Source organism: Chiloscyllium plagiosum, unplaced genomic scaffold (assembly GCF_037043375.1).
Source record: "Chiloscyllium plagiosum isolate Xiang-an unplaced genomic scaffold, Cpla_swu_hap1 HiC_scaffold_13, whole genome shotgun sequence".
Lineage (NCBI taxonomy): Eukaryota > Metazoa > Chordata > Chondrichthyes > Orectolobiformes > Hemiscylliidae > Chiloscyllium > Chiloscyllium plagiosum.
Window position 1 is genome coordinate 78,163,325 of NW_028270151.1, and position 288,358 is coordinate 78,451,682.

Here is a 288,358-nt window from a genome sequence, read left to right on the forward strand (position 1 = left end):
AGAGCAATGGGTATTTATGCAGCCACACTACAGAGAAGTGATATAAAAATTATTCATGTTAAATCAACTTTTTAACGTTCTTTACATGGTCTTGTGGCTGCAAAATAGTATTAATGGAGCAACGCATTGCTGCTATCCGTGAAGGTATGAGAGATGCCATCCCTCGAGAGTTGTGGAAGCAGAGTCATTGGATATTTTTATGTCAGAGATAGAAAGATTCTTGACTAACAAAGGAATCCAAGTTTACTGAGAGTAGGTGAGACTATGGAGTTTATCAATGCTCTTATTGAAAGCAGTTCGGCTCGGGGGCTGAATGGCCTTTTCCTGCTACTAATTCAAATATTTGTATGCTCATTTGCCTTTATTAATCTACAGACTTAGAATAAGTACACTTCTAGCCATCAAACAAAACCATCTGTAATCTATAGGCGCTGGTGAAAGAGGCGTGTTCCATTTCAACATCTGCTGACCACATTAAGCAAAAAAACAACTTCAAACAACAGGAATCATTATGAGCAGTGTATGATTTCAGATTTAAAGGTTTTTTTTCTTCTTTCATTACATGCATTTGTCAATAGACATTGTTCTTTTGTGAAAGATGTTGACAATGTCCTGCATTTGCACCTTTCAATTGACTGGCTTGTTATAGGACAGTTGGGTAGTTAAGAGTTAAACACATTACCATCATACCAGGCATGAAAATTAGTGAGTTTTCTTCAGCTAATCATAGTTTCATCATTACTGAAACTCCCTGTGAATTTCACATTGAATTTAAATTCCATGGTAGGATTTGAACCCGCTCTCTTCAGAGGATTATCATAGAATCCTACAATTCATACAGTGTAAGCAGATATGGAAATGTGTTGCTAGAAAAGCGCAGCAGGTCAGGCAGCATCTAGGGAACAGGAGAATCGACGTTTTGGGCATTAGCCCTTCTTCAGGAGCTAATGCCCGAAACGTCGATTCTCCTGTTCCCTAGATGCTGCCTGACCTGCTGCGCTTTTCCAGCAACACATTTCCATCTCTGATCTCCAGCATCTGCAGACCTCACTTTCTCCATACAGTGTAAGCAGCCCACTTAGTCTCCATCGACCCTCTGAACAGCATCCAACCCAGACCCTGTAACCCTGCATTTGCTATGGACAATATGGGCAATTTAGCTTGGCAAACCCACCTATCCTGCACATCTTTGGACTCTGGGAGAAAACTGGAGCATCCATAGGAAGCCTACGCAGGCATGAAGAAAATGTGAAAATCCCACACATACAGTTGTCTGAGGGTGGAATTAAACCTGGACCCCTCATGCTGTGAGGCAGCATTAATCTAGTCCTACTTGATGACTACCCTAATGGCCTTATGTAAATGTCCCCATCTCCTCCTGATTGCAGTAGAAGGTAAGAGTCAAGATTAGTGTGGTGCTGGAAAAGCACAGCAGGTCATGCAGCATCCGAGGAGCAGGAAAATCGATGTTTCCATCAGAAGCCCTTCATCAAGAATGAGGCTCGAAGTCTTGGGGGTGGAGAGATAATTGAAAGGGGGTGGGCTGGGGGGAAGGCAGCTGAGAGCACAATAGATGGATAGAGGAAGGGGTAAAGGTGAAATGAGGGTGGAGCAGACAGATGGGAAGGAAGCTTGACAGATGGGACAGGTCATGAGGATGGTGCTGAGCTTTCTCACAGTGTTTCAGGGAACATCTCTGGGACACCTGCATCAAACAACCCCACTGCCCCTTGGACGAATATTTCAACTCCCCCTCCCAATCCGCCGAGGACATGCAAATCTTGGGCCTCCTCTACCGCCACTCCCTCACCATCTGACGCCTGGAGGAAGAACGTCTCATCTTCCGCCTCAGAACCCTTCAACACCAGGGCATCAATGTGAACTTCACCAGTTTCCTCATTTCCCTTCCCCCCACCTTGCCCCAGTTCCAAACTTCCAGCTCAGCACCATCCTCATGGGCTGCCCCACCTGTCAATCTTCCTTCCCAACTATTCGCTCCACCCTCCTCCCTGACCTATCACCTTTATCCCTTTCTCTATCCATCTATTGCACTCTCAACTACCTTCCCCCCAGCCCCACCCCCCTCCCACTTATCTCTCCACCCCCCAGGCTTCCAGCCTCATTTCTGATAAAGGGCTCCTGCCTAAAACATTGATTTTCCTGCTCCTCAGATGCTGCCTGACCTGCTGTACTTTTCCAGCACCACTCTAAACTTGATTCTAATCTCCAGCATCTGCAGTCCTCACTTTCGCCCTGCAGCAGAAGGTAAGTTGAGTAAAGCTGCAGGTCCATCAGTTGTGAAACTATTTGTGTGATATGATCATGTCCCTTGTTTCTGATGTCATTTCTTCCAGTATTGTAATGACAGAGACAATAGAAAGATGCTCTTCCATGAAAATTCCTTTCTCTTTTTCCTCTCCCTACCTCTCAATGGAACCACATGCAAAATCTCAAAATCTCAAGAGAAATGCTTATATTTTTGGTCCTTTCTCCAGGCAAGTCTCAGAAGCATGGGTGTTTTAGTGAAAACTAGGCTGCATTGCTTTTATTATCACTCATAAACCATAATTTATGCTGCTTCAGAACTTCCTATGCAGCATCACAAACCACTATCCAGTAATGTAAAATACACTTCCACTTTCTGGTCACTTCCCTGTTGGTTGAAAGTGCTGACTGTTTTGGAACACCCATGAACAATTTGTTGCTGGGGAGGTTTGATGAAATTCTGAATGCTAGCTTATACTGGTTTTACTTATTTTGCCTTGTGATGCAGGAGTTGCTGGCTCAGGCGGCATATATTGCCCATCCCTAATTGCCCTAGAGAAGTGGAGTGATTGGAATGAGATCAGCCAGCTCTACATTATAGAATATGAGTTCCCTGATTGAGGCTGTTAATCTGGTCCAATCAGGGAGTCCCAGCTGACAGATTTAAAAAAGGGTATTTCAGAGATACTAACACTGATAGATGACTCTGAAGAGGCAGGACTAGAGTCAAGGATTATTCCTGTGTCAGTAAAGGGTGACTTGGTGGTGTGAGACCAGCCTCTGTGGAGCTATTTCAAAGAAGGTGACGAAAAACCATGTCCTTGAACTGCAGCACTCCATGCTTGATATGGACAGAGTGCCAGGATTTTGAGCGACAGTGAACGAAAGCCAATGTTGCTCAAAACCTGGAAGATGTGTGATTTTGAGGGGACCATTCAAGTGTTGATGTTCCCATGCATCTGTTACCCTTTGTTCTTCAAACCAGTACAGGTCATGTGTTTGGAATGAGCTGTAAAAGATCCTTGATGAATTGTTGCTGCACACCTTTAGATTGTACACCCTGCTTCCATTGTGCATTGGGGTTGGGCAGAGTCAAAACTGAAGGTGGAGAATGTAGTCCCAACTATCAATAGGACAGCTAATGATATCACAGGAAGTGATAGCAGGTCATGTGAGAGTTACATCTGTGTAAGGAAGTTATTTCAGAAGATTCTTAAGGACAGAACTTACAGGCTTTTAAAGAAGAACGGACTTATTAGGGAGAGTCAGCATGGCTTTATGCAGGCAAGGTCTTGTCTCACAAACTTGATTGAGTTTTTTTGAAGAAGGGATGAAGTTGATTCATAAGCGTTCGACAAATGTCCTTGTGATAGGCTGATCCAGAAGAATAAGTCACCTGGCATCCATGGTGAGTTGGCAAGTTGAATACAAAACTGGCTTAGTCATAAAAGATAGAGAATAGTTGTGGAGAAGTGTTTTCCTGACTGGAGACCTGTGACTAGTGGTGCTCTGTAAGGATCAGAGCTGAGACCTCTTTTGTTTGCAATATATATAAATGGCTTGAATGAAAATGCAGATGGTCGGATTAGTAACATTGCAGACAACATAAAAATTGGTGGAGGTGTGGATAGCAAGGAAGGTTATCACGAATACAACAGGATATAGATCAGTTGAAAAGTTGGGTGGAGAAATAACAACCGACAATTTAATCCAGCCAAGTGTGAGGCGATACATTTTGGGAGATCAAATGCAAAAGGAAAATATATCATAAATGGCAGGGCCCTTAGGAATATTGACATACGGAGGGATTTTGGATGCAAGCCTATAGCTCTCCTAACGTGGCGACATAAATGGATAAGGTGTTAAGAAGGTGTACAACATGCTTGCCTCCATCAGTTGGAGTATTGGCTATAAAAGTTGATAAGTCATGTTGGAATTGTATAACTTCAGTTCGGCCACATTTGGAGTATTGCGTGCAGTTCTGGTTGTTACATTATAGGAAGACATTGGAGGCTTTGGGGAGGATGCAAAAGAGGTTTAACAGGGTGTTGCCTGGATTGGAGTGTATTAGGTATAAGACAAGATTGGACAAACTTGAATTGTTTTCATGAGAGCATCAGAGACTGAGGGGTGACTTAATAGAAGTATTTAAATTGAGGTGCATGGATAGGTTGGATAGTCGGAATATTTTTGCTAGGGTGGAAATGTCAAACACTAGGGGAGATAGGTTTAATGTGAGAGAGGGAAAATTTAAAGGAGATGTGCAAGGAAAGTTTTTTTACATAGAGGGTAGTGTTTGCCTGGATCATATTGCCAGGGGAGATGTTGGAAGCAGATACATTAAAAAAGTTGAAGAGTCATTTGGATAGACCCATGAACAGGCAGGGAATAGAGGAATACGACCATGAACAGCAGATGGGAGTAGTTTACAGTTGCATCATGATTGGCACAGACATGGTGGGCCAAAGGGCCTGTTCCTGTGGAACTTTTCCCAGTACTGTCATGTAGGGTCTTCCCCTGCTCAGTACATATTATACAGAGTTAAATAAACAGTTCTGGTTACCATGACCTGCTCAACAGCCATTTCTACACAGACTTACAACATGGTGACAGTGATAAAACTGAAAATAACTGTCCTTGAAGCAAAAGAAATGACACTTGGAGCATTTCCCAATAACATGGAAATGTGTTGAAGGTTTTTGATGAGTATTTTCCTCATGGGTGGAACATCATGATTGACAATGCTAAGTTTGACAGGCATACCCAGGGCCGAGACGATAGCATATGCTCCATTGTAAATGACTGACACTGATTCTCAGACAATCATAACAAAAGCTCATTGAGAGAAGAGCTGTTCTGACACTGAATCATTGTGGGGAACATGTGCTGAATGTCTCACAGACTTCCTAATGCAAGGGGAACAAGATCTAACCATTTTATGGCATCTGTCCACTGAAGCCACTCTGTTAATGACTAATACACAGGCACAGCCTGTTGGAGGATTCACAGCCACCAATACTACTTGTTCTGGATGTGGTGCTTAATTGAGCCCGCTTGCTTAACTACGTTCTGCTACCAATTCTGACTTTAGATCAGAGCAGTGCTGGAAAAGCACAGCAGGTCAGGCAGCATCCGAGGAGCTCCTTGGATGCTGCCTGACCTGCTGTGCTTTGCCAGCACCACTCTGATCTAAATTCTGGTTTCCAGCATCTGCAGTCTCCCAATTCTGACTGTCATGCCTACAAGAGAAGAGATCATGCCAAGGCAGTGTGACCAAGCTTTCATCTTCAAGATACAGGTCCTATCAGGACCATAGAGATTGGTTAATGTACCAGAGCTTGAATACTCCCCAATATTTGAAGAGCCCTTTCCCAGACAAGTAGCCTAAATGGTAAGGGAGGATCTGGTGCACAGAGCTGTTCTTCAATGAACACAAGACAAGATTAAACCTTGATATCAGAGCAGCGATCTCTATTCTCTCAGATAATATTTAGTGGTTGAGCTCTTCCAGCCCTGAGGGAATTCCAATGAGGGTCTTTAACTGCATAACTTTCAAAACTCCAACCCCTACCCACGGCACAGTGAAGAGAAATGTCACAGACCCTTTTTTGTTCTTTCAAATAGACATTGAACGCCCTTGAGCAGGGAAGCATATGTGGTCTTCCAGCTTTTTTACACACTGTTAGAGAAGGAAAGTCTAGCCTATTTCAGACCACGTTCAGACAGCCTCTACTGAGGATGTTTCACAGAGAGATGACCCACAAACCATATCCTGCCCAACTGGGGCACCACTAGCCACAGCAACCAGCTGGAGCAGTAGGCTCTGGACCTCAATCTGCTCATCCAGGACACAGTGGAGAGGGGTGAATGTGATGTTCTCACAGATGGGTGACAGCCCAATGCAATGTGATATCTAGCTGAGAGCACAATGTGCATCAGAAAAATGGAAAAGGTCCCTGAAAGAAAAGGCAATTCCGGTAGCAACACAGAAAGTGCCAGAAACAAAACTAACAAGAGTATATTGACAGAATCATTGCAGCCATAAAAAGGCCACAAGGGAGCTCAATCCTGACAATGCACTTTGGGGGAAATATCGAGCCTCAGACTAGCACAGACTACTTATTCCCTAGTGAGGTAGAGGCATAAACATTCCTGTCAAGAGCAGGAGAATGTCCCAATCTACCAGGCCAGACATGGGGAAACCATCTCTCAAAGACAGTAACAAGTCCATCGCTGGTGATATTGGAGAATCCCACAGCTAAGGGCATGCTAATGAGCAACTCTGGAGAGAAATTGTCACACCCAGCCCCAGTCTATCTGGAGACAAGAGCAGCCAAGAAGATGGTCAACATTAAAGGCTGACTGTGAGATATGGTGGAGAAGGGAGTGGGCTACAGGATGAATATCAGGATGAGTTGCAGTAAAGTAGCAGTCAATAGAAGAGCTGATGTCAACACAAGAAGTGACATTAAGTCATGAGCCACTCATTATGTAGAAGGACTTTATACTCCCATATAATATGTGCAGTTAAATACACAGCTCTGATTACCAACACTTGCTCCATACCCATTTCTAAGCATTCTCATAACATTGGATAGGACGTTTAGCCAATTCCTATCCTATCAGCTCATGAAGCCTGCTCCACCACTTCATTAGATTATTGTAACTGATCATATACCTCATTGTGACTTTCCCACACCTTCTCCAAATCCCTTATTTCATTACTCTCCAGAAATCTATCAATTTCAATCTTGAACATTGTCAATGATTCTCCTGAACTCAGTAAATGACCTACCCTTACCCTGAGGTTATGTCACCTGGTTCTGGAATAACCAGCCAGGGAAAACATCCTGTCTACATTCGCTCTGTCACACCCTCTAAGAATTTTATAAGTTTAAATGAGGTCACCCTTTATTCTTAGAAACTCTCTGGAATGGAGTACCAACCCAGTTTCCTTATAAAACAATTGCAGTGTACCAGAGGTTATTCTGATGAATGTCTGTGGCATTCCCTTTATGGCAGTGATACCTTTCCTTAGATAAGAGGACTGAAGCTGTTCACAACACTCCAGATGTGATCTCATCAAGCCTTCCGACAACTCTAACAAGATACCTTTACTCTTGTACTCAAATCTCATAGCAATTAAGGTCAACAGGATATTTGCTTTCCTAATTGCTTACTGCCTGTGCATGCTAACTTTTAGTGACCCATGAGAAGGAAATTGACGTCCGTCCAGACACCTGCATTTCCAAATCTTTCAGAATTTAAGAAATGTTCTGCCTTTTTGGGTATATTTCTGCTAAAGTGAACAAACTCACATTATTCAAATTGTATTTGTCTGTCATGTTCTCGCATATTTCCTTAGCTTATCTAAATCCTCCTTGAATCTTCCTCATTCCCACTATTTTGACATCATCAGCAAATTTGGAAACATTACTATTGATCCCAACATCCAAATCATTTAGATAGTATGGACCTAGCACTGATCCTTGTGCTAGTCCATTAATAACAGCATGCCATCCTGAGAATGTTCCATGTTTCCTCATTCTCTGCTTTCTATCTATTAATCAATTTTCAATCCACTCTAGTACATCTTTTCCAAATCCCAGGCATTATAATTTCATTTACTAACTTCCTGTGGGAAACCTTATCAAAAGCTTGCTGAAAATCCTGATCCTCCACATTCACTGGTTTGACATTATCAATACTACAAACAACATCCCAAAAAATTCCAAAAAGTTTGTAAACTGTGATTTCTCTTTCGTCAATCTATATCAACTCTGTCTAATTTTACTACTCTTTTCCAAATGCCCAGTATTGCATCCTTTATAGTAAATTTCAATATTTTGCTTGGTAAGGACATCAAACTAACTGGCCTGCAGGCCCCCATTCGTCCTCTCCCTCCCTTCGTAAATACTGGAGTTACATTTGCTACTTTCCAGTCTGCAGGAACTTTCCACAGTCTATAGAATTTTGAAATATCTCTGCCACTTCCCTGTTCTCTGTAGTGATTTTACTGAGATCAGCCAGGTGGACCTCATAGAATATGAGTTCCCCGATTGGGGTTGTTAATCTGCTCCAGTCAGGGAGCCCTGGTTGACAGATATAAACAGGAATGTCAGAGGTTCTGTTCACTCTGAGAACTGGCTTTGATGAAGCCGGAACAGTGTGAAATACAATGCACATGTAAATAAAGGGTGACTTGATAACAGGATACCAATGGGGTTCTTTCATTCACCATTTTTAATTCTCCTGTAATTGGCCCACATTTGTCCTTGCTAATCTTTTCCTTTTCATATACCTTTGTGTTGCTTGTTAGTATGCATCCATATTGATTTGCCCTTTTTAATCATTTTCCTAGTCCTCCTTTGCTGTGTTTGAACTTGCTCCCAATCTTAAGACTTGTTACTTTTTTCTTTCTTTTTTTAAGCCACTTACCTTGATTTAATGCATGCTTTAATTTACTTTGTTAACCATAGTTAACCTTTTCCTTTAGGAATTTATGCTGTAGAGGAAAGTATATCTGTTTTACGCCATGAAGTGTTTCTTTAAATGACAGTCTATCAAATCTTTTAGTGTATTTTTCTAATCCAGCAGAGCAAACTTTGTGCTCATAGCTTCATAATTTCGTTTCTTCAGATTTAAAACATTAGTTTCAGAATGAACAATCGCATTTAAACCTGATATAAAATTCTACCATATTATGATCACTATTTCCCAAAAGTTCCTTTACAGAAAGGTCATGAATGATCAACACTCAATCCAAAATAGTTGGCATCACAAAATATTGTTCTAGAAACCCAGTTCATGTTCACTGCAGGAAGTTACACTCGACAGCATTAGTGCTTGTTATGGACCAGGCCAGATCCCCTCAAAACATTTCAAGAAGGTAGCCCAGACCTTAACTTTGCTAGTTGATTTAAGCAGGTGTAAGTGGATATTCCAGGAGAGATGCAGCTGGCCAAACCACTTAGTTTTAAACAAAACAGAATTTATTTGCAAGATTACCAAATGAAACACAAACAGAATAACTTAACCTATTCGAAAATCCAGTAGATTATCCCAACTAAATGATGCTGTTCCCAATACGTGCAACAATCCCCATAAACACTCCTTGGCGAAAAAGGTAAAATCAAACACAGGGTCTTACAGGAGAGATGTCAGAGAGAGGGGGGGATCAGCATGACCTGCTTCTTTGGGTCCAGCATCTTTTACAACTGACTGACTGCTTTCAGTGAACAGCCAGACTGCTTTTACAACCTCTCTGAAAAAAAGCCAAGGACAGCATTACCTTGTTAAAGGAGCAACATTGTCACATGCTGCTAGGGTTAACATTGCATCATGTAAATCTAACTTGTCAATTATTGCTATATTACCCACAGTGCATACATCTCTAATTTTCAGATTCATAGCATGCCCAACATTAACACTACAATTTGATGGCCTATGTGGGCGGCACGGTGGCACAGTGGTTAGCACTGCTGCCTCACAGCGCCTGAGACCTGGGTTCAATTCCTGCCTCAGGCAACTGACTGTGTGGAGTTTGCACGTTCTCCCCGTGTCTGCGTGGGTTTCCTCCGGGTGCTCCGGTTTCCTCCCACAGTCCAAAGATGTGCAGGGTCAGGTGAATTGGCCATGCTAAATTGCCCGTAGTGTTAGGTAAGGGGTAAATGTAGGGGTATGGGTGGGTTTCGCTTCGGCGGGTCGGTGTGGCCTTGTTGGGCCGAAGGGCCTGTTTCCACACTGTAATATAATCTAATCTAAAACTTCCACCAATGTCTGGTGTCCTTTGCTGTTTCTACACTTTGGGCATTTGATCTAAGATCTCTAATACTTAAGCACTGATCCTCTCCCTTATAAAAAATGCTACCCTATCTCTTTTTCCCTTTTTGCCTATCCTTCCTAAATACCAAATATCCTTGGATTTTCACTTTCCTGTAGTCACCCTGTAGTTATGTTTACATAAGGGCTATTAAATCACATCCCCGTACCTCCATTTTTGTATTCCAATCATCAACCTTTTAGCTAACATTATGTGTCCAGATATAGTGCCATTAAATCTGTGTTTCTAACATTGTCCATTTTAATCCTGTTTGATGCTTCCTGTGCTTTGTCTGTCATCTATTCTTGCTTCCTAATTTTCGACTTTTTTTTACCAGTTTGTTTCCGTAAAATCTGAGCTCCCTACTAGATTCCCATCTCCTTGCCAACCCCATTTAAACTCTCCCCAGTAGCAGTAGTGAATCTCTCAGTGAGGGTGTTAGTCCTGGTCCTGATAAGATGTAGCCCATTCATCTTGTACAAATCTGACCTGTCCCAGATCCCATGCCTCACAAATCTATTGCCCTCCCATTAAGTGTTGGAAATAAAGATAATCCTATCAAGAACCATTGTGAACTAGATTACCAAAGGACACAACCTGCAGTGCTGTAAAACCAAAGACAAAGAACTTTCATTACCCCTCCACCCAGAATAACACTGCTCAGTCCTTCTGTGGAAGGAGCCTCTAACTTTTCAACTACAGAAATCACTACCATTGCTGAATTTTGATTCATGTTTTCAGTCCCTTCATCCTGGAAAAAGCACCTTCTAGTGAGTAACAGGCCTGTTGAGATTGATCATAGCCCAGCACAGTCTGGAGCCAAGACCCGGTGTGGACTAGAGGCTAGGTACCAGCAAAGTCTGGGTTGAAAGACTTTTCATGTTCACAATTCATGGACCACTTTGCAGACACGCCAGGTTGGACCTTGACAACTGAAGCTAAAGCTGGAAGAGGAAAGTGGCATCACAGTGGAGGATAAGAGGGAAACAAAGTGGTAGACTGTATTAGAGATATGGATTGGACAGGCTGGTCGTACAGTTTGACTGAGTAAGAGAGAATTCTCGATTGACAGGATTGAGTAATGCAAGAGGGAAGTATGTAGCAGTGACATTCTGCAAAAGACAGACAGTTGACTATCAACTTTCTGCACAGATTTATGGACATGGTGAGATTTTACCACAGAGTGGATTTAATAAAGCACAGAATGGTTTGGCGAAGATTGATGATTGAGACACAACCTCTGAAGTCATTCGAAAGGGAATTTCACAGGTACATGAAAAAAAATGCTATAAAACTTTTACTCAGAAAGGCAAAAGCAAGAGTATTGGTGTGCATAACTCAAGGTCAAGAGCTGGGAAAAGTGAGCCGACTGTTTCTTTTTGAGTCATAAATTTATCGATGATTGAGTTAATGATTGAGAGACGCACGCAGCCTGGATTATTGGTAAGTAGATTGACTAATTGATCAGTGCAACTACAAGACAAACCAAAATATCAAAACTTGCCTTTGGCAGCAAAACGCAGAATGAAGGATTCATGAAACGACCAATAGAACTTTACCCAGTGCAAAATAAAAAAAGTCTGCCAGTTTAGGAACGGATCACTTTGTCACTGAAAATGACGATTGAATTTGATCAGTTCAACTTTTCCCAAATTTTTTGGCTGAGGTGATAAGCACTTGTGATTGGTTGTGGCAGGAATTTCGAGCTCTTTGCAGAAGCTGTCAGTTTATAATGATGCCCGGATTTCCTAATTGAGGTTGGAAACACTATTTCTGACCTTGGTTAAACAAAGATTAAACAAATTTATGGCATAATTCTCCCGTCCCTGGAGCTGGGAAGATAAGGAGGTGAGAAAGGTAAACTATTGGTTGCATTGGCCTAAGAGAGAGACTCACTTTTTCCTCGACTCCTCGGAAATGAAGTACTGGGCTTGGACATGCAAGGATCTCTATTTTAAGCTGCTAGCAATTAAGGCTCTCAAAGTTCAATTAATGGCCACGTGAGGGCCTCAACTCACCATCTTTCTGATAACTGCTTCCCTGGATGACCAGAACAGTGGCTAGATTCCCAACTAGGAAACCAGGAACACTTTCCTGCCAGGTTAGGGATGGACTCCTCCAGTCATACCAGGCCAAGGGCAATCAGAGGCATGAATGGTCAATAAGGGATTGGCCCTCTCCCTTGACTGTGATCCCTACCAACCCATCTCCCAGCTCCGAACCTCTGTCCACAGGATGACCACCCCTCGAGAAGGAGGAAATCAGATTTACCTTCTTGCTGCTGATTGGCTGGCAGTTCTGTGATTTACATGTCATACAGCCACCATCATAGCACTCAGAAAAGTAAGGTAAATGTGGGGATTAGGCTAACAGGGGGACTGGGAGAGAAAGGTGGGATAGTTGGTTAAGGGGGATGTGGAATGCCAGATGGGTTAGAGAGGTAGAGTGCCAATTGGGTGAGTGGTCAGGGTGCCAGGTGGGTGAGAGGTTAGTGTTGTTGGTGTGTGAGAAGGTTAGATTGTTGGGTGAATGAGCAAAGGTAATATATCAGGTAGGTGAATGACAGCTTAGCATCAATCAAAGGGTAGGGGTTGGATGTGGGTATGACGCCTGAGTTGTGGAAGGTGTGTTAGGACCCTCCCACCCCACTGGGTTTGGAAGGGGTCGGCTCAGGTCTTAGCTGAGTCAGTCTGAGGATGAGATATTGGCTTGGGTCATGGGGTGTGACATCAAGAACGAAGTGGTTTTGGGTCTCTTGATGAGCATTAAGGTGGATAATTAAAGGATAGTCCAGGAAACTATAGACTGGTGAGTCTCACATCAGTGGTTGGGAAGCTATTGCAGAGAATTCTTACAGAGAATTCTTAAGTGCGTTTGGAAAAGCATGGTCTAATTAGGGATACGCAATTAAGTTGGGGGAGATGTTTGGGATTGCTGAGGCCGCAGGGGTGTCAGGTCGGGGTGGGGTGTGGGGAGTGTGTCAAGTCCAGCAGGGTCAGGTTGGATCGGGATGGGTAAAGTGTTGGGGGAAGAAGTGGGGAGTGCCATATTTGATCTGGTGGAGCCATGGATAGAATCAAGTTTGGGGTCTGTCGGGGTCAGGCAAAGGTATTGTTTGGGGATCATTGGTGAGTCAAGAGTTCAGTTTCATAGTTAGAGTTAGTCTAGGTTTTCGTCTTCTAACTGTTCCTGGGTAACCAGTAAGCTTAAAGACTCAGAGCTGTCTGAACTCTCTGACTCCTAACTCAATTTCCTGGGCGGTTCCTAAGGAATCAGCTGCTTTGGGAATTCCACATAGCTCTGACCTGTTACTGCAATAGACCCTCAAAAAGTAAAGATCCAACAATTGGAATTTCAGAGCCACTGGGGAGAGTAACCACACGGAATTGTAATTAGTCGTGCAATAAAATCACAAAAACTTGCAATATTGCTTTTAACAAGGAAAGGGACAGAGTGCCAAACTAATTCATGTTTTGAGCAATCTTATGACAGGCACACGTCAATTTACACAAAACACCCTGGTATTTGTTTTGTGAACCTGGTTACATTTTATTAGTTTGAGCATGCTTATGACATTCTCAGCTCCAGCCTGTAGTCACATGCATTTCCTCTTGAAACAATTTTTTTCCACTCTCTACATCTTCTGGTTTAGTGAAGCAACTCTCTCATTAAGTAGATTCAACAGCACGTTAAAAATCATTCACAGGGTGCAATGGGGTATCTATGATTGAATCTCCACTTCAATCTCCCACTAACGTCTCACAGATCATAGATCTGTGTACACTGTGTAAATTACTCAGTAAATTATAAGAATATTAGAAAAGGGTCATTCAGCCCATCAAGCCTGCCCCATCTTTCAACAAGATTATGGCTGATCTGCCCCAGGTCTCAACTCCTCTTTCACAACAACTCCTCACAGCCCTTAACTCCTCAATATTTCAAAAATCTAGCTACCTCCTCTTTAAACACTTACAGTGATATATCCTCCAAAACTCTCTAGGTTAGAGAATTCCATGGCTGTCTGAGAGAATAAATACCTTTAAATCTCAATTTTAAATGAGTGCCTTCTTAATCTGTAACTGCTTTTCCCAGTTTATGATTCCCCACTGGAAGATAGATGTCTTCTCAACATTTATCCTGCCAAGGCTCCTCAGAATCTTATATGTTTCCATAAAATTTCCCTTCATTTTGCTAAATTCAAACTAATAAAGGCCTAGGTCAAGCGTCTGGTGCTAGAAAAGCACAGCAACTCAGGCAGCATCCAAGGAGCAGGAGAATCAATATTTCGGGCATAAGCCCTTCATCAGGAATGAGGCTTGTGGGCCAGAGGGCTGAGAGATAAATTGGATATGGTGGGGCTGGGGGCAGATAGCTGAGAATGCGATAGATAGATGAAGTTGGGGGAGAAGGTGATAGGTTGGAGAGAGGTGTGGAGCTGATAGATGGGAAAGATGATGGACAGGTCAAGAGGGTGGTGCTGAGTTGGATGCTTGGGACTGGGATAAGGTGGAGGGAGGGAATTGAGGAAACTGGTGAAATCCACATTAATCACATGGGGTTGCAGGGTCCCAAGGCAGAAGATGAGGCTTTCTTCCTCCATGTGTCAGGTGGTTAGGGTTTGGCGATGGAGGAGGCCCAGGACCTGCATGTCCTTGGTGGAGTGGGAGGGGGCATTGAAGTGTTCAGCCACGCGGTGGTGTGGTTGGTTGGTGCGGATGTCCGAGAGATGTTCTCTGAAATGATCCGCAAGTTGTCGTCCTGTTTCCCCAATGTAGAGGAGATCACATCAGGTGCAACGGATACAGTAGATGACATTTGTGGAGGAACAGGTAAATTTCTGTAGGATGTGGAAGGATCCTTTGGGGCCTTGAATGGAAGTGAGGGGTGAGGTGTGGGTGCAGATTTTGCATTTGCTGCGTTGGTAGGGGAAGGTGCCGAGAGTGGGGTAAGGTCTGGTGGGGACATAGATCTGACAAAGGAGTTGCGGAGGGAATGGTCTCTCTGGAACACTGATGGGGTGGGGTCTGATGGTAGGTGGTGGAAGTGGCGGAGGATGATGCGATGTATACGGAGGGATGGAATTTGAGGACTAGGGTGTTCTGTCCTTCTTGAATTTGGAGGGGTGGGGTTCAAGGGCAGAGATGCGGAAAGTGGAGGAGATACACTGGAGGGCATCATCGACAACATGAGAGGGGAAATTGCAGTCCTTGAAGAAGGAAGCCATCTGGAATTTTCTATGGTGGAATTGGTCATCCTCAGAACAGATGCAGTTGAGTTGGAGGAATTGGGAATAAGGGATGGCGTTTTTACAAGAGGCAAGGTGGGAGGAGATGTAGTCCAGGTAGCTGTGGGAGTCCGTGGGTTTGTAATAATTCAGCACCTGCAGTCCTCAACCTCTCCTGAATAAAGGCCTAGCCAGTCTAGCAGTTTTTGATAAACCAACCCCTTCATTCCAGGAGCCAGCTGTGTGAATCTCCTTTGAACAGACTTAAATGCCACCAAGTGTCTGTTGCATGAATAAATAGTGTTACATCCTGTGAGCCATATTACAGATTATTATAAGCATGTTGTCCAGTACAGATTCGATGAAAAGCATAGAATAATGAAAATGAATCATGATATTCTTCTTTCTCGTGTTGTATAAATTTCGCTAAAAGTACAGAATTATTGTTCATACTACTGCACAATCTTCATTTTTGCATGTTAACTGAGAGGAGGGAGGCACAAGGCTGAAGGTTTGCCTGGGACTCCAATATCCTTGAACCAGCCTTGTGGGAGATTGGATTGAACAGTGCATGGACTGAGTGCTGGGTGCCTGTGAGAGATTTACGCTGACTGAGCGAATGAGTAAATAAATTCAATGTGAGAGGGTGATGCAGGCTGACCTTTTAATCCGTATGCTATTAAAAGTATTTGAGGTTGGGTGTGGTATTTGTTTAAGATTTCCTGTGCTAGTGATAGAGACAATGTGGTAACACATAAGTCAGGGTGTTACTGCTGATCTGGGTGCCCAAGTAAAGCATTAGGCGTGTCCAAGTATTTGTTGTTCTGAACTAAGAGTAATGCCAGAAGATCAGAGCTTGATTACCATTGGAGATACTTGTGCCTAGGAAGTGGTAAAAACAAATATGCATTTAAAGCAAAATTAGGCCCCAACCTTCAAAATGTGCCTGGCATCTGATATTAAACATCATCAACATCAACTTTAATGTCACTCAATCCATGAAATTGCTCAAATGTCAAGATCTTGCTGGATATGTAGAAAGCTGAGAATTCTGCCATTATGAATTCTGTCTTAGGCAGAAGTCTAAAGCACATGTGTTAAAGAGTTGAGATTAAAACAGAACAGCAAATGCTGACAATGTCCAGCAGATGGATCAGAGCCTGAGTGAGGATGACAGACTAAGATTTCAAGTTTTTTTGTTCCATCAGTATACGAGAAGAATGATAGTGTAGAAAAACAGAATAGTCCAGGAAACCAGACCCCAACTTGAGCCACTTGAAGAGCCAATGCAAAGCAGTAAGCACAGCACTGAGGACAGAAGAAAGAGGTGCTGCGCATACAATTCCCTTTCCAAAAGAGCTCTGGCTCTTAAAATTAAACTTAATTTTGGAGGTCACTTTAGAGAAGCACTTTTTACTTTATTCAGTGAAACATGTCTTCAAACACTTTAATAGCTTGCATCAGTTCTCTTGCATTCTGGATGTTCATTTTCTACAAGTGTCATAGGAACTTCTCCTTTCCAGATATTACATTGGATGTTTTAGGCAGCTGGAGTTAAGTACCACATCATCTGCTCCCCTACGTGGTTTGAATCAGGGCTTCGTTTTTGTCATGGGCCATTATCTACAGGCACACCAACTGCAAGGTTTGTGAAGGTTTGTAGCTCAGGTTGAGGTTTAGGGTGTAGGTTTGCTCGCTGAGTTGTAGGTTTGATATCCAAACGTTTCATTACCTGGCTAGGTAACATCATCAGTGGCGACCTCCAAGTGAAGCGAAGCTGTTGTCTCCTGCTTTCTATTTATATCTTTCTCCTGGATGGGGTTCCTGGGGTTTGTGGTGATGTCATTTCCTGTTCATTTTCTGAGTGGTTGATAGATGGCGTCAAGATCTATGTGCTTGTTTATGGCATTGTGGTTGGAGTGCCAGGCCTCTAGGAATTCTCTGGCATGTCTTTGCTTAGCCTGTCCCAGGATAGATGTGTTATCCCAGTTGAAATGGTGGTTTTTTTCATCCGTGTGTAGGGCTACGATAGAGAAGGGGTCGTGTCTTTTTGTGGCTAGCCTCAAGATGCAGTGGAACAGATAATGGTATCATTTTGAGGCCATGGGCAAGGTTTTCCCTCAGATGAACCCTGTCATCAGCCTGAAACATGGGTTAGAAGTCCCCACGGTTTGTAGATCAGACTCTCAATGGGATTTGCCAATTAATAGTCAGACAGTGGGCCAATTAGACAGTGGGCAGTAGGTGGATGTTTGAAGCTGAAGAGTCATTCAAAGCATTAAGGTTCAACCAAAGGCCCACCTGGTCCCACAGTCAAAGCTTTCCCTTTTATTTTTTCCTATGAATTAGTCACACTCCATAGCTGGTCTCAAGTGGAGCCAGTTTGGCTAGTCAATTTAACCAGGTTAACTGGCCACAACCGGAACAAACTCAGCTACTTAACAGTGAACTGACTCAACTGTGAGCATCTTGACTGGGACCAGTTCAACTGGACCAGTTTCAATTCACATTAAAACTTGTCCTGTTGAGAGTGGTTTAGACTGCAGCTGAGAGGGGACTTCAAAGTGGAGACAGTACCTCGACAACTCTTTTTGTCCAGACTATTTTGCATTAACTTCAGATGCAATCTTGAGACTGCAAACCCTCCAGTGCAAGCAGCAATCTCGAAAGAGACTTTTGTTGATTTTTCATAATCTTTGCGAGAGTCTTTTCAAGACGTGACTGTATACTCTGTGGTCTTCCCATGATTCACTCCTGATTTCATCCTAAACTTGAGCATATGACACAAAAACTTGAAGATGTTACTGCACTGCTACTGCAGGTGACCCTTCTGAGCTGGACTTGGATGGTACAGCTTCATCATTTAGTGGTCTTTTGTTGTCAGATCTTTGCTTCCAGAGAAGTGATCATTAAAGGAGGCAAATCTAATTAATGTCCAGTCACATAGAAGTGATACTCTCTCAATAAGCACCCAGCTGCCTTTATCCTGATACATCAGGTCACTGGCAACAGTCCTTTCAGACTTTGGTATATTGTTACAGATCCTATTCTTTTCATTTTAGCTGTTGAATGTACAATTCCAGAACTGCCTTCTGGCCATCACCGTCCTATGTTGTTTCAAATGTCCTGATCAGGAAGGATCATGAGATCGCCACAATATGTGAATCTTAACAACCGAACTTGGACAGACATGGTCAGGTTGAAAGTACATTAAAACTATAGCTAGGAATAATTCTACTTAAATATCTTGGAATATGAAGAACATACTTTAAATTAATAATACTGGAAACTCAAAGGAGATGTATGGATAGGGTTCGAGGAATGTCTAAGGTAAGCTGTGATCTCAGTACTCATGTGCTAACTACTCAGTTTGGAAATTGGAACAGCTACAGCACAAAGCAAGTTTCCCTGTCACCTTACCATCAGGTAGAGTCAACCATTAAGCAGTGTTTAACAGTAACATCGCAAAGTAACCTGACCTGAACTTATATGAGAAACTTTGATTAGAATGTGTTACAAAATAGCTGTGGTGTCAGTGTAATAGAACAGGTTGGGTTCAGGAGCTGCTAGCTCCAAACCTGCTAACCTGGAGGTTTGTCATAGGCCCATTGCTTTTAATATCAAATGAACTGAATTGGCTGGATATTGGTATTGATCACAGGGGCTGGAGATGATCAACCATTCAGCACTCTTGCATCAAGACATTAACAAACACCTTAGTCTTATGAACCACTGGGGTCTAAGAACAAGAACATTCATGGAACTTCCTCCTCCATCAGATGGTCCGTCATCCTTCCCAATGCATGTGCAGGAGATACCAAAACTTCCTCTGTCTGTTGGTTCTGGAAGCTTAGCACTTTCTATTGCCTTGTGCATGTATGTTTAGGATGTAGGTAACCTAACCTAACTAATTATGTAGGCCAGTGCCAGACTTTAAGTTGTGCTCATTGTTTAGCAGAAAATATGCCTATTATGGGCTTCTACAGTCTGCATTGAGCTTTGGCTGTTGTTGGTCAGAGGTTGAAGAACATGCCTATCATAAGACTGCACATTGTGGTGTTATGTAATTGCACTGCCGGTGATGTTCAGTCGGACAGAGAGTGTTCTTTCTCTGTCCCACACTCGGCTCAGTGGTAAGAACTACATGCTGCCACTAACACAAAGAAAAATATCTCATAGCCAATGACAAGGCCAGTGGAAGTGTATGCTGTGGTGCTGCTTTAATGCAACTCCCAACAAAACAAAATTCAGGCCATAATAGTGCAGCTGACACAAGTGTTGCTTTTGCTGTTTGACTGCTAATTATTTCTTGTCACATTTGATCAGTGGGCTTTTTAAAAAGCAAGCAGCTTCGATGTTTGCACAATAGAAGTTGCTCATGTGCATGGGCCATAAAGCATGTTTGGGCAGACTCGACCCAATTCCTACTGGTTAACATCCAAGATGCAAAGGCTGTTCTTAGTATTGGTTGAACCATAGAGGCAGCTAAGGGTGAATTGTTGTATGAGGCAATGGTTTTGAAGGAATTAATGTTAGATATATTGGCTCCACCCATTCTATTGGTGTCTCACCCAATCTGTGATTGGAGGAAAGGACATCTACTCTAGCTTTGGAGGGAGGAATTGTATCTGCACCAGCTCCCTAAGGTTCCAGCAATTGTGTCTGAACAAATGTAGTTATGATCATTGTTATCATGCAATATATCCCCTTGTTATCTAAGAAAAATGTTTCCTCTGTAGATACTCTACGTTAGTGTATCTTCTACCACTAATCACGAGCTAGGACTATGACAAGGCAAAGCAAAGACAAAGGAGGTTTGGTAGCAGTGAACTACCCTAGCCAACCCTTGCCCCACAATTATTCACATAATACATTAAAGACTTGGATGAAAGAACTGAGGACATTGTTGCTATGTTTGAAGATAACACAATGATGGGTGGAGAGACAGGTAGTTTTCAGGAAGCAGGGAGGCTGTAGGAGGATTTGGACAGACTGGGAGAGTGTGCAAAGATGTTGAGATGGAATATAATGTAAGTGTGAGATAAGGCACTTTGGTAGAAAGAATAAATGCATATACTATTTTCTAAACATGGAAAGGCTTGGGAAATCTGAAGCATAACAGAACTTGGGAATCCTAGTTCAGGATTATCTTATTGTTAACATGTAGGCTCAGTTTGCGTTTAGGAAGGCAAATGCAATATTACCATTCATTTTCAGAGGGCTAGAATGCAAGAGCAGAGATGTACTTGTGAGGCTGTTTCAGGCTTTGATCAAACTACATTTGGAATATAGTGAGTAGTTTTAGGTCCTGTATCTAAGGAAGGATGTGCTGGTGTTGGAAGGGGTCCAGAGGATGTATTCAAGAATGATCTTGGGGCTAAAGGTCTTGCCAAATGAGGAACAGTTGAAGTCTATGGGTCTGTACTTGATTGGGTTTAAGAAGAATGAGGAGGTATCTCATTAAAACTTACAGAATAGTGAGAGGCCTGGATAGAGTAGTTGTAGGGAAGATGTTTCCACTAGTAGGAGAGACTGGGATCCAAGGGCACAGCCTCACAGTGCAGGGACCACCCTTTAGAACTAAGATAAAGAGGAATTGCTTCAGTCAGAGGTTGGTTAATGTGTGGTACCCATTGCCGCTGAGGGCTGTGGAGGCCAAGTCATTGGGTATATTTAAGACAGATAGATAGATTCTTCATTGGTAAGGGGATCAAAGGTTATGAGGAGAAAACAGTGAATGGGGTTGAGAAACATATTAGCCATGATCAAATGGCAGAGCAGATTCGATGGGCTGAATGGCCTAATTCTGTTCCATAGCTTATGGTCTTATATTAGAGGTGGCAAGTACCACAAGGCACCAGGAATGATCATCTGGAAAGATGTCACATGGATCTTAGGAGTAGAACAGTAGTAAAGTCACTGGAATAGTACTCTAGGGGCCAAGGCTAATGGCCTGAGTGCAAGAGATCTCACCCCACCATGGTAGAATTTAATTTCAATTTCGTAAGTCTAGAATTGAAAATGAGCCTCAGTAATAGTGACTGTGGAATTATCATCCGTGCTTGTAAAACTCCATTCACTGATGTCCTCCAGAAAAGGAAATCTGCCATTCTAACCTGGTCTGGCCTACATGTGACTCCAGATCATAAACAATATGGCTCGCTCTTAATTATCTACTATAATGGCCAGATAAGGCACTCAATTCAGGATCAAATAGGAAAGGGCAACAAATACTGGGCTGACCAGCAGTAATTGAGCCCCATCAAAGAGTAATAACAAATAAAGGGACTGAAGGCTCAATCACTGAATGTTTAGTGGATGGAAGGTGGTAAAGAGATAGGAGTAGACATGTTTGCCAGCATGTAAGGATGAAAAGTTCATAGAGTTTCACAATGCCGTACCACTTTCTGCAAGGAAAGCCTTAAGAACTTGTACAAATGGAAACATATCAATGAGGTGCACAATCAAAGAGCATTGGGCCAATTTTGGAGGATCTCACACACCATATCTGCAGTATAAGGTGATCAGAAGCTTCTACAATCATTAACGTCATCTTTCTTGAGAAGGATGACTGATGCTAAAGGCTAGGCAGAGGTGTGTACTGCAGATGCTAGAGATTAGAGTCAAGATTAGAGTGGTGCTGGCAAAGCACAGCAGGTCAGGCAGCATCCAAGGAGCAGGAAAATCGACATTTTGGCAAAAGCCTTTCATCAGGTATATTGCACAGTGAGAAAGGTTATCTCAGAGTGCAACAGGATTCTGATCAAATGGACTAATGCATCAAGGATTGGCAGATGGAGTTTAATTTAGATAAATATTGCATTTTGGTAAGGAAAAATTTCAGGCAAAGGCCCTAACCTTCCTGATGAAAGGCTTTTGCCAAAACTTCGATTTTCCTGCTCCTTGGATGCTGCCTGACCTGCTGTGTTTTTCCAGCACCACTCTAATCTTGATGCTAAAAGCTGAAAACACAAAAGCTGGTGCCAACGTACTAACACTGTGCGTCCTCAAAGTAATATAGCTCACTCCATGGTACAGCTTACTGTGTAATGGATCACCAATTCTGGGCACTGACACAAAACACACCTCAGTGCCGTTAAAGTAAGTTCACCTTAGCTTCCCAAAATCTTCTACCAGTTAGATATCAGTGATCCAGCAGAAGCAAGATTACCAATGTACATACATCTCTCTACAGATGCAATTCATGAGGTTCAAACCACAACCCCTGAACAGACCTGGTGTGGCACAATCAAATCTGTCAGTGGTCTCAATCTGCTGTGACCAGATTGCTTCGAGCCAACCAGCAATTTTAAAGATGATGCAATCCCATTTACTGATCCTGTAACAAAAAAACAGCCTGTTCAATCAGAGAAGCTTCAAATGGAACTGAACATGATTGAGAGAAATGGTATAATTTTTAAGGTTAACCACCACACAGATTGGTGCAACCCCATCACATGCATCTTAGTGTCATAAAGCTGTATAGCATGGGAACAGACCCTTTGGTCCAACTCGTGCATGCCAACCAGATATCCTAAATTAATCTAGTCCCATTTGCCAACATTTGCTCCATGTCCCTCCAAACCCTTATTATTAATGTACCCATTATTAATGTTGTAATTGTATCAGCCTCCACCACTTCCTCTGGCAACTCACTCCATCCATGCATCAACTTCTGTATGACAAAGTTGTCCCTTCAGTACCTTTTAAATCTTTCCCCTCTCACCTTATCCTATGCCCTTTCGTTCTGGACTCCCCTACCATAGGGAAAAGATGTTGGCTATTCACCCTATCCATGCCTCTCATGATTTTATAAACCTCTAAAAGGTCACACCTCAGCCTCTACGGCTCCAGTGAAAACAGCCTCAGCCTATTCAGCTTCTCTCTTTAGCTCAAGTTCTCCAATTCTGGCAACATCCTTGTAAATCTTTTCTAAGCCCTTTCAAGTTTAATATCTTTCCTAAAGCTGGGAGACCAGAATTGAACACAGTATTCCAAAAGTGGCTTAACCAATGTCCTGTACAGGCGCAACATGACGTCCTAACTCCTATACGCAATGGAATGACCAATAAGGGCAAGCATACTAAATGCCTTCTTCACTATCCTGTCTACCTTCAACTATGAAGCTACATCCCAAGGTCTCTTTCTTCAGCTACACTCCCCAGAGCCCTACCATTAAGTACATAAGTCCTGCTCTGATTTTGCTTACCAAAATGCTATATTTATCTAAATTAAACTCCATCTGCCAATCCTTGATGGATTGTTGCATCATGTTGCACTCTGAGATAACCTTTCTCACTGTGCAATATACCACCAATTCTGTTGTCATCTGCAAACTTAGTAACCAATCATTCCTCCTACATTCACATCCAAATCATTTCTATAAATGACGAAAAGCAGTGGACCCAGCACTAATCCTTGCGACACACCATTGGTCATAGGCCTCCAGTCCAAAACATAACCCTTCTATCTACTATCTTCAAGCCATTTTTGTATACAGTGCCTTCCCCGCAGATCCTATGTGATCTAACCTTGCTAACCAGTCTACCATGCAGACCTTGTTGAATGCCTTACTGAAGTCCATATAGATAGTAACCACTGCTTTGACTTCATCGATCTTCTTTGTCACTTGTTCAAAAATTTCAATCAAGTTAGTGAGACTCAAGAATGATGGCACCATAAGAGTGTCCCTAGATTCAAGGCACCTCAACCTTTCTATTAAAATGTGTCTGTATAAAATATGGATGCTGGAAGAAATAAATCCTAAATTTTCTGCTGCAAGATTCTTCTCAAAACTGGATGTAAAGCATGACTACTAGACTGTCCATTTAGCTAAAGAATCCTAAGAATTCACAACATTTAAGAAACCCTTTGGATGGCACTGTTTCCAATGGTTACAATCGGGGATATCAGTCCACTAAAATGGTTTCCAGCATCACACAGATAGGATCATTGGGAAGGTACCTGGCTGTGTTTGCATAGCTGACGATATCACAGTCATGGGTTGGAAAAAACAACAGGACAACACCCTTTAGATACTTTTATCAGTTCAACACAAATATGAACCTTTAACAACACAAAGTTCCAGATCGACATCAACCATTTAAACCATTCAGATCTATTTATTCTGCCTATGGAATTGGTTCCTATGAGGATGTTAAACAAATGGTGACCCCAACAAGATAGAAAGATCTGTGATATTGCTTCAGTTTTTTCAATTTCCTCTTGGTCTATGTTTCTAACTTTGTGGAACTGTTATCTCTGCCCGAGAGATATGCTCAAGAAAGACATTCCCTCTGTGAGGCAAGATACATCTTTGATTCTTTCATACAGGTTCTGTCAGGAGTGGTGGATATTGGTACAGTTACAATGTTTGGAAGAAATTTGGATAAGAACATGAATAGGAAAGGTTTGGTGGGATATGGACAGAAGCAGGCAGTTGAGACTAGTTTAATTTGGGATTATGTTCATCATTGGCAACTGGTTGGACTGAAGAGTCTGTTTCCATGCTGTAAAACTCTATGACTATATGACTCTGTTGCCATACTACAGCCCAGAAATACACTCTGATTCAATGCACTCTTGCCTTGCAAGATGGCCTCAGTGCTTATGGAGTAGATACATGAAACTTCCATCTCCTCTGCCTAGGGTGGATTCCAACTCAGGTTCTCATGGTGGAAGGTCAGTGTAACTCACTATACTAGCCAGCTGACTATTGTGTTTAATGTTGCTTCCCTGTTAAATTGGTTTCAGTAGAATTGCGATGTGGTTTCATTTCTTTCATTACAGCCCCGCTGAGGTTCTAAAGGGTTGAGCTGTGGTTCCAATCTTTTCTCTCAGCTCTTCCTGTTGAGAGACTCCTAAGCTAATATATCTGTCCTTATTCTGCTGTTAGCACAGAAATGAGGTGCCCATCCAATGAAAACAATTGGAGTCCTGCCTTTGTCAAAAGTTTGGATAACTTCCAAAACACTTCCCAATACTGGAAGTTGAGATGAGCTGAGTGTACACAATGTGGGGTAGCCAGGAGCAGGAAGGTCCTCAATACAGCAAAGGTGAAGCACAGCGCCATCTGATTGCAGAGACCAGACTATCCCAGTGGCATCCTGTACCCCCATGTTACCCAGAGAGAATCATGCTCTTGTGGGAGATAAGGACGATGACCATGCAGCAGTTTGGAAATGTTTCTTGCATTCAGAAACAAAGTACCAAAGTAAATTACACTATTTAAATAGGTGGAAAGAATGCCTACTTTAACATGGGCAATATCAAAGCCACTAAGTGATGTCACAAACAAAAACAGAAATTGCTGGAAAAGGTCAGCAGGTCTGACAATATCTGTGGAGGGAAATCAGAGATAATGTTTCGAATCCAGTTACCCTTCTTCAGAACTGTTCGTAGCATGGAAAAAGTTTTTTTTAATGCATAAGATATGGTGGGAAGAGGGTTAAGGAGTAAATGTTAGGTGGAGATAGAGCCTAAAGACAGAGAAGAACAGTAGGACAGACAAAGGAGTGGATAGTGGCCGGCTTAGGAGAATGGATAGCTGCTAATGGGGACTGCTAGAGGCTAAGAATGGGTTGTGTGTAATTCCAGACCATGTGATAACAAGATCTGGCATATGAGGGTGAGGGAAGCATGGGGAAGGTTCTCAAACGCTAAAATTGTTGAACTCAATACTGAGTCCAGAAGGCTGTAGAATTCCCAATGGGAAAATGGGGTGCTGTTCTTCCAGCTTGCACTGAGCAAAGTGAGTGTCCACTGAGTGATGTGTTTTGATCTTGGCAGTATCGTGTCACGTTCAGGGCTGAACTGCCCTTTAGCTGAAGTCCAGCAGCTGCAGCTCAGCACACACAGACCATGGACACAATGGTGATTACACCAAGAGGCCAGACTGGGAGGAGGAAACTACTGCTGTTCCTCTGACATTGGTATTGTGCTCCATTCCACCATCTCCCATGTTAAGGAGACAGATGCATGGTTACTTCCATGCAGATGAGGTAAAACACAACAAGCAATTAATCAGCCCCACAACTCTAAAGAGCAAGTGACTGGCTGTCCACTAGCAGTTCCCATGGCTACTGGTGACATCAAGATCCTTTAGTTTAGGCCATGGCTTTAACTGCAAGATGAAAGAGGATGGACACCAGTTCCAAACTCCTGATGTAAATGCTAAAAGACACCAAACCACATGACATCTCAACAATCTTGCAGATGGAGCAGTGCATATTCACACAGGAGCAGACCAGCCTGTTTATATCTCAAGCGGTCATGGTCAGTCCAGTGTCCTTCTCTGACCACTGCCTCACACTGACTGAAACTAACCCACAGGAAGTCTAGGAGATCGGACATGGAAGCTGAACCTGAGACTGGGGCTCCAAAGTGATTACCAACACTGGGGAATCCAGCGACTCCAAGCTCTTGGAGTCCCTAGTGTCTGGTGGGAAGCAATCAACATGGACACCAAGAGGGTTATCATCTTCAAAAGGTGTTCAGAAGGCAGGAGGAGGACAGTGGATGCAGCCTGTTAGAATCCAGAAGGAAAAGTATTTGTATCCACACATGCGATCTGACATGCTGAGTATTTCCAGCAACCCAACAGCATCTTATGTATGTTTAACATGAAATATATATTATAAATAAAATAAGACAATTATTTACAATTGTGGAGAGGCACCTCAGAGTGCAGCATACTGCACTGAAAGAAATTCAGCTGCACTTTGTGTAATGTCAAATTCAATCTGCTTAATGCATGTTGACAAATTATATGAATAAAGACTTGTAGCATAAATAGCCTGTAAATAATTCAACTGCAGGCAGTCTGGATTTTAGGTTTGTGCTTTTGTTAGCTATTCAGTTTTATTGAAGCTAAGTAGAGAAGCACCAAAACTGATCAACAGATCCAGTGGTTCTGAAGTTTGGGCCCTGGCATTTTGTCTTGAGGACCTGACCTGCATCTATCTCCATCTGCTGGCCAATGTTGTCTGTACGCAGGGTCAGCCACCAGTGAGCAGGTTAAACCACAGCAATACCAAAGGCATTGAGAATGGAAAAAAACAGGCCATTTGGCCCATCCTGGCTGACGTTTAAGCATTCCAGACAAATCCCACCACCCTTCTTCTCCCCAATTCTACCGTTTTGAATACTTACATCTCTGCTCATTCTTATGTGGGCAAATATAAATGTTGATGCCCCTCAAAATTAACTCCCTATATATTCTTTCCCAAGTCATCTTCTTCGTAAATTGACACTGTACATTCTGTAGAATATTATTGTCCCCTTTTTAATAGGAACTCAAAACCACCCACTGTCCTCTATCTGTGCTTAAACATTGCCTTTCCATATTTTTTAATTCTTTGCTCCTGTAGTCAATGTTTATATCACTAAACCTGCCATTGTCTGCTCTTTAAGGTCTGAAAAATGTGTTGCTGGAAAAGCGCAACAGGTCAGGCAAATGCCCGAAATGTCGATTCTCCTGCTCCTTGGATGCTGCCTGACCTGCTGCGCTTTTCCAGCAACACATTTTTCAGCTCTGATCTCCAGCATCTGCAGTCTTCACTTTCTCCCTGTTCTTTAAGGTCGTCCATCTGCCCCTACCTCTTCAGTTACTCATCTGTTTTAATTCTACTCTTTTTTCTTTCCACCCATTCAGCATTTCCGATTTCTTGTTCATCCTTCCAAACTACACTGCTTCACACCATAGCCAGAACATCCTTCCTCAGATAAGGAGACTGAAGTTGCATTGAACATCCAGATGTGGTCTCACCAAAACTCTTGCAGCAAAACACCCCTGCTCCTGTGCCTGTGACCTCTCACTATGAAGACCACTATACCATTGCTTCCTTCACTGCCTGCTGCACCTGCTTGCTTGCTTTTCGTGACTGGTGTACATTGACACCAATAGCACATAGCACATCCCCTTTCTCAAGCTATAACCATTCGGATAATAATCTTCTTTCCAGTTTTTGCTATAGATTGGATAACCTCACATTTATCCACATTATACTTCATCTGCCACACATCGTCCCACTCAGTCAACTTCTCCAAATCACACTGAAGCATCTCTACATTCTCCTCACAGTTCACCCTCCCATCCAGCTCTGTGTCATTGTTTGTGCTGCTCCATACTTTAGTATCATTAACAAATGTTAATGGTATACTCTCTGCACCAAAAGCAAAATAATCCATGCAAATTAACTGCCAAAATTGACGACTTGCATTTCTTCTCCAGTCTCAGCAATGATAAACAGTGAAATTGCAATGGATCGAAATCAAACATCTCAAAACTCTGATTGTAACAAAGCCATCACCCATTCCCACCAGCACAATAGGAAATCTGAACGTATGAGTGAGTGTGGGTGAGGTAAGCAGGTTGGAGGTGGGGAGAATGTGGTAGGTCATTAATGATGTAATTTACAGAGTAGAGTAGCAGCTGGATGGTTTGGTAGAGTGGTATTGGATATAAAGGTGATAGTTGGCTAGGTGGGGCTGTGGTAGGAGTATTTAGTAGTTTGGAGGAAAGTTAAGGGTCAGGGTGTTAGTGGGGGAGTTGGCTAGTGGGTTCTAGTCAGGCTGAGGGAGAGGTCAGCGGTAGAACTATGGTCTCAGGGGAGTATTTGGAGAGGTGAATTACATGGTTTCCCAGAAATAGCTTTAATCTGTCTGCCATTTTCCAGGTGATTCTTAAGTGAAATAAAGTCAAATTGTCTAAAGTCAACAACTCTAACTAAGAATTGGAGAGGTTTTGGTGGGGCACAGGAAACAGAGGAATTGCACATCTGAAGTTCAAAAATGCTGGCAATTCCAACAAAGTTAGTGGATTAGGACTTCCATGGAACCCCACTGGTTATACATCCAGTGTCAGACTATCTGGAGACAAGAAGATCAGGGCGTTTCTGTTATTACGTTCCTTCCAAGACCAATATATTGATTCTAAGAGGCAGTGCTCAGAGCTATGCACAGTACATCTGATATTGTTTAATTAAGTATATACAGTACACTAGCTACTGTTTAATGAGGGCTTCGTATAGTTGCATTAGTTGCTTCAAAAACTCTATATGTTCTAGCTCTCAAGGTAGAAAGGCTGATACTCCATCAGTTTTCTTGATTATTTTTGTATCTGAGTACCACAGTTTAGTGATCTGGGTACATGGACGTGGAAAACTTTTATATTCATTCACAGAATATGGTAGTCACTGACTTGTGTTTCTTGGCCATGCCTAGTTATCCTTGAGAAAGTGGTGGTGAGTTGCCTTCTTGAACTGTTGCACTCTTGGACTGTAGCTATACCCACAGCATTGTTACAAAGAGAGTTCCAGGATTTTGAACCAATGACAGTGAACTAGCTGGTGATATAGTTTCAAGTTGATTTAGAAGAATTGGATGAATGGCTGACAGTTGAAAGACTGGGTGGAAGATGGGCTAGCTAACAGGAAAATGAATAATTTTCTGGTGGGCAAGTTATAATGCTAATGCACCACAGGGACCAGTGTACATGTTTCAACATTTTACTTGGATGAAGGGACCAAAGTTGTAGTTGCTAACTGATGACAGTATGCAATAAATTTAATGATGAAGAGAACATAGGGAGGCTACAAAGAGTTATAGGTAGGCTAAGTGAATGGGATAAACCTGGCACATGGAGCATAATATGGGCAAATAAGAAATTGTCCATTTTGACAGGAGGAAGAGAAAAGAAGCAAATTGTGATGTGACATTGTGAGAGATAGAGAGAGGTGTGAATGTTTTAGTGCATGAATTAGAAAAGTGTATTATGCAGGCACAGCAAGTAATTAGGAAAGCTGAGAAAATATTGGAGAAACTCAGCAGGTTTGGCAGCATCTGTAGAGAGAGAACTAGAGTTAACGTTTTGAGTCTAGTATGACTCTCTTTTGAAGGTTCCTAAGAAGAATCATATTGGACTCGAAATGTTGACTCTGTTTCTCTCACCACAGATGCTGCCAGAATTGCTAAGTTTTTCCAGTGTTCTCTGTTTGTTTCAGATTTCCAGCAGTATTTTTGCTTCTATGTTCTGGGAGGATTGTATTTTTTTACAGTCAGGGGAATTGAATATATAAGTATGGCGGTTATGTTTCAGTTATGGGGCTATTGGTGAGACCACATTGGAATGTTGTGTGTGATATTGGTCTCTTAATTTATGGAAGGATGGAAATGTGTTGGAAGCAATTCAGAAAAGATTTACTGGACTAATTACTGGTCTCCTTACTTGAAAAAGAATGTACGGGCACTGGAGGGGGTGCAGAGGAGGTTCACTAGGTTGATTCTGGAATTGAGAAGGTTGCCTTATGAGGAAAGATTGAGATGAGTAGACTGAGTCTGTGGTCATTAGAATTTAGAAGAATGAGGGGGGATGGTATAGAAACATGTAGAATTATGGAGGGAGAATTATGATAGAAGCAGAGAGGTTGTTTCCACTGGTGGGTGAAACTACAACTAGGGAGCTTAGCCTCAAAATAAGGGGGAGCAGAGGAAACAAACCCAGGAGACAGACTAGCTTGGTGAAGTATGTTGATTTTGAAAAGCTACAGTTGTACCTTTAAGGTGTAGTGACTGGAATGGAGCCAGCCAGGTAGATCTCTTAGAATATGGGTTCCCTGATTGGGACTGTTAACCTGGTCCAATCAGGAAAGCCCTGGCTGACTGATATAACCAGGAGGTAAGCACTACTGCTGTTAGGCTGGGGAGGGGAATATAGCCAGGGGATTTAGAATTTCCTCAGTTTAGGGGACTGACTCTTTGCTGGTTGGTGTTACAGTCAGTATGTTACTGTTAGTTTCTGCTTCCCTTTTTTTGGAGGGGGAAACCTGACTTCTGAACTGGCTGAATTATTTGGCCAGTTTGTTAACTGGCATTCCTTTTAGTGAGGACTGATTGTTAAACTCCTGATGCACATAATGTGTTTCAGGTGTAACTCTGTTCTCATTAGGGAATTGTTGTTTCACTGGCTGGTTACAGCCTGTATGTTACTCTTTTCTCTCCTTTTTCTCTTTCTGAGAAAAGGACAATGTTAATTTTGTGGTAGGGCATAGCCCTTGGACTGTAGTTTTCTTTGTTTTTTGTATGTGTCTTCACTTTTTATTGGTGTTTTGGACTGAGTCCTGTGGAAGACATGCATTTTACCAGAGGAGCTGTTCCTGTGGGGAGGCCTAGCCCTGGACTGGGCCTCTGAAGATTGAACACCTGTATGTGCGCTGGGAGGTGAGCAGTTGCTGTATCCTGGAGTTTGGGAGAAGACCTTTCCTTCAGGAGTGGACCAAACCCCTGTGAGTTAACTGCACCTGTACTATGTACTGTGTTCTTGTGAGTGGGCCTGGCTCTCCAAGGCTGGACCAGGACTCTGTTGAGACTGAACATCTGTGCTATGGGGTGTGTATTTGCTGCCTCCAGGAGTGGACTCTGCCCTTGATTGTGGACTGTTTTTTAACAACGGATTCTGCAGTTTGGAGCGGCCTCTAATTCTGACATTGCACATTGTATACTGGAGTGGACTCTTCCTGGAAATGGATTCCATATCTTGAAGACTGTGTACCAGAAGGGAGTTTTTTTTTTGGGTAACTAACTGTATTGTGGTGTTTCCTGGGTCTATCACCCGCACTGTCTTGCGTGTCCCTGGGTCTGGCAGGCCTTGCTGTGAGCTGGGAGGCTCATGGGTCGTCCTGAAAGCTGTCACCCCGAGAGCCGGAGGGTGGGTAGGCCATGCTGTGAATCTGAAGGTTGGTAGGCTGTCCTAAAAGCCGGAGGGTGGGTAGGTCACCCTGATGCCAGTCACCCCGAGAGCTAGATGGTGGGTAGGCTGTTCTGAGCACTGTCGTCCCGATAAGGGGTAATCGGGACGGGCTGTCCTAGAGGTGGTCGAAAGGTGTGAGCAGCCGAGAGCCAGAAGGCAGGTAGGGGTGGGCTGAGATCCGGAAGGCTTGTGGGCTACCCTACACGCTGTCGTCCCAGGGAAGGGGACGGGCTGTCCTAGAGGTGGCCGAAAGGTGTGCCAGGATAGCCCACTGGTCGGAGGTGCAACGGGGTGGGTGAGAGCCCAATGGTACCTAGGGGCAGACCGAGAGCCAGAAGGCGGGTAGCCGTCCTCGGCGCTGTCACCCCGGGCAGGTACCGGGGCGGGCTGCCCCAGAGGTGGTCGAAAGGTGCTGAGGGTGGTTAGTGAAGCCGGAAGGTGGGTAGGCCGTCCTGACTGCTGTCACCCTGGGCGGGTACCGGGGCGGGCTGTCCTAGAGGTGGTCGAAAGGTGTGTCAGGGCGGACCGAGAACTGGAAGGGGCATGGGGTGGACCGAGAACCAGAAGGTGGGTAGGGGCGGGCTGCCTTAGAGCGGTCGGAAGGTGGGAGGGGCGGGGGTTTGCTGGGTCTATTGTCTGCACTTTTGTATGTAACGGTATTGTCTAATGTATAAATGTCATTGTCACTGTCTTGTCACACGTGGAACTGGGATTTGAGGTTTGTCCTCCTCTCCCTGTAAAATGGTTGAACAGTAGGGTTCGGGGCCTAGCTTTGCTGCTCCTCTCCCTTGTAACATTGCTGTCTCTTATGTACAGCTGTAAATGTCTTTTGTAAATTGTTTGTAATTTGTTTAATAAAATATAAATATAACCAGGAGGTAAGCACTACTGCTGTTAGGCTGGGGAGGGGAATATAGCCAGGGGATTTAGAATTTCCTCAGTTTAGGGGACTGACTCTGGGCTGGCTGGAGTTATAGTCAGTATGTTACTGCTTATTTCTGCTTCCCTCCTTTTCTGGAAGGGGAAAACCTGGTTCCTGAACTGGCTGAATTATTTAGCCAGTTTGTTAACTGGCATTCTTTTTAGTGAGGACTGATTGTTAAACTCCTGATGCACATAATGTGTTTCAGGTGTAACTCAGTTCTCATCAGGGGATTGTTGTTTCACTGGCTGGTTACAGCCTGTGTGTTACTCTTTTCTCTCTTTCCCTTTCTGAGAAAAGGATAATGTTAATTTTATGGTAGGGCTCGCCCTTGGACTGTAGTTTTCTTTGTGTTTTTTTTTTGTTTGTGTCTTCACTTTTTATTGGTGTTTTGGACTGAGTCCTGTGGAAGACATGCATTTTACCAGAGGAGCTGTTCCTGTGGGGAGGCCTAGGCCTGGACTGGGCCTCTGAAGATTGAACACCTGTGTGTGTGCTGGGAGGTGAGCAGTTGCTGTATCCTGGAGTTTGGGAGAAGACCTTTCCTTCAGGAGCGGACCAAACCCCTGTGAGTTAACTGCACCTGTACTATGTACTGTGTCCTTGTGAGTGGGCCTGGCTCTCCAAGGCTGGACCAGGACTCTGTTGAGACTGAACTGTGGGGTGTGCATTTGCTGCCTCCAGGAGTGGACTCTGCCCTTGATTGTGGACCGTCTTTTAACAACGGATTCTGCAGTTTGGAGCGGCCTCTAATTCTGACTTTGCACATTGTATACTGGAGTGGACTCTTCCTGGAAATGGATTCCATATCTTGAAGACTGTATAAATTTGGACTGTGTACCAGAAGGGAGTTTTTTTTTTTTGGGTAACTAACTGTATTGTGGTGTTTCCTGGGTCTATCACCCGCACTGTCTTGTGTGTCCCTGGGTCTGGCAGGCCTTGCTGTGACCTGGGAGGCTCATGGGTCGTCCTGAAAGCTGTCACCCCGAGAGCCGCAGGGTGGGTAGGCCATGCTGTGAATCTGAAGGTTGGTAGGCTGTCCTAAAAGCCGGAGGGTGGGTAGGCCACCCTGATGCCAGTCACCCCGAGAGCTAGATGGTGGGTAGGCTGTTCTGAGCACTGTCGTCCCGATAAGGGGTAATCGGGACGGGCTGTCCTAGAGGTGGTCGAAAGGTGTCAGAGCAGCCGAGAGCCAGAAGGCACGTAGGGGCGGGCTGAGATCCGGAAGGCTTGTGGGCTACCCTACACGCTGTCGTCCCAGGGAAGGGGACGGGCTGTCCTAGAGGTGGCCGAAAGGTGTGCCAGGATAGCCCACTGGTCGGAGGTGCAACGGGGTGGGTGAGAGCCCAATGGTACCTAGGGGCAGACCGAGAGCCAGAAGGCGGGTAGCCGTCCTCGGTGCTGTCACCCCGGGCAGGTACCGGGGCGGGCTGCCCCAGAGGTGGTCGAAAGGTGCTGAGGGTGGTTAGTGAAGCCGGAAGGTGGGTAGGCCGTCCTGACTGCTGTCACCCTGGGCGGGTACCGGGGCGGGCTGTCCTAGAGGTGGTCGAAAGGTGTGTCAGGGCGGACCGAGAACTGCAAGGGGCATGGGGTGGACTGAGAACCAGAAGGTGGGTAGGGGCGGACTGCCTTAGTGGTCGGAAGGTGGGAGGGGCGGGGGCTTGCTGGGTCTGTATTGTCTGCACTTTTGTATGTAACGGTATTGTCTAATGTACAAATGTCATTGTCACTGTCTTGTCATATGTGGAACTGGGATTTGAGGTTTGTCCTCCTCTCCCTGTAAAATGGTTGAACGGTAGGGTTTGGGCCCAAGCTTTGCTGCTCCTCTCCCTTGTAAAATTGCTGTCTCTTGTGTACAGCTGTTAATGTTTTTTTGTAAACTGTTTTGTAATTTGTTTAATAAAATAATATAAACAGGAGTGTTAGGGGTTCTGTTCACTCTAGGAACTGGCTCTGAGTTAGTCATGTAGTATGCATGTACAAATAAAGGGTGACTTGGTGACAGGATACCAGCCTTTGTGGAATTATTTCAGTGGTAATGAGAGAAAACCCCTCAAGAGATTCACTGGCAACAGTCATCTTTAAGATGGGGTAAGATTTCTGGCATCATGCTATCACTTGGGAAGCTTGGCTCATTTGATCCTGGCATCAAAGACTGGGCCCAGTATGTGGAAAGAGTGTGTTATTTCTTTCTGGACAAATGACATTGAGGCAGACGAAAAGCAATGAGTAATTCTCCTGACAGCTTGTGGACCCCCAGCATTTTCAGTTATTAAGAGCCTAACTTTCTCTGAGGCACCACATAGTAAAACCTTTCAAACATTGACGGACTTAGTTAAGGAATATTATGATCCCAAGCCTCCTCTAGTTCTGAAACGCTATTGGTTTTATTCAGCAGTTTGAGAAGCGGGGGATTCTGTATCAGGATTTTTGACTAGGTTAACACAGCTGGTAGAGGCATGTGATTTTACTGAGACACAACTGGTTTTGCCATTAGGAAATGTGGCAAGCGTAGCTTGTGAGTTACAGAATGTGCTAATGTAAGTGGACATGCTCGGCAGGCCGACTGAGCTTGGGGAACACCACTTGAGTGAAGGCAATTGCATAGCCTCACTCAGGACGTATCCTGAACAGAGGGACCCTTCATCAGCCCCCAGCAAAACCTGTCAAACGGTTAAAATTTTCTAGAGGATCCAGGCAGGCAAGCCATTGTAATTGCTGTGTTATGCAGACTCCAGGTCCCACTAGGCCTGAAGTGACTAGGAGAACTCATAGGCCAGTATTCAGGAAAGTGCACTTCCTGGAAAGTCCACCTTCATCTGGTTTGGAGCAGTTACATTGTTTACCAAAGTCCAAATCATAACCAAACAAAATAAACATCTGGTTAAATGGCCAACCAGTTCTGATAGAAATTGATACCAGTGCAGTTGTTTCAGTGATTATGGAATCAGTCTTTACCAAAATTCGCTCTGGACTCCAACTGTTAAGTTTACATAAGACTTCAATTAAACTGAGAACCTAAACCGGGGAACCACTACAGACTAACTGTGTAACTTCAATTCCAATCTCTAATGAGAAGCTGTTGGTTCAGTTACCACTATTTGTAGTAAATGGCTCAGGCCCAAGTCTACTGGGGCAAAATTGGTTGAGAAAAATGGAACTTGATTGGCTTAACATTTTTCGATTAGAAAATGGCTGCATGAGCGAAATTCTAATTAAATACCTAGAAGTTTTTCAGGAAGTTCTAGGGACTATCAAAGGAGCCAAAGCCACCTTGTATGTTGACCAGGAAGCAATTCTGTGATTCTCCAAGGTCCATCCAGTGCCACTTGCCTTATGGGCAAAAGTAGAGACAGAAATCAGAAAGCTGGAACCTGAAGGAATCATCAAACCAGTCCAGTTTGCGGAATGGGCAGCACTGGTCGTACTGATTGTAAAGCCCAATAAGTCAGTTTGCTTTTGTGGGGATTTCAAATAAAGGGTATACCACTTTTTGCAGTTGGAAAAATACCCAAACCCTCACAAAGAGGACCTATATGCAAAACTGGCAGAGTGGGCTGTCCTGGACATGAGCCTGCAATTACGATTTGATCAGGATTCCCAGAAGTATACTACAATCAATACCCATCAAGGTATGGATCAATATACAAGAACTGCCTTTTGGGGTATCATCAGCCTGTGCCATTTTCCAGCGATTGATGGAGGACATTTTACAAAATCTAACACCAGGTTGCCATTTATCTAGGTAACATGTTCATAACTGGGAAGGCTAATAAAGAACACTCAGAGAACTTGGACATCGTGTTTAAATGTTTCGCCAAAGTAGGAGTATGCTTTAGGAGGGAAAATGTGTGTTTCAGGCGCCACAAGTGACTGACTTGGGCTACAGAGTCGACAAGACTGGGTTTTTTCTGTTGGAAGATGAAGTGAAGGAGATAAAGGTGTCCCGGCTCCCATGTCTGTATCGGAGCTTAGGTCTTTCTTTTGATTGGTGAATTAATATGGAAAATTCATGCATAACCTGGCCTCAATCTGGCACCCTTGCATCTGCTGTTGAAAAAGAGTCAGCCTTGGAAATGGTCTCGTAGCCAAGAAGTAGCCTTTAGGGAAGTGAAGAAGCAGCTATCATTGTCTAGGGTGTTGGCACATTATGATCCCAAGTGAGGTATAATTCTAGCATAGGATATCTCCCCATATGGTATAGGGGTAGTGTTAGCTCACTGGTGGCCTAGCAGTGAGGAACATCTGATAATATATGCTTCCCAGACTTTGGCAAATACCAAATGAAAATATGCCCAGATAGAGAAGGAAGGTTTGGCTGTCAGCTCTGGTGTGAGAAAGTTCTGCCAGTACCTTCACAGATGTAAATTTGTCATAGTAACAGACCACAAACCCCTGTTAAGGCCACTCAGAGGACAGGACCATGCTGCCTAAAGCATTAGGTCAAATTCAGTGGTGGCCTCTTATTCTGAGTGTGTACCATTACAAGATGGTACACCATATGGGAGACCAAGTGACAAATGTCAAGCTGCCTCCCACCACTGCTGGTGCCTTCCCTCAGAGTCCGTTCTGGTTTTAAACTTTCTGGATACCCTTCTGGTCACTGCTGACCACATCAGACTGCAGACTCAAAAAGATCCTGTCTTGGCAAAACTAAAACAGCTGCTGGTGATGGGGGAACCAAAAGGGCCATCATAACTAGATTAAAAATCTTTCTGGTCCTGGTGACACCAGGTCTCAGTAGAGGACAACATATTATTACAAGGAGAAAGAGGAATTGTCCTGAGCAAAGGACACTGCCAGATACTCACTGACCCTTGGGGGGTGGGACTAGGGGGTGAAACAGCATCAGGAAACCAATGTCAGACACAAGACTCCACCAAGCAAAAGAGAAAGTTTACTTTGGGGGTGAAATTTGATGCTGAAATGGCTCGGTGTAAGAGGCATGGTCAACATGAGGTCAGGAGAGACAGTCTTGAACAAGTACATGTACCACATGAAAGTTGCAACCTCACAAATGGGGCAGTAGCAAACCACACCTAGCCGCTCAGAACATCCAACAAACCTGTCAGAACCCGTGGGTTCTCCCCCTTCGCCGAGCATCAAAGAAACCTCTGATGACAAGATGGACACAGCAAATGTTGCTGCCTTGATGCTGTTACCACCTGAAGAAGAAGATTAATTTGTTTCAAGATGCTTTGGGCACAAGAGGCAGGCTACAGTCCAGTATACACTATCAATATCCAAAACAGATTCAGAAGAACTGGACCATAAGACACAGGGGCAGAAACTAGGCAATTCAGCCACTCGATTCTGTTCCATTTAGTCATGGCTGATGAGTTTCTCAACCCCATTCTCCCACTTTCTACCCGTAATCCTTGATTCTCTTGATACTCAAGAACCTATCAATCTCAGTCTCAAATATACTCAATGACCTGGCCTCCACAGCCTTCTGTGGCAGTGAATTCTATAAATTCACCACTCTCTGGCTGAAGAAGTTTCTCTTTTTCTCTGTTCTAAAAGATCTTCCCTTTACTCTAAGGATGTGCCCTCGGGTCCTAGTCTCTCCCACCAATAGAAACATCTTCCCAACACCCACTCTGTCTCGGGCAATTCAGTATTCTGTAAGTTTTAATTTGATCACCTCTCATCCTTCTAAACTCCATTGAGTATAGACCCATGGTCCTCAAACGTTCCTCATATGTTAAGCTGAATATTCCTGGCACCACTCTCATGAATCTCCTCTGAACACACTCCAGGATGATTACATCCTTCCTGAGATATAGGGCCCAAAACTGCACACAATACTCCATCATGTGGTCTGACCAGAGCCTTACAGGCTCTCAGGAGTATATTCCTGCTTTTATATTCAAGTCCTCTCATAATAAATGCATTTGCCTTCCTAACTACTGATTCAACCTGCAAGTATATCTTGAGAGAATCCTGGACGAGAACTCCAAAATCTCTTTGCACTTCAGAGTTCTGAATTTTCTCCCCATTTAGAAAATAGTCCATATCTCTATTCTTCCTACCAAGGTGCATGACCTCACACTTTCTCACATTGTACTCCATCTGCCACTTCTTTGCCTACTCTCCTAACCTGTCCAAATCCTTTTGCAGCCTCCCTGCCTCCTCAATACTACCTGTCCCTCTACCTATCTTTAGATCATCTGCAAACTTAGCCAGAATGCCCTCAGTTCCTTCATTTAGATTGTTAATGTATCAAGTGAAACATTGTGGTCCGAACACTGAGCCTTGCAGAACATCTCTTATCACCGGCTGCCATCCTGAGAAGGACCCTTTTATCCCCACTCTCTGCTTTCTGCCAGATAGCCAAGCTTCTAGCCATGCTAGCACCTTGCCTGTAACACCATGGACCCTTATCTTACTCAATAGCCTCCTGTATGACACTTTGTCAAAGGCCTTCTTGAAGTCCAGGTAGATAACATCTATTGGTTCTCTTTGGTCTAACCTGCTTGTTACTTCCTCAAAGAAGTCTATCAGATTTGTCAGTCATGACCTCTCCTTGATGAAACCATGCTGACTTTGCCCTATTTTACCATACACTTCCAAGTATTCAGAAATCTCATCCTTCACGATGGATTCCAGGATCTTACCCACGACCGAGGTTAGGTAAATCGGTCTGTAATTTTCCATCTTTTGCCTGTCTCCCTTTTTAAACAGGGGTGTGACGTTAGCAATTTTCCAGTCCTCTGGGACCCTCCCTGATTCTCGTGATTCCTGAAAGATCACCACTAACGCCTCCACTGTCTCTTCAGCTATCTCCCTTAGAACTCTGGGGTGTAGTCCATCTGGTCCAGGTGATTTATCTACCTTCAGGCCAGTTAGTTTTTCTAGCACCTTCTCCTTGGTGGTGGCCACCATATTCAGCTCTGCCCCCTCACCCTCCTGAATTTTTGGGAAATTACTGATGTCTTCCACTGTGAAGACTGGCGCGAAGTAATTATTCAGTTCCTCAGCCATTTTTTTGTTTCCCACTACTATCTCTCCTGCATCATTTTCCAGAGGCCCAATGTCCACTTTTGCCTCTCTTTTGTACTTTATATATCTAAAGAAACTCTTACAGTCTTCCTTTATATTACTGGCTATCTTACTCTCATATTTAATCTACTCCCTCCTTATTTCTTTCTTTGTTGCCCTCTTTGTAAGCTTCCCAATCCATTGTTCTTTGCTACTTCCTATGCTTTCTCTTTTGGTTTTGTGCTATCCCTGACTTCCCTAGTCAGCTATGGTTGCCTCATACTCCCTGTACCATGCCTTTTTTTCCTCGGGATGAAGCTCTGCTGTGTCTCCTGAATTACTCCCAGAAACTCCTGCTATTCCTGTTCAACTGTGTTTCCTGCTAGACTTCTCTCCCAATCAATTCCACATGCCTCTGTCATTGCCTTTATTCGGCTGAAATACCGTTACTCTGATTCTATCTTCCCTCCCTCAAATTGCAGAGTAATTCAATCATATTATGATCAGTGCTTCCTAAAATATCCTTCACGTTAAGCTCCCTTATCAAGTCAGCCTCATTGCACAATACTAAATCCAGTATTGCCTGTTCCCTAGTAGGCTCCATTATTGGCTGCTCCAAAAAGCCATGTCGTAGGAATTCCACAAATTTTTTTCTTTGTGAACTATTACCAACTTGATTTTCCCAGTCTACCTGCATATCGAAAGCACACGTGATCACTGTAACTTTGCCTTTCCTACAAATCTTTCCTATCTCCTGGTGTATCTTGCATCCCAGCTCCTGGAGGCCTATACACGAGTCTAACTACGTTTTTTTTTAACTTTTGTGGTTCCTCAGTTCTACCCACACAGAGGAGAAAGTGAGGTCTGCAGATGCTGGAGATCAGAGCTGAAAATGTGTTGCTGGAAAAGCGCAGCAGGTCAGGCAGCATCCAGGGAACAGGAGAATTGACATTTCGGGCATAAGCCCTTCTTCAGGATTCTACACCATCTGACCCTACTTTGTTTCTTACTATTGATTTAATTTAATTTCTTACTAATAAGGCAACTCCACCCCCTCTTCCCACCTGCCTATCTTTTCAATAGGATGTATATCCTTGAATATTCAGCTTCCAGTCCTGATACCCTTGCAGCCACGTCTCTGTGATGCCCATGACATCATACCTGCCAATTTCAATCTGTGCCAGAAGCTCATTTACCTTATTCCTTATACTACATGCATTCAGATAGAACACCTTGACCGTATTAACCACCCCTCTTCTCATTGACATTCATTTGTCCTTTGTACTTGAAGATTGATTGCTAACCTTGTCCTATTTGTGACTGTGCTGAAGATTTTAATGACCTCTCCTGAGTTCTGCACTCTTATCACCTCTTAAAAGAGTTTTACTTTTGGGTTTTCTAAGTTCTCCTATAATTGACCCCCCTCCCCCTACCATTTAGTTTAAAGCACTGTCTACAGCCCTAGTTATGTGATTCTCTAGGACCCTGGTCCCAGTGCGGTTCAGGTGAAGACCGTCCTATCGGAACAGCTCCCTTCTTCCCCAGTACTGGTGTACATGTCCCATGAATTTGAACCCTTTTCTCCCACACTACTCCTTGAGCCATGCATTTACCACCTTCATCTTATTGACCCTCTGCCAATTAGCTCGTGGCTCAGGTAGTAAACCAGAAATTATTATCTTTTTTGGTTCTTTTTTTAGCTCCTAGCTAATCATACTCCCTTAGCAGAACTTCTGCCCTAGTTTTATTTATGTCATTGGTACCTATGTGGACCACAAACACTGGTCTTTCCTCTCCCACTCAAAGTTCCTGTGCAGCCTAGATGAGATATCCTGAACCCAAGCACCAGGCAGGCAACGCAACCTTTGGGGACTCTCGATCCTGGTCACACAGCACAGTGCCTATGCCCTAAAACTATATTATCCCCAATTACAACATTGGAAAAAGAACAGTCCTACGCCCGTGGATTTAGAGGGGAAGGATGTAGTGATTGGAACATGGGCAGCCAGGTGGACCTCATAAAATATGAATTCCCAAATTGGGGCTGTTAAACCTGGGCTATTTGGGGAGCCCTGGCTGTCATATATACACAGGAGTGTCAGAGGTTCTGTTTAGTCTAAGAGCTGACTCTGAGCTAGCTGGGTCAGAATCCATGTACTATGCACGTGTAAATAAAGGGCAACCTGGTGATAGGATACCGGCCCCTGCGGAGTTATTTCAAAGCAAGTGCTGGAGTGAAATGTCTCAAATTCAGGAGAGTATATTCGCAGAATAGAAAGATGAACCACCAGAATCTGAGGACTCATTGAGACAGTTCAAAACAGAGCAGCTCTTGAGGGCTTTTCAAGGCAAGTTGTCAAAATGTATCAATTGAAGTCCCCTGTGAACCTATTAATGAGATATGGTGACCCAGGGTGTTTATGGGAGTTGGACAGAGCAGAGGGTAGGGTTGGAGATGAGGGTCAGTGAGGATCCATTGGATTTGCCTTGATTGTCTTTTCTGTTGGGTGTATCCAATGGGGTGTTTCACCCTGGCGTTTGTCTGTTACACATTTTTGTCTCGTTAAGTTGTACCTACTTTTGCACAGTTTAAACTTTATTTTTTGTTAACAATCTTTTCATGTTTAAGTTTAATTTGTAATAAACACAATATTCTTTGATTAAAGAAACAGGACTGATTTGCTTCTAATACTAAACCAAATGCATTCTGCGGCACATTTAATTGGCCACATCATCAACCTGGTTAAATTCAAAACGTCAAAGCCCGAAACGTCGATTCTCCCGCTCCTCGGATGCTGCCTTATCTGATGTGCTTTTCCAGCAGCACACACTCTCGAATCTGATCTCCAGCATCCGCAAACCTCACTTTCTCCTCCTTCAAAATGTATATAACTGGTGGAGGGTTTGCAGCTCCCTCCAACCTGATAAGGCATTAATAAATTCGCAGAAAGGATGTGTAATTTCAAAATAGTGTGAGATGGTGTGAGGAATGATGAGCCCTATAGTCTCTATGGGATAAAAATTGAAAGAGTCCGGGGTGTTATGTCTTCAATAATGTTTGATCAACAGCACAAAAATAGCTGATCCGGTCATTCTCAGATTACTGTTTACGGAATGGTACTGTGCATCAGGGACTCCCACTTCCAGAGGAATTTCAGTGGCTAGGAAGTGATGGGGCCGAGAGAAGAGGGAAAGGTCCTGATCTCCACGACGGCGCTATATAAATACAAGTCCTTTTATTTGTGCGGGAATGTGTGTTTGTGCGAGAGTTAATTATTTCTTCCACATCAACTATTGTGTATGCGAATCTAAAATGGATAACAATGTGGCCTAGAAGAAGATTTCCTCGGCAGTGATACATGTAAAAAAAACGAAAGAACCGCGGACGTTGGAAATCAAAAACAAAAACAGAAATTGTTGGAGAAGCATAGCAGGTCTGGCAGCTTTCGTGAAAAGAAGTCAAAGGCCAGTGACCCTTCCTTAGAACAGTACTGCATGGTCAGTTTGTGTCTGGTGTTTTAATCCGAGTCTGAGTGCTCAGCAGAGGGTGCTGCAGGACAAGCATGTTGCAAGGAACTTATTGGGAAAGTGAGGGCGGGTGAGGGTGTCTGATGAGCTTAATCTTGGAATTGTGGTACCAGGACAGGCCGCTGGGGCTAGAGATTTAGGGGGCTGGGTTGGGTTAGGGGACTGGGACCGGGAGTTAGGGGGATTGGGTTGAAGTTGGGGTTGGGGTTCAGCGGGCCTGGGGCTGGGGAGATGGGACTGGGGCTTAAGGGGGTAGGACTAGGGGTTAAGGGGACAGAGACTGGGGGTTAAGGGGACAGAGACTGGGGTTTAAGGGGTCAGGGGCTGGGACTAGGGATTAGGAGGATGTGACTGGGGGTTGGAGGATGGGGATGGGGTTGGAGGATGGGGATGGGGATGGGGATGGGACTGGGGTTTGGGGAACCGGAGCTGGGACTGGTGATGATGGGAATGGGGCTGAGATTAGGAGTTGGAGGATTGGATTGGGGCTGGGGGACAGGTGCTGGGACTGAGGGTTAGGTAGATGGGACTGGGGGTTCGGGGGGGGGGGGGTAGGGGCTAGGGTTAAGGGATGGGGCTGGAACTGGACGTTAAAGGGATTGGGTTGGGATGGGGAATGGGAAAATCGGAGATGAGGATGGGTCTTAGGGTTGGGATGGGAACTGGTGGTTAAGGGGATGACCCTGGGATTTGTGAGTTACGGGGATTGGTGGTTAAGGGGTTGACATTGGGAGTTGGGGTTAGGGGGTGCGATTGGGTTTGAGATGGGGATGGGGTTAGGGGGATTGGTGGTCAAGGGGAGGAGGCTGGGGCTGGAGATTTAGGGGGCTGGGCTGGGTTGGGTTACACGTGAGCTGACTTTCCAATGCAGCATCTCAGCGACAGCGCAAGGGGAGGAGAGCGGACATGCGCCGGCTCGCTGTGAATATTGCGGATCTGGATGCGCTGATGGAGGAGCCCGCTAAGGAAGCTCTAGCCGGGTGAAAGCGGCCGGATGGTGCCGGGGAGTACTGCGGCCGGGGCTTTGCAGTACCATTGCTCGCTGGGCTGAGGCAGGAGCTGGGAGCCGGGAGCCCGCCTGGCCGGCGCTATGGCTTGGCCGTGCATCAGCCGCGTCTGTTGTCTCTCTCGCTTCTGGAGCCAGTTGGACAAATCGGATCTCTCGGTGCCGCTGACTATCCAGAATTACTCCGAGGTCATAGAGCAGGAGGTGAGATCCGTGGCCCAGCAGGTACCTCCGGACGCGGCCCTGCCCAGCAACCCTCCCGAGCCCCGAGGGACCCCGGTTGATGTCCAGGAGTCGGTCTCCAAGCACGACTTCAGATCCTGGAAGGTGCGCAAGGAGGCGAGCTGCAAGCCGAGGCGGGAGTACCAGCCCTCCGAGGTGCCCTTCTCCAGCGACACCCAGTACAAGCTCGACTTCAAAGCCTGGCCCATCCCCAAGAAGGAGAATTACCCCTGGCTGAAGGCCGGCCAGGAGCAGCGGGCCATGCCCAACAGCGTCAGCGCTCACACTCTGCACCCCTCCGAGCCAGCCACAGACAAGCAGCAGAGAGAAACCAAGCTGCAAAACCATCCCAGGGAACCCGTGCACAGGCACACCACGGAGGAGCAGATCAGACCTGCGGTGAAGACCACCTCCTACAGGTCAGTGCTGTGCAAGGCCACTCACTCCAGACAATTTGTGTTGACCCTTGGGATACTGTTCTTCAGTGAGACAACCCCTTGGTTCATCGACCCTTTAAAGGCTCGTTCTACTGAGCTGAATTACTTCTACTGAGATTGTCCATTCTTCCAGATGTAGCTTAAAGTGTCTGAAGCACATCTTACTGCTGGGAGATAAGGTTTTATGATTAACACATTTTAAAAATCACATCTAACCATGTTTTGGATTATGTCTCCCTTTGTTCAAATTAGATCTTCTGTTCAATTTGTTTTATCCATTATCAGATCCTCACTGGCGAATTCAGACATTTGTTTCAATTGGTCATAAAGATATATGAGGCAAGCATGAGCTAGACTGGGTAACTCCCCAGGCCCACTGTGTATTGGAACAAAATGTAACTGTCATATTTCGGGGTTTGCTGTGGTGCTCCATCTAAATCAGGAGTTCTCAAATTCCATCTCCATCAAGAGATAGTCTCTCCCTCACCCCAATCAGGAGTTAGTCTTCCTCACATCCATTCCTCCCATCTCCTGCTAAACTAGGTCGCAAATGTAGAACTGATCAAGCTAACAGAGCACAGAGGTGACATTAATGGAGGAACAATGCCAGAGGGATAGTCATGGAGAATTTTAAGGGAGTTTGTTGGATAAAGCAGCGTTAACATGATCAAGATTAAAAAGGGATTTAAATACTGTACAAAGATCAGAATTTTATCTGGAAGCATTTTGGGCTAGAAGGTAATGTGGCTCAATGAGTGCAGGGTTCATGTGTAAGTGAAACATACTGCACTAAAAGCCAATGGTGATTAGGTTGAGTTGAAATTTACAAAGTAAGGATAAAGGGTCAGACAGAGGAGCATTAAAGGAGCCTATTCAAAAGACAACAAAGCTGCAGATGATTATTTGAACGGCAGCTGAGCTGAGAGAGTGGCAGAGGTCTGTGGGGGTGAAAGTAGACAATCTGACCCAAAATAGGCAGACGCTGTAATCTGTAGATTAGGGATACCAAGGCTACAAACAATCAAGTGTAAATGAAAAATTGGCAGAGACATGTTAATTCCTTGATTATTGCAGGCTATCTTTTATTAATGTATAACTTGTGAAAATTATGCCTCGTCCAAGGCTGATGTTTGAACAAGCAGCTCCACACCATGGCCAGTGGACAAATTGAGCAAGCTGATGGGGTGGACAGGTCAAGTTCTTGTCAGAAGAAACCTCAGTAAGCTGCTGAACTGCTTTCTATGGACAGAACCAACAGCAACTGCTGTATACCAGCTTTCAGTATTTCAGTTGCTAATAGATACCCATGAGCGGTTATATAAATAGCAATAGCAATGCATATCAAAAGGAGAAAGGAATAAATGTACAGAGGGAAAATAAACATTGATTAACAGCATGTGAAATATTGGCGAAGAGAGTAGATGCCTTCCTTTTTAATATCCAGTGCAGCGGTCTTATTTTTTTCCCCAAAGCATCATTGGGCCTTTATTAAAAATGTCCATCATTATCAAACCTAAACTAATGATGCTGATCTTATAGTCTGATAGGAGACTCTGGTACTTAAAACCAGTAATTGCAGCTTTGTGTTCTTTGTGCTATTGAGGCAGTTTTGAAGCATGCTGCTCATTCTTTGGATATCTGACCTTCCATAGGACATTGATGGATTAGCAAGTGTTCAGGGAAACACAATTAGGACAATTCTAGAACTTGATGAATAACAAAGTAACTCACAAAGGGATAGGCAATCAGCTTTTGGTTCTCATTGTCTCTTGCTGTATTTATGTCTCCCTTTCATTGTCTTCCTCATGTTTCTGTATTTACAGTTTTTAATTTCTCAGTTTCACTCTCTCTGTCTTTGTTACTCTCTCAGCTTCACTCCCTTCCTCTGTGCCACTAACTCCTTTCACTTTGTCTTCACCATCATTGGGTCTGTCATCATTTTCCCTGTTTGTACAAGGAGAACTTGATGCATTGACATGTAACTTGTTTAATAAGCTCTGCCTTGTAACTGTTGCTAGGTCATTTTAACTCTCTCTCTTACTTCAGATACATCTGTCGGCCACCAACAAAGACACACATCTGCTGTGCAATACTCAAAATTATGACAATTGCATGGATCTTCTTTGAGTTGTTTACAACAAAACTGAAAGATTTTTTTAAAGTCAAAGTCTTCCATTGTGTTAAGAGGACGTCCAAGCGTATTAGTGAAGAATACACAAAGATTAGGTCTCTTGTAGTTTCAGGTCCCACCTGACGTGGCTGTGTGTCACAGCAGTTTGATTTTTACAAAGTAACTACACCAAGACTAGAATGCTTTGCTGGAGACTGTGTTTACAGCTTGTCATGGAGCTTGCAAAATCATTTTTAATAATTCTTCCTAGTGCTGGCTAGCTCTTTCTATACACACATAGGTAAATTTAATCTGTTCAGAGATTCCCTTGCACCCCTCTGGAGCAAGTGAGATTTGAACGTAAGTCCCCTAACTCTGAGATAGGGAAACTCCCACTGCACCACCAGAACCCTGGCGGGTGAGATTAATTAATAAGTTAACCCTTATATACTTGCTTGCTTTACCTTCTTCCTTCAAATATCAGGTATTTAACATCCATTAATAGAACCTATGAGATACTAACACATTTCACTGAGGAAAATCAGAAGACAATGTTGCAAATTGGTTTCCTCATTATTTGATGCATTATTTACAATTCAGTATTGGAAAAGCAATGGAACACAGCACTGATAGATTGCAGCTCATTGTACTGTTGACAGCTCCAAGCTCCAGAGCCAAGAAATCTGATTCACTGTGTAAGATACTCCACAGTCTCCCATACAGTGACAATGAGGGGGATAGAGAATAGACAGAGCGATACACAGTTCCAGATACATGAGCCCTGATTATAACTCATTGATCAGATATAATTCATTAAGTTAGATGAATTCATTAAATTGAGACTCACTCAAATTCTTACTATTCATGTCTGGCTTGTGTTAGAATCAGGGCTACAGGTTGTCAGAGAGACACAGTCAAAGTAAGAAAGATAAGGAGATAAAAACATTCCACTTATTACACTTGAGTCATTCCAAACAGAATGCAAGTCCAATGGTTTAAACTACAATATTGTAGTCTTCAACCCAGCATTGGAACTGTCTCTCCCATCTAAGTTAGGTCTCCGCTGGCTCTCTGGTAAACCTCTCTTTGTCTGAGACAGCTGCTGTGTGCTGGTCCTGGGGAAACAGTAGTGGGAACTGAAATCATAACAGGATTGTTGGGTTATCTATGAATAATGATTGAGCTGTTCTGATAAAACAACAAGTACCTCCTTGTATTTGGGAATTGTGACAGCATCAAAGGCTTGTACTTGGTATTTGCATTATCCTTGCTCATTTTCCAGCAACTGCAGCTGCTGTATAGCGTCTCTGAAACAGTGATCATTATAAGCTCATTGTTTTAAAGGGATCGGACTACTGTCAACTTGTCCCAGTATGGCTTTCTGTATTTCTGGCAGCACCTATAAAATTACACTGTGCTGAAATGGTCAAGTACAATCGCAATGTAAAATCCCAGAAGGCTACAATTCACCAATGTCCCAGATTGCCCATTAAATTCCTGTATTTATGCCAGCTTTAATTTCTACCACAGATGTCTTCAGCACAGAAAAAGGCCCTTCAGCCCATTGTGTCCAGACCAGTTTAAAACAAGAACAGCCATGTAACTATTCTAATCCCATTTTCTAGCACATGGCCTACAGCTTTGTATGCCTTGGCATCATAAGTGCACATCTAAATACTTTTATGTTATGAAGCTTTCTGACTGTAACACCTTTATCTCCTGCCCCTTATCTTAAATCTATATCCCTGGTCATTGATGCCACTACCAAAGGGAAATGTTTCTTCCTGTCTATGTCCCTCATAATTTTATATATCTCAGTCATTCCCACCTGGGTTCCCTCTGCTCCAAGGAAAACAAGTCCAGAATCTCTCTTCCTATCTAAAACCCTCCAAGTAGTTGATGGCACAATTATAGTTGGGGTTTAAGAACTCCTGGGCGGTGATATCCCATTCCAGCCCACTTGAGGCCTGTTTCATCCCTAATCCAAGAGTATTCACACTCTCAGTGAATGTGAAAATAATGGGCTTGCTGGGGCCAGGATCTGAAAATTCCACCTCCCATCTTTTGAATAAAGTTTAAAACTAATGATTCATCCACCTTTTAAACTGAATGGGAAATATCCAACAATACTACCCGCAACAGAGCAGAAAAATGCTCAGTTTAAATATATATCTCCATGAACACTGCCTGAGAAAATATAAACTAGTTACAGAAAACAGATAATGTAAGATATAATCTGCTCAAATTGTCCTCCATCCCACCATCACAGGACTTTTTGCCTTGTGAACCTCTGCTGCTGTCACACATGGCAGTGCCCTGTCCAGAGTCCTCAAGAACATGAGAATTGTTAGTTAATCAGATGGCAGCAAGTTGAATTAAGAAATCATCTGTGCCCTCTTCCGACTTTGTAGGTTCCAGAGAACGTGAATCTAGATAACAATTTTCAACTAAATTATGTAGTTAAAAGAAGCAGCCTCCGGTTTGAACTAGTAAAATGCAAACAGAGCTAAATGATGGAAGTTTTGCTTTGCATAGAGATGATTTTATACCTGGAATGGACTGCCAGATAGAGTAGTAGATGCAAAACCCCTAGAATTATTGATGGCCTATTTGCATGTTGCAATAGGACTATTTTATGGCCATTAGCTTCCTTTGTTTCTTTTCATCCATTGGTTTGTGGGCATCTCCAATAAGGCTAACCTCTCTTTCCTAACCTTTGAGAAAGTTGTGTTGATCTTGAATCTCTGCAGTTTGTGTGGTATAGATAGAGAGGTTTAACATTTACTCAATGATAATGAAGGAACAGCAATACACTTACAAGTCTGGATGCTGTGTGACTTGGACGACACTTGCAGATTGTATTGTGCCCCATGTGCCTCTCACCTTATTCTTCTACTTGGTAGAGCTTATGGATTTGCAAGGCGTTATTGCAAAATCAAATCTGTACCAGAATATCAAGTGATAACTTCATTGATATTTGCTAATTGTGATCACGTGACAAATTTCTATATCCAACAGATACTGCTTTATTTTTATTCATTCAGGGAATGGAGGCTTTCGTTGAGTCAGTATTTATTGTCCATCCCTAATTGCCCTTTAAGGTGATAATGAACTGCCTTCTTGAACCATTTGCTGTAAGTACACCTACGGTGGTGTCAGGGAAGGAGCAACTCTTTGAACCAGCAACACTTGTATTTCCAAATCAAGATGGTCAGTGACTTGGAGGGGAACTTGCAGGAGGTGGTGTTCCCGTGTATCTGCTGACCTTGTCCTTCTATATGGTAGTGGTAATCAGTTTGGAAGGTGCAGTCTAAGGAACCTTGGTGAATTTATACAGTGTGTCTTGTAGATAATAGACACTGTTGCTACAGAGCATCAGTGGAGGAGGGAGTGGATGTCTGTGGATACAGTACCAATCAAGTAGCTGATTTGGCCTGGATGGTAATGAGCTTCTTGAGCATTATTGGAGCTGCACTCATCCAAGCAAGTGGGGAGTATTCCAGCACATTCCTGTCTTGTGCATTATAGATGGTGGACACGCTCTGGGGAGTCAAGAGGCGAGTTACTTGCTGTAGGATTCCTAGCCTCCGACCTGCTCTTGAAGCTACTGTGTTTATATGTCAAGTCCAGTTCAGTTTCTGATCAATGGTAACCCCCACTATGTTGATAGTGGGGGTAGGAGGTGGATTCAGTGATGAATGTCAAGGGCCGATGTTTAGATGATCTCTATTGGAGATGGTCATTGCCTGGCACCTGTATGGCATGAATGTTACTTGACACTTTGCCTGCCCACAACACTTTCTCAGGAGAAGGCTGAGACAGTTATTTTATGTATGTTAGAGGGCTCCTCAGATTGAGGCAGGAGAAGCTGGAAGCAGGTTGAGCGCGTGTTATTAAGGAGAAAGTGAGGACTGCAGATGCTGGAGATCAGAGCTGAAAATGTGTTGCTGGAAAAGCGCAGCAGGTCAGGCAGCATCCAAGGAACAGGAGAATCGATGTTTTGGGCATAAGCCCTTCTTCAGGACTCCTGAAGAAGGGCTTATGCCCGAAACGTCGATTCTCCTGTTCCTTGGATGCTGCCTGACCTGCTGCGCTTTTCCAGCAACACATTTTCAGCGCGTGTTATTAAGCCAGCCATCCTTACAAGCCTCCTTCTTCCTTACTGCTGCTGCTCTAACTGATGTTTTACTTCATCCCTGATACTCTTGTCCTCCCTTTCTAAGGTGGCAGTAGCGTCTTCATGTTCAGCTGCCCTGCCTCCAGATTATGAATAGGGAGCATGGTTCACACTGGTTGCTTGCCAACTGAACTTAAACTAGACCATGTAGACACATTCTGTACATGCACTACCCTATGTCTGTCTGACTGCTATCCTACCTGTAACCTTCTAATAGGTTTAAACTGTTTTGATTAAGGAGTTCAAAAACAATGACAGAGTTATTCTGGAGAGTTGATGAGCAAGTCTTTACTGAGCCATTTTGAACTGTGTAATTGTGGTTTCTAGGCTCCCACACTATATACAAGGTGCAATGAATATCACAGCACAAATAATGTGTGAATATTACGGATAGGGTTTTGGAAACCGTAATTTACACTTTCCAACAAGATCAGTACTGCAGGAATTCTAGTGCTTGTATGCTTAAATGGAGTCTACTTTGAAACAAGAAATTTTAGTTGATATTTGGTTGTGGATTAAAATCAAATAATGTGATCAGTTTAGAACTAGTCATGGAATAATAGGGATAGGATGGGGATGGCATTGCTGCCTCACAGCACCAGGGACCCGGATTCAATTCCAGCCTCGGGTGACTGCCTGTGTGGAGCTTGCACATTCTCCCAGTGTCTGCGTGGATTTCCTCCCACAATCCAAAGATGTGCAGGTTAGCTGGATTGGCCATGTTAAATTGCCCATAGTGCTCCTGGGATGTGCAGGCTAGGTGGATTAGCCGTGGGGAATGCAGGTTTACATGGACAGGGTAGGGCAGTGGGATTCGGCCGGATGCTGTTCAGAGGGTCGGTGTGGACTTGAAGGGCCGAACAACCTCTTGCCCACTGAATCACAGAATCCCTACAATGTTGTTACACACCCTCTGGAGCAGGTGGAACTTGAGCCCTTGCCTCTTGGCTCAGAGGTTGGGATACCATCACTGTACAAATAGACCCCTAAGACCTGCTTTTTATTTTCACTGCGATTGGTGCTGCTCATATTTCATAATCAAAGAAACAGCACAATAACTCTTGGATGTATGTCAACATTAATTGGAGAGAATACTCGACTCCTTTCCAATTTTCATTAGAGCTTTCAGGTTTGCTTTTAAACTAATTTTTCTTTCAGGCTTTTAAAACCCAAACATCACAGCACCTGATCACTATTTTCCATTTTATTGTTCTGTTGCCGGTCTTCTGTTTCTGGTCAGCTCCTTGTCCTTGTGGAGTGGAGATCAATGTGCATTTGTATAGCATCTTTTGCAGACCAAAAAGTCCCGAGGTACTTTTATCAGTAAAAGTAACTGCCGCTGAGCTAAAGAAAGAAATCTTATAGTAAATGGTTGAAATGATAGCCAGAAAAGGAGGATCTTGATGGAGGTGGTTACAGTGCTTCGGGGGTGGGGGAGGGGGAAATTAAAGTTTAAGACCTGTACAATTGATAGCACAGCATCCAAGGGGTATGATTTTTAAACTGTGACTGCGCACCAGATAAGAATTATAGGAACACCAAGGTCCTAGAGGGTTGTATGGCTTCAGGAAGACACAGAGATGGGGTGAAGTCATGGAGAGATTCAAACACAATGATGACAAGTTTTCAAATTGAAGCATTCCTGGACAAGATCCCTGTGAGGACATTATGAATGGAATGAATGGAGAGTTATGATTACAGAGTGTGAGTGACAGCAGATCAGAGAAGCATTGAAAATTTGGAGGTCCAGATGGTGGATCAGGATCTCAACAGGAGGTTAGCTGAAGTGGAGACAGGTGATATTACAGCAGTGAAAGTAAATGGAGTTGTGAAGGAGAGGATAGGAATCCAATAGGAAATTAAGGTTAAGAACAGTCTGATTCAGAAGCAAACAAGCTGGACGGTGTATCTTGTAAATGTAGTTGGTGACTTAGTTCTCTTCAGAGAGGCTAAAATGGTCACCTTCAATCAGTTGTAAATATTGGAATGATTTGTGCTAAGTGTCATTTAAGGACAGAGTCGAGAGTGTGGTGCTGGAAAAGCACAGCGGGTCAGACAGCATCCGAGGAGCAGGAGAATCAATGTTTCGGGCAAGAGCCCTCCTCCTCAGATGCTGCCTGACCTGCTGAGCTTTGCCAGCACCACACTCTCGACTCTGATGTCCAGCATCCGCAGACCTCATGTTCTCCTAGTCATTTGAGGACAGTCTTATTCACCTTGAATTCCTAAGATGGCTGGTTTAAAGGAAGGAGGTGTGTTTTCAGTACATTGGCATACTGTAATGCCATATTCATTGGAAATGTCAGATATTTGTCAGGGCATGTCAGATGTTTGTCTGAAATGTTCATCACCAGTGACAAGCAACCTGTGGAAACCCTGTTTGTAACACACACTTGTACTAAACCCCCTCTTTTGTTCCAGACAGGAATTCCAGGCATGGACTGGAGTTAAAGTGGTCAAACCTGTGAAGATAAGACAGGTGTACACGCCCCCAGGAGACAAGATTGTCCTTGAGAGCAGTTACAGGGCTGCCTTCACAGAGGAAGCATTCCGGCGTATAGAACCACTGCAGGTTACATCCAGCAAGTCCCAGCACCAAATAGCTTCAGTAACAGAGGCTGACGACACGACAAAGACAGAGAGCTCAGTAAGTACATGTCAGTCCATTCTCATGTATATGGATTTTAATCTCCTAGAGATTGTCTTAAGTACAATTTTGCATGTTTCTTTGTTAATGGATTCCAGCTTACTTTAATTACTCAATTAAGTTCATTTAAAATTTCAACACTAGGTTTAAAAAATGGAATAAAATCAAACCAGTCGCACATTTTAAACCTCTCCCAAATTTCTTTTCCATTGGAATCAAGTGAGGTGCAAGACAAGCAGCCCATTTAGCATCACCAGAGACCCCATGAATTCTTTAATTCAGCTGTACATTGGAGCTTCTAGCTTACAAACTGGGCAAATGTTTCAGTACATTACCATGGCAGTGCTGTCTTGTCAAAAGTTCTACAACACTGGTTGAATTGGATTAGGGTAGCACTTGGTTGGGCAAAAGTCCTTAACTTTGGTAGAGATCCGTGGCTTTTTATTTGCCTTTATTCGTTCAGAATCCAAGAACTTTCTGGTGTAAGTCCAAGCAATGTGAATGCAAGGTCTGACTAGAACTTAAACAATAGATGTAATGGCATTTGTGTACGGTTCAGTCAGCTTGCAAGCTTTATAATTGGGTTAAATGGCCTTTCTCATTCCTATTTTTGAGATGGCTCTGTGAGTGAGGACTTGTTAACTTTTCATTGTAGTCAATTCCAATTCCATTTATATAGTTGGATCAAAGGATGATCCAGTTGAAAATAATTACTGTTTAAGTAGCACCTTTAACATGGTTAAAAGGTAAAAAGGTGCTTTATTGAGCATAACTTGAAAAAAGAAATTTAGCTCCAAGCCAGAGAGAGAGAGAGAGAGATTAGGGCAAATGCTGAACAGTGTGGTTCAAGATGTAGACCTTTATAGGAGGAAGGGGAGACAGAAATGTGGAGAGAAGTAGAGAGGGGCATTTCAGAGCTTCATGTGCAGAGAGCTGAAGGCCTAGCCATCAATTGTGGAGCTCTGAAAATCAAGAGGCCAGAGTTGGAGGAGTGCAGATACCTGGACAGTTAAAAAGATGGAGAAAATGGCAGAGATAGGGATGGGCAAGACAATGGGAGCATTTCAAAACAAGATTAGAATTTCAAAATGGAGGTGTTATGGATTGGGAGCCAATGTTACTCAGTGAGGACAGGGTCTACAGGGAGAATGGGAATGAGATGAGGTCCAAGCAGCAGAAGTTTGAATGAGCTCCAATTTTTCAAAGGTGGAAGACAAGAAGTAAGTTGGAGAGTGTTGGCACAGTCTGGTTGAGAGGTAGCCAAGGAATGTGTTTCAGCAGCAGACAGGAAGAGGCAGTAGTTTGACAGCATGTGCCACCCCTTTATTCACTGAGCTATCAGCCCTGCAGTAATTCACTGACAGGCTGCAAACTGTTGAGCTGTACACAAATGGAGTCATTGCCTTCATTTATATAACACTCTGTGCTGTACTGTCACTTTCATATCCTAAACTGCAGGGGATTTACAGAAATAATGGATAAACTCTCAGATAATGTCATAGCCTGATGTGATTGAAATTCTCCACCCAGCGCTGTGCTGGAGGCTAGATCAGACTGGAGTAGAGTATCTCACCATGAGCATTTTTATTTATCATCTTCACCTTTCAGCTCCAAAATATTTTCCCCAGTAAATCCTGGAAGTGTGAACTGCTCATCCTGTGATGAGAACAACATGGTGCCAGGCAACTGTGAGATTTAAGAAACAAAAACAAAGTGCTGGGAGAAACTTAGCAGGTCGCTGTGGAGAGAAAAAGAGATTTAATGTTTTGAATCCTATATGATTCTTCTTCAAAAGTGAGATCTAAGAATGAGAGAAGGAAGATGTATTGAGTTCAATCTGCTACAAAAAGCGGAACAAAGGGGAAAAAGAGACAAGAAAACATTTTAAAACTTAAAATCTTTATAATCTTGATGAGCAATCTCCTACCTGAAGAAAATGAGTCACCGCAGTTTGAATTGTTCAGTATCTCGGCCAGAGATTTTAATTGGCATCATATTAACAAGTTGTTAATTCCTACTTATAACTTCCTGTGGAAGGTTTAAAACGCAATCAATGTGAAGTTCCAATACTTAAACAGATTCAATCTTTCATAAGGGAATATACTTCAGGGCTTAGACCTGCATCACCAGACATGTTGTCCATCGCAACTGTTAGTGAGGCAAAAAAACCTAACCCTTAGCAAAAAGCATTGCAGAAACCAATTCAGAAAACAGATCCTGCATCTCTCAGCATTTCTCAATGCAACTAATGAGCAGTCCTGGCAACAGAATACAGAATACTTTTGCTGACGCCTAATCTTTTCAAAAGCTGAAATGCTAAAATTGTAATTTCTCAATCAATAGACACCATTTTAAGGTTCTATTAAAAGTAACAGCTTGCTATGATGGCAGCCAGACAACAAGCAGCAGCCTGTTAGTATGTAGAATACCTGAACACTAGATTTGACTGTTTACTAATTCCAGGGTTGTTTTTCCCCAGGTTGCCTCTTCACCCTTGGCTCTTGTGGAGCTGCCAAATCTAAACAATCATGGAATGGGTGGGAGTGTACTGGAGATTGAGAGAACTAAAGGGTGGCGAGATTCCACTGTTGCCCTATTTGCCCCAGCTCAGGAAAATTCCAGCTCTCTGACCCCAGAACTGGCCATTCCCTCACTGACATGACCCCTCCTCTACACTTTGCCCCCTCCTGTATTCATCAGCCCCTCTACATGAGTTGCCTCTCCCACTACATGAGTATCACTTCAATGGGGAGTGAACCAATGGTGTTAATAAGGTGGGGGGGTGGGAATTTAATGATGGGCCAGTTACATAAAGGCCTCATCTGCTTGTTCAGGTGGATGTTAAAAAAAGTCTCCTTGCACTTTCCCGTAGAGTGAGATTATTTTGGTTATTGCTCAGTCATCTCCTATGAAACAACAATGTGTGAACTCCCAAAATGATTCACTGGCTGTGAAATACTTTGAGAATATCTGACTAGTGTGAAAACTCAGTGCAGCGGCTGTGAGGAACTACTTCACTCTCTCTCTGTAACTCTTTCTGATTTTATGCTAAGGAGCCAGTGGTGAAGACAAAATTGTCGCCATCTTCGAATTCCTCAGCGGTGTTCCAGAGCCACTCCCGTGTGCTGAATATATAAACCCCATCACACAGCCTCCCCCTCGAAGGAGCTGTCCCTTTGCTGAAGTAGTCCCGGACGAAAGGCAGCTGCTTTAAATTCCTCCACAACAAACTATGCAAAAACGAACCTTGAAGAAGAGGAATGCTGGCATTTTGAAGTGCCCCTCCGTTGAATGTTTATTTGCAATCGCCTGATAAATACTTGGCATTGTACAGTAGATGATCAGTCCCATTGGACTCGAACAAAACTCTATTTAATGTGTGAATGCCTCATCTGCATGTTGAGTAAGGAATAGATTGTTTAATTACACACCAGAGACTTGGACAACAAGCAGTAGGTCGGGCAATAAAAGCTGAGAGAAAAGTAACGTCTGTGTGAGTTTTTCTGCTGCTGTTGCTGTGCTTAGGGCAAGGAGCCGCTTCTCTGTTCAAAGCAGGAAGGACATTTCTCCCACTGAGAGAGCACTGAAATCAGGAACATACCTCGGATTCTCCATTCCCTCCAGGTGAGGAGAAGATCTATGCTGGTCAATTCTAGGCTGTACTTTACAGATCCTGGGATCATTCCTCTTTTGCCTCTTAAACTGTAATCATTATTTTGAGTGTGTAAGAAATGGTACGATGCATTGACTTAATTGTATCTCAAATGGAAGAGTAATTTAAAACTCGTCAGATAAATGGACACTGCCTTGTTCCATCATGTGTTAATGGCTGAGTTTCGTAGCAAGGATTAAAGTAATAAGAGGATCAGGTTGCGATGAGTCAGATCTGTGACTGCAACGAGCTTTGATTGGAGAGTAAGCATACTCGAGGGAGTGGCTTTGATAGATGATGTGAGCTTTGAGTTTGAGTTTATGATTGTTAGGCTTCATGAAAGGATTAATGTAGCAGAGAAATAAACTTCCTTGGGAGATGGAAGTTTACATTCTAGTTCACATATTGTAAGTAATTCAACAGAACTCAAACAAACCCCTTAATCTCTTCCTGCAAACCATCCCTACCTCAATCTCCCCACACCAACTGCACAAAGCCTAAAGCCACCAACACATCAAGTGAGCAAACTTCCAAGGCAAATAAACACCCAATCCCAAATCTTAAAGTCGTTAACCAAAATTCACAAAGCTAACAAACACTCAGTCAACTTCAACTCCCAACTATAATCTCGATTACACTTTGGATTGGGTATAAAAAGACTTGAATTTTGGGGTTAGTATCTTTCCGGCAGTCACGCATCAACATGCTAGAAGTCACTCTGTCACAAGATGCTCCTTGCCCATTGAAATAAAGATCAATCTTCCATTTTCTTTCCCTCTTCCTTGCAGAACGTGGATTCTAGCTTTTTGGAATTGATGAATTAAGGGCCCCAAATCGTTCTGTGTTGTAGCTCGCTGCAGTATTTCCATTTAAATAACATTCAGCTCCTCTATTGTTGTCAAAATGCACAATTTCCCATTTTTCCTCATTGTGTTCCATCTGCCAAGTTTTTGCCCACTCAATCAACCTGTGTCCCTCAGCAGACTTATGTCATTTTCACCACTTGCCTTCCCACTTTTTTTGTATCTTCCGCAAACATGGCTATAATACATTTATTTCCATCATCCAAGTCATTAATATCTATATGGTAAATAATTGTAGGCCCAGCACGATTACCAGCATGGTTGCCTTCCTGAAAATGTTCCCTTTTATTCCAACCATGTGTTCTATTAGTTAACCAATCCTCTGTCCATCCTAATGTACTACCCTCAACACTATGGGGTTTGTCTGTTCTTATGTAGCCTTATGTGCAAAACCTTATCTAACTGTCTATTACCTCCTCATAGAACTGTAATAAATTTGTCAGGCATTCATGATGCCATGCTGATTCTGCTTGATCATAGTAAGTATTTCTAAACACTTGGTTATTACATCCTTTGTAATAGATTCTAACATTTTTCTCATGACAGATGTTAAGCTGAGTAGCCTATAGTTCCATTCCCAACTAAGCAACAATCTGTCTTGCTTTGTGAGGTGTAGGGTGCAGAATGAACAATTGACGGTCCTGTCAGAAACTGAGTAGAAAGCTACCAAAGTGTAAGTCTACTATTGGCTTCCCATGGTATAGCAATGCACACAAATTTACATGTGCAAATAAATTATGATTAATATTGAGTGGTCAATAAATTAGGCCCTTAGTCCCTTTAACATAGGGAAAATCCTATATAAATGCAACTTGTTTTTGACTTCCATGAATATATTAATTTGTGCCTAAATTAATTAAATTATTCCACTCCAAAAGCAAATGAGTTCTGTAATTGCTGGAAATCTGAAATAAAAAGAGCAATACTGGAATTCTCCAGTGGTCTGGCAGCTTCCAGGGAGAGAAACAGTTAATGTTTCAGCTCAATGATCTTGCATCAGAATGGGGACAAGTTAAAGATATAATAGTTTTTACGCAAGTACAAAGACAGGGAAAGAGGATAGATGGAAGAATAAAAAGGCAGATCTGTAATGGGCTGGTCGCCAGGAGTGTTTAAATGACAAAAAGGAACAAGTCAAGAATTAGAAGATGGGTCACAAGGAGGTGTAAATGGGAACTGTAGAATGATTGCGAGAACACACAGTCCAAAAAAATTAGGAGCTATTTCTTGTGAAGATCTGAAATTGTTGAACTTGATGTAGAGTCCAGAAGACTGTAAATGCCTAGGTGAACAATGAGATGCTGTTCCTTAAGCTTATGTTGAGCTTCATTAGAACAGTGAAGCAAGCTGAGGACAGATATTAGCACATTTAGAGAAGATTTGTAGCTCAGGTTGAGGTTGTGGATGTAGGTTTGCTTGCTGAGCTGAAAGGTTCATTTCCAGACGTTTTGTCACCCTACTAGGTACTATCAACCCTACAATCAACAAACACATTGAGTTAGACCCCATCTACCACCCCCTGAGAAAAAGAACAGGAAATGACATCACCAACCCAAAGAAACCCAAACATAGAAAGCAGGAATTGTTAGCAGTGCTTCACCTGGAGGCCCACTGAAGATGTTACCTAGTAGGGTGACTAAACGTCTGGAAATGAACCTTCCAGCTCAGCGAGCAAACCTACATCCAGATCCTGAGGACAGTATGTGGGACTGAAGTGTTACGACATGGGGTAAACCCCTCCCTGCTAATTTAAACCAGCAACACAGAAAAGATTTATCTCTTGTTGTAATCTGTGATAATTCGAGAGACAAGAACTATCCCAAAAGTCACTATTTGAAGTAAAGATTAACAATTTTATTTTTTGAAGTCTAACAGAGAATAATTAACTAACAACTATTTACAATTCATTTATCTAAACCTATCTTTTATCTTCCCCTCTACAATTCTGGTCTGATTTAAAAAGTCCTGATTATGATTTACCTCAAAAAAAATCATGTTTCAAAACTCAGCTTGCCTAGTGTCCCCTGTATTTGCCTGTGTCTTCTTTTCTTCTTAGGGATTCTGTTTTTCAGGTCGTTGATAGATAAAGGTACCTTTAAGGGAGCAGATCTTTTTACAAGCTGTTCTCTTTGCTGTTCTGACTAAATGTTCCAAAATGTCTGATATTTATACCCCCAAAGCATTAGATCGTTTCATTAGTTTTAATATTGTCAAAATACTAAATTCAAACTTGATTAGAGTTTGGTAACTGATTAGCCAAATTCAAATTTGATTTTGTATCCAGGCAACCCAGCTAATCTACCTGTTCGACCAAATGTTACGTTTTAAGGTTTGTGAGAAGATTTGTAGCTTGGGTGCTCGTTGTTGTGGTTCTGTTCACCGAGCTGGGAATTTGTGTTGCAGCATGTTACATTTTGAACTTTCCAGTACTGTGTGCTTCTCTAAGTCCTTGCTAGCTTTTCCATGCTCTTAAATGTAAGGTACTCCTACATCTTCACAACAGGAGCCAATTACAAACATTCAAATCAAATTAAATTAAAAGAACTAAACTGAAACCAAATTAAATCAGATTAAAGAGTTTCCTGTCCCTTAAAGGAGCCTTGTAACAAAAACAAGCACTCAATATTTAACTTTCAACAAAATTAAAATGTTACTTCAGAGGTTAATAACTCCTGTGGTGTCCACTCGCCATGGCAGATTTTAAGCAGTCCAGTGTACACGGCGTACCTGCTCTTCAAGGATACCTTGGCATGGTCATAAGTATAAGGACATGCACTTAGATCAAGTGCCCTCCCCGTTAATGATCACCTGCCTGAGTCCAAGGAGCAGACTCATGTGAAGGTCCATTAATCTGTTACTGCCCCCTGCAGGCTGGCTGGCTGGCCAGCCAAAGAGATCAGGAGTGTGAGGCTGAGGTGTAAACAAAATCTAAGGAGTGCTCTCCCGGCAGGAAGTGATATAGGAACTGCAATCTACTGCACCCAGTGTACATGTGGAAACCACATCCTCAAATTTGTATGCACCACAAGTAGCCCAGGAGTCTGTGCACAACTTTAACCTTTTTCATACATTGGACTGCTGCCTGCAACACCCTCCAAAGTAATCCCCAGTGATAAAGGGGAATATGCCCAAATAGAGAGCTATTCATTGGAACCTATGCCCCATTGAAATGCCATACTGTATCTGACCAGTTGATGAGGGAGAAGTGTGCAACAGCAGCTGCCCGTACAGGAAACCCAACCACACCAAGTGAAATGTGACAGAGGGAGTTATGGAGACTGCTGGAAATGTGAGCTGTAGGTTTCCAGTGGAAGTTTCAGGGCCCGGGGGCAATGTGAAACACTGTCCAAACTGAGGTCAGGTTGGATTGCTGACCGCCGCATGCTTGAGCTACCTTAATTGCTAGCGGGGCAGGGGTGGGACAGTGAATTAGAATGGCATTTGCTTGAACTTTTTGAATTGCGCTGTTCTGCAAAGCAGAGATCCAATCCGTGTACGCCCACCCACTGTAGGAGCATCACGAACAGTGAATCCAGTCCATAGAGTAGAAGTGAATCATTGTTTAAGCAGCATCTCAGACTGTGGATGGTGGGAAGGGAGGGGGTGAAGGAGGCAACTATTTCATCTCCTGCACTTGTTTAGAGAGGCACTATGGGAAAGCTTACCAGAAAATTTTGAACATGGATTTGATTGTTAGCTAATCCAAGCTTGTGAACCAAAATAGTATCATACAAGTCAGAGAGGGGTGTAATTAAACTGTACAGTGCTCTGTTCACCAAGAAATAAAGGACACCACCATGCATTGAAGAGTAGGAGTTTGAGATGTGAGAAATTATTTGGGAAACTTGGGCTTTTCTGTCTAGAAAGTTAATAGGTGATGGTATAGAGCTTTAGAAGAATATAAAAGATTAATTTGGAACATTACTTTCTATTGAACTGCAGAAGTAGAACGAATGGTCATAAGCAGAAGGTGACTATGGGAATGATATCAGGGGTGTTTTAACCCTGTATAGAATGAAATCCAGGTTGATATGCGAAGGGGAAAACCCTAGAATTATTTCAGGAACACTAAACTGAGTAAAGTGAAGCATCGTACTGGATGAAACCAAGCCTTCCTCATCCCTAAATATCCGGCAGAGTTCATGTTGTCACTATGCTGACCATCCCTGCTATCCTGTAAATTCAATTCGACCAGCAGTTAGTTGGAAATCAGCCAGTGGTAAAATGTTGATCCAACAACAGCACTCAACCCTTGACAGTCAACATTCCTCACTAATGACAGTTTTATTCTGGACTCTTGTCCAATAAGTTAGCCAACTGCGACCAATTGGAAATCCAGATGTGGTTAATCTTATTTGATTCACAAATTAAAATTGACTGTTGAATATGTGATCTCTATGCACAATTGCTGGGTGCATGTAGAGGAACATTAGTTACCTGCTTTGTGTTTGCTAGTAAAATGTTTAGGGAAACAGTAGTGTTTGAGGGTAATTTTTGATCACTGGGAGTGCTTCACTTTCTTAGTCATTGAACAGTGATAGATGACTGAATCAATATTAACATTGGCCACTGATTAGAATGTAACTCTATCAAAGCTGCAGGTAATAATGGCGCTTGTTTTCACTTAGCCCCTCAAAAGATCTGAGACAGTAGTCTAATCAAGTTATATTCAGTCTGTAGCTTGAATAGGGTGAAGATGTCAGAATGAGCTTTACCCATTGCAGTATTTGTGCCCTTTTTTTAATCAGAGCTTTTGATAAACCTCAGATTTGTCCTTTTAATCTGAAACATTGCAATTGAAAGAGATTACCAGCTAAATCCAGAAAGAAGGATTCACCCACAACACGTGTGTTGTCTGCTGCAGAAGCAGGCAACCTTTCCTGGTTAAGATTTGGAGATGCCGGTGTTGGACTGGGCTGTGCTAAGTTAAAAATCACACAACACCAGATTATAATCCAACAGGTTTAATTGGAAGCACTAGCTTTCAGAGTGCTGTTCCTTCATCAGGTGGTTGATGAAGGAGCAGCACTCAGAGCTAGTGCTTCCAAATAAACTTGTTGGATTATAATCTGGTGTTGTGTGATTTTTAACTTGCCTGGTTAAGGCTGTTCAAGTACAGTAGGTTATGGTGCTTCCAATGGTTGGGATGAGTTCAGTTGGTTAGTCAGCTGATTTAAAAGGCAAAAACAATGACTGCAGATGCTGGAAACCAGATTCTAGATTAGAGTGGTGCTGGAAAAGCACAGCAGTTCAGGCAGCATCCGAGGAGCAGGAAAATCGACGTTTCGGGCAAAAGCCCTTCATCACGAATAGAGCTGGTTTGTGATGCAGAGTGACGCCAACAGCAAGAGTTCAATTCCCATACCAGCTTATATCACCCTGAAGCCTCAACCACACCTGTGTGGTGAACCTCAGATTAAACTCACCATCATTCATCTCTCTCTCTCTCTCTCTCTCTCTTTCTGAGAGAGTAACCTAGAGCATTGTGGTGACTTTGACCCCTGCCCCAGGTTTGGGATGAGGGAGGAAACTAGTGCTGGTTCCCTGCTATTCTGTGGTACCTGCTGAAATAGTGAAGTGAATTTGTCTGCAAGCTAGGCATCTAGATTGGAAAATAAGCGATAATGATTCCCATCCCCTCTCCAGTTGCTGAATCGATTGTCTTTGTAATAATATTCGTAGAGTCACACAGCTCAGAAATAGACCCTTCGGCCTAACTTGCCCGTGCAGACCAGGTTTCCCAAACTAAACTAGTTCCATTTGCCTGCGATTGGCCCATATCCCTGTAAACCTTTCCTATTCACGTACCTGTCCAAATGTCTTTTAAATATTGTAACTGTACCTGCATCTTCCTCTGGCAGCTTGTTCCACACACAAACTACCCTCTGTGTGAAAAAGTTCCCCTCAGGTCCCCTTTAAGGTGAAAGGAGAAAGATTTAACAATATGCCCCCTAATCTTGAATTCCCCCATCATAGGGAAAGTACTTTTGCTATTTACCTTATCTATGCCCCTCATGATTTTAATAAACTTCTATAAGGTCACCCCTCAACCTCCTGTGCTCCTGTGAAAAATGTCCTCGTCCATCCAGCCTATTTTTATACCTCAAATCGTCCAGTCTTGGCAAATCTTTTTTTGAACCCTGCCCAAGTTAATAATTCTTGTGTTATCTAAACATAGTACAAATGATATGCTGGATTCTATTAACCTGAAGATTTCTGCTGGATTTATTTATAGGCTAAACTAATATATAGGGTACAGGGCAATCGCTAGACACTGCATGACAGTGCAGAAAGCCTGTGGTTATGCGATACCATCTGGGTGCTTGGCTCATTTACATAAATTCAAAATCCTGCAGACATGAGAAATCTGAAATAAACACAAAGAACACTGGAGAAACTCAGCAGGTCTGGCCTCCAACCTTGTAATAATGGGTTTGTTCTTTGTTAAAAGGAAAATAATCCAGCTCCTCACCACGGAATAATATTTGTGTATTATCTGAATTTAAACACCAGATTCTGTTTGCTTGAAGATCTTGTGGGTTTATTTATATGAAAACTAACATATACGGTACAATTTCTAAATATAGCCTGTGCCCTGAGTGCTACAGTGCAGAGAACCTATGGTCAAATGATATTATGCAGGTACTCAGCTCATTGTACATGGAGCTTTTAAAGGGACAATATTCTAAAGGTGACACGGTCAACACTCACTGTTCAGAGTCTGAATAACAACAAATCTGGCTATCAAACATCTGTTTCCACCAAGCCCAAACTGAGCAGGGATTGTAGCTCCAGTGCCTGTCACTGATAATGTGAGAACTAAAGACCAGGTAAGGCAGTAGCAATACAGCAAGATAACCTGGACCTGCCACAAGTTTTAGAGGAGATGACACAAAACTTTTAACCAAATAGTTACCATCTTTCAGGCACCTGAGCTACAATGAAAAATTGAAGAACCCAGGATTATTTACACCTAAGAAGTCTTTTGGTATCGGTTTGGATGGTGAAGGAAACATTATGAAAGCATAATTGTATCTTATGAGGATAGGAGAAAGTGAGGACTGCAGATGCTGGAGACCAAAGTTGAAAAGTGTGATGCTGGAAAAACACAGCAGGCCAGGCAGCATCCGAGGAGCAGGAGAATCAACATTTCGGGCATAAGCCCTCCTTCAGGAATGAGGCTGGTGTGCCTCATTCCTGATGAAGGGCTTATGCCCGAAACGTTGATTCTCCTGCTCCTCGAATGCTGCCTGGCCTGCTGTGTTTTTCCAGCACCACACTTTTCAACTCTTATGAGGATAGAAAGCACAATGAGCAGATTCCAACACAGTGCAACATGAATAAATAAATGGTTCAGTGCACTCTGTCAGTGGGTAAAAACAATGACTGCAGATGCTGGAAACCAGAGTTTAGATTAGAGTGGTGCTGGAAAAGCACAGTAGTTCAGGCGGCATCCAAAGAGCAGTAAAATCAACGTTTTGGGCAAAAGCTTTCATCAGGAACACACTCTGTCAGTAGATAGACAGCACAATACTGTATCATCCACAATAAATATTCTGGGGGTTACCATTGACCAGAAACTGAACTGGGGTCAGGGGTACAAGAGCAGTTTGGAGTCTAGAATATCTGAAGTGAATAATTCAGCACTTGTCTCCTCAAAGCCTGTTCACCATCTACTAAACATAAGTCAGGAGTATGATAGAATATTCCCCACTAGCCTGGACAGATGCAGCTTCAATAACATTCAAGCAAATTGACACCATCCTGGACAAAGCAACCAGCCCTATTGCAAACATATCCACCACCTTCAACATTTACTCGTTCCATCATCAATGCAGCGACAACAGTGTGCACCATCTGCAAGATACACTGCAGTAATTCCCCAACGCTCCTTTGACAGTATCTTCTAAACCCAAAACCTCTGCCAGAACAGAACAAGGGCAGCATTTACACGGCTGCAACACGACCTTCAATTCCCCTCTGAGCCACAGGCGATCCTGAATTGGAACTGTATAACCATTCCTTACCGTCACTGGGTCAAAACGCTGGAACTCCATTCTTAACTGCACTGTGTATCTACCTAACTCAAATGAACAGCAATTATTGAAAAATGTAGTTCACCAGCATTTTATGGAACACAATTACATTTGACAACAAATGCAGCCATTTCTATTGACGCACATATCGAATTAAAGAATTTTGAAAAACATACAATCATCAGACAGACAACACCATTAATCCTATCAATAAACAGACAGCAAACTGCACCATCAATAAATAGGAGTATAATCACCATCAATAAACAGGAACACAATGCACTATGGATAAATAGACAGCAACAAGCACCATCAATAAGCAGAAATACAAACTAATATCAAACAGCCAACAATCTGCATTATCAATAAGCAGAAATACAAGACACTATCAATGAACAGTGCAGTGCATCATTAATAAACACAAGGACAAGGCACCATCCATAGCTAGGCAGCAAACTGAGTCATCAATAAACAGGAAAATATGGTAGTTCAGTGGTTAGCACTGCTGCCTCACAGTGCCAAGGACCTAGGTTCAATTCCATCCTTGAATGAACGTCTGTGTGAATTTTGCACATTCTCCCCATGTCCGCGTGGGTTTCCTCCCACAGTCCAAAGATGTGAAGGTTAGGTGGATTAGTCATGCTAACTTGCCCATCGCGTCCAGAGATGTGCAGGCTAGGTGGATTAACCATTGGAAATGTAGGGATGGGGTTCCAGGTGCGATGCTCTTCAGAGCGTTGGTGTGGATTCACTGGGTCAAATGGTTTGCTCCCACACTGTAGGGATTCTATGATCAATAAACAGGAATGTAATGCACCATCAATAAACTGGCAGCTCGTGAACCCTGTGGTGGAAGCAGCTTCAATTGTAGCATTCAAGAGGGCACTGGATGACTGTTTGGAAAGGAATGTTGTTCAGGATTATGAGTGGAGAAACAGGAGATAGGCAAGAGGTAATAGAACTGGTTCAGGCACAATGGGCCAAATTGTCTCCTTCTGTGCTATAACAATTCTGTGCACAGAATTCATGAGCACAATAAACCTTGATTAAAATAGTGTAATGAGCCCTCTTAATTAGCAGGAAAATTATTAAAGTTCTCACTGCATTAGGTGCAGAGTCCTCAAGTTAGATGCAGCAAAGGTTATGCTCTGTCTCCTGATGGAGCAAAGCATCGAGACTTCAAGCTTTTACAAAAAAATGTATCAACACATCAAACTATTGAGGTCAATTAGTACTACTTACCAGATAGCTAGCTCCTAGAATACTGGAGGCCAGATGGTACTCACATACTGTTGGCAGGGTGGCATGCAATGCTCAAACATGGGAGGGCAGATGCCACCACTGACTTCATATTGTATAAGGTAATAGTTCTGAAAGGGTTGATGTTGGAGACTGCATTAATTCCAGCCCATCTGGTGATGTCATTGGAACTTAGTGGGGAGAAAGCAGATCATCGCTGGATCTTGAAGAGAACAGTCCTGTTATCCAAAGTCTCCCAATAGAGTTAGCAATAAAGACTAACTTGTCTCATGTAGAACATATGATAGGCTACATCTTGCTTAAGACAAGAACACCATCTCAATAAGAGCTACTAGTAGTGTTCCAAGTAATCCAAGTAGACAATTTAACCTCATCAATTGAAGGGGATAGTCACAGCAATGTACCCCAAAGGCAAGCTGTTAGTGGTTGGAATTGCAATACATGCAATATGGTAACAACAATGGGCATTACTGCTTAACGTCATAATGGTGAGAATTTCAGCAGAGCTGAATGAGAGATTACCAGCTATAAGACTTTACTCCTTTAAGAAGTACTCATACAGGCAGACACTGACCTCAGTAGCTGAATAATCCAAAAGACTGCAGACAAACTTGTGGAAAGATTAAAAAGGAAGAAATGTTTAATGATAAAGCTTCAAACTTGACAAGAGAAGTACACAAGAAAGGGTGAGCTGCAAGCTAGTCACTCCAAATGATTACAGGTTCCGTTGGGAAGTGAACATCTGTAGGTGCAACTCATTTTAAAAGGCTCATACACGACATGAACAGAGATCCATCAGTGAAGTTAACATTCCTGTTGGGTGATGGGGAACTCTTTAAAATAACAGCAGGTAACAGACCAATTAGTTGAAAAGGAATACTTAAGCTCGCAAGTATGCCAGCACAGCAAGTGATCTTCACAATACAGGGAAATCAATGATGATAAAAGTGATTTAAAGCAAAGTCAAAGAAAAGGTAAAGTTGCAAAACTAGAATGAAGACAACAAGGGGACAATTTCGAAACAGAAACAGTATAACTGAAGAAGGTTGTAAGACAACTATTGAAACTGTGATAAAAGTGGAAGATTTATAATTTAAAGCATGGCTCATATAGGAAGAATTAATTATGGGCTCAAGCACCAGGATTTATTTGGGTAAATCATAATATTATTTGTCCTGTTATTTCTTCCCAATGTGATTATTTATTCTCTTCACTTTAATGCTTTTTAACACTAACGTACTGCTGGCTCATAGCACCAGGGATTTGAGTTCAATTCCAGCCTCGGGTGCGGAGACGTTCTCTCCCTCTCTGTGTGGGTTTCCTCCGGGTGCTCCAGTTTCCTCCCACAATCCAAAGATGTGCATGTTATGTTAAATTGCCCCATAGTGTGCAGCAATGTTTGGGTTAGGTGAATTAGCCATGGGGAATGAAGGGTTATAGGGTAGGGGGTGGGTCTGGGTGGGATGCTCTTCAGAGGGTGTGGACACAATGGGCTGAATGGCCTACTTCCACATTGTAGGGATTCTATGGTACTAATGTATCTTGTGCCAGATTGCTATCATGCAATAAACCCCATCTTTGTTAAGACTCAGTCGTATTTTCTTATGTCATTGTAGAACCTAGTGGGCCTGTAGGAAAAGGGGATAGTGGCAGCAAATGACCCTAATCACAAGCCACCAGTGATTGGTATCACATACAATGTTTTGGAGGATGACATTGGTACCCAGCTCCTGGAGGGGCAGCGGTGCAAGGTGACTAAAAGGAAAATTACAGAATGGATATTGGGTGGTGGTTTTGGCAGACTCCAGGATTTGGAGATGATTGAACAGTGTGGAAGAAATCCTTTAACTAATCCAGTCTGACAAACCAGTACAAAGGGTGCTGACTTTCAAATGAAGTGATATGTGAGGGTCCTACTTGCTCTCTCAGGTGAATTGAAAAGATTTTGTACCACAGGTTTCTATGGTGGCCCCTGGCCAACATTCCTATTTGCAGATCTTTGCCACATGCAAACTGGCTGCTGTATTTCCTAAAAGTGACTCTCTTCAGACCGTAGAGCACTCTGGGATATCCTGATGTAAAATATATTTAATAGATGCACTAGTTTTCTTTTGCTTGCAAAAAGACGAAAGATTATAAAATAAATGCCTTCTAATCTTATTGAAACCAAAGAGGAAAAAAAAATAGATAAGACAAATATAGCAAGAGGCTAGGGAACTTCAGCATGACCATAAAAACACTTTGCAATTTTTATAGACACACCATAGAAAGCATTCTATTCAGATGCATCATTGCCTTGGTATGGCAACTGGTCTGTCCAGGACCATTAAGAAACTCCAGATTGCGCAGTCCATCACACAAACCAACCTTCTATCCACTGACTCCATCTATACTTCCCACCGCCTCGGGAAGGCAGCCAGCATCATCAAAGATCCACCCCGGTTATAATCTCTTCCAACCTCTTCTGTCAGACAGAAAACACAAAAGCTTAAACAGAGATTCAAGAACAGCTTCTTCCCCACTGAATGGAGCTTTCAAATTTTAAAATTAATGTTGATCTCGCTCTTTGTGCACCCTCTCTACATCCGTAACATTTGTATTTCTCACTCTGTTCTATTATCCTAATGCACTTTGTATGGTACGATCAGCTTGTACTGCCCGCAAAATAAAACATGTCACTGTACCTAGGTACGTGTGCCAATAATAAATCAAATCAAATCAAATCTGAGAAGCAGGTCTGACCGTTACACTAAAATGTTCTTAGAGGCTCCCAGGCATCCTGCTGTTCTCTGCTGCACTGCAGAGTTGTACTTGCTGTTTTCAGACAGAAAGGCAATGTTCATGTTTCAGTCGGAGCTCGACAGACAACTGCTGTTTTCCTGAAGCAGCAGCAGTCTGTCACGCACAAAGGCACTAAACTGTAAGAAAGGACAGAGAGCATAGGATGTAGAGAACCATGAGCTCCAATACCCAGCAGAACCAGCATTTGCAATGGAGTCTTTGTTATCATTTGAAGTTTTTAGTCATCTTATCCCCACTGCAAGCTGGCAGCCAATACTGGAAGGAGCTGTTTCCGTTTCACCTCAAAGGAAGAAGGGCTCCACAATAACGGAGAGGTTTTGGATGATTGACACTTTAAGAAACAAATTGAATGAGACAATTATTTAAACCAGTATCAATTTACATGGAATACTGTCTGCGTAGGAACCAGTACAGATTGTAATTTAATCATAGAGTCTGGGAGATTTATCAAACAGTAATGGAATTATATAGGAATACTTTGAAACAGGCTTTAACAAGATTTCTTGAACCTCCCATGACTTTTGACCAATCAAACAGTGATCAGATTTGGAGAGAATACAGTTCTTGTGAAGGCAACTGGTCACTGTCATGACCTAATTGGGAAGAGTGCATTGATAATCATATCCTACTGTTCCACAAGCTGTTCCAAATGTATAAATGTATACAATCCCCAAAATGACCAGTTTGTATGACTGACTGCTGCTCAGGATACAAACAATTCACGACAGTCTGCTTCAGTAATGGAAAAAAAGTGTTACTTATTGTAACACTTAACTTTATCAAGAGCATTGAAAAGAAAGGGTTTCTAAATTAGGCAACTTAAAAACTATTTACCTTCAAGACCTCAGATGCACTCACTGTATCACAATTACAGAAAACAAATGGCTTACATTATAGATATTTCCAATCAACCTGTTCACAGATGATGTCATATAACCTCTGGAGCAGGTAGGACTAGTTCAGAGCAGCAACACTACCACTGCACCAAAAATATCATGTGATATATATATATATATATATATATATAAATATCAATAATTTCCTGTTTATACACACTACATTTGGAAAAAATTACATACTGGATTAACAAAATCCCGAAGAACTAAAGTCTAGATAACAAGCTGTAAAGTTATTTATAGTCTTACAGACTTTTGCATTTTTTTGTGATGAAGGGGAGTTGTTGTCTCTAGGGTGACAGTCATCCTTCCATTTGATGGTAGGTCAGGTGAAATTTTCTTGTACAAGTTCTTTAGTTTTTCTTGCGTTTCCTGCCATGTTCCCACAGAGAGGGAGAGAAAGGGGGTGAAAGAAGGAGGTGCTTTCTCTCTGCAGACTCTATTATGTTTTCCACTCTCGGCTGCACTTGGTACTTACAGCTTTTTTACACACAGCAAATCAGAGGGCTGTTATCTGACAGATTTCCTTAACTCAAAAGATTCTCAATGCTGTTCAGTCTTGAGTTCGCCCCCACTAAGTGCTTTCAAAAAGTAACATTGCATTGCACAACTCAACAATAGGCAACACCTAATTTTCAAGCTGCAAAACTCCCTTTTTGTTCATTTATGGCAGTCCAACTTCTATTTTAGTCTGTAGTTCCAAATATGTGATCACTTACAACACAAGAAGAATATATTCTGTTGTGCTAGCCCAATGGGACAAAGCTTAAACCATTGGTGTCCTTCAAGAGAAAATCTTTCACCCAACAGCAATTCCCAAAAGGATTATGTGTTTGGAATTAAACTTGGATAGATGAAGTTGGCTTGAAAATGTGACTGCTGAAAGTTTGAGGTTTCCAACCAGAAGGATTGCGTGCAGCCGAGAGTGGAAAACATAATAGAGTCTGCAGAGAGAAAGCACCTCCTTCTTTCACCCCCTTTCTCTCCCTCTCTGTGGGAACATGGCAGGAAACGCAAGAAAAACTAAAGAACTTGTACAAGAAATTTTCACCTGACCTACCATCAAATGGAAGGATGACTGTCACCCTAGAGACAACAACTCCCCTTCATCACAAAAAAATGCAAAAGTCTGTAAGACTTAAATCGGGTCTTTGCATCTGGAACATGGTAAGATCACATGTTATCAGTGATGTTGCTGAAGTTAGAATTGCAAAATTGTAACATTGCAGTGATTCATAGTGGTCTCTCTCTCTCTCTCTCTATTCTTCAAAGATAGCAATAAGGAAAACAGGGCAATGGCTGGATAATTGGAGGAGGGAAGACATCCACCAAGGGAGGCAACATACAGGCTTCAACTTTAGCAATCAAGAACGAATGGCTTGTAGGCCCCAGGGATAAAACCAGAATGGAAAACATCATTAATTCCTTCAAGAGATGTAGGATAGTTAATGTACTTGGTACAGAATCTGACAATTTATGGCATGATGTAGCTAATGATGACATGAATACTGATGAGGATGCTGCTGGTGATCCATATGACAGTGCCATTCAAGAGACAGACTGAGATGAGTTACTTGGTTCTGAGGAGGAGATGGTGATTTTTATGGATTTATTCTACACTTAGTGCACACTCACTGTTAAGTGGTATTCTTTTCTGTACCGTGAAGATACAGTGACATTGGGCACATTTATATTTCTGGCTTTTGTTCTGATGAATTTAGTGTAAGGACATTAATGTTTCTCTCCATGGGGATTATTATTTATCTATAAATAAAAATGTAATAATCAAAATACTTTCAGCTCTGCTTGCAATCTTTCTGGGGATGGGGTTAGGAGGACAGTATCTGAAGTGGCAGCTGCTCCAGTGAGACGTTGGTAAAGGGTGGGTGTTTTGCATGGATGTGAAACCTAACGGAACAGGGGAGACCAACTTGCCAAACAGCTTTAGTTTTGAGTTTGGAGGAGACGAGAAAGCATCAGATGGACAAAAAAGGCTATAAATGACAAAGCGCTGAGGAGAGAGTGAACAAGCAAGAAATTCTGCTGAATGTAATTCGGAACAGAGTCCCTGGGCAGGACACATCTTAAGAGGAAATAGATTTGCAAGAGGAGGGAAGATTTCATGGAAAAAGACGAAGAGAATATCAATGATAGATGATTTGAAAATTAATGGAAAGTTTTGGCAAAGGGAAAAAAATAGCATGGAAAGAAATATAGGGATTACTGTGAGCCTAGGACCTGCCTTCAGGCAGAGCACAAATCTTGATGATGATGGGTGATCCTTCATTTACTGCATTTATCCTGTAATGCTGCTGAGGTTGCATCTTGAATATTGCTCGCTGCAGTTTGCCAAGATTCTTTTCAAAGAGAATCTGTAAGTAAAAGCTTTTGCTTTGCTGCTGCCTTTGCTTGCAGTAAAATGCATTTGCTTGCTGCAAATTTAATCCAGCCCAGCCTCACACCTGAAACAGTGGTGTCAACTGACACTCCAAAGAGGGACTGGATGACACTGTCTCTATTAATAAAATCTGTCCAGGAAGGTCCTGCTTGCTCTGACCTTTACTGGTGGTGGCAGAGTTGGATGGGGAGGATGAAAGGCAGGACATGGAGACAATGGTGCAAAGTGATGAATTTCTTCCTTGAAGGAAGAAAGGTCTTCCAGCAGCTGAACAGTTTGACCATAGCACTGACAATACTAGTTTGGTTGTTCCAAGCTCAGTTCTTTAGTTACTTTGATGTAATCCCTCATCAGCATATTCTACAATTTCTGCAGCAATGCGGGCATCCACAATACTATCGAAAGCAGCTAGGATTGCTCAAGCAAGCAGCATCCACAGAATTGATTTTTCATAAGTAGAATGGAGCACAAAACTGGCAATGTTGATGAGCACAGTAAATAGCAGCAGCTTCATGTAGGGCCCATCTCACCACTTACTTAATGTACACCCTTGACAACTTTCTGATAATCTTCAATCCCATTTGTTGATAACTCATTTCTTCTCCATTAGTTTCCATGTTCCACAAGCTGTGGAGTAAATCCGTTCCACTTAACGTACCTCCTATTAAGTTAGAAACATCTTCCTACCTTTCCACTTCTTTTATTATCCTTAATTTGTAAGTTATCAGCTTAAACTACGGTGATTTCCCAGACCCGTGTCCATGCCTGATAATGGGGTGGCCGTTCTCAATGAAAGTAGGTATGGTGTGGAGGGCTAGGTGAACTACACTTTACCCCAAGTGTCCTCTGAGCTATGGGAGAGGAAAGGAACTCAGTCAGCAATCCGGTTCTGGATCACTAAAAGGCATTTCTGGCATGAGGAAGTGATTGCACTTAGGAGCGATACACCCATTGTTGAATATCATGCTCACTGCCTGGGTTTACATGAGGTTTAAAATCAACTAGGTAAAAACAATTACTGCAGATGCTGGAAACCAGATTCTGGATTAGAGGTGCTGGAAAAGCACAGCAGTTCAGGCAGCATCCAAGGAGCAGTAAAATCAACGTTTCGGGCAAAAGCCCTTCATCAGGAATACAGGCAAAGTGCCTGAAGGGTGGAGAGATAAATAAGAGGACGGTGGGAATGGGGAGAAAGTAGCATAGAGTACAATAGGTGAGTGGGGGAGGGGATGAAGGTGATAGGTTAGGGGAGAGGGTGGAATGGATATGTGGAAAAGAAGATAGGCAGGTAGGACAAGTCATGGGGACAATGCTGAGCTGGAAGTTTGGAACTGGGGTGAGGTGGGGGAAGGGGAAATGAGGAAACTGTTGAAGTCCACATTTATGCCCTGGGGTTGAAGTGTTCCGAGGCGGAAGATGAGGCGTTCTTCCTTCAGGCGTCTGGTGGTGAGGGAGCGGCGGTGAAGGAGGCCCAGGACCTCCATGTCCTCAGCAGAGTGGGAGGGGGACTTGAAATGTTGGGCCACAGGACAGTGTAGTTGATTGGTGCAGATGTCCCAGAGATGTTTCCTAAAGCGCTCCGTGAGGAGGCGTCCAGTCTCCCCAATGTAGAGGAAACCGCATCGGGAGCAACGGATACAATAAATGATATTGGTGGATGTGCAGGTAAAACTTTGATGGATGTGGAAGGCTACTTTAGGGCATTGGATGGAGGTGAGAGAGGTGGTGTGGGCGCTGGTTTTGTAATTCCTGCGGTGGCAAGGGAAGGTGCCAGGACGGGAGGGTGGGTTGTAGGGGGGTGTGGACCTGACCAGGTAGTCACGGAGGGAACAGTATTTGCGGAAGGCGGAAAGGGGTGGGGAGGGAAATATATCCCTGGTGGTGGGATCCGTTTGGATGTGGCGGAAATTTCAGCGGATGATTGGGTTTATGTGAAGGTTGGTAGGGTGGAAGCTGAGCACCAGGGGCGTTCTGTCCTTGTTACGGTTGGAGGGGTGGGGTCTGAGGGCAGAGATGCGGGATGTGGACGAGATGCGTTGGAGGGCATCTTTAACCACGTGGGAAGGGAAATTGCAGTCTCTAAAGAAGGAGGCCATCTGGTGTGTTCTGTGGTGGAACTGGTCCTCCTGGGAGCAGATACGGCGGAGGCGGAGGAATTGGGAATACGGGATGGCATTTTTGCAGGAGGTCGGGTGGGAAGAGGTGTAATCCAGGTAGCTGTGGGAGTTGGTGGATTTGTAAAAAATGTTGGTGTCAAGTCGGTCGTCATTAATGGAGATGGAGAGGTCCAGGAAGGGGAGGAAGGTGTCAGAGATGGTCCAGGTAAATTTAAGGTCAGGGTGGAATGTGTTGGTGAAGTTGATGAATTGTTCAACTGTCATACAGTGAGACCTGCTGCGTGGAACCTCACCTGCCAGGACTTATAGACTGTAGTAAAATAGATGGTGACATCTTGCAAAATGTCCAGATTACAGAGGAGGAAGTGCTGGATGTCTTGAAACGGTTAAAGGTGGATAAATCCCCAAGACCTGATCAGGTGTACCCGAGAAGTCTGTGGGAAGCTAGAGAAGTGATTGCTGGGCCTCTTGCTGAGATATTTGTATCGTCGATAGTCATAGGTGACGTGCCGGAACACTGGAGGTTGGCAAACGTGGTGCCACTGTTTAAGAAGGGCGGTAAAGACAAGACAGGGAACTATAGGCCGGTGAGCCTGACCTCGGTGGTGGGCAAGTTGTTGGAGGGAATCCTGAGGGACAGGCTGTACTTGTATTTGGAAAGGCAAGGACTTATTCAGGATAGTCAACATGGCTTTGTGCGTGGGAAATCATGTCTCACAAACTTGATTGAGTTTTTTGAAGATGTAACAAAGAAGACTGATGAGGGCAGATCAGTAGATGTGATCTATATGGACGTCAGTATGGCGTTCGACAAGGTTCTCCATGGGAGACTGATTAGCAAGGTTAGACCTCATGGAATACAGGGAGAACTAGCCATTTGGATACAGAACTGGCTCAAAGGTAGAAAACAGAGGGTGGTGGTGGAGGGTTGTTTTTCAGACTGGAGGCCTGTGACCAGTGGAGTGCCACAAGGATCGGTGCTGGACATTTACACAAATGGTTTGGATGCGAGCATAAAAGGTACACTTAGTAAGTTTGCAGATGACACCAAAATTGGAGGTGTAGTGGACAGCGAAGAGGGTTACCTCAGATTACAACAGGATCTGGACCAGATGGGCCAATGGGCTGAGAAGTGGCAGATGGAGTTTAATTCAGATAAATGAGAGGTGCTGCATTTTGGGCAAGTAAATCTTAGCAGGATTTATACACTTCATGGTAAGGTCCTAGGAAGTGTTGCTGAACAAAGAGACCTTGGAGTGCAGGTTCATAGCTCCTTGAAAGTAGAGTCGCAGGTAGATAGGATAGTGAAGAAAGCGTTTGGTATGCTTTCCTTTATTGGTCAGAGTACTGAGTACAGGAGTTGGGACGTCATGTTGCGGCTGTATAGGACATTGGTTAGGCCACTGTTGGAATATTGCGTGCAATTCTGGTCTCCTTCCTATCGGAAAGATGTTGTGAAACTTGATAGGGTTCAGAAAAGATTTACAAGGATGTTGCCAGGGTTGGAGGATCTGAGCTACAGGGAGAGGCTGAACAGGCTGCCGCTGTTTTCCCTGGAGCGTTGGAAGCTGAGGGGTGACCTTATAGAGGTTTACAAAATTATGAGGGGCATAGATAGGATAAATAAACAAAAACTTTCACCTGGGGTCGGGGAGTCCAGAACTAGAGGGTGTAGGTTTAGGGTGAGAGGGGAAAGATATAAAAGAGACCTAAGGGGCAACCTTTTCATGCAGAGGGTGGTACGTGTATGGAATGAGCTGCCAGAGGATGTGGTGGAGGCTGGTACAATTGCAACATTTAAGAGGCATTTGGATGGGTATATGAATAGGAAGGGTTTGGAGGGATATGGGCTGGGCGCTGGCAAGTGGGACTAGATTGGGTTGGGATATCTGGTCAGCATGGACGGGTTGGACTGAAGGGTCTGTTTCCATGCTGTAAATCTCTATGACTCTATGACTTAGCAACTTCAGATGAAGGGGGAAACCTATAGGAACAAAGTATCTTTGTAAAAGAGAGATCCAGCACAGTTTGACCTATAATTGTTCCCCCACCATCATCATCTCCAGTGAAAATGTAACACAGGGAGGCAGAAAGTGGTGTTGCAAGCCTCACACAAAAAGCACAAATCCTTTTATATATGTCAATTTAGTCTGAAGCACTATCACATTTAGATTTGCAGACGCTACAGCTGCATTAATGTCTGTCATGACCATGTTAAGCACAACACTCCAATTTAGCAACATGTAATTTCCTTACTAATACACTACAATTACCAATCTATTAATTATACAACAGCCTCAAATAACATACCATCTCACAGTAGGGCTTTCTTACACATTTCTTTTAACTAAAGAGTTCAAAGCCAGAGAATTGGAGGAGGTTGAAAATCAGGCAAAATGGAGGGAACGACAGAAAGGAAATGAACAAATTGTAGGGCAAGTAATGGAGGAGACTAAGGGATCAATGTAGGATAATGAGAGACATGAAATAGAGAATATTCTGGGAAACATACAGAGTAATCAGAGAAAGTGAGGTGAGGGAAGCTAACATGGTAGTTTTCAGTGGAAAGAGGCTGGACTAGAGCTGGGAAATGTGCACAAAAGGTCTAAATTCCAGAGGCATGGTGAGCAAATCATGCCAATACACTTAAGGGAAGTCTAGTTAAGAGAAAAGGGGAGAAGGTGTTATAAAATTAAATTAGGATGGATAGGAGGATGCTTATGTACTGCATAAAGGCCAACACAAATTGATCGGGCATGATGATCTTTATAGTGACTAATCTCTAATAACAAAGATAAAATTATGGAGTGTCAAGATTTTATATTTGGCGGGGTGAGCTACTAAAAGAACATCATTTGTTTTTAGAAATAATAATGAATCATATAGATCAATCAAAACTGCACAAGTCACATTATATCTAGGTAATCTTAAACCACTTAATATTGGACAACTTGGGAACAAGAGTAGACCAGCCAATTGCTTAAACATGCTCTACGGTTCAATTAGATCAAAGCTGTCTTGATTGATACTCCTTAATTACTGTTGCCTAATAACAAAAGCTTCAATCTCAATTTTGAAATTTTCAATTGATGTAACTCAACTATGTTTTATGGGACTTTGTTAAGTAGTGCGCTGAGAGTTCTATTCACTACTATGTGTGAAGATAGAAATAATAAAGGAGTGAGAATGATCCATCACAGTTGTACATTGCCAGCGAGGGAACAGAAAGCCGCATAAATGGAGCATTTACAGACTTTACCCCATTCTTTGAGAAACAAAATGTTGCAAAATAAAAACCCAAGGAGCAAACTGCAAGGCACTTTACATGGGGATAGCAAGTGCACATTGGAGAACGTGAATACATCACTAATAACAAATGTGGCAATCATTTCGAATCTGGATAGAGGATAATAAATCATTGAGTGAGGTGTAAGCAATTATAAAACTAAAACAGGCAAAGATGGGCTGTTCGAAATAGTCCTACCAGTGAAAGTGTGTTGTTATTATTAACTCTAAGCACACTGAACACCAAGTCATGGTCATCCAAATTTAGAGCGTTAAAATTGTAAAGACACACTCTTAATTTAATAAAGCTAATTCAATTTAATTCAGTATCAACTTAGGCCTCATAAGAAGCATTCACACATGAGCTAAGTCGTGAATTCAAGTGCCAACCCAGAGGCTTGGCCACAAAATCCAGGCCCTGTTGTTCCAGTACATTATTGAGCATTTGCTGCACTATTACTATTACTATTACTAATAGGGTTAGGGTTAGGGTTAGGGTTAGGGTTATTACTATTACTATTCTTACCAAACCATGAGTGTTCATGTCCACACTAATGTTCCCAATTTGGAACCAAAAGACCAGAGAGAAACAATGCTTTTGTGAGGGGAGAGTGCCTGTGAGGCAGAGTGTCAACCTAAACACGACCACGTCATGCAACACATTAGCTGTGCACTGTAAACAGTAGTTAGAGGGGAAATTGTTGGAAATACTGTCTTTCAGATAAGATGTTAAACAAAGATTTCACCCACCCTCTCAAGTGGACAAAGCAATTGTATGGCACTAATTTAAAGAGCAGAGTAATTCTTCCAGCATCCTGTCTAATATTTATCCATTCATCAACACTTAAAAAAACGAAACATCTGATCACTTATCTCTTCGTTGTTTGTGACATCTGACTGTGTGCAGAGTTGGCTGCTGCATCCCCCTATAATGACAACGGTGATAGCATTTCAAAAATACTTAGCACATTGTAAAGTGCTGTGGGATGTCCCAAGTTCGTGGAAAGCATTATACTAGTTCACAGCAATTAATATGTGTGAAGGTCACAGGAAGATCCTGTACCTTTATTGCTGAAAGCATCATCTTAATTGAGTACCTGTCTTTTTTTTTTCATAAAGTAATTCATGCATTAACTTGCCTCCTGATATGTCTGGGACTGTTTGGACTCACATTCAGTGGACTGAAGCTTGCTGAGTGGTGAGAAACTCTGAGCATAGTCCGACTCTCACTGAAGGCATGCTAAACCCTGCCCCTCCTTCGACTATCGATTAGAAATTCTATCTTTCTAATCTCAGCTAGAAGAAATTTAAATAAACAGCCAATTTCTTTCTGCAGGGGATTGAGTGCCTTTCACCCACTCCTTCTCCTCCTTCTATCTGGAAAACGCATAGGCATGAGGCTGTGCAGAGGATGGAGGCTGCAGACTGAGTTGTATCTTAGCAACGCGAACGGCTCGTTCATCATCAGCAGCAGCAGCAGCAGCAGCACTGCAATGACAACATCTCTTGCCTCCTCTCAGCAACCAATCACCTTTAACCGGGCCAATGTGCTGCGGTTCTGAGCTGCAGTACCTGTGAAACTGTCCTAAATAAAGCACATTTTAGGGGTGTATGCATCTCACTTAAATATACGTCAACCCACTTAATGCAAAGAAAAGTAAAGGTCATACAGCTCAGAATTCACAGTGGCAGCTGAGCTACTGAATGGTCACAGATTATTCTAAACTTCTATTTATAATGCTGAAAAATTATGTCCAACATCAAAGGAAGACTGAACATGTGTAAGTAAACTAAAGAGCATCAGGTTTACCTGCTCTGTGCCAGGATGTGATTTCAGCTCAGTTTACTGGTTGCTCTGTTTGGAAAGATTAATCATTGAATTCCTACGGTGTGGAAATAGGTACTCGGCCCATTGAGTCCACACTGACTCGCCAAAGAGCATCTCACCCAGATCAACTCCCCTATTCTATCCCTATCACCCTGCATTTCCCGAGGCCAATCCACCAAGCCTGCACAACCCTGGACACTTCCGGCAATTTAGCACAGCTGATCCAGTTAACCTGCACATCTTTGGACTGTGGGAGGAAACTGGAGCACCTGAAGAAAATCCACGCAAACATGGGGAGAATGTTCAAACTCCACAAAGACAGTCGCCCGAGGCTGGAATTGAACCCTGGTCCCAGGTGCTGTGAGCCACCATACCCATGGGGGTGGGGGTTGGCAGTGAGGGTGATGACACTCTGAGAGGAAGATCTGCAAGGGACAGATGTCCTCAGAGCTGACGGTTCCTAGTTTCCAAAGCCTTACTCAAACCTCCCTTGAAGTGTTCTTCACCCTAATATCAAAGCGGCCTTCAGTAGGACATGTCTCTTCCCCCTTACACCAGCCTTTACCTGTGTCGAAAGACCATGACTGAATGATCTTGATGCCCCAGGCCATTAGCGGTTTTGTTTTAGCACAATGAATGGTCCAGTCTACAGAGTGATGGGTATAATCAAGCACAAGGGAAATTAGATGTCTCTCCTTAGAATTAGCTGATATTGAAAGAGGAAATTGAGGATTTGTTTTTAAACGTGAGTCCAAGAATTAGCCAGAGTAGGATCTTTAGCCTGTTGAGTCTGTTCTGGCACTCAATAAGATCATCCGTGATCTGATGTGGCCTTAACATTACTTTCTTGCTTGATCCCCGATAACCCTTAACTCCCTTGTTGATCAAAGATCTGTCCAGCCTTCAAGACCCTGTACAATCTTGTACAATTCAATAAAATCACCCTTCTAAGCTCCAATGAGTGTTGGCCAAACTTTCCTCACAAAACAACACTTTCATTCCAGGAGAAGCCTGAGTGGACCTTCTCTGAATTGCTTCCAATGCAAGTACATCCCTCCTTAAATGCCGTACCGTTATAGCAATACGTCCCTATCTTTTTATTCAACTCACCTTACAATAAAAGTCAATGTTTGCGTTCCTGATTCATTGCTGTAACTGTACACTCACTTTGTGTGATTCATTTATAAGGACACCTAGTTCCCTCTGAACTGCAGCATTCTGCGGTCTCTCTCAACTTAAACAGTATTCCACTTTCTATTCTTCTTGCTAATGTGAACATCATCTTCTCTCATTATACTCAATTTGCCTGTTTTTGTCCACTTAGCCTCGTTGTATATCTTTGTAAACTCTATATCCTCCTCACAACTTGCTTGTTTTTAAAACCTACCTCTGTATCATAAGTAAATATAGCGACAATTCTCACCCTCATCAAGCAATTAGCATAGACTGTAAACAGTTGATGCCTCAGCACTGATTCCTGTGGTCCTCCACTGGTTCATTTGCAAACCAGAAATTGACCACTTAGCCTGACTATTTTCAGTGTTAGCCATTCCTCTATTTGTCCTTCTATGCCAATGTTTCACTAGCACCATGAGCTCTTATGGTGTGCAGTAACCTTTAATATGGCATCTTATCAAATTCCTTAAGGAAATCCAAATACACTGCATCTACTAGATCCCCCATGTCCACCCTGCTTTATTACCTCCTCAAACAACTTAAATAAATTTGTTAAACATAATTTTTCTTTCACAAAATCATGCTGACTCTGCCCAATTGTATTATGCTTTTCACAATGTTTTGTTGCCACTTCCTTAATAATGGACTGTACCATTTTGCCACTGACATTATACCAATCAACCCAGAACACCTCCCTCATTTCCTTAATAGTGGTGTTAAATTTGCAGCTTTCTAACTGCTGGATTCTTTATAGTATTTGGGCAATTTTGGAAGATTATAACCAAAGCATTCACAATCTCTGCAGCTGCTTCGTGTAAGGCCCTAGATTATCAACCATCAATCCAAGAGATTTGTCAACCTACAGTCCCTTTAGTTTTACAGCAATTTCTTCTCCAGTGATCATTATTGTTTAAGTTCTTCCTTTGCTTTTGCCTCTGCTTTTCTATTAATCTTTGAGTGTTTTTGTGTCTTTCATTGTGGAAATGGATACAAAATACTGAATCAAAGTCTCTGCCATTTTTCTTTGTTTCTCATTATTGATTCCACAGTCTCACTTTTCCGTTTCCCTATTTCCTACGACCTCATGTAACACTAGTGCAGGAAAGAGCAGTCAGATAATGCAACTAGAGAAACCAGACCGAAAAGGCAAATGATATCAGAGATCAGTGTCAGGGAAAAACAGTGTGAGAGACAACAGTGCAAAAGACAGCAGTCAGATAGGAGTCCCTGAGACTCCAGTCAAAAAGCAATACAAGAGATAACAATCAAACGGGAGTGATTTAATTACGATATATTAATTTCTGGTAAAACAACATCTCAGTAACAATGGTATGACAATAGAGCTTTCAGAGGTGTACTTTCCTTTTTTTAAATGAAGGAAGTTTGAGACAGAGGTACCAAGTGGTCTGCTCAAAGTCAATAAAGTAAGCAGCTTGTGAAGCCTTGGAGTTTTTTTTTAAAAGTTGGAACAATAGAAGCAGCCTAAATGGGTGTGGTCAAGAATCAGGATTTTTGGCTTTAGCTTCCAGCAGCCACTGTGGTCTTGAAGCTAGATGTGGATGTTCTTATTCCACTCTCTGTTACAGCTAAAACCTAGGGATATCTTCCTGCTGCTGGAATTGCATGTGAGACAATCTATTTTACTGCATTTGCCTTTTCCAACCCCTTTTATGGGATGTTACTATTAGCAAGGTTGGAGAAGTTTTGTAGTTCAGGTTGAGGTTCTGGATATGAATTTGTTTGCTGAGCTGGAAGGCTTGTTTTCAGATGTTTTGTCACCATACTAGGTTACATCATCAGCAAGCCTCCAGTAAAGCATTGGTGTTATGTCCCGCTTTCTATTTATGTATTTAGGTTTCCTGGGGTTCTATATATGTGCTTAGGTTTCCTGCATTTTAACTGTAGCATAAAGATAAAGACCAATCAAATTGCATCTGGAACACATACCTTATACAGTAGCACCTCGACATACGAACGACCCCGTTCACAAACAAATCGGTTTACGAACAGGATTGTACGTAAAATTTTGCTTCAACGTACGTACGAAATTCAACGTATGAGCGAAGGTACGAATGCAAAAAGCCCGTGTGCGACCACATGGTTTCATTGTTCTGCTTGCTACGCGCTTGTTGAACGCAAAAGCTCTCGGGCCCCGCGTGATCTCATTCAGTTCGTCTTTGGCGCATGCGCTGTGAACAGCCGTCCAAGCATTCTTACGCTATCCGAACAATGGGAAAAATTGATTCAGTTTGCGAACTTTTCGGTTTGCGAACCGGGTCCCGGAATGGATTAAGTTCCTAAGTCGAGGTGCTACTGTACTTAATTTTAAAATAATAAAAAAGCAGCATCTAGGTTATCTTCTTTACATATTTTGAGGGGGTTTGGTCTGGTTCATTACAATCGGGAGGATGAACCATCTATGGTTCCATCTATGGGGCGAGGGGGGGTGCAGGCAAGCAGAATGTGAATAGTGTTACCATTAAACTGATAAAGTGATCTTGTGAGCTGTTACAGCTGAATTTCTTAATTTCTTCACAATATTTCCATTTTGTGCTTAATTATCCATTTGCAGGTGAATCATGGATTTGGTTTGATGCCACACAATATAAAATCTCATCATTTTATCAAAGTCCTGCATTTAAAATTAAAACTGAGGCTAGAGGGCAGAAGGCAGTCAGAAACCTCATTCCTTCACAGATAATGCAGTTACAGAAAAGGTTATTAGGGAAGTATCAAAATGGACAGCGTAACTTGGATTTATCTAGAGATGTGAGGGATTGAGAACATCAGGAGAGGTTGCAGAGGTGGGATTAAGAAATATTAGAGATCTTGATAAATGTGGAATATAATGACATGGATAGGCGAACTCAGGAGACATGAAGCAAGCTATCGACGGATGGGAAGTAATTGAGGAATACAAAGTGAGGAGGCTACATGAAGTTGAACTATTAGTGGACTTGCTGAATTTACTGTTCCTTGGGATAATTCTTTGATACAGCTTTCCCACCACTGTCAATGAATGAAAAATTATTGGATGCATTTCTGATATTTTTTGAGGTGCAATCACTATGACACTCCACCACCTCCCCTTTGATGAGTGTTATGAAGTTGTGGGTGTACTGTTCCTTTAAAAGAGTTGAAAGCTAGCAGAACTACCTGACACAGCATTAAGTGTTCTAAACAAGATATAATGTAACATTTGGTTGAACAACTCAATTAGCTGGTTGCCTGGAGATGACAAAACAAATTCGAATTAGGCCAACCAGTTTAAATTATACCCCCAAAAATAGCAAACTCCAATCAAGTTTGAATTAAGTATATTGACAATCTTAAAAGTCAATGACACAATCTGACAATTTGGGGGAAAATGAACAGCTAAGAAGAGAACTGCCAAGCCACCAGCATCTGCAGACTGCCCAGAAAAATATCTCTCTTAAAGGTACTTTTATCGATCAGTAACTTGTGAAACTGAAAATCTGAATTTTTGGTAAATCTTAATCGGGGGTTTTATCAGACTAGTATTGTAGAAAGGAAAGTAAAAGATAGGTTAGAGAAAGGAGTTGTAAATAGTTGTTAGTTAATTATTCTCTGTTATACTTTAAGAAATAAAGTTGTTAATTTTTACTTTAAATAGTTCTTGGCCACTCGAATTTTCACAGATTATTGCATGGGATAAATCTTTTCTGTGTTGTTGGTTTAAATTAAGCAGGAGGGTTTACCCAGTGTTGTAACATTCAATACAGCTCACAGCAAGACATACCTGATCACAGAAATTCCCTGACTCTGCTGGCTCTATGCATAGTTGATTTTTCTGGCCATTGGTAAAGACTTGGAGAAAACTAGAGATGATTTGGAGCTCAGTTAGGGAAGAGGCTCTCAGAGCACAATTTGCTTTCTGTGGAGAGCAAAGGATTGAGAGGAGACATGATCCAAATTTCTAAATGCCGAGAGAAAATGAATAATGAAGATGATATCCACTGATGTACACTAGATCCTGTTCCACTAATGCACACATTTGGATACATGGGTGAAAATATTTAAATCTTTCTGTGCCTCACATTTTTGGATTTTTTCAATCTTCTCTAGCCCTGCAAACCTCCATTATCATTACTCTGACCATCTGCATTCCTCACTTCCTCTGAGCTAACTGACACAGTTTTGGATGTCTTCCTGAGTGACTTGGCATTGCTATGAATCGTCACAGCTCAGGGGGTTGCACTTTTGCTAGTGAGTCAGTACTAGACTCACGTCCCACTCCTGCGACATGGACATACTATGTAAGTTGACTCTTGGTACCGGACAGAGATGTTCGGTCAAAGTTGCAACTATCAGGTGAGACATTAAACCACGCCCTTTCAGGTTGATGGAAAAAAATCCAATGATATTATTGTGAACAAAAACAATGGAAAGATTCCTAATGCTCCTGGGTGAATATTAAGCCCTCCACCAACATCACCAGTGATGCAATCATGCTTTAGTTGCCAGTAGTGGAACTGCACTTCATCTAATTTAGGTACTGCATTTTCTTGTAAGACTCTTTGGGACATGCTTAAAGGCACTGTGTAAATGCATATCATTTCTTTTACTTGTCAGAAAATGTTAACTTGTCTTTTCTTGCCATGGATGTGTTCAAGCCTACTGAGTGTTTCCAGCAGCCTCAGGATTCTGTTTTCCATATTTGTTTGCTTTCTAGAAAACACTCACCATCTTGCATATTAATTAACACACATCCTTCATGCTACAGAATCTCAATTTAGCAGAATACTTTCGGGAATGCTGAACAAAACACATTTCAAGGTTGATTATTTCCAGGGGTGAACGATTACCAAATCCCAATGTGGTACTTGGTGAGAAAGCAGTCAATTGTTCCATTCCCCATCAAGCTCATCCTTCATACGTGTAAGCACAATCATTTATCAAAATATAATTTAATCATGCAGAGACCAGCAATTATCTGATATTAGGTTTGTATATCCAGATTGTGAAAAGTCAATGGCAGAAACAACGCTAGCTCTGATCACAATCTCACACCCATCACCAGCTTGAGAAATAGATTCCACTGTGAATAGCTACCGTCAAGTTTATTTCTTGACAAAAGGGAATTTCTGTGTTGGTAAATATATTCACATGCAAATATTGAAGGTGGGAAGACTGTCTGAGCTGTGATATCTCTCATTGTTATATAGCAAATGCTTACAATCTAGAATTACATGGAAAGAATAGCTGTTCAGTCACTGGTGCCCTAACACATCACCACCTTCGGGAACAGGGAAAAAATCAGTACAATGGTTCGCTTGTAAAGTGTAGTGACTGTTATAATGTGGAAATGCAAGCAGTAAATGATGTTCGTTGTATGTGTCATTGTTCACTTCTCATCCTGAATGTCTGGTTATTGATTTGCTAATCAAAAACTGTAGGAAACTGAATTGACACAGTGCGCATCAGCCTTCAGTGGTGAAATAAATAACATGGGAATAGCCAGGAGGATGCAGTTAGGAGACCCAGTCCTTGATCTGTGCCTCACACAACTATGTGAAACATCTTCAGCCAGTTTACCAGTCACGGTTTATAATGATTTACAGGGAGTTGGTATCCCTCTCTCTTCTGAGCCAGAAGGGTGTGGGTTCAAACTCCACTCTAAAGACTTAAAAACAGAGTTTAGGCTGAAATTTCAGTGCAGAACTGAGCGGATGCTGCACTGTCAGAGGAGCTGCCTTTTGAATGAGCTGCTAAACCAAACCTCTGTTGTCCCTCTTTAGTTGACATTAAAGACCCCTCAGCATTATTTCGGAGAGCAGAGGAGTTATCCTTGCTATCTCTCTGCCATAATTATTTATCAACCAACACACTTTTAAGAAAAAGAGTCAGTATTGTGCTGTTTGTAGAAGGGGAGTGTGCGTCAATGGATTGCTTTCATTCCTACATTACAAGAATCAATAAACTTAAACAAGCACTTCATTGGCTGTTAAGAGCTTTGGGATGTTTGGAGGTTATGAAAGGTGTTAAATAAATACAAGTCGTTTGCATGAAAATAAAATTGACCAAATCCCTCCGATTATTGATTTGGTGACAATCTTGCATTTAACTCCTCTTTTAGATCGCCTTACCTTCTCTATTTAATGGAAAGGACCCCAGTTCCGTTATTCTCTCTTATTAATTAAAGCCTTTTATCCCTGGGCTCACCTTGATCTATCTCTTAATGCCAATTGCCGCCTGTAATGGTTCTGAGTTTGGCAAATTTCCAAACAGCTTCAAACTCTTTGTTTGAGGTTATGATCTGGATTACATCAACAGTTTCATACTATACTGCAGTATAGTATGAAACCTCTTCCATAACTCCAGTTAATGTTTCAGAGATTTCATCAGGATTTTAGAATCAGTATGCATTTCTCCAGACAGTTAAATATTATTTGGGGAAACTAAATCAGACATAAGTCGTCATAACTGACTAGCTCAGATGAAGGAAGCTTGATTCTGCTTTTCCCTTTCGAAAACTGACGAGTCTGGCATGTGCTTACAGCATGTTGTCCATCATTCAGATTTCTAGAGGTCTTCACTTTTTTAAGCCTGGGGGGAGGGGGCGAGATGTTTGAAATCCATGAAATTTGAAGAGAATTACATATCCACATTTAAACAACTGCAGAGCTGCTGTAGAGACAGGTACATCCATAAAGCAAGAGTCTCACTGGTGAGCTATAAGAGGTTAGTTACTACTGTGTCCAGAAAATGTTCAAACTCAGGTTTTTATCAATTCAAATTGATTTTATTCAACTGATTTTTTAACTTGCTGATGAGCTTCAGGAACAAGGAGAAAGAGGGTGGACAATAAACACATTACTGTTCCAGCTTGGTTAAAATCTTATCCAGCAACTTTTAACCATCTAGCTTTTGGACATAAAAATCTACCTTGCTATTCAAGCTAACTGGCTGTGCTGCCCAACGCAACTCTCTAATCAAGTTAACCAACAGCTCAAGCAACAAATATAATGGCCGCAGGTGAGCGAGGTCAGAAATGGAGCCATTCATCAACAAGCTGTAGAGATGATGATGGCTTTGAAGATAAAGCTGATCTGGGCATCTCTGTCCCAAAGATATAGTCAGCCCTCCCCAAAAGCCAGGGTAGTGGGAGGGGTCGATGGTGATGACATGCTTTCAGCTGTTGGTGGTGCTGTAGAGCTGGCTGCGTGAGGGCAGCAAGTAGACCTGTCAGGGAGAGCCAGGCCTTTATATTACTGCCCTCGCTCAAGGTGAGGTGGTGGATGGGAGATTGCGGAGATGAAACCGTAATACCTGCTGCCACTGATGGGCTGTTTAATTTCCGTCTGTAAAGGGCTTGAAGCATGGTGTGGAATTTCAAAACTGTGAGGTACCTTTTTTTAACAAATCAACATTTAATAATAACAAGCTGCTTCTGTCAATGGGATGACATTATTTGGACCAGAGGTGTGAGCTGTTTAGATTCAAGCGAGATGGTTTCGACTTAAGTCCTCCGTCACAGTGTAAGTATGTCATTAATCCAGTTTTCTCCATCACACACCAATCCAAAGACACAAAAATGTGCAGTGCCAGTATTTTGTCATTTTCCAGCTGCCTGAATGAACATAAAAATATTCCTGCTCTAGCTCCTAACCAACCCCTGACAACAGCCAGCTCCAAACAGGAGCACTACTTCTGGAAGCTTCTGCAGCTCCACGACGAGAGTTAACAACATGCATTGGTGTAGTATCACGTAGTATCACCCTCACCATCGTGGGCACAAAGGCTGCAGTGATCTGTCAACGTAAGAGCGGCTTTGCCAAGTCCCTGTCTTCAATGGAAAGGAAGGAGTGTGAAGCCCTTCATAATTCCTGCTGCGGGGTCTGTTCAGTAGCCAGCATGCCCATGTACTTGTTGGTGAGGAAGTCGCAGACAGGGATGTTACAGATGGCTTGGTGCATGTTGATTACACTCAGTTCTTTGGGCATTCTAAATCAAACAAAAGAACAGATTATTTACAATTTACAAATTGGGCATGAAATGATACTACAGCCCATTGTGGCAGTGCCAACTCTCTGACAGAGTTATGCAATGAGTCCCACTCCTGAGTTCGGTCTTCATAGCTTTGTATTCTTCCCACAGATGCTGCTCAGTTTCTCCAGCAACTTCTGTATTTGCACCACTATTCCAATGCTCTTCCAGACAATTCTCCAAACTCCTGCCTCTGTAATCATCTGCCCAAATCTCTCTCGGTCTGTATTCTATTAAGCACCAGTCCGGCTCGTGTCTCACCTAACCGTGACCTTGTCAGTCAGAGACTCGGTTGATTGGAGGGAAAATTGCAACATACCTTTTATGGGGAGTGCTCTGGTATGCGATTCCCAAAGACTCTCGAAGGATGTCACTTACAAACAGTTCAGCAGCCTAAAGACAAAAGAATGGGAGTGATCAGGAATACTGTCAGCACATCAAGTCACAGAATACTGCAGCTTCCATGTGGGCCTTTACTCTGCACCTCCCTGTAATATATCAGATACTGAACATTAAAGCAACAGATTGGAAGTTAGCAACCACAGCCAATATCAGGACATAGTGGAAAATCAAAAGCTTCTTGAACTGACCTGTTGTTACTCAGATCTGGCACAGATGTTTAGATTGACAGTCTCTTACAGAGTTACTATATTATTTAGCGCAACACATTTCTGACACTAGTGACTCATACACAGGGACTAGTTGTGACTTGCAGTAACTCAATGTCATTCGCAGCCACTCACTCTTGCACACAGGAACATAGGCTTGCTGCAAAACCACTCGCCCTCCCCGCCAAAGCACGCATCCTCCCCTGCAGGAAGTCGTCCTCACTTGGAGGGACTCGCTGTCATTCTAAGCGACTTGCTGTCATTCAGTAAGACAACTTGACCTTACCTTTATGATCATTTCTTCGATCACCGGGGCATAGACATGGCTCTCCACCTCAACAGGTTCAATCGTAACACCAATCTACAAAGGAAAACAGAGCAATGTGGGGGGACTAATTCAGAAGGAAAACAAGCAGAGGGCTAAACCATCTTGGAAAGGCAGTCCAAAAAAGGGGACATAGACACACAGATGCACGCATGCACACCCCGCCACACAGGAAACAGAGTGCCAGACATACAAAACACACAAACAAGTAGGTTGAAGCTGGATTTCTGGCTACATCTTAACTTTTCCTGATTACCTGCTGGGCTGTGTCTCTGGCATACTCCATGGCTGGCAATAGGCCCATGTAGAATTTGACCTCTTCATCCTCCTCCTCCAGTTCTTTCTTGACTGTCACTTTAGAAGACTCAGCTGTGCCAATGATGTCAACCTCTTCATCGCTCTCAGGCTCTGTTTTCAAAATGGCCTCCACCTCCATGAGCCTTTGACAGAGCTCACCGGCTATGGTGTATGTGGAGGGGCACTCTGAAATACATTATCAAAAACTGGTAGATAATAGAAAACTCCTAAACTATGTTGGAGATTCGATGAATAATGTCAAGTTTTAAAGCTATCAACGTGTTAGTATTTTATGGTGAATTGCTAAATATTGGTGAGCATAAATAGCACTGCACATTTCTAGAAATGTTTTAAATAAAGGGGAGTTCGTAAATGATTCAAAGTAACTCAGATAGTTTGCACTTACGTGAAAATGTAACAAAAGAGCTGTAAGTAACGAAAATGATTTGGAAAATCACTTTGGTACTTTGTACAGAAGATCAGGAATACGTAAGCATCTTTAAGAATATAAAAGCATATCCAGGGATAAGTAAACGTATCTTGAAGGATCAAAAAACAATACAAGATGATCAATTTTAACTTCAAGTCGGAGAAAGGGTGCAAACGTAAAAGTTATTGTATTCACTGGCCTAATTGAGGCCAAGGCCAAGGCTTCTGTGCCGTGATAGTAATAAATACTATTCACGGTATCAGTTAAAGACCAAAATGAATCAATACTTGCGTACCCCTTACTTTAGGTGGTCTCTCATTCTTCACGTCAAATGCAGAATTGCTTCAGAAAGGTGGGAAATCCCACATCAGTTTTCCAACTCAGGGCCCAGTTAAAGTGTAATTGGTACTTTGCTTTCACAACAGAACATCAGCTCATATCCCTCAGCCACATAACTGCAGCTGACATTTCAAATGACAGCCATAAGAAATGTGGAGTTAAGGCAAAATATTCCATGTTAAAGATCACTCCTCTAATCTTCATGTCTAGTTAGTCGAAATAGGAAAGGGTATAATCAATCACCAAGGGTTTTAAGTAGCATTAAAGTTTTGTAAATATACCCAAGTCTTTGTAAATCATGCCGAGGTAGTAAATACTGTTGGGCAATCTGATTTTAAAATTGAACCAGCTCTCTTAAATCTGCATGAGGTTATTTATCACTGATGCCTTTTAAATATTGATCTTACTGTGTCCCAGTGATTTAATACTGGAATTATATACTGCTAAATAGGACAAGGACACTGAGCTGTATGCTGTAAAAGTGTATAGTTTGCATATTGTGCTATAAATAATGTCTACTGGGGTATTGTCTTCAAAAAACATTGAGCATTTGTTATTGTGGCTGTCAAATAATTGCCAGCATTTTAAAATTGTGGACCATTATTATTAAAATATTGAACTACTGAACAATGAGCCTGACATGTCACTGGAATTTCATTCTACCCAATCCTAGAGGGATACAAGTAAAGAGACAGCAATTAGAAATTAGGCTGAACAGGAAACTGAAAACAATGCTTTGGGTTATCTTTCTAAACACTGACTGACAAGGTGACATTGGGACTATTATGCCATACAAGTACTGGAGGGTGGCACAGTGGTTAACACTGCTGCCTCACAGTACCAGGGACCTGGTTTCGATCCGACACTCGGGCAACTCTCTGTGTGGAGTTTGTACATTTCCCCTTCCCAATTTCTTCTGGATGCTCTGGTTTCCTCCCGTAGTCCATAGATGTGCAGGTTAGGTGGATTGGCCATGCTAAATTGCACATAGTATTCAGGGATGTGCAGGGTAGGTGGGTTAGCCATGGTAAATGCAGCGTTACAGGGACAAGTAGGTAGCAGGGTGGGACTGGGTGGGATGCTCTTCAGAGAGTTGGAATTAACTCAATGCACTGACTGGCCTGCTTCCACATTGTAGGGATTCTATGATATAGGACACATGGGGAGGAACAGGGTATGGGAGAGAGAGCCTTGAATGTACAGTGCAGAGGGGAAGAAAAATCTCAACTGCCTGTACTTAGCTTCTCACTGCCATCTTCTTCTGTTTAACTTGTGTTGGTTTGGGATTGGAACAGTTCACTCAGCAAACAATGAGTTCGGTCAGGTCTTTCACTTTCCTGAACCTGAGCAAAATATTACTTGGAGCGGAATGTTGATCTCACCTGGCTCATTGTCGATTCGCGTCAGTATATCTTCCATTGAATCCTCTTCGGTGACAGCGGTCTCTGGGTCAGGGGGGGTGTACCCACGCTGCCGACACCAGTACATGATTGGCTTAGTCTTCATGATGTCTGTGTTGCTGAACCGTGGGCACTTCTCCATCACTTCCTGCAGGATCTTTCTTACAGCTACTGCACGCTGCCACTGGGGTAAACAGGGAGGAATATGAGGTTCTGAGCTTTTTGTCATCATCCTTACAGACTAAAAATAAGGAAGGGAAACATGCCAGATACATTCTTGGGCTGACATCATGACAAAGGCTAATAGATGTTTGTCTGTCTGTCTGTCTCTCTCTCTCAGTTGAGCTGGAATATAGTGATGGAAATTATGTTTGCTTTGCACAGAGGGTTAGTCAGATTCTATTTTGAGCATGAACTTCAGGAAAGAGGTCTTTCAAGGTGAATTTATAGATTCACCAGAATGAAGGGCTGGGGAGTATTTCCCGGAGTTTAAAGGTTTGAAGGTTGAGCCAACTGAGATACTTAAAATAATGAAGATGGCTGAATGGCTGACAGAGTGCATTTGGAGAATTGATTTTCCCAGGTGTGGGAATTGTACAAGGAAGCACACAATCTGAAAATGGCAAGGTTAGCCTTTCTGGAATGAAATCAGAAAGTCTGAGTTACTGCCTGCATTTTCTGTTTTCATTTCAGACTTCCAGCATCTGCAGTGTTTTGCTTTTGTTGTCGTACAAATTTGGAATTGTATCCCCAAAAGACATCTGGTGCTGAATTCATAGCAGGTTTCAAGACTAAAATCAAAGGTTTTTGATATTGCGATGTAACATAGATGGAGAACAAAGGCAACAATATGAAGACAAGGTACAGATTAGCAATGATCACTGCTAATCCTGGCTTTTCCTGTTCTCAAGAATTTGGAAACTTTCTGAGCAATTAAGAAATGGAATACAGGAATTTGTATCACAGGGCACAAACTGTATACCGGGATACAAGTTCCTGTAATATAAATCATGTCTAATGAACTTGATTGAGTTTTTTGAAGAAGTAACAAAGAGGACTGATGAGGGCAGTATGGTAGACGTGATCTAAATGGACTTCAGTAAGATGTTCAACAGGGTTCCCCAAGTGAGACTGGTTAGCAAGGTTAGATCTCATGGAATACACGAAGAACTAGCCATTTGAATACAGAACTGGCTCAAAGGTAGAAGACAGAGGGTGGTAGTGAAGGATGGCTTTTCAGATTGGAGGCCTGTGACCAGTGGAGTGCTATAACAATCAGTGCTGGGCCCACTACTTTTTGTCATTTACATAAATGAGTTGGATGTGAACATAGGAGGTATAGTTAGTAGGTTTGCAGATGACACCAAAATTCGAGGTGCAGTGCAAAGGAGGTTACCTCAGATTATAGCAGGATCTTGATCAATGGGCTGACAAGAAGCAGATGGAGTTTAATTTAGATAAATGCGGGGTGTTGCATTTTGGGAAAACAAATCTTAGCAGGACTTATACACTTAATGCTAAGGTCCTAGGGAGTGTTGATGAAAATAAGAGACCTTGGAGTACAGATTCATAGCTCCTTGAAAGTAGAGTAGCAGGTAGATAGGATAGTGAAGAAGGCGTTTGGTATGCTTTCCTTTATTGGTCAGAGTATTGAGTATAGGAGTTGGTAAGTCACATTGTGGCTGTACTGTACATTGATTTGGCCACTTTTGGAATATTGCGTGCAATTCTGGTCTTCCTATCAGAAGGAAGTTGCAAAACTTGAAAGGATTCATAAAAGGTTGACAAGGCTGTTGCCATGGTTGGAAGATTTGAGCTATAGGGAGAGGCTGAATAGGCTGGGGTTGATTTCCCTGGAGTGTCAGAGGGGTGACCTTATAGAGGTTTATAAAATCATGAAGGGCATAGATAGGATAAATAGACAAAGTCTTTTCCATGGGGTGGGGGAGTCCAGAACTAGAAGGCATAGGTTTAGGGCGTGAGGAGAAAGATATAAAAGAGACCTAAGAGCCAACTTTTTCACACAGAGGGTGGTACATGTATGGAATGAGCTGCCAGAGGAAGTGGTGGAGGCTGGTACAATTGCAACATTTAAAAGGCATCTGGATGGGTATACGAATAGGAAGGGTTTAAGAGGGATATGGGCTGAGTGCTGGCAAATGGGACTAGAGTAGATTGGAATATCTGGTCGGCATGGACGAGTTGGGCCGAAAGGTTTGTTTCTGTGCTGTACATCTCTAAGGTATATCCTGACCTGGAGAACCCTATATCCTGATCACCAATACACTAAGTCCTGCCTGTAGATCACAACATGTTGAGATGTCAGTCTTAGCCTTGACACTCAATAAGGCATCAAGCAAAGTCTAGTTGCTTTCCTCAAACAGCGAGAAGATGGTTTCAGAACACCTATGGAAGAGGCCACAAAACAGACCAACCCCCTCAACCTTACCCTACTTTTGCTGAAACCCTGTTATACAGGAAGGGAATGCCTCAAAAGTACGATGGAGGTGAGGGACTTTTGACTAAGGGATGCAACACAGCACAGCCTTTAACAAAAATCTTTTTAATTTTTCAGCAGTGACCAGCAGACGGCATAAGGGTGTGGGAAACCTTTTTGTCCCCTTTATTCATTCACAGGATATGGGTATCACTGGCAAGGCTGACATTTGTTGCCTGTCTCTCAATGCCCTTGACCTGCTTTGCTTGGGTATTTCAGAGGACAGTTCAGTGGGTCTGGAGTCACTTGTAGGCCAGGCAAGGATGGCAGATTTCCTTCTTTAAAAGGCATCACTAAACCAGATAGGTTTTATGACAATCAATCAGTGATAGTTTAATGGTCGCTATTACTGAGACTAGGTGTCAATTCCAAATTTCATTAGTTGCATTTAAATTCCACCAGCCATTGTGGTACAAGTTGGAACCATGTCCCTTGCACATTTGTCTGAGCCCCTGGATTATTAACCCAATGATATGACTGTGAGGCCACTGTCCACCACCCCAAACAACTGGCTGATTTTGCTCCACTTTTCATCCATGCTCTTCAAAGCACTGCATGATTAAAGTAAGGACAAGAACTTCGGCTCAAGAGCCCTGAGAGTGGGTCTTACCTCTGCAGCTCTCCGCTTCCCGATATTCCAGCTGTAATACTGCTCCAGAGACGTAGCACAAAATGGGTTGGAGTCCTCATCTATTAGAGAAAGTTCTGTGATGAGTGAACAATATACCTAACAGTATAATGAAGATCACTGAGTGTGACAGATAAACTACCAATATATGAGAAATAGCTAAAGGAAAGTGAGATTGTATGTGATAGCAGGATTCAGCACTCAGCCCACCAAAACAGTTGGGTAAGCATTAACAAATTGAGCACTGTGCTGAATTCATTCACTGGGTCAGTTTAACATAAGTCATAAAATGAGTCAGGTTAAATAGGCATCATAATCGTGAACGTCTAATTTCGATCATATTTCAAGCTACTGAGGCAGTAGGGGGACATCTATCGTCTGTAGGACCTTATCGCCCTCTTAGGACATCCAAGGAACCTCACATTCAGGGATTAGAATGCTTGTAAGTATAGGAGCCAATTTATGCCATAATTAACTATTGGAAAAATGGCCAATTAAAATGCTGTTGATGAGATTGATTGAATATTGGTCTACACAAAGAGTGATTGTCCTGATATTTCTTAATTAACTACAGGGCTGTTGTATGCTATAGCGTTCTAAGCGCTCATCTAAACACATTTTAAATGCCTTGAGGGTTCCCACCTCTATCACCCTTTCATGGTCCAGATACCCACAACCCTCTGGCTGAAAAGGTTTTCCTCAACCCCTAAACCTCCTGCTCCTTACCTTAAAACTGTGTCCCCTTGGTTATTGACTCTTCTACTGAAGGGGACAGTTTCTCCCCATCTACTGTCTTAGAACTTCATACACATGAATCAAATCCCTGCTCAGCGTCTCTGGTCTAATGAAAACAACTGCGGATTATCTAGTTTCTCTCCATAGCTGAAATACTCCAGCCAAGGGAACATGCTGGCAAATCTTATCCTACCTATATCCTTCCTATAGAGTGGCAACCAGAACTGCATGCAGAACTCCAGCTGTGGCCCAACTAATATTATGTCCATTTTCATCATAACCTCTTTGCTCGTGTACTGTACTCAATTTCTTAACTAACGAGGGTCTAAAATTTGAATATAGGTTGTTGTCAGAAGGAACAAGTATATGTAGATTTTTACTAACCACAAAATGGCTTTTTAATTTAAAATAACACAATAAAATGGCTGAGAATAATGATTGAATTCTGTGAACTTGTACTGCTGTTTTGCAGAATTAAGCTAAAACCCAATGATAAGAGAACAATGGAGTTTTCATAAAATGAATACTGACACATTAATTGACCATTTGAACTAACCTTGAACTGCTACCATGACATGATGATTTACGTAATTAAAACTTCTTTCCCAGGAAATATCATTGGATTAACCTAATGTAAATCATGTCACCTTATTATATGTGATTGGTCTTTTCCTGTAATTAAGGCTGTACTGTCTCTTAAAAAACATATAAATCATGTGTAATTTTCAAAAGCAATTGTGCAACTTCACCACGGAACACAGAAGCTTTAACCTCTGTGTTGCTGGACAGAATTGCGTCAAGGTGCCATACTTTCATAAACTAATGACCCTTACATTGTATGGATCGCATTCTATTGATTCTTTTGACCGATCTCGAACCAAGAGGCCCCTTTGGAGGGGTTTAGATCTTCACTAACAAATCCTATATGTGTTCTTGACCATCTTACCTACTTATCCTGTTGCCTTTAAGGATCTATGGACTTGAACACCAAGGTCCCTCTGATCCTCTGTACTTCCTATGATTCAATTTGGGTTCCTTTGCCTTAATTCTCCCAAAATGCATCACCTCCATTTGTCACTAGTCAGCCCATCTGACCAATTTATCTATATTACCTTCTATACTAAGACTCCTCTCTTTGCTATTTACTACACCACCAATTCTCATGACATCTGTGAACCTACTGATCATACCTCCTAAATTCACATCTAGATCATTAATATATACAACAAACAGCAAGAGAATCAGCACCAAATCCTGTGGTATTTTACTAGGCAAAGACTCCCAGTCACAAAAACACCACTCGACCATCATCCTCTGCTTCTTATGTCAATTTTGGATCGAATTTGACAAACTGCCCTGGATCGCATGGGCTTTTAGCTTCTTAACCAGTCTGTCATGCAAGACCTGGTCACAAGGTGATCTCATAAGGAGATCTCAGCTATCTGAAAGAATAAGAGGGTAGTTATGGTAGGGGATTTTAACTTTCTAAATATCACCTGGGACTGCCATAGTGTTAAAGGTTTAGATGGTGAGGAATTTCTTAAGTGTGTACAAGACAATTTTCTGATTCAGTATGTGGATGTACCTACTAGAGAAGGTGCAAAACTTGACCTACTCTTGGGAAATAAGGCAGGGCAGGTGACTGAGGTGTCAGTGGGGGAGCACTTTGGGGCCAGCGATGGAAAAAGATAGACCAGATCTAAAAGTTGAAGTTCTAAATTGGAGAAAGGCCAATTTTGATGGTATTAGGCAATGGTGTTAGCTGATTGGAGGCAGATGTTCGCAGGTAAAGGGACACCTGGAAAATGGGAAGCCTTTAGAAATGAGATAACAAGAATCCAGAGAAAGTATATTCCTGTCGGGGTGAAAGGGAAGGCTGGTAGATATAGGGAATACTGGATGACTGAAGAAATTGAGGGTTTGGTTAAGAAAAAGAAGGAAGCTTATGTCAGGTATAGACAGGATAGATCGAGTGAATTCTTAGAAGAGTATAAAGAAAGTAGGAGTATACTTAAGAGGGAAATTGGAGGACAAACCGGGGACATGAGATATCTTTGGCAAATAGAATTAAGGAGAATTTAAAGGGTTTTTACAAATATATTAAGGACAAAAGGGTAACGAGGGAGAGAACAGGGCCCCTCAAAGATCAGCAAGGCGCCCTTTGTGTGGAGCCACAGAAAATGGGGGAGATACTAAATGAATATTTTGCATCAGTATTTACTGTAGAAAAGGATATGGAAGATATAGACTGTAGGGAAATAGATGGTGACATCTTGCAAAATGTCCAATTACAGAGGAGGAAGTGCTGGATGTCTTGAAACGGTTAAAAGTGGATAAATCCCCAGGACCTGATCAGTGTACCCAAGAAGTCTGTGGGAAGCTAGAGAAGTGATTGCTGGGCCTCTTGCTGAGATATTTGTATCATTGATAGTCACAGGTGAGGTGCCAGAAGACTGGAGGTTGGCAAACGTAGTGCCACTGTTTAAGAAGGGTGGAAAAGCCAAGACAGGGAACTATAGACCAGTGAGCCTGACCTCGGTAGTGGGCAAGTTGTTGGAGAGAATCCTGAGGTACAGGATGTACATTTATTTGGAAAGGCAAGGACTGATTCGGGATAGTCAACATGGCTTTGTGCATGGGAAATCATGTCTCACAAACTTGATTGAGCTTTTTGAAGTAACAAAGAAGACTGATGAGTGCAGAGCAGTAGATGTGATCTATATGGACTTCAGTAAGGCGTTCGACAAGGTTCCCCATGGGAGACTGATTAGCAAGGTTAGATCTCATGGAATACAGGGATAACTAGCCATTTGGATACAGAACTGGCTCAAAGGTAGAAGACAGAGGGTGGCAGTGGAGGATTGTTTTTCAGACTGGAGATCTGTGACCAGTGGAGTGCCACAAGGATCGATGCTGGGCCCGCTACTTTTTGTCATATACATAAATGATTTGGATGCGAGCATAAGAGGTACAGTTAGTAAGTTTGCATATGACACCAAAATTGGAGGTGTAGTGGACAGCGAAGAGGGCTACCTCAGATTACAACAGGATCTGGACCAGATGGGCCAATGGGCTGAGAAGTGACAGATGGAGTTTAATTCAGATAAATGCGAGGTGCTGCATTTTGGGAAAGCAAATCTTAGCAGGACTTATACATTAATGGTAAGGTCCTAGGGAGTGTTGCTGAACAAAGAGACCTTGGAGTGCAGGTTCATAGCTCCTTGAAAGTGGAGTCGCAGGTAGATAGGATAGTGAAGGCGGCGTTTGGTATGCTTTCCTTTATTGGTCAGAGTATTGAGTACAGGAGTTGAGAGGTCATGTTGCGGCTGTACAGGACATTGGTTAGGCCACTGTTGGAATATTGCGTGCAATTCTGGTCTCCTTCCTATCGGAAAGATGTTGTGAAACTTGAAAGGGTTCAGAAAAGATTTACAAGAATGTTGCCAGGGTTGGAGGACTGAGTTACAGGGAGAGGCTGAACAGACTGGGGCTGTTTTCCCTGAAGCGTCGGAGGCTGAGGGGTGACCTTATAGAGGTTTACAAAATTATGAGGGGTATGGATAGGATAAATAGACAAAGTCTTTTCCCTGGGGTCGGGGAGTCCAGAACTAGAGGGCATAGGTTTAGGGTGAGAGGGGAAAGATATAAAAGAGACCTAAGGGGCAACTTTTTCACGCAGAGGGAGGTACTTGTAAGGAATGAGCTGCCAGAGGATGTGGTGGAGGCTGGTACAATTGCAACACTTAAGAGGCATTTGAATGGGTATATGCATAGGAAGGGTTTGGAGGGATATGGGCCGGGTGCTGGCAGGTGGGACTAGATTGGGTTGGGATATCTGGTCAGCATGGTTGGTTGGACTGAAGGGTCTGTTTCCATGCTGTACATGTCTATGACTCAATGACAAGCTTTAGTAAAATCCATATTGACTATATGAACTAATATACCCTCATCTACATACCTAGTCACCTCTTCAAAAAATTCAATTTTATTAGACACAATCTTTGATTTGATTTGACTGATTTATTGTCACGCGTACCTAAGTACAGTGAAAAGCTTTGTTTACAAGCAGTACAGGGAGATCATAGTAAACAAGGACATACAGATCACAGGGTGAAAAAATACTAGACAAGAGGCATATAAGTTACATCGCACAGGGTGTGCACTAGGCAAGATCAACATTAGCAAAACTAACATTTTTTTAAGTTAGGGAATCCAGCCTAATAACAACAGGGAAGAAGCGGTTCTTGAACTTCTAGTGTGTGTTCAAGCTTCTGTATCTTTTGCCTGATGGAAGAGGTTGTAGGAGAGCATTACCAGGGTGTGATGGGTCTTTGATGATGTTGGCAGTCTTTCAACAACTGTGTAAATGAAATCCATGGATGGAAGGTTGGCTTCCATGATGATCTGGGCTGTGCACACAAGTTCTGTGGTTTTGTATAGTCCTGGGCAGAGCAGTTGCTATAGCAGGCCGTTATGCACTTGAACAGTATGCTTTCACTGATGCATCTGTAAAAGTTGGTTTGGGTCCTAATGGACATGCCAAATTTCCTGAGCTACCTGAGGAAGAAGAGGCATTGTTGTTCCTTCTTGACACCACGTCTACATGGGAAGTCCAGGACAGTTTGCCAGTAACCATCACTCCGAGGAACTTGACACCCTCCACTCTCTCAACATCCATTGATGTAGACAGGGTCATGAAGAAGGGATTATGCCCGAAACGTCGATTCTCCTGCTCCATTGATGCTGCCTGACCTGCTGCGCTTTTCCAGCAATACATTTTTAAGCGGAGACAGGGTCATGTTCTCCTCCTTTCTTTCTGAAGTCAACGATCAGTTCTTTGGTTTTGCTGACATGCAGAGAGAGGTTGTTATCATTGCAGCATGTCATCAAGCCCTCTATCTCCTTTCTGTATTTCAACTCGTTGTTTGATATCCGTCCCACCATTGTGGCATCGTCAGCAAACTTGTAGGTGGCATTTCATTCGGAATATGGCAACATAGTCATGGGTGTACAGGGAATACATTTAGGGGCTGAGAACACATCTTTGGGGTCTCCAGTTTGGGTGCTATCGTGGAAGAAGTACAGTTATCTATCTTCACTGATTGCGCTCTGTGTGTCAGAAAGCTGAGGATCCAGTAGAGGGCAGAGCCGAGACCTAGGTCTCAAGAGTTTTGAGATCAGCCTGGACGGGATAATGTTATTGAAGGCAGAGCTGCAGTCGATGAGCAGGAGTCTGACATAGGTGTCCTTGTTGTCCAGGTGTTCCAGGGATGTGTGCAGAGCCAAGGAATGGTATCCACTGTGGACCTGTTACATCAGTAGGCAAGTTATAGAGATTTCAGGCAGGATGGGAGAATAGAGTTGGTGTGGGTCATGACCAGCTTCTTGAAGCACTTCATGATTATGGAGGTCAGAACCTCTGGGTGGCAGTCATTAAAGCATGTTGCAAGTGCTTTCTTAGGTACTGGGATTACAGTGGTCCTCTTGAAGAAGGTGGGAATTTCAGCTTGAAGGAGGGAGAGGTTGAGGATGTCGGTGAATACCTCCCGCCAGCTAGTCCACACAGGATCTAAGTACACATCCGGAGACTCCATCTAGGCCCATCACATTCATGGGCCGACTCCCAGGAAGATGGATCTGATGTCTGCAGTGGTGACAGTGGGCACAGGTATGTCTGGGGCTGTCGGGGCAGGTGACACCACCCCTTTGATTAATGCTTGACTCTGTCCCTCAGAAATGTTTTCTAAGTTCCCCTACCACAGATATTAGACTCACTAGCCTGCAGTTTTCCTGGTTTATCCCTACCACCTTTCCATAAAATCCAGAGGACATCATGGCACTATTTCTAAAAATAAAAGCAGGGGATCTTCTTCTTGGTTTCCTGCCCAATATTTATGATTCAGTCAACATCTCTCTAAAAAGTAACTGCTGGAATATCTGCTTCAAACCAATTCAAAATCCAGTCAACATGAATGCATTGATTTGTAGTTATTAGATGGTCTGTCTGCAACTTTTGAGTTCAAAGCTAAAACTAGTAACTCAGTAAAATAAAAATCAAAGATTACTCACGCTTTTTGGGAGCAATCAGAGGCACCTTCTTCAGGATGGCAGTCAGTAGCTGCTGTACATTCTCAATGTATTCAAGACTAAAGGCAGTAAGGAATAAGGTGCTGGTGAGTGCTCAGCATGCATCTGTAAAGCAGTGACATCTAGCACCTACTGTAATTAAAATAATTACCTGCCTTTTCTCTTCAGGGATTGAGATATTGACCTATCCTTTAACCTAAATGCCCAGTTCACTTTTGCCAGCTCTACTTTCATGTCCTTATATTGCCCTTGTTTAAATACAAAACAGTAGTCCACCCAGGGTACTTTCACTATAAGGTCAGGAATTATTTCCACCTCATTGTTCAAACCCAGATCTAGTTCAGCCTGGCACAAAATGGAGAAACACAACAGGTTTGGCAGCATCTGTGGAGAGAAGGCAGAGTTAACATTTCAGCTCCAGTGACCCTTTTTCAGAATGGACCTGAAATGTTAACTGTTTCCTCTCCACAAATGCTGTCAGATCTGCTGGGTTTTTACAGCAATTTATAATTTTGTTTCTGATTTCCAGCATTCACAGTTCTTTGGTTTTTATTTGTCTAGTATAGCCTGCTCTCTGGTTGGTGCCATTACATACAAGTCTAACAAACTGGACTAAAAATACTTAATGAATTCCTCCTCTAGACCTCTTTTTCACATCTGATTATTTCAGTGTACACGTAGGTTAAAATCCCCCATGATAATCACTGGCCCTTTTTAACAGGCTCCCATTATTTCTTCCTCAATACCTTACCCTATCATCTGGTTACTGCTAGGGGGCCAGTACACAATTCCCACAAGTGAACTTTTTATTATTAAATGTCATCTTCACCCAGAATGCTTTGATGTCCTGGTTTCCTGAATTAAGGTCATCTCTCTCTATTGTGCTAACATCATCTTTAATTAATAGAGCCATTCCTCCAACCTTTCCTAGCTTCCTGTCCTTCCTAAATGTCACATCCTTTCAATAATCAAGTCCCAATCTAGGTCATCCCGCAGCCACATAGATTTCACAGTCATGCATCACCAGGTTTTCATAGACATATTTTCTTCCCCAAGCGTGATCAATGAATACAGGTGAAGTCTCCATCCCGATTTCCAGGATGTAGCTAGGCATTGACCAGAATGTGCCTTACCAGGGAGAGGTTGTTGAAACAGCATAAATGGAGCTTCACTCTGTGTCTGCCTCTGCTGTACCTGTCCCGAAAATGTTTGTTGGGACACTGTAGGTTGAGTTGTGTTCTGTAACTAAGCTCTGAATACAATACAGAGAGGCATTCATGACAAAGGGATTTGCAAATAAAAAGCAGGACTTACTCAATAATTTCAAATGGCCCATCCAATCCTCCTTGCTCCACTTTCACAGTGCTTGCTGTGGGTATCATGGGGCTGAAGCAAGCACCTGCAGCAACAGGCTCAGCTTTCACTTTCAAAGGAAATGGCAGAATGATAATCAGACTTTATTTTACTCAATAGACAGGAAATAGACAAACCAGATACATTGGATTACATTTTGCAGCAAGTTATGCATCATGTTTAACCCCTAAAGTATTAACCAGCTCTAAGTGCCTTCCCACTTATTTCTGAGGCCAGACAAAGCATATATTTTGTCTGTTTCCATGACTAGTTTCTCCTGGAATAGCTCACTAGGGCTGTTGCCAGAGGCAAAGGCTTGAGGGTTGCAGTTGTGCATCAAGCATGGCTGACTTGGAGACCCTCGCCTTCTTACTGCCTGCCACTTGGCCACATCATGAACACACCTTCTGTGGCTACCAGGTCCTGGAGAAGCACTCAACGTTCTGGCTTACAGACATGACATTACCGAGTGCACCACAAGACCCCTTTCCTGTCCACTAATGTCATCTATTTCCAACTAATTGCCCTAGTGTGTTGCTTAATTGAATATACATGCAAGTCTAGGAAAGATGATTCATATTTGTGTCTAGTGCTATAGAGACCAGCTCTAGTTCAAAGAGATTAAATAGGACATCTTAACATTTTTGTGCGCAGTTAGTTTAAAACTACTTGTTCTCACTTCATATCATTTTCACAAATCTAAATGTCTGTGAAATGTGGCCCTGTGATATTACCACATACGATTAGCCAGAATCTACCAGCTGAGAAATCAGAAATATGTATAAAACTAGATATGTGACAAACTGTACTTCTTGTAACAGCTCAATCTGAGAGACTGGATCACAGAAACCAGTCCACTGCAAAATATAATCATTGTACAAAGATTCAGCTTGTGCTGCTCAATATAAGTCAATGGAATTGTTAGACGACTGAAGTAAGTGGACTTATCAATGTACATGTGCAGTTTACTTCAGCATTCAATCGTGGCTGATAGGGTTCTCAATCCCATTTTCTCACTTTCTCCCTGTAACCTTTGATTCCCTTGGCAATCAAGAACTTATCTCTGTTTTAAATATACTCAGTAACCTGGCCTCCACAACCTTCTGCGGCAATGAATTCCACAGATACACTACTCTCTGGTTAAGGAGGTTTCTTCCTATCTTCATTCTAAAGGCTTTTTCCGTCATTCTAAGGCTGTGCTCTTGGGTCCTCATCTCTCCTACCAACGGAAACAACTCCCAATGTCCATGCTGTCCAGGCCTTTCAGTATTCTGTAAGTTTCATTCAGAACACCTCCTCCCCATCCTTCTAAAGATGGACAGATGGATTAGAATAGATGAATATTTGATGACAGGCATTGACCGATGGGTTGAATGACCTTTTCTTATTCTAATCTCAGTTTCCAGCACTTGGCCCAGACTGCTTTGCCATTTCAAGTACTCATCTAAATGGTTCTTAAATGTCTTGTGTGTTTCTGCTTCTACCACTTAGTTCCTATCACTTAAGCCTCTGGGTAAAACTTTTCAGAGCCCGTCTAGCTCTCCAGTAAAAAACTCTATGACTATGAAATCACTTCTTTGTCCTATTTCTCTTCATAGAACATTCCTGCCATCTTTGGAAATAGAGCAATGAGTCATTTATTGCACTCTCCTTTTCTGAGATATAGAAACCAAATCTGTGCACTGTATTCAGGTGTGAATTACACAACTTGCTGTACAATTGAATTAAGACCTCGCTACTCCCATACTCAAACCTTCTTGCTATAAAGGCTAACATTCCATTAGCCTTCCTAGCAGCTTGCTGCACCTGTATGTTTGCTTTCAGTGGCTTATCAAAATGGACAACTAAGCCCCTTTGTACATCTATACTTTACAGCTTCGTAACATTTAAGAAATATTCTGCACATCTGTCCTCCTACCAAAATGGATAACCTCACATTTTCTGACATTGTATTCTATCTGCCATGTTCTTACCCTTTCATGGCGTCTGTCCAAATTCTCCTGAAGCTGATTTACATGTTTCTCAAACCGCACATTCCCCTTAGCTTCATAGCATCAGTTAAGTTGAAAACATAGAATTTGGTCACTACCTTAAAATTCTTTATATAGATTGTGAACAGCTTGGGCCCATAATGGCTCTTGTGGTACAGTGATAGTATCCCTACCTTTGAGCCAGGAAGCCCAGGTACAAGTACCACCAATTCCAGAGGTATGTAATAACATCTCTGAACGAGTTCATTAGAAAACAGTTTTTGTGATCTTTGCAGTACCCCACAATTCACAGTCTGACAACTAAATTCTAGCAAGGCTGAACAAAAGAAAGATCTTGAAGAAATAGCAAGACAAAAACAAGTGTAGTATTCAGTACCTTCCCTCACTACAAGTACTGTGGAAAGAGTCACTGCAAGTGTCTATGATGAGTGGTTCTACCCTCCTGCTCAAAATGGAATAGAGATTTAACTGGTTCCTAAATACCAGAAACTCCCATCTTACCTGATACTGTTGGTGTGGCTTTTCCGCTTGTTGTGCTCGTTCCAGCAATGGAACTGGATGCAAAGGAGGCCACACTAGAGCTAGCTGAACTGCTGGTCTTGCTGGGTCCCCCAGCACTGGGCTGCGAAACCACCACGTGGGTTGTGTGTGAGCCAACAGAAACAACAGAAGGCGACAGGGTGGTGCTGGGCTCTGCATGGGATACTTGCATGGAGGGCTGCTGGCCTGAGGCCTTTGCTGTGGACACAGCGGGAATCACAGGAGGGCTGGAGCCCTTCACTTCTGACTGTGAACAAAAGGAAGAAGTGACATCAGTGTTGGAGTGCGCGCAGAGTGTTTACCAGAATTCAAAACCAGGAGTCACCTACAAATTACCCTCTCTGAAACCAAATAAAACAATCCCAGGGTAAAAAGGTGTCAGAACGCTCAGCATACGGTGTGCTGTCATTCTTTATTACCGCTGATTATGGATCTCCCCTTCTACTCTACCCTGTTACCTGCAGAGCCACAGTTCCTACGGTTGCTGGTGCTGTTCCAGATACTGGTGTTGAGAGGCTGGCCGTCGTAATGACCCCTCCAGCTACCCGCAGGGTGGTGGTGCCAGGCTGAGAGAGAGGAGACGCTACAGACAGTGGCCTTGCTGCTCCGTCAGGTGAGGGAGAATGGACGAGTGAGGAAACGGCAGCTGAATGCAGAGAGGACGCCTGGGCACTGGGGACAACCTGTTCATAAAACAAGTACATTTACTCCCGCTTTAGTGATAAACACAATGCAATAGACAGTGGCAGAGGGCTTACCACCATCTTGTCAAAGTGTCAACTTCCCAAACTGCATGAGGTGGGTCATTTTTCCCTGTGAGGCTGTCCCATATCTGTACCAGCAGCAAACATCCACAGACTATGGACCCTAATGGAAGCAACAGGAATGCTACTTTTGGTTGGCTTCACCATAGGAGGCAGGCTGTGCAACTCATGCTCTTCGCGAATAAGAACTACAGCCAGATAGGTTTAAATAGAGCAGTGAACATACTAAATACTTTAAGCAGTTATACAAAGAAATAACAAGCAGAATAGATGGACAAGTAGTGGACTAAAGTTAGGAGAGGGGACCGAAAACTAGAACAAAGAGATAGGTTCTCACACGTTCTTTAAGGGAGGACAGAAAAGTGAAGAGGGAGACAGCAAGAAATGGATTGTATGATCAAAGGAAGTGGTGAGGCTGGATGCATCAATGAAAGTAGAGTCTGTGTGTCTGTAGATGTATGAACAAATAGTAAAGGATATTTGCCCTTCTATAGATATGGACATTCTATAGATTCTGGAATGGATCCAGCAGACTGAAGGTATCAAATGTCACCCACAATTAACGGTAGCAGGTAGAGAAAACAGAGAGTTACAGACCTTGCAGCCTTACATCAGTAGGAGTGGAAATGCTGGAATATATTATAAAGGATATGATAAATTAACATATAGATAATAATGATCGGATTGGGCACAGTCAGCTTTGACTTGTAAATGGGAACCAGCATTGGACAAACCTGTTGTAGTTCTTAGTTATAAACAGAATTGACAAAAGGGAGCCAGTATATTCTTGGATTTTCAGAAGGATTTTGATAAAGTCCAGTGCAGTAGGTTGGTTAGCAAAATTAAAGTACATGAGAAGAAGCAATGCATTGTTATGGATTAAGACTTGGCTAATAGACAGAAAAAACAGTAGAAATTAATGGATCGTTCTTAAATTGGCATGCTGTGACCACAAGTTACCACAAAAAACTGCACTTGCGGCCAGAGTCATTCACAATAAATATATTAATGATTTGAAAGTGAGAACGAAATGTAATATGTGTAAGTTTGCAGATGGGAATGTGTGTTGCAAGGAAGACACAAAACAGTTTCAAGAAGATTTAGATAATAGATTTATTTACCAGAACAAAGCAGAGGGAAAATAGTGCAATAAAATTTGAGGTGATTCAATTTGTTAGGAGGAATTGCTTAAAAGGTAGATGCACAAATTAACCTACATGTCTTCATCCATAAGTCACTGAAGGCTAACATGCAGTTGCTACAAACAATCAGGAAGGCATGATGGTGTTTATTGCAAGAGCATTTCAACGTAGTAGTAATGAAGTCTTGCTTCAATTATATAGAACTTTGGTTCGACAGTCGCTGGAGTAGTGTTTGAATTTTGGTGCCCTTACCTTAGGAAAGATATTATTACCATAGATGCAGTGCAGCAAAGCTTTACCAAACTTGCTTCTGGCATAGATATACTATCTTAGATATTGGACAAACTGTGGCTGTATCCTCTAGAGTTTTGAATGAGAGTTGATCTCATTGAAACCTACAAAATACTTAAAGGGAGATGTTTGCACGGCTTGAGAATGTAAAACTAGGGAATATAATTTCTAAGGGGAACTCCATTTCGGACTGAGATGTGCAAGAATATTTACATCGTGGATTGTGATTGTTTGGAATTCCCTACTCCAAAAGGCTATGGAAGCTCAATCATTGAGTATATAATAATGATGATTGACAGGTTTCTAAATAACATTGCTGTAAAGGGATCTGGGGACAGTGTGGACCAAGGGTGGCACATTGGTTTAGTGGTTAGCACTGCATGAGAGACCAAGGTTTTGATTCCAGTCTCGGGTGACTATCTGTGTAGAGTTTGCACGTTCTCACCGTGTCTGCAAGGATTTCCGCTGGGTGCTCTGGTTTCTTCCCACAGTCCAAAGACATGCACATTAAGTGAGTTAGCCGTGGGGATTGTAGGGTTACAGGGATAGGGTAGGGTCTGAGCTCTTTGGAAAGTCAGCATGGACTCAATTGGCCAAATGGCCTGTTTCCACGCTGTAGGAAAGGGTGTTAAAGTGGATAGTCAGCCATGAAAATACAAAGGTAGAGCAGGTTCAATAGGCTGACCAGACCTAACTGTTATTCCTAAATAAAAACTGAAAGAACTGCGGATGCTGTAAATCGGAAACAAAAATAGAAATTGCTAGAAAAAAGTTCAGCAGATCTGGCAGCATCTGTGAAGAGAAAACAAAGTTAACGTTTCGGGCCCAGTGACCCTTCCTCAGAAACATTAAAGCTGTTTTCTCTTCACAGATGCTGGCAAATCTGCTGAACTTTTCCAGCAACCTCTGTTTTCACTATCCCTGCTTCTGTTTTCCTATAAATTCTTAGGGAGTAAATGTGAATCAGAAAATCTAGATTGTTCCGAAAGTGCAGGGGTATTCTGAACATAAAAGTCCTCCCATATACCCTCCTCCTCATCCTTCCTGAAAGGAATGTAACTCAGCAGTCCTGACTTTGTTAACTGCAAGCTGGGAGCTCTGTCGGTCACTAGATTCTCTGGACTGCCCCGACACTAAAGCTTCTTTCAAACATTAAGGGACATACAGGTAGTTGTTGCATTTTTTTTGATAAATTGCTGAAGGCACTGAATCATTTAAGACTGTGAGAGTAACAGGCAAAGGGTATTATGTTGGTAAAGGTCAGCAGACAAATGCTAGCTACAAGCCTGAGGCGATGATATCAATGTTTTACAACAGCAGCAGTGTGCATTCTTCCACATGAGGCAATTGGAAAGATTCACTGATGAGGAATAAATCAGCAGCACCAAACAATGGGCTGTGAATAGAAGCTAAGGAAATTGAAATTGTTCCCAATGCCTGGAGAACTCATGTGGAAATGCAAGGCAGAATCTTGTTGATGACCGAGGACATGCAGTGATGCTGGTAGGGATGTCTTGGTTTGAGGTTGTAGGCAGAGGCCAAGAGAGAGGTGGAGTGGGATACAAAGGTAGGAGGGTGAATCCTAGTGAGCACCGCCCTGCCCATCAGCCATTGATTCTCTTTGACCAAGCGACCCCATGCCTTCCCTTTGAGCTCTGAAGTGACAAGTCATCTGCAGGTAAGGGGCTACATTCACATTTTAAAAATGTGTTGCTGGAAAAGCGCAGCAGGTCAGGCAGCATCAAAGGAACAGGAGAATCGCTTATGCCCGAAATGTCGATTCTCCTGCTCCTTTGATGCTGCCTGACCTGCTGCGCTTTTCCAGCAATACATTTTTAAGCTCTGATCTCCAGCATCTGCAGTCCTCACTTTCTCCTAGCTACATTCACATTGCAAAGTAATAGTACCCTCTGCAGCTGGGGCCTCAACTGGCAGCAGGGCAGGAAGGTCAATCATGGATCGATTTACCCAGAACTTAATTCTGATGAAGGTGGTGGGGTTTGAGCATGCCACTACCCCACTTAATTATGTGACCTTCCCACCTCCATGCTTACCAATTCCACCCACTGATTCTAAATATGAGAAACGTTCTGAGCAATGTTCTCGCGATGCTATGCTGATGACAGGCCTCATGGCTACTCCGTGAATAAACAGAGCATGCACCAGCAACGCTTTGCAAGCAATCTTAAAGGATTGCACAGTGCATGTCAATCATGCACAACAAACAGAAATTAGAGGTACTGCTGCCTAATGTCATGCATATTACATAAAACATAAGAAGACCTCAATAAAGCAAACTAATTTTTCATTTCAGAACTTCTCAAACTCAAACTCGTAAGATCGAGCAGAACATGTTGTCTTCTGGAGCCATGGTTTGTTGCCACTGAATAGCTAGTTAAATCATTTCAGAAGGCAATTACATGTTACGTGGAGTCACATATAAAAATGATCACGTAGAGATGGCAGTTTTCCTTCCTTAAACTTTAGTGAATCAGTTGTGATTTTACTGCTGCCTAATACTGTGAGGGACAAGCACAATAAAAGACAATGCAATTAGCTTTTTAATTTCCAGATGTTTTTGACACTAAACTCAAATTGCCAAACTGCCACGATGAGGTTTGAATGCCGTTGGAAAACAGAAGCTCGAGGAGATTTTTTACTGGTATTCAGAATTATGAAATGTCTGGATCAAGCAGATGATGGAGAAAACCATTCCCATTGGTCCCATCAAGAACCAGAGGGCAGAGATTTAAGTGGATGGTCAAATGAAACAATAACAATGTGAAAAAAATGTTTTGTGCGCAGCAATTGGGTAAAATCTGGAATGCACTGCCTGAGAGTATGTTGGCAGCAAGTTCAAATGAAGCTTTCAAAAAGAAATTGTATCAGTATCTGAAAAGGAAAAATGTACAGGCTTCTTGTGTTGAAACTATTCTACGATTCTGCACCATGTACTCAAAGCATGATCAGGCATAGATGCTGCTGGTGAGAATGGGAGAAAATGTACAGAGGTGTGATTGAGATTTCTGTGTACCTCTTAGTTTTTGTCTACTTTTCTAAATAACGCAATGATTCATCATACCGTAGTCATCAAAAACAAACCAACTGTTTCACAAGTGAAATAAAGTTTATCTAAGATGATCCATATGTTGTGACAACTTTTGCAATGACTCACTGGTTTGTCCGAGACTGGTGTCCAGTCAATTCAATTATAAATATGATGTTGTGAGTCATTCTAAATAGCTTCCGTAGATTTTACCAAACTGAAAGGATAGACAACCAAGGAATATTACTAGTCTCATACCATAGTGCAGCAGTATTGATTATTCTCCTTACACAAGTACTATGGTTGGCTTTATAATGACTGCCATACCTGTGTTCCTGATACTAGTCTTTTACATCCATAATGCTTACTTAATATATTTGGTACTTAAGATTTAAGTCAGTCTTTTGTTGTGTTACCTCCATCACCTTTTGACTGAAGGCATAAAGATCCCACCAAGATGGTAGGATAACATCAATGCTGAAACAAACTGTATCTGTTTTCTGGCCATATTAGACATTAACCTAGATATCTGAGCAATTGTAAACACTCTTTCCTTGGCCAAAGGAAATTAGGCCGCACATACATCGGAACCTCCAAATCAAAGTGAAAAATAATGATACAACAAAAATAACCTATTTTTTTAAAAAGCCACAAAATATAGCACTTGTATTCTTTCTTGACATTTCTGAACCAGGTTCCACACTCAATTATTTGAGTGGGCCTTAATCCTCAACCCCATTCCAATGCAAAGTATTCATCCAATTCCTCATTGTGACGCTAATCGAAAAAAGAATTAATGGTTTCATTTTGAGTTTTGTAGCATTGATTCATTCTGGGGTAGGGAAGTAATTCTTCACACACAATGGGCTGAATGGCCTCATGCTGGGTTGTATCTTTTCTAAGGTTCTTATGCTTTTCTTAAGGTTTGTTATATTACCCTCAAACATTCCATTTCTCCTGTAAACACAACCTTCACTCTTTTTGCCAAGTCAATTTTAATGCAACCTTCCAATAATGCATTGGCAACAATCTCCTTAGGAATCTTCTGAAGAGGTGTTTTGTTGGATGGTTTAATCTCAAATCTATGTAGATTATTTGTCTGTCATTTTATGTAACTCAACACATTGGATTTAGGGCAAAAAGCTGTGCCTCGAAATAGTTATGCCCACGTGTTCTAAAATTAACAGAATTAATGCCGAAGTAAGAAAGCTCTGCCCCAGCAGTTGAACAGAAAGCAGCATTTACCTGTGCAAACACTGCTTTTTGTGTAGCAGAGACTCTGATTGCCTGCTGTTGGGTGCTTGTAGAAGATGGTCCCTGCACTGCTACGCCAGATGCCACAGAGCTAGCAGGTCCATGCTTCATAGAGGCCTGAGTGACTGGCTGGCCAACCAGAAAAGTGCCCTGGAAAGAAAAATGGCAATCTCAATGTGAAGAATTCAGCACCTCCTGATATATGAAGTTATTGGTTCCAAAAGATCCCATCTGTGAAGTGCAATAAAGCATTTCTAGCTGCACCTACCTAGTTTACAGATGGTTAGTGAAACAGGACTTAAAGAGTCGCAGAGTCATACGCGCGGAAACAGATTTTTTGGTCCAACCAATCCCCTGCTTGACCCCTGTCCCTCCGAACCATTCCTATTCATGGCTTTTAAATGCTGTAACTGTATCTGCATCCACCAGTTACTCTGGCAGTTCATTCCTCACCAAATCACACTGTGTAAAAATGTTGCCCCTCATGCCTTTTTAAAATCTTTCTCCTCCCACCTTAAAAATACACTGCCGAGTTTTGAACTCCCCCACTCTACGGAAAAAAAAACCCTTGCCATTCTGCTTATCTATGACCCTCATGAATTTACAAACCTCAATAAGAATTTATAACCCCTCAACCTCCTATGTTCCAGTGAGCAAAATCCCTGCCTTTTCAGTCTATTTTTACATCTCAATCCTTCATTCCTGGCAACATTCAGGCAGATCTTTTCTGAACCCTCTCCGGTTTAATAATATCCTTCCTATAACACGACAACCAAAACGCACATAGTATTCTAGAAGAGGTCTCATCAACATCCTCTATAACCTGAAGATGACGTCCCAACTCCTATATTCAAAGGTCTGAGCAATGAAGGCAAGCATACTAAATGCCTTCTTAATCACCCTGTCTACCTACAATGCAAATTTCAAAGAATTATATACCTGAACTCCTAGGTCTCTCTATTCTACAACACTACCTAGACCCCTTCTATTAATTGTATAAGTGTGGTCCTTGTTTGTATTACCAAATTGCAATACCTCACATTTATCCAAATTAAACTCCATTTGCCCATTGACCCAATTGATCAAGATCTCTTTGTAATCTTAGATGACCTTCTTCTCTATGCCACCGACCTTGGTGTCAATTGCAAACTTATGAACTATGCCTCTTATAGTATGACAAACAAAAGTGGATCAATCTCTGAGGAACACCGCTGGTCACAGGCCTCCAGTCTGAAAAAGAACTCTCCACCACCATTTTCTGTCTCCAACCATTAAGCCAAATTTCTATCGAATTGGCAAACTCTCCCTGAATGCCATATGATCTAACTTTATTAGTTAGGAACTGCAGAGCCTGCAGTGGTTCAGCAGAGAAACTTAACGGTAGTTGAATGTCATTCTTTCAAAATAATGATTAGTTTTAATAATGTAGTGAGGGAAACTGTTTCTTCTGGCAGGATAGTTGGTACTTGGAAGATATAGATTTGTTGTAATTGGCTGAGCAATCAGAGAAAAGATTATTTGTTTTTAAACACTGCCAGAAATGGAGATAAGAATTACAAAACCTTTCAGAGGGAACTGAATATATCATTGGGAAAGGAAACATTTCAGAGGTGTGATGAAGAAACAGGTTTAAATACAAGTTCTTTTAAAGAGCTGGCACTGAGATGATGGGACAAATTGCCTCCTTCTGTGCTGTAAGATTTTATGGAAAGCTGCTGCTTTAGTGTACATTCCCTTAGGTATATATTATCAGTCAATCACATGCAAAGCAAAGTTGGATTTGCTTAGAAAAATTATTATGCAGTGAAGTACACTGCCCAGCTAAGGTTTTAATACATTATCATGCATTGTGTTAAGTTCATTTGAGTGAGGCATTGTTATGGCGATACCTTGTTCTGTGGAGGAAAAAGTCTGTGTCTTCTTTTGGCAATTTTCATAAAATCCAAAGTGAAACTTGTATATTCTGAAAAGGTTGTGATTTGGGTTCCGAGCAAGTACCTTCGTTCAGAGAAACTCCAGTGTGACTTGGGATTGCTTTGGAGGTAAATGTTAAGAAGCAACACATAAATAGACGGCAAATTGGGAAATTGAATTATTGCTGGTCTCAAAGCCTGCAGGTCACAACAGATCCTGCTGGAAAAGCAGGGTGAGGACTCTGAGGATAAAGTAGGGGCTGTGTTACTATGTGCGATACAGTTGGAAAGGTCAGAGACCTGAAAACAGGGAGAATAGGAATTGTGGACTGGAAAGGACTCACCACTGCTGCCATTTCAGCTTTGCCAAAGGCAGAAATATTGTTTAAAGGGGTTGAAGAGGATAATCTCTGGAAATTCTTGTAACTGTGAGTGTATCAATTATTTCTGAAAATGTGCATTTTAAGTGTAATTTATTTAGTGATTAATGCTTCAAGTGTACTTAATTTTGTTCATTTTGCAGTTGAAGTTTTAAGAAGTGATTTTTTAAAAATACAGAACATAGAACATAGAACATATTTTTGGCTTTCTTCCACTGGCAAAATCAGGAATCTTTCCTTTCTTTGGTCTCTATGGGGAACATAACAAGGAAACATAGGAACAGAAGAGACAATCCAGCTCCTCAATCCATTCAACTAGATACTGACTGATCTGTACCTCAAGTCCATTTACATGTACTGACTTTATATCCTTTGACTTGAAAACTACCATCATCCTTGAATACTCATTTTTTTTGTAGGCGAGTATTTCAAATTTTCACTACTCTTTTAGTGAAAAAATGCATCCAGAATTCCCATTAAATAGTCTAACTCTAACTTTACTCAAAAAGAAAATAGGTCCTCTATTACATCTTTCAAACATTTCCAACACCGCAATTAGACCATTCTTTAACCTCCTGAAGTCAAGGGAATATAAATGAAATTTAGGCCACCTGTCTTAATAATCTAATCTCAAACCCTGGTATCATTCTCTGTACACCATTCACAGTGTGCCAGTTTCATCAGTCCACCAGATTTGGCAATGCCTTGAAGCCTATTTCTCCAATTCTACCATTACAGTGGAGCTGATGAAGCAGAAATATACCAGAATGATTGGACACAGGTTGAAAAGCAGCACTGTAATATGCAAATTTTTGATGAGCTTTCATTGTAGAGTAAGTCCCAGAGCATCTTCACTCAAGGGTACCTGCGTGACATTGCTGATTTAAAGATGATGTATATGATCACCTTGCTGAATGAAGCTGAATTTAGTGCTGAATCAGAGAGCATTTTTACACAGTAACTTGACTGATCCTGTTCCAAATTCAGTTCACCTAAGGACTTCTACGAGAGAGAGAGAGAGAGGATGAGAAAGAGAGAGAGAAAGAGAGAGAGAGATTGAAACAGAATGACATAGATAAAACCATAGATAGAGAGAATGAAATAGAGATAGGAAGATGTGAATCGGGATAGAGAGCAATAGAAAGTGAAAGATAGAAAGGTATAGGTATAATAGAAAGTAGTCTATTTAGGCTAGATTCCAACAAAGGAACCAAACTTAAAACTCTCTTTTAAATCACAGCCCACAGCAGAAATTCACTGGCAACATTGCACAAGCAGTGTTTGAAGTACTGTCTAAACAGTAACAGTTTCAGGTAGTTATAAAAAATGGGATTAACAGATTTATATCAGGTAAGGATTTTAAGGTTTGCAGAAGACCAAGAATCAATATTTAATGGTCTACATTCTGAATGGTTTACTCCCATTCTGATATTATCAATCAATCCACCCACCAACAGTAGTTTTATGAAAATGGAACTTTTTTTGTCATTTGTTCACTTACTTCCGTCTTGACCAATGAGAAACAGCAAGCCAGGTAATTGGACATTACTGTATGAACGCATCCTGGGACTGACCTGTGGCGTTTGCTTAAGGATGTACGATGTGTAACCCAGCTGCTGGGGTAATCCACTAACTACTGTTCCCTGGATGCTGCCAGTCGTGCCTGTTGATGCTCCCTGCACTTGCTGCGCTGCTAAAAGAACACAGTCCACAAGAACATGGCATGAATTAAAAAGTGATGACTACAGAGCAGAAATTGGCCAATGCATGTCCTCATGTGTAGTGACACCAGTGATACTGGATGTGAATGTGGTTGGTGCTGGGGCAATAATAAGACTATGCACAGAGAGGTGGGGGATGGGGCAGCAGGTGAATGTGTGCTGTATATTTCTGTGCAGTCAACCCGAGTAGTGCGGCTATGGCTGGCAAGAGCGAAAGGCAGCAATGTTTCAATTACACAAAGGTGATGGGGTAATTCACGCCTGAAGCTCCTAAAATACGCATGAAAAGTTAAATCACAGGGATGTTTCCATTTCCCCAAACACGGGAGAGACTGAATCTGTGAGAAGCTGCTCCTCCAATCATATACCTTCTCCACCAATCGCAGATTCCCTCTCTCCCACTCTTGTTGCTCCTCCAGAGGTAGAACCTGTGATGGAGGAACAATAAGGAAGGGAGAGAGGATCATGTCTTTGGATCAGTTGGAGGAGTAAATTCTGGTTGTTCTTGGGGCCATCGAGCAGGGGAGCTGCGTAGGCTGGAGCAGTAAGATATTCATCTCTATTTTCAGAGAGGCGATCTCATTCAAATGTACAAAATATTCAGGGATTGATAGGGTGGACACTCCTAGTTGGGCAGTCTAGAACCAGGGGCACAATTAAAAAATAAGGAGGCTGCCACTTAGGACTGAGATGAGGAGAACTTTATGTTCACTCATAGAGTTGTGAATCTGGAATTTGCAACCTCAGAGAACTGTGTAAGCTCAGACGTTCAGTATGTTTAAGGTAGGCATTGATAGATTTCTGATTACCAATGGGAGAAATGGTCATGATAGTGAGGGTAGAAGATATTGAGGTGTTCCATCAGCCATAACTGTACTAAATGGCAGAGCAGGCTCAATGGACTGAATGGCCTAATCCTTTCCCAACAGGAGTACCCACTAGGACATGGTGTCAGCTACAGTGGGGTCGGAGTGTGGGGGTGGGAGGGAGAATCAGAGCCTTTGTGTTGGCCAGAAGAGTGAGTCAGGAGTGAGAAGCATGTGTTGTATGATACACTAATAACTAAGTAGGTACCATAACATTTCACAGTTCATACATTTCATCTATCACTGATCAAGTTTGTAACCACTCATAACATTCAACATGCTGGCAACTGAGGGAAGGACACACTGCACCTTTTACAATGCACACAACAGGGAAACAATAGGATGGCGGACGCCTGAAATACTTTGAATTGAGGCACCAATATAAAGAGGTGCATAATTTGTAAATTGCTTACCTAAAATGCATTATCCTACATTCATTTTTTACAAGGTTTTCAGAAATCAATTTGAAAATCACATTTTTCCTATTTACTATGATAGTTATTGGAACGTCTGTATTAAGATTACATCATTTTTACTGAAAACATGCATTTAACTATTCATATTGGCGAATATATAAAAAAGCATGGAGATCTATTTCGTAATACATTATAAAAATTATTTTAGAATAACTTACGAAAAACAACTCATTTATAGGTTTTACGCCAAAGAAATTAGGAATGTATGTACACAATCTCTTTTTTGGGCTATTGTGTGCGCGCATTAGCAGTAAGGCTCCGTGTGGTAATTTGCAGGGAGTGGAGCAGCATGTAATGAGTGGTGGCAGTAAGGATGTGAGCACTGGAGGAGAGGACAGTATTAATTCTGCGCGACTGTGTGTTGTGAGGAGGGAGTAAGAGAGCCCAAGTCTATAATCTCTGTGTTTCAAACTATTTGGGACTCAATTTCGGTGTGAACATGGTTATGCACAGACAGGCACTGGACCTGCACTATTTAATCTGATGGATAACTGGAATACATTTTACAGATGACCAAGGTCAAGGATTCTATTTGGACTAGAATAAATGGAAGAGATCTGATTTATTGATTAGTGGCACACTGTAACACACACCATAAATCAACTACACAAACAGAGGAGACACAGTCAATATTGTCAGTAATGACAGCAACCCTCCACTGCAAATTCTAATAATCTTTACTTTTTTCTATTTGACCCCTGGTCAGAGCAGAGACTAGATCTGATCTATGGCCTCACACATCTCCCTAGAGAGTCAAATGGTGGCCTGAGCCTCTACAGCCAAACTTAACTGAAATGATCAGAAAGATCTTACCTGCTGGGTTAGCAGCACGAAGGATGGCCCCCTGAGGTATTAACAACAGCTTTCCTTTGCCAGAGGGGTTCTTGCTATTGGTTGTTAGGTAGAGTTTGGTCCCTGGGGGAAGATTGGCCAGGTTGGCTAAGTTGGTGGCTGGAAGCTGTAGCGTTGCCATAACTGATGGGTAAAAGAACAAAACGTGAGACAAGACACAGATAACCTTCAGCACTTTGCACATCTATCGTTTGCATCTGTGCATTGTGTCTAGCTGCTTTTCAGATTGGGAGGTGAGCCTCAACCAACACGATCAAACGCACTGTGGCCACTGACTGAAGATATACGACGGCCTCAGATTCTACTACGTTTCTGATGATGTCCTGTTTTCGAGTTTTATACAACATCCAAAATGCTCTTTTAATGGCTGTGCTAATAGATAATTAAAATTTGCTACAGTATTCCCAATTGTGTGTCATCCAGCACAGAAATACTACCCACGTCTCTCGGACTACCATTGTTTGTCAACAGCAATAGTTGGGATGTGAGAAAATTACATGGTTCAGTTGGTAGCGCTTTCATCTAAGTTACAAATTAGTTCAGGTCCCACTCCAGGATTTGAGCATAATGATCAAGGCTAACAGACAGTGTGGTCCATATGGAGCGCTGGCGTATTGAGGTGCTGAGGCTTGAATGAAAAATTAAATTGAATTCTCGAGTATGCTATAAGCAGAATATGAAAGATCCCATAAAGCTGTTCCAAAGGAAAGCAATAAAGTTATTTCTTCTGCCCTGGCCAATATTTATCCCTCAATCAGCATCACAAAAGCAGATTATCTGGTCTTTATGCCATCACTGTTTGCGGGGGCTGGCTGTGTGCAAATTGGCTTCTGCATTTTATCACATTACAACAGGAGCTACACATCAATAATATTTCATTGACCATTGACCAGGCACTACATTAATGCAAGTCTGTCTTTTTGTAAGCTCAACAATACAAAATGGCTAGGTCGGCCAAATACTACCCCAGATATTCATATAGCGAAGTGGCTGTGCTCTTTTTAAACCATAATTTGTCCTTTATTCCATTTGGTAAATATTCACATTCTCCAATTTGATTTCTGTTGAGATCTCACTCTCAAGACACCCACAGTTCTCTCTCTCTCTCTCTCTCTCATTCTTTCCCAGGTACCAAAGGTAAGGAACTGGTTGTGAAGAACAACTGATGGCAAGTTCTTCCCTTTTTGCCCTCTAGCTCTGCAATGCTCAGGGAACTCTGCATTCCTCCAATTCTGGCATCTTGGGCTTCCCCAATTTATTTTAGTGACTGTTCCTTCAGTGGACTAAGACTCTGAGATATGGAGTTCCATTCCCAAATGCCTAAATCCTCTTTCTCTCATCCGCTAATATGCTCCTTAAACTTACTACAGGTGGCAATTTTCATCGCACATCTACACTGAGGGTGTTGTCTCTTCATGCACACAATTTCATTCTCCAGCAATATGTCTAAGTAGCTATACTTCACTGTTAAGTCAACAGACTGTTTTACTTGCAAGTAAAACCAACTCTCCTGTTGGTCACCTGTCAAACATTTTCATCTTCTGGAAAGAGTTCCTAGGTGGCAGTAGAGAAAGAGAAATCTGGAAGTTATTCCTTCTTATTTACTGAAGAACTCCACAATAGATTTCCAGTTGCCCCAGTAATGATACCAGCTGGGCTCAGCAGCAGCTGTCACCACTGATTCGAAAGGGTCATTGGCTCAAGCCTCAATTCAGCACATAAATCAAGCTGACACTGCAGTGCAGCACTTAACATATGTCAGACTGTCAGAGGTCCTGGCTTTCATACTGGAAATTAACCTAAGGCCCATCTGTCCTCTCAAAGATTCAACAGTGTGACTCAAAGATAAGTTGGAGAGTTTGCCCTGGGGTCCTGGTCAACAATTATCTCTCAAAGTTCAACAGTAATGGAGATTATTTATCTCATGGCTGTTTGTGGAATTTTGCAAAGTACAAACTAACCACTAGGCTTCCTATACTGCAACAAGTGACGACACTTCAGTCATACTTCATTGGATGTGAAATGACTTTGTACATGTATGATGTAATATAAATACAAATGATTTTCTTTCTAAATTAGCTCAGACCAAAGATTGAAACTTGAAGAGCTTTCCTGGTCAACGAGGACTATCACACTGGGTGCAAGGTAAACAGGATACAGTGTGCCTGCTGAAGAAAGCAACAGAGAGAAATGGAATGCACCCGGCATTAGTTACAGTGGGTGCTTTTGCTACTTCAGAGACCACTATAAGGCATCAACATTAATTTTAAGTTAATTTCAACTGAATTTGTTTATGAACTGCCTTGACCTAATGCACCATTGAGTCAATGCAGTTATTCTTTGAAGTGATCATTTAGAAAGGTTTGCAACCTAACATACTTTTGTATGGCTTTAAGACTTTGTGGAATTTGCTACATGGTTGTTTGAAAAGAAAAAGCATGCAATTTATTTTAATCTGGTTTAAATAAAACAATAACTGCTGAGTAATTGCTGAAACAATCCCCCAATATGTTGTGAAGCAAACCTGCTAACTCAACACTGATTAAACACAACAATTTGCAAACACCACTTTTCACATTCATCCAAGCTGTTGTAACTTCAGGTCTTGTTTGTGCACTGTATCCAACTCGTTGTCGTGTCTATCGGCAAGGATACAGACATAAGAGGGGTGACAGTCTGAGACAGTGAAGACATTCAGATCAAAGCCTCCTTGTAAATGACAGTACTAACACCTTCTGCTGGAATCTCCTGTTAGATCACAGACTGATTCACATCTCTAACCAGACTGCATTGCCCATGGGAGCCAAAGTAAATTGCGGCAAGAATGAGGTCACATTCTTCTGGAACTGGGTCAACCCAGCCTTTGTTCCATTCACTTTCAGATCAGCCTCCCTTCAAGTGCTTCGGTTATGGTTTGGATGGGGCATAGCATGTGCCAAAAACCAGAAGCAGCACGTAGTCATCATTAAACCAAAACTGGGTATGAGGGAGCGACATGTTTCTAGACAAATGGGGTGGCAGTTAAGGACATTTTGCAACATTGTCCTCATCCTGATGGCTACTTTGTGTGCAGACCCCAGCAGACAAACACCAATGTCAGCTTGTGCTGAAGCTTGTCCTCAGCAATCGGTCAGGCGACATTGACACAGAGCACCCCATTTAGTTAGGTTATGTTGTACCATCTGTCCCTTGGGAAAACACTTGTGATGAAATACACTGTCAACCACAAGTCTACCCATAATAACCTGCAGGAAAAGAAAATGTATCCTGTCAAATGGTTTCCTTAACAGGAAGTCATTTGCCAGAATGTCTGAATGCCAAAACTTTTAAACGAGCACCGAGAGACAGAGTCTGGTGGCACAAACAGCCCGACCTCCTTTCTGTCAGGTAATTTCAGCACCTCTGGAATTTCACCCCACCCAAATGTTGCCTTTGAGGTGGCTGTAGTGGAGAAGAGAATATTATCCACATCTTTCTGGGATGTGTCTTTGCATAGCAGCACTAGATAAAGTTGCACTTGTATTTGTTGAGGTTCATCCCAAACAGTTTTGTAAAGTAATGCAGGACTCTGTGTTCCTGATGTAGGGCTTCTGCCCGAAACGCCAATTTTCCACTCCTCGGATGCTGCCTGATTTGTTCTGCTTTTCCAGCACCATTCTAATCTTGACTCTGTGTTCCACGGTCTGTTCCTGGAGATGGAGACCGAGGTAAAGCTCAAATGCAGGCGGAAGGACCGACAACACAGTGAAATAGGCTCTTTGGTTTGCCCAAAACCCTTTGGGGTTCTAGTGGAAGAGGGTGTCCAGGACTACATCAAACTGACATCCAGGACAATGTACTGAGCAATGTATTAAAGCTTTGGGCATCTGCCATAAAGGAGAAGTGGAAAGAGGTCACCTTCAAAGGCCATAATACATCAAGGGATTGGAAACTGTGAAAACCCCCTCGAGGTGTGTGTTTGACCTGTGATGAACATTGAGGAGAATGTGAGGGCTGCAGATGCTGGAGATCATAGCTGAAAATGTGTTGCTGGAAAAGCGCAGCAGGTCAGGCAGCATCCAAGGAACAGGAGAATCGACGTTTCGGGCATAAGCCCTTCTTCAGGAATGTGATGAACATTGCAAATATTAACTATAATTGTAAACGTAGTGCGCAACAGACAGTATTAGAAAAAACCTGACTTTTTAATGCACATCATATGTCCACTTGAAAAGATCATGTAATGTTTTAGCAAGTTTGGAAATCAATAAACGTTTTGCAAAAAATTGTGGAAGCTGCCTTAAAAGACTCCTACTTTATTCAATGCACCGTGGCTAAGTACTATTTACTCATGTTTGTTTATGTATTCAGTGGACCATAAGAGATACAAATTGGTGAATAAACAAAGCTGTCTATGCCAGAAGAAAGATAGAAGACTAAAGATACATTGCACAGCAACATTGGGATTGATATTCATTTGAACAATTAACAACAATCAAGTCTTGGCCAATACAGTGGCTGCATGTTTTAAATGGTAGGGTAACTGTAGCATGATCCCTTGGATTTAACAGAATTCCTATGCAATGGACCCATGGAACAGTTCCCTGCCAAGATTAAAACATAAACATAGAAAGCAGGAGTGGAAATCGGCACTGTGAGCCTCTTCTGCCATTCAATATGATCATGACTGGTCCACTATCTCAGTGCCATATACCCCTTTCTCCCCATACCCATTTGAGGCCTTTAAAATCTAAAAATTTCTCTCTCTCTCTCTTGAATACATTCAGTGACTTGATCTCCACAGCTTCTATGGTAGAGAATTCCACAGGTTCACCATTGAGCGAAGAAACTTTGCTCATCCCTTACTAAATGGTCTGTGCTACATCTTGAGATTGTCTTCCCTAGTTCTAGACTCCCTAGGTAGGAAATAACATTCACTCTGCATCGAAACTTACATTTCATAAGATCCCCTCTCATCTGTACAAACTCTTATGAATGCAGGACCAGCTGAACCGACCATTCTTCACAAGCATTTTTGCCACGCTCTGTACTAGCCACGTGAATCTTTGCTCGAGCCCTTCTATGTCAAGTCATTCTTTCTGATGTAGGAAACTAAAACTGTATGTAACACTCCAGATCTGGTTTCAACAAGGCCCAGTATAACTGCAGAAAAGCATTCCAACTTCTGTTCACTTTCAATGAATCTGCCTTTCTATTAACATTGACCAAGATCCCCCTCTACATTCATACTTCCCAATACATCACTATAATACTCTTCTGTTTCTCACACTGAAGTGTATAATCGCCCATTTTGCCATACTGGGATGCATCTGCCATGCATTTGCTCACTCACACAATCTATCTAACTCATCCTGAACCCTTCTTTCATCCTCCTCAATTCACAACTCTACCCAATTTTGTGTCGTCAGCAACCCAAACTTGCAAATGTTACATTTTGTTCCCTCATCCAGGACATTTATATATAAATGTGAATAGGTGAGGCCAAAGCACTGATACCTGCAGTACGCCACTAGTCACTGCCATCACTTGGAAAACAACTCATTTATTCCCACTATTTCCTCTCAATTCATGTCAATATATTACCTCCTACCCCATGTGCCTTAATTTTGTTCACTAACATCTTATGAGACCTTATCAAAATCCTTTGAATATCCAAATACTGCTTCCGCCCTGAGCCTTGATATTGGTGATAGTGGAAGCAGTAATGCAGAAACTTGAACAAACTTCCCTCCCATCCATCCAACCCAAAATTTGAGTCCACTACATGGATGATAACTTTGTCATCACAAAACGGAACAAATTAGAGGAAACATACAACACCATCGACAATATCCTGACAGGCATAAAATTCACAAAAGAGGAGAACAACAAGACTCCCATTCCCGAACGTGACAGTTGAATGTACAGTGAATGGAGAGCTTCAAACCAGCATCAACAGAGAAACAACAAACACAGACCAAATGCTTAACTTCAGAAGCAATCATCCCAACACCCACAGATGGAGCTGCACCAAGATATTATTTCAAACGAGCTACATCACACAGCAGCACCCAAGAACTACAAACAGCAAAAGAAAAATATCTATACAACGTTTTCACGAAGAGCAGGTACCCAATAAACACAATCTGCCGATTCCTCAGAAACAAACTCAAACAAGCAGACAATTGGAACCAATGACTAATGAACTTAAAGGATCCATTAGATACTACCAGCAAAACTAACGACATTTACAAGATACCATACAAGAACTGTAAAAAACACTGCATCGGACAAAACAAGCAGGAAACTTGCCACCAGAATACATGAACACCAACTAGACACCAAATATCACAATCCACTATCACTAGTTTCCATACATACAGAGAAGGACACCATATTGACTTGGAAAACACACACATCCTAGGACAGATGAAACAAAGACACACACGAGAATTCTTAGAGGCATGGCATTCTAACCAGGATTCCATCAATAAACACATCGACTTAGATCCCATCTACCTTCCCTTGAAAACAAACCTGGAAATCACCCACCTTAAGAAACTAACACCCAATAATACAGATGCGAGACTTACCACCAGCGCTTCACCGGAGACTCTCACTGATGATGTTACCTTGTCATGGCGATGAAACATCTGAAAACAAACCTTCCAACTCAGTGAGCTAATGTACATACTGATCATCATTCTGAGCTACAAATCTTCTCAAAAATCGCTAATAGTGGAGTAACATTTGTCACTCTCCAGCAGGAACTGCTTCAGAGTCTATAGAACTTTGCAAAATGACCGCTAGAGCATCCAATATTTCCAGGACCACTCTTTTGGTACTCTGGGATGTAGATTATCAGACCCTGTGATATTTCAGCTTTAACCATATTCATTTCCCTATTACCAATTCTTACTAATACTGCTGTCTACACTTTAATTGGAATCTTGGTTTCCTAACATTTCTGGGTCGTGATTTTTATGAAAACAGAACCAAAGTCTTTGTTCTATTCTTCTGCAATTTCTTTGCTCCTCATTTTAAAGTCCTTGGCTTCTGATTGCAATGGACCTACATTTGTATTTGATAACCTTTTTTCTCTTCACCTATTTATAGAAATGTTTACAGTCAGGATGCAAGTTTGCTCGCTGAGCTGGAAGGTTTATTTTCAGACACTTCGTCATCATACTAGGTAACATCTTCAGTGAGCCTCCGGTGAAGCATTGTGGTATGGCCTGCTTTTTATTTATGTGTTTAGGTTTCTTTGGGTTGGTGATGTCATTTCCTGTTCTTTTTCTCAGTGGGCAGTAAATGGGATCCAAGTCAAAGTGTTTGTTGATAGAGTTCCGGTTAGAGTGCCACGCTACTAGGAATTCTTGCGTGTCTCTCTGTTTGGCTTTTCTTAGGATGGATGTGTTGTCCCAGTCGAATTGGTGTCCTTCCTCATCTATATGTAAGGATACTAATGAGAATGGGTCATGTCTTTTTGTGGCTAGTTGACATTCATGTATCCTGGTGGCTAGTTTTCTGCCTGTTTGTCCAATGTAGTGTTTGTTACAGTTCTTGCAAGGTATTTTGTAAATGACATTAGTTTTTTTGTTTGTATAGAGTCTTTCAAGTTCATTAGCTGCTGTTTTAATGTGCTGGTGGATTGGTGGGCTACCATCATGCTGAGTAGTCTGGCAGTCATTTCCGAAATGTCTTTGATGCAGGGAAAAATGGCTAGGGTTTCTGGACGTGTTTTGTCTGCTGGTTGGGGTTTGTTGCTGAGAACTCGGCGGACTGTGTTCATTGGGTACCCATTCTTTCTGAATACACTGTATAGGTGATTTTCCTCTGCTCTCCATAGTTCCTCTGTGCTGCAGTGTGTGGTGGTTGTTGAAATAATGTTCTAATGCAGCTCAGTTTGTGGGTGTTGAGATGATTTCTTCTGTCGTTCAGTATTTGGTCTGTATGTGCTCAGAAAAATAACAAGAAATGATATCACCACAGGGAATGACATCACCAACCCAAGGAAACCTAAACACATAAATATAAAGCAGGCCATACCACCAGTGCTTCACCAGAGGCTCACTGAAGATGTTACCTAGTATGGTGACGAAACATATGAAAACAAACCTTCCAGCTCAGCGAGTAAACTTACACCCAGAACCTCAACCTGAGCTACAAATCTTCTCAAAACTCACTCATGTTTACAGTCAGTTTCTATATTTCCTGCAATTTTACTCTTATACTATTTTCCCCTTTTGATCAATTTTTGTCCTGTTTTGCTGAAATAGACATTAAATCCCTTTTTAATACAGAGCAATTAGTGTTAAGTCTAGAATGATCAACAAACATATCCCAAACCACACATAATTATGTTGTATTCTCTGAAAACACTCAGCACGAGTGAATATTCCAGCACCTCAGGAAAAGCATAAACAGTAACAATTCACTCATAGCAGATGAATTAAATAGTTATTTTATATCAGTTTCCATGCTACAAGTAACATTGCAAGAAAAGCTGCAAATCAGAAAATCGATGGGAAGGAGGAACTCAAAACAGTCACCAAGAAAGTGGTACTAAGCAAACCGTTGTAGCTGTGGTGCTGGCCATTCAAGTGTCCCAATGGACCTAATTTGGGACTTTAAAGAAGTGGCTCATGAGATAGTTGGCACATTGGCTTTAATTTGGGGAATGTTCTATTAGATTATAAATTAGTAAATCTAACTCATTTATTCACAAATTATTGGAGACAAAAAGTGACTACAGGACAGTTAGCTTAATATCTGCCATAGGGAAAATGCTGGAGGCTAGTATTAAAAATGTTACAGCAGGGCACTTGGATAGGTTCAAGCTAATCAGGAAGAATCAACACAATTTTGTGAATGGGAAATCAAGTGTAACGCTTTGGAGCGCTTTGAAGAAACAGCAATGCTGTGAATAAAGAGGAACCAATATAAGTCCTGCACCTAGATTTCCAGAAGACGCTGTAAAACATTGGCACAGAAAGATGATTAGTTCGCTAAAAGTCAGCTTCCTGGTTGTCAAGATGTAATGAGTGGTCTGCTACAGGGATCAGTGCTGGGACCTCAACTTCAGATAACTAACTTGGATGGAGGGACTATGACTGATATATTTGCTAATGACACAATGATAGTAATAAAAGTATGTTGTAACGGGGGACATTAAGAGTCTCCAAAAGGTCCAGATAGGTTTAGTAAGTGGGCTAATCTCTCATAAATGGAGAATAATGGGTAATGATGTGAAATTGTCCATTTTGGGAAGCGGAATAAAAAAGAAACATATTATCTAAATGGTGAGAGATTGCAAAGTCCTGGGATGTAGAGGGATCTGGGTATCTTAGGACATTCATTTCAAAATGTTAGCATGGAGGCGAAACAATAATTAAGAAAACTAATAGAATGTAATTCTTTATTGCAATGGAAATTGAATAAAAAGTAGCAAGGTTGTACTTCCATTACATTGTACATTACTGAGAGTACATCTGGAGTACTGTGTGCAGTATCGGTCACCTTATGTAAGGAAAGATGCATTCGAAAAAGTTCAGACAAGGCTTACCAGAGTAATATCAGGAATGAGCTGGTTGTCTTATGAGGAAAGGTGGGCAAACTATAAGCTGAAGTTTTAGAAGAGTAAAAGACTCAGTTGAAACAAACAAGATCCAGGTCTTCATAAGGTGAATGCAGAAAGAGTTCCATCCTTTGGGAGAATCTAGAACCAGGAGTTACTGTTTAAAATACAGGATCACCAATTTAAGGCAGATGAGGAGATCTGATTTGAGGGCTGAGAGTTTTACAAATCTTTCCTTCAAAAGGTGGTCAAGTCTTTGAATAGTTTTAAAACTGAGGTAGACAGAGTCTTGATGGGAAAGAGCTGAAAGGTTACTGGGGGCTAAGTGGGAATATGGAGTAATTGGGTCAGCCTTGATTATAATTGAACAGTGCAGCAGGATTGAGGATCACGCAGCCTACATCTGCTCCTAATTCACATATGTCCATATTCTAAAATATGACTCTCAGTGCTGGGCTGGGGGTGGAAGCGTGTTTGCTGTCTCACTCACAGAGACCAAGCTGCAGTATGACATTTTTAGCTACGTGCAGTTATCTCGCCATCTAGTGGATACTACAGCTTCTACATCAGATGAACATTGACTGCTTGTTGAATAGAAAGACACTTGGCTTGCATCCCAGAGGCTTTTGCAACATCTCAAATACATGGAACCACCAATTATAATATTGAGAGGATTGAAATAATATTGTAAGATACTGTATTAACATCATAACTATGACATTATCTGAAAATCCTGAAAATACTCTGCAGGTGAAGCCACATCTGTGGAGATAGAAAAGGAGAGAGTTTAGTTGATGGCCTTTCATTAGTACAGACTGTGAAAAGTCATCAAACTGAAACATTAACTGTTTCTTTTTCCATAGGTGCGTATACCTCCCCAGGTATACATACCTGCTAAGCATTCCCAGCATTTCTTGTTTGCATTCCAACTTTTCCACATCGGCAGTGTTTTGCTTCAACATTAATTTGTTCCATTGTACAGCTGTAGCAGCTGCAGCAATGTTAAGCACACAGCATCTCCACACATAACCACTGACAGTGATTTATGCTTTGCGATGCAGCTAAGGGTAGAGACAGAATAAATACAAACTGCACAGAGTGAGGAAGATAACATACTTCAGGGAACACAGACATGCTGGTGAAATGCTCGGATTAAATTTAATGCTGAGAAGAGCAATGTGATGTATTTTGGGCACGAAGATGAACTTAGGCAATATGAAGTAAACAGTTCAATTGTAAAGGCAGATGCAGGAACAGAGAGATTGGTGTTTCAAGGATGCAAATCGTAAGTGGAAGACTGAGAAGGCTGTTGAAACAAAAACACAGGTTCCTGGGATGTGTAAACAGACAGTAGAAAATGAAAGGTAGGCATGTTTATGTTTTACAAATCGTTGTTAAGGCCCGAGTTGGTTGGCTGTGTCTGACTCTGGGTGCTGCACTTCAGGAAGGATGTGAAACTTCCAAGAGGGAATGTGGTGCAGATTCATAAGAATGGGATGAAGGGCTTCAGTTATCTGAAGAGACGACAGGAACTGGATTGCCTGCCATGAAGCAGAGAAGGTTAAGTGGACAGCTATTAGAGATGTTCAAAATGATTTAGAATTTTGAAACTAATTTAGGAATTTCTTCCAGCAGCAAATGACTTGGTGACCTGGCAAAAACAGGGGAGGTGGGGGGGGGGGGGGGGGAAAGTATGCAGGCAGGATTTGTGAACATGGTAAATTACAATCTGGAGGCCACTGCCTGGACTGGCTTGGAGTAGATGGCTCCTGTATAAGTTAGACCATTTGCATCAGAACACAGATGGGAGGACTACCTTGCAGGTGTTTTAGTCTTGTTGAGGACAAGCACGTTAAACTAACAGTGTGACAGCCTGGCGAGCATATCAGAGAGTAATAAGAGGGGGCAAGAAATGCTGGAAGAGGCAGAAAGCACCAGATCAGAGAATAATAAGCTCACAGTTGGAGTCACAGTAAGGGATAAAGTAATGGAGTCTAAATCAGGGTCACACAGTATGCGGATGTCAACATATGATGTATAGTTAATAAGATTTGGAAGGTTCAGGTGCAGATTGCCATGAGGAGTCATAACACTGTGGCAATAAAGAGACCTGGCTCAAGTAAGGGTGGAACTGGACATTAAATAATCCTAGTTACAAGATGTTCAAAAAAAGGGAGGGAAGAAAATAAAGACAGGGAAGGAACAAATGGATGAGGGGTACATGTACTGATTTAGGATAGCCATGCAGTACAGGAGAAAAAGGACGTCTCAGAAGATTCAAGAACAGAATGGAATTGCCTTGAACCAAGGAACTACAAAGGTACAGTTAGATTGCTTGGTCTAATCTACAGACCACCAGCTAGTAGGAAGGGTATAGGGGAACAAGTCTTCAAGACAAGTACGGAGAGGTGCAAACATCATATAGCAGTTATAATGGGAACTTTAATTACCAGGATATAGTCTGGATAGGGATAGCATTAAGGGTGGAGAGGGGCAAGCCAGCTTATTAGATTATGTTCAGAAATATTTCTTCTTCAAGTCAATGTCCAGTCCAACAAAAAGACGACGCACTGCTAGGCCTGGCTCTTGGGACTGAAGTGGGGCATGATATACACTATGTGAAAGAAAGTCTGGGGACAGATGAAGTTCAATGCGGAGAAGCGTGAGGCGATAGCATCTGGAATGAAGGACATGGAGGTACGGAATAAACTGTACTATTCTAAAGGGTCTGCAGCAACACAGAAACCAGTCTGTGTAAGGGTAAAAGTCATTAAAGATGGTAGGACACATAGAGACAGCTATTAATACAGCATGCAATATTCTAGACTTGATTCACAGGGGCACAGAATATAAGTGCAAGGGGGTTATGCTGAATGTATCTGAGATTAGTTAGACTTCAGCTGGAGTATCTTGTACAGTTTTAGGTGCCACACTTTAGGAAGGATGTGAACGCATTGGAGTGGCTTATAGAACAGGTTTACAAGTTTCCAGGGACGAGAAACGTCAGCTATGAAGATGGATTGGAGAAGGGAACATTTTCCTTAGAGAGGAGACCATGAAGAGGAGATCTGATAGAAATTTTTTAAATTATGAGGAGCTTGGACATAGTAGAGAGCATAGACTGTCCCCACTCAATACAGGACCGAGAAGCAGGAAGCACACATTTGAAGTGTGCAAAAGTAGTAAATGAGAGGTGAGGAAAAAAATCTTCTTAATAACATACCAATGCTGTTTTTGACCTTTTTATTCCCAGAGTTATGTCAGTTTTCACAAGTCCAATATGTAGAAGTAGTTAGAGGATGGAATGCACTATCTGGAAGTGTGGTACAGTCAGGTTCAATTAAGACATTCAAGAGTTTATTATTTCTATTTATTGCAAGATTACAGGGAAAAGGAGACCGGCATGAACACACATCCTCAGAGAGCTGGAGCAGACACTTTTTAATTCACTTATGGGACATGAGCATTGCATTTCAGACAGCATTTATTGCCCATTCTTAGGTACCATTGCAAAGGTGGTGGTGAGCTACCTTCTTGAACCGCTGCAGTCCACACGCTGCCATTAGAAAGGAAATTTCAGGATTTTTACCCAGCAACATCTTCATCATTTGCAGTCCCTCATTTTTCAGATTGATGCAGCTACTGCAGACTCTGCCACACTTGGGGCAAGTGGTCATGGGAAGGGGCTGGTTGGGGGCGTGGTGTGGCAACGCACTCCTTTTGCCTGGCTTCCGCCTTTTCCTGATGGCAAGTCTCAACATCCTCAGCGTCTTCCCGAATGCTGCTCCTCCACTCTGGATGGTCTTGGGCCAGTGATTCCCAGGTGTCTGTGGGAATGCCACACTTCACCAGTGAGGCCCTTGAGGGTATCCCTGAAGCAATTCCTCTGACCACCTGGGGCTCGCCTGCTGTTTCAAAGCTGGGATTAGAGCACCTGTTTGGGGAGTCTCATGTCAGTCATGTGGACCACATGCCCAGTCCATCACAGCCCAACCAGGGTGGTCAGTTCCTCGATGCTGGGGATGTTGGCCTGATCGAGAATATTGGTGTTGGTCTGTCTTCCCAGTAGATTATACAGCTGTTCTTTCCCAGTAAAGGAACAGCTATATATTCCTGGGTCAGGATAATAAGTGACTTGGAGGGGAACTTGCAGGTGGTGGTGTTCCCATGTATCTGCTTCCTTTGTCCTTCTGGATGCAAGTGGACATGGGTTTAGAAGGGGCTGTCTAAAGATCTATGATGAATCTTTGTAGTGCACCTTCTAGACAGTACGCACTGCTCCTACTAAGCATCAGTGGAGTTGATAACAAAAAGGGCTGATTAGTCCCTTCTGTATCATAATAATTTTTACCCGATGGACAGTTTCCCTTTGTCACTCTAATCACTCCATTATGACCAGTAGTCATTCTGCTGTATGTTTTGTGGCATCTACAAGAACAGAGGAGGCTACTTTTGCAAGACAAAAGTAAAGATTTAGAGGCACAGGAATTGACAGGTCACTGTCATTTGGGACTGTTTTAATAGCAAAGTAGTACTGGCTCAATATTTTGATCAAAGGAGTGGGCAGCGTGTTGTATGGTCTTCCTGATCTCATACTTTCAGCGGCTTCATGTAATGTGATGACCATTTAGTCAGTGATTCTCAAGCACCTCCAGCAACTGCTAATGAAGTCACTAACAATTTGTGGAGGCCTGATGTATAGGCCTATGTGGTTCACTGTGGAGTTAAACTGGCAGTCAGGGCAAGAAAACCACGCAATGAGCTCAGTGTGATCTAAATATAACCGTTGAACATGTTTAACAGCAATGATACCATCTTGTACAACGGCTGCTGTTTGACAAGGAACAGAATGAAAAACATTGCCCTTGTTAATGCACAAGTAACTTTAATAATGCAGCCTCTTACTTGTAGAAAAACACTAACATGAATACTGCTCTGATATATGTGTGTGTGTGTAAAAGTAATACAGGTAGTTCTCCTATAACACCGTAGTTGCATTCCAGCGAAACCTCGCTTCATAGAAATAATGGGAGCATTTGGGAAAACTGGAGTTGTGGCAGACCAGTAAAAAATATCACTCACGTTCACTCAAAAAACACCCAAAAGTCTAACACAACGTATAGCACAGCCTGAATGAATGAAGGCATAAATCATATTTATCAACAAAACAAAAATACATTTTACAGAGTACACTTAAAAAATGTTGTTAATGCAGGGACAGAGGGTTATCATGGTGTGTAAGGTAAACTGGGAGGAGAAAGTGAGGTCTGCAGATGCTGGAGATCAAAGTTGAAACTTTATTGCTGGAACAGCACAGCAGGTCAGGCAGCATCCAGGGAACAGGAGATTCGACGTTTCGGGCACAGGCCCTTCTTCAGGAATGAGCAGAGAGTGTTCAGCAGGAGAAGATAAAAGGTAGGGAGGAGGGACTTGGAGGAGGGGAGTTGGAAATGGACCCGCATGGGCCCCAGCTATGCCTGCCTCTTCGTAGGGTATGTGGAACAATCCATCTTCCGCAACTACACTGGCCCCACCCCCCATCTTTTTCTTCGCTACATTGATGACTGTATCGGCGCTACCTCGTGCTCCCACGAGGAGGTTGAACAGTTCATCCACTACACCAACACCTTCCACCCCGACCTCAAATTCACCTGGACAGTCTCGGACTCCTCCCTCCCCTTCCTAGACCTTTCTGTTTCTATCTCAGGCGACCGAATCAACACGGACATCTACTACAAACCTACCGACTCCCACAGCTACCTGGACTACACCTCCTCCCATCCTGCCCCCTGTAAAAACGCCATCCCATTCTCCCAATTCCTTCGTCTCCGCCGCATCTGCTCCCAGGAGGACCAGTTCAAAATACGTACAACACAGATGGCCTCCTTCTTCAAGGACCGCAATTTCCCCCCCGACGTGGTCGACGGTGCCCTCCACCGCATCTCCTCCACTTCCCGCTCCTCCGCCCTTGAGCCCCGCCCCTCCAACCGCCACCAGGACAGAACCCCACTGGTCCTCACCTACCACCCCACCAATCTCCATGTACAGCGCATCATCCGCCGTCACTTCCGCCACCTCCAAACAGACCCCAGCACCAAGGATATATTTCCCTCCCCTCCCCTATCAGCTTTCCGTAGAGACCACTCCCTCCGCGACTCCCTTGTCAGATCCACACCCCCCACCGACCCAACCACCACTCCCGGCACCTTCCCTTGCAACCGCAGGAGGTGCAACACTTGCGCCCACACCTCCCCCCTCACTTCTCTCCAAGGCCCCAAGGGAAACTTCCATATCCGCCACAGATTCACCTGCACCTCCACCCACATCATCTACTGCATCCGCTGCAGCCGGTGTGGCCTCCTCTATATTGGGGAGACAGGCTGCCTACTTGCGGAGCGATTCAGGGAGCACCTCTGGGCCACCCGGACGAACCAACCCAACCAACCTGTGGCACAGCATTTCAACTCCCCCTCCCACTCCACCGAGGATATGCAGGTCATTGGACTCATCCACCGCCAAACCACAACAACCCGACGGTCGGAGGAGGAGCGTCTTATCTTCCGACTGGGAACCCTCCAACCGCAGGGGATGAACTTGGACTTCACCAGTTTCTTCATCCCCCCTCCCCCCACCTTGTCTCAGCCGGATCCTTCCAGCCCGGCACCGCCTTCCTGACCTGCAGTCTTCTTCTTGACCTCTCCGCCTCCACCCTACTCCGACCTATCACCCTCACCTTGACCTCTTTCCACCTATCACATTTCCAACTCCCCTCCTCCAAGTCCCTCCTCCCTACCTTTTATCTTCTCCTGCTGAACACTCTCTGCTCATTCCTGAAGAAGGGCCTGTGCCCGAAACGTCGAATCTCCTGTTCCCTGGATGCTGCCTGACCTGCTGTGCTGTTCCAGCAATAAAGTTTCAACTGTAAGGTAAACTCCCTCATTCCAGTTAAGCGAGCTATATCACATTTTCTCCTTAGTCTCAAAACGCTTTATAACATCGAGCTTCTCTTTCAGTGTTATAGCCTTGCTTTTGCATTCACCACTTGCAATTTTATCACCAGGGTGCTTCTTGCTAACATTCTCGTCACCTTGCCCCTCCATCATTTTCAAGACAAAAAGGGAAAATCAAGGAGTAATGCACCTTTCATAGGAAGCTGCTCAATGTATCTCTCTCAGAAAGCTGCTCTCTGTACAGTACCTCTCACAGAAAGGTGCTCAATCAGCAGCTGACATCGGCGCATGTGCAGAACGAAGCGCATGAAACGATCCCCACTGGAATTGTGCTATTGTGAACAGAGGTAAGCATTCTCAAAAACACCGTTCCTTAATTCCTCAGTGATGTTATAAGCAAATTGCACTGCCGGAATATGCATTATCCAAGAACTACCTGTATTACTTTTTCTTTTAATAAGCCCACCTTACAACATACAAATCAAATTATAGACATTCCTTAAAAACATGTGTTTTGAAGCATTTCAATCACCAGGGGGTGGTATTAGCTAATGAAAATCAGACTCCTACATATCCTGACCTTTTCTGTCTGTTGACAAAACAACTGAATAATCCAATAGAGCTGATCCTGAAGAAACAGGCTCTAGGTCTTATGACTGGCACCATTCCAACAACACCAGTTTAACCACAGCCAAGTTGAAGTGTGTTTACTGCCAGTGACTCTGCAAGAACTGAACGTTTCATGACCTTTAAATTATCTCGACAAAATAAACAAAGAACATGTGCAGAAATATAAACCTTCTACAGGACAGAATAATGGGGTATCAGACAGCCACACAGGTCCAGTTATCAGGCTCCTGCTTAACACATTCAAGGACAACTCAATGGTTATCTGCAAATCACTGCCATTTTCCACCATATTAACTAAACAAATGCCTAGAGATGACTGGTTGTACTTACACACTGACGGATGGACTTTGTAGACTATAGATACAAGAATAGTTTCATCTGTCCCCTTCACAAAAATTGCAGCTTTTCACGAGATCACAGATACTCAACATATAGCTCAATGAAAGGTTAAACAGTTAAAGCCCATTCAGCCAATAAAATCTCTCTGCAAACACCAGCTCATACAATGACCTTCTCATCCACTGAGAAGGATGAAACAGGGTCGTGAGCCTATGGACTTCTTCACTGCAGCTGGCTGTAAAGGCTGGGTCATTAAGTATTTTCATGGCAGATATATAAACTTTCCAATCATTAAGGGAATCAAGGCTTATGGGATAAGACATGCAAGTGGAGTTGAGCTTTACCAGATAAGCCATGATCTCAATTGAATGGCAAAGCACATTCAATGGGCCAAATGTTGCATATTTGTTCCTATGACTAATGGTCAATCCCCGATCCCTTTTCCCATCAATGCCTGACAATTCCAGTAAAACAGTTTGATTCAATGCCTTCATTATTGATACATACACAATACGATCAAACAAAAACTGAAGAGTTTAGAACTGTTGGTACTGGGAGCTCACTGGTCAGTGCTGCAGGGAGCTCACTGGTCAGTGCTGGCGTGGGGAGCTCACTGGTCAGTGCTGCTGCAGGGAGCTCACTGGTCAGTGCTGGCGTGGGGAGCTCACTGGTCAGTGCTGCTGCAGGGAGCTCACTTTTCAGTGCTGGTGCGGGGAGCTCACTGGTCAGTGCTGCTGCAGGGAGCTCACTGGTCAGTGCTGGTGCGGGGAGCCCACTGGTCAGTGCTGCTGCAGGGAGCCCACTGGTCAGTGCTGGTGCGGGGAGCTCACTGGTCAGTGCTGGCGCGGGGAGCTCACTGGTCAGTGCTGGCGGGGGGAGCCCACTGGTCCGTGCTGCTACAGGGAGGCCACTGCTCAGTGCTGCTGCAGGGAGTCCACTGGTCCGTGATGCTGCAGGGAGGCCACTGCTCAGTGCTGCTGCAGGGAGTCCACTGCTCAGTGATGCTGCAGGGAGCTCACTGGTCCGTGCTGCTGCAGGGAGGCCACTGCTCAGTGCTGCTGCAGGGAGTCCACTGGTCCGTGATGCTGCAGGGAGCTCACTGGTCCGTGCTGCTGCAGGGAGGCCATTGGTCAGTGCTGCTGCAGGGAGCTCACTGGTCAGTGCTGCTGCAGGGAGCTCACTGGTCAGTGCTGCTGCAGGGAGCTCACTGGTCCGTGCTGCTGCAGGGAGGCCACTGCTCAGTGCTGCTGCAGGGAGTCCACTGCTCAGTGCTGCTGCAGGGAGTCCACTGGTCCGTGATGCTGCAGGGAGGCCACTGCTCAGTGCTGCTGCAGGGAGCTCACTGGTCCGTGCTGCTGCAGGGAGGCCACTGCTCAGTGCTGCTGCAGGGAGTCCAGTGGTCCGTGTTGCTGCAGGGAGCTCACTGGTCCGTGCTGCTGCAGGGAGGCCACTGCTCAGTGCTGCTGCAGGGAGTCCACTGGTCCGTGATGCTGCAGGGAGCTCACTGGTCCGTGCTGGCGGGGGGAGCCCACTGGTCCGTGCTGCTACAGGGAGGCCACTGCTCAGTGCTGCTGCAGGGAGTCCACTGGTCCGTGATGCTGCAGGGAGGCCACTGCTCAGTGCTGCTGCAGGGAGTCCACTGGTCAGTGATGCTGCAGGGAGCTCACTGGTCCGTGCTGCTGCAGGGAGGCCACTGCTCAGTGCTGCTGCAGGGAGTCCACTGGTCCGTGATGCTGCAGGGAGCTCACTGGTCCGTGCTGCTGCAGGGAGGCCACTGGTCAGTGCTGCTGCAGGGAGCTCACTGGTCAGTGCTGCTGCAGGGAGCTCACTGGTCAGTGCTGCTGCAGGGAGCTCACTGGTCCGTGCTGCTGCAGGGAGGCCACTGCTCAGTGCTGCTGCAGGGAGGCCACTGCTCAGTGCTGCTGCAGGGAGCTCACTGGTCCGTGCTGCTGCAGGGAGGCCACTGCTCAGTGCTGCTGCAACGAGTCCAGTGGTCCGTGTTGCTGCAGGGAGCTCACTGGTCCGTGCTGCTGCAGGGAGGCCACTGCTCAGTGCTGCTGCAGGGAGGCCACTGCTCAGTGCTGCTGCAGGGAGTCCACTGCTCAGTGCTGCTGCAGGGAGTCCACTGGTCCGTGATGCTGCAGGGAGGCCACTGCTCAGTGCTGCTGCAGGGAGCTCACTGGTCCGTGCTGCTGCAGGGAGGCCACTGCTCAGTGCTGCTGCAGGGAGTCCAGTGGTCCGTGTTGCTGCAGGGAGCTCACTGGTCCGTGCTGCTGCAGGGAGGCCACTGCTCAGTGCTGCTGCAGGGAGGCCACTGGTCAGTGCTGCTGCAGGGAGGCCACTGGTCAGTGCTGCTGCAGGGAGCTCACTGGTCAGTGCTGCTGCAGGGAGGCCACTGGTCCGTGCTGCTGCAGGGAGGCCACTGCTCAGGGCTGCTGCAGGGAGCCCACTGCTCAGTGCTGCTGCAGGGAGGCCACTGCTTAGTGCTGCTGCAGGGAGCTCACTGGTCCGTGCTGCTGCAGGGAGCTCAGTGGTCCGTGCTGATGCAGGGAGCCCACTGCTCAGTGCTGACACGGGGAGCCCACTGGTCAGTGCTAACACGGGGAGCCCACTGGTTAGTGCTGGCGCAGGGAGCCCACTGGTCAGTGCCGCTGCCGGGACCCCACTGGTCAGTGCCGCTGCCAGGAGCCCACTGGTCAGTACTGACACGGGGAGCCATTGGTCAGTGCTGCTGCTGGGAGCCCACTGCTCAGTGCTGCTGCAGGGAGCTCACTGGTCCGTGCTGTGCAGGGAGCCCACTAGTCAGTGCTGCTGCAGGGAGCCCACTGGTCCGTGATGCTGCAGGGAGCCCACTGGTCCGTGCTGTGCAGGGAGCCCACTAGTCAGTGCTGCTGCAGGGAGCCCACTGGTCCGTGATGCTGCAGGGAGCCCACTGGTCCGTGCTGCTGCAGGGAGCTCACTGGTCCGTGCTGCTGCAGGGAGCCCACTGGTCCGTGATGCTGCAGGGAGCTCAGTGGTCCGTGCTCAGTGCTGACACGGGGAGCCCACTGGTCAGTGCTAACACGGGGAGCCCACTGGTCAGTGCCGCTGCCGGTAGCCCACTGCTTAGTGCTGACATGGGGAGCCCACTGGTCAGTGCTAACACGGGGAGCCCACTGGTCAGTGCTGGCGCAGGGAGCCCACTGGTCTGTGCCGCTGCCGGGAGCCCACTGGTCAGTGCTGGCGCAGGGAGCCCACTGGTCAGTGCTGACACGGGGAGCCCACTGCTCAGTGCTGCTGCAGGGGGCCCACTGGTCAGTGCTGACACGGGGAGCCCACTGCTCAGTGCTGCTGCAGGGGGCCCACTGGTCAGTGCTGCTGCCGGGAGCCCACTGGTCAGTGCTGACATGGGGAGCCCATTGGTCAGTGCTGCTGCCGGGAGCCCACTGCTCAGTGCTGCTGCCGGGAGCACACTGCTCAGTGCTGACACAGGGAGCCCATTGGTCAGTGCTGCTGCCAGGAGCCCACTGGTCAGTGCTGACACGGGGATCCCACTGGTCAGTGCTGCTGCCAGGAGCCCACTGCTCAGTGCTGCTGCCGGGAGCACACTGCTCAGTGCTGACACAGGGAGCCCATTGGTCAGTGCTGCTGCCAGGAGCCCACTGGTCAGTGCTGACACGGGGAGCCCACTGGTCAGTGCTGCTGCCGGGAGCCCACTGCTCAGTGCTGACACGGGGAGCCCGCTGGTCAGTGCTGACACGGGGAGCCCACTGGTCAGTGCTGCTGCCGGGAGCCCACTGCTCAGTGCTGCTGCAGGGGGCCCACTGCTCAGTGCTGCTGCCGGGAGCCCACTGGTCAGTGCTGCTGCAGGGGGCCCACTGCTCAGTGCTGCTGCCGGGAGCCCACTGGTCAGTGCTGCTGCAGGGGGCCCACTGCTCAGTGCTGCTGCCGGGAGCCCACTGGTCAGTGCTGCTGCCGGGAGCCCACTGGTCAGTGCTGCTGCCGGGAGCACACTGCTCAGTGCTGACACAGGGAGCCCATTGGTCAGTGCTGCTGCCAGGAGCCCACTGGTCAGTGCTGACACGGGGATCCCACTGGTCAGTGCTGCTGCCGGGAGCCCACTGGTCAGTGCTGCTGCCGGGAGCCCACTGGTCAGTGCTGCTGCAGGGGGCCCACTGCTCAGTGCTGCTGCCGGGAGCCCACTGGTCAGTGCTGCTGCCGGGAGCCCACTGCTCCAACTTGGTACAGAAATAGCAGCTGCAAACATCAGTCCTATTCTCAACATTAGGCACTGAAATAAAGTAAAATTGTTAAATGGGATAATGATTTATAAAACAGCAAAAATTAATCTGGAAAATGCTTGTAGCTAAGGTGACTCTGCAAACGTGTTAAGCCTTGATTTTCTTTGGCAGCATTTCCACATTTCTGCTGAGGGAAGGAGCCTCATAGTATTGGGCTTCCAACTGTCACTCTCAGGAAGCAAAGAGCTGAACATCAATCAAGACACAAAGTATGTTTCCTTAGGGAGACAGATGTCCCTGGGCAACTCAGGTTCTCTGCGGTCATTACTGATGACACGCTAAAAACTGTAGTTGCGAGTAAGTAATTCTTCTTAGCAAACCTCAGGATCCTTACCAGGAACTTGCTGTTCCAAGGAATAATGAAAACACAGCAGATAGCCCCGGGTACAACAGGCACCAATGGAAAAACAATAACAAAAATGGTGTCTCAATCTAGCTCAGAGGCAGCAAATGGCAAGTTCCAAATTGGAAGCTGGCTTGTCTCTGCGTGTCGAAACTCAGACAACCACGGCAAAAAAAAAATGAGCAGCTGAACAAAAAGAGGCTACACAAAACAACAGCATAGAAACTCCTGTCCATGGACGGTGAATGACTGTACTGGTGAGAAAGCTGTGTGATTGGCAAAGATTTCAGTGACACCTCAAAGATCATTGGCCATTTAGTCTCTCCACACTGCCCAACTCGAGGGCAGCAGTGCTGAGGAGTGTAGACTTTTACTGATTCATGAAACATCTCAACAATCCTTCAATTATATCAACTCCGAGTTCAACAGCGAGGTCTAATTTCAGAATGGAACTGCCACAGCAGGACCGCTGCCTCGACAGATACACACTGTCAGGAAATTTCAAAGCAGCTCTTTTATAAGCTGTACTGTAGGAGTTTCCAGAACATTCAGTAAATTCCAATTTGGGATTACAAAAGGAGCTGTGTCACTCAGGTTCACTTGAAACAATAGCTAAGTTTATTTGCTAAAGCATCTCCAGTACTGACGGCAGCATTAGTGGCAGGTCCTGTCTTTGATGGTACAAACTCACTGAGCAGCAAAGGAGCTTCTTGCTGCATTTCTCTTCTCTCATGTCACTCGCAGTTTCTTCTTCTGTTGATCTCCCATGTCAATGTATCTCCATGTCATCTCTAATTCGCCCCATTGCACTCCCAATTCCACTATGCATCATCCTTTTCCTCATTCCATTTCTCTTGTTCCTCACTGACAGTTCTAACTTCCCAGTGATCCCCAAACTCTTCGAAGCACTTTGCTATAGCTACAATCTCTCTCTTTTCATCCCTACTTTAATAATAAAAAATTTAAAGAAACAGAGTGCACGCAAAATAAAAGAAACTAATGCTGCAGCTCACTCCAAGAGGTTAATCAATATATTTAACTCCTGCTATACCTACAAGTACGAAAACTCCAGACACAAAAGCATAGTACAGCAAATGCTCGAAATCTGAAATACAAACAAAAATGTTGGAAACACTCAGAAGGTCAGGCACTATTTGTGCAAAGAGAAGTGGAGTTCATATTTCACGCCTGTGACCTTTCATCAAAACTACTGATTTTTCAGGTAGATGGAGCTTTACTCTGTATCAAACATTGTGCTCCAAGTACTCGTGTTCCACATTTATATGGACTTGTTCACTACATGGAACACACTTCTTGTGACACTTTTGTCTGTTAAAATTCATGAAATGGAAAACCATGGGATCTGCCATAGAATGTCCCCTTTGTTTTCAGTAAGTACTTGCAAACTGAGCCTGATCCTGGTCTCACCCGTCCATGTGAGCAAACACACATGCTTGGAGCCGTGTCAATGAAAGTTGAATTCCCCAGTGTCCCATCACCATGAGGGAAGCTGAGGTTAACCTGAGTGATAACAAACGTAGAGGTTTTTCTGATTCCATATTCCAAAGTGCTTCGTTAGTGCTGATCACGTACCTCACCATCACTCCCGATTTCTCTAAGTAGTCAGACTGGTTCTTCAAAATCCAACATTGGATGAACAGAAATGTCCTCTAATCAAATATTGGAAAGCTCAAAGGCCTTTGGGTGCAGCTTCAGACTCTGTTCCTTAACCACTGACTCCATCCCTTTCTCTGGGAATTGGTTAAGGTAGAATCAGTCTGTATATAACCTTGGTGTTGTGTCTGACACTGAGATGAGCTTCTGACCAAATCCAGGCAGCCTCTTGGGGCTATACACTAACTTCAGAATCCTTATCCTTGTTTACAAGTTCGTCCAGGGCCTCACCTCTCCTGGTCACTCTTATCTTCAATAGACATAAAATACTTGCCCTCTTCCAATTCGAGCCTCTTGCATATCCCCAATTTTAAACAGTCCAGTGCAACAGTCATGCTTTCAACTGCATCCATCTCCATTTCTGGTGACCAACTCAACATAGACACCCAGTACAAACCCATCGACTCCCACAGCTACCTGGACTACACCTCCTCCTACTTTGTCTCCTGTAAAAATGCTATCCCTTATTCAGAATTCTTCCCCTTCTACCACATCTGCTCCCAGGAGGACCAATACCACCACAGAATATACTAGATGGCTTTCTTCTTCAAAGACCGCAATTTCCGCTCCTATGTGGTTGATGATGCCCACCAGCGCATCTCACCAACTTCCCGCACCTCCATCCTCGAACCCTACCCCTCCAACTGCAACAAGGACAGAACCTTCCCCGGTCCTAACCTTTCACCCCACCAACTTCCGGATACATCACATTATTCTTTGCTATTTCTGCCACCTACAAACTGACCCCACCACCAGGGATATATTTCCCTCCCCACCCCTACCTGCATCCGGTAAAGACTGTTCCTTCCGCGACTCCCTTGTTAGGTCCACGCAGCCCACCCTCCCCTCCCAACACCTTCCTCTGTCACAAGCACTGCAAAACCTGCACCCACACCTCCCCCCTTATCTCAGTCAAGACCCCAAAAGAGCCTTCCACATCCATCAGAGATTTACCTGCACCTCCATACATGTCATCTACTGTATCCGTTGCTTCCAATGTACTCTCCTCTACATTAGCGAGACAGGACACCTACTTGCGAAATGCTTCAGAGAAAATCTGTGGAACACACGCACGAAACAACCCCACTGCCCTGTGGTCAAACACTTCAACTCCTCCTCCCACTCTGCCAAGGACATGCAAGTTCTGGGCCTCCTCCACTGCCAAACCCTTACCACCTGATGCCTGGAGGAAGAACACCTTATCTTCCCCGTTGGGACCCTGCAACCACACGGGATCAGTGTGGATTTCACCAGTTTCCTCAACTCCCTTCACCCCACCTCCTCCTAGCTCCAACCTTCCAACTCGGCACAGCCCTCTTGACCTATCCATCTTCCTTCCCATCTATTCGCTCCACCCTCCTATCCAAGCTATCACATTCATCCCCAATTTCATTTACCTATCTTTAGCTACCTTCCCTCCAGCCCCAACCCTCTCCCATTTATCTCTCAGCTGCGTTGGGCCAGCTCCCCATTCTTGATGAAGAGTTTATACTCAAAACGTCAATTCTCCTGTTCCTCGGATACTGTTTGACTGGCCGTGCTTTTCTAGCACCACACTCTTTGACTCTGATCTTCAGCATCTGCAGTCCTCATTTTCTCCCCCATGCCTTCAACAGTAAGCTAGTTCTGGAAATCCCTACCTTCTTTAAGGTGCTAATTAGCTCTTGAACTAAGTTTCTGGTAATCTACTCTAATGAAAGCGGAGAAAAAAAAATCCTTTCAGAAATCAGATTTTATTTATTAAGGACACAGCTTTTTTTAAAAAATAAGTTATTCAAAGAATTTTGGAGGGTTCATTAATCACCAGTAATACAGAGTCTGAAAGGATTACAAGCAGACTGCTGTCTTGGATGTGAAATATGATTACACTGTCTTCAAACTGACATTCGTTTTGGATTTGTTTTTAAACTAAAAACAAGAAGTTATACTATTAATAGGCACACTAGTGACATCACCACTTCAAAGATGTCACAATGGCAGACATCTGTCCAGAGGCAAACACATTCATCTGTCTTCTGATGTTGAAAGTATAAGACATAACAGGGATAACCATACAAAGCATAAGTGTCTTCATAGTTCAGCAGTGAGTCACCAAACCTTTTTTTAATGCTACTTACGCTCTTTAGTGTATGAACTGCTTACACCTGATGCAGAGTTATTCTGACTAAAAGTAGGGATTTCTCTGTCTTTATGTTCTATGCTTTGGCTTATTTTTCTGTGTTTTAAGATGGCGCCAGAGAGTGGTGATACTATACAACACTTTTCACTGCATCTTGTGACAAGATACACGTGACAATAAATAAACCAATCATTTTGAAACATAATACACGTGACAGTAAATCAATCAAATAAATTGTTTTGATCAGAAAAACCTCTCTTAAAAACAGAGGATGGCTGCACTTTTGGGAAAGCAAGTAACCTGAAACTCATTCTACGTATTGTTTACACAGTTGGTGGTTTAACCAATAGACAGGTGGTTTGCAGAGTAGCCAGAGCCAAGCGTTGTGTACAAATGGAGATTCAGCCAGCCACAAGGAGCTGATTGACAACTGGTCACTATTCTGTCACTATTCAACAGAGCAATGACAAAGATCTTCTACTTGACAACAATTATGTGTTTGGCTCTCAGACAGCTGAACAACTTGGAGGTATGAACAAGATACAGAGAAGCGGTGTTTTTTTTTCTTTCACTCTCTCTTCACAGAAAGAGCGGGAGCACCAGGGGGAAGTGACGACGACCAGAGGGGCAGCCGAGACCCGGAAGCAGTTAGTGTAAGCTTACCTGGGTAGGTTTTTTCCCCCTTTAAAAGCGCGAAGGAGAGGAACCCGAGGCACTACACGGGTAGTGCCTCCCACCCGCCCTCCTCCTCTAACCTAATAATAACATCTGTTGTGGTAAGTAGGTAAGTGCTGAATTTTGCTTGTTGTATTCTTTAGACCCAGTTTTTTTTAAAATAAAAGTTAGCTTTAGAGGGATGGCAGTGAAGGCAGTGCAATGTTCCTCCTGCAACATGTATGAGGTGAGGGATGCCATCGACGTCCCTGCCGATTACACTTGCAGGAAGTGCACCCATCTCCAGCTCCTCCAAGACCGTGTTAGGGAACTGGAGCTGGAGTTGGATGAACTTCGGATCATTCTGGAGGCAGAGGGGGTCATAGATCAGAGTTATAGGGAAGTAGTAACTCCAAAGATGGCAGATAGATGGGTGACAGTGAGGGGGACTGGGAGGAAGCAGCCAGTGCAGGGACCCCCTGCGGCCGTTCCCCTCAAGAACAAGTATACCGTTTTGGATACTTGTGGGGGGGATGACTTACCAGGGGTAAGTAACGGGGCTCAGGTCTCTGGCACGGAGCCTGTCCCCGTTACTCAGAAGGGAAGGGTGAAGAAGAGCAGAGCAGTAGTAATTGGGGACTCGATAGTTCGGGGCACAGATAGGCGGTTTTGTGGGAACGAGAGAGACTCACGTTTGGTATGTTGCCTCCCAGGTGCAAGGGTACGTGATGTCTCTGATCGTGTTTTCCGGGTCCTGGAGGGGGAGGGGGAGCAGCCCGAAGTCGTGGTCCATATTGGCACCAACGAGATAGGTAGGAGGAGTGCCGAGGATGTTAGACAGGCTTTCAGGGAGCTAGGTTGGAAGCTCAGAGTTAGAACGAACAGAGTTGTTGTCTCTGGTTTGTTACCCGTGCCACGTGATAGAGATTCGAGGAATAGGGAAAGAGAACACATAAATGCGTGGCTACAGGGATGGTGCAGGAGGGAGGGATTCCGGTTTTTGGATAACTGAGGTTCTTTCTGGGGACGGTGGGACCTCTATAAACAGGATGGTCTACACCTGAACCTGAGGGGCACCAGTATCCTTGGGGGGAGGTTTGCTAGTGCTCTTGGGGGGGGGGTTTATACTAACTCTGCAGGGGCATGGGAACCCAGATTGTAGCTTCAGGGTGCAGGGCCTGGAGTGTAGGGAGGTTAGGAACATGGCATCAATTTCAAAGGAGGGTGCCTGTAAACAGGAAAGTGGCTTGAAGTGTGTATACTTCAATGCAAGAAGTATACGAAATAAGGTAGGTGAACTTGCAGCGTGGGTTGGTACCTGGGACTTCGATGTTGTGGCTATTACGGAGACATGGCTAGAGCAGGGACAGGATTGGCTGTTGCAGGTTCCAGGATTTAAATGTTTTAGTAGGGTCAGAGGTGGGGGTAAAAGAGGGGTAGGTGTGGCATTGCTTGTCAAAGATAGTATTACAGTGGTGGAAAGGACGATGGATGAGGACTTGCCATCTGAGGTAGTTTGGGCTGAGGTTAGGAATAGGAAAGGTGAGGTCACCCTGTTAGGAGTCTTTTACAGGCCTCCTAATAGTCCTAGAATCATTGAAGAAAGGATAGGGAAGGTGATTCAGGAGATGAGTGACAGTAATAGGGTGGTTGTTATGGGGACTTTAACTTTCCTGATATTGATTGGGAAAGCTATAGCTCAAGTTCGTTAGATGGGTCAGTGTTTGTTCAATGTGTGCAGGAGAGTTTCCTGACACAATATGTAGACAGGCCAACAAGAGGTGAGGCCATACTGGATTTGGTTCTGGGTAACGAACCAGGCCAGGTGTTAGAATTAGAGGTAGGTGAGCACTTTGGGGATAGTGATCATAATTCGGTGATTTTTACTCTCGTGATGGAGAGGGATAAGTGTGTACTACAGGGCAAGAGTTATAGCTGGGGTCAGGGAAATTATGATGCGGTGAGGCATGACTTAGGATGTGTGGCTTGGAAAAGTAGACTCCAAGGCAAGAGTGTAGATGATATGTGGAGCTTGTTCAAGGAGCAACTATTGAGTGTCCTTGATAATTATGTACCTGTCAGGCAGGGAGGAAAGGGTCGTGCGAGGGAGCCGTGGTTTAATAAGGAATTGGAATCCCTTGTTAAATGGAAGAGGGCGGCCTATCTCAAGATGAGACGTGAAGGTTCAATTGGGGCGATTGAGAGTTATAGGGTAGCCAGGAAGGACCTGAAGAGAGAGCTAAGAGCAGCAAGGAGGGGACATGAAAGGTCCTTAGTCGGTAGGATTAGGGAAAACCCTAAGGCTTTCTATAGGTATGTTAGGAATAAAAGAATGACTAGGGTAGGAATAGGTCCAGTCAAGGATAGTAGTGGGAAATTGCGTATGGAGGCGGAAGAGATTGGGGAGACACTGAATGAATACTTTTCTTCAGTATTTACTCAGGAACAGGGCATTGTCGTTGATGTGAATACTGAGTCACAAATAAGTAGAATGGATGGCTTTGAGGTATGTAGAGAAGAGGTGTTGGAAATCCTGGAAAAGGTGAAAATAGATAAGTCCCCTGGGCCTGATGGCATTTATCCTAGGATTCTCTGGGAAGCAAGGGAGGAGATTGCAGAGCCATTGGCCTTGATTTTTATGTCCTCTTTGTCTACAGGAGTAGTGCCAGAAGACTGGAGGATAGCAAATGTGGTTCCCTTGTTCAAAAAGGGGAGTAGGGATAACCCTAGTAACTATAGGCCGGTGAGTCTCACTTCTGTTGTGGGCAAAGTCTTAGAGAGAATTGTAAGGGATAGGATTTATGCACATCTGGATAGGAATAATGTGATCAAGGATAGTCAGCATGGTTTTGTGAAGGGCAGGTCGTGCCTCACAAACCTTATTGAATTCTTTGAAAAGGTGACGAAGGAGGTTGATGAGGGGAAAGCGGTAGATGTGGTATATATGGATTTTAGTAAGGTGTTTGATAAGATTCCCCATGGTAGGCTACTGCAGAAAATACGGAGATATGGCATTGAGGGTGAGTTGGAGGTTTGGATTAGGAATTGGCTGGTTGGAAGAAGACAGAGGGTAGTAGTTGATGGCAAAGTTTCTTCATGGAGTGCCGTCACTAGCGGTGTTCCGCAAGGATCTGTTTTGGGACCATTGCTGTTTGTCATTTTTATAAATGACCTGGAAGAGGGGTTAGAAGGTTGGGTGAGCAAGTTTGCGGATGATACGAAAGTCGGAGGAGTTGTTGACAGTGAGGAAGGATGTGGCAGGTTACAGCAGGATATAGAGAAGCTGCAGAGCTGGGCAGAAAGGTGGCAAATGGAATTCAATGTAGCTAAGTGTGAGGTGATTCACTTTGGGAAGAATAACAAAAAGATGGGGTACTGGGCTAATGGTCGGATACTTGGTAGTGTGGATGAGCAGAGGGGTCTTGGTGTCCATGTACACAGATCTCTGAAAGTTGCCACCCAGGTAAATAGTGCGGTGAGGAAGGCATATGGCGTACTGGCTTTTATTGGTAGAGGAATTGAGTTCCGGAGTCCTGAGGTCATGATGCAGTTGTATAAGACTCTGGTGCGGCCGCATCTGGAATATTGTGTGCAGTTTTGGTCGCCATACTATAGGAAGGATGTGGAGGCACTGGAACGGGTGCAGAGGAGGTTTACCAGGATGTTGCCTGGTATGGAAGGAAGATCGTATGAAGAAAGACTGTGACACTTGGGGCTGTTTTCATTAGAGAAAAGAAGGTTTAGGGGTGACTTGATTGAGGTGTACAAGATGATTAGGGGGTTAGATAGGGTTGACAGTGTGAACCTTTTCCCGCGTATGGAGTCGGGTATTACAAGGGGGCATAGCTTTAAATTAAGGGGGGGTAGATATAGGACTGAAGTTAGGGGTAGGTTCTTCACTCAGCGAGTCGTAAGTTCATGGAATGCCCTGCCAGTAGCAGTGGTGGACTCTCCCTCTTTATGGGCATTTAAGCGGGCATTGGATAGGTATATGGAGGATAGTGGGTTAGTATAGGTTAGGTGGGCTTGGGTCGGCGCAACATCGAGGGCCAAAGGGCCTGTACTGCGCTGTATTCTTCTATGTTCTCTGTTCTAAGCTACCAGATCGATGCAGGAAGAAAACACTTTAATTGTGAAGAAAAACAGTTTACTTTCCTTCAGCAGCTTCCGTAAGCTCTAATTAAGCAATAAGTCAGAGGTCTTTATGGGTGTGAACCAGTCACACTTTGCCTCCTGAAAACAAATAAAAGCATTCAGAGAAGGGAGAATACGAAGCAATGCTCTGATTGACGTTAGCATGTTCCCTCTCCACCCTAACACCTAGATTTTGTGTGTGTGCGTGTGCGCGAGTGGGTGTGTCAGGGATGGTTTATAAGTAGAGTTATAAGCCAACAGTTTATAATTTTTTTCACATGTAGCTCGAGTCTATTTATTTGTAATAAATAGCAACTCTTACTAAGTATAGAACCCTGGCCCCGGTCTTCTGTCAACCTGTTAAAAGACAGATTAAATAGGGGGATTGATTATATTATAACTTTCATGACAACTCCAGGAATAGCAGGGTTTGATTTCCAACATGCTATCCTGGTGAGGTGCAACACCTTCAACAATATCAGACTGAGCATACCATAACAGAGTTTGCTGAACTCTTAGTGTCAATCACTAGTTCTGAAAGCCATACTTACCAGACTAGGTCTGTAGCAGGTACTGAAAGAAACAATGACACAGGAAAACATATCTAACCTTGCTTTTACCAATCTAACTGCTGCAGGTGCATCTGTCTATGACAGCAGGGATATGAATGATCACAGCACAGTCAATATGGAGACAAAGTCCCATTTTCACATTGAGAATGACCTTTATCATTTTGTGAGGCAACAAAAGGATGGGTAGCTGTGCTAAATGGTATTGATTTACAACAGATTCAGCAGCTCAAAACTGGGTATCTATGAGGCACTGTGGGCCTTAAGCAGGAACAGAGTTGTTTGAACCATAATTTGCACAATCACTGCCTGGCATACTCCTCACGCTAAGTAAAAACAAGGACTCCAGATGCTGGAAACCAGAGTCTAGATTAGAGTGGTGCTGGAAAAGCACAGCAGGTCTGGCAGCATCCGAGGAGCAGGAAAATCAACGTTTCGGGCAAAAGCCCTTCATCAGGAACAGATTGCCCGAAATGTCGATTTTCCAGCACCACTCTAATCTATACTCCTCACGCTGCCATCATCATCAAGCTAGGCAATCAACCTTAATTCATTGGGTATAGGAGAACGTACCAAGAGTAACACTTGACACACCTAAAATGAGATGTCCACTTGTTGAAGTTACAACACATGACTATGTGAATACTAAACAGAGGATGCAGTATGTGACACACAGGGCTAAGTGATGCCACAACATACAGATCAGATCTAAGCTCTGCAATCCCGTCACATCAAGGTGCGAAAGGTAGAGGACAATTACTCAATTAACTGGTGGAGAATGTTATTAGTTCTTCTTTTTAATATCATAGAATCATATTGGTGGGGGGAAGGTACTTTGGTTAACTAGTAAGTCCCGATCTCCCATTCTCACGCCATAGCGTTGCAATCTATTGCCCTGTCAGGCCCAATGTTTCTTCAACCAGTGCTGGAAAAATTGGCTGACACTCAATTAATGTCACGCTGTGAAGAGGTGCTCCCCTCTTTTGTAGTATTTTCCCTCTGACGGAAAGATATAGCCGATGACTTCAATGGTGATGAGTATTTTTACACGGCTCATATGTACCGAGTAGTTACTGGGCCAAACACAGAAATTCAGGCACAACTAACTTCCTCAGATGGAGCCAGCCTTAGAGCCATACAGCTGTACAGCATGGAAACAGACCCTTTGATCCAACTCATCCATGCCAACCAGATATCCTAAACTAATCTCCTCCCAAATGCCAGTATATCCCATATCCCTCTAAACCTTTCTTAATCATGTACTCATCCAGATGCCTTTTAAATGCTGTAATTGTAACAGCCTCCACCACTTCCTCTGGCAACTTATTCCACACACGCATCACCCTCTGTGTGAAAAAGTTGTCACTTGGGTCCCTTTTAAAACGTTCCCATCTCACCCTAAACCTATGCCCTCTAGTTTTGGACTCCCCCATCCTTATCTGACCTTGGCTATTCATCCCCATTATTTTATAACCCTCTGTAAGGTCACCCCTCAGCCTCTGACACTCCAGGCACTTTGAAAGTGTTTTTGTCCAATTGAAGTTCCAACTGTACTGTGAAGACTGAGTTGCAATTCATGATGAACAATGCATTCAGGTGGAGGGATGGTATAAAATGGGTAACACTGAATCAGCTACCCATTATACATTTTCCTTGGATTTTGATTTCATCAGATGTGAATGAAAATTGGAAGTGATGCAAAATGGGTGGCTCAATTGATTGGGAGATGTAGTAAAATATGCCTAAAGTTAAAAACTTAAAACTTTCCTTGAGTGTGGAGAAGAAGAACTCCTTTACAGTTTGACTATGAACAACAGAGACATTCTACACTAGCAGAAGCACAGTCAATGGCAAACTGAATACAATCCTGCTTTTCAGCTCCACTAACAATGTGTGCTCATGCCAGAAGCAGCCATTGCGTAGCAGTCACAGATACATCATCAGAAAGAACATAGCTGATTAAAATCCATTGCTAAGACTCACCACTACAGAAGCAGAGATTAAGTAGTTCTTCCTACCCGAGCCTTGTGAACCTGATTTTTGCACAGTGGACGAACTCTGAGACTTGGTGACTGCCTGCACGGGTGCTGCAACAATGGTTCCGCTTGCTCCACTCACAACAGCCTTCGCCACCCCCTGCGCCACAATCTGCTTCTGACTGACAGCCCGGGCTACGGTGGTGCCTGGTTTGGCAACAATTATCTGTCCGCCACTGAGTGCCACTGCCTGCTTCACCACTGGCTGCAAGGTCGAGCCCACTGGGATCCCAACGACCTGTAGGCGAGCAAATGGTATTTTAAAATCATACTGAGCTGGCACCATTTGTGCCCTCCAAATAAACAAGGATAATAAACACAATGGGGAACTCAGGAGTAACTTCCTTAACGACCACTGTGGACACTGGGGCTACAATTCAAGATTTCAAGAATGAGATCTACAGATGTTTTGCTAGTAAGGGTATCATGAGGTATGGAACAAAGGCGATAAACAGAGTTGAGGTGCAAATCAGAAACAAAAACAGAAATTGCTGGAAAAGCTCAGCAGGCCTGGCTGTATCTATGGAGAGAAATCAGAGTTAACTTTTCGGGATGAGTGACCCTTCTTAGAACTGATGGTAGCTAGGAAAAAGATGGTTTTTACACAGAAGGTAGGGTAGGGGGAACGGATATGAATAAATGATAGGTGGAGATATAGCTGAAAGAAAGAATAGTTGACAGACAAAAGGAGTGGATAATGGTCAGCCTAGGAGAATGAACAGCTGCCAATGGGGACTGTTAGTGGCTAACAATGAGGTGCTAATCAGCCAGGTTGTAATGGAATAATGGAGCAGGTTTGGAGGGGCTGAATGGCCTATTCCTGTTATTAAAACAACTGAACCAATGGTAATTTATGTTGGTACTTTGAGAGTTAAATAGAAATGGGAATACTAGAGATCATACATATGAAGTATAAAAACAAATGCTAAACTACAGAGGGGGAATATTTCTAGTTTTAGATTATCGGTCTTTCAAAAAGGGAGCTGGATGAGTTCTTAAGTGCAGAAGTCGCTCAATTTGCTGTGGTTAGACAGGGTTTGATTATTGCTCTGATTATTGCTCTGATTATTGTTCTGAACTAATGCAGTATTTTTTTATTCATTCACAGGATGAGAGCAGTGCTGGCTAGACCAACATTTATTGCCCATGCCTAATTGTCCAGAGAGCAGTTAGAAGTTAACTATATTGCTGTGGGTCTGGAGTCACCTTTAGGTCAGGTAAGGATGGCAGTTTCCTTCCCTTAAGGTCATTAATGAACCAGATGGGTTTTTCAAATAATCGACAATGAATTCATGGTCATCATTAGACTCCATCATCTGCTGTGGCGGGATTTGAACACAGGTCCCCAGAACATTACCGGGGCCTGGATTAACAGTCCAGTAATAATACCACTAGGTCATTGCCTCCCCTTAATTTTAGTGAGTTGCCTGATTATTTTTGGGAATTGTAGAAATATTTCCCAGATGTTGCTCTAAATCTCAATCTGTCCAACCAGATTCAATCAAATTATCACTAAGTCAAAGGCTGCTTATTTATCCACATACAAGCTCTGATATCATTAGAAGTCTGTTTTGGAATTACATCCATTCACAGAAATTCCTAGCTTGTAGTGATATCATTCTTTTAATTCAGAACATTTATGTTTTATATTTGTCCTTTTATGGAATTAGATTATCATTGGCAAGATCAGCATTTGCTATCCATTCCTAAGTGACCTTGAACTGAGTATCTCGCATTTCAGGCAGCATTTAAGAGTCAGCTGCAATGCAGTTATCCTTCCTAAAAGGCACAAGCAAATCAGATAGGCTTTAATGACAACCTACGATAAGTTTCATGGTTACCATTATCAAATGAGCTTTCACTTTTAGAATTTAATTTTAGATTCCAGAGGGGTCATGGTAGGGTTTGAACCTCTGACCAAGTACATTAGAACGGCCCTCTGGGTTAATAGTGTCCTCCAAAGGCACCTATTTATGACATGAGCAGATGAGCAAGTTCTCACATGTGCTGAGTATCAGTGATGGCATCCAACAGGGTGCTCAGTGACCACATAGTTCCACTCTTCCAATGAATGCCCAGCAGCTCCTTGTCTGCAGTCTGCTCAAGCTGTTCCATGAGAGTTCACTTCAGAAACCTTACCTTGGTCTGGGTAACTCCTGTCCCAAGTCCGCTGCTGTGTTTCTGTGGAGAAACTGCAATCACCTGGCCACCCTTCACAGTCACAAACTGCTGCACAGCCTGCTGCGTAGACACAGCTGTGACTCCTGACTGCTGAGCCACTGTTTCCCCTGGTTCCTGCTTGATGATGACCTACAAGGGACAGCCAAAAACCTTATCTGTTTATTTATTTCAAATGACTGCTAACGATTATCACGAACAGAGGAGACACATGTTTTACTGCTGAAAAACTTCTAATAGCATTTGCCTGCTTTCCACAGATTCTCAACTTTAGCTCATTTTTGCCCCTCACCTTCTGATCCATCCCCAGCCAAACATCATCAATACTATTCCTCTCAAATATCCACTGCTTAGACTGTAGATTCCCACAGAAATGGCTGCTATACTCAATACAATTCACAATTCACCCGTAAGTCAACTCCAGTAGATCAAATGTTAATGACTACTGGTTCAAGTCAAGAAATTAATTGCATTTAACATAGCCTCTTTTGCATCCTCAAGGTCTTTCCAAATACATCTCAGCAAAATGAATTACTCTTTAAATGTAAGTTCTGTTGTCATATACCCAAATGCAGTTGCTAATTTGCAACCAAATTCCGAAGTAATGGAATAAATGATCCATTACCTTCTTCTTTTTGTCGTTTTACAGATAAATACTGGCCAGACATTAAGAGAACGCCTCACTTCCAAAATAGTGGACAGGAAAATCAAAGACCTGCGGATGCTGGAAATCTGAAACAAAACAGAAATAGCTGGAGAAACTCAGCAGGGCTGGCGGAGTCTGTGGAGAGAAAGCAGAATTAACATTTCAGGTCCAGTGACCCCCGAAACATTATCTCCATAGGCATTGTCAAACTGCTGAGTTTTTCCAGCAATTTCTGCTTTTGTTTCTTAAGAGAGTGGCTTGGGAGCTTTAACATCCTGCTGAATGGATGGCTAAGGTTTTGTTTTAGCATCTCATTCAAAAGGTCACACTTTGAACAGTACTGAACTTAACAATGCACTGAATTGTCTGTCTAGACTGTGTTCTCTGAACCAATTTGAACCAATGGCTCTCTGACAGAAGGGCAAAACAATTACCACAGTGTTACAAGGCAACACCTCGGCTGCATGTTCATTCTGAACACGGTCTGGCTAGCTTAATGACTGAAGTTCAAATATCTGCTCCAATTTTTAAAAAATTGCTTTAAACAGAGGGCACCAGGAAAATATAGAAGTAGCTCAGCTGAGAAAAATGCCAAAATAAAAAGCACAGACCCCAGATATGTCAATTGATATGTGAAACTGGGCAAAGCCAAATAGGAGAAGGTGAGAGATGTGAAAGGATTTTGAAATAGTGAGGCCTCTCCTCCCATTAGTGACGAATAAACATTATTACCTAGTGAGTATTCATTATTTTGATGCACACCCCCTATTGTTTCATTGTGAAAGAATAAGTTAGTAATTATTCTGTTGTCCCAAAACAAAACGCAAATGCTGGCTTCCAAGTGAGAAAAATGTGGATTCAAGCCCGTTCCGGACAGAACTAAAGGGGTGCTGCTCTGCTGGAGTTTCGTCATTCAATGAGTCATGAAACCGAGTCCCTGCCTATTCTCTCAGGCACACAGTAACTGGCATATGGCACAAAGTCAGAGTCCTGGCCAATGTGTATACCTCATGGAAACAGTCTGTGACTGTGACAAAGCTGCTTGTGGCACCTTCCTATGTGCAAACTGACTCTGTTGTATCATATACTCCAAAATTTTAAAAATGCTTCACTGGCTGTGAAATAATTGGGAAGTTGTAATGCCAAGAAAGAAAGTAACCTTGCAATTTCTTACTTTATTAGATTCAAATTTACCAATTACAATGCACACCACAACAACATGTTTCCATGTGGAATATGGTGCTCCCTTGTTAGCCAGGAAGATCTGGGTCCACCATAGTTCTGTAATGGAACAATGATCTTTCCCCATTATAGTCATAGAGTCATAGAGATGTACATCAAGGGAAGAATTTAGTTATGCCTCACTCCTGACACCATAAGCTGCAAAATCAAAGCTCCTGTCCATGCACTGTATTAAATAAGGCAATTTGCATTGATTCTATTAAGTCATTGAGTCCCAAGATGGAATGAACTTCCTGAGGAAGTGGTGGATGTGGTATAATTACAATTTAAAAGACATTTGGATGAATAGGAAAGGTTTGAAGGGATATGGGCCAGGAGCAGGCAGGTGGGATTACCTTAGTTTTGGATAATGTTCAGCATGGACAGATTGTACGGAGGGTCTGTATGACTAAAATCGATTGCCTGTGCAGAGTTGGATGACCAGAATGGTGATCACATTATAATTGGCCTGTGGACCATGGACTGAACTCAGTCTCATTCCCTGGTTCTCGGCAAATACGTTGCATATGCAGAGTCATCTTGAGAGGCTATGGTGCATCCCAACACTCATGATATAATTTCACTCCTCAAAGAATGAATATCCGATGAAATACTAGGGCAAGGACAGGAGGATGAAGTGGCCGTGATGGGGTGTATTTGCGAGTTGTGAGGACCATGTTGTGGGGGGGAGTGGGGTCCAATTCCATGACATTTTGCAGAACTCTCAGTTCAATCTCAAACTGACAGGTGGCTTAGGGTATCCAAAGATAAATTGAAATGGAAATTATCTAAAGGGTAACAAAGAGATCTCTCTGATATACTTTCTGGAGTATTACCTAATAAAGTAGTAAAACTGGATTCAATCTAAGTAACTGTCGGGTAATTAGATAACATAAGCCTGGGGGAATAGCTAGAGCATGCCTTTCCAAAGTGGGGTCAGGGCCACAACTGAACTGAAATTTTACAGTTACAAACTGCAAAATAGTTATGGCCGACAGCCCTCCTCGGGATCTCATAAGTAGGTCCTTCTTTCCCCAAATACACCCAGTTCTCCAGTACACACTCTGAGTTGTTGCAACAATTTTCATGCCTTGAAAATGGAGTCACAGTGGGGAAAGGTTTGGGAAGCAGTTTAGGCAATGCGTGGATAAGTAGTAAGGGTTACACATAGTATCAATATCACAGATACAGGGCCTTCAACACAACAGGTTCATAGCTCTGTTTATTCTCCACATGACTTTCCCCCAACTCCTTGTCATTTAACCCCAGTATGCGTGTTCCTTTCTACCTCATATTTACTGAGCATCCCCTTAAATGCAGTCTGCTGAACATCTCAATTATTCCATGTTTCACACTCTTAATTACTTCACCAAATTCCATGCAGGATTTATAAATGAATGCCTTATATTGATAGCCCATGGTACTGGTATCTCTTGCAAATTGAATCATCATTTCTATGTCTGTACTTTCAAAATATTCAAGACCATGAGGTCATGCTTCTCTTCAAAAGAAAGGGGTGCTAGCCTATTCCATCTTTCCTGACAGATTTAACTGCTCACTTCTAGTATCATTCTTACGAATCTTCTGTGTAACCTCCATGTCCTTTCTATAATATAGAAGCAGAACAGTTGTTGCTATACTACTAGAAATGATACATAGTGTTTTGTTTGCACTTTTATGGATTATTAATCAGTACTCCTACTACTAATAATATGAACATCCATACTGCCAGATCCCTCTGCTCCTCTCATACAGAGTTGCTTTCCAAGGAAGATACAATCTGTTTTATTCCTACAATAAAATACCATGTTTGACACTCATCTGTATGAGTGTTCATTTGCTGTTTACACAAGCATTTTCCTTTTTTAAGTTGCAATCCACCTTTATTAGCTATATAAGAGCAAATTACTGCAAATACTGGAATCAGTACTGAAAACAAAAATGCTCGAAATCACAGTGGGTCAGAGAGCATCTGTGGAGAGCGCAAGCTAACATTTCAAGTCTAGAGGATTTCATTAGAGCTGATGTGAACTGTGGAAAGAGCAGCATTTATGCAATAGTAGGGGGGTGGAGTTCCGGGGAGCAAGGGTGTAATTGTGTAAATTATGTGATCGGAATGTGCAAAAGGCAGAATGATAGAGTGTCTAAACGCAAGACTGTTAGCTATGTATTCCACTGCTCGGCCTCCCACCTTGTCCACTCCACCTCCTCCCTAGTCCTCAAAAGTCAGGGAACATTTATCAAATGAGGCGCAGCAAATAATAATGTAAACAGGTGCCAAGTTCTCGGGCACAGATATCATAACATCAATAGGTTTGTAACCAAAACAAAATGAAGGAACACAAATGACACATTTCAACTGAGACTAATGCTACTCTTCATGACTGTTCAAGGAGGGGGCCCCCTACCAACTTTTCAAAGATGGGCAATAAGTCTAGCCTTTCTCAGTATCGCTCACATTCCAGTAACTAAGGAGAAAGGAATGAGGCTAAATAAATAGGAAAGAAAAATTGGAAATGAGAAACAATAGGAAATCTTCGAATGGGAGATGACTATGGCAGAATAATAGCATCAGCTCCACTGGAACGGATGATGCAACACATGGTTCAACAAGGAATTAAAACTCAAAATGAAACTTATGTTACGATAGTGGTAAATATGGACAAAGTTTAATTTCCATTGTTTGATTGTTACACCTGTGACCTTATATGGAATGATATAGTTGTAAAGAGAAAGGAACATGACCCTAAAATGGTTGCAGCTTTGTGAGACCAAAATAAAGAGTCTGTTTTGAAGGTACCATTTTGTTGAAAGATATAAAAACCAGGTAACTGAGTTTGCACCAAGGAATTTGCATCTCCTGTTTTAATTCACAGGTGTCACATAATTTTACATATTGAGAGAATTTAAATTGAGATGCGTGGTAAACGAGATGAAAGGGCATAAGTCATAGAATCATAGAGATGTATAGCATGGAAACAGACCCTTTGGTCCAACTCGTCCATGCCGACCAGATATCCCAACCCAATCTAGTCCCACCTGCCAGCACCCAGCCCATATCCCTCCAAATCCTTCCTTCTCATATACTCATCCAGACATCTTTTAAATGCTGCAATTGTACCAGCCTCCACCACTTCCTCTGGCAGCTCATTCCATAAAGGTATCACCCTTTACGTGAAAACATTGCCCCTTAGGTCTATTTTACATCATTCCTTTCTCACCCTTAACCTATGCCCTCTAATTCTGGACTCCCCCCCCCCCCCCCAGGGAAAAGACCTTGTCTATTTATCCCATCCATGCCCCTCATAATTTTATAAACCTCTATAAGGTCACCCCTCAGCCTCCGACGCTCCAGGGAAAACAGCCCCAGCCTGTTCAGCGTCTCCTCCAACCCTGGCAACATCCTTGTAAATCTTTTCTGAACCCTTTCAAGTTTCACAACATCCTTTCAATAGGAAGGAGACCAGTATCGCACATAATATTCTAAAAGTGGCCGAACCAATGTCTTGTACAGTCGCAACATGACCTCCCAACTCCTGTACTCAATACTCTTGACCAGTAAAGGAAAGCATACCAAATGCCTTCTTCACTATCCTATCTACCTGCGACTCGACTTTCAAGGAGCTATGAACGTGCACTCCAAGGTCTCTTTGTTCAGTAACTCTTTCTACGACCTTACCATTAAGTTTGTAAGTCCTGCTGAGATTTGCTTTCCCAAAATGAAGTACCTTGAATTTATCTAAATTAGACTCCATCTGCCACTTCTCAGCCCAGTGGCCCATCTGATCAAGATCCAGTTGTAATCTGAGGTAACCCTCTTCGCTGTCCACTACACCTCCAATTTTGGTGTCATCTGCAAGCTTAATAACTATGCCTCTTATACTCACATCCAAATCATTTATATAAATAACGAAAAGTAGTGGACCCAGCACTGATCCTTGTGGCACTCCACTGGTCATAGGCCTCCAATCTGAAAAACAATCCTACACCACCACCCTCTGTCTTCTACCTTTGAGCCAGTTCTGTATCCAAATGTCTAGTTCCCCCTGTATTCCGAGAGATCTAACCTTGCTAACTACTCTTGAATCTTGTTGAACGGTTTACTGAAGTCCGCATAGATCACGTTCAATGCTCTGCCCTCATCAATCCTCTTTGTTACTTCTTCACAAAGCTCAATCAAGTTCACGCTCCATGTTGACTACCCCAATCAGTCCTTGCCTTTCCAAATACATCTACACCCTGTCCCTCAGGATTCCCTCCAACAATTTGCCCACCACAGACGTCAGGCTCACTGGTCTATAGTTCCCTGGCTTGTTCTTAACACCCTTCTTAAACAATGGCACCACGTTAGCTAACTTCCAGTCTTCCGGCACCTCACTTGTGACTACCGATGATATAAATATCTCAGCAAGGGGCACAGCAATCACTTTCCCATCAGATACACCTGATCAGGTCTTGGGGATTTCTCCATGTTTATGCAGCACTTCCTCCTCTGTAATATGGACATTTTTCAAGATGTCACCATCTATTTCCCTACATTCTATACCTCCAGTGTCCTTTTCCACAGTAAATAATGATGCAAAATACTCGTTTACTATCTTCCCCATCTCCTGCGGCTCCATACAAAGGCCACCTTGCTGATCTTTGAGGGGCTCTATTCTCTCCCTAGTTACCCTTTTGTCCTTAATGTATTTGTAAAAACCCTTTGGATTCTCCTTAATTTTATTTGCCAAAGCTATCTCATGTCCCCTTTCTGTCCTCCCAAGTTCCCTCTTAAGTATACTCCTACTGTCTTTATACTCTTCTTAGGATTCACTTGATCTATCCTGTCTATACCTGACATATGCTTCCTTCTTTTTCTTAACCAAAATCTCAATTTCTTTAGTCATCCAGCATTCCCTTCACCCTAACAGGAATATACTTTCTCTGGACTCTCGTTATCTCATTTCTGAAGATTTCCCATTTTCCAGCCCTCCCTTTACCTGCGAAAATCTGCCCCCAATCAGCTTTTGAAAGTTCTGCCTAATACCGTCAAAATTGGCCTTTCTCCAATTTAGAACTTCAACTTTTAGATCTGGTCTATCCTTTTCCATCACTATTTTAAAACTAATAAAATTATGGTCACTGGCGCCAAAGTGCTCCCCCACTGACACCTCAGTCACTCTCCCTGCTTTATTTCCCAAGAGTAGATCAAGTTTTGCACCTTCTCTGGTAGGCACATCCACATATTGAATCAGAAAATTTTCTTGTACCTACTTAACAAATTCCTCTCCATGTAAACCCTTAACACTATGGCAGTCCCAGTCTATGTTTGGAAAGTTAAAATCCCCTACTATAACCACCCTATTATTCTTACAAATAACTGAGATCTCCTTACAAATTTGTTTCTCAATTTCCCTCTGACTATTAGGGGGTATATAATAGAATCCCAATAACGTGATCACCCCTTTCTTATTTCTCAGTTCCACCCAAATAGCTTCCTTGGCTGTATTTCTGGGAATATCCTCCCTCAGCACAGCTGTAATGCTATCCCTTATCAAAAACACCACTCACCCTCCTCTCTTGCCTCCCTTTCTGTCCTTCCTGTAGCATTTGTATCCTGGAACATTAAGCTGCCAGTTCTGTCCATCCCTGAGCCCTGTTTCTGTAATTGCTATGATATCCCAATTCCATGTTCCTAACCATGCTCTGAGTTCACCTGCCTTCACTGTTAGGCTTCTTGCAATGAAATAAATGCAGTTTAATTTATCAGACCAACCTTGTTATCTGCCTTGTCCCTGCCTGCCCCAACTGTTTGACTCGCTTCTTTTCTCAAGTGTACCAGTCTCATATTGATCTCTTTCCTCAATATCTCCCTGGGTCCCACTCTGCCACCTTACTAGTTTAAATCCTCCAGAGCAGCTCGAGCAAATCTCCCTGCCAGTCCCTCCCAATTCAGGTGCAATCTGTCCTTCTTGTACAGGTTACTTCTACCCCAGAAGAGGTTCCAATGATCCAAAAATGTGAACCCTTCTCCCATACACCAGTCCCTCAGCCATGCATTCATCTGCTCTATCCTCCTATTCCTACCCTCACTAGATCGCAGCATCAGGAGTAATCCAGATATTACTACTCGAAGACCTCTATATTCTCCCTTCAGAATCTCATCCTTTTCCCTTCCTATGTCATTGTTTCCAATGTGTACAATGACCTCCTGTTAGTCCCTTCCCCTTGAGAACATTCTGCACCTTCTCTGAGACATCCTTGATCCTGGCACTAGGGAAGCAACATACTATCCTGATTTTTCACGGCTGACCACAGAAATGTGGGCGGGCACGGTGGCGCAGTGGTTAGTACTACTGCCTCACAGCGCCAGAGCCCCGGGTTCAATTCCCACCTCAGGCAACTGTCTGTGTGGAGTTTGCACATTCTCCCTGTGTCTGTGTGGGTTTCCTCTGGGTGCTCCGGTTTCCTCCCACAATTTCAAAATGTGCAGGTTAGGTGAATTGGCCATGCTAAATTGCCCATAGTGTTAGGTGAAGGGGTGAATGTAGGGGAATGGGTCTGGGTGGGTTGCTCTTCGGAGGGTCGGTGTAGGCTTGTTGGGCCGAAGGGCCTGTTTCCACACTGTAAGTAATCTAATCTAATCTAAACATCTGTCTGTACCTCAGACTAGAGAGTCCCCTAACACAATTGATCTCTTGAAACCCAACGTACCCCTCATTGCAAAAGAGACAGTCTCGATATCAGAAACCAGGCTGGCTGTGCTATGTTCCCCTGAGAATCTATTACCACCTACATTTTCCAAAACAGCATACTTGTTTGAAATGGGGACAGCCACAGAAGACTGCTATACTACCTGCCTGCTTCTCATACCTTTCCTGGAGTTAACCCATCTATGTGACTGTATCTGCAACTTTTCTCCTTTTCTATAACTGCCATCCATCACATCCTCTTGCTCTTGTAAATTCCTCATTGCCTCTAACTGTCTCTCCAACCGATCCATTCGATCTGATAGGATTCGCAACCAATGGCATTTATTGCAGATATAATCCTCAGTAACTCTCCCTGAACTCCCACATCCGACAGGAAGAGCATATCACTCTACTCCAGGCCATTTTTGCTTCTTTCAATCTGCAGACCCAGAAAATAGCACTGTCTTATTCCTCCAGAAAACACTGCTCCAGGCTAACTTAATATTTATGGCATTTTTTTTTAAGTTTAAACAAGAGACATAGCTCAATAAACATATAATCAAGAAAGAACCCACTCTACCCACTACTACAGACTTACTGTAAGGCCATACTTAAAAATATTCACTTGTCTGTTTCTGTGTTGTGACATCTCCCAAATAGGTTCCTCCAAGATTAGTTGTGAATTTCACTGTTTGTTAACTTTCCTAGATGAACTCCAATGTCCAGCGATACACAAATTCAAACAGCAAAGGCAGTAACTGTGCAGGTTCACGGCTGTGTCAGAGAGCAGTGTGGATTTCTTTCTTTCTCACTCTCTCCTGCACGGACTTCACCATGCACTGCCTTTGTCGGTTCTTCTCCTTTTAATAACGCTGTTGTTTTGACTTTTTTTTCTCCAAAGTTCCAAAACAATGCAACAGCATATAAAACAATAATTACTGCTCCTGGAATTGAAGGAATCATCTCCAACACCTAAAATACCTCAAAAATGCAGCAGCCTGTTACAACAAGAAATTTTTGCCATCGTCCATTTGGATAGAACTGTCAACTGAACGAAAGGTGGAATCTGAAACTGTAACAGCGAAGCTCTGACGGCATGCGATGCAAAATGACACAGAAAATTAAGGAAAAGCACTGAAGGTCCTGCCCATAATTTTCCAAAGATCTTTGCATACTTGAAGCAGGAATTGGAAAAACTATGTACTAGCGAGCCTAACTTCAGTAATGAGCAAACTGCTAGAGGTCACAATGCTCACTGAGCACAATGAGATTCAAAATACAGTTTGGATTTATGAAAGACACCTTGTGCCTGATAAATATCGGAGTGTTCTCTGAAGCAATAACAGAATTTGTGACTAAAATAAAGGCAGTGATTTCTGTGCATGAATTTTGTCCCAAATTCAGCCTGGTATAAATTTGCTAAGAATTCCCTAAAAGGACTGCGCTGATTACGCCAATTCCAGGAATTCCCAGTTGCCTTAGTAAAGAGTTTATCCGTGAAAGACAAATGGCACTAACAAGGTAAGGTTTCTGGTTTTTCCCCAATTTATTACTTAAAGCTGATCCACCAGGATAATACAGACATGGGCAAGCAAAGTAGATGAGTTCCTAGGCATCCCCTTTTCCCTGGAGGTGGGCAATTAATTTTCTTGCAGAATATGGAAGGCAGGTAGTGGAAATGTAGTTTCTGCTGTTTGCGCCAATTCTCAGGGAGCTAAAGGACAGGGGTTTGAGGTGAATGATGCTATTGACGCTCACTGAAAGATGTGTATTTTCAAAAGCGCACTAATAAACTGCAGCTTAGGAACTTATTGATAAAATGAAGGTACATAATAGCAAAGGAACCATTGCAACACAGCCTGGAAGTTGGCTGAAGGAGAGGAGGTCAAATTGGCACATAGTAGATGTGACTCAAATGCAATGGATGTTAACACTAGCTTCTTCCTGTGGTCAATGTTTCAACTACTGCTGTCCATAATTAAATCAAAAACAATACAGACTATAAAAAAGTGATGTCAAAACCTGCAGACGACAGAAAATTAGGGAACATGTTAAATGTGTAGGAGGTGGATGATTGGACAGATTAATGCCAGGCAAAATTTGTAGTGTAGAATGAGTTTTCAAATTGCTCAGGGTTTTGATTTGCCTTTTGTTCGAATATGAGTTGTGCAGAGCAAAAACCTACAGCTTTGTGTTTATCAATTTGATTTTCCAACAGAGTCTCATTGCTAGCAAACTCGACAAGGTGCCAGTCCAACACCGGCATCTCCAAATCATGTCCACAAGGTGGAGTTGTGATGCATGCAGCTGTACAGATAAATAATGGCCAGACAATAGGCAGCCACCCTCCACGTGGACTTTCATACCAACTTGTTTTCAAAACATAAACATGCAGGTTAACCTTTCAAGTGCCAGTTCTCTTTTTCATCTACAAAGAGAGACTAATCTTTCTGCAGGCACTATAGGGGCACCAGTTGCTAGTTAGGCCAGTAATACATGTGGGAATTTGCTGATCTCTCACTAAAACGGTGGTGGAAATCTCAGAGAAAGGAGCTTCATCTCTTGGAGTTTCCTTGGTCCTTGCACTGAGGTTCGAGCTGCATATGGAAAACTAAAGAAGAATTCAGATTTCTTGACTCTTTTACATATGGATCAGTCAGTTTCGATCATTTAGTAATATTCTTTGCTATGTGTCAGTACTCGTGACACCACTCTAGAGTCTTGACCACATAATCGACATTGATATTCTATTGCAATTTTGAAGGAGTGCAGCACTATCAAAGGTGCGACTCTTCTGATGAGATACTATACCAAGGTTCTGCCTGCTCTCTCAACTGGATGTAAAAGGTCCTATTGGAGTACTTAAGAGCACGAGGTTCTTCACGGTAACCTGACAAATATTTATTTCTCAATCAGTATCACTAAAAAAATCTGATTACTTATCACTGCCTGTGGAAGTTCACTCTGCACACATTAGTTGCCATACTTTCTGTTCCAGAACTGGGACTACACTTCAAGTATTTATTTTACGTAATGAATACATACTGAGGTTATGACAGGATCTTTGTAATTGATGCAATTTAATTTTTCACCTTGCTCACACAGCTAAATCTATATGTAGTATGACAGGAGTAGGCCACACACTCAGATGACAAGCAACATGAGTTCGACTGGGACAACACTACTATTATAGGACAAGCCAAACAGAGAACAGCCGGGGAATTCCTAGAGGCATGGCACTCATCCACAGATTCAATCAATAAGCACATCGACCTGGACCCAACATACCGGCCACTGCAGTGGACAGCTGGAACTGACAACTGGAAGCGGCAGATACAAATCACTATAAATGCTGGAGGAAACATCACAGAAGCGCTTCACAGGAGGCTCCCAAGCACTGAGGATGTCACCTAGACAGGGGACGAAACGTCTGCAACACAAATTCCCAGCTCGGCGAACAGAACCACAACAACGAGCACCCGAGCTACAAGTCTTCTCCCAAACTTTGAAGGAGTAGGCCTTTAATGCTCTGAGCCTATTTCACTATTCAATCATATATTGTACCTCAATTTCATTTATCTGAATTTGATTTATATCCCTCACCTACGAAAACAAAATATACTGAAGTCAGGATTGAAAGTTACAATTATCCCAGGTACTACAAGCTTTTGTTTGGGGTGATTCCCAGATTTCCATTACCCCTTGAGTGAAAGTGTACTTCCTAACAATACTCTGAAATCTTCCAGTTTTAATTTTAAGACTGCACCACCTTGTTCTGAAAGTTATCTGAAGTGGCAAAAAAGTCAGAATTGGATTATGTACTGATGGCTTAAAGCCTCAATGTCTTAACTAAAAAAAAAAGCAGTGTGCCAAGCTGACAACTCACTGACTCAGAAACTAGACAGCGCCTACACATTGTTATATTGACAGATCATGGTTCATACATGTAGGTGTAGTTTGTTTATTTCAGAGTTGTTAAGTTTGTATTTGAGTTCAGAATCACTCATGACCTCTTCTTCAAAATGTTTCTGCCACTTTTCCCTGAACAGGAATACTGCAGCTTTTGACTGTCAGTATTTAATTATTTTTTCATGTGTCTCTGAGGGTAAATAGTTTGGCCCAGCATGGTGCTAAGCCACTTAAGCAAGAATATCTCAACCAGAGCAGCACAGCAATTGTTCATCCGGTCTAGGGAGGAGGAAGTTCAATCACTAATTTTCAATCCCAATCAGAAATATGTGACTCTTGCTCGAAACTGTGTATCAGAGGGCAGAGTCTCATTGCAATGCCTTCATTGCTGACTCTCGTCATCCAGGCATATGTGGTCACTGGACATGATACTGTAGAATACCTCGCACCAGTAAATTAACCTTCAATAAAGGGAATCATGTACATGAGGTAGAATGAAATAAAAGGCAACAATTGCAAAGTCAGAAGAAAAGAAATTGAAGACATTTACATGGAGTGCAAACAACTGATCAGACCAGTTGGACCAAGTGGCCCGTTTCTGTGCTCTATATTCTATGTAAATTAAGTTTAGGAGAAGGAAATTGACATCAAATAAGCACCTTCGTTGAAAGTAAATGGATTGGAGTAAACTGGGGGTGGATTGTGCAACTATGGGTGTTAATAGCTCAGTTTCCTACTGCTTTAGCCGTCTGATTCATCAGGAAGAACACTGTTCTTGCATAGTTGTGAAGGTTGCTACGGTTTTGATTTATCACTTCAGAGAAACGCAGAAGGTGGAAAGGTGGGCGGTCATAATCTTCTAACAACTGTTACAACACTCCCTGAATTCCACTGACAATATAGTCAGTGAGAAGCTGAAAAAGGAAGTTTCCAATGATTTTTGTTGGTGTCAGGAATAGGAGTGCAACCAAGGTGGGTAGACGGTGTTAAGGTCCCAATTAGCCATGATCAAACTGAACTAAAGGAATTTTGAGCAACTGAATAAATGACTCCTATTCCTATTCTGCTCTGGATCCCTTCAAAAACATTGCATGTCTGCTACTGGTCTCAACTTGTCCTGTTTAGCCTGGGCTCCTGCCTTTCTATCTAGACTAGCTCAGATGGTTGAGCTTGACGAAAGCAGGCAAGCTGCTGTGAGCGGTCAATCAGGAGTTAGAGGCAATCAGGTCTGAATAAAGCCTCAGTTCTCAGAATCCCAGAAAACACTCTGGCTGTCAGATGTCCAAACATTCCAAACCACACAATACTTGGTACACCAAAACATGGCAGAGTGATTGGGTGGTGTTGGCAGTGGAGCTCATCCAGTCCTATAGGTATTTGATGAAATCCTCACTGACACGTATCTGCACTTTATTGTGTCCTATCACCTCTTAAATATTCGACATACTGCGATTGCATTTTGAATTGTAGTGACAGCTGTAAATTGGAAATATAAGGTGGAAATGGATCACACAAACGGTAATGAGGTGAATTTTAAAAAAGCTGTTCTTCATGCTGTTGGCTGTTTATCCCAAGGATGGTACCTATAGCAATGCAGCGCTTCCTTGTTCTCCTCGATAACTATCGAACAGCAAAGGACCCTACTAGACCTATTCTTAAAGTTCCTTTGGAGTCCTATGTAGATTATAGGACTGCAGTTTGCATCCTAAAAGTGTCACCCTCTGCTAGGACACTTTGGAAGTGTCAGTGGGTTAGCATTAATCGGCAGACCAATCTATCTACGTCTTCTGACATTAATACCAATTTCAGCCCAACTGGTATACAAAAGGTCGTTTCAATGTCACTGAACTAAATTATAGTTTATTTGGGTAAAGGAACCAGAACATCAGATTGCCTAAAGAATATGCACTGTTTTACAAACAACTGAAATCTCCCACTGAGTTTTCAGAAATTATAAACACTAACCAACCTGCTATGTATTTCCTGTTGATACTTTACCTCAGAAACATTGCAGCGTCCTGAACAATTCACCAACCTGAGCATTACTGCATTCCCAGGCGGCCACTGCTTCATACCACAATGACATTTCCACCACCTCCAGCAGTAACGTGCTAGCACTGAACGCCAGCGTATATTTCTACAGTGCCTTCAATCCATGCACTTCATAGGTGGTTACAACATTTGACAGCAAGCCTCAACATGATTTTAAGGTATCAGACTGAAAGCTTGGTCAACCACATAGGTTTGAACAATGACAGACAGAGAGGCAGAGAACTTAAGAGGGAATTCCAAACCATGGATCTTAGTAGCTGAAGCAACCGTCACCAATGACAGACAGAACCAAATCAGGGAGTAACTGAGGTGCAGACATATCTCACAAGGTTGGAGGAAGCTACAGAGATAGGGAGGAATGAGGAAATGGAACGTTTTCAAAACTAATGAGTATTCTAATCATCAAAGCTAGGTCAGAAGTGAATGCCAATCAGCAGTAGGGCAGTCACCACAGCACCTCCTGCCTTTCATAATGGACTGTTCCCAGCACCACTGTGCTGCCACTGATCATTTTGACCGGGGAATGGACAGCTGTGCACTAGGGCATAATGTATTCAGAGAAGATGAATGTGGAAGATTATGCGTCTTTTACAACATATACATTCATTTCCCAGCTCAAACAATCCATTCAACAGGGCGGGCAAGCACAAAAAGTCAGTATTCAGGTGGGTGGCATAAATTAATACTGGGCAGCTGCTATGTGAATGGAAGAACTGTTTTATTGATATGTTACTGTGCAGCAGTAGCTGAGGTCAACCTCATGCTCGGGCAAATTTCCCCAGTGCCTTGTTTGAATTGCTTTTAACTATTTAGTGCTTGCCATACTCTGGGTGTTTAAATCACCAGTGAATTGTGAACCTTGAACAGTAATACTGGAAATGATTACAGTTCTCCTTAATATCAGTCTTAGCATCATCACCGCCATTGATAGTCACATCTCAAGAGGCTCTTCACACATCAGAAAAGAGAAGAATGAAAGGAATGCATTACACCACATAGGCAACTTGGAAAAATCTGTAAGCTCTAAACCCTAGGGCGTCCGTCAAAACTAATCCATTAACACTCCGATCTGGGACATTTAACTACAGGAAAATAGAACTCAGCCCTGCTGGTGGCTCTCTTGTCCTCTTTCAGCTTGATGCACGACTCTCACATCATTTCCCCCACACCCAGGCATGGAGAGCTAGCTCCTGCCTGACAAAAGAGGAATGATTTAGCATACTACATCACTGAGATGGAATTGACATCAAATTGCCTCCCCAATTTGATGGTTTGCATCCTGGTAGATACCTCCGAAAAGAATCACACACAGAATGCAGTACAGGGGTTTAATAATGATCCCTTCATCTCACTGCAGCGGCAAAGGGTGACCAGAAGAGATTTTTGTTTGCCACTCAAGCCTGCTCTGCCAAACAGTGGCCAATCTCAATCTTTCAGGCTTTGATACCCTGAGCAAACAAAAATCTCAGCAAGGATTGGATGCTCTCCCAGTACTCTTATGACAGAAGCCATATGTATCTAACAAGCAGCAGAGCATGAAGCAGTAGCTAGTGGAGTTCAAGTTATGCGATCATTCTGAGGAGGATGGCCCACTGGTGACTCTAGGTTATCCAGTTGATTAGGAAAGGAAAAAATGCATTTATATAGGGCCTCTCTCAACCATGTAGCACAGACAATATAGTATTGTCAAGTGTTGTCACTGTTTAGGAAGCATGACAGCTTCTCAGAAACAATAATATGACCATCAGGAAATAATTTGCTTTAGGTGCTGATTGGAGGTACCCTTCACTCCTCTTTGCTTCGTCACTGTCAAATCTTTCATGCCACCTGACAGAGCAAATGGTTCAATATCTCATGCAAGGATGCTAGCATTGACAGTGCGACACTCCTTCAGCATCACATTGCAGCATCCATTTGGACTACGTGCTCAGGTCTCTGCAATAGTCCTTGGTTCCATGATCTTCCTACTCAGAGGCAAAAGGGTCACCATAGAGACAGAACTCAGAGTGCATGGAACTAGGCAGTGGCAAACTGGAGGCTTCATTTCAGCCAATAATCATCCTCATTTAGAGGAGGAGCCCTGTGCTGTAATGTTCAGAACAGGCTCTCAATGATCATCTCTGCTGAACCTCCTGCCTTTGCCAGTTCCAGGTGACCATACTGCTGATGCAGCCAGTACCAACTGAATAGCTCAGGACAGTGGACTATATAGGCAGCTGATCCAACTCCAGCTCATCTTCATTTCTTCAGGAACAAGAAACAGTGATTAACAGTGAAGCACTGCCCAGCCTCACAGTTGGTAGCTTCTCTGTGGCAGCTGGCGAAATCAAAATCGTGATATGGATGCATCGCCTTGCATTGGTTCTCTGTCCAATAGAGACTGGTGGATATCTGTCAGTCGATAAGGGTGAAGACTTCACCCCCCCCCCCCATCCCCAGTAGCTTAGTATGAAATACCACCAAGAGGATCGTATGTCTATCTACTGGTCTTTCTTACCTACCTCCAAGATCAGAAACAATTACTCCCATTGACAAAGTGTCCACTGCACTGATGGAGCTGTGGAGATGCAAAGGAGCCACAAGGCTACTTTCACATGAACTCCTGAAGGCCCAAGAAGCAGAATGCCTTAAAATAGTTCACTTAATGTTATTGGTCCCTTTAAATGAACTTCTTCCTTTATCTCATCCTCCATAACCCAGAATACCCAAACACATGATGGTCATCACGATATGCCATGGGCTAGAATCCAGAATAAGATGACCAGACAGTGGTAGCAGAAAAATCAGTCTCTTGAACTTATTCACAAAACCAAGTGGATTCAACTCCAGCCTAGTTTCAACACAGCTGCCTCCAGGGCAGCAAGCTAGAATGAGCAGACCTAAAACAGGCACACAACTAAACAGGCAATTACACTAGTCTGTCTGTACAGGTGTTAAAAGGTACCAGTGGATTCTCCAACAAGAGTGAGCAAGTGGTTTTAAGTTTCTCAAATGGTTACTGCTATTTGTTACTGTCACTGAAAATGACAGGAACATTTTAATATATCAGAGACAGTTCTTGTGACAGACAACATCACACGTAGTAGGAAGAGTGCCTGTACCACCCCACCTGCCTCTTGGTAACATGGAACTTTTACTGCATGTTTCTGTGGCACCATTTCAAATCTGTGATGCCTCACCTCTTCACTGCTTAGACACATCTCTCTATGCAGGGTGAGGATATGAATCCAGGCACATGCCTCCACACAGTGTGGCAGGAGATCCAGGCCTTTCCCTCTATGCAGAGCCAGGAGCAGTTGCTCCAAAAAGAGTGAGGGAGCAGTGGTTTGCGTGTCAGTACATTGGATCTGTAATCATGTTAATGCATATGGATAGTTCAGTGCGTATGGGAAGGCCCATGTGTGTGTAAGGGATGTGTGGGTGTGTCACTGTTTGTGGGGATGCATTTGTTTGTCAGTGCATGTGGTAACGTGTGTCTTTGTGTATATAGGTAGGTGGGTGAGTGTGTGTGTACATCTGCGTGTCATGACATAAGTGGTGCACTTGCCAGACTTAGTCAGAGTCAGAGATTGAGCACGTGCAGAGTATGGGGAGTTCCCTGCCCAGCGAAGCAGTTGAGGCTACCTCATTGAATGTTTTTAAGGCAAAGGTGGGTAGATTTTTGAACAGTAAAGGAATTAAAGGTTAGGGTTAGCAGGTGGGTAAGCAAAGCTGAATCCACAAAAAGATTAGCCATCATCTTACTGAATAGCGGAGCAGGCTCGATGGGCCAGATGGCCTACTCCTGCTCCTATTTCTTATGCTTTTATGTGCCAGACAGTCCACATGTCAGATTTTGTGCATCATGATCTATACTTATTTCTAGCCTCTCTTCTCCATTCCCTCACTTTTTCATTACCGCTAATGTTCAGTTCTAATGAAAGGTTTATATCTGAAATATTAACTGCTCTGTCCCCTCCAGAGATGCTGTCCTGACATGCCCAAAAGTTTCCTGCAGTTTTTATCTTAGATCTCTGTTCATTTCTGCAATTGGGAAAATGTCATGCACACCACTTCAAAAAGCCAGTTCCTCCCCAGACTGCCTTGATAGCCCGTTCCACAGGCCCCCACACTCTCAGTCACTGTTCTGGGTGTTTTTCATGACAAGTACAATGTTCAGAGTCAGACTAACTAGAAACTGATGGGTCAATTAATATCCCATAAACCCACTAAACTGTTTGGGTTGGCTCTATTAGTAACAGCTAGCTTTAATTTAATTGAAGCTGTTTTACTGACAGACTACAAACCATCCAATAGCAAAGCAGGTACTGTTACGAGCCAGTTTAAGTCAGCCATCTAAACTCTTCAAGAAACAGTGGAAACTCCATGGACTAGATTTCAAGCTTCTCTACCAGCGAGTTGTGCAGGAGGGTGGGAGAAAGGAAAATCCAGCAGAGGCCTTCCTGCTGCCTATCCCCACTCAAATCTGAAATTTTACAGGGGATGGAGGAGTTATTGGAGCCTGTCCTGGGTCCATAACAGCTCCCCTGTTACTTTAGCCCATGTCAAGGAAACACCCATATCAAAGCAGGAAGCCCAGCAGCTTTAACCACACCAGCTTGAGTGGGGCCAGGTTGGGCCCAGCTCTTTAAAACTATCAGAGCACATCCGATGCAATCACCGAGGTCAGTCTCTCTTTTAACCAGTTGCCCTTTAGCCCCAAGACCTCCAGCTCCTCACTTACATCGCTGAATGGGTTGATAAAGCCTAGGATTACAGGGTTCCCTGGGCTCCTCAATGTAGGTGAACTGCTCGTGATCACTGCAGTGCTCACTGTTCCCTTTGATGCCACTGAGAGCACAAAGTTAGCAGCTCTCCTTGTCTCACCTTAAAGCAATTAACTCCACTCCCTGCATTAAACTTCTATAGCTAAATTCAGCACAGGACTCCCAAGATTGTCAACACTGAGGATGATGTCGGCATGCCAATGGACATGCATGGACCCTCACAATAGCTGTATAACTATGCACTCAAGGGAAGGTTGCTGCAAGAATCACTTGTTACCCTACCACCTCATAGTGTAGGACCATGTAGCAAAAGGACTGTCACATGCACAAGACCAATAACCACGTTAGCAAGATCCAAAAGGGAAAGCAGGATTTTAATCACAACATCCTTATCTGGATCAGATAACTCCCAATTCCTACCTTGGTGAAGCCTCCGAGACCCCCAGTCACAGGTTTAGGGCTTTGAACCTTGGAATGGCTTCCAATGGGGCACAACGGGGGCATAGCTGCAAAAAGTGCATCTTCCTGCTAAAAAGAAAAGTACAAAAATTGAACTGTCAATCTCTAGTTCTCTCACTGTGAACAGCTGATCCTGCACTACTAGAGTTTAGCATTGACTGGGAGTGCTAGACAATGGTCAGTCCTCACACTGAGAAGCATCACATAGGCTACTCCACACCTGAAACCACAGGTAATGTTGGGAGACAGACTCCAGGCCTTTGAGGCAACAATGGAAATCAACCTAAGAAGTATTTAGAGCTGAAAATGTGTTGCTGGAAAAGCGCAGCAGGTCAGGCAGCATCCAAGGAGCAGGAGAATCAACGTTTCGGGCAAGAGCCCTTCTTCAGGATTCCTGATTCCTGCTGCGCTTTTCCAGCAAGACATTTTCAGCTCTGATCTCCAGCATCTACAGTCCTCACTTTCTCCTCTAAGAAGTATTTATACTAAGCATTGCAATGTTTCCACTCATTACTTCATGTGATGACTGTTTGATCGAGTGATATTTTTCTAACCCTGAGAAAGCAGGGTCAGAGCACTAAAATAGACTGCATGCATCATACAATCACACAGGCTATGTACAATATATAGGAATAAATGCCAAACTTTAAATTACAGTGTGCAGAATTTCCAACAGTGCATAAATATCAAGGGAAATTAGAGATGTGCAATAAATGTTGGCCAGCAGGCGATGCCCAGGTCCCACGAGTGATTAAAAAATTATCTTTCACCTTAAAAATGGATCTTTAACTACTTAACCCATAAGAGCAGGGACAGTTTCATTTGATGCTTTATCAGCTCCAGACTGGGATGTTCTAATGTTCTTTAGCCAGCCTTCAATTCTCAATTCATCCAAAAGCTTGGTGGCCTTGTCCTCTCCTGCACAAGGTTCTACTCACTCATCACTCCTAGCTCACTGGCTAACATTGGCTTTTGGTCGGTTCACAACTCCAATCTAGAATTTTCACCTTCATCATTTTATCACTTCCCTCATAACTTGCTAGGCCTCCACCTCTGGCACTAAGTACATCTCCCCCAACCATCCCACCCATCTGAACACCCCTCCAATCGACCGATGGCTCTGTCTTTAGCCCTGTAGACTATGTGCTCCAAATCTCGCCCCATTGCTCTAACCCCATACTGCCTTCCTGGCTTTTAACATACTCATTAAAACTGGCACTACCTTTTCATCTTGGCACCCATGTCTGCCTGGTAAACATCTACAAAAGTCTGGGGGCACTTTTCTTTTTAACATTGGAATATTTCATATAAACAATGACAGAATTTAGTTAACAGCACAGCTTTAAGATCCAATGTTTAACTTCTGCTTCTTTCTTGCCACTGAAAAGGTGTCAATTATGAAAATCATGTTTGCATGATTATGACACCCAATCACTGAACTTCACAATGTGAGCAAGTTGGATTAACAGCCACGTGTCAAGTGTACTGCATTAATGCCCGGATGTGCTCAGATGTTGATGTACATTTGTTTGTAGAAAAACGTTCAAAGTAGGGCGAACAATTAAAAATTAGAATCAGTCCAGGAACTACTTTTTTTAAAAAAAAACAGTATATTTGTGAGGTCTTAACACAAGTCTTTCAGAATAAGGAGTCTGTTTAAATTAAAATATTTATAACAAATACATCACTCCTTCATGCATTCTTAATCTGTGGGAAAGTGTGTTTCTGGCCAAATAGTTTTTCGCGTTCCTTTAAAGCTTCATGTTCCTGGACTACACATATAAGCGTAACTTGTCTTATCTCTTGGGTTGGGTTTAGAGCTGGGAGAAGTTCTGATTCCATGCTTTCGGCCAGGAGCAAAGATTCAGCTCTGTTTAGCAGTCCTCAAAGCTGCCATAGCTTAAATGTAGCATCATTTAGCTGAATATGAACCATTTTTGTATTCATTCCTGGAAGTTCCACCGCCACCACCCACCCCCCCCAACCCTAAGCCTCCCACTCATCTAGCACACTACCTCTTCACCCACCTCACACCTTGACCCACCTCACACCTGCCACCCTCTCCCCATTTAACTTATATATTCTTTCACAGCTGCTGTCAAATTTGTTGGTCATGCTGCCATTCATTTAGACACACAAAATATGGCACACCGACTGTCTCAAAAAAAGTATGATCTTGACAATAATCCTCTCTCCTGTTGTGAGAATTCCTGCATATTTCTCTCCTGTCATAGCAGGTGGCTTCTTCCATGCATTTCCAGAATATAAATCATCCAATTGCATATATATTCGTTTTTTTGTCCAAAATAGGGCATCCAATCCTGATTGGAATTTCTGCACCTTTAAGTATGGTGTTTGAATTGCAGCTCAGCAGTTGTTGCAGTGTGCTGACCAATATTCCTTCCAAAGTTACTGTAAAGCACTACTGACATGCTAAAGTCATTACATAAAGTCAGGTTTTCCTGTTTGTTCTTTCCCTTTTTGTCAAACGTCATTCAATCAACATTAATCAGACAGAACAAATGCCTCATTTCCATTTGAGGGAACTTGCTGAGTGCAAACTGGCAACTGCATTCCCCTCCTGTAAGGGACCAACAAAGGAGCTACAAAGGGCACTGTCTGAATCAAAAAATATTTTGTTCTGTCGAAGGATCACAGAATCATAGAGATATACAACAAGGAAACAGACCCTTCAGTCCAACTCATCCATGCCGACCAGATATTCTAACCTAATCTAGTCCCATTTGTTCGCACATGGCCCATATCCCTCTAAAACCCTTCCTATTCATATACCCATCCAGATGCCTTTTAAATGCTGCAATTGTACCAGTCTCCACCACTTCTTCTGGCAGCTTATTCCATTCATGCAACACTCTCTGCGTGAAAAAGTTGCCCCTTAAGTCCCTTTTATATCTTTCCCCTCTCACCCTAAACCTATGCCTTCTAGTTCTGGACTCCCCCACTCAGTCAAAATTCTCCTTTAATTGCTTGTCAGTGATCACTTCTGGGAAGGGTTTGTACAGACATCAGATGAGAACAGAATGAAGCTTAGATGTGCAGTCAGAGTCAAATTTGCAGCTATATTTGCATACACTCTAAAAGCTGCTCAATGGCTGTAAATTATGTGAAAGGCCATAGTCAAATATAATTTCTTTCCTTGTGAGGCCTTTGTCTGAACTTGGCCTTTTGTTTTAGTTAAGTTAATTTAAATACTTTGGGCATGTACTTGTCCATGAAATCGATTCAAATTTAGCACTCATTCACAGTTGAGGATAATTTGTGTGTAAGGCAAGAAAGTCCTGTGGACATAGTGATCTCCTACACCTGTTTAACCTGTATACAGCCACTTCCAGCCCACTGTATTTCCAATAATTGTTGATCGACCTGTGCCATCTCCAATCTCCAGTGTACAGACTTGCATTTCCAGACAATAGTTATGTTCAGTTGCTAGAATCAATAAAGACAAAGGGAGTTATTCAGCTCATTGTGTCTGTGCCATCAATTCAGAATAGCTATTTAATTAGATGTGCAGGCTAGGTGGATTAGCCATGGGAAAATGCAAGGTTATAGGGACAGGTTAGGGGGGAATGGGTCAAGGTGGGATACTCTTCGGAGGAGCGGTGTGGACTCAATGGGTCAAACAGCCTGCTTTCACACTAGTAATTCTATAATTCCTGGACTTTCCTTGCAATTATTTTACTTCCCAAATACTAACCCCTACCCTTTTAAAATTGATTATTAAATCTACATCCATGACTCTATCATATAGAGCAGCCCAGATCATAACATACTGACTGGAAAAAAAATATCCTCACTTCTCCTCTAGGAGCAAATTACTGCAGATGCTGGAATCTGTACTGGAAACAAAAAATGCTGGAAATCACAACAGGTCAAGCAGCGTCCATGGACAGAAAGCAAGCACACATTTCAAGTCCAGATGACTCCTCTTTAGTTGTTTTGTCACTCATTTTAAGTCCCTGCTCTTCAGATAGTGACACTATCTAGGTGAACAAATCAGTCAATATTTTTAAACAGGTTTTGAGTTTGCAATTCTGACAGGGAAGCGGGCAAAGTCATCCGCCACACCGAACCCCCCGCCCCTCGGCACAAATCTGGAGTTACCAGGATTCTTTCTCTTGCTCAGTGGACAGCTATGGTGTTCAGTCATGCTAACTATCTCTTAAGTCAGTCATTGAGGTCAGTTTAGTAAAGTGCTGATTTCCAGTACAATGAAATGAGGGGTTCAAAGAGACATTTGTACATTACATCAACACAGCCTGGTAAGAGTCAAGATTCAAAACAGGAGGCACTTTCACTTGACAACAAAGCTAGCTCAACAGGACAGGAAAACCCTTACCTTCACAGCCGTTGTGATGAAGCTGCTGCCGTGTATTTTGGGGATGGGTGACCGGGCCCCTTGTGAAATGCCTGTCTGCTTTGTCGTGGGGCTCCCTGCTTCAAATGAAACAAGGAAGTAATAAACTTGAACTTGAAAAATCATGAGGCAAACTGTGAGTTGAGATTTCATTTATTCACATTCCTGCGGACTACTATTTCAACCTTTAAATTGATCAGTTCACGTCTTTGAAGAGAAAAGAATTCCAGACAAGCCTGTTTGATTTGTAGGTTTCTGACAGCAGGATTTCAACACTGCTGTGTTCTATTTTTTAATTTTTTTTACTCCTTGGCCCAATATAAACATCCTGATAAAGAAATGTAGCCCTCAGTGGGTTAAACTCTCATATCAACCGTACAACACACATGACTGTGTGTATCTGACACAGCAGTCAGCTGAATAACAAATTAGTCTCTGCTTTGCATTCTGGGATACTGAGCATGTGGAGGCAACAAACTATTTCACACTAGTCTATTCACTCCAGTGCAGTGCATTTGACTAATCAAGCAGCATTAATGCTTGTCATCACTCCTTATCCAACTCCACATCATATCTCAGCTTCACCTCAGCTCTGAAGCAGTCAGAGTCTGAAGGCTGTTGTTAGAGTCATTTACAGCACAGAAAGAGGGTTTTGGCTAATCAAGCATATGCCAAATCCTCGCAGAACATTCCAGTTGGTGTCACTCCCCTGATCAAATATCTTTCCTGACATTGATAGCCAGCTCTTCTGAAGCTAGTGACACGTCACAGTGGAAAGTGATGAGCGTGCAATGACTTAGTGGTATTATCGCTAGACTATTAGTCCAGAAATTTCAGCTAATGTTCTGGGGACCTGGGTTCAAAATCCATAATGGCGGATGGCTGAATTTAAAGTCAATAATGAATATGGAATTAAGGGTCTAATGATGACTATTATCAATTGTTTGAAAAACCTATCTGGTTCACAAATATCTTTTAGGAAAAGAAATCTGTCATCCTTACCATGTCTGGCCGACATGTGACTCCAGACCCACAGCAACGTGGTTGACTCTTAACTGCCCTCTGGGCTATTAGGGATGAGTAACAAATGCTGATCTACCCAGTGACACCCCCAAGCCATGAGTGAATAAAACAAAATGCAACATGCAACACATAATAAGTGCTTTATCCAAGTTACTAAAGCAGTGACACAAATAGCAAATTGAAGGGATTGTCAATTTTAACAAACTAGAGTATCGAATAACAGACTTGCAAAGAGCTGGAGCTAAACAATGAGGTAAGTTAGACTCAAACAATGAGGTGCACCCTATTATATCACAGTATGACACTAAGTCTTAGCTTATGGCGCATGCATGTGTGAATGCAAATGGTTAGGGTTCTTACCTGTGTTTGATGTTGACACTCCAATCACTTGTCCAGGTTTGTCCACTATAATGTAGGGATTACTTATTACAGAGACAGATGATCCTTGCTTCATGTGTACAGGCGTAGAGGTTGGGGTACGTGGCAAAGGAGAGTGACTCGGAGTTGAGATTGGCGATCCTACAGTAAGAGAAAACAATTAATGTCATCACGAATGTTTCTACTTCAAATCACAGACTTCAATTTCACAGTAGCCACAGTTTGAACACACCCTATAGATCAGCGGGCACAGGCATCAATTAGTGAAGGGCTAAGCAAAACAAATCATCCCTATTCCGAAAATTTGATCCTGTTCATTATCTCTGTCATTTCCACTCTTTAGGTTTTTCACAATTACAGCAATTCTGTATTTCCAGATTTTAACATTATTCCATACTTCATTCACTTCCATCTTTTCTATCCTTTTCGTTATTGTGTCCGTTGCAGTTTAGATGGTAGTACGCTGGCCTCTGAATTACAAGTTAGTGGGTTCAAATCCCAATCTAGGTACCTGAGCAGAAATTTTAAGGCTGGCACTCCAGTGCGGTTTTGAGGGAGTCTTGCGGTTCATTGATGCTGCATGTTGGGTGGAATATTAAACTGAGATCCTATTTTCCCTCTCATGTGGACTAAACAAAACCCCATTATTTCAAAGACCACCAGTCAGTCTGGTGGTGAGAAAGGTTTAGGAATGATAATGCAGCCAAAATTAACAATCATCACTTGGACAAATATGGAACAATAATTAAGGAAAGGTAGCATAGCTTTGTTAAAGGAAAATCATGGTTAATAACCTGATTGAGCTCTGCAGTATCAGAGAGGAAGTGTGGACAGGAACTTCCAAATGGTGTGTAATAAAGTACCACAAAATAGAATTGTGGAACACACAGGACAACAGCAGTGTGGAAACAAATGTGGCTGGATAACAGGAAAGAGAGTATAGTGGTGAATGGCTGTTTACCAATCTGGAGGCAGTGATCCCTAGGGGTCAGTTGATATGTTGATACTTGGTTGTACAGGGCACAATTTTGAATCATAGTCATCAACTTCAAAAAGGCTTAGGCCAACCAGGAATGAGTGAGCATGCAGCAGGTGAAGTTTAATGCAGAGTAGTGTGAAGTATTGGCAGAAAGTACGAGGAGAGGCAATATAAAATGAAGGATATAATTCTAAAAGGGCTGCAGGAGAAAAGGAGGCCTAGGGCCCAAATGTGCACAGATCATCAAAGATGTTCGGGGAATTTAAAGAAGTGTTTAAAAAGACGTAGGGGATCTTGGTTTTATAAACAATTAGAGATCAAAAGCAAGGAAGTTATAATGAACCTTTATAAAACACTAATTCAGATACAACCAGAATATTGGTCTAACTCTGGAAGAACAACGTGAAGGGCTTTACAGTGCACAGACAATATTCAAAGCAGTGGCTTGCATGATTGAATTAGAGAAGTTGGCATTAGTGTATTTTGTGAAGGGAAGGTTAAGAGGAGATTTGATGGTAATCTTTGAAATCTTGAGGGGTCTAAATTGAGTAGCTGAAGAGGAACCATTTCTGTTGGCAGAGATGTCCAGAACCAAAGGACAATTTAAATTGACTGGAAAAAGAATCAAAAGGTGACAAGAGTAACATGTCTTTATTCCCTGCAGTGTGGGGTTAGGATCTGAAACATACTGCCGAAGAGGACAACAGGAGGAGATTCAATCAAGACCTTCAATACGAAATCTGTGAAGCACCTAAAGAGAAAACATTTGCAGGACTGTAAGAAGAGATTGAGTGAGGAGGACAAAACAAACTGCTCCAACAGAAAGCCAGATGAGCTGTCTGATTCCATAGTCAGTTAGCCTGGTGCTCTGGTCAATGGTCAACTCTCAACCAACACTGAAACAAATTATCTGGTCACTATCTCAAATTCTATTGTGCAATGTTAGTTATACACAAGCTGGGTGTTCGGTTTCCTATGTGACAACAGTGACTACACTTCAAACCATTTAAATGCCCAGAAAACAATTTGGAAAAATGCGAGGTCATAAAGGCACCTTGGCATTGCAGGTATTCTTGTCATTCCATTATTCTCATCCTTTCAACATACCATCCTTAATATCATTGACACCCTTTCCAATATTCCTACCCTGAAACAAGATTCTATCCTTCTCAACACTTCATTCTTGCCAATTATCCATCCGTTCTAAAATGCCCATCCTTCCGTAACTCCCACTGTTTCTATAAATTTTCTGTTTTTGTTTAAACAGCTATTTGTTAACTGGATATCACTGGAATAACGGAGATCACTGAAGATATAAAGCAGGTTGGGCAGTATGTGCAAGGAAAAGAGAGGCTGGAACTGAAGCATCTGATGGGATGACTCATAATCAACTTCTCTCTTTGCTTTTGTCAATCCTATAAATGAGTTATAGAGTCATAGAGATGTACAGCATGGAAACAGACCCTTCGGTCCAACCTGTCCATGCCGACCAGATATCCCAACCCAATCTAGTCCCACCTGCCAGCACCTGGCCCATACCCCTCCAAACCCTTCCTATTCATATACCCATCCAAATGCCTCTTCAATGCTGCAATTGTACCAGCCTCCACCACTTCCTCTGGCAGCTCATTCCATACACCCTCTGTGTGAAAACGTTGCCCCTTAGGTCTCTTTTATATCTTTCCCCTCTCACCCTAAACCTATGCCATCTAGTTCTGGACACCCCTATCCCAGGGAAAAGACGTTGCCTATTTACCCTATCCATGCCCCTCATAATTTTGTAAACCTCTATAAGGTCACCCCTCAGCCTCCGACACGCCAGGGAAAACAGCCCCAGCCTGTTCAGCTTCTCCCTATTGCTCAAATCCTCCAACCCTGGCAACATAGTTGTAAAGCTTTTCTGAACCCTTTCAAGTTTCACAACATCCTTCCGATAGGAAGGAGACCAGAATTGCACACAATATCCCAACAGTGGCCTAACCAATGTCCTGTACAGCAGCAACATGACCTCCCAACTCCTGTACTCAATACTCTGACCAATAAAGGAAAGCATACCAAATGCCTTCTTCACTATCCTGTCTACCTGCGACTCCACTTTCAAGGAGCTATGAACCTGCACTCCAAGGTCTCTTTGTTCAGCAACATTCCCGAGGACCTTACCATTAAGGTGTATAAGTCCTGCTAAGATTTGCTTGCCCAAAATGCAGCACCTCGCATTTATCTGAATTAAACTCCATCTGCCATTTCTCAGCCCATAGGCCCATCTGGACAAGATCCTGTTGTAATCTGAGGTAATCCTCTTTGCTGTCCACTACACCTCCAATTTTGGTGTCATCTGCAAACTTACTAACTGTACCTCTTATGCTCGCATCCAAATTATTTATGTAAATGACAAAAAGTACAGGACCCAGCACCAATCCTTGTGGCACTCCACTGGTCACAGGCCTCCAGTCTGAAAAACAACCTTCCACCACCACCCTCTGTCTTCTACCTTTGAGCCAGTTCTGTATCCAAATGGCTAGTTCTCCCTGTATTTCATGATGTCTAACCTTGCTAGTCAGTCTCCCATGGGGAACCTTGTCGAACGCCTTACTGAAGTCCATATAAATCACATCTACTGCTCTACCGTCATCAATCTTCTTTGTTACTTCTTCAAAAAACTCAATCAAGTTTGTGAGACATGATTTCCCACGCACAAAGCCATGTTGACTATCCTGAATCAGTCCTTGCCTTTCCAAATACATGTACATCTATCCCTCAGGATTCCCTCCAACAACTTGCCCACCACTGAGGTCAGGCTCATCGGTCTATAGTTCCCTGGCTTGTCTTTACCGTCCTTCTTAAACAGTGACACCACGTTTGCCAACCTCCAATCTTCTGGCACCTCACCTGTGACTTTCGATGATACAAATGTCTCAGCAAGAGATCCAGCAATTACTTCTCTAGCTTCCCACAGAGTTCTCGGTTACACCTGATCAGGTCCTGGGGATTTATCCACCTTTATAACCGTTTCAAGACATCCAGCACTTCCTCCTCTGTAATATGGACATTTTGCAAGATGTCACCATCTATTTCCCTACAGTCTATATCTTCCATATCCTTTTCCACAATACTGATGCAAAATATTCATTTAGTATCGCCCCCATTTTCTGTGGCTCCACACAAAGGTCGCCTTGCTGATCTTTGAGGGGCCCTATTCTTTCCCTAGTTACCCTTTGTCCTTAATATATTTGTAAGAACCCATTGGATTCTCCTTAATTCTATTTGCCAAAGTTATCTCAGGCCCCCTTTTTGCCCTCCTGATTTCCGTCTCAAGTATACTCCTACTTCCTTTATACTTTTCTAATGATTCACTCGATCTATCCTGTCTATACCTGACATACGCTTCCTTCTTTTTCTTAACAAAATCCTCAATTTCTTTAGTCATCCAGCATTCCTTGTACCTACCAGCCTTCCCTTTCACCCTAACAGGAATATACTTTCTCTGGATTCTTGTTGTCTCATTTCTGAAGGCTTCCCATTTTCCAGCCATCCCTTTACCTGCAAACATCTGCCTCCAATCAGCTTTCAAAAGTTCTTGCATAATACCGTCAAAATTGGCCTCTCTCTAATTTAGAACTTCGCTTATCACAACTGACAAATTTATACTCCAGAAGTTTCCTATTCAATTCCACAATACTTGATAATTTAGCCCCCCTGTCCCCCAGCTCATGACACGGATCAGACTGAGATTTCTGGCTTTCCAGCATTGTGTGCTTCACCTTTAATGCTAATGCTGAGAGTAGATGTACCTGACACGATTTTGCAGCTCATGGTAATGGGCTGGAAGGACTTCCCTGGAGAATCAGAAGGGCTGGGAAGCTGCCCCTGAGGAACAATCTTGCAACTGGCTGTGATTGGTTGGAACGCTGAGTTTCCATGAGTTCCAAACGTGACCTTCTGAGTGGCCACTGGCCTGGTTGGTGTACGCTCCAGGGAAGACTGTCCTGAGTGACTGCTCAGTCCCACTTCACTTTTAACAGGAACTTCCAACTTAACTGAAAATATAAAAGAAACAGAAGCATATTTCATTACATCTAGAGGAATTAAGTCTTCCATTCATCCTTCACAATATCCTTCCTTGAGGATTTATTCATATAAAATCTTCCTCAACCATAGGCATCTAGGACAAACACAGTAAGTGTTGGAGAAACTCAGCAGGTTTTACAGCATCTGTGGAGACAGAAACATCTCAAGTCCAATACGAACTGAAGAAGAGTTGTACCGGAGTCAAAATGTTACCTGTTTCTCTCCCCACAGATGCTGCCAGAGCTGCTGAGTTTCTCCACCATTTTCAGTGTTTGTCCTAGATTCTTATGGTTGAAGAACATTTTATATGAACTGCATTTACCCGCATTGATTCAATATCTCATGATAACTTACAAGAATCTAAGAAACAGATCTGAAATGTTCAAATGACCCTGTTCTTTAGGAGTAAGATTTCTAGAATTTCCCCACCCTTTGTATGAAGAGGTACTTCATGATATCACCCCCAAACGTTCTAGTTCTAATTTTAAGGTTACACCTTCCCCATTCTCAACTTTCCCACCAAAGAAAATAGCTTCCTTCTACCCAATCAAATCTTTTAATTATTTTAAACACTCAATTATCTCAATCTTAATCTTATGTAGTCAAGGAAGAAGGTTTTTGTGGCACAAGATGTAGAGTTCCCTGCCTCTGTGCCAGGAGACCTGGGTTCAAGTCCCACCCGATCCAGCCTCCAATCTCCTCTAATAGGTTGAATATAAGTATCTATACTCAAGGAATTGAAGTCTGTTTGCTGTAACAACTATATTGAAAGGCCCCAGCTTCATTGCCTAACCGGTGTAATACTGATCAACGCAAGTATTGGGATGTTAGAATTTGTCTGAATGTCTCTAGACGTGGGGGAAGGGAATTAAGATATTTATTTATTCCTCCTCTGTCCTGACGGTTGTATTCATAGGTCTTCCAGGAAATCAGTTGTCCCTCATCAACACAGAATTGGAATTTAAATAATTCTGCCTTTCAAATACATTATTTTAAATAATTTATCCCATTACTGCTACAAGACTTTCATTGACAAGTTACACCCATCTCTTAAAGGAACTATACAATTATGACAGAATAAACTCAGGAGAAATCACTTGTAAAAACACAATGCTTGAATTTTGTGACTTTGTTGTGCCACATTAGCATACAAGTACTTTAGACAGCTCATTATCACTATATTATTTGGAACATGTTCAAACATACATGCCCTTCAGCAGACGGTTTGAATTTTCATAGAAGTGTATCTCAGTGCGTGCACATTTAGAGTAGAATAGAATAGAATTGCTACAGTGAGGAAGCAGGCCATTTGGCCCATCGAGTCCACACCGACCCTCAAAAGAACAACCTACCCAGACCCATCCCTCTACCCCATTCCTGTAACTCTGTATTTTCAATGGCTAACCCACCTAGCCTGCACATGGGCAATCTACCTAACTTGCAAATCATTGGACTGTGGGAGGAAAGCAGAGCATCTGGAGGAAATCCACACAATCAGGGGGAGAAGGTGCAAACTCCACACAGCCAGTCACCCAAGGGTGGAATCGAACCTGGGTCCCTGGCATCGTGAGGCAGCAGTGCTAACCACTGAGCCACCGTGTCACCACATTTATGTAGTTTTGAGGTTTGTACATATGTGTACATATAAACATCATGTTTGCTTTCATTTGTACATACATGTTTGACTTGGTGTTTGATTTTGGAGTTTATGGATATATGTACAGCTCCATGTTTAATTTTAAAGGTTGTACACATCTATGTACATCCATATCTGGTTTCAGAATGTGTACATATGTGACTGTGTTTGCTTTGGGATTTGTACATACAGGTGCATGACCATTTGATTGTGTGTGCATGCATGTAGGGGCTGAACATTGCACCGACATGTAGGTAACTCCTACTGGTTTCGGGATTTGTGCACACACCAGTAGCTCTACTTTTCTTTCAAATTTGTATATCTATGCGTGTCACTGTTTGAAATAAGAACAGAAAATGGCAAAAAAACTCAGCAGATTGGCAAGATCTGTGCAAATTGAAACAGATCTTTTAAGTTTTCTTCTGATCAGACTCTTGTCAAAAAGTTAACTCTGTTTCTTGTTCCACAGCTGTTGCTAGACCTGAAAGTTTCTTCAACGCTTTCCTTTTTTATTTCAGATTTGTACACAAATGTCTGCCACTATGTGATTTTGGTGTTTGGCATGCTCACAAGATGCCATGTTTAGGATGTGGTTCCTACATGGGGCTGCGTGGTTCACCTTTTTCTGAAGTAAATCCCAGAGAGTCGTGCAACTGCTTTCCAGTGGCAGAACTCAAAGTAGCTAGAGACATGTGCACTGCTCCTGCTGATGTCATTGGGGGAGTGGAGGCCATTGCAGGTTGCAAAGGGGTGACAGACTGAGGTGTTCTGCTGGAGGAGGAGGAGCAAGAGGAGGATGATGAAAGGAGCACAGTAGAGGAGCCAGAAGGAGCCAGAGCTGTGGGAAGGTAGTCCTCGCCAAGAGAGTCACGGTGCAGTTCAACATCAACCACCTGTTCCAAGGGGAACACATAAAGAACATTGTTATTTCAGCACTCAAACTTCAAATGGATAAAACAGATGCGCAGGACCAAACTCAGTGTAAAAATGGATAAGAAATCCAAACACAAATTCTCAAAACAACGTGCATTTAACATTGTAAAACATCCCAAAGATCTTCACAGAAGCATTATTAAACAAAATCTGACACCAAACCACAAAATCACAGTATGACAGCTGATTGCAAAATCGGTCAAACAAATTTTATGGAATGTCTTAGAAAAGTATCAGAGAGCTGCAGAGATTTAAAAAAACAAAAAAAAAGGAAGGAAAACACTATGGCTAGGAATTCCAGAGCTTTGTACAAAACAGCTGAAGAGACAGCCATCAATGGTGGAGCTATGAAAATCAGAGATTCAAATGGCCAGACTTGGAGAAATGCAGAGATCTGACAAGGTTACACCTCAAGAGAGAGACTATGACAACAGAGAGGGGCAAGGCCATGAATTTCAAGACAAAGAACAAGAATTTTAAAATTGTGCCATTGCCAGAGTCAACAAGTCTCCAAGTTGTGCTGGTGATATTGCTGGACAAAAGCACAACTTATCAGCTGGCCTAAGCAGCCCCTAATTAAAAGAAATTCATTCACTTAACTCAAATAAAGGTCAACACCAACACCTACAAAAGGGATGAGAGCAAAGTCATTGTTGTGGGTACAGCGTTCACCTAATTATCATACAATAATGTAATTTCTAAGTTATTAATATAAATAAGTAATTAAACTTTTCACGCAAGAAGCTATCAACCATGATAGCAGCATGATTATATCAAACCTCTGGGTAATGATATGTAAAAAAAAACTCAATCAGGATTCCTTCTCCCAACTCTCTTACACAGATATCCTCTCTGCTAATACACTATTTGGTCTCAGTACTGGATGGCTGACCTGGACTCTGTTTGGGTTCTTACTTGAATGATGGGTGAACTCAGACTGTAAAGTGTCAGTCCCTACAGCTGTGAAGCTGCTAAATTGAGTAAAAGAAATAGAAAGCTGCAGAGGGAAAGTGAGAGAGAGAGAGAGAGAGTAAAAAAGAGAGAGAGAGACTAAAACATACTGTTTCTGCACCAAGTGTCTGCAAGCCAGTGTAGGTTCGATCCAGCTGTGGAAAAAAAAACTTATATCAGTAAAAGTGAAAGACAGCTATGAGTGCCCAACATGAGCATTGAAAAAAAGCAAATGGTAATAAGGAAACCAAATTCAAGAGTAGCTTAGTTACCTCAAGAATCTCACATAAATCTAGCCCAAACTGATGCCAAGTTAGTGGGCTAGATTTTCCACTCAATTAGATAGGGGTAAAAATTTAAGTCTGACTTCTCTATCTTTGCAGACAGTAATATGAGTTTCAATCACAAGACTAATATAGACCCAATTTGGCAAATCTCATTCAAATGATGGTCTATCCGAAACTGAAATATTGCACTGAAGTAGTGAGGAATCCAATTGCTGTGATGCAGTTGAATGACCTTTGTTCTGCACCTATTATTTAAACTTGGAAGCACTCTGAATCAATGTAGAGGGCACTTCATATAGTATTCATATCATGCAACCACACTTCAGAGTTAGCATTTTCAGACAGGCTAAGGTTGCGGGCTCCACAATTGGCACAAAGCATACAATCTAGGTTTATGCCAGTGCATTTTGCAGTGTTGTACATACAATCCATTTGATTAGATGTTAAAGCAAGACCCTGACTACCTAGTTAGGAGGAGAAAACAAACGATCCAACAGCAATATTCAGTAGGAAATACTTAAACCATAAGCAACACCATCATTAAGGCAGCATGGTGGCACAATAGTTAGCACTGCTTTCTCACAGCATCAGGAAACCGGGTTCAATTCCAGCCTCGGGCGACTGTCCATGTGGAGTTTGCACATTCTCCCCATGTCTGTGTGGGTTTCTTCCCACAATCCAAAGATGTGCATGTTAGGTGGATTGGCCTTGCTCAATGGCCATTGTTCAGGTATGTGCAGGCTAGATGGGTTAGCCATAGAAAATGTAGAGTTGGGGGATAGGGTAGGACAAAAATGTGGACTCATAGGGCCAAGGTGCCCACTTCCACAGTGTAGGGATTCTACGAAATACAGACTTATTGTGGGTTATGGGAGTTTGCTGTGAGAAAACTGGCTACCGGGTTTCCTGATATTACAACATTAACTACACTGCAGAACCATCTAACAGTTTCTATAAAATACTTCAAAAGGTATACCGATGATGCTTTTTTGAACAGGCATACAATCTGCGTTTGAAACCTTGTTCAATTAAATGCAAGCTCAGCAGCTTGCACAAAGCTAGGAGCAAAGACCCTAGGAAAAGGAAACAGCTTAAGCCTCTCCACCATTAAATTTGATCAACACTTATTATACTTCAAATCCATTCACCCATTTTAGCACCATAACCCGTGATGCATTTACCAAAATTCTAATGTTCTCAGTCTTGAAAGCTCCCTTTGTCCCAGCATCCAGACTGATCTGATAACAGTGATAAGTGATTGTTCTTCCCTGTTTCAAGCCTTTATTAACAGATTAACAAGAGCAAATATGGGAGGCAGAGCTTCAACCAACTACTGCTGTACCTTCAGCTGGTGAATGATGTCTATTCTCTTGTTGCGCAGGTCCCTGAAGTGGATCTGAATACGTACAGGGAATTCACCCCAGCCTCGTCTGGTCAAGTGAAATGGTGGCTCACTAATCAGAAAATTTTAAAAAATGAAAATCAGTCCACATGAAAAAAAAATTGAGAACAACAATAACCTATTGCTTACGTAACTTACTATTCACTTTTCCACCAGCTACTAAATTTGACAATATAATCTTGCAGCCAAAATACCAAAACATCTGCTCACAAAGATTGTTCTGAAAGAGTCGCCGAAAGGGAGTTTGGGCTGGATTTTGTACACCTCAATTCCAGACATGTTTGTGACATTAGAAGCAGGAAAAATACATCAGGTGGCCAGCCCTTCATCTTCCCACCCACCTCTAAATCATTCTCAGTAAGACTGAGTAATGCTGCCATGACCCTATCCCCATTTAAGCCAACTGAGGGTGTTAATTAGCTAATTACTGCCACCTAAGGCCTTCAGACCCCATCCACCATCAAGATGTGCTGAGCAATGTCAGGTGTCGGAGAGTGGGAAGGTCTTTTTTTTTAAACAGCTTTGTTGAAAGATGGGAAGAGGGCACACATCATTGTGGGCTGGGGAGATGCTCTGTATGCATCAAGTTAAAAATCACAACACCAGGTTATAGTCCAACAGGTTTAATTGGAAGCACACTGGCTTTCGGATCGACGCTCCTTTATCAGGTGATAATGGAGGGCTCAATCCTAACACAGAATTTATAGCAAGAATTTACAGTGTGATGTAACTAAAATTATACATTGAAAAATTGAACAGGCAATCAATTTTTCAATGTATAATTTCAGTTACATCACACTGTAAATTCTTGCTATAAATTCTGTGTTAGGATTAAGCCCTCCATTATCACCTGATGAAGGAGCGTCGCTCCAAAAGCTAGTGTGCTTCCAATTAAACCTGTTTGACTATAACCTGGTGTTGTGTGATTTTTAACTTTGTACACCCCAGTCCAACACCGGCATCTCCAAATCATGTATGCATCAAGGTATCACTCCACCCCAAGCCTGCTCCTCACCTTGAAGGCTTGCGGATCTACCTGGGTTTGGATGCTGTCAATGCTCTCCATTGGCCTCCCTGTAGTCCTGACAGTGTCCAGTACTGAGCTCTGGTGCTTCTCAGATTACTAGAGCCACCCGTTAATCTGACTGGCTGACGGCTCTCAAGTTTAGGACTTGATGAGGAGGCTGATAGCCAACCCTCAGCTTGCTTAGGCCACCTCCAGCGTTTTGTCACTGCAAGGCAGGCCTTTCAAATATCAGTCCATTTGTCTCAGATTGTCACAGAGAGGCCAGGTCATTGAATATATTCAGGACTGCATGAGGCAGTGTCAACAGTTGCGGGCAGCAATCAATAAAGTGCAGTCAGGCTACAACTAGCCATGATCTTATAGAATGGCAGACTGTCCTTGATGGACTGAATGGCCTACTCCTGCTCTTAATTCATGTCTTCTTGTGAACTAACCTTTCTGTGTACAAAGTAGCTCCACAGCTACTTCGGTTCATCCAATCCTTTGGATTCCCAAAGATTGGTTGCATTTGTCCCATCTTTGACCTTGGGGTATTTGATGGGACAGAGTCAAGGGAACTACACTGTTTATAGCTCAAGCCTGCACCAACTTGCCATCACTGCTACTCAGGAATTTGACAACCAAATGTCTAGCTGTTTCTGAGAGGATGCAATACAGTACAAGTGATGCACAATAGAAGTCTCATTCTCACTGAATAAAAGATAAAAAGGATCAAACTTGCTCCATAAGCAGGGGATTTATTTCAACCAGGAAAAGACCCACTCTCAATTTATCAAGCAATAAATTCTATTAATAATTGTTCAAAATGTAATTAGGGTACACAGTTATTTATCCTCTAACTTCTTGTATTATCTTTAGGATAATACAATTCTCAAATTCATATTCCATACAAGCTATCTGAGTTCTGTGTCCTTAACTGTCCACCATACATATACACATGCACACATACTCTATGCTGTGAATTTGCATTTTCAAATACTTTCTATTTTGTTCAAAAAGAACGCAATCTGTAGGCAATCAGTCAATGCGTCAATTTATAAATTCCTACTTTGGAAACAAAACCAGTCCAGGTTGGAATACAGGCAGACTCTAACCTCATACCTTCAATGCACTGTCTGAGCTGAAATGTCACGTTCTTTATATATTGATAAAACCTTAAGTTATCTCAGGGCTGTGACTTGAAAGAAATTCTGGGATTTATAGTCATAGAGATGTACAGCATGGAAACAGATCCTTCAGTCCAACCCGTCCATGCCAACCAGATATCCCAACCCAATCTAGTCCCACCTACCAGCACCTGGCCCATATCCCTCCAAATCCTTCCTATTCATATACCCATCCAAATGCCTCTTAAATGTTGCAGTTGGACTAGCCTCCACCACTTCCTCTGGAAGCTCATTCTGTACACATACCAACCACTGCGTGAAAAAGTTGTCCCTGAGGTCTCTTTTATATCTTTCCCCTCTCTCACTTAACCTATGCCCTCTAGTTCTGGACTCCCCCACCCCAGGGACAATACTTTGTCTATTTATCCTATCCATGCCCTTCATGATTCTGTAAACCTCTAGAAGGTCACCCCTCAGCCACCGACACTCCAGGGAAAACAGCCCTCGCCTGTTCAGCCTCTCCTTATCCTCCAACTCCTCCAACTCTGGCAACTTCCTTGTAAATCTTTTCTGAACCCTTTCAAGTTTCACAACATCTTTCCAATAGGAAGGAGACCAGAATTGCATGCAGTATTCCAGAAGTGGTCTAACCAATGTCCTGTACAGCAGCAACATGATCTCCCAATTCCTGTACTCAATACTCTGACCAATAAAGGAAAGCATACCAAATGCATCTTCACTATCCTATGTACCTGCGACTCCACTTTCAAGGAACTATAAACCTGCACTCCAAGGTCTCTTTGTTCAGCAACACTCTCTACGACCTCACCATTAAGTGTATAAGTCTAGCTAAGATTTCCTTACCCAAAATGCAGCACCTCGCATTTATCTAAATTAGACTCCATCTGCCACTTCTCAGCCCAGTGGCCCATCTGATCAAGATTCCGTTGTAATCTGAGGTAACCGCTGTCCACTACACCTCGAATGTTGGTGTCATCTGCAAACTTACTAACTATACCTCTTATGCTCACATCCAAATCATTTATATAAATGATGAAAAATAGTGGGCCCAGCACCGATCCTTGTGGCACTCCACTGGTCACAGGTCTCCAGTCTTCTACCTTTCAGCCAGTTCTGTGTCCAAATGGCGACTTCTCCCTATACTCCGTGAGATCTAACCTTGCTAATCTGTCTCCCATGGGGAACCTTCTCGAACATCTTACTGGAGTCCACATAGATCACATCTACCGCTCTGCCCTCATCAATCCTCTTTGTTACTTCTTCAAAATACTCAATCAAGTTTGTAAGACATGATTTCCCACACACAAAGCCATGTTGACTATCCCTAATCAGTCCTTGCCTTTCCAAATACATGTACATCCTGTCCCTCAGGATTCCCTCCAACAACTTGCCCACCACCCCCGTCAAGCTCACTGGTCTATAGTTCCCTGGCTTGTCCTTACCACCTTTCTTAAACAGTGGCACCACGTTTGCCAACCTCGAGTCTTCATGCACCTCACCTGTGACTATCAATGATACAACTATTTCAGTAAGAGGCCCAGCAATCACTTCCCTGGCTTCCCACAGAGTTCTCGGGTACACCTGATCAGTTCGGGAGGATTTATCGACTTTTATACGTTTCAAGACATCCAGCACTTCCTCCTCTGTAATATGGACATTTCTTCAAGATGTCACCATCCACCTCCCTACATTCTATGTCTTCCATGTCCTTTTCCATAATAAGTATTGATGCAAAATACTTGTTTAGTATCTGCCCCATCTCCTGCGGCCCCACACAAAGGCTGCCTTGCTGATCTTTGAGGGGTCCTATTCCCTCCCTAGTTACCCTTTTGTCCTTAATGTATTTGTAAAAACCCTTTGGATTCTCCTTAATTCTATTTGCCAAAGGTATCTCATGTCCCCTTTTTGCCTTCCTGAATTCCCTCTTAAGTATACTCACACTTTCTTTATACGCTTCTAAGGATTCACTTGATCCATCCTGTCTATACCTGACATATGCTTCCCTCTTTCTCTTAACCAAACCCTCAATTTCTTAAATCATCCAGCATTCCACCTACCAGCCTTTCCTTTCACCCTGACAGGAAGAAATTTTCTCTGGGCTCTCGTTATCTAATTTCTGAAGGCTTTCCATTTTCCAGCCGTCCCTTTACCTGCGAACATCTGCCCCCAGTCAGCTTTTGAAAGTTCTTGCCCAATACTGTCAAAATTGGCCTTTCTCCAATTTAGATTTAGATTAGATTAGATTACATTACAGTGTGGAAACAGGCCCTTCGGCCCAACAAGTCCACACTGACCCGCCGAAGCACAACCCACCCATACCCCTACATTTACCCTTTACCTAACACTACGGGCAATTTAGCATGGCCAATTCACCTTACCTGCACATCTTTGGACTGTGGGAGGAAACTGGAGCACCCGGAGGAAACCCACGCAGACACGGGGAGAATGTGCAAACTCCACACAGTCAGTCGCCTGAGGTGGGAATTGAACCCGGGTCTCTGGCGCTGTGAGGCAGCAGTGCTAATCACTGTGCCACTGTGCCGCCCATAATTTAGAACTTCAATTTTTAGATCTGGTCTATCCTTTTCCATCACTATTTTAAAACTAATGGAATTATGGTCGCTGGCCTCAAAGTGCTCCCCCACTGACACCTCAGTCACCTGCCCTGCCTTATTTCCCAAGATTAGGTCAAGTTTTGGAGAAACAAAAGTCAAAACAACAGCACTTTTAAAAGGGAGGGGAACAGACAAAGGAAGCTCTTGGTGAGGTCCGTGCAGAGAGAAAGAAACATAGCAGTGAATCTGCACAGTTACAGCCTTTGCTGTTTGAATTCATGTAACGCTGGACATCAGAGTGCATCTGGGAAAATTAACAAACAGTGAAATTCACAACTAATCTCGGAGGAACCTGCTTGGGAGAGGTCACAGCACAGAAACAGATATGAATATTTAAACGTGGCCTTACAGTAAGTCTGCAGTAGTGAGTAGAGGGGGTTCTTTCTTGATTATATGTTTACTGAGATATGTCTCTTGATTAAACTTAAAATACAAGCCACAACTATTAATTTTACCTAGAGTAATGTGTTGTAGAGGAATAAGACGGTGCTATTTTCTGGGTCTGTAGATTGTGGAGGAGCAAAAATGGCCTTTAGTAGAGTAACATGCTCTTCTTGTCGATGTGGGAGTTTAGGGAGAGTTTACGGGTTACTGAGGATTATATCTGCAATAAATGCTGTTGGTTGTGAATCCTATCAGATCAAATAGAATCAGTTGGAGAGACAGTTAGAGGCAATGAGGAATTTACAACAGCAAGGGGATGACTTGGATGGCAGTTATAGGAAGGGGGAAAAGTCGCAGATACAGTCACAAATACGGGTTAACTCCAGGAATGGTAAGAGAGGTAGGCGGTTAGTGCAGGAGCCTTATTGTGGTTCTGTTCGCCAAGCTGGGAATTTGTGTTGCAGATGTTTCGTCCCCTGTCTAGGTGAATCCTCAGTGCTTGGGAGCCTCCTGTGAAGCGCTTCTGTGATGTTTCCTCCGGCATTTATAGTGGTTTGTCTCTGCCGCTTCCTTCCTTCTGCAGGAGCCTTCTGTGGTTATCCCCATTTCAAACAAAGTATGCTGTTTTAGAAAATGTAGGGGGTGATGGATTCTCAGGGGAACATAGCACAAACAGCCAGGTTTCTGGTATTGAGACTGGATCTAATGCAATGAGGGGTACGTCGGGTTCCAAGAGATCAATTGTGTTAGGAGACTCTCTAGTCCAACGTACAGATAGACCTTTCTGTGGCCAGCAGTGAAAAATCAGAACGGTGTGTTGTTTCCCTGGTGCCAGGATCAAGGATGTCTCAGAGAGAATGCAGAGTGTTCTCAAGGGGGAGAGGGGCCAGCAGGAGGTCACTGATCTGATCTGATTGGAACCAATGACATAGAAAGGGAAAAGGTTGAGATTCTGAAGGGAGATTACAGAGATTTAGGCAGGTATTTAAAAAGGAGGTCCTGGAGAGTAGTAATATCTGGATTACTCCCAGTGCTACGAGGTAGAGAAGGCAGGAATAGGAGGACAGAGCAGACGAATGCATGGCTGAGGAGATGGTGTATGGGAGAAGGAATCACATTTTTTGGATCATTGAAATCTCTTTTGGGGTAGAAGTGACATGTACAAGAAGGATGGATTGCACCTACATGGGAGGAGGACTAATATACTGGCAGGGAGATTTTCTAGAGCTGCTCGGGAGGATTTAAACTAGTAAGGTTGGGGAGGTGGGACCCAAGGAGATAGTGAGGAAAGAGATCGATCAGAGCCTGGTACAATGGAGAACAGAAGTGAGTCAAACAGTCAGGGCAGACAGGGACAAAGCAGAGAACAAGGTAGGACTGATAAATGTAACTGCATTTATTTCAATGCAATGGGCCTAACAGGAAGGCAGATGAACTCAAGGCATGGTTAGGAACATGGGACTGGGATATCATAGCAATTACAGAAACATGGCTCAGGGATGGACAGGACTGGCAGCTTAATGTTCCAGGATACAAATGTTACAAGAAGGATAGAAAGACAAGAGAGGAGGGGGAGTAGTGTTTTCAATAAGGGATAGCAATACAGCTGTACTGAGGGAGGATATTCCCGGAAATACAACCAGGAAAGTTATTTGGGTTGAACTGAGAAATAAGAAAGGGATGATCACCTTATTGGGATTGTATTATAGACCCCCCTAATAGTCAGAGGAAAATCGAGAAACAAATTTGTCAGGAGATCTCAGTTATCTGTAAGAATAATAGGGTGGTAATGGTAGGGGATTTTAACTTTCCAAACATAGACTGGGACTGCCATAGTGTTAAGGGTTTACATGGAGAGGAATTTGTTATGTGTGTACAATAAAATTTTCTGATTCAGTGTGTGGATGTACCTACTAGAGAAGATGCAAAACTCACATATTAATCAATCAAAATCTGTATCCCGATTCTAAGTGATTAAAGACCTAACAGCCAGCTAGGTTTCTCTAATACATTACATCAGTTGTATGCCACTTTGATCTTTTACTTACAAATTCTGCATCCTGTGTATCCTGCCCGACTAGCTACCTGATGAAGGAGCAGCACTTTGAAAGCTTGTACTTTCAAGTAAACCTGTTGGACTACAACTTGGTGTTGTGTGAAATTTAACTTTGTCTATCTGGCTTTAAAAAACTCGATTGTTGCCTTGCACGGAATAGAAATAAAGTCCAAGATAAAGTCCATGGAGACTCACCTGACTTCCACCAGGTCATTTGGCTTATAACTGGGATGCAGAAAGAACCAGACCTTCTTCACAAAATGATCAATTGTGGGCTCTTTCCGTGAACCTCGCACATAAACCATCCACTTATGGGTGGACTGATCATTCTCCTCCCTCTTGTCTGGGGGAATGTACCTATAAAGCAATAAATTTAGTCAGTTAAAGAGAAAACAAGTATCTCATTTGACTGACAAATCATCTCAACTTCTTTCAGCATAACACTGGTGAAGAGAGTGAAACTCCCAATGCTGCTGACCCTCTCTCAGAATTATCCCAGGAGACCAGGAAAGGGAGCAAAAATCACTCAGCAAAACAGAAAAAAAAGCATTTGTACAGCACTGAGGCAAAAAGCAGGAAATTGCAATGCAAGATTGAGAAAAGAAACAAAATTCCAGCAGGGACAGAAATTGGAAGCAGAAATTAGCACAGGGTCCAGAAGAACAAAAGCAAATTATTAATTCCAGTGCCTGGATAATGTAAAATAAAACATTGATTGAATAGATAACCAGAAAGATGGAGTGGAAATTCATTAAGATAATTTTTACAATTCACTCAGTCGACTTCAGTTGAAGTCCAATTCAGCCACTTCAGCAGTGATCTGCACTTCAACCTGATTTACCCACCTTTGATTCATAACACCTTAATACTTTTAATTTTTACAATGAGCAGGTTTGAAATAATGAGCAACCTACCCTTATTAACAGCATTTTCTGTTCTGCCCCCAATGCCTGTACATGGAACATTTTGATATATTATACTACTTAGGCATATGCATGCAGACTTCAGAGGATTCAAGTTCTGCTCATCTCCACTAATTGCCCATCATAACTATGGCAGAGGATCCATGAAAAATCTGGAAGGATTGCTGATGTCCCCTTTTCTCTGGTTCTCTGACATAGTTACTATGGATTCTATTTGCAGTGAACAAAATATTGACATTAAGTCGTCTTTTCATGTTATATCCTGATTAACTTCAATTTCACATCCACTGCCATCAGAGGGAAAGGAGGTCCGACAAAAAGAAAAGTACAAAACATTGAGAAATGCAGAAAGGCCAAGCACTGACTTTGAAACATTGCCAACGACAATTGTCTTCTTGATGTAAAGGCGCGATGGATCTTCACTGGTGGTGAGGTAGGTATACCTCTGTTCTATCTCCTGTGGGGTTGGGACTCCAAAGGTATCCTAGGAAAGATAGTATTTAGCATACAATGAGAGATACGGTGCTATACCTTGCTTGATCGTACATTGATATTCCATTTCAATCCCTCATCAATGCGTTTCCTCCCTCTACCTCTTCCTGCCTCCTTGGCCTACACAGAGTTGAAAAACGTGTTGCTGGAAAAGCACAGCAGGTCAGGCAGCATCCAAGGAGCAGGAGAATCGACGTTTCGGGCATAAGCCCTTCTTCAGGAATGAGGAGGTTGTGCCAAGCAGGCTAAGACAAAAGGTAGGGAGGAGGGACTTGGGGGAGGGGCGTTGGGAATGCGATAGGTAAAAGGAGGTTAAGGTGAGGGTGATAGGCCGGAGAGGGGTTGGGGGTGGAGAGGTCGGGAAGATGATTGCAGGTCAAAAAGGCGGTGCTGAGTCCGAGAGTTGGGACTGAGAAAAGGTGGGGGGAGTTAAAATGTTCAGCCACGGGGCGGTGACGGATATTTCTTGCAAGAAATGCAAACCTTGCGCCCACACCTCCCCCCTCATTTCCCTCCAAGGCCCCAAGGGATCCTTCCATATCCGTCACAAATTCACCTGCACCTCCACACACATCATTTACTGCATCCGCTGCACCCGATGTGGCCTCCTGTACATTGGGGAGACAGGCCATCTACTTGTGGAATATTTCAGAGAACACCTCTGGGACATCCGCACCAACCAACCCAATCGCTCTGTGGCTGAACACTTTAACTCCCCCTCCCACTCCGCCAAGGACACGCAGGTCCTTGGCCTCCTCCATTGCCAGACCATGGCAACACAACGCCTGGAGGAAGAGCGCCTCATCTTCCGCTTCGGAACCCTCCAACCACAAGGGATGAATGCAGATTTCACCAGCTTCCTCATTTCCCCTCCCCCCACCTTTTCTCAGTCCCAACCCTCGGACTCAGCACCACCGTCTTGACCTGCAAACCTCTTCCCAACCTTTCCGCCCCCAACCCCTCTCCGGCCTATCACCCTCACCTTAACCTCCTTCCACCTATCGCATTCCCAACGCCCCTCCCCCAGTCCCTCCTCCCTACCTTTTATCCTAGCCTGCTTGGCACACCCTCCTCATTCGTGAAGAAGGGATTATGCCCGAAACGTCGATTCTCCTGCTCCTCTGATGCTGCCTGACCTACTGCGCTTTTCCAGCAACACATTTTTCTGATCTCCAGCATCAGCAGTCCTCACTTTCTCCTACACATAGAGTTGGCTTACACACAGAGTCATACAGCACAGAAACAGACCCTTTGGTCCAACTAGAACATACCAACCGGGTTTCCCAAACTAAACTAGTCGCACTTCCTGCATTTGTTCCATAACCCTCTAAATCTCATGTACCTTTCCAAACATCTTTTAAACGTTGTAACAATACCTGCATCTACCACCTCCTCTTGCAAGTATGGAAGCCAGCAACCCAACTACAGATAACTCTGCCCATTCTCATAACCAATTTGTGTTGTTCTATTCTATATGGAGAGATTGGCATCTCAGAACAGTGGGATTACACCTATGCAAGGCTCTATTTGTTGATGCTTTATCCTCCTTCCTAATGTGATGACTCCTGGGTTCTGATGCTCACTAGTAGCTCACTCAAGTGATCATTTGCCGTGTGAATTTGAGGGCAGGCCATTTGACTGCAGACATCCATGGGCATCAGACTTCACATGACCTCCACACACTCAGGAGTAGGAACCCTAGCAGCTTTTGGGAGCTCAAGCCCACTGGGGTCAACCGTAGCATTCATTACTATTTGTTGACCTGTAATCTGGACGCACTGTTTTAGTCCCAACCATGCCCTCCCGACACGACGAGGGATTTGCCAGAGATTACTGTACCTGGCCAGTGTTCCTCCCTGCTCTTTTCTCGGATCTGAAAGTTTGCATGTCCTCACTTGCTGCAGTGGGCTGTTCCTGCTCATTCTCTTTGTCCAGAAAGGTGTCTGCTTGATGAGTGACGGAATCTGTTTCTGATTGGTTGGCTGATGGAGTTTCAGATCGTTGATTGCCAGGGGAAGATGACCGGGAAGGAGATTCTAGAAATTTCTTGATGACTGGGTGATTAAAGACAGTAGGATCATATGGTTTTGGACCCTAAAACAAAAAAAAAATCACATAGCCCAGTTTAGTCAATCACAAGTTCAGGACAGCAAGATTAAACTAACCAAGGGTAACCCTCTTGGAGAACAGTGAAGGACAGTTCTAACAGTTCAACCAAGAAATAGCAATGATATCAGTCACATTGTCCTGATGAAAACCAACATCTTTAATGAAGAAAAATGCTTTCTGTATAACTACGATCTGGCAATGTAATCACTGATTAAGTACATTTGTCAAGTAAATACCCATTCTCAACGTAAAGCTAATGTCAGTTTCCAAGAAACCACGTGGTAATACTCTTCTCAATCCAAAACAAAATCTGCCAACATTTCTTAGATCATCCTTATATATAAACATGTCTTTCCAGCAATAATAACTAAACTTATACCACCTAAAGTGGGTTGACTGTTTCAAACAGAAGCAGTCTTAAATTTTTCTAACACCCGAGTAAATGTTTGGAAGCAATCTGTCCATGGCAAATTGCTGGAGGTAAACTCTCAGAGTATCTGATTTCTAACATAGAGAAACAAAAACCAAGACCACAGCTTGACCCAAGGAATGTGCCGTTGGGGTGTCTTTTATTTATCACAGAGAATGAGGTTTCCCATTAGCTTTGATTACATTCTCTTTCAAAGCACATGTCACATATTGACTGTGATGACACCAAATAAAACGCAGTCATGATTTGCAGTGGTTTATCCCTTAAGGAAATAGAAAGGGCTGCACACCAGCTCATTATGGGTCTTTTATTGTTATGAGAAATCCAGAATAAAAGGTTGATATCCACATACAATAGAAATCTACTCCACTCAAGGAGGCAATCTAGTCTATCAACATGTGCTATATTTTTGCGAAAGCAATCTAAAATTACTGCTTAGTTCCATGTATCTGTCTAAGCTTCAAATACTCAGCCTTATTCTTTTCGTCAAAGATGCAATATTTTTTGATTCAACAACTCACAGCATGAAAGCATTCTATGCTTCAATATACCTGTTGCACAAAGAAATCTCTACGCAAAACCAACTCATGTGAGTTCTCTACCAGCAAAAAATTTAATGGGACTGTACTCTTCCTGACTCCCAACAAAAGGAAACAATCTGCTCTAATTATCCCATCATAACCTTATGTCATTTCTTCTCTGGTTCACTGGAAACAGACATAGCATCTTAAGTCCCTCCTCACACCATTCCTACTCGTTTGTACAATTTGAAGAAATTATGTATTTGAGTTCTCAGGTACCTGTCCATCTTTTCATGCAATTGTCTATCCATACTACTAGGTCATCTCTTGAGGAGTATCCCTGAACTTTTATAAAAACCTCATCTAATAGCACCTGGAAATGCATAAATGTGATGGCTAATACATTCCCTTTGTAAATTAAGGCTTTTAATTGCTGTTATATCATCTGATCGACACTGAGTTGGTTTATCTTTCTATATTATCTTGAACAAAACTGGTCTGCTAGCTACACCCCAGTCCCACAGTCTAATTTAGGCAAAATAGGAGGAAATAGCTTCTGCTACCTCCTCACTGACTTACCATTGTCTCAGCAGCATGCACCCAGGACCCCAAGATCATTGCATCTTTTCTGGGTCCAAGGCTTAGAATAAGAGCTTTACTGTAATGCACTGCTTTAATGATTTATCAGCAAAATCATGAATCGTTGCTATAAATTCTGTTCTATCAATGTAATTTGACAGCACATAATTTTTCATCTTTCCTTTAGATTCAATAATTCAGTTAAACATCGGAACTTTAGATCTGTTATTTTCAGTTTCAATAGAATCATAATAACCAATCACCTTTATGTAATGCTGTTGGCAGCTATTACAAGATTATATAGATACTGACCCAATCATGTGACATTAATCACATGGGAACATTGAAAGAGTTTAAAAACCTGGTCAAGAAGATTACCTGCTTCATCCTCCTTACCTCAGTAATCTTGGGCTGCACAGCCGACGCATAGTAGTTGGCCACAATGCAGGCACGAAGTTTGTCCATCATTCTTCTGGCTTCGTTCAGGCGCTTTAAGTACAAACAGATAGTCAAATCACTCATTTCATAAGGAACTGTTTATAAATATTCTCTTCAAATTAAATGAATCTTAAAAGAACATTGGATTTTCTGGAGTTACTAAATCTCCTTTTGGATATCACTGCATCAAAACAGAAGAAGCAAGGGTGGCAGAGACCATTTTGCCCTCTGACATTCAACATAAGCGTGAATGATCTTCTATCATAATTCTACTTCCCATATCATCCCTATTTCTCTTAATATCCAAAATATTTTGATATTAACTTCTGCATTGAGTATATTCAGTTCAACAGCCACAATTCTCTGATGTGGAGAACTGCACAGGTTCACAACACTGAGTGAAAAAACTCTTAATCTCAGTCACAAACAGTGACCCCTTCTTAGGAATGTGACCTCTTGGTTGTAAACCCCTTAGCAAGGGAAGCATTTTCTCAACATCCACCTTGGCTTGAGACCCTTAAGAATTTTATGTTTCAGTTAGATTACCTTTCCCTACTCTGCAAACATAACTCAGTCTCTCAACATTTAAAAACTAAGTTGCATTTTTAAAACTTTTTCCTACCAAAGTTGGTTACTTCACACGTAGATTGTATTCAATCTACCATAAGCTTGATCACTTACTCAAGATGTCTATATCACCCTGCATTATCTTGGCGTCTTCTCCATCAGTTTCTTTCCTATCTAACTTTCTACTGTTCATAAATTTGGATATGTTACATTCAGTACTCTCACTTAAATAATTAAAACAGACTGTATGAATGACAGAGAGGACTTGATGGGCAAAATGGCCTCGCTCTGCACCTAAGTCTTATGTTCGTATTGTCAATAGCTAAGATCCAAGGACTGATCCTTGTAGTACCCTGCTAATTAGTCACCTAACTCAAAAATGTATCGCTTATTCCTATTATTTCATTTTTATCCACTAACCAACCTTCAAACTGTAGGAACTTATTGACCTTGGTCCCATTGGTTCCCTTAATCAAACTTCATAAGACCATAAGAAGTATGAACAGAAATAGGCCATTCAGTAAGATCATGGCCGATCTGACTGCAGCTTTAATTCCAATCCCCTGACTGTTTTTCATAACCCTTAAAACCCTTGTCAATCAAAGATCTGTTCACTCAGCCTTGAATGCATTCATTAACCCAGCCCCTATTTCTCTGTTTTTACTAACCATGCAGTGAAGGAAGTAGCTCTTCATCTCGTCTGTAACGGGAGATGTATTATTTTGAAAGTTTCAAGTTCACAATACCCCTGAAGGGGAAATATCCTCCCAACATCTGTTAAGTAAAGCTCCCTTAGAATCTTATATGATTCAATAAGATCACCTCTCATTCTTCTAAACGGAAGGCCACACCTACTCAACCTTGCCTCATCAAACAACCCTTTCCTTACAAGTATTGTTCTTGCAGCAGAGGCAGTCTCACTTGCTATAAACCCCAAATCAAACCCTTCGAAGGTTGCTTCTGGAGATGGAAGGGGTAGATGAAGGCTCATTCCTGGCATTGGGAAAGAAAGTTCCACTGAGAGACACTTGTTTGCTCTTGCTGAGGACTCCCTCATTCCCTGTAACTCCCAACCTGTGATAAATCTCATGTCTTCACTCACCCGTGGCTCAGTCTCCTAACCATCCTGGGTCTCAGATAGGTGCATTACAAGGAGCAGACACATCCCTCTCTTCAAGTGCTGCCGAGCAATGAGATAACACTAGGATCTGATTAGCAGGCAGCTCTCAGCCAGCAGCACCTCTACCCCAGAGCCTTTGATCCCAGGGAAGACTCATTGCTGCCCAGTTTGTGATTGGTACTGCATACAACAGTCCTTCTCAAACAAAAAGGCACAATGCCATTCTCTAGACAGCAGGTGAGGTTTACCAGTGGCCACGTTAAATTCCATACAAATTATGTGCTTAATTTCTCTGCTATTTCCCTATTCTCATTATAATTTCACCCTCTCTTGTTTACTGGGCATATGTTTATTTTCACCAATCTTTTCCAACTTTATATATTTATTGAAATCTTTACCATTTAATTTTTATGTCTCTTGCTAGTCTACTCATATATTCTTTCCTCATTTTTTAATCAGTTCTTTATTCTGCCTTCAATAATTGCAGAATTTAACAGTGCTTGGCTTCATGATAAGCTTCTTCCTTGAATTTGCAGTGGGATGGAGGAGGAGATGGAGAAACACAGATAGACATAGCATGTGTGAGAAAGATACAGAAAGAATTCAAATCCATCACCACTGTAGATGAAACCAAAATCAATTAATAAATTTGAAATATAAAAGAAGCCACAGTAATGGAACAATGAAACTACCATACGTTATCATAAGAAACTGGTTCATTATGTCCACAAAGAAGGAAATCTGTCATCCTCACCTAATCTGGAGTAGGTCCTTAGCTCATCTAGAGTTGTCTGTAGTGGACTGACTCTCAACTATCATAGAGTCATACAGCGCAGAAAACAGGCTCTTTGGTCCAACCAGTCCATGCTGAACATAATGCCAAACTAAACTAGTCCTACTTGCCTGCTCCTGGCCCATATCCTTCCAAACCATTCCTATGCATGTATCCATCCAAATGTCTTTTAAACATTGTAATTGCACCTGCATCCACCACTTCCTCAGGAAGTTCATTCTACACACATCCTCAAACAAACTTGTCCAGCAAGCTGTTTGGTTAAGGGCAATTAGGTATGGGCCAGTAACACGACAAAAGCATACGAAGAGAAACAAGTCTGTTAATTCCTCTTCTTAGCCATGGTTCTATGGTTTACATGCCTTAATACACATTTTTTTTTGCAAATTTTGTATTAATTGCTTAGGCGCTAAGTAAGACCGTTCCCTCCGTGACTACCTGGTTAGGTCCACGCCCGCCCCACGACCCACCCTCCCATCCTGGCACTTTCCCCTGCCACCGCAGGAATTACAAAACCTGTGCCCACACCTCCTCCCTCACCTCTATCCAAGGCCCTAACGGAGCCTTCCACATCCATCAAAGTTTTACCTGCACATCCACTAATATCATTTATTGTATCCGTTGCCCCCGATGCAGTCTCCTCTACATTGGGGAGACTGGGTGCCTCCTAGCAGAGCGCTTTAGGGAACATCTCTGAGACACCCGCACCAATCAACCAAACCGCCCCGTGGCCCAACATTTCAACTCCCCCTCCCACTCTGCCGAGGACATGGAGGTCCTGGGCCTCCTTCACCGCCGCTCCCTCACCACCAGACGCCTGGAGGAAGAACGCCTCATCTTCCGCCTCGGAACACTTCAACCCCAGGGCATCAATGTGGAGTTCAACAGCTTCCTCATTTCCCCTTCCCACACCTCATCCTAGTTTCAAACTTCCAGCTCCGCACTGTCTCCTTGACCTGTCCGGACTTGTCCGATCTGCCTAGCTTCTTTTCCACCAATCCACTCCACCCTCTCCTCCCTGACCTATCACCTTCATCTCCTCCCCCACTCACCTATTGTACTCTATGCTACTTTCTCCCCACCCGCACCAGCTTATCTCTCCACGCTTCAGGCTCTCTGCCTTTATTCCTGATGAAGGGCTTTTGCCCGAAACGTCGATTTTGCTGCTCGTCGGATGCTGCCTGAATTGCTGTGCTCTTCCAGCACCACTGATCCAGAATCTGGTTTCCAGCATCTGCAGTCATTGTTTTTACCTCGCTAACTATTGCTTGTCTAATCTCATAACCGCATTTACTTTAGCCAAATTGCCACTTCCTACCTGCATACAGTAAAATTTGTGTTATCTAGCACACAACAAATAAGGTGGTGCAGGAACACACACATCCTTTAATAATTCCCTGGTACTGCTGTTTGATCAGCAACAGTATTAATGTCACTGGCATTGAGCACAACTGATGTCTTTACCTGATCTATGATCTCAATCTCATGCTCTTTGTTCTTCATCTCCATTGCAAACTGTTCCTTGATAATAACTTCAATCTTCTGCAGAGTGGCTTCACGTGCTATGTGAGAAAGAGAACGGATAACTCAGTAGGACGTTAAAAATTATAATTAGTTTAAACTTGATCACATCAATCACGGGCTAACTAAGATAATGTAGACAGTACATACATTCACTGAACATACAAAGCAAGTGAGTTCATGTTTCACAAAACATAGGTGAGATCGTTTAAAGTTTACGTGGCAAGACACTCACAGGAATAAAACAGGACATGTTGAAAATATCAACACGTTGAGGAGGGACTACGAAGGGAGATACAAGAGCTAACATTGTGGGTCATAGATGCAGGTCATTGAGGTCGTCCACATGAAACATTAACTCTATCTTGTCCACAGATGCTGCCTGATGTGTTGAATATTTTCAACATTCTGCCTTTATTTCACCTGTTTAGTATGCACAGTATTTTGATTATGTACTGGAGGTTCAAGAGTTTGCAACTGACTTTCTTAACCAAGTTCTTCCATCAATGCAAAATATTGGCATTATTATTCAATTGGCTATAGACCTGGACCTGATCCTGCTAGAATAATATCAGCTTAACTAAGCATTTACTTTTGAGACATTCATGACACAGGAAAGTCTTATCGATTTTCACCAGGATGTATTTTTACTTTCATTTCCTTTATGAAGAATGCCTCACATTGCCAAAGGGCAGACAGATTAGTGGACTGGGCAGATATATGACAGATACAGTTTTATGTTCAAAAATATTCAGCAGAAAATACAACAAATAAGGAAATTTTCCAGGTTATTCATTTTCACATTTGAGATTGCAAAAGGATTGCATTCTGTGTTTTGTGATGCTACTGTTACTTTGAGAACTCCAAAACTTGGCTGGCTTTTGCACTATTAATGAACTGCCATCCAAAAGTTTTAGGTCTGAAGATTTTATTTCATGCCATATATTTCCTTCAAGCCAATTTAACAGAATCCTTTAATTAAATGCCACCTGATTAAACTCATGTGTGGATTATACGATACAAAAGCCCTCCAAACTTTAAATTAAAATTTCAGCGTGTAATCAGTCCTAGGTATAAGATTGTTCCCTCAGCTTAAGTTACACCTTGAACTCACTCTGGATGTAATATTATGTCCATGAATCATCTAAACGCTTATTCATGATTGTATTCAACTCACTCCTACTTAGGTTGCCAATCATAGAGGCATAGAGGTGTACAGCATGGAAACAGACCCTTCGGTCCAACCCGTCCATGCCAACCAGATATCCCACCCCAATCTAGTCCCACCTGCCAGCACCCGGCCCATATCCCTCCAAACCCTTCCTATTCATATACAGATCCAAATGCCTCTTAAATGTTGCAATTGTACCAGCCTCCACCACATCCTCTGGCAGTTCATTCCATACACGTACCACCCTCTGCGTGAAAATGTTGCCCCTTAGGTCTCTTTTATATCTTTTCCCTCTCACCCTAAACCTATGCCCTCTAGTTCTGGACTACCCGACTCCAGGGAAAAGACTTTGCCTATTTATCCTATCCATGCCCCTCAATTTTGTAAACCTCTATAAGGTCACCCCTCAGACGCTCCAGGGAAAAACAGCCCCAGCCTGTTCAGCCTTTCCCTGTAGCTCAGATCCTCCAACCCTGGCAACATTCTTGGAAATCTCCTCTGAACCATTTCAAGTTTCACAACATCTTTCCGATAGGAAGGAGACCAGAATTGCACGCAATATTCCAACAGTGGCCTAAACAATGTCCTGTACAGCCGCAACATGACCTCCCAACTCCTGTACTCAATACTCTGACCAATAAAGGAAAGCATACCAAACGCCTTCTTCACTATCCTATCTACCTGTGACTCTACTTTCAAGGAGCTATGAACTTGCAATCCAAGGTCTTTTTGTTCAGCAACACTCCCTAGGACCTTACCATTAATGTATAAGTCCTGCTAAGATTTGCTTGCCCAAAATGCAGCACCTTGCATTTATCTAAATTAAACTCCATCTGCCATTTCTCAGCCCATTGGCCCATCTGGTCCAGATCCTGTTGTAATCTGAGGTAACCCTCTTCGCTGTCCACTACACCTCCAATTTTGGTGTCATCTGCAAACTTACTAACTGTACCTCTTATGCTCGCATCCAAATCATTTATGTAAATGACAAAATGTAGAGGGCCCAGCACCGATCCTTGTGGCACTCCACTGGTCACAGGCCTCCAGTCTGAAAAAGAACGCTCCACCACCACCGTCTGTCTTCTACCTTTGAGCCAGTTCTGTATCCAAATGGCTAGTTCTCCCTGTATTCCATGATGTCTAACCTTGCTAATCAGTCTCCCATGGGGAACCTTGTCGCTTACTGAAGTACATATAGATCAATTACTGCTCTGCCCTCAATCTTCTTTGTTACTTCATCAAAAAACTCAATCAAGTTTGTGAGACATGATTTCCCACGCACAAAGCCATGTTGACTATCCCGAATCAGTCCTTGCCTTTCCAAATACATGTACATCCTGTCCCTCAGGATTCCCTCCAACAACTTGCCCACCACCGAGGTCAGGCTCACTGGTCTATAGTTCCCTGGCTTGTCCTTACCACCCTTCTTAAACAGTGGCACCATGTTTGCCAACTTCCAGTCTTCCGACACCTCACCTGTGACTATCGATGATACAAATATCTCAGCAAGAGGCCCAGCAATCACTTCTCTAGCTTCCCACAGAGTTCTCGGGTACACCTGATCAGGTCCTGGGAATTTATCCACTTTTAACCGTTTCAAGACATCCAGCACTTCCTCCTCTGTAATCTGGACATTTTGCAAGATGTCACCATCTATTTCCCTACAGGCTATATCTTCCATATCCTTTTCCACAGTATATACTGATGCAAAATATTCATTTAGTATCTCCCCCATTTTTTGTGGCTTCACACAAAGGCTGCCTTGCTGATCTTTGAGGGGCCGTATTCTCTCCTTAGTTACCCTTTTGTCCTTAATATATTTGTAAAACCCCTTTGGATTCTCCTTAATTCTATTTGCCAAAGCTATTTCATGTCCCCATTTTGCCCTCCTGATTTCCCTCTTAAGTATACTCCTACTGTCTTTATACTCTTCTAAGGATTCACTCGATCTATCCTGTCTGTACCTGACATATGCTTCCTTCTTTTTCTTAACCAAACCCTCAATTTCTTTAGTCATCCAGCATTCCCTATAGTTACCAGCCTTCCCTTTCACCCCGACAGGAATATACTTTCTCTGGATTCTTGTTATCTCATTTCTGAAGGCTTCCCATTTTCCAGCCATCCCTTTACCTGCGAACATCTGCCTCCAATCAGCTTTTGAAAGTTCTTGCCTAATACCGTCAAATTTAGCCTTTCTCCAATTTAGAACTTCAACTTTTAGATCTGGTCTATCCTTTTCCATCACTATTTTAAAACGAATAGAATTATGATCACTGGCCCCAAAGTGTTCCTCCACTGCCACCTCAGTCACCTGCCCTGCCTTATTTCCCAAGATTAGGTCAATTTTGCACCTTCTTTAGTAGGTACATCCACATACTGAATCAGAACATTGTCTTGTACACACTTAAGAAATTCCTCTCCATCTAAACCTTTAACATTATGGCAGTCCCAGTTGATGTTTGGAAAGTTAAAATCCCCTACCATAACCACCCTATTATTCTTACAGATAGCTGAGATCTCCTTACAAGTTTGTTTCTCAATTTCCCTTTGACTATTGGGGGGTGTATAATACATTCCCAATAAGGTGATCATCCCTTTCTTATTTCTCAGTTCCACCCAAATAACTTCCCTGGATGTATTTCCCGGAATATCCTCCCTTAGCACAGCTGTAATGCCATCCCTTATCAAAAATGCCACTCCCCCTCCTCTTTTGCCTCCCTTTCTGTCCTTCCTGTAGCATTTGTATCCTGAAACATTCAGCTACCAGTCCTGCCCATCCCTGAGCCATGTTTCCATAATTGCTATGATATCCCAGTCCCATGTTCCTAACCATGCCCTGAATTCATCTGCCTTCCCTGTTAGGCCCCTTGCATTGAAATAAATGAATTGTCCTGAAATCTCTTGAGAATTAAACATTAATCTCCTGAACACTGATGCAAGCAACAAAAGGGGAGAAAAGCCATGAGGATATTAAAAAAAGAAATTGGCAAGTACTATTTTCCCTAACTTATTCAAACACTTTTGTTTATTAGATGTAAAAATATTGGAGATGAGAAAAACATGGCTGCTTAATTGGTTAGGAGTATACAGTAGGAAATCATAGAGTCAAACAATACTGCAATAGACCCTTCGGTCCAATCAGTCCACGATGACCATAATCCCAAACTAAACTAGTCCCACCTTCCGGCACTTAGTCCATATCACTCCAAACATTCTTATTCATGTACTTATCAAAATGTCTTTTAAATGTTGTAACTGTACCCACATTCACCACTTCCTCTGGAAGTGCATTCCACACACAACCCACTGTCTGAATAAATTGCCTTTTTAAAATCTTTCTCATCTCACCTTAAATATATGTCTTCTAGTCTTGAAATGCCCCACCCTAGGGAAAAGCCACTTGCCAGCTTATCTATATCCTCATGATTTTATAAACTTATAAGATCACCCCTCAACCTCCTACGTTCTAGTGAAAAAAAGTCCAGCCTCTCCTTATAACTCAAACCCTTCGTTCCCAGCAACATCCTGGTAAATATTTTCTGAACCCTCTCAAACTTAATAATATCCTTTCTGTAATAAGGCAACCAGAACTGGACACAGTACTCCAGAACAGACCTCACTAATATCCTGTACAACAACATAATGTCCAACTCCTATACTCTTAGGTCTGATCAATGAAGGCAAGAGTACTAAGAGGGCGACATGGTGGCTCAGTGGTTAACACTGCTGCCTCACAGTGCCAGGGATCCAGGTTCGATTCCGGCCTTGGGCGAATGTCTGTGTGGAGTTTGCACATTCTCCCAGTGTCTGTGTGGGTTTCCTCCGGGTGCTCCAGTTTCCTCCCACAATTCAAAAATGTGCAGGTTAGGTGAATTGGCCATGCTAAATTGCCCGTAGTGTTAGGTGTATTAGTCAGGGATATATGCAGGGTCGGGGAATGGGTCTGGGTGGGTTACTCTTCGGAGGGCCGGTGTGGACTTGTTGGGCCAAAGGGCCTATTTCCATACTGTAGCTAATTTAATCCAATCTAAATGCCTCTTAACCACCCTGTCTATATGTGATGTAAATGTCAAAGGATTATGCACCTGAAACCCTTTCTGTTCTACAGTACTACCCAAGACCAGACTTTTAATTCTAAGTCCTGCCCTTGTTTGTTTTACCAAAATGCAATACCTCGCATTTATCCAAATTAAACACGATCTGTCACTCTTTAGCTCGCTGACCCAATTGATCAAGATCTCTTTTTAATCTTAGAGGACCTTCTTCACTGTCCATTACACTGTGCCACCAATTTTGGCGTCATCGCAAACTTACTAACCATGCCTTAAGTCATGCCATAAAATCTACATGAATACATCTGATGAGAGTTAACTGCATTGCCCTCCCATGTAACAGATACTCCATATATTAAAATTCTAAACCCTTAATTAGATTCCAATCTACAACTATCACAGATGGTGCCACTCATTCTCTGCAACCTCCTCTTGCAAATACAGTCCTTTGAGATCTCTGCACTCCTTCAAAGTTGGCCTCTGGAACATCACAAATTGTAATCACTCCACCACTAGTGGCCATGTCTTCAGCTGCCAATGCCTTAAAATCTGATATCCCCTTGCTAGATCCATACACCTTTCTCCCTCATTGAAATGCACCTTCAAACTTACCTTATGACCAAGCTTTTGGTTATCTTTTGAAACATCCCCCAACTAGGACATGTCCACCATATAGTCAGTGAACTGCAGACTAACATAAACAAAAACAGAAATCGCTGGAGGAACTCAGCTGGTCTGCCAGTGTCTGTAGAGAGAAAGGAGAGTCAACGTTTCGAGTCCAGTGACACTTTTTTCGTTCCAATAAAGGGTCACTGGACTCGAAACGTTGACTCTGCTGTCTTTACACGGATCCTGCTGACCTGCTGAGTTTTTACAGTAATTTTTATGTTTTTGCTTCAGATTTCCAACACCCAGACTTCTTTGTTTTATTGTAGACTAACACAGTTTGTGCAGCTCCCTTTTAATTTTGTAATGAAGGCAGCCTAGCAATCAAGCTTGTGGTTAATCAGGTTAAAGGCTAGTGTATTACAGGTCATTAGTGAAGGATCCAGAGGGATAAAGAGATAAAGTTAATAAGTAGTTACAGACATCAAGAGATTAGACGAAAATAATGCTTATGAGAAACATTGCCTAATATGTCTCTATAGTACAGTACTGAGAACCATTGCTCAAGAGCCTTGTTGCTGACTTGAATAGGTTAACATGGAGTCAGATCCATCAGCTGAGTAAGCTTCTAGTTAAAAACAATGACTGCAGATGCTGGAAACCAGATTCTGGATCAGTGGTGCTGGAACAGCACAGCAATTCAGGCAGCATCCGACGAGCAGCAAAATCGACGTTTCGGGCAAAAGCCCTTCATCAGGAATAAATGTCGATTTTGCTGCTCGTCGGATGCTGCCTGAATTGCTGTGCTCTTCCAGCACCACTGATCCAGAAGCTTCTGTAGTTGGATAGTTGGTGTCCCTTATATGGTGGATCAACCAGACAGTAGGTTTTGGGAGGGGAATAGATTGTTTGCTCTTCACTAATTCTATGGTGCTTCCTTTCAAATTCTGTATCCATTTTGTCTTTATCCTCCTCACTCAAACCTTTCTTCTACGACAATGATTCTCAAAACTTTCTTTTTGGAGTTCTATACACTGGCTGTTCTTAGACAGGTTTCTTTATACAGTTCAAAAACTCAAAATACCAGTAGGTATATCAAATCCGTCAATTATGTCAAGTCTTTTTGCAATTCTTCCTCCTGCATGCTGTATGTCTCTAAAATCTTCAATATCTTTTTCCAAACTCCTGCTATTTCAGGAGTCTTGACATATCTGGGTATGTCTCTGTACTCCACTTCAAGCTTGCAGATAGGCATGCTTTTTTAGCTTCTCGTGTTCAATGAGAGTTAGATTAGTTATTTTTCACAATAATCTTTTTTTTCATTCTTGGGATGTGGGCATCACTGGCTGGGGCAGCATTTCTTTCCCAACCTAAGATGCCCTGAAGAATGTGGTGAGATGCAGTGGTGAGACACTGCCGTAAATGAGGGAGTTCCAGGATGCTGACTCAAAAATAGTGAAGGAGTGATGATAGTAGTTCCAATTCAGGGGATATCTTAGAGGCAAACTTGAAGGTTGTAGTCTTTCTGTGTATCTCTGGCTTTATCCTTCTCGGTGGCAGAGGTCAGGGGTTTCAAAAGGTACTTTCAAAGATGCCTGGGTGAACTGCTGCATGTATCTTCTATATTGTTCACACTGCTGCCATTGAGAGTCAGTAAGGAGAGGAATAATGCTAAAGCTGTTAGATGGGGTACCAATCAAGCAGGCTATTTTGTCTTGGGTAGATCTTGAGTGTTGTTAGAATTGCACCCATCCAACCAAGTGGACAATATTCCAACATTCACCTTACTTCTGCTTATAAATGGTGCAGAGCCGTGGTGAAGACAGGAGATGGCTTAATCATTGGGAGTTCTAGCCTTTGACTTGCTCTTGTGGCCACAGTATTTATATGGCTATAATATCATAACCTCTTTGGTCATGACACCCCTTGGATGGCTCAGTTTCAAACTTTCTAAAATAATGCCATTGTAAAGTGCCTTGGACCATTTTGCCAAGTTAAATGAGTTGAATAATCTAATTGTTGTTAACAATTATGCTGACTTCGAGCAGCGAATATCTATTTGCTACTTTAGACATTTTACCATCAGTTACATACATGGAACTTTTGAAGTATGCTTTGACATTTGTTGTAATGAAAAGAGAAAATTGCAATTGTATTAATTATTTTGAATACAATCCTCTGATGAAAAAGGCATAAGATATAATTTACTGACACCTAAGAAAAAACTGGTTGAACTGGGTTTACTAAAAGACAGGAAACTGGTGTAATGCAAAGCAATAATTGTAAGGTTCTTGTGGTGAGTGTCACAGTTTATTTTGTAATTAATACTAACTAAAGGCTTAACCCACTGTTCCCACATGGAGAAATTCAAGTCAGAATATATGGTTCGCCTGCCCACATGATTTTTGTTTGGGGGGGGTGGAAGGTTGGATGGGGTCAGCATGTCTCTCACACCCTATCAAAGAAACTTCCTGACTAATATAAAACAAAGATCTCCATTAGAGATCTGAAACAACAAAAGTAAAAGAGAGGCGGACAAAAGGATACAGTTATTGTTCATGGTAGGCCAGAAAAAGTAGACTGGTGATAATGGGGACTACAAGTAGTTGAAAATGGGTTGGCTTCAGAAAAAGCAATCCATTTCACAACAGGACATGGGTTATGAGGATAGGTAAAAGATAAGGTGGGGTGTGTTTACATTTAAAATTATTCAAGTAAATGTTGAGTCCTAAAGGCTCTAATGTGCCCAAGCAGAAGCTGACTTTTGTTCCTCCAGTGCATTGAGCTCTGCTGGAGCAATGCAACTGACTGTAACACACTGCACCACACTTCCTAACTGGTCTGTCTAACTTCTGTAATTCATGAATTAAGGATTGAAACCTCATCACTATCTGCAATGTTACATGCAAACATAACACTTCCCTATAGATTATAATGGAGTTACATTCATGCAAGTGTAAATTTTCTGCCCTTCTCAAATATATTATTTATAAGAATTCCAAACTACAGCCCCCAAATATTGTTGGCGTAGGCTCTCATGAATATAGTTATATCCTCAGTGGATAAGTTCTAAATCAGAGCACTGAGATTATAAGATCTATGCATTATTAGCAAGTCGAGGTATCTGCAAACTAACAGAAGATGAACCTTGTGTATGTTATTCTCAAAAATTCATGGGACATATGTATTTGGAATGCAAAAAGACAAAAAGCCTGGACACTTTTGACTCAGCAGATGGAATGTCATTGTTGACTTGCTCACTGAGCTAGTAAGTTTGTTTGCAGACCTTTTCATCACCATACTAGGTAACATCATCAGTACGCCTCCAGTGAAGCCCCGGGTTCTGTCCCACTTGCTATTTATGTGTCTGGCTCTGCTGGGGTTGGTTGTGTCATTTCCAGTTTTGTTGTTGGTTCTGTTTCTTAGTGTTTGATATATGGATTCCAAATCTACACTTTTGTTAATGGCGTTCCGGGTTGAGTGCCAGGCTTCCAGGAATTCTTGTGTATGTCTCTGTTTGGCTTGTCCTCGGGTGGATACGTTGTCCCAGTCCAATTGGTGTCCTTCATTGTCTGTGTGAAGTAATACAAGTGATAGTTGATCTTGTGTCTTGGTGGCTAGTTGGCATTTGTGTACCCTGGTGGATAATTTCCTTCATGTTTGCCCTAAGTAGTACTTTTGGCAGTCTTTACATGGTATTGTGTATTTGTATTCCTGAAGAAGGGCTAATGCCCGAAACGTTGATTCTCCTGTTCCCTAGATGCTGCCTGACCTGCTGCGCTTTTCCAGCAACACATTTCCATTTTGTATTTAACGTTGATTCTGTTGATTGTGGGTATAGGATCCTTTATACTTGTTAGCAGTTGTCATAGTAGGTTTGTGGATTACCATGATATCCAGGAGTCGGAGTAATCTGGTGGTCATTTCTGTTGTGTCCTTAATATATGGCAGCGTGGCCAGTGTATCCAGGTACTTAAAAAGCGTAGTCTGATGATACCTACATGACAGACCACAACAGGAAGACACAACATGCCTGGATACACTGGTTCTCTCTGTGGACCAACCGTGTTCTGAAAACAATATGTGTGATTGGTAATTGATATTTTGCTTGTTTATCTTTCAAAATTGGAGGGTTTTCTTTTGTTTGTACGTGGGATATGGTTGTAACTGGCTGGGCCTGCATTCATTTCCCATTCCTTGTTGCCCCTGAGAAGGTGGTGGTGAGATGCCTTCTTGAACCGCTATAGGCCATTCAGTGTAAGTAAACACACACAATCCCAATAGGAAGAGAGTCCCAAGATTTTGACCAAGAGACACTGGATAAAGTTTACAGATATTATAAATCTCTGATGTCCAAAGCAATCTGGGTGTCCTGCTGCATTAATTACAGGAGTTAAGCCTGCATGTGGAGCAAGTGATTAAGTAGTCAAATTCAATGTTGTTTATAGCAAGTTGCACAGAGTGTTGGTGAGACTGCTTCTACAGTACTGTATAGAGTTATGACCTCCGTCTATAACAAAGAACCCGACTGTATTAGAAGCTATTAAGAGAAGGTTTGTTTAGAGTCATACAGTCACAGAGTTGTACGGCATAGAAACAGACCCTTCAGTCCAACTCATCCATGCTGAACTGATATCCTAAATTAATCTGGTCCCATTTGCTAGCATTTGGCTCATATCGCTCTGAGCCCTTCCTATTCAAGTACATATCCAGATGCCTTTTAAATATTGTAATTGTACCTGCTTCCACCACTTCTTCTGGCAGGCAATTCCATAGACACAGCACCCTCTGTGTGAAAAAGTTGACACTTAGATCACTTGACTGATTCTGGGATGAGAGGTCTTTTTTCAGAAGAAAGATTGCACAAATTAGAACTGTAGACAAAGGAGTTTGGAAGAAAGAGAGGAGAATTTCTTATCTCTCCATGGTTTACATTCTCCATGGTTTACATTCTGTGGAATTCTTTCTCACAAAGAGCAATGGAGACAGGGTTATTGAATATTTTTAAGGCAGAGGTAGATAGATCTTCAACTAACAAAGAAATCAAACCATACAGGGGATAAGTTGGAAAGGGAATTTGAGACCATAAGCAGATCAGCAGACTCAAGCTGCCTATTTGTGCTCTCAATACTTATTTCATTTCTAAAGCTGATTATAGGCAAATTTCACTGAAAACATTTCATGGAAACTGCCAAATAATTTCAGGTGCAACAAAACCTTTGATCAAGTTCTTTTAAAAATGTTTATCTTGTGAGCATCTTCTATCAGTTAGGATAAAATTCCACATGCGCCAACTTCCTCACTTAAAATTTGCAGACACATAACCTCAACTCCTCAGCCACAGACAACACTGACACAGACTTAACAAAGTCCAAGAAGTTCCTGTAAGTACCTTCCCTCTCTGTAATTAAAAACTAAATGTCTCCACAGCAATCATGCCACAAGAGTCACACCTGCAAGTCTGGTATCTGAGGTGACACACCCAAAGCACCTCACAGCTGAAAGCAAAACAGAACAGTGACTGGCTGAAATTGGCACTCATCTACAGTACACATTTATTATTCAAAGAACCAGTTAAGCACATGTGAATGAGTCAGTTTAACTCAATCAATAACTAACAATCAGGAACAGGCCAAATGTGGATCAATGTGTAATCATATGGCTTTGATAGTTTTTATTGCACTATGCCTAAGATGTGATCGCTGTCTTTATTGTAAAGTGCTGAAGAGAATAATCTTCCGCCTCCTATACTGACACTATCCCTCCATTCCCTCCCCCTACCCCACACAGACACAGATACCCCTTGCTCTCTCTGGCCTCCATCTGCTCCCTCTCTGGCAGTATCAGATGCAGCTTGCATATTAAAACCAAGAGGAAGTGCAGAAGTGGGACTGGAGTGTTCACGAGATATCAACTTGTTTGATTCATTTCACCTGCTCCCTCCAATGACCTTGGTTATAGTCAGTGAAGAGCAATGTACTGTCCTGCTTGAGGGTTACAAGTATGTTTCATCAGTAATGGCACTGCCTGGGAGACCAGAATAAGCAACATGCACACAGCAAATGCCAACAAGCTAAAAATTTGGGAAAGCTGTCTATCTATTTCAGATTTCCAGTGCATTCAATAATGTGAAATAATTGTTTCTTATAGGACAGAGGTAAAGTTGACTACTCAACCCAGTTTTCTCATTGCATTCTGCAGGATGTCACTGCTGTGGGCACCAAAATGCTTGGTTTTGGACCAAAGAAATAGTGCCTGTTGCATTACAGAGGACATCAGTACATTTAATTGGGCAGAAGAGAGAGAGAGAGATCAAGGGATCACAATTTGTGGTAAATGTTCCTGAGAATTTCAGTTATTGAAAGTGATTTAACTTGTTCTGGTAGCCCAATGATTACTGCATAAAGGAACAAATGACTGCCTGAAAGAATGAAAAAGAGTTTCCAACTAGTATTCCAACCAATATCAGAGAGCAGGACCATTTGAGACTACAGGGGTGGTTGTCCCTGTCAGTGTGAGTCACTTCTTGTCGAGGTTGCAAATCATGGGCCAATGATGAAACCAGCTAATTTTCAGTGGTGATGGCATAACAGTTAGAGCCTTAAGGGCTCAGATGTTTTGAAAGAGTTCTTATGTTGCCATTAAGCACAGATGAGGAAAACAACAGGAAGCCACTTTGTACTCTTTAGTCACATATTCATTGCAATTGAAAATGAAAAGTTCTTATGAGCAACTGAAGAAGAAAGTACAGAACTGCAAGACACACTGAAATGAGGAGAGGATCTGCTACACACAACAGTCAAATGTAAACAACATTTCATGGCGTTCAAAGCTGTTCCGAAAGGACAAATCTTCAAAGATACATGAAACAGCTCCTCAATTTTGGCATATTAGATTACTTACAGTGTGGAAACAGGCCCTTCAGCCCAACAAGTCCACACCGGCACACCGAAGCGCAACCCACCCAGACCCATTCCCCTACATTTACCCCTTCACCTAACACTACGGGCAATTTAGCATGGCCAATTCACCTAACCTGCACATTTTTGGATTGTGGGAGGAAACCGGAGCACCCAGAGGAAACCTATGCGGACACGGGGAGAATGTGCAAACTCCACACAGAGAGTCGCCTGAGGTGGGAATTGAACCCGGGTTTCTGGCGCTGTGAGGCAGCAGTGCTAACCACTGTGCCACCGTGCCGCCCAAAGATTTTTGAGCTTGCTGCTTTGATTCAATCATCCAGTGTTGCTTGCTCCTCTTTCCTTTGTAAATCTGAGCTAATTTGACCCGCTGCTGATTCCACTATTGCAGCCTGACAAAGGGATGATAGATTAGATAGATCGATTACTTAGCGTGGAAACAGGCCTTTCGGCCCAACAAGTCCACACCGGCCCTCCGAAGAGCAACCCACCCAGACCCATTCTCCTACACTTACCCCTTCACCTAACACTATGGGCAATTTAGCATGGCCAATTCACCGAACCTGCACATTTTTGGACTGTGGGAGGAAACCGGAGCATCCAGAGGAAACCCACACAGACACGGGGAGAATGTACAAATTCCACCTGAGGCAGGAATTGAACCCGGGTCTCTGGCGCTGTGAGGCAGCAGTGCTAACCACTGTGCCACCATGAAGCAATTTTTAAGAAGTGGCAGATTTGATATATAATGTGTCTATCTGTGATAGAATTAGTCAAAATAGATCTTCAGAAGGTGTTTGACAAGATGGCACACATGTGGTTACTATGGGACATTGCTATGGCAAATAGCTTAGTTCCTTCCAAAGGGAAACTGGACAAGTGCATGGGAGAAACATGAATACAAAAATAGTCTGGAAGGCTGAGATGAGGGAGATCTGTGAGCAGTATAAATACTACCTAAGAATAACTAGTTAAATGACCAGCTTTTGTCCTGGATGTTCTGTCTAAACTAAGATGAAATAAAGTTTAGATTCCAGTTATTTGGACAAATGAAAGCCAGAAATTTCTCTCTCTTGTATTGTTTAGACCAATCATCTGTGCTGTATTAACAAAATCTTCTACATACTTCTTCAACAAGTATTGTTTTCTCCTACATAGTAATTGTTGTGAACTACAGAAATAAGCAGGTTGATTAACACCTTATTGAGGGGGTGGTATGCTTTCATTGAAAAATATGTGTCCAAATGAAATCAAGAAGCACAGGGGAACAAATCACTAAAAACAGCAATTCAGTTTTTAAAACCACAAAAAAAGCACTCTAGAATCAATTCTAGAGATGCAGAATTGAAAAGCCATCAGATCATTTTAAACCTATTTCAAGCTTTGGATTCCATACTATATAATAAAATAATTTTTAAAAAGTTTCAAACAATGTATTAGAATTGTACCAGAACAGAGAGGTTGTACATATTATTGTATAGCAAGCTAGTTACAGCTCTTTACACTAGAAAAGAAAAAACTCAGGGGTTTTTTTAGGCTTGACATTAAAATGATGTTTCCATTTAAGGGAAGACCAAGTAAGAAACACAGATACTGGGAAAAAGTTATTAATAAATCAAAATAAAATTCAGGAGAAAAGTCTTCACCCAAGAAAATAAAAATTAGAATGTGAAACCTGCAACCCACATGGAATGTTGAGGTGAATAACATAGATACATTTAAAGTGAAGCTGGATAAATACATGAGGAATAAAATAAATAGAAGCTGAAGTTGATGGGGTAAGATGAAGTTAGGTGGACCCCATCCATAGCTCTGTTAAAATGTAATATATACTTAATAATACCAAAAGGTGAGGTCACTGTAGTTCTGCCAGACCACAGGTCTGCACTCATTAGAGGGAAATGACAACATTTAAAAACATATTTAATCAAAATCAGCATTGCTTCAAGAAGGGGAAATCATGCCCAACAAATTTATTAGAATTATTTGAGAAGATAACATGCAGAATAAATAAAGGGGAAGCAGTGGATGTAATACATGTGTATTTCCAGAAGGCATTTGATAAGATACCACACATTACTTGCCTTAAGTAATGTAAAGAGTTGGAGATAGTACATTGTGATGGACTGAGGATTGGCTCACTCCAACTTTTACTGAAGTGTCAGTACAAAACGGTAAATTATGAGAATTTTGATTCTGAGGTAATAAAACAGAGAGCGCTTTCACTTCCTCACCTGAATGTTCAACTGCTTTATGTCGCTTTTCCTGACGACAGACTGAGATATCCTCATAGTCTGGGTCTTTATCCTCAAATTTTCTTTTCACACCAGACATTTTCACAAACAGCCGAAGATACCTTTATCGATAATGAAAGGTTGTCTTTTAGGTCACAAACTTAAGGTACCACATCAAACATGCATGTGCTGCAAACAAACTGATGGGAGGGCCAAAGAAATGACACACACCCTAAATCAAAGGCAGCTTGATTTCTAGTAGGTTTCTTGGTCACAAAGAGTGTCCATGCACAATTACATACAGCACCGAGTTAGATTCAACAGTAACTCATTTAATAGCTGGCTCTTCGTCTTAACTAGACAATTAAACCATAAATCATTTGCTCTAATATATCTTTTGAGACTTCAGGACACTCCAAAGCACTTTATCACCAGCAAAGTTATTAGTTTTTGAATTATAGTTGCTATTGCAATAGGAAATGTAGCAGCCAGCTTGTACAGAAAAGGCCTACAAAAAGTAACGTGGCTATATAATTTGTTCATAATGACAAAAACTGAAAGAACTGCGGATGCTGTAAATCAGAAACCAGTTCTGAGGAAGGGTCACTTGACCTGAAATGTTAACTGATTTCTCTCGACAGATGCCGCCAAACCTGCTGACTCATCCAGCAATTTCTGCTTTTACTCCTGTTTATTGTGATGTTGGTTGAAGGATAAACACTGATCTGGAAGACCAAGGAGAACGGTCCTGTTCTTCAAATATCATGATGACGAACATCAGCAAGAGAACAGATGGAACGTTAGTTTAGCAGGTCACCTGAAAGTCAACATCTTTGACCGTGCAGTAAGGCGCTCCCTCAATTCTGTACTGGATTGTAAGCTCAGTATTCTTCCTCCCACAGATGAAGACAAATATGTGACAGCAGAATCAATATTTCATCCATAAATCAGTAGTGATTAAGTGCCTGGGACTGTTTGGACCGTGCAGGTCAGTTACCATAGAATCCCTACAATGTGGAAAGAGGCTACTTGGCCCAACAAGTACACACTGACCCAATCCCCTACCCTGTTATCCTACATTTACTCCTGACTAATGCACCTACATATCCCTGATCACGATGGGCAATTTAGCATGGCCAATTCACCTGACCTGCACACCTCTGGACTGTGGGAGGAAGCCGGAGCACCCGGAGGAAAAACACGCGGGCACAGGGAGAACCTCCACACAGACAGTTGCCCGAAGCGGGAATCAAATCCGGGTCCTTGGTACTGTGAGGCAGCAGTGCAAACCACTGAATCACCGTACCGCCCATTATAGGTTTGCTTTAACAACAAAGCTATAAATAATAAAAGCCAATTAAAAGCTACTTAATTAAAATTCTCTGTATTCCTACAGTGTCAGTTATCAAGGTACAATTGCCTATTGATTGTTCAGATGTTTTTGGAGAAACTCAACTGTGTTTATGGAGAGAGAAAACAGAGTTAACATTGAGGAGAAAGTGAGGTCTGCAGATGCTAGAGATCTGAGCTGAAAATGTGTTGCTGGAACAGCGCAGCAGGTCAGGCAGCATCCAGGGAACAGGAGAATCGACGTTTCGGGCATAAGCCCTTCTTCAGGAATGAGGAAAGTGTGTCCAGCAGGCTAGGATAAAAGGTAGGGAGGAGGGACTTGGGGGAGGGGCGTTGGAAATGCGATAGGTGGAAAGAGGTCAAGGTGAGGGTGATAGGTCAGAGTGGGGTGGGGGCGGAGAGGTCAGGAAGAAGATTGCAGGTTAGGAAGGCGGTGCTGAGTTCGAGGGATTTGACTGAGACAAGGTGGGGGGAGGGGAAATGAGGAAACTGATGAAATCCGAGTTCATCCCTTGTGGTTGGAGGGTTCCAACCCGTCGTGTTGTTGTGGTCTGGCGATGGAGGAGTCCAAAGACCTGCATATCCTTGGTGGAGTGGGAGGGGGAGTTGAAGTGTTGAGCCACAGGGTGGTTGGGTTGGTTGGTCCGGGTGTCCCAGAGGTGTTCTCTGAAATGCTCCACAAGTAGGCGGCCTGTCTCCCCAATATAGAGGAGGCCACATCGGGTGCATTAACATTGAGTCCAGTAACCCTTCTTCAAAAACAAGACCTGGATCACTATTGAGGACAGCAGAACAATTTTTTCTGCAATTCAGACCAAAGCAAATTCAGCATACAGTATACAAGAGGTATATTAAGCTCTTCATAAAGCTAGTAGCACTCTGCAGGGTTTTGTGTTGTTGATGTCTCCATACCAAGGGGGGAGATCTCCACGCCATCAAAGGTATTGACCATGCACCTGAAACCACCTCTAAAAGCAGTGTCAAAGATGTGCCTTGGATTCCTGTCCCTCAGGATATTCCAATGTGACGCAAAGGGCTAATCAAATGGGCCATCCAAAGTCTGAAGATCTTAGTATGCATGCATTCCCAGGTAAGTAACATACATGTGCACAATTCCTGGATTACCAATGTCAATTTCCTACGCAGTGCTCCTCAACATGCAGCACTGACTGATTAACTGGTCATTTGTTTTATGTATATTGGTGAGACTTTGGATACAAAATGGTTTCCAGATTTTTCCTCAGAATTGTAACTGTACTTCTGCTACGACAAATTACGAAGTGCATGGCATTGAAAAGTGCTATGGATTTACTAAATTACTATGGAAATGCACAGTCTTCTGCTGCTGCCCACAGGCAGTATACTCAAAGTATTAGGTTGAACACACAAGCCTAAGAAGATGCCCAGAACATGTATGATTTCCTTATAAGTGAGATATACCTCACATGGTCACTCACTCTCTCCCTCTACCCACTAGTAACAGTTTCATCTCACTCCCTCCATTCCACACCATCATCACCATCTCTTTCCCCCCCTCCCCCCCCCACTCTCCAATCACAATCGATATTCTCCCATACTAATTCCCTCTTTCAGTTACCAAATCAGCCACTCTCAACACAAACCCTCTCTGATCCATCCCACACTGGCACTTCACCATCCTCCCTCTCACTTTATCCCGGTGCCACCCACCTGCACCCCTCCCCAAAACCCACTTCCTCCACTACCTTCTCCCTGTCCCCTCTTTTCCCTTGTCCCCTTACCCACAAATCCGCTTAACTCCATCTTCCCCTGCCCACACCTGCCCCAGCCCCCTTCTTCCTATCCCCCTTCCTCACCCTGCCCCCAGTACACCTCCATCCCCAACCTCCTCTCTCCACCCACCCCTTGTCCTTCTTTCCCTACAAACCCTCATTCCTTCCAATTCACTCCCGCCCAACTCCTCTCCATCCATTCTCCCTCCCACCAACTGACCCTTTTCCATCAAAGTCTTCCCATACCCTCTCTCCCCGATTCCCTCTACCCCTCTCTCCCTCACCCTTCCTCCTTCTCTCCTGCACCCCTCCTACCCTCCCTCTCTCTCCTCCACCCCCACCCTCCCCCCTCTCTCTCCCCCACCCCCTCCCTCCCCCCTTTCTCTCCCCCACCCCCTCCCTCCCCCTTTTCTCTCCCCCACCCCCTCCCTACCCCCTCTCTCTCCTCCACCCCTCCCCCCTCTCTCTCCTCCACCCCCTCCCTCCCCCCTCTCTCTCCTCCACCCCCTCCCTCCCCCCTCTCTCTCCTCCACCCCCTCCCTCCCCCTCTCTCTCCTCCACCCCCTCCCTCCCCCCTCTCTCTCCTCCACCCCCTCCCTCCCCCCTCTCTCTCCTCCACCCCCTCCCTCCCCCCTCTCTCTCCTCCACCCCCTCCCTCCCCCCTCTCTCTCCTCCACCCCCTCCCTCCCCCCTCTCTCTCCTCCACCCCCTCCCTCCCCCCTCTCTCTCCTCCACCCTCTCCCTCCCCCCTCTCTCTCCTCCACCCTCTCCCTCCCCCTCTCTCCTCCACCCTCTCCCTCCCCCTCTCTCCTCCACCCTCTCTCTCCCCCTCTCTCCTTCACCCCCTCTCTCCTTCACTCCCTCCACCCCTCTCTCCCTCACCCCCTCCACCCCTCTCTCCCCAACCCCCTCCCTCCACCCCTCTCTCCTCCAACCCCTCCCTCCACCCTTCTCTCCCCCAACCCCTCCCTCCACCCTTCTCTCCTCCCTCCCCCCTTCTCTCCTTCCTCCCTTCACCCTCTCTCCTTCATCCCCTCTCTCCCCTCCTTCCACCCCCTCTCTCCTCCCTCCCTCCACCCTCTCTCCTCCCTCCCTCCACCCTCTCTCCTTCATCCCTCCACCCTCTCTCCTTCATCCCCTCTCTCCTTCACCCTCTCTCTCCTCCCCCCTCCACCCCTTCTCTCCTTCCTCCCTCCACCCTCTTTTCCCCCACTCCCATCACCCTCTTTTCCCACACCCCTCTACCATCCCACACACACACCCCCCTTTCCCCCACACATTCCCTCTCCGTCGTCCTCCCCAGTTCGTGCCCTCCCCACCCCTCGGCCTGTACTCACCTCGAAGCCTCGGACTCTCCGCTCTCCGGACCCCGGCGCCGCGGTCTCCGAGCTCCGCTGAAAGCCTGAGGCCTCCAGCCCCTTCCCCTTCCTGCAGCGGTGCTGAGTGCGGCCGGGCGGAGGGAGACAGACTGGCACGGGACCGGGCGGAGGGAGACAGACTGGCACGGGACCGGCCGGGCTCGCGGCACAGAACCTCCCCGCACGAGCCCCTGGAGCCACAGCAACTGCCTCCTGGCTCCCTGAGAGATAGAGGAAGAGAGTGAGATAGAGGGGGAGAGAGAAAGGGATTGGGGTGTGGAAGGGAGGACTGAGACAGAGAAAAAGACTCAGACTCAGCGAGAGAGAGATTGAGGAAGGGATAGGACTGAAAGCAATAAAGGGATGGAGAGACTGATAGAGATGGGAATAGAAAGAAGGAGTGAGAAAATAACAATCAGAGAGAAAATGACAGGTGAGGAAAGTGAGAAATACCAGAATGGTAAGCAGGAGAGATTGAGATGGAAAGGTATAAAGAGAGAGAGAGTGAGTGAGAAAGGGTGGGGGGTAAGAATGGGACAAGAGGGTGAGCAATTGAAGTGGTGGGAAGAAAGGGTTAATGAAAGAAGGCGAATGTGAGGACTCCAGATCAGAGTCAAAAAGTGTGGCACTGGAAAAGCACAGCAGGTCAGGCAGCATCCGAGGAGCGGGAGAGTCAACGTTTCAGGCATAAGCTTCTTCATCAGGAATGAAGGAAGGACTCCAGGTGGTGTTCAAAGAGGGGCACCGGATTCTCCCGAGATACAGAAAAATTGGGGCAAGGATGTGGGTTAGAAGAAAGCGGTGGAAAGAAGTAGAGCAGCGATTGAGAAAGGGATTTGGAGAGGAAGATAGAGACAGATCAACAGAGATAAATGGAAGTTGGAAAGACCAGGATAAGGGGATAGATTTAGCAAAGAATTAGCCAGAGATGTAGCAGGATGGCATGAAGGAAGACAGACAGAGAGATAATAATTGAGGTAGCAAGGGCTTGAATGAGAGAGTATTGAAAATGTGTGGAGATAGACATTAATGAGAAGCACGGGGAAAAAAGAACTGGATATAGAAGGCAAATGGATTAACAAAGAGCAGAAAGTGATGCAGAACGTGCTGTGATTGAGGTATGAGTAGAGAGAAAAGGAGAATGGAGGAGTAGTGGTCATATTCCCTAGCTATTGCAGTGTGCCCAGGTCAAACGGTGAGGGCCGTTCTCTCTCAAGGTAGAAAGTATCCAAGTACAACAGTTCCCAAGTACTGCACTGTCTGTGGCTCAAAGGGCGACGGCCTTACACCAAGTCCCAGATCAGAGAGTAATTACCATGCTCCCCATACATAGTATTACAGAAGGGTGAGGCCATGATGTTTATAGTCATATATCGTTTTCATCTGAGGAGTAGGTAGGTTCTCATGAATGCATGGTTCTCAGCTCTGAATCAGAGGGTGCATAATACGTCTCCATTCTTGACTGCGATCAGGAATTGAAAATCGTACAAGAACGGCACGGTGACACAGTAGTTAGCACTGCTGCCTCACAGCGCCAAAGACCCGGGTTCAATTCCCGCCTCTGGCAACTCTCTGTGTGGAGTTTGCACATTCTCCCCATGTCTGCATGGGTTTCCTCTGGGTGCTCCGGTTTCCTCCCACAATCCAAAAATGTGCAAATTAGCTGAACTGGCCATGCTAAATTGCCCGTAGTGTTAGGTGAAGGGGTAAATGTAGGGGAATGGGTCTGGGTGGGTTGCACTTCGGTGGGTCGGTGTGGACTTGTTGGGCCGAAGGGCCTGTTTCCACACTAAGTAATCTAAAACAAAGCCTTGGATTTTTACTCCCTTTCTTCTCTGTCTCAAATTGAGATTAAGGACTCAATAACCTGACCACAGTCACATGAGGCAGAGCCCATGTTGTAAGACTGTTTATAAACATTCTTTACATCACAGGGTGCTAAATGACACGATATGACATGGGAGGTTGAAACAATTCAGTCCTACAACAAAATATTATAGCAAATTGCACTGCATTGCATCAACTCAACGTCAGTAAACACCCTCCCATTTCCAGTACTTCCTTAGTCGTACAACACCCTTCTTGTTTTTATGTTTCTCAACAATAGAATGTGTTCACCTAAACTCTCCCACCCTGCATCTCCATTATTCCATCATCAAGAAATATGAAATTGCACACCATTGCAGAAATGCATGACTTGAGAACTGTTCAAACTGTGATACAAAAATTCCTGATATCCCACGAGTCAAGGAATGCCAACTCTACAATAGCTGACTGCAGATAATTGGTCTTGACGTTTTATTCTCGGAACTTTCTCCACATTTCATTCAAAACAGATTTCTTAAAAGAGAACTGAATAGGAGGGGGCAGAAGGGTCTTAAAACTACAAAATGGAGAGTTTGGTCACAATGCAAGAAGAGGCTGCATTATTTCTCAGAATTAACGATATATGCAGAAGCTTGCTTGAAAGGTCAATTTTTACCATGTACCCTTCCTACTAAATGGACAGTTGTATTTGTTATATCATACTGAAGAGAGATCCAGTCTGATTTTATATTCGAAGTTCCTTGGCTTGCATTCTCCATTTTCAAAATATTGTTAGAAATCTCCTGGGAGGAGGTTCTTTTGGAGTTCCTTAGGAACTTTTAATATTTTTGCCCATATAAAATCTATGAAATAGGAGAAGGAATAGGCCATTCAGTCTCATAAACCTGCTCTGCCATTGAATTAGATCATGATCAATTTTCTATCTAATGCCATTTTCCCACTGTTTCCCCATATCCATTGATTTCTTTAACATCTAAAAACCAATTGACCTCTGTCTTGATTACACTCAATGGCTGAACTTCCACAACCCTCTGGGCTATAAGTAAGATTGTGTTCCCTGGTTCTAGACCCCATAGCCAGTGGAAATATTCTTCCTGCATTTACTTTGTCTATCTCTTTAAAAATTGTGCTAGTTTCAAAGAAATCCCCTCTCGTTATTTTAAATTACAGAGAATACAGGGCCAGTCTCCTCAATATCTCATCATAAGACACTCCCAACATCCCAGGGGACAATCTGTGACAATTTGCTACACCCCCTCCATAGCAAGTATCTCCTTCAATCAAGAGGGCCAAAATTGTTCACAATATTCCCAATGCCATCCCACCTACCAGTGTCTTATACAATTGCAGCAAAACCTCACAAAATGTCTAATGATTAAGATTACTGCTTATCTTCCGAATTGCTTGCTGCACCTGCTTGTCACCTTTCAGCTCTTTTGAGCAAGGACACCCAGGTCCCTTTCGACATCAACACTTCCCAATCACTCACCATTCCGGAAATATTCTACATCTTCATTCCTCTTTTCAAAGTGTTTATCCTCACATTTATGCATGTTATTCCTTCTGCCATTGTCCATCATTTAGCCTGTCTAAGTTCTCTGGAACCCCCTTCAGCCCCTGTAAGAATTTTGTCAGCTTCAGTACAACCATCTCTCATTCTCCTAAACTCCAGAGAATGTGAATTTGTTAAAAGCAGAGGCCCCCATTCCCTTTGCCCTTAAAAATTGAGTGTCACATCATGTGCTACTTAGCGCAACACATTTATGGTGATTTCACTCAAATTTCTTTAATCTGTTCCTGGGTGTGCTGGTGATGTAGTCAGTGCTGAAAAGACTTTTGAGTTCAGTGCCCAGCTACCCTCCCATAGGCCTGGCCCTTAAAAGTTTCATCCAATTTTTCCAGTAGAAATTGAGTGGTCCCACCTCATCTATCAGACAAAGCATTCCACGCTCTAGTGCTTAAAATGACAACTGTTGGGTGGAAGAGGAGGAGCCCAGCTCAACCTAGGCTGGAGAGAGGAGCTTGGAGGAGCAGTACAGCCCAGAGTGAGGAGGGAGACGAGATCTCGCGATGGCTGTTTTTGCTCTCTGCTCTCTGGAAACAAGGTTGGTGTATTACCGCCTGGGCCAGCCTTGTACCAAACTATTTTTCTTCTGCAGGCATGAACTGGAGTGTCTGCTGCTGTTGCCTGGGCCTACCTGTTCATTGGGCCTTGGATTGAACTGTTGCTGTGTTGCTGGCTGGGCCCTACTGCCTTGTTTTGTTTTCTTGATCAAGAGGGCACAGCGGCAGTATGAATGGCAGCCCAGACACCATGGGTCAGCCGCGGGGGTCAAGCCATTCCTGTATTGCAGTGGCTGCTACTGCTGCTTTGGCGCCCCACTGTGGCCCCATCACCATTCACGCGCACGACCAAGGGCTATGGCTAGTGCCATCAGTCCAATGACCATTGTTACAGCCTCCACGATGTACTGGAAGGCAGTGCTTTTCCTTTGGTCCAAGCGGGCCATTTAGCCCCGGAGAAGGGGCTCATTGAGGGCGGGACCTGTTTACCAGTCAACCCTCTGGAGGTCACAGCACAGGAGGTTGTGATCTCCAATATCCCGCCTTTTATTACCAGTGAGCTTCTCGTCCCCCATTTAGAACATTAGAATCCCTACAGTATGGAAATAGGCCATTTGGCCCAACAAGTCCACACCAACCCTCTGAAGAGTATCTCACCCAAACCCATTCCCCTACCCTATTACTCTACACTTCCCCTGACTAACGCACCTAACCTACACATCCCTGAACACTATGGACAATTTAGCATGGCCAATTCACCTAAGCTGCACATCTTTGGATTGTGGGAGGAAACCAGAGTCCTTGGATTAAACCAAGGCAGACACAGGGAGAATGTGCACACTCCACACAGACGGTCGCCCGAGGCTGGAACCGTGAGGCAGCAGTGCTAACTACTAAGCTATCATGCCGACCTACAGCTGCTGTTAGCAAGGCGTGGTCAGGGATTGCGCCCATCCTGCTCAGATTGAAGGATCCGAGCCTAAAACACGTCCACTCCTTCCTGCACCAGGTTTTTGTTACCTTGGCCCTGGAGGAGGTGACTGGAGGAGTTTTACTGTGCTGCACGAGGGGGTGACATAGCGCGCCTTCACATTGGCAGACGATAAGCAGTGTTAACTCTGTCAACAGGTTGGGCACATATGAAGGAACTAGCTCATCCCAAAGGATGCAGGTGCTGCTGGCGCTTCCATTCTGGAATGTTTTGTCACAAAATTCCAGTAAATGTTTGGTTCATTTCATCTTGGACAAAAAGATGCACTGGATCATTTTGGAGGAGGGTGGTCAGTGTGTCTCCATACCCAGCTGGCAATTTTCCACCTTCAGCCCCTTAAGCGAGGCCTTTAGGTCGAGCCTCCTCCCAAATGCGGCACCCTGGCAACATATATTTTTTCCAGCTGGGTACACGACTTCTGTTCAGACAGGCGGCTGTTGGTTATTGATCGTAACCATCCTCAAGATACTGCCGGTCTTTTACCAGGACCAGCGCAATGTCCGGAAATTGGTCACCTCACACCGGCCTTCCCACTGTCAGGAGTTACAGCAACGGTCAAAGCGCTGTCACTCAGGAATCTGCACTGCCACCTTGGCGGGTTCGAGTGGCTGACAGAGGGCAAGTCCACAGCCGCAAGTTTGACAAGAGTCAGGGATGTGTAGGGTGGCAGAGGCTGGTTTGCCACAGGAAGTGGCAGCAGGGCAGCAGTAAATGTCCAGCTCTTGGCTGATGCCATCTGATGCCTGAAAATGGCGGTGCTCAGACCCGACATGGTGCACAAGTTGGAGGGTGCTCAGGTGTGTGATGGAATCCAGTTTGCACGTACCCCTGTTCAGACCGAATTTCACAGTGGCCCCAAGATCCTGAATTTTAATAACAGCATTGTCCTTAACAAGTTCAATAGGCCATATGGGTGTTTTCCTGGTGGTCGAAAAAAAAAGATTAATAAAGTACATAGACAAAGGTGTATTTTCACTGTCTCACTATTAAAAAATGTATATTTTCACATGATTTTCACGTGATTTGGGAAATATGTAAGCCTTATTGCTGGGCCTTCTTTGGTACAATGGTGGTGTACAGGTTACAAAAAAAAATGAAGAAAGAGAAGTCAATGATTATTTGTGCTTGTTTATTACTGTGTTTTACCAAACCTCGTTTTTCATTAAAGTCATACAGCACAGAAACAGACCCTATGTTCCAAACAGTTTATGTGGAATATAATCCCGAATTAAACCAGTCCCACCTGCATGCTCCTGGCCCATATCCCTCCAAACCTTTCCTATTCATGTACTTGTCTGAATGTCTTTTAAATATTGTAATTGTGACCATATCCACCATTTCCTCAGGAAGTTTACTCCACGTGTGAACCACCCTCGGTGTAAAACATTTGCCCCTCATGCCTTTTTTAAATCTCTCTTCTCACTTTTAAAATGTGTCCCCTTGTCCTGAAATCTTCCATCCTAGGGAAAAGGCATCTACATTAATCCTATTTATACCCCACATGATTTTATGCACTTCTATAAGGTCATCTCTCAACCTCCAGTGAAAAAAGTCCCAGTCTAGCCAGCCTTTATTTATAGTTTTTTATAATTCAAACCTTCCATACCCAGCAACATCCTGGTAGATTTCTTCTGAAGGAGAATGTGAGGTCTGCAGATGCTGGAGATCAAAGTTGAAACTTTATTGCTGGAACAGCACAGCAGGTCAGGCAGCATCCAGGGAACAGGAGATTCGACGTTTCGGGCACAGGCCCTTCTTCAGACTCTCTGCTCATTCCTGAAGAAGGGCCTGCAATAAGATTTCTTCTGAACCCTCTCCAGCTTAATAATATCCTTTTTGTAACTGGATGACCAGAAATGGACACAGTACTCCAGAAGAGACCTCACCAGTATCATGTACAACCTCAACATGACTTCCCAATTCCTATACTCAAACGAGTGAGCAATGAAGGCAAGCGTGCCAAATGTCTTTTTAACCACTCTGTCTATGGGTGATGCAACCGACCCAAGGCCCTACCAGTAATCAAAGAAGTTCTACTCTTGTTTGTTGCACAAAAATGCAATACCTCGAATTTTTCCAGACTGAACTCCATCTGCCATTTTTCAGCCTATTGACCCATATGATCATGATCCTTAAAAAAAGCTTTCTTAACTGTTTACTGTACCACCTTTAATAGATGCTCAATACTGGGATGGAGCAATGTAATTTGGGAGAATTTTCTCTAAAAGAACACTTTGATGAATTAGGTAACACAGACTGCAGCATGCACCAAAAAATGCTGAAGAAAATTTTCCAAAGGCCACTGAGATTTGGAAGTCTCCAATAACAAGATGGTCGATGATGTGAAATTGGAGGAAGCTGTTTACAAAGCCTTGGTGAGTTGATCTAATACATCCTGTGGGAATTGTAACTTTGGCACATGAACTTTGATGGGAGTAAATGCATGGGGGGTGTGAATGGATGGTCAAGCTCTTTGATGCTGTCGCAATGTCATCGCATATAGGCAAGTTTTAAGTATTGCATCTAGACATTCATGTATATGCCAAAGGCAAAACCAGATTCCTTATGAATGAAATAAGTGCAATTCTATATTGCAACATGTGATGTTGACTCATTGCTTCACAGTTATTCTTTTTAGGCCACAAGTGGTGTCTAGATTAAAGAAAGCTTTTTTTATGTGTGTTTGTTATCATTACATAACATTGAGTCTATAGCACAGAAATGGGCCATTCTTTCCCACTGGTCTTTGCGCTTCACATGACTCTCCTCCTTTCTTGCTATATGGTTGGAGAGAAATTTCCTGGATTTTTTTTATACCCACAATTTTACCTGTTTATATTTCTGTTTTGTTTTTGCAACTCTCTCAGGAGATCACCTCACTTTGGGTGGGCCATAAAGTGCATATATAATATATACAGTGTAAGAGAAGTTGTTGTCATGAGATAGCAGTAGCTATCCCTCAATTCAAAGATGACGTCTACTCATGGTCATAAGTTTCTACCATTGGTTCTTATAAGACTGAACTGGCAAACTCTTTGTAATATGGGGCAGGGGTCATTTCACAAGGTAGTAGGATCGAGCGTGTAAGATTTACTTTCTTGTTGTTGCTCCACCTCACCAGTTACAGATTGAGACCCAAGGAACAACGCAGCTGATGGACAGATTTTTGCTATTCTGAGCAATTAACGGAAAGCTCCTCCCAGTTATTAATGTCAGTGCTGTTGATTTCAAGAAAAGTTTAAGAGTATGTTTGAAATGTTCTTATTGCTAAGCCCTGGAACATTGGTCATTTGAGAGTCGAGGAAACAGAGCTTGACAGGGAAGATGGTTATCAACCATTCAGACATATTGTACAGTGCAAATAGATTTTCTGCATGAATGTTTGTGAAGCTTCCTTGTGAAGTTCACTGGTGTTCGTTCGATGGTTCTCACATTCACTACAGAGCTTGCAATGGAGCCATTGCTGACGAATTATTTCTGGCATTTTATGTATAGCTGGTACCCTAATTCAGGTCTCACTACAGCACTGGAGTCTCGTGACAACAACTTCTCTTACACTGTTGACATGGAGAGGTCGTTGTCTCCAAACACTTGTTACAACAGTATGTAGAAGATTATGTTAGCACAGCTGATCTGGTTTTGGATGTTCTGATTAATGTGGCATTTTGAGCGAGGGGGCTTGCCAACGTATGTGTAGTGTTCAACATATTCTAGAGTCTCTCATTTGACATTTATGGGAGACTGATCAGGTGTGGTTTGATATATGAATTTTACTTTGGAAACATTCAAGGACATACCAAGTTTCTCAAAATGCAGAATTGAAGAGATTGAGGGAGGCTTGCAAATGTGGTGCAAAAGCACTTTGTCAGCCTCAAACTGAGATATTAATCAGATGGGCCAATGGGCCAAGGAGTAGCAGATGGAGTTTTATTTAGATAAATGTAAGGTGGTGCATTTTGGAAAGGCAAATCCGGGCAGGACATATACACTTAATGGTAAGGTCCTGGAGAGTGTTGCTGAACAAAGAGACTTTGGAGTGCAGGTTCATAGTTCCTTGAAAGTGGAGTTGCAGGTAGATAGGATAGTGAAGAAGACATTTAGAATGTTTTCCTTTATTGGTCAGAGCATTGAGTATAGGAGTTGGGAGGTCACGTTGTGGCTGTACAGGACATTGGTTAGGCTATTTTTGGAATATTGGGTGCAGTTCTGGTCTCCTTCCTATCGGAAGGATGTTGTGAAACTTGAAAGGGTTCAGAATAGATTTATAAGGAAGTTGCTATGGTTGGAGAGTTTGAGCTATAGGGAGAAGCTGAATAGGCTGGGGCTGTTTTCCCTGGAGCATCAGAGGCTGAGGGGTAACCTTAGACAGATTTATGAAGTCATGAGGGGCCTGGATAGGATAAATAGACAAGGTCGTTTCCCTGGGCTGGGAGAGTCCAGAGCTAGAGGCATAGGTTTAGGGTGAAAGGGGAAAGATTTAAAAGGGACCTAAGAGACATTTTCATGCAAAGGGTGGTGCATGACTGGAATGAGCTGCCATAGGAAGTGGTGAAGACTGGTACAAAAACAATATTTAAAAGGCATCTGGATGGGTCTGTGAATAGGAAGGGTTTAGAGGGACATGAGCCAAGTGCTAGCAAATGAGACTAGATTAATTTAGGATATCTGGTCGACATGGATGAGTTGGACCGAAGAGTCTGTTTCCGTGCTGTACATCTCTATGACTCTATCAATCTATGTAGATCATGCATATTTGTGATTGATAGTTTAATTGTGATTCATGGTAACCAGTGAAAGATGATATTTAAGGCTAACACCAGAGGGCATTTGATCTCTGATGTGGTGACTAGCCACTGTCCTGTAGCTTGATTGTAAGTAATGTGGGAATTATCACACAAGCTAACTTGACCCTGCTCTGGGTTTTTAAAGTATCTGTTTCAGACCTCACAGTCAAAATATATATTCAATAGAGTCTCACAATTTACTGAATCAAATTTGTGGGCGGCACGGTGGCACAGTGGTTAGCACTGCTGCCTCACAGCGCCAGAGACCCAGGTTCAATTCCCGCCTCAGGCGACTGTCTGTGTGGAGTTTGCACGTTCTCCCCGTGTCTGCGTGGGTTTTCTCCGGGTGCTCCGGTTTCCTCCCACCATCCAAAAAGATGTGCAGGGTCAGGTGAATTGGCCATACTAAATTGCCCGTAGTGTTAGGTAAGGGGTAAATGTAGGGGTATGGGTGGGTTTCGCTTCGGCGGGTCGGTGTGGACTTGTTGGGCCGAAGGGCCTGTTTCCACACTGTAATCTAATCTAATCTAATCTAATCTAAATCCTTTGGTCACTTCAGTGATAGTAATGAAGAGTTCCTGGTGTGGATCTCAATAATATTTTTCAGACTTGTCTGGCAACAAAGAAGTACAATGATGACCGAGAAGGTATTACATTTTGTGAGACATGCTGGATAACTAGAGGGTATTTTAATTATGTTGTTAATCATCTGTTTGTAGTTCTTAATACTTTATCATTTTCTCTGTACTAATTCTTGATCTCTTTCTTAATTGTTCGATGCACATTTCCAATCCCCTTTCCAGTTTAACTACACTAATTCCCAAAGTCTTTCCTTGTCTCCTTATGCCAGTTCCCAATCCTCTTTGCAGTCTTCCCAGTGTTAATTCCTAGTCCCTCTTTAATTAATACATTAATCAATCAATAATATCTAGCCCAGTTTATTTATCTCGGATTCCTGTCACACATGACGTGATTCTTTCGAAAAAGCATCATGTAGATTCCTATTTTTGTGATGGAAGCCACTAATTGTATTGAGGTTGAATTTCTTCCCTGTCTACTTTCATACCAGCAGGTGAACAGTGCTGAGTCACTGAGGGTTGCAGTCTGTATTGTTTGGATAATAATAGTTAACATCTTTGAGTTGTTTAAAAACTTGGTTATCTTTATTGGTGTTGGATGTTTTTTGTTCACTGCTTTGTTTTGTTTCATTTGAGGTATTTCAATTCTCAGAACTTTCATGGAAGAGCCATGTATTCAAATATACTGAGATACATTGTTGTTTTAAAATAAACCTGATCAGGCATGTTGTGACACATCCCCATATGGAATTTGAACTTTTTGGCCCAGAGTTAGAAACACTTCTAATATGCCGCATGATCCTCAGTGTACAGAGATGCATGTTAATTGTGTGTTAATTTTGTTTAAATATATGCAGGTGGATGGCATTTATTGTTGTTTTTCTTGAACATATATAAAGAAACTCTCTCTAGGGTTAAGCTCATAATTTCATTCTAAATAAACATAAGACTGTGTAAAGAAGGACTTCAGAATCATTTTTCACCAGTTTGCAGTGGAAATAGCAGAAAATGGGTACTGAAAGTTGAAGATTGCAAACTAAAAGGAAATTTCAAACAAGCAACTTTTATCCTCGTTATTGGAGGAACCGACAGAAAGCAAGTGCAAATTGTTGGAGTATGATTACCTTTTGAAGTTCTTTGCATGTCAACCATATGAACAGTGGCAAGAATGAAGAGGATTTTAGGAGGTCATGTTGTAGCTGTACAGGACATTGGTTAGGCCACATTTGGAATATTGGGTGCAATTCTGGTCTCCCTCCTATCGGAAGGATGTTGTGAAACTTGAAAGGGTTCAGAAAAGATTTACAAGGACGTTGCCACGGTTGGAGAGTTTGAGCTATAGGGAGAGGCTGAATAAGCTGGGGCTGTTTTCCTTGGAGCATCAGAGGCCGAGGGATGACCTTAGAGAGGTTTAAAAAATGATGAGCGGCCTAGATAGGGTAAATAGACAAGGTCTTTTCCCTGGGTTGAGGGAGTCCAGAACTAGAGGGTATAGTTTAGCGTGAGAGGGGAAAATTTTAAAAGGGACCTAAGGGGCAACTTTTTCACGCAAAGGGTGGTGCGTGTGTGGAATGAGCTGCCAGAGGAATTGGTGGTGGAGGCTAGTACAATTACAGCACTTAAAAGGCATCTGGATGGGTATGTGAATAGGAAGAGTTTTGAAGGATATGGGCCAAGTGCTGCCAAATGGGACTAGATTAATTTATGATATCTGGTCGGCATGGATGAGTTGGAGAGTCTGTTTCCATGCTGTAACATCTCAATGACTGTATGATTTGTGGATATGGTGGCATTTATCAAAGAAAAAAATAAGATGTAACCTTGGTATTGTCAATTCTTACCAACAATAAATTAAGAAATAAAATATTTTATGAGCTGGATGGCCATCAATTAAGGAGGCAATGACCTAGTGGTATTATCTCTAAAACTCAGCTGATGTTCTGGGGACCCGGGTTCAAATCCAGCCATGGCAAAGGTTGGACTTTGAATTCAATAAAAATAATCTGGAATTGAGGGAAACCATGTTGGGGGAAAAAAATCTGATTAACTAATGTCCTTTAGGCAAGGAAATCTGTCATCCTTACCTGGTCCGGCCAACAGGTGACTCCAGGTTGTAATGTGGTTGATTCTTAACAACTAGGGATAGGCAATAAATATTGGCTTAACCAGAGATTCCCAAATTCCCATGGGTTATTAAAAGAAAGTTAGATTGTTGTGAAAATTTGGATTCTCTACCAGAATTCTTGAATGAAATTTACAAACAAGACGATCTATTAAAAAGCCATGAAGCATGGTCACACATTGATAGGGGTGAGAAGACAAATAATTATTAAGTAAAAGTTCAAATTCTTTCATCTCTATAAGGTCTAAGGAAACTCAATTTAGAGATCCCAGGTTTACTGCTTGCAATCACATTGCTTAATTGTGATTATGTGTCGTATATGGGTTTTGTTCTGAGAGAGAGACTCCTAGTTGGATCAAATGTCTGCTGGTTTGAAAACATCCCAAGAGAACCAGTTATTTCCTGCAGTCTTGATGGAAAAGGTATGATATTCCACTGTAACACAAGGAATACTCAATGACCACTGGATTTGTTGATGGTTCAGAAACTATACGTAGAGATAGTGAAATTGCAGGTAAGCAGAATTGGACTGAAAGCACTTTTAGCAGATTAGGTTTCAACAGCAGAGGACAGAAGTGAAACAGCAGAGTAAAATCCAAGAATCTTTGGAATGTGCAAAGAACAGTTTACAGATGCTTCAGATGTGGCTCAAAATATCATTATGCGATAATCTGGAAAGGCAAAGTCATCCAAAATTTCACAATAAATCCTGAGGAAGAGGCTGACAATAATAATGAATTTGAATAAATTATGTTAGTCTCAAAGGATTTAGCTGTGTAATGAATGGATTTGTTGAGGACTCGCTGACTGTGCTATGATAGAGAGTCTTAAAGTTACATAATTTTCCTCTCTTCTTGCCAAAGATTAAAATCATCTTAAAATTTGCAGGTGTGGTTGATGAACAATAGAGAAGATTAGTGAGTAGTAATGAGTCCATTGAAAATAAGCATAAAAATAAGTCAAGGGACAGATGGTGGTGAAGTGGTAATATCACTTAGACCTGTTGGCATGGATTCAAATCCCACCACAGCAGATAAGGGAATTAAAATACTGGAATTAGACGGCTCTTGTGGCATAATGTCTAAACCAGATGGCCCAGGCTCAAGTTCTACCTGCTCCAGAGGTGAGTGATAATATCTCAGAACATGAAATTTAGAAAAATATTGAGAAATAAACCAATTCCTTTCGCAAGATTTCCATTGCTTTGTGACTTAAATGAGGTAGTTGCCATGGCTCTATGGGTATTCAATAAAGGCTAGAAATATATCCATTTTACATGTTCTACACCCAGCAAATAGCTTTAGACTTTATACAATAAAACATAGTAAGGCAGAGGTCACGTGGAAATTGATAATTGCCCCCAGGACCAAATTGGAGCACCAATCAAGTTTCTATCTGAAAACAGAGGGAAAATATCCAATATTATGTTTAGAGACGTAAAAATAAGAACGTTATGGTCATGAGTAGTGCAACTGAAAGTCCTTCCAGCAATGAACTTTAAGGTAGGAACTATTTGGGAATCAATCGAGTACTGCATAAATTCTTACATGATCAAGTAAGTTCCAAGCCAGTAATCATTAAGTGTGGTTAATTCATGCAAAGAATTCACTTCTACCACTTGATCCACGGACGAAATTCCAGCTGGCATCTGTGCTGTCTCTTCATCCTCTTGCTCTAGAATGTACTATAAGAAGCTTTTTTTTGCTGCACATTGGAAACGTTGCTTGCAAGGAATCAGAATTTAATTAACTCTTGAAGTCTCAGAGAAAATCCAAACAGTTCGGAGACAGAATTTAATTCAGGACAAAAGAAAGTATCATAGCAAACAGAAAGGCCCTGGTAAAATAATAGACTGTAATAGGATGATAGTAGTTATCAATCAAGACAATCCAATTGTTAAACTTCATTCTCTTTTACAATTCATTGAGAGCCACATCTCTAAATCTAAGCAGCTTGTCAAAGGAATTGACTCTCCCTGTACCTTGCATGCTGATGTGTCTAATAATAAAGATCTTGAAGAACAGAATGCAGCAGATCAAGGAATGTGTGAATAGGTCATGACATTGTGACAGACCTATCGCATCCAAAGACCAGTTACCTGACTGGGTATTTGAATGCCATATATTTCAATTAATGGAGAAATATGACAATTGAGAACATGAAACACTGGCAAGTGTTTATATTGGTTGAATGGTCTGGATATTGGATAAGAAGTGAAGTCCATGGAAGAACAGGATGGAAGAGTGGTGAGTAAAAAAAGGGCAGTATAACTTCTAATCACGGGGGCCTAGAAATCACTCTTGTATCAGAAAATGATTACATAGTTGAATACAAAAGGTTCAGATAGTACAACAGGAGATCTTACCATAGTAGATCCAACAGACATAACAGTGGAAACAGAAGTCATAGCTTGACTAGATTACACAAGGAATTGATGGTTCCATAAATAAGAAAGGTTTAGAGGGACATGGGCCAAATGCTGGCAAATGGGACTAGATTAATTTAGGATACCTGATTGACATGGACAAGTTGGGCTGAGGGGTCTGTTCCCATGCTGTTCATCTCTATAACTCAATGACGCGCATTTTGTTTTATATTTGTCATGCATGACAATGGGCTCTGTCATCCTTTACAAACCATACAGCCCTCAAATAAAATGGAATCTCAGTCTAAATGATGCTACTGTATTCTCATATTTACAACTTAACGAGGTCTTTGCCTAGTCGTGATGCAATGTTTTTGGCTGCCAAAAACATGCCTGTGAAAATGACACGACCAGCTGAATGCAATACTGCATAGTTTCAATCACCTGCATGCCGTATTTTTGTCAGGCATTTGGGGAGCATGGCAGAATCTTTAGTCACCTACCTCCTTAAATATCAATAAAATTCTCCTTTAAGTTTCTACCTCCCCTTTATTGCCCATCACTCACATTCACAACTCTTTGAGTAAAACAGTTCAGGAGAATCCATCTGTGCACCATCCATCCTCTAATTTTGGGCCCATTGTCTCTAATTCTAGGTTTCATGGTCATCTTGGAACTTATTATTGGGTGACAAACTCAACAGGTTATGCAGATCTCTCTCTCACTATTTTCATCGTTTGTTTGAACAATCTCTGATCTGCAAGAACTCAGAGGAAGGTCACCTGATTTGAATATTGCTGCTGGATGCCCATGCCACTGGAGGTGCAACTGGAGAATCCACCTAACCCCACTGATCAGGAAGCCAAACTCACTAAATCTTTCTTCATGTGTGACTGAAGAAATGGAGCAGGAATGAAGGCTCTATGTTCCTTGCAGATGTACCAATGAAATGAATCTAGTGAATGTAGCAAGTGAGTTGGGGGCACAGTTAATATGTATGATGTCACACTTTACATTGAAATGCGACTATAGAAGGGTAAGTACAGTAGTTTGAACTTGCTGGTGTCAGCATTTTAGGATTGGATAAGGAGGGCATTTAAAATGAAAGGTGGTCCTCAACGTTTTTGTTAATTTCCCTTGGCTGTGCTGTGCCCTGTTTTTATTGTGTTTTGTAGGTCCCTGTAAAACTTCTGTTTGTCCATTTAATGACCTTAGTTGGCCTCCATGTGGGAAGGCTGTTCTCTGTCGTACCACTCAAGATTAAATATGGGTGAATTGACAAGCTCCTTGCCTTTACAGTATTCCTGATTCTACAATGCCACACCCCCACCTCGCTTCTAGCTGGGGTTTGCAGCAATTAAATTTGGAACAAAGGAAACAAAAACATCACCAAGCCATTTGGCCCATCAAGCCTGCTCCACCACTGAACTACATCATGGCTGATCATCCATTTCAATGTTGTTTCCCTACACTATCCCCATATCCCATGATTTTTAATATGTAAAAATATATTGATCGTCAAAAAGACTGAACTTCAAAACTCTCTGGGGTAGAGAATTTTAAAGAGATATCTTCAGATTGAAGAAATTCCTCCTCATCTTAGTCCTAAATGGTCTACCCCTTATTCTGAGACTGTGTCTCCTGATTCTAGATCACTCTCATCTAGGGAATCATCCTTCCTTCTCTATCTGTACCAGTCAATGAGATCACCCTTTGTTCTAGAGAACATAGACCCCAATTTCCTCAGCTTCTCAGTTCTGTTCCAGTGATCCAGTCCATTCACGTTCACACAAATATAAAACAAATAGTTTGATGAGAATAGAATCTTTATTAAAAGTCACTAACTTACAACACATACACACAGTTAAAATCATTTACATGTAACAATGATTACACACAATCAAAGTTGGTACTGCTGTCTAAACATTTGACAAGACCTGTTGATTGGTGAACGTGTGAAACATTTGAGTCAGTCCTTCAATCAGCACTCCCCCTTCCAGGTTCAGAAAAGGACACTCACACAACAGCCAACTCAAGAAAGGGAAAAAAACATATTTATGTAGATTGAAAAATTCAACTTGTGGTAATCATTTTAGGGCAAGAGAGAACCTGAGATGGATGTTAATCAAGCGGCATACAGATTTGGACATTCTTATGTCAATTATTTGAATTTTTCCTCTAACTTGTGCCCTTTACAATTTGCTTTCACATTCTCCCCACTCGGGTCACTCATATTACAGGAATAGCCCAGCCAGATTGGTCAGGGTTGACACGGATACTGTTGTTCTCCCAATGGTATGGCACGGTGGCTCAGTGGTTAGCACTGCTGCCTCACAGCACCAGGGATCCAGGTTCGATTCTGGCCTCGAGCAACTGGCTGTGTGGAGTTTGCACATTCTCCCCATGTCTGCGTGGGTTTCCTCCGGATGCTCCGGTTTCCTCCAACAGTCAAAAGATGTGCAGGTCAGGTGAATTGGCCATTCTAAATTGCCCACAGAGTTAGGTGCATTAGTCAGAGGGAAATGGGTCTGGGTGGGTTACTCTTCGGAAGATTGGTGTGGACTTGTTGAGCCGAAGGGCCTGTTTCCACACTGTAAGGAATCTAATCTAATAGGTAGCTATTTGTTTTGCTCAGTACAATACAAATTAAAATCAGGCATTTCTTTGTTCTGGCTCCCGTACCTCTTTTTCCCACACCGTTTCAATTTTTATGCCTCATTCCCTCTGGGATGGTGCAACTGAATCTGCCTCCATCACCTTTTTCAGCAAGGCAGTGCCCCCTCCCCATACACCCTAATTTTTTGAGAGAAAGTGAAGACTGCAGATGCTGATGAGTCAGAGTCATAAAGTGTGGTGCTGGAAAAGCACAGCAGATTGGGCAGCATCCGAGCAGCAGGGGAGTTGATGTTTCAGGCATAAACATTCTATCATTCCTGATGAAGGGCTTATGCCTGAAACATCAACTCTCCTGCTCCTCAGATGCTGTCCGACCTGTTATGCTTTTTCAGCGCCATGCTTTTCAACCCTAATTCTTTTGCCAATCCGTCCTCTGCTTCTCAACATTTCTGCCAGTGAAAACAATTTCTCTGATTTACTTCATCATATCTACCCATAATTTTGAACTGTGATCATAGTTTTAAAGTAATATATTAAAGTGAAGATCAAATGTGCTGACATCAAGCATCATCATTGCTTTACACATAAGAAATTCCATAGTGTGCACTTTCTCTTGTGGCCTGTCCCTTGTTTTGGGGATCTTGATGACTGTATCTGAAACCCACTGTTAGGCATCCCTGAAGTCCAAATACAACAATAATATGCATTTGAAAAGCACTTCCTAGGAGTCTAATCAAACAAAAAGTTGACATTGAGCAAAAGGGGCAAACAGTATGAGAATGTATAGTCCAATTCCTTGGGCATAGAGTTTGGTTTAAATAGATAAAGAAGAGGGTGAATTCAAGAGTTGGGGTGTTTCGGGAATTCTGAAGCTCATACAACAAAAGAACAGAGGAAATCACACAGTCAGATAACTCAACTCACCATAACTCTCAGTCATCCAGGGTCACTGCTGACATTTCATACAGTGCTATTTTGATGAACTGTGTTGTCTATACATTTCATAGTTGTGATCAAATTTTTAAAATGATATATCTCCCTGGATTCAAGTACAATTTGTTTATATGCAGCTCGCACTGTAAAACTTAAAGCAGAAATCAAAAGGAAGGTATGCTTTTGTCTCCAGGACAACCCAAATTTTACAAAAACAACACAACCACTTTACACCTATATAATTACAAACAAAAAGCATGCCAGCTACTTTACAGCATTAAAAATGTCTCAACCAGACTGAAAATTATTCACTCACTGCTCCTCAATGTACAGATCAAAACCAGGAACCAGGTCAAAGTCCTCATTGTGTAGCTCAAGCACACTACATGGAGAAAATACTGTTACAGTGGTGGGTCATTTTGTAGGTTGAAATCTCACAAAAAAAGTTTAGGTAATTTGTAAAAATATGGATATTTGGCAGTAAGTTACAGACTGGATTTTGTCATGAAACCATTTGACAAGGACTTGGATTGTTTCTAAATCTCTTTGATCAGGGTCACAACTTTTAACATAGTTGGCTGCACCACACACTTTTTACCCCTGTGTTTTTAAATAATATCTACTGACAGGTTTGGTGGCTACCTGCGTGATTGATTTAACTCACAGGCCCATGAATGAGCTAGGCCAATACACATGGTGATATATTTTTCACATTGCTGAGAATGGGCATCAAAAGAGATCCCTTGCCACGTCCTCTCCTCCTGTGTATCTGGTACACAGCAAAACCTCAAAGCTTGCAACATTCATTCTGCCAAATGATTTTGAAGGACATACTTAAAGAATAAATAGGTTTGTTAACAAAAGCATAGTTTACAACAACAGAAAAAAATATAAATACTCATTATTCTCATGCAGTCCTGAATTGGCAATGAGTGTGGCTGCTCTCGTAAGGGGAGGTTTCCTTGTTCAGCCCAGGAGCTCTGTTTTCAGTTCAGTGTTCCAGTAGTCCTGGGTGAATGCAGTTATTAGTCAGACTTACTGTCTCAGGGTCCATGAGTAAAACCTCTACTGTGCCATATTTTACCAACTGGTGAAGAAGTTGTAGCAAGATCTCAGTAATACTTTTCTGTCATGCTGCTCCATGGAGAGTTTGACCACAGTAGAGTTCTTGCTCTCTCCTTTACTTCTGGTGGTTTGAGAAATACTGGGATGCAATTGCTGTGGTACTTTAAATTGCAGTCATATATCTGAAACTCAAGGTATGCCAGGAACGGAAACATGATTGAAAGCAGCTTAGTGTGTTCATCACAAAGGCTAGAGCGATGACCAAGTGGCATTAATGTCACCCATTGCCTGACTTTTCTTTTCTGTCCATCTTCCTTATTCACCTCAGTACCTGCCTGGTTCTGGGAATTATAAAAAGCTTTCTCTCACTGATAAGCAAGAGAATAAATGCCTTATTGGAAGCATGGTCATTTCCTGCATTCCTTGCAGTGGTGACAGTCCCTCATTAAATCTATGGGACTGAAGATGAGTTGCTTCCTGTAGGGTTGAGATCAGAAACGACACGGAAGTCTGGCATGTGAATGACTTCACAGCATAACCTCTTCTGCCTCCAATGTCTATTGCTGTCAGTCTATAATCTTGCCCTTTTAACCAATCCTCTTTGTCCTGACATTTCCCCTATTACAGCTGATTATCCAGACCCTGTCTAATGCCTCATTGGTTTATTGGCTGCTGATCTGAGCTGAGGGACCAATCCCCTCAATGCTTCCTTGTTTGGATAAGGGTCCATCCCATTAACTAGATGGATGTTTTATCCCTGTTCAAGAAAGGCTTCCTCCTCTAGCAGATTTCCTTCGGTGAAAGGAAAGATAACGGAGGAAACTGGTTGCTATTTCCCAAGAATGACATCTCCAATGGCTTTCGCAACCTGTTCATTCATACGCTGGCTTCAGTCCTTCATACCAGTGTGAAGCTTACATGGTAACCAGCTCTCAGAACATCCTCAGTGAAGATCTTAGGACAATGCCAGCTCTCTAACCTGTGTTGCCTCAGCAAATGGTGCTCACAGTTAGAGTGAAACATAGGGACATAAGAATAAATAGCGAAGTATGTTATTTACAGCAAAATAGTCTTGTAACTTAGTGTGTAAAAAAAAAAGAAGCCATTTAATATAAATGCATCAAATAACTAAGATGAAGAGCAAGAAAAATTGAAGTCAACAGTATACTCAACGAAGTACACTCTGGGCGTTTCTTTGACAGAACAGGGGATGCTACATTAGGGAGGGAAGGCTGAAACATACGCACCCTACCAGTGGCAAGGTTAAGGTAATCCACTTTGATAAACACAGATGTTAACTTGGTGAGGTTTCTGCCATAGGGAACGCTTTGTGCTTTTTAGATTGGCTCCAGGACATCTTAATCGTGAACAAGCTATCATGATCCAAGTTAATCAAATTGATTGATGAGACATCATTCTAGTCCCATTCCAGGCTTTTGGGAACACAGGCTCACCAGATTGTCTGAGATCTGTCAACCTGTCCCTGATTCGGAATGTTCTGGCACATCCTCGCTTCCCAGCACTAAAATTATCCAGTTTAACAGAGGAAATAGCTTGGAAAATAAAGATTTCCTCCTCCTGAAAAGAGGGTTCATAAGCCCAGAGTGCCAGTGCACTGACCACCCACCCTGATCACTCTCGAATCGACCAATTTTCACCCACCTTTCAAACTCACCAACCCCCTCGATACACTTCTCAACCTGTAACATCTTGGTTTTACATATCTGAGGTCCAATGCTGCAATTGTTTTAAAATTCACAATGCCTCAGACTTTCAATTAACTTTATTGCAGTAGTAATTTCTTTCCCCCAAAATATCTCCAACTTACGGTCTGGAAATTGAAGATAACAATCGAGTGATTTGGAACAAGTGAAATTTATTTATTCTTTCATGGATTTAGGTGGTGGGCAGATAAGGCCAGGATCTGTTGTCCATCCTTAATTGCTTTTGAACAGCCTTATGGTTTATTTGCAATGACAGAGGATTGTTAAAGGTCAACCACATTGTTCTGCCTCTGGGAATCACATTCAGGCCAGGCCAGGAAAAGATGGCAGACAGGAGGCTGGAAGAACACAGCAAACCAGGCAGCACCAGGAGGTGGAGAAGTCGATGCTTTGGGTGTAACCCTTCTTCAGGACTAGGGGTGGGTATGGGGGAGCTGCAGATAAAGAGGGTGGTGGGGGCAGAGTGGTGAAGTGGCTGTAGGTAAAGACAGGTAGAGAATGAATCCGGGTGGTGACAGGGAGGAGTGGAAGGGAGGGGTATGGGCTGGAAGGGAGAGAGGGGATGAGAAAGGAGGTTATTTGAATTTGGAGAGCTCAATATTGAGTCCTCCGGGCTGAAAGCTGCCCAGGTGGAAGATGAAGTGGTGGTCCTCCAATTTGCAGTTTGGTTCATTGTGGCAATGGAGGAGGCCAAGGATGGTCACGTTGGAAAGGACGTGAGAAGGGGAATTAAAATGGACGGTGACTGGGAGATCCGGTTGGTCCCTGCAGGCCCGGCTGAGAAGTTTGGTGAACCAATAGCAAAGTTCTTTTTCTGAAGGACAACAGTGAACCAGATGGGTTTTTGTAATAATCAATGATCATTTAATGACAACACCTTTTAACTTAAGAATCATGAATTAGTTGAATTTAACTCCCACCTGCTGCTGTGGTGGAATCTGAAGCCTGTTCCCAAAGCCTTATCCTTGGTTTCTGGATTGCTAATCCACTGACAGTAGTATTATGCTATTAGCTATCCCAACTGAGTTAGTTCAGATCGACATACCTTACACTGTATCAATAAATGCCACAAAGAACTCAATCCTTTAACCTCCTCAAATCTCACATTATTGCAAAATTATCCAGATATCATGACTTAAGTAGTTTAAAGTCCTGGGGAAAGACTTTGTGCATTAGTGCGAAATGAGTGATGGTTAACCAGCAACCTTGTTTTCCATTGTTTTTCAAAAGCACACAAAAGTCAAGGCCTCCCCCAAATGTGTGTCCATGTGAGCCAAAGCCTGGATCAGGCCTGGTGGTTACACACCAATCTATTGCCTTCCAGCAAATACATGAAAAATACCCCCAGGATGGATAGAGTGGAACTTATGTACACTCACCCCCACCCCCTCACCCTACTCCAACCCACATTTAGGAGAAACTGTTAGTGATGTAAGGGAATGGCAAAAGGACTCACTTTGGAAAAGCTACAATGGAATGTTCTTCTCTTAGGGACATTAACAACTTTCATTTTCAAATAGAGGGTGTGACTCTCACTCATGCAATGACATAGCCTCTAAATGCGCAATCTGATGTTCAAGGGTTAAAAGTCAGCACTATACCTCTTTCACTTCCTTTATAATTACCAAAGCTTTTATCTTTCATCCCATCAATATGCACTGTTTGATGCAATATACATAACTGGGAATTGGGAATAATTCACATTCTATCTAGCATGGGTAAATATACATGGTATAAATAAACTGCCACTGCATATTACTGGGCTATAACCCACTCACTGTGGGATATATATACACAGTATATAACCAACTTGGCTCAACATTGTCTGGAAAATTACCCACATACACTTACTTCAATTATTGGATCTATGATCTAAACCAGAACTCCAACCAGGTCTGACAATCCAATTGCCAGAGGCATAACTTTGAAGTCTTAGGGTTCAAAGTCAAGTAGCTAAGTTACTGTCTATGGAACATTTCTTTGTAAGTACCGACACTAACAACACTGTGACCTGTTCAATCTGATCAACTGAAATCTGTTCTAGTGATCTCTGGCTGGAAAGTACAGGCATGTATTTGACTAGCAATGCATTTATCGAAATTGCTTGCACAAACCAAATTTCCACCAATATTAAGAATACAAAATCCAGAAGACACACGAGCTGGGGACCAATATGAGCTCTTACAAGTAACAGGAGGCATGCCCTCTTCCATAAGTGAATGAAAAAAAAACACTTACTGCCACTGTTGTCAAAAAGGCTGATGCTTTTCCAGAACTAGGCTGTAGCAATCCTTGATGCATTTGATGTATTACAGCATCTCTGCAGCCAGAGAGGTATGTCAGAAATAAAAAAAATCCTTTTGACAAAGGTTTTTGCAGTGAGTTGGGGGGGGATTAAAACCCAAGAGATACGATCTGGAAGGTCTGGTTTCTTGCCTCATACATGAGATCACAGCTGACTAATTCTGACTTTCTATCTCCAACCCAAGGCAACCAGTGCCAAGACATCTTATCCTTGACCTCTACTGAGTCACGTTGCAGGAGTTAAAGTGTTTGTTCCTCATAAGCCTTAATAGATACCAAAAGGTGAAAAATTAGGACAATAACTGGGATCACAGTATACGAAAACATCTATGCACTTCACTGGGAGTGGCCACAAAGCAGCCACTGAATGATGTCAAAGTGATGTAGATGCTCGAATATGAAGGTTTCAATCCTGACCTTGGACAGCGCCTCAGTCTCTATGATTCCAAGACACCTCCAACTGACTCAACAAAAGTTTTCCACTTGCATTTCTCACTTTGTGACTCTCTAATTACACCAGAAAGTGAACAGCTATTTCCTTCTGGATTATGGTCTCAGACCTGAAAGTGTTACCCTAAATGCACCATTAACTGTCCACGGTTATCTGAGGGATGCACAAACATGTGCAAATGGCATAATATTGCCTGCAATGCCACAGCTTTGGTATTCTTATCACTGGGACTTTCGTATTATGCAAGACATTGATTGTTGATCTATAATTCTAATGTTGTAATAAAAGTTTCTTTAAAAAAAAGGCTCAATGTTTTGAAGAGTATGCTACAGTAAAGTCATCTAATATAGAACCTGCAGAGACTGCCTCTGGTCCCTCCACAGGATGTTATAGTGTGGTTGTGCCTCTTTGCCACTCAGTATTGGGTGGGTGCTGGAGATCTCTGGCTCAAGGTCTGTACTTCTCATTGTATCTGTGAATTGTCACACAGCCATGATAGGAAATGGGCCTCGGCATGGCAGCCATTGCTGTGATGATTCCTGTTGCTGGGTCGTAGCATGTAATAGTGTCAGTGGCCTCTCCCGTTTCCTTTCTGCCACCGAGGATGTAGACCTTGCCGTTACACACAGACATGCCGCAACTCTCCTGCATGGTACAGAAAGAGGAACTTGCATTATAAACAATCATGTCTGTCTCTTAATCTGATCCTCTGGTTTGACCATGACTTTATGTGCAAGGTTTGTGAAGGTTTGTAGCTCAGGTTGAGGTTTAGGGTGTAGGTTTGCTCACTGAGCTGTAGGTTTGATATCCAGACGTTTCATTACCTGGCTAGGTAACATCATCAGTGGTGACCTCCAAGTGACCTCATCAGTGGTGACCTCCGGGTGCTGGCATGTCTTTGCTTAGCCTGTCCCAGGATAGATGTGTCCCATCCATCCTGGGACAGGCTAAGCAAAGATATACCAGAGAATTCCTAGAGGCCTGGCACTCCAACCACAATGCCATAAACAAACACATAGATCTAGGTGCCATCTATCAACCCTCAGAAAACAAACAGGAAATGACATCACCACAAACCCCAGGAACCCCATCCAGGAGAAAGATATAAATAGAAAGCAGGAGACAACAGCTTTGTTTCACTTGGAGGTCGCCACTGATGATATTGCCTAGCCAGGTAATGAAACATCTGGATATCAAACCTACAGCTCAGCGAGCAAACCTACACCCTAAATGACTTTATGTATCTTTGTTCACCTTCGCGTGCCTATCCCTGTCACTCTCTTTCCCACTCTTATTCACCGACCTGTTCACAAATATAATGAATAGGCAGTCAATTGTGACAGACTGATTTCTTGAGACCTAGCCTGGATCTTGCTTATTTGCATTCTCTATCACAGACGCCCAGGTCAATGATCAAAGGAGCTATGATTGGGTTTCTGCTCCATAATTCTGGAATTTGGGGTGGGATTTTCTGATTCAGCATGCTCAGGAAGCAGATACTGGGAAACTCTGCAATATCCATCCCTGATATTCTTAGTATTGAAAGAAATAGTTGAAAAATCGCAGACAGGAGTGCCTGAATTTTATTCTCCCAGCACTCACCAGGAAAACTAATGTAGGAAATTACATTCATCAATTCCCCAATTCTGTTGGTCTATAATTACCAGGTTGGCATTAGTTCAATGGACAGAACTGATACCCACTCCACCCTGTATGGAGCAGCTGTACATTTCAATTCCTGATCATTTCTTGGACAGTGAGATTGTGAGACAGTGAGACTAATGGTGGTGGATACTTTCACAATGGAGTTACTGAGATGTTCACATAGTTACCTGTCTACTGAAGGTGTTCACCACATGCATCCAATAATCCTCCACTGGATCGTAGCAGAAGATGGACTTGGTCAGCCCCCCGGCCACGTATATAAGGTTGGTCAGGGACACTGCGGTGATGCATCGTTTAGCAACAGGAATGGGTGCTCGCAACAACCAAACATTAGTGGCTGGGTCATAACATTGAACCTATCAGGGAGCAACGGGGAAGTCAATACCCACACACTCACAATAACAAGCATCAAAATACATATCGATCGACTGCAACAAAAGCAAATAAACATGTGCATGGAACAAAATTGAATATTTACGTAAAGTACAGTAACAGTTATGACACCATTTACAGGTGTAGTAACAAAGTGTGTACAGGCCAAGTGTACATGAAAACAAACGTGCAATGTAATAAACATATGAGTACAATGCTTCAAATTGAAATAGGTGCCCTTTGCACAGAATAGTGATCTGGATAGGAAGCCTGGCTGATTGTCTAGTGCTAGTCTAAGGGCATTAAGGACAACCCATTGTGACCACACTATAGCCAGCCATTCTAAGACTGACTAACAATAGCCTATGCAGATGAAACCAGGGCTTGATCCTTATACCTTAGGACCACAATGTTCGTTTCTCACATTTTTTTGAATTAATTGCTGCCCATTCCTAAAGGTCCTGAAGAAGGCGGTCGTGAGCTACCTACTTGAATGTGGTTAGGTTGCTTGTTGGGGACAGGCAAAATGTGAACCTATTACTGTGGGTCTGGAGTTACATGGAGGCCAGTGTAGCTAGGACAAGCAGGTTTCCTTCTCTCAAGGATGGTCGTGAGACAGCAGGATCTTTATGTCAATTTGGTCAATTCATAATACAGCTCTTATTCCAGATTTATTTAATTAACAGAACTTATACCCCAACTACCCTGTGGGCGGCATGGTGGTACAGTCGTTAGCACTGCTACCTCACAGCGCCAGAGACCCAGATTCAATTCCCGCCTCAGGCGACTGACTGTGTGGAGTTTGCACATTCTCCCCGTGTCTGCGTGGGTTTCCTCCGGGTGCTCCAGTTTCCTCTCACAGTCCAAAGATGTGCAGGTCAGGTGAATTGGCCATGCTAAATTGCCCATAGTGTTAGGTGAAGGGGTAAATGTAGGGGTATGGATGGGTTGCGCTTCGGTGGGTCGGTGTGGACTTGTTGGGCCAAAGGGCCTGTTTCCACACTGTAAGTAATCTCATCTAATCTACTATTTGTTGGATTTGAACTTGTGTCATTAGATAAAACTACACCTTTGAATTACCAGTATGCCACCTGGTCATAGTATATCATAGCATTCATTTGTAGCTCTGTAACTGCTGGTAATTACCAGAGCTGATGGTTTTCTCCCCATTCATAGATGCAAAGCTAAAGGGGGTGTCCAGTGATTTACTGGTCAGTACAGTGAGCATCTCAGGCTCGGAAACAATAGCACCAACCTGGAAAGGCAGCTCCAGTGACTAAGACAGGCTGCTGAAGGGAGAGTGCAAGAGAAAACGGTACCAATCCAAACATTCAAATAACAGGAAAAACAAAGAGATGATCTCCAGTCTCTCAGCTGATCATATTATGATTTGCTTCGTCTTTGGCAAATGAGAGGGGAGAACTCAGCCAAACCGACACTGTCTGATCACTATCTCTCCTGTGTGAGAGTATGTGTGTGCATGAACATGAGTGTGTAGGGAAGCATAAATGAATGAGCATTTGAACTGGGCATCTTTGCATGTGTGTGTAAGTATTTACATTTGTGTGTGATTGTTATGTCAGCTGGACAGCACAGTGGCTCAGTGGTTAGCACTGCTGCCTTACAGTGCCAGGGACCTGGGTCCAATTCCAACTTTGGGTGACTATCTGTGTGAAGTTTGCACATTCTCCCCATGTCTGCGTGGGTTTCCTCCGAGTGCTCTGGTTTCCTCTCACAGTCCAAAGATATGCAGATCATATGGATTGGCCATGCTAAATTGCCTATAGTGTTCAGGGATGTGTAGCTTAGGTGCGTGAGCCATGGGTAATGCATGGTTGTAAGTTTGTGATTCGTGAATGAGGGCATGTGTGAGTCTAGACTTGAATGTGCAAATTAAAACAAACTATTCCATAAATGGTGATACATTGAACACTGAATGCTTTATTGGTATCTGCATAACTCTATAAACAGTGATTCCCGCCCCATTTGTCAGATACCTTATCAGAGCACGTATTGTCATCAGGCCCTCCTCCAATCACAAACAGCTTACTGACACAGCTGACGACAGCCGGTGAGCTGACTGCCTCTTTGAGGGATGCAACCTCGACCCAGCGGTTTGAGAAAGAGTCGTAACACTCCACGCTGCTCAACCGATTCTGACCATCGTAACCTCCCACTGCATACACCTGGAGTAGGGCACAGTACATGCTCAAAGAAACATGCTCAAGGAAACAGAAAACATTTCAAAGGAGCTTTCACCAGGGTCCCTAAAAAAAAAGCACACAGGTGTTGGTTCTTTACCCCAACTCCTATTTCATGTAATTATCAGGAATTTTAGATTATAACCCTACAGCTCTTAGCAAACAAGCTACACCTGCTGCTGACTGCAGTCAAATAATGAGGAGATTTGTTTAACACAATAGCCAGGCACTAACTATTGTCAAACTGACAGAAGGAGCTTGTGGTTCTGTATTGCTCATAATGTTCGAGTGCAAGTGGGAAAAAGATTTGTAGGCTGCTTCTGTGGGGTTGGGCTCATGGACAGGTGCAGTCAGGGAGGGAGCTTATGTTCCCTTAGTAATGGGGAGTGGGCTTGTGTTCACTTACTGTTGCAGAGTGGCTTATGTTTCCTTAGTGTTGGGGAGGGGCTTGTGTTACCTTAGAATTGGGGAGGAGTTTGTGTTATCTTACTGTTGGGGAGGGGCTTGTGTTATTTCAGTGTTGGGGAGGGGTTTATGTTCCCTGAGTGTTGGGGAAGGGTTTGTGTTACCTCAATGTTGGGGAGGGGGGTTGTGTTCCCTTAATGTTGGGGAGGGGCTTGTGTTCCCTCAATATTGGGGAGGGAGTTTGTGTTCCCTTAGTGTTGGGGAGGGGCTTGTGTTCCCTTAATGTTGGGATTGTATTCCCTTAGTGTTGGGGAGAGAGTGTGACTTGTTTCACGACTGATCAGGGGCTTCTATGTTGATACTGCTAAGGAAGGCTGTCACATCCTGTAAACATGAGAGTTTTCAATTGTGTTCTTTGCACTTTTGCTCCTGGACTGTCATGGCACAGTTGACAGACGCAGTTGACATCTTGTTACAGTTTAATCTGCTGACTGGTATGCTAACCCTCTGGGAGCAGGCACAAAGCAATCTGATGATGGGAACAGATGTCAGCGTATCCTCTTTTCTCCACATTAAACCACAGCACAGGTGAGGTGCCTCGCACTGTCTAAATATCGAGGGTTGCGGGTGGGTTACCACAGCAACACACATAGAAGCCACATGTGCTGCATCATCAAATGACTACATCATTGAAGTGTCAAATGTCCTATCATTTAAATTAAAAAGAAAATACAACTACACTAATTATGGCTAAATCTCAATGATTTATGTTTATTTTTATCCCAAAGGAGATGTGGGGGATAGGACAGAAAGCAGGATATCAGCAGATATCTCAAACTGACAAGCTGAATGGATCCTTTGGGCCACATTTTTATGCTTCCATTTATGGAAAGCTTTCAAAAGAAAAAAAAGCAATAGGAACAAAACACTTATTTTAATTTTTTTTCTAAACTTCAAGGTAAAGAATGTGAATGACCCTTACACTCAAACCATCTAACATTCCCTTCCCAGATCAGGTACAGCAGTTCTGAAAAAGAGGACACAAAATGTTGACCCTTTCTCTCTCCCTGAATGCTGTTGGACTTGCTGAGTTTCTCCAGCATTTTCTGTTTATATTTCAAATACAGCAGCGGTTCAATACAAGGTGAAATGTCTCCTACACTTCCTTATCCATGAAACACTCCATCTACGTCAGCAAGTAGGAAATACCCGAGGCTGCAGTACAAAGACAGGATCAACAGAATGTATGAGAGATGTCACTAAAAACAATGTATTGTCAACACAGTGCGGGGAGAGTCTGGAGACAATCAGACAAACAGACAATGCAGAACAAGGTAGGCATGCTTTCTTGGAATACATACAATTATTTAAGCCACGGAAACCAGTTTGAACCAATTAGAATTTCAGGCTTACACAACTTATCTCACCAAAAGGACCCTGAGTAGTCCAGGTGATATAGCTATCTGTGATTGGGTAATGCAGTTTCCTATCAGGGAGGCTTTGGTGTACATGTTGCTAGGCGTTGAGGTTTACCTGTCAGACTTTAATTACTTCCCGCCTCTTCACTTACTGTACCTGCAATGGCCTGCTCACGTCAACCTGAACCTTCGCTGCTGCCTTTTGAACTGGGCCCAACACAGGGAAGCAGATTAAACAAACAGGGAGGAGAAGTAGAGAAGGAAGGGCTGCTTGTTTTATGGCTGGCTTCAGCATCCAGCTTCACAACAGCAAGTTTTAACCATTTGATGTCTGCTCACTCCCCACCGATGTTATTGTCCCAACAAGAATCACAAATTAGAGAGCGTTGAGAATGCAGCCCAGTCCATCACGAAAGCGAGTATTCCTTCCATTGACTCTGTCTACACTTCCCACTGCCTCGGGAGAGCAGGACGTACCCTGATGTACTTATGTAAAGTATGATTCACCAGGTTAACAAGAAAAATAATACTTTTCTCTGTATTTTGGTACATGTGACAATAACAAAGCAAATCAAATCAACAGGAGCTGGAGATGAAGGCAGGAGATTGGTTTTACTAGAAGCACAAGCTACCCCTGTTGAAGTGGTCGGTGAACAGCAGGTGACACACCTAGGCCAATGGTGATGCTGACCCTCCTTGAAGCAGCTGTGTTATCATTGAGTGTCCAGACTGGCCACCCTGAGAGTCAACCAGACAGTGCAGGAGTGAAGTTCCATACAGGCCATACCAGGTAATGGAGGAAAGATCACTTCATTGGAAGACATTCGTGAACCAGTTCAGTTTTAATGTTAAAATAGCAGCTTTCCTGCTGCCAGACCATGGAATACTGGATTTATAGCCAAGAGTGTGGTGCTGGAAAAGCGCAGCAATTCAGGCAGCATCCGAGGAGCAGGAGAATCAACGTTTCAGGCAAAAGCCCTTAATCAGGAATTCCTAATGAAGGGCTTATGCCCAAAACATCCATTCTCCTGCTCCTCGGATGCTGCCTGACCTGCTGTGCTTTTTTAGCACTACACTCTTGACTCTGATCTCCAGCATCTGCAGTCCTCACTTTCTCCTTACTGGATTTATACTTAATCTGCATGGTGAGATTTGAATTCCAGTCTGCTTCAATTGCAATTCCTAACCACAAATTTCACGCTGCCCTTTATCCAAAGAGCAATGTTTATTATTTTTCTGGTGCCAGCCATGAGTTACTGGATTATAACCAAGCTCTGGTCTGCCATGTCAGATATACATAGAAGGATCCCACAGCACTGTTTTACTGAAGAACATGGAGTCACTGTCAGTGCCCTGGCCAATAATTATCCATCAAGCAACATCATGAAAACAAGATGACCTGGTCAGACAGTCATACAGCATGGAAACTGTCACCTCGCTGTTGTGCTTGTCACATTTCTTACAACACGAATGACACTTGAAAAGAATCTCTGTCTCTTAGAGGCTTTGGAGTGTCCTGCATTCAAGAAGGAAGGTACAGAAATTCCACACTCTTTTCTCAGTTAACAGCCCCCATGACGCTAGTGAGGATTCTAAAGAGTCGCCTGTAGTTGGTTCATTCTGTGCTTCCTAATCAATACCTAGATAGGGAATGCCATGGGAATCATTCCCTGACATGTTCTCCTTGCCAACTTTTATAGCTGCACTATCGAGAGCATGCTGTCTGGATGTATCACTACCTGGTATGGCAACTGTGCCTTTCAAGATTGGAGACAGTTACAGAGAGTGGTGAACTCGGGCCGGGCAATCACAAAGGCCATCTGTAGAATCCATTTACCAAGCCCGCTGTCAAGGAAAGGCCTCCAGCATTCTCAAAGATCCATCCCACCCTGGCAATGTTTTTCTACAACTTCGACATCAGGGAGAAGGTACAGAAGCCTAAATATACGCACCAGCCATTTTCGCAACAGTTTCTACCCTACTGTTGTTAGAATACTGAATGGACCCACAAACTCTTAGCATTCACCTGTACTTTTGTTTTTGCCGCTGTTTACCTATTATTTACTATCGATGCTACTTAACTATATGATCTGCCTATATTGCTCGCAAGACAAAGCTTTTCACTGTGCCTCGGTACACGTGACAAGAGATTCAATTCAATTCAATTCAATTCATTTCCTGTGGATAGACTATCAACTAGCACATCATACACCTTTCAAATTTACCGCCACAGTCACAAAAGTATCAGACAGTTCTAGAATTGCCCCATATTCAGTCTTCCAAATTCTTGTTTAAACTCATTCACAAATGTGGGTGTCACTGGCTACACCTCTAATTAGCTAAAGAGCATTTAAGAGTTAAGCACATTGCTGCGGGTCATGTAGGTCAGACCAGGCAAGATTTTCTTATCTAATGGGGATTAGTGAACTAGATTTTTTTAAAATACAATGGACAGTGGCTAGATTTTATTCCAGATTTTTATTGAACTCAAATTTCACCACCTGCCCTGGTAGGATTCAAACCTCTGCCCGCGGGACTTTAACCAGATATTCTAAATTATTAGCTCAGTGACATCACCAGCATGCCACTGCCTTTCCATTCCTTTTAATTTATTGTTATGTGTACCAAGGCACAGTGAAAAGCTTTGTCATGCAAGCAATACAGGCAGATCACAGAGTTAAGTAGCATAGATAAGTAAATAATACGTAAACAGTGGCAAAAACAAAAACACAGGTACAGGTGAATGTTAAGAGTTTGTGAGTCCATTCAGTATTCTAACAACAGGAGGGTAGAAACTCTTTCGAAACCAGCTGATGCGTGTGTTTGGGCTTCTGTACCTTCTCCCCAATGGTAGAGGTTGTAGAAAAACATTGCCAGGGTGGGATGGATCTTTGAGAATGCTGGAAGCCTTTCCTACTCAGCGGGCCTGGAAGATGGATTCTACAGATGGGAGGTTGGCCTTTGTGATTGTCCGCGCCGAGTTCACCACCCTCTATAACCGTCTCCGATCTTGAATGGTACAGTTGCCATACCAGGTAGTGATGCATCCAAATAGAAAGCTCTCGATGGCGCACCTATAAAAGTGGCAAGGATATTCACCTTCTTGCCAAATTTTCTCAGCTGCCTGAGGAAGAAGAGACGTTGTTGGGCCTTTGCAACCAGTATGTCCATACAATGAGGCCAAGAAAGCTTGTTGTGGATGACCACTTCCAGGGGCTTGACACTTTCCACTCGTTCTACCTCTGTGCTGTTAATGTGTTGGGGAGTTCTTTGCTTTTGCTGCATTGAGAGCTAGGTTGTTCTCAGTGCACTATTTTTCCAGGTCTTCCACCACCTGTCTGTAGTCTGTTTCATTGCCACCTGAGATTTGACCGACTATGATGGTGTTATCAGCGGACTTTTAAATGGCATTAATCTGATATTTGGCGACATGGTCATGGGTGTACAGTGAGTACAGTAGGGGGCTGAGTACACACCTTTGGAGGGCTCCAGTGTTGCGTGTTAGTGAGGATGACATATTGTCCCCATTCTTCACTGATTGTGGTCTGTGGGTCCAGTTGCAGAGAGTAGGGCTTAGTCCAAGATCACTAAGTTTAATAATCAGTCTCAAGGGGATAATAGTGTTGAAGGCTGCAGTCAATGAGTAGGATTCTTACGTAGCTGTTCTTGGTGTCAAGGTGTTCTAGGGAGGAGCGAAGGGCAAGTGATATGGCATCTGACATGGATCTGTTGGTCGCATAGGCAAATTGGATTGGGTCAAGAGTAGTGGGGAGGCTGGAGTTGATTAATGCCATGACCAGCCTTTCAAAACACTTCACGACCACCGAAGTTAGGGCCACTGGGCGGTAGTCATTGAGACATGCTGCATGAGCCTTCTTAGGCACAGGGGTGATGTTGGCCCTCTTGAAACAGGCAGGGACAGTGGCCTGCTGCAGGAGAGGTTGACGATGTCTGAGAAGACCTTTGCCAGTTGATCCACGCATGCTCTGAGTGCACAGCCTGGTACTTCGTCTGGTCCCATCGCTTGCCTTGGATTCACATGAAGAAAAACTGATCTGATCTCTGATGCAGAGACTATTGGGATAGGTTCATCAGGATTTGAATAGATGTTACCTCTCCGCCGAATTCTTCTCAAAGCGACTCTAGAAGGTGTTGAGACGATCTGGGAGGGATGTGTCATCATCTTGGGCTGGAATTTGGAGTGATACACAAACACTTGGCCAAAAAGTGAGCTTTATGGAATGAAAGGGAAGTGGAAGTATTTGGTGAGGGAATGCAGAAGGGGAGGGCTCTCAATGTGGTCTCCTCTACATTGGGGAGATAGGACATCTACTTACGGAACGTTTCAGGGACATATGCACCAAACAACCCCACCAACCTGTGGCCGACCACTTGAACTCCCCCTCCCACTTCACAAAGGACATGCAGGTCTTGGGCCTTGTCCACTGCCAAAACCTAACCACCCGACACCTAGAGGAAGAACACCTCATCTTATGCCTTGGGACTCCTCCAACCAAAAGCGATCAATGTTGATGTCACCAATTTCCTCATTTCTCTCCCCTAACCTTATCCCAGATGCTACCCTCCACTCGGCACTGCCCTCTTGAACTGTCCTACCTGTACATCTTCCTTCCACCTATCCGCTCCACCCTTTGCTCTGAGCTATCACCATCACCCCAACCATCACCTATCTATCGCATTCCCAGCTACCTTCCCCCCAGCCCCACTCCCCCATTTATCTCTCAGATCCCTTCCCCCCAACTCCTCCCCCCCGCCCCGCCCAACCCCACATTCCTAATGAAGAGTTTATGCTCGAAACGTAGACTCTCCTGTTCCTCGGATGCTGCCAGACTGGCTGTGCTTTTCCAGCACCACACATTTTGACTCTGATCTCCAGCATCTGCAGTCCTCACTTTCTCCGACTGATGGCCATCCCATATTTGGAGGAGAGGGGCCCTATAAGAGGCCAGAGCTGGAGAAATAGCAAGCTTGGGGGAAACGAGGATCGTTACACTGTTGGAGGTTACAACAATAGTGAGGGGACAAGGCACAAACTGAAATCCAACAGTGGAATCAGTTGCTGTATTCTACACTCTTTGCTCAGTCATCAAAGGAGCTACTTCAGAGTTGTTTTTAAAAGAAGCAAGTTCAATCATTCATCACAACATTAACTTCTTTGAATCAGCACATCTTTTGAATTAACTCTTAAATTGCTTTTCATCAAGATACTCAGCAGGTTTGAAAAGCTTTTGTCCTTTTTAATTTGGTATTTAGCTTTGTCAAAGTCTGAACTTCAGGTTAATTTTACGTTTCCTGTTACCTTGCCAAGAAGGACAGCCATCTTGTGGCGCCATCTGCCTTTGTTTAAACAGGCCACTCGCATCCAGATGTTCAGCTGGGAGTTGTACATCCACACATCACGGCTGTTGATTCTGCCACCTGTTCAACACAAAGAGAGAAGCTAAAAACCAGGCTTGAGGTTCATCTGGTCATGGAACGTGTACTGCTTTTAATTTGTTTTCGGGCCTGTATTCTATGTCTAAGACCTCAGACCTGAAATTAATGACAGGCCTTTGCCCGATTTTTAACATGTACATTCAGTTGAAATCTGGATTGCTGTTCATTACCCATGGAAAAGGTGAAGAAGCTGCTAAGAAACAATTCAAGAATTCTGTCCGGTTGCAAGTCGAGGAGATTTAAAGTGGATTGCATTTTTGAGCTGTATTGCCAGTAAGATGTACAGACTTCTTGGGAAAGGCCACCACCAAACGCCAGCAAACCAACAAAAAAGTTTTAGAACCCTTCTGCAATCCATGGAAAATCTTCAGGCTGTTTGTCCCAGGCCTTGGTTTGACTTGAATGTGGAGCAGAATCTAGTGCAATCCATCACTGGAAGCAGCAAGAGCCATTAAGTAGCTGGAATGATGGTATAAACAAACCCACGTCACCTTCCCACTTCCACCAGAATGAGGTTCCAAGCAGGAAAACCCAGGGGTGACCTTCCTATGCCTCTGCCAATTGAGCCTTTTAAGTGGCCACCCAAAGACTATGAATGAATCTGAGCCTAATGCTGCTGGCAGCTTCTCAGCTTGAGAGGTGGATCGTGCCCTCAGATAAAGGCAGTTAGGCCCAATTCATAGGGACTGGACATTAGGCAGGGGTATGCCTACTGTGCAGCACTTCTGCCTTGCCATAGTAGTGAAGTTGCTCTCAATAAATTGACAAGGGACATCCAATGTGACTGCAACCATGGTAATCAATCCCACCCCATCCCTCCTCACTTGTGTGCAGTTTTTTTGCACTGTTGACCATACTATCCTCCTCAAATGCCACTCCTCTTCTCATCTAACTGAGTGGGAATGCTGTTACCCAATTCCATTTTTATCTATTTAGCTGTAGTCAGAAGATCATCTGCAATAGTTTCCTTTGCATCATGACCTCTGGTGTTTCCTTAGGATGTCTCCTATCCGCCTCTTATTTATTACGCTAAATATGCTAGCCCTCACCCGTTGGTGACAGCATCCAAAAACACTTCAGGCTCCACACACACATAATGGTAGCCATCCGCCGTATCTCACTAACACCTCTCTGAACCCATCCATTGTCTCTGTCTTGTTGTGTTGTATCTTTTGCCATCCAGTGCTGGATCAGTAGATTTCCACCAACAAATATCATAAAGTCCAAAGCCGTTGCCACAACCTCTGTTTCCTAGCCGCTGATCTCATCCCTCTCCCTGGCAACTGTCTCAGGCTGAACTAGACTGTTTGCAAACTCAATGTCTAATTTGACCCCAAGATGAGCTTCAAACTACATATCCATTTTATTTCTATCTTCACAGCTTCAAACGATTCCACCCAGCCCTCAGTTCATCAGTGACAGCAGATGCCCCCATCCATACTTGTGTTGCCTTGGGGCATGACTATTTCAATGTGCTGACTGACCATCCATCCTCCATTTGTGTATGAGCATCCAAATTTCTGTTGCCTGTACCCTTGTTCGCCATTGCTGTTGTGGTGAGAGACGTACATTGGCTCCTGATTAAATAAAGCCTTGATTTGAAAATCAGAACAGAAGAATGTGCACTTAGGAGTATGATGTGGAGGTGCTGGTGTTGAACTGGGGTGAAAAAGTTAAAAATCACACAACACCAGGTTATAGTCCAATAGTTTTATCTGGAAGTACTAGCTTTTGGAGCACTGTTCCTTCATCAAGTAGCTAGTTAGGCAGGATCATATGACACAGACTTTATAGCAAAAGATCATAGTGTCATGCCACTGAAATGATAATATTAACAAACCTAGATTGCTGTTAAGTCTTTCATCTTTCAGAAGGGGTTGCAGGTTTCGGTTCATTAATATGCAAATTCCAGAGCTTCTTTTAAGTCACATTCTCAAGATAACTTAAGGTTTTATTAAAAAAGTGACATCTCAGCTCAGACGATGCATTAAAGATGTGAGGTTAGACTCTGTCTGTATCCCAATCTTGGGTCAGACTGGTTCTGGTAATGATCCTGCTTCCACAGTTACCTGATGAAGGATCAGTGCTCCAAAAGCTGGTGCTTCCAAATAAACCTGTTGGACTATAACTTGGTGTTGTGTCATATTTCGCTTAGGAGTAGAAATAGGCCATTTGAGTCTTACATAAGATGGAGGCAGATCCTGTTGGGATCCTCCACATGCCACCCCTCCCAAAAAAATTGTTATCCTTATTTTCAAACCCCTCATTGCCTGGCCATTGCCTACAGCCCCAACGCTCTCTGACATTCAGATCCAGATACAGAGTCATGCAACACGGAAACAGGTCCTTCAGCCCAACTCACCCATGTTGACCAGGTTTCCTTAACTGGACCCATTCCATTTGCCTGTGTTTGGCCCACATCCCTGTAAACCTTTCCTATCCACGTACCTGTGAAAATGTCTTTTAAATGTTTGAATATACTCACCCCTACCGCTTCCTCTGGCAGCTTGCTCCATACACGCACCACCCTCTGTGTGAAAAGGTTGCCCCTCAGATCTCTTTTAAATCTGCCCCTCTCACCTTAATCCTATACCCTCTAGTTTTGGACTTCCCTACCCTGGGGAAACAATCTTGACTATTCCCCTTATCTCTGCCCCTCATGATTTTATGAACCTTCAAGGTCAGCTTCTTACGCTGTAAGTTAAAAAAAACTCCAGCCGTGGGCGGCACGGTGGCACAGTGGTTAGCACTGCTGCCTCACAGCGCCAGAGACCCGGGTTCAATTCCCGCCTCAGGCGACTGACTGTGTGGAGTTTGCACGTTCTCCCCGTGTCTGCGTGGGTTTCCTCCGGGTGCTCCGGTTTCCTCCCATAGTCCAAAGATGTGCAGGTTAGGTGAATTGGCCATGCTAAATTGCCCGTAGTGTTAGGTAAGGGGTAAATGTAGGGGTATGGGTGGGTTGCGCTTCGGCGGGTCGGTGTGGACTTGTTGGGCCGAAGGGCCTGTTTCCACACTGTAATCTAATCTAATAACTAAAACCTTCTAGTCTCCCTAGTATCCTAGTACTGTAAATCTTTTTTTTGAAACCATCATCTACCATGTCTGCCTGTGCCTTCACCTCCCACTGGCCTAAACTGTGGAATTCCTTCCCCACAGACTCTCTATCTTTTTTTTCCACCTTCAAAACCTAGCTCTTTGACCACTATGGTCACCTAGTCTAATATTTCCTTGTGTCCTTCAGCAGCAGATTAATTTTGAAATAACACAGTTGTGATGCATCTTGAGTTGTTTTAGCCACGTGAAAAGCACTACATGAATGCAATTTGCTGTTGGTCTGAAAACAGGAAGGAGGAAAAGGTCACTTAAACTGGACAAAAATAAAAACAATGACTGGGAAGCGATCAGTAGGGTGAACTGCTTATGTCCTTTGTCAATCCCAGAAGAGGCCCCAAGGCAAATTCAACAGTTTATAACTTCAAAGTTCTCAAAAATTTATGCAAAACAGACTGAGATTTTCTAATTGTTGACAACCACCAAAAAGACTTCCTCCAAAATTTGAACTCCAGGATCATTGATCAGTTGTGATCTCATAACTGCCACCTGGCAGTGATCCAAGTTTGCTTGTGATTATAAAGGCTAGATACAGAGAAACTATTTAGTCTGATTGCAACAGGAAGAAATACCATATTTTCTGGATCATAAGAGGCAATGGGATTTTGAAAGGAAATGTTTTGGGAATAACCCTTGGATGATAAGATGCACCGCAATATTAGGTGACTTTTTTCAAGAAAAGTAATGCATGTTACCATCACTGAATACGTTAAGTTTGAAATTTGAGCTGGGTCATTTAGAGAAATAAAGAAGCATTTTCTCACTTAGAAGGTAGTCAGAATCTGGAACTTCCTAACCAAAGAGCCTTGGGTGCTGTGAAATTGCAACCTCCAGACTGAGATCAATAGATTTTTGTTGGATATGGGAATGAAGTGAAAGGAGGCAGCAGGAGACAATGGAGTTGAGATCAGATCAGACGCTAAGTGCATGCTGGAACTGACATGACGGACTGAATGGCCTAGTTCTGTTCTTATGATACTTCCTCATATGCCCACTAGGCATCCAGCAAACCTGGCACATCTTTCATTTGAACATTTTTTTGGGGTGGTTTGAAAGTTTGGAAATGGCAGTTTGTGGCATTATTGCCAGATTAATGGATTCATTCAAAATCAGATTACGCAAGACTTTGGTGACAGAGGCTGGAGACAACAGCTATTTAATGATAACAAAGATTTAAACTCAAAATGTGCTCCACAAGTTCCGTTATGGTACATCTCATAAGATCAAAACTCAAAACACTATTTACTACTGACCAAGCTAGTCCCAGAGTGTGAAAGGTCAGTGTCGATCCACTGTCCCAGTCAGTCCCACAGTGTGAAAGGACAATGTCTGACCCACTCCCCCAGGCAGTCCCAGAGTGTGAAGGGACACAGTCTGACCCACTTAATCTCTGTGTCCATGGGTTCTCTTACCTGACACAAGGATATCATTCCTCAGGGCACAAACAGCATACTCAGATTTGGTGAATTCTGGGAGTTTGGCAAGCGACTTCCACTCTCCGGTCATTGGGTCATAGCATTCAGTGTAAGGGAGATTGAAGCCTCCCACTCGTTCACAGCCTCCCACTACCACAATTACTTCGGAGTAACCTGTGGACCTGGGGTTGGTGGGGTAAGGGGAGGTGAAAACAGAAAGGCATTGTGGGTATTGGCATTGGATAGCAAAATACTACAAAATACTGACTCGTCAAATGTGGCTATGCATCTGCTGTCCTGTATCTAAGGGTTTTTGATGCATCTTGGAACCAATAGTGAGCCAGGTGTCATGTCCTTTGGCAAAGTTACTATGGCAACAGATAGAACTGAGGAACATGATCTCGAACCTTGTTATAATCTCAACTACAAGTCGAAGTTGTTCTATACCAGAAGGCTCATCAACCTTCAGGGATAATAAATTGACCAAACTTGCTACTCATTCCATTGAAATGATATGGAGGAGCCAGTGTTGGACTGAGGTGGACAAATCTGAAAATCACGCAACACCAGGTTATAGTCCAACAGGTAGCTACTTGATGAAGGAACAGTTGTCGGAAAGCTAGTGCTTCCAAATAAACCTGTTTGACTATAATCTGGTGTTGTGTGATTTTTAACTATCGCCTTGAGAGACAGTACTGTCCTGTCAAACTTATGTGACTTATGTGGACTGAATGAGTCAGGGTTCAAGATGTGGGCTTTCCCATTCAGAGATCCTGTAAACAATCCTAGCCCAATTCTGAGCCAAGGCCTATGAGGCTTTTGCCAAATTGCAACCAGCCAATAAGGGTTGCCTGACTAGCGTGGATGTTATTATTCATAACTAGGACTGACATGGTCTAACTACATGGGTCTCTGTGCTGCCACCTGCCATCCACTGCCACCAGTACGTTCAGGTGTCATTCCTCACCTAACAAGTGGCAATCCGAGTATTTCTGTCATGGTTAGGTCTCCGATCAGCTTAGCAAAATGCAGGACAGAGTGACTTTTCAAAGAAGGCTTTTGCTTCCCCCACTCACCTACGAGGTCTCGTCCGTGGTGACATCATCTCATTGCCAAGGACGTGGTACCTCCGAGCCTCATGCAGCAGTTGGTAACACTCAGGAGAGCTCTGGATTAGCTGGTTCCCCTCCACCGTCTGTACAAAATAATTGGGGTGCAGTAGGGGAAGCCTAACATGAGTCAGCAGCTCTTTCAACATGGGCCTCCTGCGGTCAATGTCATGATATACCCAACGTATCACAGACTCGTACACAGTCTCCTCCTTGCTGACGACCAGATCATCACTGGAGACATAGTCGATGAGCTCATCCTTCTCCAGTCCCAGGAACTCCTCATGCAGGGCAACCTCGGAGAACATCTGCAGGCCGAAGCATCTGCACTTGGAGTGCAGCACCTTCAAGGAGTGTGTGTCTGCAAACTTCTGGATCCCTAGGCAATTGCAGGGGTCAAGCTGCTCCTCCAGGAACTTGGCGCAGGCATCGCGGATGGCGTTGATCTGGAAGAGGCTGGAGGTCTCAAACAGGTATTGCACGTTGTCCGTGGTGATCCTCACCTTTCCCGTGTAGACATACTGCAGGAACTGGTCCATGGCATCAGCAAAGATGCCGTTGATCTCCACCAACATCTCCCGGCTCTCACGGTGGTCATTGCAGAACATAGCCCTGAAGTAGCTGCTGCAGGAAGACAGGATGGCGCGGTGGCAAGGAAACTCACGGCCCTCCACACAGATGACCACATCAGTGAAGAGACGACTGGCCCTGAACTCATTCAGCAATTCGAGGATGCTCTCAGCATGAGATGGGCCTGAGGAGAAATCAAAAATGTCTTGATTCACCACCGGCTTCTGGTCCACTTCAAGGACTTTGCGTTTGCTGAGAGGTGAGTCACGGAAATGGTTATCATCCCTGTTAATGCGTCGTCCCAGAATCAGCACCATGGCTACGCCTGACCACTCACTGCAATAAGATAATACTGTATTAGTCTGAGTAGGAGAAGGCAAATTCAATTAAAACTTTAATGTTAATATTTACACTTTACACAATAAGGATATTATTCCTTCACTTCTTGTGCCCTGTATACACGGGTAATATGATCAGGAATATAGAGGGAATAAGACCAGTACAAAGGACAATGATATTAAGACTAATTGAATAGTATAATACATTTGTATACCTTACACTACACAAAGAACAACAATTATTCCAAGATAGGAAGATTATTAAAATGACGAGAAGGATAGTAATTTTCCAGGTGCAATACCTTACACCTGCCTTGATGGTAACGGCTATCAATCTCACCTCACCTCTGCAATTCAGTTCTTTTGTCCATGTTTGAACCAAAGCTGTAATAGCCCTGCAGAACCCAAACTGGGCATCATTGACCAAGTTATTACTGTTTGATAGTTCTGTTGATGAAACCTTCCATCCCATTACAATGATTGAGAGTAGGCTGATGGGGCAATTAGGTGGATGCATTTGTCCTGCGTTTTGGACACACCTGGGCAATTTTCCACATTGTCAGGTAGCTGCCAGTGTTGCAACTGCACTGGAACAGCTTGGCTACAGGAGTGGCAAATTCTGAAGCATGTCTTCAATATTAATTTGGGAGAGACTGATCTGCCATTGGGTACAATCCAAGAGAGTACTCTCTATTGGATAGTGGAAATGGCCTGATTTCCGATTAGTTAAGTTGCAGGATGGACTGATTCCCTATTGGGTATAGTTTGGGAGGGACTGATTCCTGATTGAGTGCACTGTGGGAGGGATTGATTCTTGATTGGGCACAGTGTGGGAGGGATTGATTTCCCTTGAGGTTCAGTATGAGTGATATCGATTGCCCATTAGGTACAGTGCTGGACTGATTCTCCACTGGAACATCACAGCGCATTCCTCGCTGTAATGAGTGTATTTTCCTCCTTATACCTTTGATAGCAGCTGTACAAGTGAACTGAGCAGATTGCTGCTGCTGCTTGCCCTCTTGAATCTGTATCTGACCACCACAACCAGGGAACCACAACAGGGTTCCCATTCATTGTTAATGTATTCTGCAAACAATGACTCACAGATTTATGGTGAAGAGTGTGGTGCTGGAAAAGCACAGCCAGTCAAGCAGCATCCAAGCAGCAGGAGAATCGACCCTCCTTCTCCTTTGATGCTGCCTGACCGGCTGTGCTTTTCCAGCACCACATTCTTCGACTTTGATCTCCAGCATCTGCAATCCTCACTTTCTCCTTATGGGGCAGCATTGTCCAACATCCTGACTTAGTTTTTATGTCAGGCTCTCATTCCAGTATCAGGAACACTTGGGAGTCCTGACCCCGCATTGTAGCAGCATTGGGGACCCATTACAGTTTCCAAAACAGAAGTCATTAGTTTCACTGGAATAGGTCTGCCTTCAAGTAGAGGCTTTGCACAAGCAGCAGAAAAGAGACAGACACACAGAACTAATTTAAAAGTCAATCAGTAGCCTTCGTTGGGCTTGCTGTCACCTTTTAAATGGACGTGAAGGGGGAAACAGTGGTTCAAGCAGCCATTCCTGTGTGGCTTCACCTATTTCTGATGCGTACTTTGTATTATGCGCATTGAATCCATGCCATGATTCAATTATCAATTTAGTTCTACCCAGGACAGTCTTAGCTGTTCAACAATATCAACCAAGCTGTTTTTATTGATTGAAACAGTCTTCATTTATGCTTTTTTACATTGTGAAACTATGATTATTTAATGGATTACTCACTTTCTTGTGGGATGTTACCTACAAGTATTACTTTATTTAAAAGGAATGTATGCATTTGTACTGGAGGTGGGGTTTATTCTGTTGCAATCAGTCCCCAGAAAAAGGAAAATAACTAGGGTGTTTCGAAACAGGAAATAAACTTCCAAACAATGTACCATAATAAATGAAGAACCAGTAGAATACTTGTTTACACTTACGTAAATTAATTACTAGGGTGTGACTTATAGCCCAGGATCTACATTGGTGCGGTGTATAGTTTGGCAGTCTTTTGTTGTTTCAGTTAAAATTATGGTGATATGTACAAAAGTATGTAATTTAGTTGCCCTAATTTTTTCTAGTGACATGCAGTTGCTTGACATTATAACCACAACATCAATCAAACCAGGAACAGATCAGATGATATATACACAAATATAACTACACACAGAATGATTCACACAAAACTATACACAAACATAACTACACACAGAACTACACACACAACTGTATACAAAACTACACAAGGAACAAGCCACACAAACACACACAGATACATACACAAAAATATACACTTAGAGAACTCACTAAACTACATGTAAACTTAACTACACACAACTATACAAACATAACTACACCTAAGCCTGTACACCATCTATAAGGCACAAGTCAGGAATGTGATGGAATACTCCCCATTTGCCTGAATAAATGCAGCTCCAACAACATTCAAGAAGCTTGACACCATCCAGGACAAAGCAGCCCACTTGACTGGCACCACATGCACCCTTTTAATATTCACATCCTTCTCCACCACAAGCAGTGGCAGCAATGTTTACTATCTACAAGATGCACTGCAAAAATTCACCAAGGTTTCTTCAACAAACATTCCAAATCCACAAATACCACCATTGATAAGAGCAAGACCAGCAGATACATTGGAACACCACCGCTTGCAAGTGCCCCCCACCCCCTCCAAACTACTCACTATTCTGATTTGGAAACATATCACCATTCCTAAGGTTGTGGGCTCAAAATATCAGAACTCCTTCCCTAATGTGGTTGTGAGTGTTGCTACACATATGGACTGTAGCAGTTCAAGATGGCAGCTCAACATCACCTTCTCCAGGGCAACTAGGGATGGGCAATAAATGCTGGGGGTCTGGTCAGCTATGGCCACATTCTATGACCTGACAAAAATACCTGCATACAGAACCACATACAGAATGACACACAAACATAACTCTACACAGACCTATGTACATTAAAAACCCACACATAAGTGTAACACCAATAAGATCACACACACAATACACGCACATATTTACAGGCTACACACAGTCCATGCAAACATAACTACATACATAGAACTATCATGACCATGACACAAACAGAACTGCATTTAAATATAATTCCACAGACCCCTTTATGGATTATACATAGTAACAAGTTTATGACAAGATCAGTCCAATATTTCATGGATATGTGATTCCAAGGCTGGTGTGTGTGTGTGCTCTTGTTGGTGTTTCGTTTATGTTTGGGTTTTTATGTACATAGTTCTGTGTAGAGTTATGTTTGTGTTCATGTCAGGCACGGATTCCTAAAATGTTGAGCACCATATTTACATTCACTGTACATTTAGCACACCCCCAAGATTTGTCAATCTCGCCGACATTGAGAATTAAGTCAGCCAAGAGAACGATGGGGAAACCTAAACAGTACAACTCCCTGACTTTCAGAAATAGTCACCCCATTGCAACTCAGTGTCTGGTTCTCGGTGAGGGGCAAAAATAGGATCGAATTTCCTTTTATTTTATGTCCTTCAGCACTGACACCCTCGCAACAAAATGATCCTCACAACAAAACCTAAGCCGGTTTTGAGAGGTTCGCCAAGGATCTGCAGTGTTCCTGGGACATATGAACTCAAGGCTCAGCTGATACCAGGCTGCAACAAGGCATCAGCTGTTTGGGAGAACTCTCGTCAGCAAAAGATATGCAAACACAAAAAAACCATCACATCCGCCTGGAAACTCAGAGTCAGCTGGTAAACAAGCGACAATGTAAGTTGCAGCAGAGACGACGCGCCCTCTCTTGATCACAGCCGGAATGCCACCGGCAGCATTCGCTTTGTTATTGTTTTTAAAAACGATCGCGTTCATAAGCCTACTGATACTTTCAAAATAAAAAATGAGACGGATTATTGTGTGAAGAACTGTGCTCCTGGGTGCTAGCCCTTCCCGCATGGTTTAATCCACCCCGGGGTTTGTGTTATTCTATTTAAAGTGTTCTTCCACACAATGTAAACAAACGCACCCGATCACATGGAAGCAACAATAAACATTCGGCGTTAGCACCATCTTTACTGTCTGTCCTGTGTCTTTCCTGCCAGAATGTAGACAGATAAACAATATGCTCCGCTCTCAACCCTCACTTCCAGTGACACATCCAAGCAGTTACCAGGACAGTCACTTTCCAGGTTTTAAGAACCAGAGGTTATTCTCTCTCTTTCTCACCGGGAATCAATCCAAATAGGATTAACATTCCATTCGAAGATCCGGCAAACTGTTAAACAATTCACGTCTGTTCCTCTTTTTTTGTGAGAATCCAGTTTTTATGCATTACAGAGAAAGAGAGAGAGAAAAAATCCATCTTTATCTCTGCAATCACCAAACTATCCTCTCCCTTTTATGACTCAAAACACCCGATTTGCAACATGTAATGTAACAGTTCACTCACTTGTAGATATCAGGCGTAAATCTGTAAATAATATTCTTTCCTTACCGAGTTCAAAGAAACGATGTTCTGTCCCCAGCAGAGTCTGATAAATTTCCTCTTGAATTTCCTGGTGCTTAGCTATTGATTTAACGGAAATGTAAATCCTCTTTGCTCACAGATGGTTCCACTCTGTATGGTTTTGTTTTCCCCTCTTGCTCTCTGTTTGGTGTTGGCACAATTTACTGCCGTTTCCAATGTCACAGCTACTCATAAGTCAAAACCCCTCTCCCATTCCCTCCTCTCACTCTCACTCTGAACAAAGGGCACCAACATCAGCACCTTCAGATTGCATCAGCAAGCTCAGGCTGGGAGTTGTAGTTTTCCACACTGAGTACCGCCCCCGACTTTTCCGTGTCCGGCTGAAGCTGGACAAAAAAGACTACAATTCCCAGGGAGCCTGTGGGCTGGCAGGTAAACCTGTTTCCCTGCAGCTGTTACGCAGAGTTGTCAGTATTGTCTGGACTCAAACACGAGGAAATGGAATCACTTCTGCAAATTAAGCTGTCGCCGATTGCAAAACAAAAAAATAATGAAAAACAGCGATTCTTTCAGATTTCCAAAACGAAAAGGATGCGGCCCGTAGCGTTCGAAGTTAAAAGTAGCCAGGGAAATGAAGGCTGGAAACTGGTGTTCCACAAGGGCCTGTTGCTTACAATTTGCCTTAACGATTTGGATTTAGAAATTATAAGCACTATGTCTAAATTTGCGGATGACACCAAATTAGGGGAGAATTGTTATTACAAAGGAGGTTTGTGACACGGGGAAACTTGCGCATTGTGCAAATAGTTGGCAAATGAAGTTCAACACATAAATGCGAGATACTACATTTTGCTGGGAAGAACAGAGAGACCTCTTACAATGTGCAGGTTGAAATGGATAGAGGAACAGAGGGATCTCTGACAAAGGCTGTACCATAAGTTAACAAGACCATACAAAAAGCAAACCAAGCACAAGACTTTATCTGCAGAGGAATAGATTTGAAAGTTAGGGAATTTATCCCAAGCATAAATTGACCCTGGTGAGAACATACACAGGCAGCATGTGACACTGGCTGATTGATTAAAATGGGATGGACGCACTGAAGAGGATTCAGACAAGCCATACAAGGGTGACACTGGAAATGTGTGGGTGTGCAAATAAGGAAAGGATTCACAGGTTGGGTCACTTCGAAAAATAACTGCCGTTAGGTGACCCAGAGGTCCTTAAAATAATGAAAGGTTTGCCCAGAGTGGATGCAGAGAGAATGTTTCCTCTTATTGGGTACACAATAACAATACACAATAACAACAAATCCAGTAGGGAGTTTGCACAAAACTTAATTTCCCCAAACAGTGGCAAGAAAATGAACTTTGTGACCATTTGTTAGTGGTTGAAATGATCTGCATTTATGCATTTATGGGCAAGCTGGACAAGCAAATAAGAGGGGGAGAGAATGGAGGGATAGAAGTGTTGATTGAACTGGAGATGGATGGGCTAAATGGCCTATTTCTGTTATATGACCTTTTAGACTATGCTGGTCCCTGGCGCTCCGAGCAGCAACATTGTGGCATTCGGTAGCTGCCTATTCAGTAACTGCTTGGCAAGACCTGGCCCTGTCTTTCCCAGTCCTTACCTCTGAATGTCATCCCTCATCGTGTGCAAAAGGCCACTCCCATTGGATTTCTACAGGGGATTGCTGCAATCAACCAGCTCTACTGTTCATGAGGTCCTCTTGAAAGCAACACAGAAGTTGAAAATGGGACTACAATTGCAAATTAATATCTTGAAAAAGAGTGCAGAATGTAGTATTTTTCAGCTTAATTGTCCTGTGGCGGAAGACAGGCAGTATGGGAACTAAAGACTGCCCACTCTTCCTTCAAAGTGGGATGACACAAGAAACTCAGAATTTAATGAGTTTAACTTTGAATGTTGTAAGTATGTGGAAAAATCATGTAAGAGTTAATGGGAGGCTGGGGTATATGACCTAAAACAATGCAGGATAGGTGCATGGAAAACAATCCTGGGTTTTGGTCAGATATACACTAGAATAGAAGAATCTATACTTTTGAAGGTGTATGCAGGATCACTACACTGCAGAACCACTGTAAAAGTGATGTAAGGTGCAGCTGACAAAGTGGTCTTGGTAAAGCTATTGTCTCTAGCAGGGACTGGTCAGTATTTGAACCTGAAACAGGTTTACAATGGAAGTAGTAACCCTTTCTGACATAAGGAAAGACACAGGAGAAGAATTTGCCACAGAACGTACCAAGATGTTTTATGTATAAATTAGGCAAGTTTACTTTGGACATTTATCAAACTCTGCCTAACCAAACCATTAATAGATGTATGAGCGCTAAATTATTTTGTAGCATTTGGACGATAAGCAATTATATATCCAATGTGTCTTTGTCATTGTTTAGAGACTGCAAAACTTAATAAATACTATGTATTTAGTTTTTTTTAATGCAATGAAAACTCATGTTTTCACTTTCAGTTCAATCTTGGAGAAAGTTGGATGCTGTGTAATAGTTTTCATCACAGTTATATAAACATTGCATTGACTCATCAAAAGGTCATGCTGCGTAATGCATTGTGTTAAAATGCTTTGGAAAGAATATCTTCATTTTCTGTAGATTGATTCTATCTTTGTACCATCAGTTTGTTCAATTTCACCATAGCTTTCGTGGGGCAATTGGATACTAAGGTACATCAACATTTTCCAATCCATCACTATTTTAAAAATACATTGCCATTCTTTACACTTATCCATGTAATCCTGCAACTGCCATGTATTTGCCCACTCATTCAGCTTGTGGGAATACCAACTGAGTGGTGTAATGAGTCAGATGCAAAGGCCAAATACTGCAGATGTTGGAGTTCTGAATTACAACAAAGTGCTAGAGAAACTCAGAAGGTCTGGTACATCTGTGGAAAGAGATACATAGTTAATATTTTGAATCCAAAATAAGCAGATCTCAAGAAGAGTCATATTGGACTTAAAATATTAACTCTGTTTCTGGTTCCACCGAAGTGTTATATCTGACTGGAAATGTTAACATTGGGCTAAATTTTATGAGAAATTAGCTAAGTCATTTTAAATGCATTTCATGAAGGATTTATCAGCCAAGTGACCCTGGTGGGTTTTCCCATACAATTTCTCAAAATTCACTTCATTAACAATGTGCCATGCCAATGCGGTTCCCCTCTTGTCCGTTGCTAGCCCAATTCTGCCAGCTGTTGTAAATGAAGATATTCACCATTACCAGACATCCAGGGATTCCTGACTCCATATTTAAAAGGCCATTGTGCACTTGGTCAACCTTTGGCAGTCTGGAGCTGCCCAGTTCATGGCATTGGCTTTGTTTCTGCTCTGAAAGGCAATTCAAGATAGAGGCATTGTGAGCCTGTTAGTTAAGTCTGAGAGATCAAAGCGCAAAAGGGCAGTGCAAATGAGGGCAAGGCAAAGATGCAGTAAGATGTATGAGTGAGTGAACAGACCTAAGTCCCTTGTCCAGTCTGTGAAATAGTCTCCTGGCCCCACATGCAAAGTGTCCTTGCAGCAGTGTTGCAATGAAAAATGCCAATGTACTCCAAACTCCTGCATTAGAATGCAGATTGGTATCGTAAATAGATCAGAGATGTACCAGAGGTGGTGGTGACTAGTGTCCAGTGTGGAAGTCCTCAGGAGCAGGCGGTGAGTGTTCCAGGCCCTCTTGTTGGAACTGGTGGAGATCTTAACTCAATGCTTGTCTGAGGCAAAGCATATAAATCATTTCAGAGAAACCATCTTACATTGTAGGCAGCACAGAATCTGTCATATTTCGTCATCAGGTGAATGCTTACTGTTGTACTTTTGTAACACAAATTTATATTTAGTGGCTTCATACCCTAGCCTGTGTTAGCTTTGATGCTGCATCTTTGATTGGTAAAGTGCAAATTTATCTCTCTCTCTCTCGTCAATGTTCTCCTCTTCTCTAGTTGCTGGTCTCCCTCTATGACAGAGTTTCACTGACATCAGTTGGTTTCTATTGCTTTGCTCTTCCACATATGTATTATGTACGAACTGGCATAGTGATTGTTTGCAAGTTATTTGATTTTCAGTCAAACCTGCTCCCTCACCCAACACAAGCTGCCACGTCGGTCATCTACCAGTCATTTCCAACAACAACACTGGAACAATTCAACAACAACAGACAGGGATGTTGCACAATAGCCTTGGAGCCTTTTTTGGCTAAAAGTCAAAAGTATGAGGTGTGATCACTGCAGGGGGAAGCAATAATAAATCATTATGTAAATAATTCTATTTTAACAAAGGCCCACAACAGGTAAGAAGAATGCTGCAAGAATGAATTCAAATCAAACCTGAAGCAGCAAGTACTTAGAATCATAGAGTCACAGAGATGTGCAGCATGGAAACAGATCCTTAGGTCCAACTCGTCCATATCGGCCAGATATCCGAACCTACTCGAGTCCCATTTGCCAGCACCTGGCCCATATCCCTTTAAACCCTTCCTAATCATGTACCCATGCAGATGCCTTTTGAATGTTGTAATTGTACCAGCCTGCACCACTTCCTCTGGCAGCTCACTCCATACACACACCTCCCTCTGTGTGAAAAAGTTGCCCCCTAGGTCCCTTTTAAGTTTTTCCCTTCTCACACTAAACCTATGCCCTCTAGTTCTGGACTTGCCCACCCTGGGGAAAAGACTTTGTCTATTTACCCTATCCATGCTCCTCATGATTTTGTATAAACCTAGCGACTTTTGAGAAGATTTGTAGCTCACATTGATGATAAGTATGTATAAACCTCTATAAGATAGAAAATATTGCAAGCTGGAGGCCATAGTGCAACAGCCAAACAGAAGGAGAGAGGTTCTCTTTCCTCAGGGTTCAGCAAGCCATCCAGAAAGGTAGAAGGGTCAGCCATAGTGGTTGATTCCACCAATGTAGCCCTAAAGAATTAGATGCAGTGTCTGGAGAAGTTAATTGGCTGCGCATAAGTAATTATGTGGGCAGCACATAAGTGGTTAGCACTGCTGCCTCAGAGTGCCAGGGACCTGGGTTCAATACCACCCTCTTGTGATTCTGTGGAGTTTGCACATTCTCCACATGCCTGCTTGGGATTCTTCCAGGTGCTCCAGTTTCTTCCCACAGTCCAAAGATGTGCAAGTTAGGTGGATTGGCCGCGGTATAGTGTCCAGGGATGTGCATGTTAGGTGGGTTAGCCATGGGGATTGCAGGGAGGGGGATGGGTGTGGGTGGGCTGCTCTTTGAACAGTTGGTGTTGATTTGATGGACCGAGTGGCCTGCTTCCGCACTCCAGGGATTCTATGATTAAGGTCAGCAAATGCAACCTGACATGCCATAACTTACCAAACTGCATTCTCCCCAGTCCACCCCAGTCAGTCACTGTTCATTTCACCTCACCATCTCAGATTACCTCAGATTGCAATGGGATCTTGATCAGATGGCCCAATGGGCTGAGAAGTGGCAGATGGAGTTTAATTCAGATACATTCGTATTGCTCCACCTCATCCCTACACACAGAGCACTGCTGAAAAACTCACGTTCACAGTTTTCCCGCACAGTCATTTAACCAACTCCAGCAGTTACAAATTAAAGATCTGTAGATGCTGGAAATCCAAAACAAAAACTAAAAGGCTGGTGAAATCTGGAAAGTTCTGGCAGCATCTAGAGTCGTACAGCATGGAAACAGACCATTTGGTCCAACCAGTTCACACTGACCATAATCTCAAACTAAACCAGTCCCACCTGCTGGCGCTTAGCCCAAATTCCTCTAAAGATTTCCTATTCGTGTACTTATCCAAATGTTTTTTAAACATTGTAACTGTACCCACAGCCACCACTTCCTCTGGAAGTTCAGTCCAGATATGAACCGCTTTCTGTGTAAAAAGACTCCCTTCATGTCTTTTTAAAATCTTTCTCCTCTCACCTTAAAAATATGCCCCCCGAGTCTTGTAATCCTTCACCTTAGGGAAAAGACACCTGCTATTCACCTGATCTATACCTCTCATGATTTTATAAACTTCTGTAAGATCACACCTCAATCTCCTATGCTCAAGTACAAAATGTCCCAGCCTCTTTTTATCTCTCAAGCCCTCCATTCCTGGTAACATCTTGGTAAATCTTTTCTGAACCTTCTCCAGTTTAATAATATCCTTCCTATAACAGGGCGACCAGAACTGGACACAGTATTCCGGAAGAGGTCTCATCAATATCCTGTACAACCTCAATATAACGTCCCAGCTCCTGTACTTAAAGGTCTGAGCAATGAAGACATGTGTTAAATGCCTTCTTAACCAACCTGTCTATATGTGATGCAAAGAAATATGTACCTGAATCCCTCGGTCTTTGTGTTCTACAACACCACCCAAGGCCCTATTTTTAATTGTATAAGTCCTCGCATTATCCAAATTAAACTCCATCTGCCATTCTTCAGTTCATTGGCCCAATAGATCTAGATCTCTTTGTAATGTTAGATAACCTTCTTCATTTCCCACTATACCACCAATTTTGGTGTCATTGCAAACTTACTAATCATGCCTTCTATATTCTCATCTAAACCTGTGGAGTAAAGGTACAGTTCATATTTCAGATCGGGTAACACTTCTTCGGAACTGAAGAACCATAAATCTCACTCACTGATGAAACCCCCATCCCTTTTACAGGACAAAATGACCTATAATCTCCCAACCAATCAGGCTCATCATGGTTGCATGAGTGCAGACAACCACTCTCTCCCCTGCCCACCCTCAGAGGAGACAATGTTGGAAATTATTGGAGCCATTATTGAGGATGTGGCTAACTAAGTGATTCACGGATAATGTTATAATCTTCCCAAATGCACCTTCTCAAAGCCCATTTCATCCTCATCCTACAAACTGTTATCATTTACAATTTACAGGTTGTGAAACTACATATCTCTTGGTTTCCTCCATTCTTTCATCTAGCCCTGCCCTTGCATGCTCATGCTTTGTGGTACCGATGAAATGCCAGTGGTTGGACTGATGCTTGAGATACCAGCTCATATAATGATAGTGCATACAATTTGGAGGATATTGCATGTGGTAGATTTTCTGGCATAAGCAGGGCTACACTCAGGCCAAGCAGGAAAGTATAACATCATACATAAGTTCTATTATAGAAGACTCAGCTGAGGTGGGGCAGGGACCAATTTAAAAAAAAGGCTGGTGGGCCTGGTTGGTGCAATGACTAGCCTGCCACACTCACTCTTGTCATTGGCAAGGGCTATGGAGGATTGTGGCTCCCATTCAACACAGGACCTCACACTGAGCTTGGAGCCCATCATCTTCTACATGGAAGTGGTGGCTAGGTCTGGGAGTAGACTTGCAGGCCTAAACAGTCGATGTGGTCTCAGCTTCCATTGCAGCATAAAGAGAAGCCACTCCACATCTCAGTGCTGTGGTGGGAACCCAGTACATTGAAATCTCATGGTGGTGCTGGATGCCATTGCTGCAAAGAGACTTGCAGGCTCACACAACAGCCCAGCAGTCTGTGCTCCAGCTGGTTATGAGGAATATTGAGCTGCCATCTCAGGGGCCACCATGGAGCATGAACCTGTTCTCCTCACTCAGATTAACAGTGTTCATGCTCTTACTTTGGGCAGTCTGCCAGCAGTCTTGCTGGTGCCTTTCAGTCATTCAGCACAGACTGCTGTTGCTGTTAATTCAAAACTGGGCCTGCACAATGGCCCTCACTGAAAGGCAGCAATCCTGCACTAAACTGGTTGCAGCCACTGGGTGGCACTGTGTACAGCACTAGAACTGGCAAAATATCTCTGAACAGATGCTTAGAGTGATGGATTGAATATTGTTCTGATTTTTTTTGGATGTTTTGGTGGCTAAAGTTTGGTTACATTTTTGCTTCCAACAAGGTGTTTTATCTGACAATTCAGAAATTAAGTGCAGATATTCCGATATTGAAGAGTTCAACAGACATTTATTACAACCAAGTATGATATGTAAATATTACATTCTTCCAGCATCTTCAATTCTGAGCTAATATTAAGTTAGCAGTTTACAAAAGATGAACAATGCTTCCACTGAAGTGGCATGCCTCAAATGACCTGTGGTAAGATGGAATATGAGATTTTTGTAATCTCAGGTTGCATGCCACAATGTTGCCATGATATCATGGGGATGTCTCTGAAAGGTATGTGGGGATATACTGACTATGATACATAACAAAGCATCCACTATTTTTCCCAATGGTAATAATTTATTCCAAACAGGGTTTTACATTGACACATCTTGTCAATGTGATAACCATACAAATGGGTAAAACAGAGTACAAGACGAAAATTTCAAGCTTTAATATAATGTTTTGAAGTTTTGATAATTTGTCCTGATCTGGTGACCATATCATGTCTAGTGAGGTGCACATTGCTGTCTATTGCATTTGTTTAGTAACATGGTTGTCTTGTTGCTGCCACTTAACCTCATTGCAAAATTATGATTGGAATATTCTTCCCCACTCTTTTCATATGATTGATATGACATATAGAGGTCTGGGTTTGTTTCTGTTCACTTGCAATATAACACCATGATCAGTAATGATTTCATATGATCTGGGATAGTTACATAATTTAGAAACTTTGCCAGCATCGAGCAATTTGTGTTTGGATTTCTATTTCACACACTCTGTCCCATGTGCAATTTTGTAGTTTCCAACTGCATATTGCTTGTGTATCTCTTTCTTTCATTTTGGAAAAGTATGTTCTGTGTCTTGGAATAATCAGATAATTGGTTGCTGGACAAGGTTATTTGCATTTACCTCCTGAGCATACATTTGCTGGAAATATTAACTTATTGTCCATTGGTGTTGGATGAAAAGGCAGCGATGCAAAGCACAAAACTTGGTCTGTTACAGAGTCATACAGTCATAGAGATGTACAGCACGGAAACAGACCCTTCAGTCCAACTCATCCATACCGACCAGATATCCTAACCTAACCTAGTCCCATTCGCCAGCACTTGACCCATATCCCTCTAAACCTTTCCGATTCATTTACACATCCAGATGCCTTTTAAATGTTGTAATTGCACCAGCCTCCACCACTTCCTCTGGCAGTTCATTCCATACATGCACCACCATTTGCTTGAAAAAGTTGCCTCTTAAGTCCACTTTAAATCACTTTAAACCTATGCCCTCTAGTTCTGGACTCTTCCAATCCAGAGAAAAAAATCTTGTCTATTTACCCTATCCATGCCCCTCACGAGGTCACCTCTCAACCTCCGAAGCTCCAGGGAAAACAGCCCCAGCCTATTTATCTTCCTCCAAAAGCTCAAGCCCTCCAACCCTGGAACATCCTTATAAATCTTTTCTGAACCCTTTCAAGTTTCACAACATCCTTCCTATAGGAGGAGACCGGAATTGCACATAATATTCCAAAAGTGGCCTGACCAATGTCCTGTACAGCCGGAACATGACCTCACAACTTCTACACTCAATGCTCTGATCAATAAAGGAAAGCGTACTAAATACCTTCTTCACTTCCTATCTATCTGAGACTCCACTTTCAAGGAACTATGAACCTGCATTCCATGGACTCCTTGTTCAGCCACATTCCCCAGTGTGTAAGTGTGTAAGTGTGTAAGTCCTGCCCTGATTTGCCTTTCCAAAATGCAGCACCTCACATTAACCTAAATTAACCTCCATCTGCCACTTCTCGACCCATTCGCCTACCTGGTCAAGATCCCATTGTAATCTGAGGTAGCCTTCTTTGCTGTCCACTACACCTCCAATTTTGGTGTAATCTGCAACTTACTAACTATACCTCCAATGTTCACATCCACATCATTTATATAAATGACAAAAAGCAGTGGGCCCAGCATCGATCCATGTGGCACACCACTGGTCACAGGCATCCAGTCTGAAAAGCAACCTTCCATCACCACCCTCTGTCTTCTACCTTTGAGCCAGTTCTGTATGCAAATTGCTAGTTCTCCATGTATTCCATGGGATCTAGCCTTGCTAACCAGAGTACCATTGAGTTTTTTTTATATAGAACATTCTTTTAGGCTATTTGAACCCATAAACAGTATGATGACGATGTAATGCCCTACTTGGTGCACGTCTTGAAATGGTGTGTCAGTGTACTTGGTCCATTGTCCGACGTTGTCTCAACTGGAATACTGAATAAATTGAAAATAGCACTCACCGTGCCAATAACAGTTGTACTCATTATGTTGCTAAGTCATCAAACAATGGAAACTTTAGTGAAGGAATTTATCATATGATTGTCATCTTCTCCTTGCACTGCAAATAGGGCTGTTGCATCTTTTATCCGAAGAGTGGAGGGAACATTGTGTGAATGTAGAGGCTCCCTCTGTTGCTGGATTAACACATTTGACATTTCTCGTATGCATTCACAAGTTGTTGAAAATCCTAATTTATTCCTGGCTAGTCCACAGACTCACATGCTAGCCTTCTGCCGGTTTCAAATACCCTTGTATCCCTGGTGGAGCATGGACATGACATCTTAGTGTAATGGAGTTACAACTTGTTTCCCCTTGAAAAAGACTTGTGGTACACACATTCATCTCCAAAAATGAGTGAATCTGAGGTACTTCTTTGATACTGTCAGGCCATTCCTGGATAACAAGCTTTTGCGACTCTTTGCAGTAGCCCACCTTCAGCAGTTGTTGATTGCCTCACACTGGCCCTTGCCAATGTGTAACAGATCATGATTAAGAATGTTTTCAGCTTCAAGATCTCAAACATCAAAATGTAGATCAACAGGAATGATTAGATAATTGGTTGCTGGATAAGATTACTTGAATTTACCTCCTGAGCATTCTTATGCTGGGGAATAGGGAAAATCTACTTAGCCATAATAATACTGATACCTGGCCTCTAGCTCATTTCAAAGTCACATACTTACTTGTGACAAATAGATGATGCAAAGGTGGGAGTTAGCAGTTTGCGATGTATCATCTCTAATGGATTCAATGGTGAATGTCTTAACAAATGATTGTGAAGTTGTAAGATGCCAAATACATGAGGTGGTGTTTTGCAAGTTGGCTTGGGCAGATGACAGTGTTTGCCAAACAAAGGCAATACGTTTTGTGTCTTTCAAGAGATAAGATCCTAGGCCTCTTTGTGGTGTATCCACTTGGTGAATTGCCAAAAAATCCTTCCTAAAGGCTGTAGCTGGTGTAGAGGTGATGACTAATCTTTAGCAGTTCCTCTTTGGAAAGACAAAATCGCCTATAGACTCTAAGGATTATTGTCTTTAAGGAAATGAGTTCTAGATGGAACTCATGAGTGCACCATCCATAAGGCACAATGCAGGAGTACAATGAAATACTCCCTACTTGCCTGAATAGGTACAGCTCCAACGAGAGTCCAGAAGCTTGATGCCATTCAAGACAAAGCAGCAGCACGATGCACTGTAGAAATTCACCAAAGATCCTCAGACAGCACTTTCCAAATCCACTATGATTTCCATTTAGAAGGACAAGAGCAACAATTTCCCCACTAAGTCACTCAGCATCCTGACTTGTGAATATTTCAGCAATGCTGGGTCAAAATTTTGGAACTCCCTCCCTAAAAGCATTGTGGAACTACTATAGCATGTGGTCTGTAGCAGTTCAAGAAAGCACCATTACCTTCTCAACAGCAACTAGGGTCATAAAATAGATGCAGGCCCAGGCAGCGACACACATGTCTCATAAATGAATAGAAAAAATCCAACCCCTGAACTGGTCATTGAGAACCTCCCAGATCTCTTCTGGGTGTTTCTGATCGTCCATGGAAAAACTGCATTTGTTAATTCTGCGAAACCCCTCCTTGCCAATAGCAAGCAAGATTTGTAAAGCTCTTTTCTCAGGATGATCTATGGTTTGAACTGTAAAGTAGACTGAATATGTTGTTTAAACAGTATAATTCAGTAAGGGTGTTATTGGAAGCCTAGTTCGTAATGAGGTTTCTGCTATCCATGATTGCACCTTAAAAACGTTGAACTATACCACCTTAAGCTTTGTGTCTGTGACTTCATGTCCATGTAATTTAAAATAATTCCTTTTGTCAGAACGCATACTTCACAGCTATTGTTGTGAACCGTGTTACTTATGTAACAACTGTCAGGAACTGCGCATACTAGTCTCTGACCATTGTATTGCATTGCGTAGACTTGTGTTCTAGCACTTGTGTTCTAGCGGTGTATCCTTTGATTTATTTTTCTTAATGGAGGCAATCCTACAAATGTATTTTGTCTTGAAATAACTTACATTCTAATCAAAAATGCTTTCTCCCTGTTTTCTTGGTGATTAGTAGCGATTGTTGTTGGTGGCATGGTGGCTCAGTTAGCACTGCGGCCTCACAACGCCACGGACCTGGGTTCGATTTCTGCCTCAGGCGAATGTCTGCTTGGAGTTTACACATTCTCCCCGTATCTCGTGGGTTTCCTCCCACAATCCAAAGATGTGCAGGTTAGATGAATTGGCTGTGCTCAATTGCCCACAGTGGTAGGTACATTGATCAGGGGTAAATACTGGGTCAGGGAATGGGTCTGGGCGGGTTACTCTTCGGAGGGTCGGTGTGGACTTGTTGGACTGAACGGCCTGTTTCCATACTGCAGGGAATCTAATCTATGGATCTTCACAGCTGTCTGATGCTGCTGGAGGCTGAGGAGCTCTACCTTTCTCCAAACTCTCTGTTGTCAAAGCTATTGGTCTTCAATTAGTTTTCCACTGAGATAACAAAGTCAGATGGCCACTGCTGCTCCCATGGTGTGTGTTTCACATGCTATGATGTTGTGTCTGGTTAAGGTATGCTGACATACTTATTGTAAAACATAACACAACAAAGTTGAAATGGAATGCTTGCTATGGGAATGTGTAGAAGCAGGTGTAGACCATTTGGCCCTTTGAGCCTGTTTCACCACTCAACAAGTCAATCCCAACATCAATTTCCTGCACTACCCCCATATCCCTGTAATGGTTTGAAATCATTTACAGAATCCCTACAGTGCAAGAAGAGTCCATTCAGCCCATCAGGTCTGCACCAACCTTTCAAAGACCAGCCCGCCCATACCGAGCCACCTACCCTATCCTATCCCTGTAACCCCACACCTCCCATGGCTAATCCTCCTAACATGCACATCCCTGGACACAACGGGCATTTTAGCATGGCCAATCCACCTCACCTGCACATCTTTGGACTGTGGGACGAAACCACAACACCCAGCCAAAACCCATGCACACATGGGGAAAATGTGCAAGCTCTACACAGACAGTACACCAAGGCTGGGATCCCTGGCACTTTGAGGCAACAGTGCTCCCTACTGAGCTACCATGCCACTGTATTGAAGTTTTTATTTCAGATTGAAGCCTGTGACACATTCCGAGGTAACTGCCATTTTATATAAGATACCTGGCTGCTTCATTAAAGTCCAGTCCGTATCCTACCACCCCCCTGCCCCACCCCACCGCTGTCTCTGTTCATTTAGAAAAAACAGACAGTTTCTGTGTTAATGAAAAAAAATTACAGTGGATGCTGAAGATCTGAAATAATAACAGAGCATGTTAGAGAACATGGGCCTCCATGTTATATATTTTATTCATAAATGATTTAAATTAAAGAAGAGCTAACTGGCTTGGGGTCGGAAGTTAATAGGTTAAAACCGCAATCACTTTCTTCCCAACTCTAGCATGTTCTCCCCCTGTATCCTGCAGGCATTCGGAGTTAAGCATGGCATCATAAGTTTTAATTTTTCTGGTTATCAATTCTCCACAGCCCCTGATCATGTACCAGCCTGTAACACACTCCCAGGTATCACTTACTACATTACAAACTCAACAGACTCTTGTGTTAGATTTCGGCTTCTATGGATACTCAGTAAGGTTCAGGCTGATAAATCTCCCTCAGGCACCAAGTATGTAAATCACCTAACCATGAGTTAGATCTCATCTAGTAACTTATTCCCAAGTGTCTGTTATTTCACATATAATTAATGCAAATTATGTGATTAAAATCAGGTTTGCAACACAGTTCAAGAATTCATTGTTCTCTATCTGATCTTGTGAACTTTAATATGCTTTCAGCTGAAGGGAAATGGATACAAGATGACAAACACAGAGAATGCTGGAGAAACTGGGTACAGGCCACTTGGCAAATGACATCATGGCTAGGTGAGTAGGAAATGAAAGAGGCAACTACCTTTAAAAGGCCACTACTCACTTTTAAAGAGGTGTGAGTTTTTTTTGTTGAGCTAAGG

General features: G+C 42.9%; 3 protein-coding genes and 1 long non-coding RNA gene across 15 annotated transcripts; 2 read left to right on the forward strand and 2 right to left on the reverse strand.

Annotated features, from left to right (window-relative positions):
- The first annotated feature begins 44,385 nt into the window (after positions 1–44,385).
- Positions 44,386–57,953, forward strand: map6d1 (MAP6 domain containing 1). The gene is made up of 3 exons (XM_043701860.2): positions 44,386–45,136; positions 53,863–54,088; positions 57,142–57,953. Exons 1-3 carry the CDS (start codon positions 44,580–44,582, stop codon positions 57,223–57,225), a joined length of 867 nt encoding a protein of 288 aa, XP_043557795.2. The 5' UTR covers positions 44,386–44,579; the 3' UTR covers positions 57,226–57,953.
- A 31,189-nt stretch (positions 57,954–89,142) lies between these two features.
- Positions 89,143–228,206, reverse strand: yeats2 (YEATS domain containing 2). 11 transcript variants are annotated; one of them, XM_087993786.1, is made up of 30 exons: positions 227,688–228,201; positions 223,250–223,371; positions 208,210–208,307; positions 204,224–204,316; positions 202,028–202,282; positions 200,062–200,180; positions 198,969–199,130; positions 191,505–191,616; positions 189,986–190,030; positions 188,611–188,884; positions 186,079–186,324; positions 181,291–181,449; positions 179,890–179,987; positions 178,857–178,979; positions 175,494–175,601; positions 155,767–155,937; positions 153,610–153,865; positions 120,305–120,466; positions 118,003–118,118; positions 114,127–114,285; positions 108,097–108,321; positions 107,600–107,885; positions 105,069–105,177; positions 103,737–103,813; positions 96,915–96,994; positions 93,790–93,991; positions 91,598–91,824; positions 91,303–91,377; positions 90,728–90,801; positions 89,143–90,366 (listed from the first exon to the last, which is right to left on the reverse strand). In XM_087993786.1, the coding sequence occupies exons 2-30, from the start codon at positions 223,347–223,349 to the stop codon at positions 90,240–90,242; spliced, it is 4,338 nt and encodes a 1,445-aa protein (XP_087849912.1). In that variant the 5' UTR covers positions 223,350–223,371; positions 227,688–228,201; the 3' UTR covers positions 89,143–90,239. The 11 variants fall into 11 exon arrangements, with proteins under 11 accessions (XP_087849912.1, XP_087849911.1, XP_087849914.1 ...); XM_087993785.1 differs by having other exon boundaries at positions 118,003–118,121; positions 179,890–179,984; positions 227,688–228,200; XM_087993788.1 differs by having other exon boundaries at positions 118,003–118,121; positions 175,494–175,598; positions 178,917–178,979; positions 227,688–228,199.
- LOC148148352 (uncharacterized) lies at positions 146,383–157,378 on the forward strand. Its single transcript, XR_015759225.1, has 3 exons — positions 146,383–146,763; positions 154,736–154,844; positions 156,455–157,378. It is a non-coding gene; the product is annotated as an uncharacterized LOC148148352 (long non-coding RNA).
- A 16,041-nt stretch (positions 228,207–244,247) lies between the features above and the next one.
- Positions 244,248–274,350, reverse strand: klhl24a (kelch-like family member 24a). 2 transcript variants are annotated; one of them, XM_043701843.2, is made up of 7 exons: positions 274,081–274,350; positions 268,653–269,591; positions 267,574–267,758; positions 262,914–263,032; positions 255,567–255,755; positions 253,365–253,553; positions 244,248–252,177 (listed from the first exon to the last, which is right to left on the reverse strand). In XM_043701843.2, the coding sequence occupies exons 2-7, from the start codon at positions 269,570–269,572 to the stop codon at positions 251,980–251,982; spliced, it is 1,800 nt and encodes a 599-aa protein (XP_043557778.1). In that variant the 5' UTR covers positions 269,573–269,591; positions 274,081–274,350; the 3' UTR covers positions 244,248–251,979. The 2 variants fall into 2 exon arrangements, with proteins under 2 accessions (XP_043557778.1, XP_043557777.1); XM_043701842.2 differs by having other exon boundaries at positions 274,126–274,349.
- Between the last annotated feature and the right edge of the window lie 14,008 nt (positions 274,351–288,358).

Bases quoted from the DNA above. Each gene is read 5' to 3' on its own strand.
- yeats2 (XM_043701857.2), bottom strand. From the start codon at position 223,349: ATGTCTGGTGTGAAAAGAAAATTTGAGGATAAAGACCCAGACTATGAG. The intron at 107,886-108,096 runs GTAACAGGGTAG...TTTTGTTCACAG, and splicing joins TAGGAACTGTGGCTCTGCAG to TCAGAAGTGAAGGGCTCCAG. The intron at 96,995-103,736 runs GTGAGTAATCTT...TTTCTCTAATAG, and splicing joins TCTGATTGCTCCCAAAAAGC to ATGAGGACTCCAACCCATTT.
- klhl24a (XM_043701843.2), bottom strand. From the start codon at position 269,572: ATGGTGCTGATTCTGGGACGACGCATTAACAGGGATGATAACCATTTC. The intron at 267,759-268,652 runs GTGAGTGGGGGA...CACCAACCCCAG, and splicing joins CCACGGACGAGACCTCGTAG to GTCCACAGGTTACTCCGAAG. The intron at 255,756-262,913 runs GTAACAGGAAAC...GCCCTACTCCAG, and splicing joins TGGCTGTCCTTCTTGGCAAG to GTGTATGCAGTGGGAGGTTA.
- map6d1 (XM_043701860.2), top strand. From the start codon at position 44,580: ATGGCTTGGCCGTGCATCAGCCGCGTCTGTTGTCTCTCTCGCTTCTGG. The intron at 45,137-53,862 runs GTCAGTGCTGTG...CTTTTGTTCCAG, and splicing joins GTGAAGACCACCTCCTACAG to ACAGGAATTCCAGGCATGGA. The intron at 54,089-57,141 runs GTAAGTACATGT...TTTTATGCTAAG, and splicing joins CGACAAAGACAGAGAGCTCA to GAGCCAGTGGTGAAGACAAA.